Below are 288,358 nucleotides of genomic sequence, written 5' to 3' on the forward strand. Positions count from 1 at the left end.
ACTGCTCCTCTAAGATGAAGCAACCACCTATGTACCTATTGCACTTTTTCTAGCTTTCTTATATTTTGTTATTCAGATATACTGCGCCAACCACATAGAGAGTCCGGTATCAGCAACTGATAGTAGGTTCACACGTAGATAAGATTCCAGTATAAACTACAGTTTATAAAGATACCAGTGCACACTCCACAGTGATCAATATCCGAAAAGTACAAAGCTCCCATAGCGTAATACTGTAACTGGCAAAAGGTCAGCAGCACACAGTGACCATAACATCAGAATGCTCAATCAGACAGGGGCTCACCGGATAGTTGCCACCTCATACACCAGGTGGATCTAGCGCTTAGGCTGTCACCCAGCCACTAAGGATAACCCAGGAACGATTTCACTGATAAAAGTTTATTCCAGCAAGCATCCACAAGGATCCATAAAATGTAAGGTGCACAGCACGTTAGAACTCCGGGGCACTTTAAGTTTAAACACTGCGGTGTCCCACCAGTGAACTTTCTTAGGAGCATGCAAATTACACGAGCGCTCTATTCCTCAAGTGTAATGACGCCCACACGCAGGGATTGCAGAACTGATCTCCTGTCTCGTCACTCCTCTAGGGATGGCTTCTGCTAATGAAGCATATTGCAGAAGCCATCACTAAAGGAGCGAAAAGACAGGAGACCAGTTCAGCGATCCCGGGAGCCACTGTTCTAGGAAGACTGTTGCTATGCTGATACCGGAGGAGCGCACACACAAGCGGGGAGGAGAGCGCACATATGTGGAGAGGGGAGCAGACAAGCAGAGATGGGAGTGCGTCAGAGAGGGGAAGCAGACCACAAGAGGAGAGCCAGGGGCACATACAGGCTGCACATAGATACATAGTCATACAGGAATTACACGGGGAGCAGGACACACAGGTAGCGGGGACACCTGAGGACATATGTATGACACCTAAGGACCACACTGGGGACTCCTGAAGGGCACTAGAATAAAAATACACAAGAAACAAGGGCGCTCTCAGACTCTTGCTGTAAAATGGAAATGGCCCTTCCAGGACAGGTCTCACCTGCTAGTGGTGCGGCTGATGGATGGTATTCAGCCGATAAGCACTTCCATCCCACTTTGTAACAGCTGGGGACCAGGCTATTCGAGATATCCCAAATAACCACGTGGTGCGGGGAGCGTCACTGTAGGATTAGTCATCGGCGTCCATGTAGCACTTCAAGTAGCAGTGGAGGTGTTGTATGTCACACTGCTACTGGATATTATAGCGCTGTATAGTTAGGTACAGAGCGTGCGAAGATGAACAAGTCTTAACCTTTATATGCAAATTCCGTTATTAAAAAATTTTAATCTTCGCACGCTCCCTGTGCCCATCTATACAGTGCCTTAATATCCAGTAGCAGTGTGAAATACACCGCCCAATCACAATTTCCCACGTAGTGATAGGCGTAACATCTGCTACTTGCAGCGCTACACGGGCGCCGATGACTAGTCCTACAGTGATGCTCCCCGCACCACATGGTTACTTGGGAGTTAATTAGTTGATTCAGATGATTAGGTTAATAGCTCGTTTAGAGAACCTTTTCATGATATGCTAATTTGATATAGGACTTTTGGGTTTTCATGAGCTGTATGCCAAAATCATCAATATTAAAAACATAAAAGGCTTGAACTACTTCAGTTCAGTGTGTAATGAATCTAAAATATATGAAAGTCTAATATTTATCAGTACATTACAGAAAATAATGAACTATCACAATATGCTAATTTTTTGAGAAGGACCTGTACATCCAGCAACGACGGGCCTTTCAGACCCTCCCGCTGGGCGGACGCTCAGCCCACAGTAGTGTGTACGCGCTGTTAGCGGACTGATAAGGCTGTTTCTGAATGATCCGCACAGCGACAGAGACCATGAGACTGCCTTGCCTATTCAAGGGACAGGAAGCAAACAATTTAAAAAGGATACTCCCACTTCAACCCCTCAGTGCTTACATATATAGGAGTATAGAAGTGTACTTACCATACCAGGGCGGGTTTAGGCCTGTCGTGGAGGATTTCATGGAATTCATCTTACCGGTAAGAGTAAGCTTATATTTCCACTGATCCTCAACGACAGAGACCATGAGATTTCCAATATAACTCCCCTCTCAGGGCAGGACAACTGCAGAAAGCACTTTGCATCCGAAAGACAAATCTTTAACATTTTGAACATCTAACCGGTAATGTTTAATAAACGTGTTGTAGTTAGACCAAGTGGCTGCATTACAAATTTCAGTAACAGATGCAGATGCCCTCTCAGCCCAGGAAAGAAGATTGTCCTACTGGAATGCGCTTTGATTCCAGATGGCGCAGGTACATTTGATAATGCATGCTTTAGAGATGCATAACTTTAACCAATTGCTAAGGGTACTTTTAGAGGCTTTGTAACCTTCCCTAGCCCTCTAAAATTGTATGAAAAGATTGTCATCCAATCTCCAATCATTTGTTTTTTTTCCTAAGTAAAGCAAAACCATGTTCCGAACATCTAAAGTATGAAACTTTCTCCTTTGCATTTGCAGGATGGGAACAAAAAGGCAGCAAATGGATCTCCTGATCCTTATGAAACGTAGATACAACTTTTGGAACAAAAGGGGAAATTTAAATGAAATTCTATCCTCCATTATCGTCGTGAACGGCGATCTAACACTGATCGCTTGAATTTCTCCAATTCTACGAGCCGTAGTAATAGCAACTGAAGATGAAGTTTTAAGAGTCAAATCTTTGAACAGTCAAACGAGAGTTCAAACAGGAATCCCGTCAGGACCTTAAGCACAGTATTAAAGTCCCAGGAGGGGAATTTTGGTCTTGACAGAACTGTCTTTCTTTTGGCAGCCTTTAAAAACAATTTAAAGGGTCAGAAGTAAAAAACATTAAAGTATGCTCCCAACGAACTAGCTAAACTTTCAGTGTACTAAGCTTGAGGTCTTTCTCCAACCCAGCCTGCAAAAATTCCAAAATATTTGGAATAGAAAGCACCTGTTAGTCTTACCGGTAACTGTATTTCTGTTCAGCAGCCGGGACACCCTCTGGAGGTATGGCTCTGCCCATCCCCTAGGAAACACAAGACTAAAAGTATAAAAAGCTCCCACCCCCTTCATTCCCAGTGTATATAAATAACAAACCGACCGGAACACCAGAAAAAAAGGAAAAGCGAAGCACCTCCTAGTGACCCCCAATAAAAAAAAAGGGATAGGTATAAGGAAATGCAACAGATAAGGGTGGGCAGTAGACGGTGTCCCGGCTGCTGAACAGAAACACCGTTACCGGTAAGATTAACAGGTGCTTTCTCTTATTCATCAGCCGGGACACCCTCTGGAGGATACCCAAGAAATACCCACCTAGGGAGGGACTACAGACTGAAGCACTTTCCTGCCAAACGACAGATCCTGTTGAGACAGGACATCCATTCTATAATGTTTGACAAACGTGGAAGGATTTGACCAAGTTGCCGCTTGACATATTTGCTGGACTGTAGCCCCCGCTCTTTCTGCCCAGGAGGTCGACATGGATCGGGTAGAATGTGCCTTGATACCGGATGGTGGAGTGGAGTCTGAAGTCTCATAAGCTAAGGAGATAGCCTGACAAATCCACCTAGCAATAGTCTGTCTAGAGGCTTGCTGCCCTCTATTTTTTCCCATAAACAACACAAATGTGAGGACTTCCTAAATTCTCTAGTCCTTGACAGGTAAGATAAAAGAGCTCTCCTAACATCTAAACAATGGAATTCCTGTTCCCTGGAACAGGAAGGATTATCACAAAACGAGGGAATCACTAAATTCTGTGATCTGTGAAAAATCAGAGGATACTTTTGGCAGATAATTTGGATCAAGACGCAAAATGACCTTATCCGAAAAAAATAGTAAGAAAAGGATCTTTAATTGATAGGGCCTGAAGATCTCTGAGTCTTCTGGCCGTAGTAATGGCTATAAGGAAAGCCACCTTAATGGTCAAAAAAAAAAAAAACTTTAAATCAATCTCAATGGGCTCAAATGGAGGCTTGGATAACACCTTCAACACTAGCGATAAATCCCACTGCGGCATTACCTTCTGTTTTAAGGGGGTAGATCTCTGAACAGCCCGGAAAAAATATGATCAATTTTTCCTGTGCCAGGGGCCTGTCTAGAAGGATCGATAGGGCAGAACATTGCACTTTCAGGGTACTCAGAGCTAACTTCATTTCCACTCCACTTTGAAAGAAGTCAAGAATTGTACCTATTTCAGTCTGAATTCTGTCATTGGTAGTACATGAAGTATATACCTTCCTGTATATTTTGTGGGTAACCGGTTTCCTACATTTTAACAAGGTATCAATAGCTTTGTCAGAAACCCCCTTATTCCTCAGAATCAACCTTTCAGGGTCCATGCCGCCAGTTTGAACAACTCTGGCTTGGGGTGGAAGATAGGACCCTGCCGAAGAAGGTCCTGCCTGACAGGGAGACAAAGATACGGTTGTATGGAGAGACTTAGAAGCGTGGAGAACCAAGCCCTCTTGGGCCAAACTGGTGCTATGAGAATCAGTTTTACTCTCTTTGTACCTTCGCCAGAACTTGAGGTAATAGTCTGAGAGGCGGATACGCGTATCCCAGATTGAAGGTCCAGGGCCGAGAGAGAGCGTCCAATCCCAGAGAACTCCTGCTGTTGTGAAGAGAAAAGAACTGAGGGATCTTCGCGTTTGCTGGAGACGCAAAGAGATCGATTTCTGGGACCCCCAACTTTTCCGTGACCCAAAGAAAAAACCTCCCGATTTAGTTCCCATTCTGAGTGGTCGAGAATTTGGCGGCTTAAAAAGTCCGCCTCCGTATTGAGTGACCCCTTTACATGAACTGCCTCCAAAGAAAACCGGTTCGTTCTGCCGCGTGAAAAATCTCAGACGCTAGGAGGGAGAGATTCTCCGATCTGGTGCCCCCGTTTGTTGATATATGCAACCGTGGAGATGTCTGAAAAGACAAGAACATGATACCCCTGAATCCTGTCCTGAAAGGCCTCCCTGACAGCTAGGAGTTCCCTGTAGTTGGACGATCTCTTTGCAATTGCTGAAGGCCACTTCCCTTGTGAATGAAGACTCATAAGAGAGACTCCCCAACCCCAGACACTGGCATCGGTATAGATTCTCACCGGATCTTCCTGTCTCCAGATCCTGCCCTGTTCTAAGTTGTGGGTCTGAAGCCACCAATGAAGGGTTGTCTTTACCTGAAGAGGAATGGGTACCTCTGAATCCAAGGATTCTTTGGTTTTGTCCCAAACTCTTAACCAGCTCTGAAGGACCCGTGAATGGGACTGAGCCCAGTTTACCGCCGGAATGGAGGCTGTCATCAGTCCTAAAATTCGCATGATCTCCCGAATTGAAATCTGATGAAACAAAAGTAAATCTCACGCCTGTCTGCAATTTCTCCCCCTTTTGTGGAGTCAGGAAAATTCTTCCCTGAATGGGAGTCGATCATATAACCCAAAAAAGCAATGGTTTGTATGGGATTCAAATTCGATTTTTTGTAATTCAGGATCCAACCTAACTGGGAGAGTCTGAATTACTAAATCCCTGTGGAGTCTGAGTATCGCTTCTGTCCTGGCAAAAATAAGCAGGTCGTCCAGATAGGGGATGATGCGTATCCCCTGGCTCCGCAAAAGTCTTATTGGTTCTGCAAGAGCCTTTGTGAAGATGCGCGGGGCAGTTGAAATCCCGAAGGGCAGAGCCTGAAATTGAAAATGACATTTGATCCGGCATTCGCACCGCAAATCTCACATACTTTTGATGAGTTTTTGCAATAGGGATGTGAAGATAAGCGTCTTGAAGGTCTATTGACACAAAATATCCCCCCCCCCCTTGCAATAGGGACTTGACTGAGTAAATGTTGTCCATTTTGAATCTCTTGTAAATTAAATAGGGGTTCAGGGTTTTTAGGTTGAGGATGAACCTGAACTCCCCGTTGGTTTTGGTCACCAAAAAAAATGTGGGAGAAGTAACCCCGAAACTGCCTCGCTCGAGGCACCGGTATTATTACCCTCCTTGAAATCAAAAACTGAATTTCCAGTGAAAGGCCTTGGCCTGATCCCTGGGAAATCTGTTTATAAAAACCCTGGGGGGGGAGGGGAGGAGCAACAGAAAATTGAGGACGATACCCGTCTATTATGCTCAAAATAAAGGGATCTGGACTGATCGCCTCCCATTGGGACAAAAAATAAAGAAGCCCCCCCCCCCCACTGGTAGATCGTCATTTATTTTCTTTGGGGGGGGGGGGGGCGGTTTGGCCAGGGCAAACACCCCCCCCCCTCCCCCCGCTGGAAAGGACCACTTTTTCTGTTGTACTGCTTGCTTAGGCTTTCCTGTAGACGGTCTGCTGTATAACCCCGACTTATTCACTTTGAACGTTCTGTGTTTGTTGGGAAATTGCTTCCCTTTCTCAGCTGATCGAGAGAGTACATTATCCAACTCTTTACCAAATAAGAGATTCCCCTCAAAGGGTACAGAACATAGTCTGTTTTTTGACGTTATATCCCCATCCCAAGTTTTGAGCCAGAGAGCCCTTCTAGCTGAGTTGATCAAGGCAGTGGTGCGCGCAGAGATTCTGACAATTTCCACCGCAGCGTCTGCTAAACAGGCTACTGACTTCAAAACTATAGGCAGGGACTTGACATAATTATTTAAATCTGAGCCTGTTTTAACATGCTCAATTAAATTATCCATCCATATTCTGAGGTTTCGGGAAATACATGTCGAAGCAACACTAGGTAAAAAAGCAAATGCTGCCGATTCCCATGCTTTTTTTTTTAAAGATAAATCAATTCTCTTATCCATTGCATCCTTTAAAGATACACTGAAGCGGAAAAAAAAATTATGATATTATGATTTGTATGTGTAGTACAGCTAAGAAATAAAACATTAAGATCAGATACATCAGTCTAATTGTTTCCAGTACAGGAAGAGTTGAGAAACTCCAGTTATCTCTATGCAAACAAGCCATTAAGCTCTCCGACTAAGTTAGGGCTGGTTCACACGGGCGTCTGCTGAGCTTTTGCTTGGCATTGCGTTCAAACGCCAGCGTTTAAAAGCTAGCTTTTGAAGGCTTTTGAAAAGCGTTCAAGGCTAGCAGTTCTGGTCTCTGCTATTGTTTCCTCGAGTTTACCGCTTCTGAAAGCTGCATGTTGCTTTTGAGACTAGACGCAACGCTGGGATCTACTGCCAGGCTTTCATGAAAGCCTGCAAAAGCCAGCTCTAAACGCTCCCATTCACTTGCATGGGATGGCAGTAGATCCCAAAAAACGCCCGTCTGAACCAGCCCTTAGTCGTGGAGAGGGCTGTTATCTGACTTATTATCTCAACTGTTCCTTAACTGTTTACTTTTTCTCTGCCAGAGGAGAGGTCATTACTTCACAGACTGCTCTGAAAGAATCATTTTGAATGCTGAGTGTTGTGTAATCTGCACATATTATATAATAATGCAATGTTAGAAAAAACACTATATACCTGAAAATAAAAGCAGGGCTGTGGAGTCGGTCCAAAAATCCACCGACTCCGACTCCTCAGTTTAGGATTCCACCGACTCCGACTCCACGACTCCGACTCCTCTAATTTGCATATTACAATTTTGTTGATTAAAAGTATGTAACATGAAATTCGTCTCTTAACTGCCAACGCTTAGGAATTTTACAAGACAACTGAAGTGAGAAGGATATGTAGACTACTATATTTATTCCCTTTAGACTAAAACTAGTCCTTGGTAAGAGTACTTGTAAAAGGTGCAAACTGGAACAAAGAACATCTATCAGGCCCTAGGCAATGTAAGTGTGGGTACATGTAAGAATGATGTGCAGGTACTCTGCAGGGGAATGAGGAGATTGTAAACAGACAACACCTCTGTGTTCAATGTGCACAGCATTCTCAGTGGATTCCCTGCAGCTCTGTGGGGAGTGCATATGTAGAGTATAGTACTACTGTGTAACAAAGTACACCTGAAACAGATGAAATTAAAGTTTTATACATACCTGGGGCTTCCTCCAGCTGCCTTCAGAATAATCAGTCCCTCGTTGTCCTCCTCCACCACCTGGATCTTCTGCTATGAGTCCAGGTACTTGAGCCAGTCAGGCGTAGTGCGCATGCACACACTCCGCCGCCAGGAGCATACTACACCTGTGCAGCACTATTGCGCAGGTGCAGAATGTTCCTGGCTGTGGGAGCGGCATGCGGCCGGACAGCGCTGACTGGCTGAATTACCAGGACTCATAGCAGAAGATCCGGGTGGTGGAGGACAGTGAGGGACTGATTAGCCTAAAGGGGGCTGGAGGAAGCCCCAGGTATGTATAAAACTTTACTTTTCATCCGTCTAAGTTACCCTTTAATTTGTAGTCACCAAACCAAATTTTAATAAAATATCAAATTTCATCAGCAAAGGGAGTGCATACATTTGCATAAATCAGCATCAATGCTGAATTATTTCCATCTCGTTGACCATCTCTATTAGTGACACAGCTACACATCAGGCTTTATTCTTACAGCATAGATGTTATTTAGTATATATAAGAGATTCCTGTGTACACATCATATATACAGTCACAATCAGATATGTATATCTGACCTTAAAAATACGGGGACTGCTTTATTGAAGCAGCACAAGTAACTAATTTTGATTGGTTTATTTCATTTTTGTGGACTAAGCACAGCTATTACTGTATATATACACATTTTTAATGACTTATCTGAGAAATATAACATTTTATCATATTTTCTATTTTAATTACAGTTACAAATTCATTAGGAGTTGGAGTCGGTGCATTTTTTCCCGACTCCGACTCCAGGCACCCAAAATTGCCCGACTCCACAGCCCTGAATAAAAGTATGAGAATATTTTCTTTGCTGCTAATCTTCTAGTAATTATTCATAGTACACAACCAATTCATCATTTTTTTTTCGCTTCAGTGTCTCTTTAACACCCACGCATCCTCAAAAGACAAGTCAGCATTCTTTGAGTATTTTGAAAGGGTCGCATCTAATTTAGGGCATTTAATAAATTGATCTATATCTGATGGGGCGAAAGGAAACTTTCTTTTGGCAGATTTTGGGATAAACAATTTCCGTTCAGGCTCCTGCTATTGAGAATTAATGAGCTCTTTCAAAGATTGGTGGAAAGGAAAAACTATACTTGCTTTCTGCGCTAGACCCGAGTAAACCTGATCCTGCGCAGAAAGTTCCTCCTGAATTTCAGGGATTTGCTCTGTGGAATAGACTGCTTTGAGTAATTCATCTGTCTCCTCAGTATTAAATAGAAATCAGGCAGCCTTTTTCAAGTCTACCTCAGATTCCTCGTCGGACAAGATATTCTCCCCCTCCATCTCAGAAAAATCCTCTCTACCTTCTAACTCTTCTTCCTCCTCCCCTAACACCTCAGGGTTCAGGGCCCTTTTCCACTAGCGCGTTTGCGCTAGCTGAATCGCAAAACCGCAAACCGCTAGCGATTTTACAATCGCTACGGTTTGCTTTTTAACATAGGAATCACGGTAGGTCATTTCCACTACCGCGATTCGTTTTTTACTTGATCGCGATGCGGAGCGACTTTTGCCGCGATTTTGCTATGCAGTGCATAGCATAGCAAAATCGCGGCCGCAAACGTCGGGAAAACGGCGGAATTGCGATTCAGCAATCGCTAGCGTTCAGCGCGAACGCTAGCGACTGCTAGTGGAAAAGGGCCCTCAAAGGTAATTGAGGGAGAGGGTGCTCCTGATCAAAAACAGGTAATTGTGACCCCGCTGGAGCACCCAAATGAGATGGAGCCGAGGAGGGCCCTGCCATAGCTACGTCCAGCGGTAACGGCAAAAGGGATTCTTTAAATTTACCTAAAGTCTCATTAATGTCCTTAACAGATTTAAGTACATTTTTAAAAATAGCTGAAGATTCAGAAGCAATTACAGCATCAATGCAGGACTGACAATGTTTTAGTATAACCGGATGACAATCTAGCAGCACACTGACAACATTTTCTAGATCTGGGTTTATCAGAGCTAGTTGAAGATTTAGACTCCACTCTGGTCTAATAAAACAAGGGAGACAAAAAGAGAAACAGTCCAATTAGCCATCACACCCATACAACAATGGCACTGTCTCAGGGAGAAAGCATCTCCCACTCACCCCACCATCTGACTGTGTCCGAGAGGTTGCTGCAGAGGTAGAGGCAGAGGATCCTGCTGCACCCGCAGATGTTGCCGCATGGCCCGCAGTGCTGGTAATGGCGGTGGCGGAAACGCTGGCACTTTGATCCTCCATGATCTAGGCCATGCCACGCTTAGCCGCCGTCTAAAATAGGAAGTACGCAAACTTCCGGTCGCTTCCTGTGACGTCTGTGCTCCACCGCTATAACTTCCCATAGAGCGGTCGCGCAGGAGGAAGGCGGCGGCTGAAACACTCAGTCCGATCGGCGTTCAGCCGCAATGGCAGCAGCACCTCCACGCGCCTCTTCTCCCTGAACAGGTACTGTGCCAGGGTCGCACTCACCCTCTGGTGAGGCCAAAAAAAAAAAAAAAAAAAAAAAAAAAAAAAAAAAAAAAAATGGGAGCTGTAAACTTTAGCTGTGTTCCCGGGCGGAAACACAAAACAACTGGGAATGAAGGGGGGGGGGGGGGTTTATACTTGTAGTCTTGTGTTTCCTAGGGGATGGGCGGAGCCATACCTCCAGAGGGTGTCCCGGCTAATGAATAAGAGAAAAATTAGTAAAACTCAGGAGATTTCTGATTAAATCTACAAAAAAGCATTCCACACTCTGTGGTAAATGGCTGAAGTGACTGGTTTTCAGGAAGTAAGCAGTGTAATAATAACACTATTTGAAAGACCTTGGTTCAGAAGAATTTTCCTTTCAAATTCCAAGCTGTCAGCTTGAGCTGGGCAGGAACTGGATGAAAAACTGGGCCATGATAGAGAAGATCCTCCTGCAGAGGAAGAGTCCAGGGCTGGTCTATCGCTAATTTTAACAGAAGAGCATACCATGCTCTTTTTGGCCAATCTGGAGCTATTAAAATTAAATCTGCCTGCTCCTGAACCACCTTCTGAAGGACCCGAGGTATCAAATTTAGGGGAGGGAATGCAAAACCCCTCTCCAGACTCCAGTCCTGTGCGAAAGCATCCATCGCCTCTGGATAACCCCTTAGATCCAGGGAGAAAAAGCGAGATAGAAGCGTTTTTGTAAGTGGCAAATAGGTCCACTGTTGGAAGACCCCAAACCTGACAGATCTGTCTGAACACCCTCTTGTTGAGACACCATTCTCCAGACAGCAGTTTGTGTCTGCTGAGAGAATCTGCAACTGTGTTCTCCTTGCCACTCAAGTGTACTGCTTTCAGAGAGAAGGTTTTCCTCTGCCCAGAGAAAAATCTGATGAGAGTGAGATTAATGGAGGACTCCGAATACCGCCCTGCTTGTTCAAATACGCAATGGCGGTTCTGTTGTCTGACTGCATGTCAACATGATTGCCCTTTAGGGCTGATTCCATTGACTTCACTGCTCCCCATACAGCAGTGATGGCTAACCTTGGCACTCCAGCTGTGGAGGAACTACAAGTCCCATGAAGCATTGCAATACTCTGACAGCTCTACGCAAAACTTGGGGAGGCAGAGGCATGATGGGATTTGTAGTTTTGTCACAGCTGGAGTGCGGAGGTTAGCAATCACTGCCATACAGCAAGAAGTTCTCTGTGGTTTGAGGAAAACCCCCTCTACTGAATTCCAATGACCCCGGACCATACTGGAATTCTTGTGGGCTCCCCACCCCCAAAGACTTGCATCGGTTGTTACAACAACAGGATGCTGTCTAATCCAATGTAGACCCTCCTTCAGGTTTTTACCTCCATCCACCAACTGAGTGAGTCTTTCACCTGACTGGAGACTCAGAACTGTCTAACGAATCCTGACTTCCGTTCCATTGTCACAGAATGGCAATCTGGAGTATTGTGGACCTTGCGTTAGGGCTGCACGATTTTAGGTAAAAATTGAAATTGCGATTTTTATCACAATTTTTTTTCGCTACACTGCATTACATTGCATAAAACCCCCTCCCAGCTACAGTAACTAACCACTACAGTTATATTACATGATATCTCACCAGCCTGGGTGGCAGTAGCTGGGTGCTGTCTGGGGGTTCAGGCTGGTCCAAATGTTCCCAATGAGGTGCGCAGTGGGGCAGCAGCAGCAGCGTAATCCATGGTGGCTCCAAGCGGCAATAGCCGCGTTAATGATCCACAATGTGGCCCTTTGATCATACCCGGTTACCGGCATTAGCCCAGCAGCAGCGTGATCCCCAGCCGGTGGTTCCAAGTGGGATAGGAGTAGCCGCTGTAATTATCCTCCCCGCTGGCCCTTTCATCTCCTCGTTTGATCATGGGAGGCATCAGCACGATCCCGCCGGACACATGCATAAGATTGCTGCTGATTGGGCAGAAGCTGCATACAGCTCCGCCTACCGCCTGTTAGCACATGCTGCGGGTCATGGGGTGACACAAGTGAACTAGGAAGTACGGAAGCCCCTGAGGACTCTGCCGCGCCGCTATAGCGGCAGAGTCCTCAGGGGCTTCCGTACTTCCTATAGCGGCAGAGTCCTCCCCCCCTACTTCCTAGTTCACTTGTGTCACCCCATGACCCGCAGCATGCGCTAACAGGCGGTAGGCCGAGCTGTACGCAGCTTCTGCCCAATCAGTAGCAATCTTATGCGTGACAGCTGTGGATCCGCCCCCTCTGCATTCAGAATTTGATGCATTCGGGCGGGCAGAGCCGTACGGGCAGGCAAAACCGCGATTGACAAAAAACTGACGATCAGAAGATAGTCTAATGAATCGCGGTTTCAATTTAAAACCGAAAAAACATGCAGCCCTACCTTGCGTGCAGGGCTGTGGAGTCGGGGCAATTTTGGGTGCCTGGAGTCGGAAATAAATGCACCGACTCCTAATGAATTTCAACTATAATTAAAATAGAAAATATGATAAAATGTTCTATTTCTCAGATAATAGTCAAATAATTTATACATACAGTAATAGCTGTGCTTAGTCCACAACAATGAAATAAACCAATCAAAAATTAGCAACTTGTGCTGCTTCAATAAAGCAGTCCCCGTATTTTTAAAGTCAGATATACACATCTGATTGTGACTGTATATATGATGTGTACACAGGAATCTCATATATATGAAACAACATCTATGCTGTAAGTATAAAGCTTGATGTGTAGCCGTGTCACTACTAGAGATGGTCAATGAGATGGAAATAATTCTGCGTGGATTCTGATTTATGCAAATGTATGCACTCTTTGCTCATGAAATCAAATAATTTGATATGTTTTTAAAATTTGGTTTGGTGACTACAAATTAAAGGGTACCTGAGAAGGATGAAAAGAAAAGTTTTATACATACCTGGGGCTTCTTCCAGCCCCCTTCAGGCTAATCAGTCCCTCGCTGTCCACCTCCACCACCTGGATCTTCTGCTATGAGTCCTGGTAATTCAGCCAGTCAGCGCAGTCCGTCCGCATGCCGCTTCCACAGCCAGGAGCATTCTGCACCTGCGCAACAGTGCTGCGCCAGTGTAGCATGCTCCCGGCGGCGGAGTGTGTGCATGCGCACTACGCCAGACTGGCTCAAGTACCTGAACTCATAGCAGAAGATCCAGGTGGCGGAGGAGGACAGCGAGGGACTGATTAGCCTGAAGGTGGCTGGAGGAAGCCCCAGGTATGTATAAAACTAATTTCATCTGTCTCAGGTTTACTTTGTTACACAGTACTATACTCTACATATGCACTCTCCACAGAGCTGCAGGGAATCCACTGAGAAGGTTGTGCACATTGAACACAGAGGTGTTGTCTATCACCCATAAACCTGGTTCAGATTGTGCATGAAGAATGTGTAAGAGGAAGAATCTACTTATTCCCCTGCAGAGTACCTGCACATCACTCTTACATGTACCCACAGTTACATTGCCTGGGGCCGGATAGGTGTTCTTTGTTCCAGCCTGTACCTTTTACAAGTACTCTGACCAAGGACTAGTTTTAGTCTATGACTAAAGGGAATAAATATGGCAGTCTCCATATCCTTCTCACTTCAGCTATCTCTTAAAATTCCTAAGCGTTGGCAGTTGAGACGAATTTCATGTTCCATACTTTCAATCAACAAGATTGTAATATGCAAATTAGAGGAGTCGGAGTCGGTGGAATCCTAAACTGAGGAGTCGGAGTCGGTGGATTTTTGGACTGACTCCACAGCCCTGCTTGCTTGTGCCCACAGAACTGCTGGAATACAAGCAAACACCTTGCCTAACTGGGACATTGATTCTCCGAGACATACTTTGCTCTTAGAAAGAGCTGCATGTGATCTATCAGATCAAAGAGCTTTTTCTCAGGAAGAAAGGACATTTGTATTCTGGTGTCCTGCACTATGCCCAAGAAAAAAAAAAACTTTTGCCTGAGAGGGAGTGAGGTCCCACTTGTTGTAGTTTAGGATCCAACCTAAATAGGCATCCATGAGAACAATTGATGCTAGAAAATAATATTTGCCCAAAAGAAGAATGGTCGAAGAGATTGTTTCCATTTTGAAACGTTTGTACTGGAGGAATAAATTTAAATTCCTTAAAGCGGTATTGTCACCATAAAAAATCAAATTTCAACAGCAACTGGTCTGTGTGTATTAAATGATAAAGATGCTATTCCTGCATTCAAAACATTTTCTGCTGTTATGGTTTGGAGTTACCACATACTTTAGGAGCTCTGGCCCAAAAAGTTGAATGCTGGGAGTTTTTTTTTTTATCTATAATATATTCCTCTTCCATATATTTCCCTGCCTAGCTGATCACTTGTGTTTACAAACAAGGCTGACGTGACTCAGTGATTGTATGTGTAAATAAAAAAAGAAAAATAAGACTCTGGGAGTAGGGCAGCTAATTAATAAACAATGAGCAAAAAAAAAAAAAAAAAAAAAAAAAAAAAAAAAAAAAGGGAGGGGGGGGGGGGGGGGGGGAACTAGAGTCAGGGAGGATATGTCGTCAGCATTAGCTTGGCAAAATGGCCACTGCCTTGAATAGGATTTTCCGCTTTTCTTATATAAAATTCACAGGAATAATTACGTGGGTAGTAGTAGTGGTAGTAGTAGTGGTAGTAGTAGTGGTAGTAGTAGTGGTAGTAGTAGTGGTAGTAGTAGTGGTAGTAGTAGTGGTAGTAGTAGTAGTAGTGGTAGTAGTAGTGGTAGTGGTAGTGGTAGTAGTAGTGGTAGTAGTAGTGGTAGTAGTGGTAGTAGTAGTAGTAGTAATCTACTTATATATGTGCTTTTTATTTCTAGGTTAGCATGGGTGTAGCTTGTTCTTTAAGCTGATAATAAACCGAAACTCCCTGTTTGGATTAGGGACAAGGAATAGAGGGGAATAAAATCCCTTCCTCCTTTGTGAGATTGGAACTTCCTGCCCCCCCCCCCCTTTTCAAACAGTAAGAGAACTGCATTTTCCAGAGTGTTTGTTGGACTGGAGTCTGGAAAGGGGCGGTGACCTTGAAAGAGGGAGGGGGTCTCAAGATGAACTCCAATTTGAGCCCTCGTCTGACTATTCCAACACAGATTTGTTTGAAGATCTGCTGGGAGAGTTTTTTAATCTCCCCCCACCTGCATACCGTCATTGTCCGTATTGCTGAGTGGAAGCGGCCAGTGCTTTGGGTTTAAACAAAAATCCTTTAGATTTTGTACCACTATGGACTTGCCACCTTTTACCAGAATCAGTTTTACCCTTCGTATTCTTTTTGTATAAACAAAAACAAACAAAAAAAAAAAGTTTGTCCTTTGAAATGCTTTTTTCTTTTTCAGAGGAAACACCTGTTTCTTTTCTGCCGCTCTAGTTAAAGCCTCCACTAAGGCGGGACTAAAGAGGAGACCTTCTTCAAAAGGAAGTGAGCACAACTTACTTTTAGCTGTGAGGTCACCATCCCATCCTTTGAGCAATAAGAAACGTCGAGCAGAGTTGATTAACCCTGAAGTGCGAGCCGCAATTCATACCGCCTCACCAGAAGCGTCGCATAAAAAATTCGCTGCAAGAGAGAGAACAGATACAGAATTGAGTAATTCAGAAACAGGAGTACCTGCTTTTAAATGGTTCTCTAACTCAGTTAACCAAATCGACAGACATCTTGCTGTACATGTGGCAGCTAAAATAGGAGGGAACGCCGCTTCCATCGCTTCCCAGGCTCGTTTAAGGATGGATTCCATTTTATGATCAGACATTTTTTAAATTCCGTGTCTTCAAATGGAATTGGTGAATTCTTAGACAATTTGGAAATAGCTAGGTCTAGTTTAGGACATTTAGTCCACATATCACTGTCCGAATCATCAAAAGGAAACTGCCTTTTTGAGGATTTGAATAGAAAAAGCTTTTTAGCCGGTTCTTTCCATTCCTGTAAGATGACAGACATAGGTTTGTGTACAGGGTTGGGGGAACCGTCAACTCTGCATGCCGCCCCACACAGCCCACACGCATCGCGGGGTGGACGGGACAGCAGATAGCGCTTTGCCTATGAAGGGAATACATTCTGGAGAAAAAAAAAAAAATTGTTACTTTTGTATGACAGCTGTTATCGCATGGCTATGAGAGGTATAAACTTGAGGTAAGATCACAATCATCTGCAGCCAAAATCTCCACGCCAATTGTCCTCTTAAGTTTGGATTTCCAGTCCACTGGCACTGGGAGGATAAAATGAGTATTTTTATAAAACTTCCTTTGTTCAAGCAGCATTGTAGTAAATTACGACTTTGCACGCCCTTGAATTCTTATTGCTTTTGCGCTTGTTCTTTTTTGAAATTGCTCATTATTCTGTGCCTAAGGTCTGTAACATTGCGTTCATTTTTGTAGAAGTCTGCAGTTACAAGAATATCCCCGTTTTAAATCCATGTGCGTTCATTTGTTTATGATTGCTAGTCGAGTTTATTCTACATTCCTATACATCTCACATAGCATTAGGCAGGCCATAGTAGATGTTTAAGAGGAAGACATGGGTCACAGCTATAACCTTTTCATGAATGACAAAGTCACAGCTATAATCCTGGGGTTCTTTATCACACTGATCCAGGACTTTTGTTCACCATTACAGGAAACATACATGGCCATCGCTAAAATTCTCCTCAAAATTACACCTGTTCCATGTCATTGTCAACCCTCGGCTTACACATGGGTCAAGAACTTTTTCCAATTTTGGGGAGTGAAAGTAAGAGTGTGTGTGTGTGTGTGAGTGAGTGAGAGTGAGTGTGAGTGAGTGAGTGTGAGTCTTATACTCGAGTATATACGGTAAAGACACTAATTACTTACCGGTAACGTCTTTTCCGGGAGGACAGCAACCCAGATGAGAGATTACCCTTCCACCTACTGTTGGACAGGAAGAGGTTAATTGTAAGGTCCCCTGCAGTGTATATAAGCCTGGCACCAACCATCTTACCTCAGAAATGACAAAGATAATGCTCAACAATATCTATTAATTCAATATCATATACAATACAAAATGAACCCATGGGTGGACTGAACGATTTTCGGTTTAAAAATGAAAATCGCGATCAGGGCAATGACGATCTTGGGATCGTCAAAGCAGTGATTTGCGATGGTTTTCGCCACTGCCGCCAGGTCTGCTCCGCTTCCTTCCACTGCTTGCCGCTTCCGCCAGTAATTACCCATTACAGTCTCGGGTCACCGCATTGCCCTAGCGCGGTGAGCCGCAGGAAAGAGCCGGCGATCGTTCTCTGCCTGTACCAGGAAGTGCGACTTCACTTCCTGCCGGCCACCGTTACTAGGCAACACTCGTTGCCTCTTCCATGCGGCTCACCGCGCAGCATGCAATGCGGTGAGCCTGACTAATGGGAACTTACTGGAGGGGGCGATCTGGAGGCTGCAGCACCTACACACTGCCTAACCTGTCCTGTGGCCCCTACACACTGCCTAACCTGTCCTGTGGCACCTATGTGGCTACCTATACTGGGGGAACTCATACTCCCCATCAGTGTGCAGATCAATCGTTGTGTGTTGAAAATCTGGAATCGAATCAAAATCGCAATTTCTGACAGAAATCGTGCAATTCAAGAATTCAATCTTTTCCTACAATCGTTCAGGCCTAGTGGGTAGTAAGGGTGCTGTCCGTCCAACTCCCGGAAAGAAGTTACCGGTAAGTAACTATTGTCTTTCCCAGGGTCGTCGCCAGGACAGCAACCCAGATAAGAATCAAAGATTACACATATCAGGGCAGGATAACAGCATGAAGTATTCTACCAAAAGGGCAAATCATTAGAAGCCAGATCCAATCTGTAATGTTCCACAAAAGTATTTTTACTCGACCATGTGGCAGCTCGACATATTTGTTCAATCGAAACGCCCGCTTTTTCCACCCAAGAAGCAGAAACCGAACGAGTTGAGTGAGCTCTGATAAGACTCGGAACCTCCTTCCCGTGTCTAATATGCCATGCTAATAGCCTGTCTGATCCCCCTAGCAATAGTAGCCTTGGAGGCTTGTTTACCTCTATTTACGCCAGCAAACAAAACCAATAATGTCTGAGACTTTATCTAAGTCTAATACTGGGCATAGACGAGTCGACCCGGCGGCTCGATTAGACGCCGGGTCGACTCCCGCCATGTCCCCGCAGGCGGCCGGATCGATTCCTGTTCGCCCCCGCGTGTGCTCCTTATCTTCCGTTCGAGTCCCCGCTATTGTCCTCCCGCGGGGAATCTGACAGGTCATCGGACTTGTCGGATATTATCAATCGAGCCATCAGCGGCTCAATTGATAAGGAAGAATCCTACCAGGTATGCCCAGCATTTGTCTTTTCAATATATTTTAAGACAACGTCTGACATAAAGACAGTGAAAGCGTCTTTTTCATTAGAAGGGTTACTACAAGAAGAGGGCAAAAAAAATTTCCTGAGATCTGTAAAAACGAGAGCAGACCTTAAGATTAGGTTCAGCTTTTTTGCCCAAGGTTATTCTATCATCTGATATGAGAAATTACGGTTCAGCAATGGATAAGGCCTGAATCTCCTCCACATGTCTAGCAGAAGAAATGGCTAAAAGAAAAGCAGTCTTTAAAGTCAATAGTTTCTCAGAAATCTCATCAATTGGTTCCATGCAGTGTATTCATAAGAGCCTGAAGAACCATATTCGAGTCCCAGGGTGGTACCTGACATTTTACTACAGGTTTCATTCTCTGGATTGCCCTGAAAAAACGAATAAAGAACTCATTATCCGCCGGTCTTTTTTGCAGAAACACTCAGAACAGATGTATGTACTTTCAATGTACTAGCACTCAGTCCCTTTTTAAATCCATCTTGAAGAAACTCCAAGGCAGAATATGAGTCCTTATTCAAGCCATTCTCTACGCACCAGGAATTATAAATGCGCCAAACTTTTCAGTAGATCTTTCTAGTAACTAACTTCCTGCTTTGCAAAAGAGTATTTGACAGATCCTTCGGTAACCCCTTACCTCTCAGGAGTTCCATTCAGCATTCAAACTGACAGATGCAACATCTTTACCTGAGGATGACAAATTGGCCCCTGCATCAATAGGTCCTGCCGAGCTGGTAACAAGATTGGTTCCGCTACAGCTAGCTTCTTCAGAAGCGAAAACCATGGTCTCTTTGGCCAAAATGGTACCACCATGATTGCAAGCGCTCTGTCCCGACTGATCTTGCTAAGAGACCTGGAAATCAGATTGAGAGGAGGAAAAACATACAGTAGAGGATAATCCCATCTGACTGAGAAATCAGAAAACTTTATTTCGCCAAGCATGACTGGGTCATGCCCGGAATTGTTTTTGGCAAAATACATCTGGCTCAGAGAGAAGACATAGGTAGAGACATAGATAGATAGCAGCGAGCCGTAGAGGCATCGGTTAGCGTGAGTTAGCATTACATTTCAATTCATTTTACTACACATTGCATTGCTCTATACAATTGAATTCCACTATACGTAGTATTGCATTTCCCTATACATCCTTAAGCATCACAGTCCCTAGTGTGACACTGAGATGGTTAGTCTGGAGGGTTGGTTGAACGATCCGCCATGGCACAGACCGCCCTGCAGCTTGTCAGGGCTTGCATTGATGGTAGTATGTGGAGGGCGTTGAGGAGGTTGAACGCTGAGGGGAAGAACGAGTTCCTGTCGCGTGGTCTTTGTGGAGATGGCCCGAAGCCTCCGGCCCAGTGGCAGCAGGCTGAAGTAGTGGTGGCCTGGGTGAGAAGGATCATTGGCAATCCTCTGAGCCCTGGATTTGAGTCTGTTGTGTAGCAGGGCAAGAGAGGGGAGGGGGCACCCAACGATCCTCTCCGCTGACCTAATGACCCTCCGGAGTTTGTCCTTGTCATTGGCGGTGGCCCCAGCATACCAGACCAAGATGGAGGAGCAGAGGATTGACTCAATGGTGGAAGTGTAGAAGCTGGTTAGGATTTTTTGAGTCATGCCAAACTTTCTCAGCATCTACTGCGCAGGGATTGTCGCTCGGGCACAGGGAACATTGGACATTTGGCATTCCCAGTTTGCAAAAAAGTCTATATCTGGCATACCCCAATTAGCAACTATGTCCAGAAAAAGAGACTGTATAAACTCCTGGAAGTGCAACAGTGCCCTCCTGACTGCCTCCAACTCTGACATTGGAATGTACCTGACTCACTCAATGCTCTCCACCATGCCCCCTGAACTGCGAGACTGTCCATATGAGCACCCCAACCCCAACTGCTGGCATCTGTCGTGATGACCCTTTGGGTTGGAAAGTCCCATAAACGACCCTCTCTCAGATGAACCAAATTTGCACACTGGAGAACAGCAGTTTTTATGTATTGAGGTATCATCACCCGTCTGTCCAAAGACCTGGCTCTTTTGTTCCAAACCTGAAGAATCTAGTGCTGAAACTGTCTTGAATGCAACTGGCCCCACTGGACAGCCGGGAATGAGGATGTCATAAGTCCGAGTAAGGTCATAGCGCCCCTTACGGAGATGGTAGTAGTCTCCTGAAAGGCAAGAACATTCGTTAACAAATCCTTAGAAGTAGGAAGATAATCTCTGCTCTATGGAGTTAATCTGAAACAACATAGACTGACGGAATCAAGGAGGATTTCTTCCAATTAATAATCCAACCCCAGTACCCTCACTGAGGTCGGAACCTTGGCGGCCACAGACATGGCTTAATCTTACCAGAAGAATAAGTCAAGATATGCAATGATTTGCACATTACTCAGTCTTAGAAAGGCTAAAGCTGGCCATACACTGGCCCGATTTGCCGCCGTTTCGATCACTGGGATCGAATCTGCTGCCAATCGTTCGCGCTACACGCCGAATTTCAATCCATTTCATCCGATCCCGTCGATCGCTCCGTGTGGAAAATTACCGACGATCGCCCGCGGGTAGGGAGCACGTCGCTAGCGGCGTTCGAGTGCCCGACAACCGACGCAATAGAGCCCGCATACATTACCTGCTCCGCCGGCGCGACTCCAGTCCCCCGGTCACCGCTGCTCTGTCTGCGCTCTGGTCTCCAGGTCCAGCATGCCTCACTTCTAGCCCGGCAGGAAGTTTAAACAGTAGAGCGCCCTCTACTGTTTAAACTTCCTGCCGGGCTAGAAGAAGTGAGGCATGCCGGACCTGGAGACCAGAGCGCAGACAGAGCAGCGGTGACCGGGGGACTGGAGTCGCGCCGGCGGAGCAGGTAATGTATGCGGGCGGGCGGGGGGGGGGGGCAGCAGCACCACCACAACAGATTGAACGGTTTCAGGCTGAAATCGGTTCACAATCTGTTTGCAGTACAGGTAGCCATACGATCCCTCTCTGATCAGATTCGATCAGAGAGGGATCTATCTGTTGGTCGAATCTGATGGCAAATCGACCAGTGTATGGCTACCTTAATACCTCATAGTCTTAGTGAATAGCCAAGGTGCTGATGAGAAACCGAAAAGCAATGCAGTAAATTGGTAGTGTCTTACCTCTCCCTGCTGATGAACTGCTAACCTCAGGTATGCCTGTGACTCCAGGTGTATGGGTAGATGAAGATAGGCGTTCTGAAGTTCCAATGAGGCCATTAAGGAATCCTTCTGAAGAAGATTTAGGACTGATTGAACATTGTCCATTTTGAATCTTCTGTACCTGATTGATCTGTTGAGCAATTTCAGGTTGAGGATGAGCCTGTAACCGCCTTGTTGTTTCTGAACTAGAAAGATCGGGGAATAAAATCTCTTTCCTTCTTGACATAGAGGTACTTATCACCCTTTTTTGTAACAGATCTGACACTGCACTGTGGACAGCGGCTGACGTTATTGGCGAGGATGGTGGTGGGGTCAAGAAGAATCTTGTCGGTGGAACTTCTGGGAACTCCAATCTGTAACCCTCTAACACAATCTTCAACAATCATTCGTTTTTAAACAGGGATTGCCCATTTTCGGGGGGGGGGGGGGGGGGGGGGCATCTGGCATCTGTTTTTTAGGTTGATTTGAAGGGGTAACAAGGAAGGCTGATTTTCCTTTCTGATCTTTTTGGGACTTCCACTGTCTTCTTCCGGACTTAAAGTTGGTATCATGACCTCCTTATGAGCGAAAGACCGTTTGAACCTAACAGTCCTTTTCCTATCCGGAAAATTCTTCTTGTCTGCTGATCTATCCAAAGTCTTATCTAGCTTTGTTCCAAACAACAAGTTTCCCTCACAAGGTACGCCACATAACTTAACCTTTGAGGACAGGTCCCCATTCCAAGTTCTGACCCAGATGCCCTTACAAGCTGAATTTGCCAGGGCAGATGTTCTTGCTACCAGTCGAACTGAATAATCTGCGGCATCACAAAGATAATTGACAGCATGAAAATATTAGGAAAGGACTTCAGAATAACCTCTCTAGGTGAACACCCCCCCCCCCACTATATGCGCCTCTAACTGACGTAACCAGACCTTGAGAGCTCTTGAAAAAACCATGGCTGCAATGGCTGGCTTAAAGTTCAAAGTGGCTGCCTCCCATGATCTGAGCAGGTTATCCATCTTTTTATAAAGAGGATCCTTTAATGCCCCAAAAACGCTCGAACTGAAGGGCCGTCTTACGTGATACTTTAGATAGGGAAGGATCAATCTCATGCCGCGTCCTCGCTCGTCCGTTGAATTCGATCCCCCCTCGTCCCTCGCCAGCACCGCTTATCTTCCGCTCGATTCCCCTGCTATTGTTCGCTCACGGGGAAGCAGCCGCAGCGAGATCGGACCTGTTGGATCTTATCAATCGAGCCGCATTTCTTTGTATGATGTTTTTTGCTAGCTGGTTGCAATACTTGCACTGGGAAGCCCAGATACCGTAAGGGAAACTGGTAACGGCAATCTTGTAGGCGAAGACAAAGCAGCAGTAGTAAAAGCACTAGGTGCAGCCATGGAGGTAGAGGCTAAAGCAGATGAATCTTAAAAGGACTGTAAGGTTGAAGTCATTTCAGACTTCACCCACCCTATAAAAAGTCTTTAAATACTGCCGGAGACTCCTCTTTTACAACTTATTGGATGCAGGACTGAAAGGTTTCAAAGCAGCAAGAGGCAACTTAGCTGCACAAAAAAAAAAAAAAAAAACACTTAACATCCTTCTGCTCAACCACAGGTTCAGATGAACTAGAAGTCCGAGCAGTAGAATCACTAGAGGAGCGAGCTGAGGACAGCCAGCAATCTCACCATAGGGTTACAGCACCACCCGGAGTACAGAGGTAGAACTGCATCGCTGGACCCCAGGGAGGTGAGCAAGTGCAGGAGCTGCCACAGGTCTCTCTGAGGTACGATTATTTCCTCATTTTAGTGTCTGAAAGCCTGCTAAAAAAATTGCACGGTTATTAGACCCTAAAATGTGGAAATAATCATACCGGCAGGGAGGCTAAAGAGAACCCAAGATGAAAATGACCTGGGGCTTATTTCAGCCCCCTTTAGGCTGTTGGCTCCCTTGCTGTCCTTCCACGCCACTCCGATCATCAGCTACCCAGCCAGGTGTATTCTTATAGTCGTCGCGAATCCTACTGTACTGCACATGCACAGCCTGGTCACACGTACCACATTGTGCTCCCGTCGTCACATGTGCAGTACAGCACAACTGAGCAAACTGGAAGGAGAGACCGGGCTGCCCACTGAATGATCATAGTGACCCAGGAGGATGGGCAAGAGATACAAAAGCCTAAGGCGCAGTTCACGCTTTTAGTAGATTTGGTAAATATGCGGCAAATAAGGCCTATTTTTTCTGCAAAAGTGAGATTAATTGGAAAAAAAAAAAAAAAGTGTGCAAAATTTGGTCTTGAAGATTTTTTTTTTTTTTTTTTTTTTATGTTAAAGGTGAAAATGTTCACTTCTCCACTGCTGACTTGTAGGATGGAGCCTTCTGAGCTGTGTTTGCTGGAGTTTATGGCTATTTTACCTTAGAAAGAGGCAGAGAAGAGGGTCTCTTATTTCCAGACCACACACAGTCTTTTAGATTTTATAGATGCCGAGGAAGAAATTCCTCTCTGCTCTAAAACATACCCAAAAGCATAATACCTGTATATACTTGCATATAAGCCGACCCGTGTATAAGCCAGGGTACCCACTTTTCTCTCAGAACTCAGGAAAAAGATTGACTCATTTATAAGCCCTCTCCCCAATATAGCCCCCTCCACAGTAGCCAGGTGTTTCCCCAGTACAAGTCAGCCCCCCTCCGCATAGCCAGCTGTGCCCCAGGATCATACAGCTGTGTCTCAAGAAGCCACTAGATGGCGTCAGATATGAGACAGCAATTACCACACAGGAGGAATACCTGATCATTACACCGCTGACACGTTGCTTGCAGGCTCCGCTCCACTAGTGATGAGCAAATCCGATCCGGATGCTACTCGGATAGTAGCTATCCGGATTTCTCCCAGTAATGCATTGCGGCCTGGGCGGGGGGGGTTTAATCCTTACCCATCATGACGTCTTCTTCGTCCGTCCCTCGGCGCCTCCCACGATGCGCTCCACTCCGACGTCACGTGACTAAAAAACACTTCCTCCTTCCAGGTTGAAGGAGAAAAAGTGTGTAGTCACGTGACGCCGGAGTGGAGCGCATCGTGGGAGGCGCCGAGGGACGGACAAAGAAGACGTCATGATGGGTAAGGATTAAACCCCCCGCCCAGGCCGCAATGCATTACTGGGAGAAATCCGAATAGCTACTATCCGAGTAGCATCCGGATCGGATTTGCTCATCACTGTGCTCCACAAGCCAGGGGACACAGGTAGTCTTGAGCAGCAGGGGATGGAGGACACGGAAACAGCAGGGTGCAAGCTGGTAAGAGCAGGATCACTAAAAACAGGGCTGTGGAGTCGGTACGAAAATCTTCAGACTCCAACTCCGACTGTGTATGAAACCATGACTCCAATTCCGACTCCGGGTACCCAAAATGGCTCTGACTCCTTAGTCTAATACTTAACAGGGCTTTGGATTTTGCACAGAAATCATCCGACTCAGATTCCTCAGTTCATGAAACAAATGACTCCAACTCCGGGTGCCCAAAATTGCCCCGACTCAGACTCCACAGCCCTGATCACCAATGCACAATCATTACACTCCTCTGCCAGTAACAAAATGTGTTCCACCATCTGTTTTGCTCCACTGACTCGCATATAATCCAAGGGGGTAACTTTTCAGCACTTTAATGCTGAAAAATTAAGCTTATATGCGAGTATATAGAGCAACTTTTAAGGAAAAACATTTGTTACATCTGATACAAATCCTGTAATAAATCTACAGTGCGTACTTCCTGCTTTCATGGAATCAGACATTGTTAACATCCTGCGTTTAGCAATTAGCTGCTCTGCTGAGGCACCCAAGCGGCACAATTGAAAGCTCAAATTACAGTTCTGATTATTCAGAAGATTTCACACATACTACCGACCAATTACCAACCACTTATTGACCATTTTATCACACTTATCTAACATTAATCGGAAGTGAATCACACTCAGTAAAATTTTAGTGAAAATAAAATATAAATAAATTGGTAATTATCACTGGAGGTAAATTTTGTGCCCAAACAAAGTTACCGCACGTTGTGAATAGAGCCAATTGTCAGCTCTGATGGTCCGCCTTGGTCTGGCTGTAGCCCAGGGTAGGTGCCCTTTACCGCATAGGCTATAAGGGGGAACGCATCCGCCTGGCCCAGGGTTATCGCGGATTGCACAGAAGTGCGGTATGCTTACTGCAACAGCTCCCGCAGATCCGTTGCAGTGTGACAAGTGTGAACGGCTCCTGTGTATACCATAGGAGCCTGTTCACTCTTCACTTGAGCAATGAGCGGAGGTCGGACAAAAAAAAAAAAAAAAATTAAATTTACTCACCTGGTGCTTTCTCCAGCCCCTAGCAGCAGACAGTCCCACGCTATCACCTCCGCTCCCCGCCGCTGTCCCGTGGGCTTGATTGACAGCGGCAGTTTGCACATGCGCAGTGCGGACAACCTTGGGGTCGGCTTCTGGCCTGAGAACGGAGACAGGGACAGCGGCGGGGAGCAGAGGTGACAGCGTGGGACAGTCAGCTGCTAGGGGATGGAGAAAGCACCAGGTGAGTAAGGGCCCATTCACACTTATCGCAAAACGCCGTGCGGGAGTGATTTTCCCGCGATTAACGTAGAAAAAAAAATCACTGGACACTGCGGCGGATTTGGAGCGATCGCGATTAGCGTGCTTTGCACGCTAATAATGATCACTAATCACAAATCTGCGCCAAACGCTGCATGCAGCGCGTTTGCGGGTATTGCTAACCGCAAACGCGGCAGTGAGTACACTGCCACTTGCTATAACGTATAGCGTTTTTAGAAATCCACTGGCGGTTTGCCATGAGCGGGAATCGCGCGATTCCCGCTCAGGTGAGAACGGGCCCTAAAGTTTTTTTGGGGGGTTACATTTGCCTGATGACTCCTTTAAAGAGAAACTCCAACCAAGAATTGAAAATGTATCTCAATCAGTAGCTGATACCCCCTTTTACATGAGAAATCTATTCCTTTTCACAAACAGACCATCAGGGGGCGCTGTATGACTGATATTGTGGTGAAACCCTTCTCACAAAAAACTCTTGAGTACTCCTGGCAGTTTCCTGTCTAGGAAACTTGCTGCATTGTGGGAAATAGCTGTTTACATATCAAAATATAAATCAAGGATTTCAAATATTTTACAATGGGCAAACACTGACTAAATCATTTATACATAATTGTAAAAATGAAGCACTTTGTATTTCATTATTTTCACTGGAGTTCCTCTTTGAAGGGGCTGAAATAAGCCCCAGGTAAGTATAAATGCTTTAACCATTTTCATCTTAGGTACACAGCCTTTCTCCCCCCTCCCCCTTATCCACTTCCTGATCCCTGTGACAGGCTCCTGACCGAGTTTTGGAACTCAGAAATACCCGATGTCAGGTGATGTTAACACTACGCTGCATCAGGCTTAAGCGGATCCTATGTTAAAGAGGACCTGAACTCAGAACTCCCCTCTGCTCTAAAAGATACAGAACAGCATAGTAACCTTTGAAGGGAACCTAAACTGAGAAGGATTAGCTGCATGCTTGTTTCAGGTCTGATTCAGCCACAGAGATCAGCAGGACTGGCAGGCAACCAGTATTGTTGAATTGGACACATCGAAATCCCTCAGTTTATGTTCCCTTTAAACAAAAAAAAAATTTCTTTGTTACAGCTGACAAATCCTAAAATAAACCTGCACAGTTTTTACTTCCTGGATTCATGGAAGCACATATTGGCCTCTATTCACAAAGGGCAGGTCGGTAAAATACCTCACCCGGTATTTCACACTTTTTTTTTCCAAATTCACTACAGTTTTCCCTCATGAGGCAGAAGTTCTGTAATTTCCCGAGCAAACATGCCTCAATTCACTAATCCCTGTTCGGTAAGTGTGATTTACCAGCATGTAGCAGGTCTGCGGACAGAGGAGCTGTGTGTAGGACTCGAAGGTTTTCCCTACATTGCAACCATTAGGGCCTTTTTCCACTAGCCTGCGATTTGCTTCTGATCGCAAGGTACATTAAACTAATGGAAACTGCAGCAGCAATTTCCATTAGTGCGATCCGATTGCGATGCGATTTTGGTCAAAGCGCAATCGTCGTCCTGCCGCGTTTTGTATGCGATTGAGCTGGACTATAATGAGTATAGTAGCTCAATCGCATGGTGGAAATTTAAACGCGATTGCGATCGGAATAGAGATCGCATTTCATAGTGGAAAAGAGCCCTTATCCCTTTAGATTTGCTGCAGCCACCAGGGGGAGCTCTTTTGTATGCTGCAATACAAATAAGCACATCTAAAAGGCCGCAGGGATGCCTTTTGAAAATTTCCCTCTGCTTTGTTACACTGAAAGACCCACCAGATTACCCTTAGTTTCAAATCAGCATGAGAAGCAAGCTGAGTGGCTTTCCCTATTGGCTGCCTGGCTCTCTCCAAAAGCTGTCTGCCAAATCTACCACAGAAAGACAGTATGGGGAGAACAGGTTATCAGCTGCTGTGAGCTGGAGAAAATTACCAAACACTTTTGGCCGGTAAACTTAATGCAGAAATCTTTGTTAAGTGCAGTTTGAGATGAGGCAATTACCGCACAAGTCGGTAATGTACCTCACTAGTCGGTAATGTTTATTTTCTGTGCAGTGATGGTTTAGTGAATAGGAATGTGGAAAGGTCATCAGTAAAATCATCTGTTTACAGCATTACCGAATGCGGTAACGCTTTGTAAATAGAGCACATTGTTTACAGCCGGTGCTTTAAATTGGGCTTATCTGCTAGGGCTGAATGATTTTCGGTTTAAAATAAAAAAAATCGTGATAAAAGGTTATGACGACCTTGGGATCGTCAAATCGGCGGTTGTCGCTGCTAGTACCTGCTCTGCTCGCTCCCTTTCCCTCAAGTAACTTCCGATTAAATTCGGCCTCACCGCATTGCATTGCCGCGTGGTGAACCGCAGAGGAAGAGGTGGCAAGTGTTTGGGGCCTTTACCAGGAAGTGTGACATCACTTCCTGGCGGACACCGTTAATAGGCAAAACTCGTTGCCTCTTCCCTGCGGCTCACCGCGCAGCAGTGCAATGCGGTGAGGCCGAATGTATTCGGAAGTTACATGAGAAGGGAGCCGTGAGCAGAAGAGGGGAAGGGAGCGTGCAGGGCAGGTAACCAAGCAGTAGGTGGTCGAGAGCAGAGCAGGCTACAGTAGTGGTGAGGGGGATCTGGATGGCTGCAGCACCTATACACTGGCTGACCTGACCTGCGGCACCTATACACTGGCTGACCTGCAGGGCTGTGGAGTCGGTCCAAAAATCCACCGACTCCGACTCCTCAGTTTGGGATTCCACCGACTCCGACTCCTCTAATTTGCATATTACAATTTTGTTGATTAGAAGTATGTAACGTGAATTTCGTCTCTTAACTGCCTATGCTTAGGAATTTTACAAGACAACTGAATTGAGAAGGATATGTAGACTACTATATTCCCTTTAGACTAAAACTAGTCCTTGGTAAGAGTACTTGTAAGAGATACAAACCGCAACAAAGAACATCAATCAGGCCCTAGGCAATGTAAGTGTGGGTGCATGTAAGAATGATGTGCAGGTACTCTGCAGAGGAATGAGGAGATTCTTCATGTACAGTCTGAACCAGGTTTATGGGTGATAGACAACACCTCTGTGTTCAATGTGCACAACATTCTCAGTGGATTCCCTGCAGTTCTGTGGAGAGTGCATATGTAGAGTATAGTACTACTGTGTAACAAAGTAAACCTGAGACAGATGAAATTAAAGTTTTATACATACCTGGGGCTTCCCCCAGCCCCCTTCAGGCTAATCAGTCCCTCGCTGTCCTCCTCCGCCACCTGGATCTTCTGCTATGAGTCCAGGTATTTGAGCCAGTCGGGCGTAGTGCGTATGCACACACTCCGCCGCCAGGAGCATACTACACCTGTGCAGCACTATTGCGCAGGTGCAGAACGATCCTGTCTGTGGAAGCGGCATGCGGCCGGACTGCGCTGACTGGCTGAATTACCAGGACTCATAGCAGAAGATCCAGGTGGTGGAGGACAGTGAGGGACTGATTAGCCTGAAGGGGGCTGGAAGAAGCCCCAGGTATGTATAAAACTTTTCTTTTCATCCGTCTCAGGTACCCTTTAATTTGTAGTCACCAAACCAAATTTTAACAACATATCAAATTATTTGATTTCATGAGCAAAGAGAGTGCATACATTTGCATAAATCAGCATCAATGCAGATTTCCATCTCATTGACCATCTCTATTAGTGACATGGCTACACCTCAGGCTTTATACTTACAGCATATATGTTGTTATTTAGTATATATATATATATATATATATATATATATATATATATATATATATATATATATATATATATATATATATATATATATATATATATATATATATATATATATATATATATATATATATATATATATATGAGATTCCTGTGTACACATCATATATACAGTCACAATCAGATATGTATATCTGACCTTAAAAATATGGGGACTGCTTTATTGAAGCAGCACAAGTAACTAATTTTGATTGGTTTATTTCATTTTTGTGGACTAAGCACAGCTATTACTGTATATATACATTATTTTTAATGACTATTATCTGAGAAATAGAACATTATATCATATTTTCTATTTTAATTACAGTTACAAATTCATTAGGAGTCGGTGCATTTTTCCCCGACTCCAGGCACCCAAAATTGCCCGACTCCGACTCCACAGCCCTGCTGACCTGTACTGCGGCACCAGGGCTGTGGAGTCGGTACAAAAAAAAAAAAAATGGCTCCGACTCCTTGACTCCAACTCCTAAGGCCACATACAGACATCAGACCATAGTCTTTGGAAAATTAAAGATCACAGACCAATCTTACCACCCTTCCTGTAGTATAAGAGCCATACTCTACACAGTCTTTTCTATGGAGCTGAACTCCACATCAGAAAAAAATCTTGGCAAGATGCTGCACACACAGATGCTGTACAGACACAAAAGATCAGTATCTGCAAAAGATCTGTTCCTGCCAAAAATCCATTCCTGCAAATTGCAATGATAGTCTATGAGATCTGCAGATCATCATACACACATGATTTAACTGAAATTCATCTGCAGATCAGATCCACCAGGATGGATTTTCAGATCTGCAGATGAATGTCAGTTAAATCATGTGTGTATGATGATCTGCAGATCTCATAGACTATCATTGCAATTTGCAGGAATGGATTTTTGGCAGGAACAGATCTTTTGCAGATACTGATCTTTTGTGTCTGTACAGCATCTGTGTGTGCAGCATCTTGCAAAGATTTTTTTCTGATGTGGAGTTCAGCTCCATAGAAAAGACTGTGTAGAGTATGGCTCTTATACTACAGGAAGGGTGGTAAGATTGGTCTGTGATCTTTCATTTTCCAAAGACTATGGTCTGATGTCTGTATGTGGCCTAAGTCTAATACCAGGGATGTGGATTTGGTACAAAAATCATCCGACTCAGTTTATGAAACCACTGACTTCAGGTACCCAAAATTGCTCCAACTCCACAGCCCTGGGGGGCACCTATACACAAGCATCATCCCTTATCTGGAACTTTCTTCCACAGCCTGTATGTCATGCTCCAAACCTAGACATCTTCAAACGCACTCTTAAAGAGACTCTGTAACAAATTTTTCAGCCTTAGTTCTTCTATCCTATAAGTTCCTATGCCTGTTCTAATCTGCTCTGGCTTACTGCAGTCTTTCCTAACTGCACTGTCTCTGTAATAAATCAATGTATCTTTCCTCTGTCCTGTTTGTCGGGCTAAGGCTTGATTGTGTGGAATGTGCAGGGCTGCTTGTGATTGGTAGAAGCGATACACACCCTCTGCAGCCCCCTGCACACTCTGAATGACACACACTATGCTTAGCTGAGCCTATTAGAAGCTGGTTAGTTTGTAAACACTGCCTAAAACTGTTAACCAGCTGAGCGGTCTGGACGAGCTCAGCTCGTCCAACACCGCCAGCGGCTGCCGCTCAGGCCCTGCTGGGCCGATTTTAATGAAATAAAAAGCAGCACACGCAGCCGGCACTTTGCCAGCCGCGTGTGCTGCCTGATCGCCGCCGCTCTGCGGCGATTCGCCGCGAGCAGCGGCGAAAGAGGGTCCCCCCAGCCGCCTGAGCCCAGCGTAGCCGGAACAAAAAGTTCCGGCCAGCGCTAAGGGCTGGATCGGAGGCGGCTGACGTCAGGACGTCGGCTGACGTCGATGACGTCACTCCGCTCGTCGCTATGGCGACGATATAAGCAAAACAAGGAAGGCCGCTCATTGCGGCCTTCCTTGTTTATTCTGGGCGCCGGAGGCGATCGGAAGATCGCCTCCGGAGCGCCCTCTAGTGGGCTTTCATGCAGCCAACTTTCAGTTGGCTGCATGAAATAGTTTTTTTTTTATTTAAAAAAAACCCTCCCGCAGCCACCCTGGCGATTTAATCAGAACGCCAGGGTGGTTAATTACAAGCCAGAATTGCAGCAGAGAGTGGCAGAAACAGCACAGAGGGGCACAGGAGAAAATAATGAATAGAATGGTATGCTTTTTATTGTAAGAATATTAGAGTACAGATTCTCTTTAAAACACACCTTTTCAAACAAGCTTATAACATTCTATAGCCCTTATTTACTTATCTGTCAAAATGTAATGAGAGGCAAATGGTCACTGCCTCATCCATCCTCCACCCCCTTACCTAGTGTGTCCCCCACTACCCATTAGATTATAAGCTCGCAGGTGCAGGGTCATCCTCCTAATGTTTACTGTTTTTGTAACAAGATTTGTGCTGCTTGGAACTCTGCTGTACATTTGTTAGTTGTATCTATGTTCCCCTTGTTGTCTTATTGTGCTTTGTAAAGCGCTGCGGAATATGTTGGTGCTATATAAATAAAAAAATAAGTAATATACTGGGGGAATGCATACTCACCATCAGTGTGCTGACCCATCGTTGTGTATTGAAAATCGTGAATCGAAATTTGACAAATCGTGCAATTCAATCTTTTCCTAAAGTCATTCAGGCCTATCTGCCATAGGCAGTCAGGTGACACGGGGAGGGATCAAATTACAACTAGCGATTAGACATAAATGAAGGGGAATTACACAGGCTAAACTCTTTAAATACATACAAGGTGCATTTAAGTTACATTTTCCTTGTGTCCTTTGCAAGAGTTAAAGAGACTAACAATTTTCAGCCTTATTTCTTCTATCCTATAAATGTTCTAATGTGGTCTGTCTTACTGCAGCCTTGCCTAGTTACACAGTGGCTGTATTATGTCTGTTATATATTCTAATCTTTCCTCTGACGGCTTTGTCAGGCTCAGGCACTCAGACAGGAATCTGCTGCTCTGCTTCTAATAGGATAGAAGCTATACACACCCTCTCCAGGCCCCCTGCAGGCTCTGTATGAGTCACAGACTGAGCTCCTCTCAGCCTATCACATGCCATGTCTTTTGTTTGTAAACACTGCCTAAAACTGGCAATTACAAGCCAGGATTGCAGCAGGGAGTGGCAGAAAAAGCACAGAAGGGCCCAGGAGAACATAATGAATAGATGGTATGCTTTTTATTGCAAGAAAATTAGAGTATAGATTCTCTTTAAAGTGACACTTAAGTGAAAAAAAAATTTTACTCACCTGGGGCTTTACTCAGCCCCCTACAGCTGACAGGTGCCCTCGACGCGTCCCTCCGATCCTTCTGTCCCCGGCGGCAGCTAATTCCGGTTTCGCCGTCAGGACCCAACAGGCTGGGAACGCAAGTGATTCTTCGCGTTCCCAGCCACAATATCGCCCCCTATGCTGCTATTGCGACCTTCCTTACCGCAATAGCAGCATAGGGGGCGATATTGTGGAAGAATCACTCGCGTTCCCAGTCTGTCGGGTCCTGACGGCAAAACCGGAAGTAGCTGCCGCCGGGGACAGGAGGATCGGAGGGACACGTCGAGGGCACCGATCAACTGCAGGGGGCTGAGGAAAGCCCCAGGTGAGTAAATTTTTTATTTTTTTTAACACAAGGTTCACTTTAAAGAGAACCCGAAGTGTGTTTAAAGAATGTTATCTGCATACAGAGGCTGGATCTGCCTATACAGCCCAGCCTTTTGCTATCCCAAACCCCACTAAGGTCCCCCTGCACTCTGCAATCCCTCATAAATCACAGCCGTGCTGTGAGGCTGTGTTTACATCTGTAGTGTCAGTCTCAGCTGCTCCCCCGCCTCCTGCATAGCTCTGGTCCCTGCCCCCGTCCCTTCCCTCCGATCAGCAGGCAGGGAAGGGATGCAGGCGGGGACTGGAGTTCTGCAGGAGGTGGGGAGAGCAGCACAGTGTTCTCCCCAGGCTCTTTTAGCCGGGTGCTCCACCCGGCTAGATTTGTTGACCACCCGGCTGTCATCGGCTCACCTTCTCACCACCTCCTATGCTGTAAGCAGAGTTGCCCTGCATTTTCATCTCGCCCCACCCGGCTGCTTTTTCCTGCCACCCGGCTACTATTTCATGCCACCCGGCTGGAAAAAAATTCTGGGGAGAACACTGCAGCAGACTGACACTATAGAGATAAACACAGCCAGCTCTGACAAGCTGTTTGTCAGCAGCGTGGCTGTGATTTATGAGGAATTGCAGAGTGCAGGGGGACCTTAGGGGGGGGGGTTTGGGGTAGCAACAGAGGCTGGGCTGTATAGGCAGATCCAGCCTCTGTATGCAGATAACATTCTTCAAACCGACCTCGGGTTCTCTTTAATGTCAAAACTAGTCGTGTCCTTTAAAAGGCATATTACGTCTTAATTGCTGTAAGCAGTGTTTTTTTATAAATACATTTTTTTAATACGCTTTTACGCAATGTGGAGCTTATTTTTTCACAAACAGCCATAAGAAGACCAGGTGGAAACAGTGCCAGTCAGGCTGCGAGGTGGCCAATACCTCGGATACGGGCCAGGAAGGCAGCACCATTTGGTGAGTCTATGCCTGGGGGGGGGGGACCCCCTGATGTATTGTTAATCTGCTCCCTTGTGTGAGAAATATCTGAGCACCTACCTAACAACTATTAAAAAAAAAAAAAGTTAAAAGGTCCACTTTAAAAATAAGACACGGCTCCGTGTGGCATAAAAGGCAAAACGGAACTGAGAGTCCGGATTTGACACTTTTTCCCGACCTGGACAGGAAAACCTGCCCAATGCAAAACTATGAGAATGGACAATGTCCGTTTTCACTACGGTAGTCACCGCATCCGCGTCACCCGTTTTAGCAATGTCGTACTCAAGCGCCCGCTGTCCATCACCTCCTCTTAGTCCATTCTTTAGAGCCTGGAGGCTGACAGAAGCATGGGGATTCTCCATGGGGCTGCAACAGATCAATGGGAATCCTCAGTAACAGAGATAATTCTCATAGCTGTTGAACCAATGAAAATGCTCCCTGTGGCTAGGCAGAATTAACCCATTGCAGCCTATGGAGAGTCATGCTTCTGCTGGCCTCCAGGCTGTGGAAGGGACCGAGCAGCGGGACGAGCGGTGGAGGCAAGACAGTTCAGCAGCGATGCATATGTACCGACGTGATTGAAGCGCGGACGTGGAACAGAATGTGGCCTACATCCATAACAGATCCATGTCAAACAGATCTGTTTTTCATAAAAACAGATCTGTTTGACATGTATGCGATCTGGAAGCCTCAGAGTGTGAACCGGCCCTTAGAGAGAAGGCTCTGGATCCTAAAAAGCCTTCCCAGCCCCCGTTGAATTTACATTTCTTCTGTACAGATTCTAAAGTACTCTAGTACCTAAGAGCTTCTGAAGACTGGAGCATCTGTACGGCTCATGCACGAGCCGAGACCCATGAGTGTGTTGTATGGATCCACTCATCAGGAATGTGAGTACTTTCAAATCCTGCACTAGGTGTTTTAAACCTTCAAGTTGAATAACTTCAATGTAGGGCAGTGATGGAACAACGGAAAGGAGCAAGGACAGAATGCTATGGGATCCAGAGCCTTTCCTCATAAGAACATATGTAAATACATACGTATCTTTTTTCCACCCCACTTTAAGTTCAATTTAAATTCCACTTCACTCCAGGTGCCCAGACAATCTAGCTGATTAGTTAAACAGATTAATAAAACTTAATTAGGCTTGAGCAAAAATACAATTCTGCCCAAAGATTTTCAACTTATCTCACCATTCATAACAAACAAAAAAAAAAAAAAAAGAGAAGTAGGCCAGGATCCATTTGCAAATACATTTTATGTACCACATGTGCTTTTTAAACACACATCAGAAATGCTGTTTAAAATATGATCTTTAAAATGGAAATGTGTATAGTGCACAGTCACAATGCTTCAGACATTGAGCTCAAAAAGTACACCAGTCCTAAAAGGACTCAAAATGTGTTATTTAACACACTAATCAACCAAACTTGGGCTTCTGTGTATATTGCAGTCACACATCAATGTCAGACTTGATAAACATTGCTAACAATCTTGTCTACTTGAGGGAACCCAGCAGGAAAGCTCATAGGAAATATGATAGTTCCCCAATCACAGCACAATGTTTTGATTGGACAAATAGTGTTGGCAGGGTTCACTACCACCCATTAGAAACTTAGCAGTTTGAGAGGTGCCTTCCACCCAATCACGTTAGCTCAATTACCCTAGATTACCTGCTGAGTCCCTTTAATCTAGAAAACATCCATTTTAGAAAACTGAATTTAAATGTGGATGGTTACTATGTACGAGACCACATACCTTATAATTCGTTTTCATACAAGAAATTCAAAGACATTTGTTCATTATCGGTTTAGCAGATTTGAAAATCAACCGCCATTAACAAAGCAAAAAAAGAACCTGTCAACATGCGTACATCAAGACTAATCGATAAAACGGGCATCCAAAACCATAACAGCAGACATAAAATAAACTTCCAGAAGTAGACAGGGATGTGAAACATACTGGTGGGTGAAGAAGGAGAAAGCATAGTTTCAGCACCTAGTGCTACTGTACCTAGGGAACAAATACCGGAAACTCAAGAGCTTCTAAATTACGAGATTATAAACATAAACAGGTTTCATTTGGTGCCACCGCATTTACCACAAGACTTACTCACCTTTGCTTCCACCAGTTCCGCCGCCATCTTGGACTGCCGCGACCCCCGCGCCGAACGACGACGCCCCACGTGATCATGTTCCTTCTTTTCAGACCAATCCTCTTCATTTCCACGACGAGCCAGACCACGACCACGCCACGCCTTTGAACGCAAAAGCATCTTTACCTGCCTTCCAATCAGACTCTGGGTGCCTGAATAAGTAAGTGCCTATATCATGCTGACGCAAAGACGTATAAAAATACTACGTCGAACCCCGTACGTTTCTTTCGTGGTCTAATAATAGATTAGAGTACAAGTGGATGGATGAACGTATATGACGGTAGCAAATTGTTCAAGCTCAAAACCGTGTACAATATTAGGCCTCAATTCACGGAGCATTATCAAACGTTTATCAAACTTTTGATAATTTACCTCATGGGTAAAATCTCATTTTAAATTCACGAAGGTGTTATATATTTGTTGAACGTTTTATTGGTAAAACATTCGATAAATATATAACACCTTAGTGAATTTAAAATGAGATTTTACCCATGAGGTACATTATCAAACGTTTGATAAAGTGTTTGATAAACGTGTGTTAATGCTCCGTGAATTGAGGCCTCTTAAGAGTTGCAAATCAACTGAGTGATTTATGTTAAGCTTTCTTCATAGCTCACAACTGTCAATTTTTTTTGGAGGAACAGTTCCTCCTCTTTGGGAATTAAATCCCTCTGTCTCTCTTTCTTCCTCACGTGCCCTTCTCTCAGGACTAATGTACAGAATTAAATATATGTATTTTTCTCCAGAAATGTTTTAAATTGAATTTCAACTTTATTCTCATCCTTTAAATTAAACAGATATAGAATGTATATATATACATCCAGCCCTGTTCAGGCTCATCGGTCCCTCGCCGTATCTGCCTGGATCCTTCAGGGCTTCCTGGATCCTTCACTAGGTGGCACAGTATTTCAGCCAGCCACGGGGAGCTGCGCATGCACAGCTCAGCTGCGCACACTCCCCTTATAGCGATCTCGTTGCTGAGAGTGCGATAGGGAGCACACACGGCCAGCCTTCGCCGACTGACTGAATTACCGAACTGCCTAGGAGATCATCCAGGCCCCCTGGGAGGACAGCGAGGGACCAATGAGCCTGAATTGGGCTGGAGGAAGCCTCAGGTATGTATTCATATTATTTTTTTACGAATCAGTTACTTTAAAGTATACCCGAGCCAACGGGTACAAAATGAGATATTTCACTGCTAATACTTACCTAAAGAGAGGGAAGCCTCAGGATCCAATTGAGGTTTCCCTCAGTGTTCTGATGTCCCTTCTCTGATATCCCTCCAATCATATCAGGGCTGTGCATCTCCTGTTCCAATCTGTGCAGCTATGCAGTAGCTGTGCAAACGGTTTTGTACTCCTGCACATGCTCTTGTTACAGGAGAGGCCACACTGAGTAAGCAGGGATATCAGAGCACGGAGGGAAACCTCAAGGAATCCTGAGGCTTCCCTCTCTTTAGGTAAATATCTCTTTTTGAACCCGACCTTCAGCTTGGGTTCCCTTTAGGCTCCTTTCACACCAGTATACTTTCTTTGTATTGCGCTACCCTTTCTTCATGCAGGGTAATGCCACAGCAATGAAAGTCAGTGGGGCCCAGTACACTTACCCCATCACGTTGCATTGTACTGGAAGTTTCCAAATCGACGCAGACCTGGCACAAAGTCAACACCGCGTTAATATCGGATTTCTGCAACAACGAAATGTATGGAAGTCTTTGGCTAATGCAGAAAGTTTAAATACATGGAACAACGCAAATATGACAGGGAAGCTGGGAATCCCAGTGATTAATCAATATTGTTGTAATATATATCCCATATGGAAACAAAACATCTAGAAATAAAAAAAGGCTTCTATGGATGAATAGAAATGTTAGAGATAAAATTAAGTTGAAAAACAATGCCTATAAGGTCCTAAAACAGGAGTGGACCGAGGCTGCATTAAGCAGTTATAAGGAGTGCAATAAAAGTTGTAAAAAAGAAATTAGGCTGGCAAAGATTGAAGTTGAAAATCAAATCGCTAGGGATATCAAATCTAACCCAAAGAAGTTTTACAAGTACATCAACTCTAAAAAAAAAAAACAGAAAGGTTGACTTTATTGGACTCCTAAACAGGACTGTGGAGTCGGAGTCGTGGAGTCGGGCAATTTTGGGTACCTGGAGTCGGAGTCGGGAAAAAATGCACCGACTCCGACTCCTAATGAATTTGTAACTGTAATTAAAATAGAAAATATGATAAAATGTTCTATTTCTCAGATAATAGTCATTAAAAATAATGTATATATACAGTATATATACAGTAATAGCTGTGCTTAGTCCACAAAAATGAAATAAACCAATCAAAATTAGTTACTTGTGCTGCTTCAATAAAGCAGTCTCCGTATTTTTAAGGTCAGATATACATATCTGATTGTGACTGTATATATGATGTGTACACAGGAATCTCTTATATATACTAAATAACATCTATGCTGTAAGAATAAAGCCTGATGTGAAGCTGTGTCACTAATAGAGATGGTCAACGAGATGGAAATAATTCTGCATTGATGCTGATTTATGCAAATGTATGCACTCCCTTTGCTGATGAAATCAAATAATTTGATATGTTGGTAAAATTTGGTTTGGTGACTACAAATTAAAGGGTAACTGAGACGGATGAAAAGTAAAGTTTTATACATACCTGGGGCTTCCTCCAGCCCCCTTCAGGCTAATCAGTCCCTCGCTGTCCTCCACCACCCGGATCTTCTGCTATGAGTCCTGGTAATTCAGCCAGTCAGCGCTGTCCGGCCGCATGCCGCTCCCACAGCCAGGAACATTCTGCACCTGCGCAATAGTGCTGCACAGGTGTAGTATGCTCTTGGTGGCGGAGTGTGTGCATGCGCACTACGCCCGACTGGCTCAAGTACCTGGACTCATAGCAGAAGATCCAGGTGGTGGAGGAGGACAACGAGGGACTGATTATCCTGAAGGCGGCTGGAGGAAGCCCCAGGTATGTATAAAACTTTAATTTCATCTGTCTCAGGTTAACTTTGTTACACAGTAGTACTATACTCTACATATGCACTCCCCACAGAGCTGCAGGGAATCCACTGAGAATGCTGTGCACATTGAACACAGAGGTGTTGTCTGTTTACAATCTCCTCATTCCCCTGCAGAGTACCTGCACATCACTCTTACATGTACCCACACTTACATTGCCTAGGGCCTGATAGATGTTCTTTGTTCCGGTTTGTACTTTTTACAAGTACTCTTACCAAGGACTAGTTTTAGTCTAAAGGGAATAAATATAGTAGTCTACATATCCTTCTCACTTCAGTTGTCTTGTAAAATTCCTAAGCGTTGGCAGTTAAGAGACGAATTTCATGTTACATACTTTTAATCAACAAAATTGTAATATGCAAATTAGAGGAGTCGGAGTCGGTGGAATCCTAAACTGAGGAGTCAGAGTCGGTGGATTTTTGGACCGACTCCACAGCCCTACTCCTAAAAGATGTGGGTGGGAACTCAATGGTGGATGACCAAGGTAAGACAGAGTTATTAAATACTTTCTTTACTTCTGTCTTCACAAGGGAAACATCACTGTTGCAAATTACAGATGCAGAAGAGTCTCAGTCTTCCAATTGTAATATTAAATACTTAATGCAGGAATAAGTGAAGGCAAGGCTAAATATATTAAAAATTGACAAGGCACCTGGCCCGGATGGGATGCATTCTCGGGTCCTAAGGGAATTAAGTTCAGTCATAGATAAACCCCTTTTTCTCAGCATCTGCATGGGTTTACTAAAGACAGTTCCTGTTTGACTATCATGCTCAGCTTTTACAGGGCAGTTTCTAGGCTAAAATGCACCCAGGGCGAGAGTGTAAAAATTGCGCCCCCACGCCGGAGCCAGGTATAGGTGCCTGCAGTATAGGTTAGCTAGGTCTAGTTGCACTCAGTATAGGTAGTGGGCTATAGGTCCCCCAGTATAGGTAACCAGGCATAAGTGCCCCAGTATAATTGCCCCAGTATAGGTTAGCCAGGTAGGTGCCTCCAGTATAAGTATCCAGTATAGTTGTCACCATTATAGGTTAGATAGGCAGTTGCCCCTGGTATAGATGAGAGAGGTAGGTGCCCCAGTACAGGTTAGCTAGGTGGGTGCCTCTAATATAGGTAGCCAGAAATAGTTGCCCCCAGCATAGGTTAGATAGGTAGGTGACCCCAGTATAGTTTCGATAGGTAGCTTCCCCCAGTATAGGCTAGGTAGGTAGGTGCCCGCAGTATAGGCTAGGTAGGTAGGTTCCCCCAGTATAGGTTATATAGGTAAGTGCCCCCACTTTAGTTTAGATAGGTAGCTTCCCCCAGTATAAGGTAGGTAGGTAGGTGCCCCCCCTCATAATGGAGGGGGGAGCCGCAGCCCGGGCCGCCCTCCATGCTCCCCCCCCCCTCGGACTGCAGAGTAATTAGCGCAGGGAAGCACTGTATACAGCTACTCACCTCCCTGGTTTCAATCTCCAATCACTTGCCGCCGGTCTTCTACTCTCTGCATAGACGCTGATACACACGCTGCTTCCTGCTAAACAGGAAGCAGCATGTGTATCAGCGGCTATGCAGAGAAGAGACCGGCGGCAAAGGGGGGCTGCGATTGGAACCAAGGAGGTGAGTTAGCTGTATACAGTGCTTCCCTGTGCCAATTACACTGCAGTCGCCCGGGGAGAGGGAGGGAGAGGTCAAGCGCCCTCTCTCCATCTGCGCTCAGGGCTGCTGCACGGCCCCTAGAAACGGGCCTGAGCTTTTATGAGGTAGTGAACGCTAATGTGGATATTGGGAATGCTATAGATATGATATGCTTGGACTTTGCAAAGGCCTTCGACACTGTTCCCCACAAAAGTCTGGTGCAAAAGTTGAGGATACAAGGACTGGGGAAGAGTCTGTGTGCATGGATAGGGAACTGGCTAATGGACAGAAAACAAAGAGTTGTGGTCAATGGATCGTACTCAAAATAGGAGACTGTTAGCAGTGGGGTACCACAGGGGTCTGTTCTTGGTCCAGTGCTCTTCAATTTATTTATTAATGACCTAGTAGATGCAGTAGAAAGCAATGTTGCTATTTTTGCAGATGATACAAAATTGTGCAGAATCATCAACTCTCAGGAAGACAGTGACATATTGCAACAGGATCTGGATAGGATGGCTATATTGGCACATAAATGGCAGATGGAATTCAATGTTGAAAAATGTAAAGTCATGCATTTTGCTAGTACAAATGGTCTAGCACCATTCAAAATAAATGGAATACAGTTGGGGACATTCAACTTGGAGATAATAATATATAATAGATAATATTGCCCCTGTTTAACTCTCTAGTAAGACCACATCTGGAATATGGAATTCAGTACTGGGCACCACATTACAGGAAAGATATTGCAGTTTTAGTGCAGGTGCAGAGACGAGCAACAAAATTGATACGAGGGATGGAAGGTCTCACTTACCAAGAAAGGTTAGATAAACTGGGTTTATTTAATCTAGAGAAAAGACGCCTTAGAGGGGATCTAATTAACATGTATAAATACATCAGAGGGCAATATAAAAGCTCGGCGGATGAGCTTTTTGTCCCTAGGCCTGCTCAAAGGACTAGAGGACACGGTCTGCGCATGGAGGAAAAACGTTTTAGCCATTTATTTAGGAAAGGATTCTTTACCGTAAGAGTGATTAAGATGTGGAATGCATTGCCACAGGAAGTAGTTATGGCACATGCTATACCTGCATTTAAAAGGGACTTAGATGCTTACCTAGCATTGAAAGGCATCCATGGCTACAATAACTAGGTAATGCCCAGTGATGTTGATCCAGGGATTTTATCTGATTGCCATCTGGAGGTGGGAAGGAATTTTTTCCCTTTTGGGGCTAATTGGACCATGCTTTGTAAGGGTTTTTCGCCTTCCTCTGGATCAACAGGGATATGTGAGGGAGCAGGCTGGTGTTGTACTTTGTTCTCTGGTTGAACTCGATGGACGTAAGTCTTTTTTCAACCCAAATAACTATGTAACTAGGTCCTGAATGTGCTAATGTACAAAGCGGTAGGCGGGGACACTTCACTTGCTGTGCGGCTGTCTGTTGCCGGGACAGGACATGCGGAATTGCGATGTGGGCAGGCGGGCACTCTGCTGCTCTTTTAATCTGTATAAGGGACCTTCAGTAGCCGCCTATGCCCTATAAAGCACCTGTAGGCATGTGCGTAGAGTGCCTTATGGTAAATCCGACCCTGATGTAGATTTAAATCCAACTGATCCAGTCACAGTCCATATAGTTGTACACATAGGAAGTTGTATGGTATTAGCCAGGTATATAAAATTCAAGAGCATCCATTCATTGCACAACAAAGGCAGCAAAGTTCTCCAAGATATCAATAGCCAAAGCCCAGGCAAAAAGCAGGCTGATTGTTAGCTCAAATCAAGTCAGCAAGCATGAACAGCCAAGCGGTGCAATCAGCAATATAGTCAGCAGCTCAGTAACCACAGTTCATAGTTACCAGACCAGGAGGCAGTTGTATAGGTTTCCAAAATACATAGAGCAGTCTCTCTGGGGTATAGAATGGCGGCCAGACGCCTTTATCTGACATGTTTCGCCGTCTCCATAACGGCCTCCTCAAAGATTGGCGTGTTTTAAATCTCTGCCCAGCAAAATGCGAGAGCAGGCATTTCAAGATCGACGCACAATCAATTTTAGTGTGACAGCGCTCCTCTTCCTATCTGAAAGTTAAACAGAAACATATAGCCGCACATAGTGCATTACTGTAATCACAGGTCACAAATAACAAGCCCCCAAACGTGCATGCGTGCTCAAAGGTGCTCCACTCGTGGTCTCTATACCCCTTCACACTAGCAGCTCACCAGATGGACACCACCTCACTTTCCAGGTGGGTCTCGCATTTAGCCTTAGAGTGGCCAACTCCAATGACAATTTCCACACGGCTCTGGTTCACAGTTAAAAGATCCACATTTAATACTTGGTTCCACATGTAAAAAATGAAATAAAACCATACATAGCGTAAAACAGTTTGTTAAAAGGTCAAGGCCTGCGCAGTATCAGCGCACTCACGTATCACCCTCGTGAGGGATTAGGCTGCCACGAGGAGCGGAATTATCGGGACGCCGGTGCCGCGAGTGGAGTAGACAGACTGGGGGGGCTGTGAAGCCCGAGATGCCTGATAATCCCTTGCATACGTGAGTGCGCTGATACTGCGCAGGCCTTGACCTTTTAACACAGGTCACAAATAACAACTCCAATGACAATTTCCACACAGCTCTGGTTCACAGTTAAAAGATCCACATTTAATACTTGGTTCCACATGTAAAAAATGAAATAAAACCATACATAGCGTAAAACAGTTTGTTAAAAGGTCAAGGCCTGCGCAGTATCAGCGCACTCACGTATCACCCTCGTGAGGGATTAGGCTGCCACGAGGAGCGGAATTATCGGGACGCCGGTGCCGCGAGTGGAGTAGACAGACTGGGGGGCTGTGAAGCCCGAGATGCCTGATAATCCCTTGCATACGTGAGTGCGCTGATACTGCGCAGGCCTTGACCTTTTAACAAACTGTTTTACGCTATGTATGGTTTTATTTCATTTTTTACATGTGGAACCAAGTATTAAATGTGGATCTTTTAACTGTGAACCAGAGCCGTGTGGAAATTGTCATTGGAGTTGGCCACTCTAAGGCTAAATGCGAGACCCACCTGGAAAGTGAGGTGGTGTCCATCTGGTGAGCTGCTAGTGTGAAGGGGTATAGAGACCACGAGTGGAGCACCTTTGAGCACGCATGCACGTTTGGGGGCTTGTTATTTGTGACCTGTGATTACAGTAATGCACTATGTGCGGCTATATGTTTCTGTTTAACTTTCAGATAGGAAGAGGAGCGCTGTCACACTAAAATTGATTGTAACCAAGGACTTGTGATAGCGAACACTCACTGAAAACATTCAGGATACGGTGTATAATCTATGCATCTGGACATTTGGTGTTATTGAATTGTAGCTGTTCTTGGCAGGCGCAGTTTGTGTTCATTTCAGTTCAAGATCGACGCACAGCCACGCTTACCGCCCCCACACTACCCTCAACCAACCGCAATAGCGGCTGGGCAGTGACGCCAGACGCTGCACAGCGACATCCCACCCAATGCGGAAGTCGCGTACGCGTCATGCGTTCTATGGCGGGAAGCAAACAGGAACTGCTATGCGTCTCGCCGCTGATGGACAAGCGAGGGGCGGTACAGCGTGGCTGAGCGGCATGTATACATACACAATTCTAATTAATAAACAAAAAACAAAAATACAAAAACCAACATATAAATGTAATTAAACTAAAACTGACTACAACCCCAAGATACGCCAGGGCCTCCATCAAAACGTAGGGAAACTGTGCAAACCGAGGTTGAATAATACATTACTAGAGAGATAGAAGTCCAGCTAAGAATATTATTAGGAGGGCAGAAAAACCCAATAATGAATTTCATCATTGAGGCCCCTCCCTTTTGTTGCATGCAAGGTAAAAATCCACCTCAATTCCACCTGTAAAAGTAATTTGTCAATGTCACCCCCCACCATCTCATGTGCATGTATTCTGTTTAGACCTACAAATTTAACAAAACTGGAACCACTTCTGTACCAGATTGATATGTCTTGAAATAGAGGACCCTAAAGTTGCAGCCCCCAATATCTCCAACATGCTCCTTAACCACTTGAGGACCGCAGGCTTTACCCCCCTTAAGGACCAGACCCTTTTTTCCATTCAGACCACTGTAGCTTTCACGGTTTATTGCTCGCTCATACAACCTACCACCTAAATGAATTTTGGCTCCTTTTCTTGTCACTAATAAAGCTTTCTTTTGGTGCTATTTAATTGCTGCTGCGATTTTTACTTTTTATTATGTTCATCAAAAAAGACATGAATGTTGTCAAAAAAAGGATTTTTTTAACTTTCTGTGCTGACATTTTTCAAATAAAGTAAAATTTTTGTATACATGCAGCATGAAAAATGTGGACAAACATGTTTTTGATTAAAAAAAAAAACCCATTCAGCCTATATTTATTGGTTTGGGTAAAAGTTATAGCGTTTACAAACTATGGTGCAAAAAGTGAATTTCCCCATTTTGAAGCATCTCTGACTTCCCTGACCACCTGACATGTTTCATGAGGGGCTAGAATTCCAGGATAGTATAAATACCCCCCAAATGACCCCATTTTGGAAAGAAGACATCCCAAAGTATTCACTGAGAGGCATAGTGAGTTCATAGAAGATATTATTTTTTTGTCACAAGTTAGCGGAAAATGACACTTTGTAACCAAAAAAAAAATTTCCATTTCTTCTAACTTGCGACAAAAAAAATGAAATCTGCCACGGACTCACCATGCCCCTCTCTGAATACCTTGAAGTGTCTACTTTCCAAAATGGGGTCATTTGTGGGGTGTGTTTACTGTCCTGGCATTTTGGGGGGTGCCTAATTGTAAGCACCCCTGTAAAGCCTAAAGGTGCTCATTGGACTTTGGACCTCTTAGCGCAGTTAGGCTGCAAAAAAGTGCCACACATGTGGTATTGCCGTACTCAAGAGAAGTAGTATAATGTGTTTTGGGGTGTATTTTTACACATACCGATGCTGGGTGGGAGAAATATCTCTGTAAAAGACAATTTTTTGATTTTGTTTTACACACAATTGTCCATTTACAGAGATCTTTCTCCCACTCAGCATGGGTATGTGTAAAAATACACCCCAAAACACATTATACTACTTCTCCTGAGTACGGCGATACCACGTGTGGCACTTTTTTGCACCCTAACTGCGCTAAGGGGCCCAAAGTCCAATGAGTACCTTTAGGATTTCACAGGTCCTTTTGCGACATTTGGTTTCAAGACTACTCCTCACGGTTTAGGGCCCCTAAAATGCCAGGGCAGTATAGGAACCCCACAAATGAACCCATTTTAGAAAGAAGACACCCCCAAGGTATTCCGTTAGGAGTATGGTGAGTTCATAGAAGATTTTATTTTTGTCACAAGTTAGCGGAAATTGATTTGTATTGTTTTTTTTCACAAAGTGTCACTTTCCGCTAACTTGTGACAAAAAATAAAATCTTCTATGAACTCACCATAGTCCTAACAGAATACCTTGGGGTGTGTAAAAATTCACCCCAAAACACATTGTACTATTTCTCCCGAGTACGGCGATACCACATGTGTGGCACTTTTTTGCACTCTAACTGAGCTAAGGGGCCCAAAGCAAAGTCCAATGAGTACCTTTAGTATTTCAAGGGTCATTTTGCGGCATTTGGTTTCCAGACTACTCCTCACGGTTTAGGGCCCCTAAAATGCCAGGGCAGTATAGGAACCCCACAAATGACCCCATTTTAGAAAGAAGACACCCCAAGGTATTCTGTTAGGACTATGGTGAGTTCATAGAAGATTTTATTTTTTTGTCACAAGTTAGCGAAAAGTGACAATTTGTGAAAAAAAACAATAAAAATCAATTTCCGCTAACTTGTGACAAAAAATAAAATCTTCTATGAACTTCTATGGGCAGCACGGTGGCGTAGTGGTTAGCTCTCTCGCCTTGCAGCGCTGGTTCCCTGATTTGAATCCCAGCCAGGGCACTATCTGCAAAGAGTTTGTATATGTTCTCCGTGTCTGCGTGGGTTTCCTCCGGGCACTCCGGTTTCCTCCCACATTCCAAAAACATACGGATAAGTTAATTGGCTCTCCCTAAAATTGGCCCTAGACTACAGTACTTACACTACATAATATAGACATATGGCAATGGTAGGGATTAGATTGTGAGCTCCTTTGAGGGACAGTTAGTGACAAGATATATATATATATATATATATACACTGTACAGCGCTGCGTAATATGTCGCCGCTATATAAATACTAAATAATAATAATAATAACTCACCATACATACATATGTCTTCTTTCTAAAATGGGGTCATTTGTGGGGTTCCTATACTGCCCTGGCTTTTTAGGGGCCCTAAACCGTGAGGAGTAGTCTGGAAACCAAATGCCGCAAAATGACCCTTGAAATCCTAAAGGTACTCATTGGACTTTGGGCCCCTTAGCGCAGTTAGGGTGCAAAAAAGTGCCACACATGTGGTATAGCTGTACTCGGGAGAAGTAGTACAATGTGTTTTGGGGTGTATTTTTACACATACCCATGCTGGGTGGGAGAAATATCTCTGTAAATGGACAATTGTGTGTAAAAAAAATCAAAAGATTGTCATTTACAGAGGTATTTCTCCCACCCAGCATGGGTATATGTAAAAATACACCTCAAAATACATTATACCACTTCTCCTGAGTACGGCGATACCACATGTGTGGCACTTTTTTGCACCCTAACTGCGCTAAGGGGCCCAGAGTCCAATGAGTACCTTTAGGCTTTACAGGGGTGCTCAAAATTTAGCACCACCCCCACTTGCCAGGACAGTTAACAAACCCCCAAAATGACCCCATTTTGGAAAGAATACACAACAAGGTATTCCATGAGGGGAATGGTGAGGTCATTGAACATTTTATTTTTTGTCACAAGTTAACGGAAAATGACACTTTGTAAAAAAAAAAAAAATTCTGCTAACTTGTGACAAAAACTAAAATCTTCTATGAACTCACCATGCACCTCACAGAATACTTTAGGGTGTCCTCTTTCCAAAATGGGGTCATTTGTGGAATCTGTCCTGGCATTTTAGGGTCTCTGCAATCATTACATGTATGGCCAGTATTAAGAGTTTCTGCTATACTCCTTATATTGGGTATACGGGTAATGCACTCTGGGCTGAAAGGAAAAATGAACGGCAAACATACCTTGCTCCACGTCAATGGCAGATCTTCCTCCACATCAATGGCAGTGATAACCTCAGGAGAGAGACACACCGTGCCACCCTGCACTCAGGGTGAGCCACCAACTTATGTGACTGGACCCCAGAACTTTAGTATACAGCATTATGCCTGTAGTATACAGCAATATGCCTGCCAATATAGATGACTCTGTGTGGCATTAAAGTATCATCATAGGCCCAAAGTAAATCACATATAAACCGGGGGTGTCCACACTCAAGGGAAATTCAAACATGCCGTCTTATATCGCCAACCCAGCACAGATCAGCAATATCAAGCATGGAAACCGATCCTTCTTCCGACTTTTATGCTTACCTGTTTGTTTGGTTTTCAAGCTTACCTCTCCTCCCCCTGGGACAATGTACGAAATACCACTGAGTGTGTGCCTACTCCTGTGTCTGGAGTTCCCTAGGTCCTAATAGTGTACCTGCTCATGGTACCTCTCAAAACACTCCCCTAGGCATAGGCCAGGCTGGTCAGGACATTTGGGACAATAAAAACTGGTGTCAGTCCTTCTTCTAGCACTGCTGCAGACACGACAACGTTTTCTTCGGATGCGTTGACCTGGGGTACTCGGAAGCTGATAGACGTAATGCCTTCCATGCAGTCGGCTAGTTGCATTTGGGGGGGGGGGGGGGGCCCTGGCACCTCCTGGATACAGGAGGTCCAGAACGATCTGTTCCTGAAATTGAAGGAAATATCCAGTTCTCCCAGCCTTACTGTAGAGAACAAAGCTGTTATAAACTGCCAATTGAATCAGATAAAAAGACACTTTCTTGTACCAGCGTCTTGTTTTCCTGGAAATTAAATAGGGCGCTAACCTCTGGTCATTGAAGTCCACCCCTCCCATGTTGACATTATATTCGTGGACGACATGGGGCTTTTCAATGACCTCAGTTGCCCGTTGAATTTGGACTGTCGTGTCTGTGTGAATGGTGGACAGAAAGTAAACGTCCCTCTTGTCCCTCCATTTCACCGCGAGCAGGTCGTCAGTACGCAAGGCGGCCCTCTGCCCCCGTTCAAGTCTGGTGGTAACGAGCCGTTGGGGGAAGCCCTGGCGACTAGGCCGCGCAGTGCCACAGCATCGGATTCCTTCTAACTTTAAGTGCTGATAGAGGGCCACACTTGTGTAATAGTTGTCCACATAAAGATGGTACCCCTTCTGGAACAAGGGTGACACCAAGTCCCACACAACCTTTCCACTGCTCCCCAGGTAGTCAGGGCATCCGACCGGCTCCAATTTTGAGTCTTTTCCCTCATAGACCCTAAAACGACATGTATAGCCTGTGGCCCTTTCACAGAGCTTATACAGTTTCACCCCATACCGGGCGCGCTTGCTTGGGATGTACTCTTTGATGCCAAGGCGCCTGGTAAAGCGTAAGAGGGACTCGTCTACGCAGATGTTCTGTTCAGGGGTATAAGCATCTGCAAATGTTGATGACAGGTGGTCTATGAGGGGTCGAATTTTGTGGAGCCGGTCATAAGCAGGGTGGTCCTTTTTATGGCTGGTTTTGTCGTCATTGAAGCGCAGGATGGACTCAAATCGTGTCCTGGACATGGCAGCAGGGTACAAGGGAACATGATGTACTGGGTTCGTAGACCAATACGACCGCAATACATTCTGTTTCATTAGTCCCAAGTGAAGGATAAGGGCCAAAAAGATTTTAAGTTTGGAAACTTGGACTGGTTTCCACCAGAAAGGCTGGGCATAGCTGCTGGGTTCTCGGTGATGAATTGTGTGGCTTTACGGTTGGTCTCAACCACAATTAAGTCCAAGAGAACCTGGGTGATGAACAGCTGCAAAAAGTCTAGGGCCGTTCCTAGATGAGCTGTCGCCACCTGGACTCCAGACTGGGCGGTGAAAGGGGGCACTACGGGTGCGGCGGAATCAGGGGATTGCCAATCTGGATTTGCCAGCACCTCTGGGAGTCTATGGGTACTACGGGCCCGTCTTCTTCTTGGTGGCTGCAACGGGGGTACTACTGCACGTGCCACCGTACCAGTTTCAACTTCCATGCTGGCGCTCACCACTTCACCAGGGTCTACGGAAGTACTGGTACTAAGTCCAGGAGATGCTGCGCTGCTGGTGCCTGCCTCACCAAGAAAACTCTCATTAGCGCTAGCACCACCCTGCTGCCCTTGAGGCGGATCCTGCGCCACCTGCGGTCTAACGACATGGGGTCTGGTACGCCTGGCTCTAGCCGGGACCAAAACCTCGTCATCACTTTCGGTCAGAGAACCACTGCTTTCCACAGGTTCAAATTCGGACCCGGATGATTCGTCGGCTGAGTCTTCCCAAATGCTCTCATCCGACTGGTCCATGTACCTGTATACCTCCTCATCGGAAATCCCCCTTCTTGCCATTGTGGACTGCTAAATTTATGGGGTTTTCCTCCGAGACTACCCAGAAAAAAAGAGCACCTACCTGGCAAAAGGGAGTATTTGAGAGGTAGAAAGCTGTGGTCACTGAGCTTTGATTGGAAGTGGGGTCTCAGAGGCAATCAAACAATCACGGGACAATCAAATACAATTACAGCACAATCGAATCCAATCACAGCACAAGCAAATCTGATGCACTTGGAAGGTGGTGGTTGGAGGTGGTGGGGGGAGGGTGGGGTTGGGGGTGGCGGGAAGTGGGGTCTCAGAGACAATCAAACAATCACGGGACAATCAAAGCCGATCACGGGACAATCAAATACAATTACAGCACAATCGAATCCAATCACAGCACAAGCAAATCTGATGCACTCGGAAGGTGGTGGTTGGAGGTGGTGGGGGGGAGGGTGGGGTTGGGGGTGGCAGGAAGTGGGGTCTCAGAGGCAATCAAACAATCACGGGACAATCGAAGCAGATCACGGGACAATCAAATACAATTGCAGCACAATCGAATACAATTGCAGCACAATCGAATACAATCACAGCACTGTCAAATACAATGCACTCGAAAGGTGATTAGGGGGGGGTCTGAGGGCGATTTGAGGGGGTGGGGGGTTGATCAGGAGCCCGCATGGGGCAGACTGAGTCCTGATCTGATGAGAGGCAGACACAGGGGGTTACTGATCGAAGATCAGTTAGTGATTGCTGGGGAGGACAGATGTAAACAATGCGCAGGGGATGTAATCAGGAGGGGGGTCTGAGGGCAATCGAGGGTCTGGGCAGGTGATCGGTTGCCCCGTGGGGCAGTTAGGGTCTGCTCTGATGGGTGGGGGTGCTGAGGGGTGATGGACAGGTGATAGACAGGTGATCAGAGGGGGATCAGGGGGTAAGCTAGCTGTATACAGATGTATACAGGGGGGTAGTCTGGGATGGGGTCTGGGGGTGATCTAAAGGTGGGGGAGGGATCAGGGGTGATTAGGAGGCAGTTAGGGACCTAATCTAAGGGATAGCGTCGATAGTTAGTGACAGGTGGGGGGGTGGGGGTTTTAGAGGGGTTCAAGGGTGCTGGCAGGGGCCTGCTGGGGTGATCAGGGGGGGTCTGAAGGCTGGGGTGGGAGATCAGGGGGGATGTTTGAAAAAAAAAATGTGTGGTGTATACTCACTATTGCTTCCTCCTCGCTGGTGGTCTCTGGAACAATGAGACCACGAGGCGAGGAGGAAGCATGTATAAGGCACTTTGTTTACCTAACAAAGTGCCTTATACACTTTGATTTGCGGATTTTCTGTATTCCTCCGCCCGCCGGCGCTGCTAATTGGCCGGCGGGCTGGAGGCTAAATGCCCGGCCATCGATCCCCGGCGGAGGATCACGTCACGGATGACGCGATCGCTCCGCCCATGCCCGTACAAGGACATACGGCGGTCCTTGCGGCATCCACTTTCCGACCACCCCTGTGCAGTGGGCGGTCGTTAAGTGGTTAATACGTTCCTTAAACGCACGATAGGTCTTGCCAATATAGAAACAACCACACTTGCATGTCATAAGATATATGACACATGTGGTGTTACAATTCACAAAGTGGCGCAATCACCATAATCGTCCATTGGGGAGTGTTGGATATTATTTTATCTGGAATATTGAACGCAGAGTGGACCAGGTCAATTGCAGGTAAATGAGCAGCTTTCAACGTGCTCTGTTTCTGTTTACAAAAACAAGATCTAAAGGTGAGACTCTATTGACCAAACTATCATCTGACAATACTGGAATGGCATTCCCCTTGGTGGTAGCATCTAGAAGCCCATCTAGAAGCCACAATGCTTCCCAACCATAAACAAAGATCCCAGTTGAAACAATAGGTTTTAGACTGAGGCTTGGGCAGTGAAGTCTCTGCACAAGGAAACACCCCAACGGAATGTTTTAACTGTCCTGTTAAGGGCAAGCTCAGGTCAAAGGAGTGAACCCAAACCTGTGTAGTCACAGTGCCCCTTGTGCACAGAAGTCACCTTTCAGCCAACATTCCAGGACTTCATGGGTGAGGTTATAATGCCACCTAGAGGTCCAAAGAAGACATAACTGGCAAGGAAGGGGGGGGGGGGGGGCGGAATGACACCTGAGCTTGAGGTGGTCGTGTGGGTGTGTGTACAGGTCCTTCTAAAAAAAATAGCATATTGTGATAAGGTTCATTATTTTCTGTGAAGTACTGATAAACATTAGACTTTCATATATTTTAGATTTATTACACACAACTGAAGTAGTTCAAGCCTTTTATTGTTTTAATATTGATGATTTTGGCATACAGCTCATGAAAACCCAAAATTCCTATCTAAAAAAATTAGCATATTTCATCCGACCAATAAAAGAAAAGTGTTTTTAAAACAAAAAAAGTCAACCTTCAAATAATTATGTTCAGTTATGCACTCAATACTTATTTGGGAATCCATTTGCAGAAATGACTGCTTCAATGCGGCGTGGCATGGAGGCAATCAGCCTGTGGCACTGCTCAGGTGTTATGGAGGCCCAGGATGCTTCGATAGCAGCCTTAAGCTCATCCAGAGTGTTGGGTCTTGCGTCTCTCAACTTTCTCTTCACAATATCCCACACATTCTCTATGGGGTTCAGGTCAGGAGAGTTGGCAGGCCAATTGAGCACAGTAATACCATGGTCAGTAAACCATTTACCAGTGGTTTTGGCACTGTGAGCAGGTGCCAGGTCGTGCTGAAAAATGAAATCTTCATCTCCATAAAGCTTTTCAGCAGATGGAAGCATGAAGTGCTCCAAAATCTCCTGATAGCTATCCGCATTGACCCTGCCCTTGATAAAACACAATGGACCAACACCAGCAGCTGACATGGCACCCCAGACTGTGGGTACTTGACACTGGACTTTAGGTATTTTGGCATTTCCCTCTCCCCAGTCTTCCTCCAGACTCTAGCACTTTGGTTTCCGAATGACATGCAACAGTTGCTTTCATCCGAAAAAAGTACTTTGGACCACTGAGCAACAGCCCAGTGCTGCTTCTCTGTAGCCCAGGTCAGGCGCTTCTGCCGCTGTTTCTGGTTCAAAAGTGGCTTGACCTGGGGAATCTGTCACCTGTAGCCCATTTCCTGCACACGCCTGTACACGGTGGGTCTGGATGTTTCTACTCCAGACTCAGTCCACTGCTTCCGCAGGTCCCCCAAGGTCTGGAATCGGTCCTTCTCCACAATTTTCCTCAGGGTCCGGTCACCTCTTCTCGTTGTGCAGCGTTTTCTGCCACCCTTTTTCCTTTCCACAAACTTCCCACTGAGGTGCCTTGATGCCTTGATACAGCACTTTGGGAACAGCCTATTCGTTCAGAAATTTCTTTCTGTGTCTTACCCTCTTGCTTGAGGGTGTCAATGATGGCCTTCTGGACAGCAGTCAGGTCGGCAGTCTTACCCATGATTGCGGTTTTGAGTAATGAACCAGGCTGGGAGTTTTTAAAAGCCTCAGAAATCTTTTGCAGGTGTTTAGAGTTAATTAGTTGATTCAGATGATTAGGTTAATAGCTCGTTTAGAGAACCTTTTTGTGATATGCTAATTTTTTGAGATAGGAATTTTAGGTTTTCATGAGCTGTATGCCAAAATCATCAATATTAAAACAATAAAAGGCTTGAACTACTTCAGTTGTGTGTAATGAATCTAAAATATATGAAAGTCTAATGTTTATCAGTACATTACAGAAAACAATGAACTTTATCACAATATGCTAATTTTTTTAGAAGGGCCTGTATGTGAATGAATGAGTTTCATGACTATTTAAGAAGGAATCCTGAGGCAGATAATAGACTCCATGAGCAGGACTCCATAAGATTCCAGCAGCAGGAGTGCAGAGAGCAGACTCCATCAAGCTTCCATCTTGATGAAAGAAGTAATATGTTCCGTAATATTTTGGCGCTTTATAAGTACAATAAATTAAATAACGATCTTGCTTAAGATTTAGTACCTGCATTTATATGCAATTAGTCAGAGTAGATAAGACTAGAGGAGGACAGTAACTTATAAAACTGTCTGTACGTTGTTATATTCTCTTTAACTTGGGAAAAACAATAAATAGCTTTACTGCAACAAAAGACTGAGATTATAATAAATAGAATAAGAAACCAAGAAACAGATATATCAGGGAGTGTAAATCAGGTCCCACCGCCAACAACCTACAGTAATTACAACCTCCACATCCGTATTTACCCAGCATGGAGCACTGTTTTTTCTCTGACTTATGACTAAAATGACTAGAAGTCATCGAGTCTTTCAAAGTTCTGGTACAACTAAAAATTGTCTGTGGTATAGGGGGTAAAAAATCTTGGATCGAAGGATCACTGTGAAGCACATCCCAATGTCGACCCAAAATCTTGTATAGTTGGGTTTCTTGGTCACAAAAACGCATAATGAGACGCACTTGGTTATTTTGGCCTACATCCTTGGCCTGCACCTGACCCGAGGCTCCCAAAAGTTGGTTTCTCGTGGTTACCTTGGCTCGTTGATAACCCTTTTTGAGCCACCTATCCTTATAGCCTCTTTCCATAAATCTTTGTCTCAAGATCTTAGCCTCCTTTTCAAAATCGGCATCTTTAGAGCAATTGTGGTGAACTCTTAAATATTGTCCCATAGGGATACCACAAATTGTATGTTTGGGATGTGGGCTATCAGCTCTAAGGAAATAATTAGTTGCCGTCTCCTTACGATACAATTGTGTCAAAATATACCCATCAGTGTCCACAATGATCTTTAGGTCCAAGAAGGGGACAGATGTAGAATCATAGTTCATTGTGAAATGAATTATCGTAAGAGAACAGAGGCGCCAGCAGGATAAAAGGTAATAAAAATTTTAAAATTTGCTGGGAGGCAGTGGTGGACTTACCTCCGGAAAGCAGACTCAAAATACTGTCTGAATTAAAAAAAAATAAATGTATTATTGGTACCCCAAAAGATGCAACGCGTTTTGCAGGCACAGCCCGCTTCATCAGGCAATAAGATAGGGGACAAACAGTAGCTCGTCAGTAGCACGAATGGCACCTCTGTCGCAGAGGTGCCATTCGTGCTACTGACGAGCTACTGTTTGTCCCCTATCTTATTGCCTGATGAAGCGGGCTGTGCCTGCGAAACGCGTTGCATCTTTTGGGGTACCAATAATAAATTTATTTGTTTAATTCAGACAGTATTTTGAGTCTGCTTTCCGGAGGTAAGTCCACCACTGCCTCCCAGCAAATTTTACAATTTTTATTACCTTTTATCCTGCTGGCGCCTCTGTTCTCTTACGATAATACTGTGTCCACCCCTGGTGGAGGGGTGACCTACCCCTACTTTCCTGATCTAAAGAGAGCGACATCTTAATCCTGAGTGAGGACAGGTCTAATCTCCTCACCTGCATCTACAGTGGTTGCCTAAGAGGTAACCCATGTTTGTGAGTATATTCATCTCACACTTACATTTATCCACGGTTTCCAATACATACTACACTATATTGGGCTCTCGGTGTCTCCTATTATACATTGTGAAATGAAGGTTGTTATCATTATGGTTCAATCTTAATACAAATTCCTCCAAAAGATCCCTCCCACCGGTCCACAAAACCAAGATATCATCTATGTACCTGTACCACGATACAACGTGGCACAGGTACATGACTAAGGAATCATAACCAAAAATCCAACGCTCCCACTCCCCCAGGTACAGGTTCGCGAACAACGGAGCACAAGTTGTGCCCATTGCTGCACCCTGCACCTGGAGGTAGTGGGACCCGTCAAACATGAACACATTGTTCTCAAGTATAAATAATACAATATAATACAATAACATTTCTATAGCGCTTTTCTCCCATAGGACTCAAAGCGCTTAGGCTTTCTCAGATTCAGTAATTGGTAGTAGGATGAAGTATTCACACAACAAAAGTTATATTTCTGCAAATGCCAAACTGAACAGGTGGGTTTTCAGTCTGGATTTAAACATGTCCAGGGATGGAGCTGTCCTGATCTGTTGAGGTAAGGAGTTCCAAAACGTAGGGGCAGCATGACAGAAGGCTCTGGGACCAAAAGATTCCAAGTGGACTCTGGGTATGACTAGATTATTAGAACCTGTGGATCTGAGAATGCGGGGATTGCTACGTAGCTGCAACATATCTTTCATGTATCCAGGGCCTAGATTATTCAGGGATTTAAATGTCAGTAGGCTGATCTTGAATAGGACCCTCCATTCTATAGGTAGCCAGTGAAGGGAGTGCAGGACTGGCGTTATGTGGCAGTGACGGGGTTGGTTGGTTAGCAGTCTGGCAGCAGTATTCTGTATCAGCTGTAGGCGGTGCAAGACCTTTTTTGGAAGGCCAGTGTAGAGAGCATTACAGTAGTCCAGTCGGGATGTGATGAAGGCATGGACTAAGGTTGGCAGATCTTCTGGGGGGATGAGGTGCTTGATTTTTGCAATGTTCATCAGGTGAAAATAGGATGATTTCACCACAGCAGAGATTTGAGTTCTGAAGTTTAGCTCTCCATCAATTAGAACTCCCAGGCTACGCACATGATCAGGACTTCAGTTTTGTCTTGATTTTTGTTTCAGCCAGTTGTCATTCATCCATTGCTGTAGTTCACGTAAGCAGGAGTTTATAGTTAGAGTTGGGTCTGTCACACCAGGCTTGAAGGAAATATATAGTTGGGTGTTGTCTGCATAGCAGTGGTATGTCAGGCCATGTTTTTGGATTCGTTTTCCAAGCGGTAACATGTAATTTGTGAAAAGCAGGGGAGAGAGGATTGAGCCCTGGGGCACCCCATACTTAAGTGATACAGGGGTGGACAGGAAGGGCCTCATAGACACTTTGTGGGTTCTGCCACTCAAGAAGGATTGGAACCACTGACAGTAAATTACAGTAGCCTCAACAAAAACTGATTATGTTCATACTCGGCTATCCATAATTCAGACAGAAATTTTCCCACTGCCTCTACCCACTTATGCTGAGGAATGCTTGAGTACAGGGCCTCCACGTCCAGTGTTACTAATAGAGAACCTGGGGGCAGTTGTAGGCCCTCCAAAATACTCAAAAGATGTAAAGTGTCCTTTACATATGAGGGAAGTCTGTATACATGTGGTTGCAAAAAATGGTCCACATATACACTTATTTTCTCAGTCATGGCACCACACCCCTAGACGGTAGGACGTCCAGGGGATTGTGGAATTTTTTAAGCACCTTGGGCAAGGCATAAAAAGTTGGCGTAACGGGATTATTCACCTTGAGAAAACCAGATGTCTGGGGATCAATGGTACCAGCCAGAATAGCTTCATCAATTAACCGGGAGAGTGCCCCCTGGTTTTCCACCATCCTGGATGGGGAGACCCTACAGTAGCAATCCTGACTCAAAATCTTATAACACATATAGGTATACTGCTCAACTGTCATAATAACCACATTTCCCTCTTTGTCCGAGGGCTTCACTACCAGGTTCTTACTTTCTTGAAAATCACGTAAAATTTGCATCTCCTGAGAATTTAAGTTAGGTATCGGGCTTGGCTCAAGCCACAACTGACGTATATCTTTTTCTACCATGGTCACAGGCCTGATCCCCCGGACAAAGGGAGAAAGGCGGAAAAGTGGTGGACCTCTTCTTAAAAACTTGTTTTGGTGGACTAGAATCAGCCCTACCATCACAATCTGCCTGTTAGGTCTGTAGGGATATCCTACAGCAACAGTCCAGGGTTATACACCGGTAAGCAAAAATATCAGAGTACCGGATGGAAAGGCAGAGAGTAGTCAAAGAATGTTTCCAAAATCAAACCAGGCAGCAATATTTGTCACGATATTCCAGGCAAGAGGTCAGTTCAGGCAGCAGACAAGGAAGGTCCAGTAATCAAAGCCGAGGTCAAAGTCCAGATAATCCAATATAAACAGCAGGTAACAGCACACCCAGCAACCAGCAAGCTAGAAGCTATCACGGGCAAGGAACAAGTGCACTGAGCAGCCTTAAATACTCCAGTCATCCAATCAGTGGCCGGCCACATGCACACAGCAGCCAATCACACACAGGCATAATCTTGTTTAAGTATCAGCTGAGAGAGAGATCAGCTGACAAGGGTGGCAATACAGTGGCTTGCAAAAGTATTCGGCCCCCTTGAAGTTTTCCACATTTTGTCACATTACTGCCACAAACCTGAATCAATTTTATTGGAATTCCACATGAAAGAACAATACAAAGTGGTGTACACATGGGAAGTGGAACGAAAATCATACACGATTCCTAACATTTTTTACAAATCAATAACTGCAAAGTGGGGTGTGCATAATTATTCAGCCCCCTTTGGTCTGAGTGCAGTCAGTTGCCTATAGGCATTGCCTGATGAGTGCTAATGACTAAATAGACTGCACCTGTGTGTAATCTAATGTCAGTACAAATACAGCTGCTCTGTGACGGCCTCAGAGGTTGTCTAAGAGAATATTGGAAGCACCAACACCATGAAGTCCAAAGAACACACCAGACAGGTCAGGGATAAAGTTATTGGGGAATTTAAAGCAGGCTTCGGCTACAAAAAGATTTCCAAAGCCTTTGACATCCCACGGAGCACTGTTCAAGTGATCATTCAGAAATGGAAGGAGTATGGCACAACTGTAAACCTACCAAGACAAGGCTGTCCACCTAAACACACAGGCCGAACAAAGAGAGCGCTGATCAGAAATGCAGTGAAGAGGCCCATGGTGACTCTGGACGAGCTGCAGAGATCTACAGCTCAGGTGGGGGAATCTGTCCATAGAACAACTATTAGTCGTGCACTGTGTGGTGATATATTGGGGTGCTGATAATGTTAAGGATAATAACAGAACATATTTCTGTCTTTTTTCTGTCTACTGGGTAAAACCTCAGATGTGTATTGTGCTTGGTAGTAATTGGCCACCTGGCCAGAGTAATCTGAAGGATAATGTAAGTCTGCATGTAAATGTACATTACCTCTGCCCTCATTGTCCAGCCGGGGAAACTGTGTGTACTGCTAATTAGCGGCCAATTGAGGAAGAATAGGCTGGTCGGCATGGCTTTTGAGTCTGGTGTCAGCTATTGTCCCATTATACAAGGAAAGCCTGCCAGAGTGTTGGGGATGGGAAGCGGACACCTGAAGGGGTTGGAAATTTCTACAGACTTTAAAAACGGAAGTGGAATTGCTTTGAAATCTGTAAGTGTAAACAGGATTACAGGCAAACTGCTACCTGTAACCAAAATTCGATCTTTTCATGGATGTGCTAAAATACACTTTAACCAAGGAAATAATGTGGAGGAAGCTTTTTGATGTCTGCAGAGTTCAATGGGTGACATTGTGTCCTGCCACACTTCAAGAAGCTAAAACAGGAACCCCCTTTGAAGTGCATATCACAAGAAGGATTATGACAAGCGTTCGGTGATGTCACAAACGGGGAAACTGCATTAGTTCCTGGGGGCTGGACATTAAATGCCCCAGGGGACACTTCGGACTATTTAAGGTGGCCCAGGACAGCCACCGGTGTCTTCTCTCGGAGGTAGCGAATAGCTAGGGAGGATCGCGACTTCTGGTCGAAACGGCGTCCTCCCGTCAAACAACGTTCTAACCTAAGCTGGTAACGTTCTTTTTTCCCCCGTTTATTTTTACGCAAATATCCGTGTGTGTTATCTTTGTAACTTTTATCTTGTAACTATTTTTACTTTGTTTTTTGTAATCTTTTTGTATATATTAAGTTCTGCATTGTTCTATGTTTTTCTAGAATATTAAATTATTATTTAATAAGTTTGACTTCTGCCGTACTAAACTAACACTCATAGCCTAGAAGAGACTGAAGTGTAACCGTGTATAAGTTCATGCCTAATTGTACGCTTGAGCAACACTACCGTATGAAATTGTAATTGCATTGTGTGTGGGGGCGTTTGTCATACGTTGGCCTAAGCGCACAGCTGACCCAACGTACGAACAACGCCAGTGCGAGTAGCGACAGCAGAGTGGCTAACAGTATCGTTCGGAACGACTGTTAGTGGGTCTTTGCTTCACGACAGTGTAAGATTGCAACTGTGTGTGTGTGTGGGTGCGTGGCGTTCCCGTATTTGGCCTAAGCGCAAAGCTGACCCAAATACGAAAACGCGGGGTGCGCGCTGAGGACTCGACAGCAGAGTGGAAGTGTCTAGCGAACCGCTAGTGGTGGCAGTGAGAGGTGTTCTGAGGGGTCCCAGCCTTGTTTTAGCTTGACTAAGGCTACTTCCCCTCTCAATCTGGTCAAACCCGCAGTCGGGAACCGTATACGCAGGCGTGCCGCGGGCCGGTTCCTGACATAATTGGCTGGCAGTGGTGGCATCGTTTGGTACATTAGTACGCAGTTTAGCTCGCTATTCTGAGTACTAAAGGTTGGAAGTTTGCTAGAAGCAACTAGCCTACAGAAGTCTACTCAGTGCAGAATCTATATACTTTTTTTTTTGTTCAAAGATACACACTGGGTATTTGCTTTCCCTTCCCCCCTTTTTTCTTTTTATTTTGTGCAACACGATGGCTCAGAAAGCATCCAGCTATGCAAGGCAAAACAAAGAGATACTACTCAACCTGTGTGAGCACAAAGGCATCAAGACGGTGAGCGGCCAGACTAAGGAGCAGTTAGTTCGTGCGCTCGAGGAGTATGATGAGGCAGAGCAAGCCCGTGCTTCAACGTCAGTGGATGCAGCTCACGACACGCCAGAGGAGGAATCGCTCCCGCTACAAGATGCGAGTGGAGACGATGTCCTGGATGATCCACCGAACACTGAGATGACATCTCTGGAAGCTGATCTACAGCTACTGAACTCGGCTGATCCTGAACTGCGCCTAAAGCTGATCCTACTGCACCGACAGGCAGAGAAGGAACAAGCGGCACAGCGACTCCAGGCCGAGAGGGACAGACTCCAGGCCGAGAGGGAACAAGCTGCACAGCGACTCCAGGCCGAGAGGGACAGACTCCAGGCCGAGAGGGAACAAGCTGCACGGCGACACCAGGCCGAGAGGGAAAGTGCTGAACGGCAACACCAGCTGGAGCTGGCTAAACTTCAGCAGCAGAACCGGTCTGCTGGACCCGCAGAACGCGAAGGTGAGCGAGTCCACAGAATCCCTCGGATAAGTTCCCCGCTATGGACAAGGACTCTGACATAGACACTTTCCTACAGGGGTTTGAAAGGACTTGTCGGCAGTATGGGGTGCCCCGTGAGCAGTGGGCAAGATACCTCACAACAGGGCTGAGAGGCAAGGCCCTGGAGGCGTTTGTGAGTCTCCCCCAGGAGGAAGAAACAGACTTTGAGGCAATTAAGAAAGTCATCATTGCACGATACCACCTCACGCCAGAGGTGTATCGCAAACGTTTCCGGACAGTGCAGCGAGGTCCTAATGACAGTTACCTGGATCATGCGTGCAACCTGCGCACTGCCTTCCAGCAGTGGGTAAAAGGACTGGCTGTTGAAACCTTTGATGCCCTGCAGGAACTGATAATAAAAGACCAGTTCCTCCACACTTGCCCTGTTGAGGTCCGGCAGTTTGTACGGGACCGAGAGCCAAAGACCGTGGATGAGGCAGCGAAAGTTGCTGATGCCTACACGTCCAATCGAGCATCTGATTTTCGGAGGACTACGGCGCCCAGCTGGAAGGGAGAAAAGCCTGCGAGACCTTCTCCTGTGAGCACCCAGCGAAGCCAAGTCCCGCAGCCGCCTGGAGGTAGAACAGCCACCGTTGACACTCGGAGATGTTTTGCCTGTAACAAACCGGGTCACATCAGTGCTACGTGCCCAGAAAAGAAGAAGGAAGCCCCAAACTCTGGCGGGGCCCGGAATGCGTTGTGTGCCACCAGGAATGCAGGTAGCTATGCAGAGAATCTGCAACCTGTCACGGTTGGGGATACGGTTACCACCGGTCTAAGAGACACTGGAGCAGAGGTGACTCTAGTGCACCCCCAGCTTGTGAACCCTGAGGAGTACATTCCTGGCAAGACTATGGCTGTCAAAGGAGTTGGGGGTGTCACCCCCGCCATACCCACCGCCTTGGTCCACCTGGATTGGGGGGCCGGCAGCGGAATGAAAGAAGTGGGGGTAACGGATGCCATCCCCACGAACGTTTTGTTGGGTACTGACCTGGGACGGTTAGTGGCCCGGTATGAGCCTACTCCAAACCCCATGGAGCCTGCATCCCCCGCAGAAGTTCCGGACTCTGGCAAGGTACTGTGTGATAATGCTGTGCAAGCGGGGAGTGCTGGTGAGGCCCCAGGGGCTACGGACTGTGTACTAGGAGCCAGCCCTAGTGAGTCTCCAGTGCTCAGGCCTGGAGGGGGACACGTTGTTACCATGAATGCAGATAATGTTGATGTAATATGTGATGTGTTGCATAATGACATGTGTGCAGTGAACGCTCCGTCAGCTGCAGTGGTGACCCGCAGTGCTCACCGGGCTGCAGCAGACGAATTGTCCACTGAAGGGGCTGATGTCACTGGGTCGGGCTCTTCCACTTCAGAGCCTGGCTCTGAGGACCCAGAGGCCTCTCAGTTTGCCACCTCCCTGGTGCCTGTGGCCGACAGCGCTGAGTTCTCCGAGGCTGTGCGACTTGATAGCAGCCTGGAAGAGCTCAGGAGTCTTGCGGACAGGGCACCGGTGGAGGGCGACAAAGTGAGGGTGTACTGGGAACACGGCAGACTGTACAGAGAGGTTATTCCCTCTGAACCGTCTGAAGTGGAGGAGGCCGACCGGCAGTTGATTGTTCCCCACAGGTACAGGGAGCAGCTATTAAGAATAGCACATGAGGTGCCCCTGGCTGGTCACTTGGGGATCCGCAAGACCAAATCCCGGCTTGCCCACAATTTTTATTGGCCCCACATGGGGACAGATATTGCTGATTTTTGCCGGTCTTGTGTCGCCTGTCAGCGGGTCGGCAAAGCCGGTGACACCGACAAAGCCCCACTGAGGCCCTTACCCATAATAGAGGAGCCCTTCCAAAGGGTTGCTGTTGACATAATTGGGCCTCTAGCGATACCCAGCAGCACAGGGAAACGTTTCATTCTTACGGTGGTAGATTATGCCACTCGCTACCCTGAAGCTGTAGCCCTGAGCTCCATACGGGCAGACAAGGTTGCGGACGCATTGGTGCGCATTTTCTCATGGGTCGGTTTTCCCCGTGAAATGCTCACCGATCACGGCCCGCAATTCATGTCGCGCCTAATGGAATGCCTCTGTAAACAAATGCAGGTAGAACACATCATGGCCAGCCCTTACCACCCCCAGACAAATGGGTTATGTGAGCGGTTCAATGGTACTCTGAAACAGATGCTAAGGGTGTTTGTTGAATCGCAAGGGAGAGACTGGGAGCGATACCTGCCCCACTTACTGTTTGCTTATCGTGAGGTGCCCCAGGCATCCACCGGGTTCTCGCCCTTTGAGCTATTATATGGGAGGAGGGTACGCGGACCCCTCGATCTCATTCGAGAGGTCTGGGAGGGGCAGGACATGGGTCCCGGGGTCTCCATAGTGGAATACGTTCTAAAGTTCCGGGAAAAGATGGACACCCTGGTGGGGTTAGTGCGAGAGAATCTGACTCAAGCCCAGGCCACCCAGAAGCAGTGGTATGACCACGGGGCTAGGGAGAGAGTTTATGAGGTAGGTCGCAAGGTATGGGTCCTAAACCCGATGCGACAGAATAAGCTGCAGGCCGCTTGGGATGGGCCCTATACCATACATAGGAAGATTAGTGATGTGACCTATGTGGTCGCGCTGGATGACCGAGGTAAGCAGCTGAAAACATACCATGTAAATATGTTAAAGGAACATCATGCTAGAACCGCTTGCGCTCTCCCTGTCTGCAGTTTGCTACCGGACGGTGAAGCAGAGGCCCTGGTTGACATCCTGGCATCCACCCAGGAAACCGACTCTGTTGCCGAGGTGCAGATCAATCCGGAGTTGACAGCAGAGCAGCAGGCTGGGCTATCTGATGTGCTGACCCTTTACCGTGGTACCTTTACAGCCCGCCCTGGTCTGACCAGCCTGGCTGTACACCATGTTGACACCGGAAATAACAAGCCGGTTAGACAGTCAGCCTATAGAGTCTCCCCTGAGGTTCAGGCCCACATCAGCAAGGAGATTGAGGAAATGCTGTCACTAGGGGTGATCCAACGGTCGCACAGCGCATGGGCATCACCTGTAGTGCTAGTACCCAAACGGGACCAGACCACTCGGTTCTGTGTAGATTATCGAAAACTAAATTTGATAACTGCGTCAGATGCTTACCCAATGCCGAGGGTCGACGAATTGTTAGATAAGCTAGCTGGCGCGCAATATCTAACAATCGTGGATTTGAGTCGGGGATACTGGCAGGTCCCTCTAACAGCTGAGGCACGGGAGAGGTCTGCCTTTATCACCCCCTCAGGTCTGTTTGAATTTAATGTAATGCCTTTTGGAATGAAAAACGCCCCGGCCACCTTCCAAAGGGTTGTAAATGGTCTCCTGGAAGGTTTGGAACACTGCGCTGTCGCCTACCTAGATGACATCGCCGTGTTTAGCGCCAACTGGAACGACCACTTAGCACAGCTGTCACAGGTTTTGGGGCGCATCACTGCAGCAGGACTAACAGTCAAGCCTAGCAAGTGTCAGATCGGCATGAAACAGGTACAGTACCTGGGACATGTGGTGGGGGGGGGAGAGCTTCGTCCAGATACGGGGAAGGTAGATGCCATTGTGTCCTGGCCCACCCCCCAAACGAAGAAACAGATTCAGTCCTTCTTAGGAACGGCTGGGTACTATAGAAAGTTTGTCCCCAACTACAGTGCCCTCGCCAAGCCATTGACAGATCTCACCAAAAAGAAGCTGCCCAAGCAGATTCTCTGGACGCCAGAATGTGAACAGTCATTCACAGCTCTGAAGAGGGCCCTAGCCAGCCCTCCCGTGTTGCAAGTGCCAGACTTCAGCCGACGGTTTGTGGTCCAGACGGACGCCTCAGCCTTTGGCCTGGGTGCTGTGTTAAGCCAGGTAAACCAGACTGGGGAAGAACATCCGATTCTGTATTTAAGTCGGAAGCTGCTACCCCGGGAGGTAGCCTACGCCACCATAGAGAAAGAGTGCTTGGCAATTGTATGGGCCCTACAAAAGCTGCAGCACTACCTCTATGGTCGCGTATTCACGGTCGTCACCGACCACAACCCTCTTAGTTGGTTACATCGGGTTTCTGGTGACAATGGAAAATTGCTGAGATGGAGCTTGGTTCTCCAACAATATAGCTTCACCATTCAACATAGGAAGGGGAGCAATCATGGGAATGCGGACGGGTTGTCCCGTCAAGCAGAACCAACAATGTAGGCGCAGGCAGGATAATCTGGGAAGATCATCTGCCTTGCCCCATTCTAAAGAGGGGAGGTGTGGTGATATATTGGGGTGCTGATAATGTTAAGGATAATAACAGAACATATTTCTGTCTTTTTTCTGTCTACTGGGTAAAACCTCAGATGTGTATTGTGCTTGGTAGTAATTGGCCACCTGGCCAGAGTAATCTGAAGGATAATGTAAGTCTGCATGTAAATGTACATTACCTCTGCCCTCATTGTCCAGCCGGGGAAACTGTGTGTACTGCTAATTAGCGGCCAATTGAGGAAGAATAGGCTGGTCGGCATGGCTTTTGAGTCTGGTGTCAGCTATTGTCCCATTATACAAGGAAAGCCTGCCAGAGTGTTGGGGATGGGAAGCGGACACCTGAAGGGGTTGGAAATTTCTACAGACTTTAAAAACGGAAGTGGAATTGCTTTGAAATCTGTAAGTGTAAACAGGATTACAGGCAAACTGCTACCTGTAACCAAAATTCGATCTTTTCATGGATGTGCTAAAATACACTTTAACCAAGGAAATAATGTGGAGGAAGCTTTTTGATGTCTGCAGAGTTCAATGGGTGACATTGTGTCCTGCCACACTTCAAGAAGCTAAAACAGGAACCCCCTTTGAAGTGCATATCACAAGAAGGATTATGACAAGCGTTCGGTGATGTCACAAACGGGGAAACTGCATTAGTTCCTGGGGGCTGGACATTAAATGCCCCAGGGGACACTTCGGACTATTTAAGGTGGCCCAGGACAGCCACCGGTGTCTTCTCTCGGAGGTAGCGAATAGCTAGGGAGGATCGCGACTTCTGGTCGAAACGGCGTCCTCCCGTCAAACAACGTTCTAACCTAAGCTGGTAACGTTCTTTTTTCCCCCGTTTATTTTTACGCAAATATCCGTGTGTGTTATCTTTGTAACTTTTATCTTGTAACTATTTTTACTTTGTTTTTTGTAATCTTTTTGTATATATTAAGTTCTGCATTGTTCTATGTTTTTCTAGAATATTAAATTATTATTTAATAAGTTTGACTTCTGCCGTACTAAACTAACACTCATAGCCTAGAAGAGACTGAAGTGTAACCGTGTATAAGTTCATGCCTAATTGTACGCTTGAGCAACACTACCGTATGAAATTGTAATTGCATTGTGTGTGGGGGCGTTTGTCATACGTTGGCCTAAGCGCACAGCTGACCCAACGTACGAACAACGCCAGTGCGAGTAGCGACAGCAGAGTGGCTAACAGTATCGTTCGGAACGACTGTTAGTGGGTCTTTGCTTCACGACAGTGTAAGATTGCAACTGTGTGTGTGTGTGGGTGCGTGGCGTTCCCGTATTTGGCCTAAGCGCAAAGCTGACCCAAATACGAAAACGCGGGGTGCGCGCTGAGGACTCGACAGCAGAGTGGAAGTGTCTAGCGAACCGCTAGTGGTGGCAGTGAGAGGTGTTCTGAGGGGTCCCAGCCTTGTTTTAGCTTGACTAAGGCTGCTTCCCCTCTCAATCTGGTCAAACCCGCAGTCGGGAACCGTATACGCAGGCGTGCCGCGGGCCGGTTCCTGACACACTGCACAAAGTTGGCCTTTATGGAAGAGTCGCAAGAAGAAAGCCATTGTTAACAGAAAAGCATAAGAAGTCCCATTTTCAGTTTGCCGCAAGTCATGTGGGGGCCACAGCAAACATGTGGAAGAAGGTGCTGTGGTCAGATGGGACCAAAATGGAACTTTTTGGGCAAAATGCAAAACGCTATGTTTGGCGGAAAACTAACACTGCACATCACTCAGAACACACCATCCCCACTGTCAAATATGGTGGTGGCAGCATCATGCTCTGGGGTGCTTCACTTCAGCAGGGACAGGGAAGCTGGTCAGAGTTGATGGGAAGATGGATGGAGCCAAATACAGGGCAATCTTGGAAGAAAACCTCTTGGAGTCTGCAAAAGACTTGAGACCAGGGCTGAGGTTCACCTTCCAGCAGGACAACAACCCTAAACATAAAGCCAGGGCAACAATGGAATGGCTTAAAACAAAACATATCCATGTGTTAGAATGGCCCAGTCAAAGTCCAGATCTAAATCGAATCGAGAATCTGTGGCAAGATCTAAAAACTGCTGTTCACAAACGCTGTCCATCTAATCTGACTGAGCTGGAGCTCTTTTGCAAAGAAGAATGGGCAAGGATTTCAGTCTCTAGATGTGCAAAGCTGGTAGAGACATACCCTAAAAGACTGGCAGCTGTAATTGCAGCAAAAGGTATTGATTCAGGGGGCTGAATAATTACGCACACCCCACTTTGCAGTTATTGATTTGTAAAAAATGTTTGGAATCATGTATCAAAAACAGAAGTTGGAGGAGCACTCATCCATAGGAAGGAACTGTTGTGTGCCCAAGCCTTGGATCCCTGTATCCTCAGAATCCTCAGTAGTCAAGTGTAGAAAGGAGGCTGGCACCACCAGAAGTAGAAAAGTAAAAATTAGCTCTTTATTGATCAGTCATAAAATGACAGCATGGTCAAAAATAAGGCTTTGGCGGCGACAGCCCGCTGTTTCGAGCTGCTATAGCTCTTTCTCAAGCCGAACAGCCCATACAAAGTTAGCAACAATGACCACACCCTTATATACTGGTCTACAGGGCTGTATTTAGGGTTTGGGCTCCCCTAGGCACCCCAAACCTACGACGCCGCCCCCCCCCCCCCCCCCCCCGCGCCCAGGAGGATGTTGGCGGCGCGCCAAGCGCGCCGCGGCAAAGAATGGGCGTGGCCACAGAATGCAGTGGGCGTGTCCATAACACAGTGGGTGTGGTCAATTAAAATTTCCTAGTAAGAGTGCAGCCCAAAGCCGTAACGTGACCCTAAAAAAGCAAGTAGGAAAAGTCCCCCCCCCCCCAAAAAAAAAAAAAACCCCACACATTAGCCAGTGTTCTCTCCCACAAAATAGTGGTAGGTATTAGATTGTGAGCTCCCCTGAGAAAAGTCAGGAACATGGCTGTTCTCTGCAAAGTGCTGCAGAAGATGCCAGTGCTATATAAATACAAATATGGTAGGACATTAGACTATGGCAGAATTAGATTGTAAGCTCCTCAGAGGATAGTCAGTGACATGACTACGTACTCTGTGAAGTACTGCTGAAGATGTAAGTACAATACAGTATAGTAGTATGGCAGCACGGTGGCGTAGTGGTTAGCGCTCTCGCCTTGCAGCGCTGGGTTCCAGGTTCAAATCCCATCCAGGTCAACATCTGCAAGGAGTTTGTATGTTCTCCCTGTGTCTGTGTGGGTTTCCTTAGGACACTCTGGTTTCCTCCCACATCCCAACAACATACAATACAGATAAGTTAATTGGCTTCCCCTAAAAATTGGCCCTAGACTATGATACTTACATGCACATGACTATGGTAGGGATTAGATTGTGAGCCCCACTGTGACAAGACAATACATACTCTGTACAGCACTGCGTAATATGTTGGCGCTATATAAATAATTAGTATAAGTACAGTCAGTGGTGGCTCCAGGGTTTTTTGGGGGGGGTGCTATGCAGGTGCTGGACCAATTTTTGTGGCTATAACCGCACTGCGGCAAAAATGGGCGTGGCCATGCCCGGATGAGGGTAAAGCTAACTAATTTAAAGTGAACCCGAGGTGAGAGTGATATGGAGGCTGCCATATTTATTTCCTTTTAAAGGGACACTTAAGCCAAATAAAAAATAGTTTTACTCACCTGGGGCCTCTACCAGCCCCCTGAAGCTGTCCGGTGCCCACGTAGACTCGCTCCGATGCTCCTGGCCCTGCTTCCGGTTCTGGCGACAGGAGCCGACAGGCCGGGAACGCGAGTGATTCTTCGCGTTCCTGGCCGTAATAGCGCCCTCTATGCTGATATAGCATATATCATATAACAGCATAGAAGGCGCTATTACGTCCAGGAATGCGAAGAATCACTCGCGTTCCCGGCCTGTCTGCTCCTGTCGCCGAAACCTTAAGTGGCTGCTGGCAGGGCCAGGAGCATCAGAGCGAGTCTACATGGGCACCGGACAGCTTCATGGGGCTGGTAGAAGCTCCAGGTGAGTAAAACTCATTTTTTTTTATTTGGCTTAAGTGACCCTTTAAACAATACTAGTTGCCTGGCAGCCCTGCTGATCTATTTGGCTGCAGTAGTGAACTGAATTACGCCAGAAACAAGCATGGAGCTAATCTGGTCAGTTCGGACAATATTGTCAGAAACCCCTGACCTGCTGCATGCTTGTTCAGGGTCTGTGGTTGAAAGAATTAGAGGCAGAGGATCAGCACGGCAGCCAGGCAACTGGTATTGCTTAAAATATTACTCTCACCTCGGGTTCCCTTTAAAAGTGCAACGCAAAGACAGTGGGCCCAAGTGTTGGTGACCCTTTCCCCAGAAAATTCACATAATTGTGCAGGTTTTCTCAAGAAAATACACGTAATGTGAGCAGATTTGCCCAGAAAATATATTCAATCATGTCGGCATATCTGCCCAATCATGTCAGCAGATTTGATCAGAAATACGAGCAATAACGTCAGCAGATTTGATCAGAAATACGAGCAATAACGTCAGCAGATTTGATCAGAAATACGTGCAATAACGTCAGCAGATTTGATCAGAAATACGTGCAGTAACGACAGCAGATTTGATGAGAAATACGTGCAGTAACGACAGCAGATTTGATGAGAAATACGAGCAGTAACGACAGCAGATTTGATGAGAAATACGAGCAGTAACGACAGCAGATTTGATGAGAAATACGAGCAGTAACGACAGCAGATTTGATGAGAAATACGAGCAATAACGACAGCAGATTTGATGAGAAATACGAGCAATAACGACAGCAGATTTGATGAGAAATACGTGCAGTAACGACAGCAGATCTGATGAGAAATACGAGCAATAACGACAGCAGATTTGATGAGAAATACGAGCAGTAACGACAGCAGATTTGATGAGAAATACGAGCAATAACAACAGCAGATTTGATGAGAAATACGAGCAATAACGACAGCAGATTTGATGAGAAATACGAGCAATAACGACAGCAGATTTGATGAGAAATACGAGCAATAACGACAGCAGATTTGATGAGAAATACGAGCAATAACGACAGCAGATTTGATGAGAAATACGAGCAATAATGTCAGCAGATTTGATGAGAAATACGAGCAATAATGACAGCAGATTTGATGAGAAATACGAGCAATAACAACAGCAGATTTGATGAGAAATACGAGCAATAATGACAGCAGATTTGATGAGAAATACGAGCAATAATGACAGCAGATTTGATGAGAAATACGAGCAATAATGACAGCAGATTTGATGAGAAATACGAGCAATAATGACAGCAGATTTGATGAGAAATACGAGCAATAATGACAGCAGATTTGATGAGAAATACGAGCAATAATGACAGCAGATTTGATGAGAAATACGTGCAGTAACGTCAGCAGATTTGATGAGAAATACGAGCAATAATGTCAGCAGATTTGATCAGAAATACGAGCAATAACGTCAGCAGATTTGATCAGAAATACGTGCAATAACGTCAGCAGATTTGATGAGAAATACGAGCAATAATGACAGCAGATTTGATGAGAAATACGAGCAATAATGACAGCAGATTTGATGAGAAATACGAGCAATAACGACAGCAGATTTGATCAGAAATACGTGCAATAACGTCAGCAGATTTGATCAGAAATACGTGCAGTAACGACAGCAGATCTGATGAGAAATACGAGCAATAACGACAGCAGATTTGATGAGAAATACGAGCAATAATGTCAGCAGATTTGATGAGAAATACGAGCAATAACAACAGCAGATTTGATGAGAAATACGAGCAATAACAACAGCAGATTTGATGAGAAATACGAGCAATAATGTCAGCAGATTTGATGAGAAATACGTGCAGTAACGACAGCAGATCTGATGAGAAATACGAGCAATAACGACAGCAGATTTGATGAGAAATACGAGCAGTAACGACAGCAGATTTGATGAGAAATACGAGCAATAATGACAGCAGATTTGATGAGAAATACGAGCAATAACGACAGCAGATTTGATGAGAAATACGAGCAATAACGACAGCAGATTTGATGAGAAATACGAGCAATAACGACAGCAGATTTGATGAGAAATACGAGCAATAACGACAGCAGATTTGATGAGAAATACGAGCAATAATGTCAGCAGATTTGATGAGAAATACGAGCAATAATGACAGCAGATTTGATGAGAAATACGAGCAATAACAACAGCAGATTTGATGAGAAATACGAGCAATAATGACAGCAGATTTGATGAGAAATACGAGCAATAATGACAGCAGATTTGATGAGAAATACGAGCAATAATGACAGCAGATTTGATGAGAAATACGAGCAATAATGACAGCAGATTTGATGAGAAATACGAGCAATAATGACAGCAGATTTGATGAGAAATACGAGCAATAATGACAGCAGATTTGATGAGAAATACGTGCAGTAACGTCAGCAGATTTGATGAGAAATACGAGCAATAATGTCAGCAGATTTGATCAGAAATACGAGCAATAACGTCAGCAGATTTGATCAGAAATACGTGCAATAACGTCAGCAGATTTGATGAGAAATACGAGCAATAATGACAGCAGATTTGATGAGAAATACGAGCAATAATGACAGCAGATTTGATGAGAAATACGAGCAATAACGACAGCAGATTTGATCAGAAATACGTGCAATAACGTCAGCAGATTTGATCAGAAATACGTGCAGTAACGACAGCAGATCTGATGAGAAATACGAGCAATAACGACAGCAGATTTGATGAGAAATACGAGCAATAATGTCAGCAGATTTGATGAGAAATACGAGCAATAACAACAGCAGATTTGATGAGAAATACGAGCAATAACAACAGCAGATTTGATGAGAAATACGAGCAATAATGTCAGCAGATTTGATGAGAAATACGTGCAGTAACGACAGCAGATCTGATGAGAAATACGAGCAATAACGACAGCAGATTTGATGAGAAATACGAGCAGTAACGACAGCAGATTTGATGAGAAATACGAGCAATAACAACAGCAGATTTGATGAGAAATACGAGCAATAACGACAGCAGATTTGATGAGAAATACGAGCAATAACGACAGCAGATTTGATGAGAAATACGAGCAATAACAGCAGATTTGATGAGAAATACGAGCAATAATGTCAGCAGATTTGATGAGAAATACGAGCAATAATGACAGCAGATTTGATGAGAAATACGAGCAATAACAACAGCAGATTTGATGAGAAATACGAGCAATAACAACAGCAGATTTGATGAGAAATACGAGCAATAACAACAGCAGATTTGATGAGAAATACGAGCAATAACAACAGCAGATTTGATGAGAAATACGAGCAATAATGTCAGCAGATTTGATGAGAAATACGTGCAGTAACGACAGCAGATCTGATGAGAAATACGAGCAATAATGTCAGCAGATTTGATGAGAAATACGAGCAATAATGACAGCAGATTTGATGAGAAATACGAGCAATAATGTCAGCAGATTTGATGAGAAATACGTGCAGTAACGACAGCAGATTTGATGAGAAATACGAGCAATAATGTCAGCAGATTTGATGAGAAATACGAGCAATAATGACAGCAGATTTGATGAGAAATACGAGCAATAATGACAGCAGATTTGAGCAATAATGTCAGCAGATTTGATCAGAAATACGTGCAATAATGTCAGCAGATTTGTCCAGGAACTTGACTACAACAAATATCTTACCTAGTCCGGTGCGCGAGGGAAACTCTGCATGTCACCGCCTGGTCTGGTGGGGCCTGCTGTGCTGCCTGGGCAGCTGGGGCCTGCGAGTGACCCTGGGCTGGGGTAGCTGGTGGTGGCCTGCTGTACTGCCTGGGCGGCTGGGGCCTGCTGCCTGTGACCCTGGGCTGGGCGAGGGTGACCTGTCTGCCTAGCTGGCTGGCTGGGCTGGGTAGCTGGGGGCTGGGCTGCAGCAGCTGCTTCACATGGCTCCCGATCGAGTGACTGCCGACCCGACCATCTCATGTGTTGCTGTCCTCCTCCTGCGTGATGTAAAATGGAGCTGAGGAGGAGTCACTTTACCCGGGCTCGGCTAGTTGGCTGGGGGGGGCGGAGCATCGGAAGCCAATGTACTTCATAGCCTGCCCTGCTGTCTCAGCCTCAATGTCAAGCCACGCCCCCTCCCTGTATGTGCAAGTGGCTCCACCTGCTCTGGCTGGCTCATTACTGTGCGATGAGAGTCAGTCAGAGCGCACAGAGAACGTGACCAGAGGAAACCATTGTGGATGGTGGCGGCAGGGGGGGAGCGCTTGCAAACAGTAAGAACTGTAACTTCTGGCTGCTGCAGCGGCGCTCCCCCCCCCCCCCCCCCCCCAAAAAAAAAAATGTTAATGATAGAAAAAAAAATGTCATAAGGGGAAAAAAAAAAAAAAAAAAAGTATTATTATTTGAACCAGTGGCCACCCGCCCCCCCCCGAGGACCCGCCCATGGCACCGGCCCACGGGTGCCTCTTAATAGATACGGCCCTGCTGGTCTATGCATCAATTAGCCAATCATTTCAAAATCAGAAACACCAATCAGAGTGCAAGGGCATGTGGATGGACCTGATGGGGAACAGGCAGTGTGTGATGTCATCAAAACATACCTCCCAGTCAGCTGACCAAGGACAGCCCATCGCAGCATGGCAGAGAAAGTTCCACATGTAAAAGCAGGAAGTGCACTGTAAACAAAGTTCACATGCACCAATAGGGACAGGCTCCAATGGCCCATCCATCTTAATATGGCATGGTAAACGCGTACAAATGTCCGCATAATACGCGTCCTATAGACGCGATATCAATGCATAATAGCCGCCGTAACTCGCCATCCAAACGCATTCTCAAAAACAATGCGTACAAAAAGACGCATAATGCGTAATACTGGACGCTAGATAACCGCATGCCGCTACTGATGCCAACGCAATAATAATGCGTACAAACCGACGTAAAAACGCCCCCTGGCCGCATAACTCTATAATGGACGCGTACAAAAAGACGCATAACGCGTGGTACTGAACGCAACATAGTCGCATACTGTTCATGCCAAATGCCACATTAATGCGAAAAAAACGTCGCAAAAATGCCTTCAGGGCGCATAAAAAATGGATGCACAAAAAGAGGATATAATGCATAGCATCATGGCGGGACTCAAATCAAGTCACGCCTAGAACTAATGCCCAACATTATACACGTGGAAATCGCATAACTAGAGAGAACAATTCTCACCAGGCCACAAAGTTCTTCCCTCCATCAGCTCACAGGGACTAAAGAAAAAGGAAAAGAAGAAAAAAACACATCACTGCAAAAGATATCAAAGTTTTCAAAAATATTATAATGCTCCCAACCAGTACTCCACACCCCCTAGCACTGCATAATAGCTGTCTCCTATCATAGTAAATATCCCACATCACTATTTACAGATTCAACAGGAAAATTAAACACAAAAACTTAGATCGTATTCCCTATTAAGTCCTCCCTTTCCCATCACATGTAACCTTCTAATCCACCAGGCCTCTCTTTTGGCCAACTCATCCTGTCTATTTAATCTCCCTCGCCAATTACTCGGAACACTGTCAATAACCTGAACTTTAAATTGGGACAAATTATGTCTAGCTGAAACAAAGTGGCTAGACACGGCCTGGGTCATATCCTTGCCACGTATGGCTGTCTTATGGCCAGACATTCTGACCTTCAAAGCATTAGTGGTCATACCCACGTATCCCAATCCACAGGGGCATTTAATTAAATACACTACGTAGCTAGAATCACAGGTATATCTGTGTCTAACCGTGAATCTTTCCCCTGTGGTGGGATGCGTGAAAGACCCACCTTTAGCTATATGGCTACAAAGATGGCAACTGAGGCATGGAAAAGTACCATGTCTGTTTTGCGTGACCTGTGTCCTCGGCTGGTGATGATGGAAGACCTTGTCTCTGACAGTAGGGGCCCTTCTGAAAGACATTAATGGAGGGTACCTAAATTCAGGTATCGTGGGAAACGCATCTTGTAACAGATGCCAATGGTGTCGAATTGCCCGTCCAACCAGTTCGCTACACGTGTTGTATGTAGAGACAAATGGCATACGAAATTGCTTAAGATCACGTCGAGTTTTATGATTTCTTGGAATCAGGGTCCTATCAGGATAACCCCTGTCCAAAAACTTTTGTTTCAATATATTCTTCTGAGTTACTGCCTCAGCATCACAAGAGACTATTTTTTCAACACGTTTTAACTGGCCGGTTGGAATGGCATTTTTTATTGGGGGAGGGTGGAAGCTTTGGTAGTGTAGCAATGAATTTCTATCGGTGGGTTTTACATATAAATTGGTAATTAATTTATCCTGTTTCCTAATAATGCGTGTGTCCAGAAAAGTTGCCTCACAGCTGTCTGCATGTACAGTTAGTCTAATCGCTGGACAACAAGAATGTAGGGAGGCAACAAAGTCAACGAGGGTCGAATGTGGCCCCGCCCACAAACAAAAAATGTCGTCAATATATCTCCACCAGCACTTAGCGTGCCGGTGAAAAAGTGGGTGGGTGTATACAAAACTGTCTTCATACTGACCCATAAAAAGTCCCGCATAGGACGGGGCCACATTCGACCCCATCGCAGTACCTCGTCGCTGGACATAAAAGGAATCCTGAAAAGAAAAATAATTACGTCTCAAAATAATATTCAACAACTTCACAATGAACTGTCTCTGAGGTTCAGACATATCTGCATATTGCATCAAATACCATTCTACAGCCTCTACACCCCCATCATGAGGGATGGAGGTGTAGAGGCTCTCGACATCAAGAGTAACGAGAAGAGTCTCATCTCCAGAGATGTCAAGTGATCTCAATTTGGTGAGAAACATGTCAGTATCTCTAATGTAGGATGTAAGAGAGGTAACAATAGGTTGGAGTAGACGATCTACATATTGGGCAAGGGGTACAAATACAGAACCCACGCCGGCCACAATGGGTCTCCCCGGTGGCCGGCGTGGGTCCTTGTGTATTTTAGGAAGGGTGTAAAAAGTTGGGATCTTGGGTGAATCCTGTTGGAGGAAAGTAAAGAGGTTATCATCAATAATATTACAAGATTTCGCATCATCAAGTACAGATTTGATACACAGCTGCACTGCTCTTGTCGGGTCCCCCTCCACCTTAGCATATACATCCTGTTGTGCTAATTGTCCCAAGATCTCCTGTTCATAATACAATGTATCTAACACTACAACTGCACCTCCTTTATCTGCTGGACGTATTGTTATCTCCGTACGTTGTCCTAGACCAACTAATGCTATATGCTCCTCCCTACTCAAATTAAAGTCCACACTAAAGGTACCGGCCCTTGACTCTATCCCACCAATCTCTTCCTTAACTCTCTCCATGAACACATCAATCATTGGGTGGCTAGGGGGTGTAAAACGACTCTTGTTCCTAAGTCCAGTGTTCCTCAGTGACAGCACATCCATGTTTTCTCTATTTTCCACCGGAAAGTCATGTCTAGTGCCAAAAAAATGCTTTAGTTTGATGTTACGGAAGAAGCGAAACAGTTCCTGATCAAGCACAAAAAAATCTGGTTTATGAGTCGGGCAAAAAGAGAGTCCATAATTCAGTACTCGTTCCTCAATGGTAGATAATTCATGGCTGGAGATATTCACTACTAGTGAGGGACCTTCTGGTCCTTTCTTTGTCTGAGGGTCATCTGGCCTTTGGTGCCTACTTTGCTTGTACCTCCTGCCCCCTCTCCTTCTCCTCCTCCTCGGCCATTCGGTGAGACCTCCCGGGAGGATGGTAAAAAATCACTGGATGAGGATTGTGGCTCAGAGGTAACTGGTCTAGGGTCTCTCCGTTTAGGGCGTCCAGGTTTAGGATTCCTTCTGCCTCTCGAGGCTCCAGAGGCCCTTTGCCAGGCATAAACATAGCCCGTGGTGTAATCTGAGAGATCACGATGATATTTCGATCTCTTGATCTCCTCACCATTTTTCCTGTACTCCTCCATCTTTTTGTTCAAGCCATCGACATATGACTGAAATTCCCCATCCGGCATACCCTCCTTTAATCGATCACCAACGACATTGATCTTACTGTCGATAATGGGCAATTCTTTTTGGATCCGTGCCACCGTATGTATCATGGCATCAAAGGAGGCCTTATTCCATATCCTTGCCCATCCGGAACAGAAATCAACATCATCTGTAAACAGCATAGGGTAAATAGGGGAGCGTACTGCCCTGGGGATCTTTTTAGATTTACAATACTCCACCAAGGTTTTGGCATGCAAATCCAAATCAATGCGCCGTTTGCGTAAATTCTCCAACTCTCGTTTAACCGATTTAATATCCGGTGCTTGAAGAAAACCTGCTTCACCATCAAATCGTGCCATGATCCTGTTGGCCTGATCAGCAGTGTAGGATAAAGTTTCTGGGGTATCCCCAGTAATAATGTCCTCCATGGTGCTTGTCTCTCCGTGGATACAAGTACAGATCAAAAACAGAAGTTGGAGGAGCACTCATCCATAGGAAGGAACTGTTGTGTGCCCAAGCCTTGGATCCCTGTATCCTCAGAATCCTCAGTAGTCAAGTGTAGAAAGGAGGCTGGCACCACCAGAAGTAGAAAAGTAAAAATTAGCTCTTTATTGATCAGTCATAAAATGACAGCATGGTCAAAAATAAGGCTTTGGCGGCGACAGCCCGCTGTTTCGAGCTGCTATAGCTCTTTCTCAAGCCGAACAGCCCATACAAAGTTAGCAACAATGACCACACCCTTATATACTGGTCTATGCATCAATTAGCCAATCATTTCAAAATCAGAAACACCAATCAGAGTGCAAGGGCATGTGGATGGACCTGATGGGGAACAGGCAGTGTGTGATGTCATCAAAACATACCTCCCAGTCAGCTGACCAAGGACAGCCCATCGCAGCATGGCAGAGAAAGTTCCACATGTAAAAGCAGGAAGTGCACTGTAAACAAAGTTCACATGCACCAATAGGGACAGGCTCCAATGGCCCATCCATCTTAATATGGCATGGTAAACGCGTACAAATGTCCGCATAATACGCGTCCTATAGACGCGATATCAATGCATAATAGCCGCCGTAACTCGCCATCCAAACGCATTCTCAAAAACAATGCGTACAAAAAGACGCATAATGCGTAATACTGGACGCTAGATAACCGCATGCCGCTACTGATGCCAACGCAATAATAATGCGTACAAACCGACGTAAAAACGCCCCCTGGCCGCATAACTCTATAATGGACGCGTACAAAAAGACGCATAACGCGTGGTACTGAACGCAACATAGTCGCATACTGTTCATGCCAAATGCCACATTAATGCGAAAAAAACGTCGCAAAAATGCCTTCAGGGCGCATAAAAAATGGATGCACAAAAAGAGGATATAATGCATAGCATCATGGCGGGACTCAAATCAAGTCACGCCTAGAACTAATGCCCAACATTATACACGTGGAAATCGCATAACTAGAGAGAACAATTCTCACCAGGCCACAAAGTTCTTCCCTCCATCAGCTCACAGGGACTAAAGAAAAAGGAAAAGAAGAAAAAAACACATCACTGCAAAAGATATCAAAGTTTTCAAAAATATTATAATGCTCCCAACCAGTACTCCACACCCCCTAGCACTGCATAATAGCTGTCTCCTATCATAGTAAATATCCCACATCACTATTTACAGATTCAACAGGAAAATTAAACACAAAAACTTAGATCGTATTCCCTATTAAGTCCTCCCTTTCCCATCACATGTAACCTTCTAATCCACCAGGCCTCTCTTTTGGCCAACTCATCCTGTCTATTTAATCTCCCTCGCCAATTACTCGGAACACTGTCAATAACCTGAACTTTAAATTGGGACAAATTATGTCTAGCTGAAACAAAGTTGCTAGACACGGCCTGGGTCATATCCTTGCCACGTATGGCTGTCTTATGGCCAGACATTCTGACCTTCAAAGCATTAGTGGTCATACCCACGTATCCCAATCCACAGGGGCATTTAATTAAATACACTACGTAGCTAGAATCACAGGTATATCTGTGTCTAACCGTGAATCTTTCCCCTGTGGTGGGATGCGTGAAAGACCCACCTTTAGCTATATGGCTACAAAGATGGCAACTGAGGCATGGAAAAGTACCATGTCTGTTTTGCGTGACCTGTGTCCTCGGCTGGTGATGATGGAAGACCTTGTCTCTGACAGTAGGGGCCCTTCTGAAAGACATTAATGGAGGGTACCTAAATTCAGGTATCGTGGGAAACGCATCTTGTAACAGATGCCAATGGTGTCGAATTGCCCGTCCAACCAGTTCGCTACACGTGTTGTATGTAGAGACAAATGGCATACGAAATTGCTTAAGATCACGTCGAGTTTTATGATTTCTTGGAATCAGGGTCCTATCAGGATAACCCCTGTCCAAAAACTTTTGTTTCAATATATTCTTCTGAGTTACTGCCTCAGCATCACAAGAGACTATTTTTTCAACACGTTTTAACTGGCCGGTTGGAATGGCATTTTTTATTGGGGGAGGGTGGAAGCTTTGGTAGTGTAGCAATGAATTTCTATCGGTGGGTTTTACATATAAATTGGTAATTAATTTATCCTGTTTCCTAATAATGCGTGTGTCCAGAAAAGTTGCCTCACAGCTGTCTGCATGTACAGTTAGTCTAATCGCTGGACAACAAGAATGTAGGGAGGCAACGAAGTCAACGAGGGTCGAATGTGGCCCCGCCCACAAACAAAAAATGTCGTCAATATATCTCCACCAGCACTTAGCGTGCCGGTGAAAAAGTGGGTGGGTGTATACAAAACTGTCTTCAGATTATCGAAAACTAAATTTGATAACTGCGTCAGATGCTTACCCAATGCCGAGGGTCGACGAATTGTTAGATAAGCTAGCTGGCGCGCAATATCTAACAATCGTGGATTTGAGTCGGGGATACTGGCAGGTCCCTCTAACAGCTGAGGCACGGGAGAGGTCTGCCTTTATCACCCCCTCAGGTCTGTTTGAATTTAATGTAATGCCTTTTGGAATGAAAAACGCCCCGGCCACCTTCCAAAGGGTTGTAAATGGTCTCCTGGAAGGTTTGGAACACTGCGCTGTCGCCTACCTAGATGACATCGCCGTGTTTAGCGCCAACTGGAACGACCACTTAGCACAGCTGTCACAGGTTTTGGGGCGCATCACTGCAGCAGGACTAACAGTCAAGCCTAGCAAGTGTCAGATCGGCATGAAACAGGTACAGTACCTGGGACATGTGGTGGGGGGGGGAGAGCTTCGTCCAGATACGGGGAAGGTAGATGCCATTGTGTCCTGGCCCACCCCCCAAATGAAGAAACAGATTCAGTCCTTCTTAGGAACGGCTGGGTACTATAGAAAGTTTGTCCCCAACTACAGTGCCCTCGCCAAGCCATTGACAGATCTCACCAAAAAGAAGCTGCCCAAGCAGATTCTCTGGACGCCAGAATGTGAACAGTCATTCACAGCTCTGAAGAGGGCCCTAGCCAGCCCTCCCGTGTTGCAAGTGCCAGACTTCAGCCGACGGTTTGTGGTCCAGACGGACGCCTCAGCCTTTGGCCTGGGTGCTGTGTTAAGCCAGGTAAACCAGACTGGGGAAGAACATCCGATTCTGTATTTAAGTCGGAAGCTGCTACCCCGGGAGGTAGCCTACGCCACCATAGAGAAAGAGTGCTTGGCAATTGTATGGGCCCTACAAAAGCTGCAGCACTACCTCTATGGTCGCGTATTCACGGTCGTCACCGACCACAACCCTCTTAGTTGGTTACATCGGGTTTCTGGTGACAATGGAAAATTGCTGAGATGGAGCTTGGTTCTCCAACAATATAGCTTCACCATTCAACATAGGAAGGGGAGCAATCATGGGAATGCGGACGGGTTGTCCCGTCAAGCAGAACCAATAATGTAGGCGCAGGCAGGATAATCTGGGAAGATCATCTGCCTTGCCCCATTCTAAAGAGGGGAGGTGTGGTGATATATTGGGGTGCTGATAATGTTAAGGATAATAACAGAACATATTTCTGTCTTTTTTCTGTCTACTGGGTAAAACCTCAGATGTGTATTGTGCTTGGTAGTAATTGGCCACCTGGCCAGAGTAATCTGAAGGATAATGTAAGTCTGCATGTAAATGTACATTACCTCTGCCCTCATTGTCCAGCCGGGGAAACTGTGTTTACTGCTAATTAGCGGCCAATTGAGGAAGAATAGGCTGGTCGGCATGGCTTTTGAGTCTGGTGTCAGCTATTGTCCCATTATACAAGGAAAGCCTGCCAGAGTGTTGGGGATGGGAAGCGGACACCTGAAGGGGTTGGAAATTTCTACAGACTTTAAAAACGGAAGTGGAATTGCTTTGAAATCTGTAAGTGTAAACAGGATTACAGGCAAACTGCTACCTGTAACCAAAATTCGATCTTTTCATGGATGTGCTAAAATACACTTTAACCAAGGAAATAATGTGGAGGAAGCTTTTTGATGTCTGCAGAGTTCAATGGGTGACATTGTGTCCTGCCACACTTCAAGAAGCTAAAACAGGAACCCCCTTTGAAGTGCATATCACAAGAAGGATTATGACAAGCGTTCGGTGATGTCACAAACGGGGAAACTGCATTAGTTCCTGGGGGCTGGACATTAAATGCCCCAGGGGACACTTCGGACTATTTAAGGTGGCCCAGGACAGCCACCGGTGTCTTCTCTCGGAGGTAGCGAATAGCTAGGGAGGATCGCGACTTCTGGTCGAAACGGCGTCCTCCCGTCAAACAACGTTCTAACCTAAGCTGGTAACGTTCTTTTTTCCCCCGTTTATTTTTACGCAAATATCCGTGTGTGTTATCTTTGTAACTTTTATCTTGTAACTATTTTTACTTTGTTTTTTGTAATCTTTTTGTATATATTAAGTTCTGCATTGTTCTATGTTTTTCTAGAATATTAAATTATTATTTAATAAGTTTGACTTCTGCCGTACTAAACTAACACTCATAGCCTAGAAGAGACTGAAGTGTAACCGTGTATAAGTTCATGCCTAATTGTACGCTTGAGCAACACTACCGTATGAAATTGTAATTGCATTGTGTGTGGGGGCGTTTGTCATACGTTGGCCTAAGCGCACAGCTGACCCAACGTACGAACAACGCCAGTGCGAGTAGCGACAGCAGAGTGGCTAACAGTATCGTTCGGAACGACTGTTAGTGGGTCTTTGCTTCACGACAGTGTAAGATTGCAACTGTGTGTGTGTGTGGGTGCGTGGCGTTCCCGTATTTGGCCTAAGCGCAAAGCTGACCCAAATACGAAAACGCGGGGTGCGCGCTGAGGACTCGACAGCAGAGTGGAAGTGTCTAGCGAACCGCTAGTGGTGGCAGTGAGAGGTGTTCTGAGGGGTCCCAGCCTTGTTTTAGCTTGACTAAGGCTGCTTCCCCTCTCAATCTGGTCAAACCCGCAGTCGGGAACCGTATACGCAGGCGTGCCGCGGGCCGGTTCCTGACACACTGCACAAAGTTGGCCTTTATGGAAGAGTCGCAAGAAGAAAGCCATTGTTAACAGAAAAGCATAAGAAGTCCCATTTTCAGTTTGCCGCAAGTCATGTGGGGGCCACAGCAAACATGTGGAAGAAGGTGCTGTGGTCAGATGGGACCAAAATGGAACTTTTTGGGCAAAATGCAAAACGCTATGTTTGGCGGAAAACTAACACTGCACATCACTCAGAACACACCATCCCCACTGTCAAATATGGTGGTGGCAGCATCATGCTCTGGGGTGCTTCACTTCAGCAGGGACAGGGAAGCTGGTCAGAGTTGATGGGAAGATGGATGGAGCCAAATACAGGGCAATCTTGGAAGAAAACCTCTTGGAGTCTGCAAAAGACTTGAGACCAGGGCTGAGGTTCACCTTCCAGCAGGACAACAACCCTAAACATAAAGCCAGGGCAACAATGGAATGGCTTAAAACAAAACATATCCATGTGTTAGAATGGCCCAGTCAAAGTCCAGATCTAAATCGAATCGAGAATCTGTGGCAAGATCTAAAAACTGCTGTTCACAAACGCTGTCCATCTAATCTGACTGAGCTGGAGCTCTTTTGCAAAGAAGAATGGGCAAGGATTTCAGTCTCTAGATGTGCAAAGCTGGTAGAGACATACCCTAAAAGACTGGCAGCTGTAATTGCAGCAAAAGGTATTGATTCAGGGGGCTGAATAATTACGCACACCCCACTTTGCAGTTATTGATTTGTAAAAAATGTTTGGAATCATGTATGATTTTCGTTCCACTACTCACGTATACACCACTTTGTATTGGTCTTTCATGTGGAATTCCAAAAAATTGATTCATGTTTGTGGCAGTAATGTGACAAAATGTGGAAAACTACAAGGGGGCTGAATACTTTTGCAAGCCACTGTACATGTCAGCTGAGTAACCAGTACTAACCACCAAACATCCTGAGTGTGTGTCAGCTATAGCATAGTGGTCAAGAGCATCACCTCCATCGTGAGAGACCAGGGTTCAATCCCAGCCAGGGTCAGCATCCATATATTATTGTTTATTACATAAACCCCTGCCTAAATGTCAGCTGACGCTACCTCTGTCGCTGTCTCAGTCCATACTGCTGCCGAGAGGAGCGATCCCTTACACTGCCATGATCCAACTAGTGTTGGGCGAACAGTGTTCGCCACTGTTCGGGTTCTGCAGAACATCACCCTGTTCGGGTGATGTTCGAGTTCGGTCGAACACCTGATGGTGTTCGGCCAAACCGTTCGGGTTCGCCCGAACTACTAAATGCCCGGCCGAACAGGGCCCTGTTCGGCCGAATACCGCCCCCCTATGGGGTCGCAGGCATAAGGGGGGAGCATGCCCCGATCGCGGGGGGGGGGGGTCGGAAATTCCCCCCACCCCCTCCGCTAGCGCTCCCCCCTCTGCCCGCTTCCCCATAAAAAAGTTGGCATAAAGTTAAATATTACCGGTGGTGGCTGCTGCAGTGGCTGGCTGGCAGTGGTGTGAATGAGGAGGAGGAGTCCGAGTATGACGCGTCACGCGTACCATCGTATGCGTCATCACGTAGAGGACGTGAGGTCAGAGAAAGGGCGGAAGTACCACAAGGGTACTACCGCTGAACCGCCCGCTGCCTGGCCTCAACGCGTCATACTCGGACTCCTCCTCCTAGTCCTCACTCACACCACTGCCAGCCAGCCACTGCAGCAGCCACCACCGGTAATATTTAACTTTACGCCAACTTTTTTATGGGGAAGCGGGCAGAGGGGGGAGCGCTAGCGGAGGGGGTGGGGGGGATTTCCGCCCCCCCCCCCCCCCCCCGCGATCGGGGCATGCTCCCCCCTTACGCCTGCGACCCCATGGGGGGCCGTATTGCGGCATGTTCGGGTCCCCATTGACTTGCATTGAGTTCGGGGTTCGGGCCGAACATGCCGAACATCTGGCCCATGTTCGGCCTGTTCGTCCCGAACCCGAACATCCAGGTGTTCGCCCATCACTAGATCCAACCACCCTCTTCACCCAACTCAATCAGATACATTAACGCTTGATAGTCCTTGTTTATCCATTCCTTCCAGTCTTCAATTGCTCCTCTGAGATACAAAAGTGACATGAATGTCTGATTGATTGATAAGAGATTACTGTTCACGGTATATATGTTAGCTTCTTTTAGTCCTGGATGTTCTATGATAGTTCATTACAACACTGGCAGTTATAATTCAAAATAACACATTTGTTCATTCCCATCGAAAACTGACCATGAAATGCTGCTAGTCACAACACTAGTTTTTATTTTAGTAAACATGCAACTCACACGTCTGATTATTGGGTGATCTGCAGTATCACCAATAATGCAGACACTATACCTGATTATGTAGTGATCTGCAGAATCACCAATAATGCAAGTATAGCTCACAAGGTACTGTGTGATACTGATTGGTGCAACATTAAACAAATAGGAGATAGAGCCTCCCAGAGGAGCTGGGAGGCCTAGCAGCACTGTACTTAATAGTTTGACTGAAACTTACCAGAGGAGCTGGCAAGGTACTGTCAGAAGATGTGCCTGTATAATTTAACCAGACCTTTCCAGTGGGGCTGGTAAAGGACTACAGTGCACGTAGCTATGAAGAAAGTACAAGGACTTTACCAAAGGAGCTGGCAAAGTACTATCAGTGATAAGTGACTGTATAGTTTGACAAGACCTTACCAGAGGAGCTGGCAAGGTACTATCAGACACGGTAACTGTATAGTTTGGCAAGACCTTACCAGAGGAGCTGGCAAGGTACTATCAGTAACAAGTGTCACCTCACCAGTGGAGCTGGTGGGTAATACTACTAACACCTCACCAGTGGCAAGGGCCCACTGGTGAGAGGAGTGGTCGGTCAGGCAAGGTTCGGCAACAGAGAGGCTGTATCAGTACAGAAACGACAGACAGGAGAATAGTAGGTAATCAGGCACAGGTTCAGCAACAAGGGTCAGATAGGTAGAAGTACAGAATCAGTAAGCAAATGTGAGGTCAGAGAATAGCCAGAATCATACACAGGTAATCAAATAATAACAATATACAATAGTCCTAGTCTTGTGTGAAATCCCTGGTTTCCTCCCAGATCAAAACACACCGGATACTAGTCTAAGGTCTGAGCGCTAACACGAAGTATTCAAGACAGCAGACAGTTAGCTAATGGAGAGCGGAGGCTTAAGAAGCAGAGGAAGGCTCTCAGCTGCGCCCAGCTCGGAAACAGCCAATCCGAGTGGCGAGAGTCACCTCTGACGTCAGCCGAGCGGCAGGTCAGCTGACGCGTCCTCTCCCAGCATAAAGGTCCTGTCTCCGCGCGCGACAGCGACCCCATGAGCAGATGACAGTACCGTTCCTGGCGTGCTAAACGCCGACGGAACGGATAAGACCAGGGAACAGGGAACACAGGCGGCTGCGGCCATACTCCGCACCTCCCCAGCCGCCATATTATTGATTGTTACAGTACCCCCCCTCTAGGCGTGGACTCCGGACACGACTCCCTTAGAGAGCCACAACACCAGTCCTGAGGTCTCTCCGCAAATCCATCTGCTCCAGTCATCCCAGGGGGGAAGGAAGGGGGATGTCCCTGAATCAGTGGAGCAAAATGAAGAACAGAGGGAGATCTAGTTTTTTTAGATCTGGCTGGAAAAGCCCAGAGTATGTCCCCTGGAATGAATTTCCACTCCTCAGACTCCCTCTTATTGTCTACAAGAGTCTGTTTGAGCCTGATTCCAATAGCTGCAAGAACTATCCTCTCAGGAAGAATGCCCACCGGAGCGACCGACTTCACCGATTCAGGCTCGAAACATCTTGATAATGCGTCCGCCTTCACGTTTTTACTACCTGGCCTGTAAGTGATAACAAATCTGAATCTCATGGAAAATAGCAACCACCAAGCCTGTCTAGGGGTGAGACGTTTGGCACCTTCAATGTACTCTAAGTTTTTATGATCAGTGTATACTGTTATTGTGTGCTCAGCCCCCTCAAGCCAATGACGCCATTCTTCGAAAGCAAGCTTAATCGCCAATAACTCGCGATTCCCTATATCATAATTTTTCTCAGCGGGGGAAATTTTCTAGAAAAATAGGCGCACGGATGCAACCTGCCCCACCGGCCAGAATGCTGAGATAATACAGCCCCCACTACAATCTCTGAAGCATCCACTTCAACCACAAATGGGAGGGACACATGCACGTGTCTCAGAATGGGAGCGGAACAAAACAACTGTTTGAGAGCTGAAAATGCGACTAGTGCCTCTGCCGTCCAGTTGTAAGGGTCCACCCCCTTCTTGGTAAGATCCGTAAGGGGTGATATTACGGAGGAAAAACCTTTTATGAACCTTCTATAATAATTAACAAAGCCCAAGAAACGCTGGAGTGCCTTCAACCCCACAGGCCGAGGCCACTCCAGCACAGCAGAGACCTTCTGGGGATCCATGGATAGTCCTGCCGTGGAGATCATATACCCCAAAAAAGGCACCTCTGAAACTTCAAACAGGCATTTTTCGATTTTTGTGAACAAGGAGTTTTGCCGTAACTTCTCCAAAACAAATTTTACATGTTTGCGGTGTTCAGATAGTGTGGGAGAAAAAATGAGGATATCATCCAAATAAACGAGGACAAATCGGCCCAAGACCTCCCTAAACACCTTGTTTATCAGTTCCTGGAAGACAGCCGGTGCGTTGCACAACCCGAAGGGCATAACGAGATACTCGTAATGCCCGTCGGGCGTGTTGAACGCCGTCTTCCATTCGTCACTCTCTCTTATACGGACCAGGTTGTATGCCCCTCTAAGATCAAGTTTGGTGAACATACCAGCATCCCTAACTTGAGAGAATAAATCGTTGATCAGGGGCAGAGGATAACGATTTTTCACCGTAATCTTGTTCAAACCCCTGTAATCGATACATGGCCTAAGGCCACCGTCCTTCTTCTTAACGAAAAAGAACCCTGCCCCGGCCGGGGACTTAGAAGGGCGAATGAAACCTTTGGCCAAGTTGTCAGAGATATATTCCCGCATAGCATGTTTTTCAGGCCTTGACAGATTATACAAATGGCCTCTAGGGGGCATACAACCTGACCTAAGATCTATGGGGCAATCGAAGCTTCGATGGGGCGGAAGCTTGTCAGCAGCCCGTGGACAGAATACATCCGCAAAATCGGCATATTGGCTCGGCAACCCTTCCACCTGAAATTTGGTGGCACCTACCGTGACCTGTCCCAAACAATGTTGCTGACAGTACGGGGACCAGCTTGGCAATTGTTTGGAACTCCAGTCAATCTGAGAGGAATGTTTCTGAAGCCAAGGCATACCCAGAATTACTGAGGAGGTTGCTATCTTGAGAACAAGGAATTATATTTGTTCTCTATAGAGAGCCCCAATCTGGCACAATAATACAGGAGTCTGTGAGGGAGATCGTTTTCCCTGCAGTGGGGAATTGTCCACTGCAGTAACAACGAATCAGTGATCCAACGAGTGGAGAGGAAGACCGAGCTGGACCGCAAAATCATAGTCCATGAAATTGGCTGCCGACCCTGAGTCTATGAATGCCTGTGTATCCTGGACCTAACCTTCCCAGATAACAGTACATGGAAGGAGCAGTCTAACATCTCCCAAGGGAACAGCTGAATCGTTTACCGTGGTGCCACCAAGCACGAGAGAATGGTATAAGTTATCCGTAACCTGAGGACACTCTGCTTCCTTATAAACAGTCTCTATCTGGGAACAATCCCTGGAACCAGATCCCTTCTCTCTCTTGGAGCTAGTTAACTCAAGGTGTTCTGAAAATCTCAAGTCATCCTGAAGACTACCCATCGGTCTCCTGACCTTACCCCGAGTTCGTCTCTGATATCGAACTCGACGGTCAATCTTTATGGCTAAAACTATAGCCTTATCCAAAGACCTGGGCTCAGGATGTCCTAACATTAAATCGGCTACTGCATCAGATAATCCCGATAAAAAACAATCTAAAAGTGCATACTGCCCCAACCTGGCTGACACTGCCCATTTCCGAAACTCAGCTGCATAAGTCTCGACAGGATTCTGCCCCTCCCTGAGGGTCCTCAATTTCCTTTCTGCGGTCATTGCCAAATCGGAATCATCGTATATAACTGCCATAGCCTTAAAGAATTCTTGCACAGATGTCAAAGCCTCATGGTTATCAGAGAGACTATAAGCCCATAACTGTGAGTCTCCCGACAGCAATGTCTTAATTAAAATGACCCTCTGACCCTGAAGCCATAGGACATAACCCAAAATATGAGAGGCACCGATTTCTAAAATTCTGAAAATCGGACCTATGCCCAGAAAATCTCGCCGGGAGAGGTAGTCTGGGTTCCAAATCAAGAGGAGATAACACTCAGGGCCGTATCTATTAAGAGGCACCCGTGGGCCGGTGCCATGGGCGGGTCCTCGGGGGGGGGGCGGGTGGCCACTGGTTCAAATAATAATACTTTTTTTTTTTTTTTTTTTCCCCTTATGACATTTTTTTTTCTATCATTAACATTTTTTTTTTTGGGGGGGGGGGGGGGGGGGGGGGGGAGCGCCGCTGCAGCAGCCAGAAGTTACAGTTCTTACTGTTTGCAAGCGCTCCCCCCCTGCCGCCACCATCCACAATGGTTTCCTCTGGTCACGTTCTCTGTGCGCTCTGACTGACTCTCATCGCACAGTAATGAGCCAGCCAGAGCAGGTGGAGCCACTTGCACATACAGGGAGGGGGCGTGGCTTGACATTGAGGCTGAGACAGCAGGGCAGGCTATGAAGTACATTGGCTTCCGATGCTCCGCCCCCCCCAGCCAACTAGCCGAGCCCGGGTAAAGTGACTCCTCCTCAGCTCCATTTTACATCACGCAGGAGGAGGACAGCAACACATGAGATGGTCGGGTCGGCAGTCACTCGATCGGGAGCCATGTGAAGCAGCTGCTGCAGCCCAGCCCCCAGCTACCCAGCCCAGCCAGCCAGCTAGGCAGACAGGTCACCCTCGCCCAGCCCAGGGTCACAGGCAGCAGGCCCCAGCCGCCCAGGCAGTACAGCAGGCCACCACCAGCTACCCCAGCCCAGGGTCACTCGCAGGCCCCAGCTGCCCAGGCAGCACAGCAGGCCCCACCAGACCAGGCGGTGACATGCAGAGTTTCCCTCGCGCACCGGACTAGGTAAGATATTTGTTGTAGTCAAGTTCCTGGACAAATCTGCTGACATTATTGCACGTATTTCTGATCAAATCTGCTGACATTATTGCTCAAATCTGCTGTCATTATTGCTCGTATTTCTCATCAAATCTGCTGTCATTATTGCTCGTATTTCTCATCAAATCTGCTGACATTATTGCTCGTATTTCTCATCAAATCTGCTGTCGTTACTGCACGTATTTCTCATCAAATCTGCTGACATTATTGCTCGTATTTCTCATCAAATCTGCTGTCATTATTGCTCGTATTTCTCATCAAATCTGCTGACATTATTGCTCGTATTTCTCATCAGATCTGCTGTCGTTACTGCACGTATTTCTCATCAAATCTGCTGACATTATTGCTCGTATTTCTCATCAAATCTGCTGTTGTTATTGCTCGTATTTCTCATCAAATCTGCTGTTGTTATTGCTCGTATTTCTCATCAAATCTGCTGTTGTTATTGCTCGTATTTCTCATCAAATCTGCTGTCATTATTGCTCGTATTTCTCATCAAATCTGCTGACATTATTGCTCGTATTTCTCATCAAATCTGCTGTTATTGCTCGTATTTCTCATCAAATCTGCTGTCGTTATTGCTCGTATTTCTCATCAAATCTGCTGTCGTTATTGCTCGTATTTCTCATCAAATCTGCTGTTGTTATTGCTCGTATTTCTCATCAAATCTGCTGTCGTTACTGCTCGTATTTCTCATCAAATCTGCTGTCGTTATTGCTCGTATTTCTCATCAGATCTGCTGTCGTTACTGCACGTATTTCTCATCAAATCTGCTGACATTATTGCTCGTATTTCTCATCAAATCTGCTGTTGTTATTGCTCGTATTTCTCATCAAATCTGCTGTTGTTATTGCTCGTATTTCTCATCAAATCTGCTGACATTATTGCTCGTATTTCTCATCAAATCTGCTGTCGTTATTGCTCGTATTTCTCATCAGATCTGCTGTCGTTACTGCACGTATTTCTGATCAAATCTGCTGACGTTATTGCACGTATTTCTGATCAAATCTGCTGTCGTTATTGCTCGTATTTCTCATCAAATCTGCTGTCATTATTGCTCGTATTTCTCATCAAATCTGCTGTCATTATTGCTCGTATTTCTCATCAAATCTGCTGACGTTATTGCACGTATTTCTGATCAAATCTGCTGACGTTATTGCTCGTATTTCTGATCAAATCTGCTGACATTATTGCTCGTATTTCTCATCAAATCTGCTGACGTTACTGCACGTATTTCTCATCAAATCTGCTGTCATTATTGCTCGTATTTCTCATCAAATCTGCTGTCATTATTGCTCGTATTTCTCATCAAATCTGCTGTCATTATTGCTCGTATTTCTCATCAAATCTGCTGTCATTATTGCTCGTATTTCTCATCAAATCTGCTGTCATTATTGCTCGTATTTCTCATCAAATCTGCTGTCATTATTGCTCGTATTTCTCATCAAATCTGCTGTTGTTATTGCTCGTATTTCTCATCAAATCTGCTGTCATTATTGCTCGTATTTCTCATCAAATCTGCTGACATTATTGCTCGTATTTCTCATCAAATCTGCTGTCGTTATTGCTCGTATTTCTCATCAAATCTGCTGTCGTTATTGCTCGTATTTCTCATCAAATCTGCTGTCGTTATTGCTCGTATTTCTCATCAAATCTGCTGTCGTTATTGCTCGTATTTCTCATCAAATCTGCTGTCATTATTGCTCGTATTTCTCATCAAATCTGCTGTCGTTACTGCTCGTATTTCTCATCAAATCTGCTGTCGTTATTGCTCGTATTTCTCATCAGATCTGCTGTCGTTACTGCACGTATTTCTCATCAAATCTGCTGACATTATTGCTCGTATTTCTCATCAAATCTGCTGTTGTTATTGCTCGTATTTCTCATCAAATCTGCTGTTGTTATTGCTCGTATTTCTCATCAAATCTGCTGACATTATTGCTCGTATTTCTCATCAAATCTGCTGTCGTTATTGCTCGTATTTCTCATCAGATCTGCTGTCGTTACTGCACGTATTTCTGATCAAATCTGCTGACGTTATTGCACGTATTTCTGATCAAATCTGCTGTCGTTATTGCTCGTATTTCTCATCAAATCTGCTGTCATTATTGCTCGTATTTCTCATCAAATCTGCTGTCATTATTGCTCGTATTTCTCATCAAATCTGCTGACGTTATTGCACGTATTTCTGATCAAATCTGCTGACGTTATTGCTCGTATTTCTGATCAAATCTGCTGACATTATTGCTCGTATTTCTCATCAAATCTGCTGACGTTACTGCACGTATTTCTCATCAAATCTGCTGTCATTATTGCTCGTATTTCTCATCAAATCTGCTGTCATTATTGCTCGTATTTCTCATCAAATCTGCTGTCATTATTGCTCGTATTTCTCATCAAATCTGCTGTCATTATTGCTCGTATTTCTCATCAAATCTGCTGTCATTATTGCTCGTATTTCTCATCAAATCTGCTGTCATTATTGCTCGTATTTCTCATCAAATCTGCTGTTGTTATTGCTCGTATTTCTCATCAAATCTGCTGTCATTATTGCTCGTATTTCTCATCAAATCTGCTGACATTATTGCTCGTATTTCTCATCAAATCTGCTGTCGTTATTGCTCGTATTTCTCATCAAATCTGCTGTCGTTATTGCTCGTATTTCTCATCAAATCTGCTGTCGTTATTGCTCGTATTTCTCATCAAATCTGCTGTCGTTATTGCTCGTATTTCTCATCAAATCTGCTGTCGTTATTGCTCGTATTTCTCATCAAATCTGCTGTTGTTATTGCTCGTATTTCTCATCAAATCTGCTGTCGTTACTGCTCGTATTTCTCATCAAATCTGCTGTCGTTATTGCTCGTATTTCTCATCAGATCTGCTGTCGTTACTGCACGTATTTCTCATCAAATCTGCTGTCGTTATCGCTCGTATTTCTCATCAAATCTGCTGTCGTTATTGCTCGTATTTCTCATCAAATCTGCTGTCGTTACTGCTCGTATTTCTCATCAAATCTGCTGTCGTTACTGCTCGTATTTCTCATCAAATCTGCTGTCGTTACTGCTCGTATTTCTCATCAAATCTGCTGTCGTTACTGCACGTATTTCTCATCAAATCTGCTGTCGTTACTGCACGTATTTCTGATCAAATCTGCTGACGTTATTGCACGTATTTCTGATCAAATCTGCTGACGTTATTGCTCGTATTTCTGATCAAATCTGCTGACGTTATTGCTCGTATTTCTGATCAAATCTGCTGACATGATTGGGCAGATATGCCGACATGATTGAATATATTTTCTGGGCAAATCTGCTCACATTACGTGTATTTTCTTGAGAAAACCTGCACAATTATGTGAATTTTCTGGGGAAAGGGTCACCAACACTTGGGCCCACTGTCTTTGCGTTGCACTTTTAAAGGGAACCCGAGGTGAGAGTAATATTTTAAGCAATACCAGTTGCCTGGCTGCCGTGCTGATCCTCTGCCTCTAATTCTTTCAACCACAGACCCTGAACAAGCATGCAGCAGGTCAGGGGTTTCTGACAATATTGTCCGAACTGACCAGATTAGCTCCATGCTTGTTTCTGGCGTAATTCAGTTCACTACTGCAGCCAAATAGATCAGCAGGGCTGCCAGGCAACTAGTATTGTTTAAAGGGTCACTTAAGCCAAATAAAAAAAAATGAGTTTTACTCACCTGGAGCTTCTACCAGCCCCATGAAGCTGTCCGGTGCCCATGTAGACTCGCTCTGATGCTCCTGGCCCTGCCAGCAGCCACTTAAGGTTTCGGCGACAGGAGCAGACAGGCCGGGAACGCGAGTGATTCTTCGCATTCCTGGACGTAATAGCGCCTTCTATGCTGTTATATGATATATGCTATATCAGCATAGAGGGCGCTATTACGGCCAGGAACGCGAAGAATCACTCGCGTTCCCGGCCTGTCGGCTCCTGTCGGAACCGGAAGCAGGGCCAGGAGCATCGGAGCGAGTCTACGTGGGCACCGGACAGCTTCAGGGGGCTGGTAGAGGCCCCAGGTGAGTAAAACTATTTTTTATTTGGCTTAAGTGTCCCTTTAAAAGGAAATAAATATGGCAGCCTCCATATCACTCTCACCTCGGGTTCACTTTAAATTAGTTAGCTTTACCCTCATCCGGGCATGGCCACGCCCATTTTTGCCGCAGTGCGGTTATAGCCACAAAAATTGGTCCAGCACCTGCATAGCACCCCCCCCAAAAAACCCTGGAGCCACCACTGACTGTACTTATACTAATTATTTATATAGCGCCAACATATTACGCAGTGCTGTACAGAGTATGTATTGTCTTGTCACAGTGGGGCTCACAATCTAATCCCTACCATAGTCATGTGCATGTAAGTATCATAGTCTAGGGCCAATTTTTAGGGGAAGCCAATTAACTTATCTGTATTGTATGTTGTTGGGATGTGGGAGGAAACCAGAGTGTCCTAAGGAAACCCACACAGACACAGGGAGAACATACAAACTCCTTGCAGATGTTGACCTGGATGGGATTTGAACCTGGAACCCAGCGCTGCAAGGCGAGAGCGCTAACCACTACGCCACCGTGCTGCCATACTACTATACTGTATTGTACTTACATCTTCAGCAGTACTTCACAGAGTACGTAGTCATGTCACTGACTATCCTCTGAGGAGCTTACAATCTAATTCTGCCATAGTCTAATGTCCTACCATATTTGTATTTATATAGCACTGGCATCTTCTGCAGCACTTTGCAGAGAACAGCCATGTTCCTGACTTTTCTCAGGGGAGCTCACAATCTAATACCTACCACTATTTTGTGGGAGAGAACACTGGCTAATGTGTGGGGTTTTTTTTTTTTTTTGGGGGGGGGGGGGGGGGGGGGACTTTTCCTACTTGCTTTTTTAGGGTCACGTTACGGCTTTGGGCTGCACTCTTACTAGGAAATTTTAATTGACCACACCCACTGTGTTATGGACACGCCCACTGCATTCTGTGGCCACGCCCATTCTTTGCCGCGGCGCGCTTGGCGCGCCGCCAACATCCTCCTGGGCGCGGGGGGGGGGGGGGGCGTCGTCGTCGTAGGTTTGGGGTGCCTAGGGGAGCCCAAACCCTAAATACAGCCCTGATAACACTGGTACTGTCTGTTTTTGTAAAACATCAGAGAGCTGGAAAATCTGAGTCTGCTGGGTGCTGACTACGAGAGACAAACGGTCAACAGTAGTAATTAACCCCTCCACATGACTAACCAGTGTATCCATGGTGTTTGTGGTCTGCTGTTCTGTAACAATTGGGTGCTGCAACTCAGACGTCTGATTATTGGGTGATCTGCAGTATCACCAATAATGCAGACAGTATACCTGATTATGTGGTGATCTGCAGAATCACCAATAATGCAAGTATAGCTCACAAGGTACTGTGTGATAGTGATAAACAAATAGGAGATAGAGCCTCCCAGAGGAGCTGGGAGGCCTAGCAGCACTGTACTTAATAGTTTGACTAAACCTTACCAGAGGAGCTGGCAAGGTACTGTCAGAAGATGTGCCTGTATAATTTAAACCGGACCTTTCCAGTGGGGCTGGTAAGGGACTACAGTGCACGTAGCTATGAAGAAATCTATTAACCCTTCGCACACTCACATGCAAATGTTCACACAATTGCATTCACAGATTCACTCATCCAGGCACAACTGTTATCCCTACAGCTAAATTAAAAGCCAGGGTTTTAGTTCACAGAAGAATGCATTCTTATGCTTAATCACCTATACTGCGCAGAAGTACCCAGGTAAACATAGGTGTCCTAACTCTGGCCCTGTAACATGCATAGTGCAGACATGCAAACACATTCATTGCATCAAACCTATCAATGGATTAGGAGCACACGTCCTAACTTCCTCTCCTGGGAAAGACAGTGCATCTTACCAATCGCACAAGGGAGCTAATGTTATGTGTCCATGTGCACAATGCGCATACACCAGCATAAGCTGTCTGCATGCTGACAAACATACAGGGGAAGGGGGAGTGCACCGAATTGGACCCTAGCCACAGGGGTCAATGATAAGAATAAACATACATATATCCAGGCACATCGCCTCTAGTTAGGACATTAAATAAATTATTAGGGAAAGGGAGGTGCTGAAGGGGGTGTGGCTAGAAAACAGCAAAAATCTATTAACCCTTCGCACACTCACATGCAAATGTTCACACAATTGCATTCACAGATTCACTCATCCAGGCACAACTGTTATCCCTACAGCTAAATTAAAAGCCAGGGTTTTAGTTCACAGAAGAATGCATTCTTATGCTTAATCACCTATACTGCGCAGAAGTACCCAGGTAAACATAGGTGTCCTAACTCTGGCCCTGTAACATGCATAGTGCAGACATGCAAACACATTCATTGCATCAAACCTATCAATGGATTAGGAGCACACGTCCTAACTTCCTCTCCTGGGAAAGACAGTGCATCTTACCAATCGCACAAGGGAGCTAATGTTATGTGTCCATGTGCACAATGCGCATACACCAGCATAAGCTGTCTGCATGCTGACAAACATACAGGGGAAGGGGGAGTGCACCGAATTGGACCCTAGCCACAGGGGTCAATGATAAGAATAAACATACATATATCCAGGCACATCGCCTCTAGTTAGGACATTAAATAAATTATTAGGGAAAGGGAGGTGCTGAAGGGGGTGTGGCTAGAAAACAGCAAAAATCTATTAACCCTTCGCACACTCACATGCAAATGTTCACACAATTGCATTCACAGATTCACTCATCCAGGCACAACTGTTATCCCTACAGCTAAATTAAAAGCCAGGGTTTTAGTTCACAGAAGAATGCATTCTTATGCTTAATCACCTATACTGCGCAGAAGTACCCAGGTAAACATAGGTGTCCTAACTCTGGCCCTGTAACATGCATAGTGCAGACATGCAAACACATTCATTGCATCAAACCTATCAATGGATTAGGAGCACACGTCCTAACTTCCTCTCCTGGGAAAGACAGTGCATCTTACCAATCGCACAAGGGAGCTAATGTTATGTGTCCATGTGCACAATGCGCATACACCAGCATAAGCTGTCTGCATGCTGACAAACATACAGGGGAAGGGGGAGTGCACCGAATTGGACCCTAGCCACAGGGGTCAATGATAAGAATAAACATACATATATCCAGGCACATCGCCTCTAGTTAGGACATTAAATAAATTATTAGGGAAAGGGAGGTGCTGAAGGGGGTGTGGCTAGAAAACAGCAAAAATCTATTAACCCTTCGCACACTCACATGCAAATGTTCACACAATTGCATTCACAGATTCACTCATCCAGGCACAACTGTTATCCCTACAGCTAAATTAAAAGCCAGGGTTTTAGTTCACAGAAGAATGCATTCTTATGCTTAATCACCTATACTGCGCAGAAGTACCCAGGTAAACATAGGTGTCCTAACTCTGGCCCTGTAACATGCATAGTGCAGACATGCAAACACATTCATTGCATCAAACCTATCAATGGATTAGGAGCACACGTCCTAACTTCCTCTCCTGGGAAAGACAGTGCATCTTACCAATCGCACAAGGGAGCTAATGTTATGTGTCCATGTGCACAATGCGCATACACCAGCATAAGCTGTCTGCATGCTGACAAACATACAGGGGAAGGGGGAGTGCACCGAATTGGACCCTAGCCACAGGGGTCAATGATAAGAATAAACATACATATATCCAGGCACATCGCCTCTAGTTAGGACATTAAATAAATTATTAGGGAAAGGGAGGTGCTGAAGGGGGTGCCTGGATGAGTGAATCTGTGAATGCAATTGTGTGAACATTTGCATGTGAGTGTGCGAAGGGTTAATAGATTTTTGCTGTTTTCTAGCCACACCCCCTTCAGCACCTCCCTTTCCCTAATAATTTATTTAATGTCCTAACTAGAGGCGATGTGCCTGGATATATGTATGTTTATTCTTATCATTGACCCCTGTGGCTAGGGTCCAATTCGGTGCACTCCCCCTTCCCCTGTATGTTTGTCAGCATGCAGACAGCTTATGCTGGTGTATGCGCATTGTGCACATGGACACATAACATTAGCTCCCTTGTGCGATTGGTAAGATGCACTGTCTTTCCCAGGAGAGGAAGTTAGGACGTGTGCTCCTAATCCATTGATAGGTTTGATGCAATGAATGTGTTTGCATGTCTGCACTATGCATGTTACAGGGCCAGAGTTAGGACACCTATGTTTACCTGGGTACTTCTGCGCAGTATAGGTGATTAAGCATAAGAATGCATTCTTCTGTGAACTAAAACCCTGGCTTTTAATTTAGCTGTAGGGATAACAGTTGTGCCTGGATGAGTGAATCTGTGAATGCAATTGTGTGAACATTTGCATGTGAGTGTGCGAAGGGTTAATAGATTTTTGCTGTTTTCTAGCCACACCCCCTTCAGCACCTCCCTTTCCCTAATAATTTATTTAATGTCCTAACTAGAGGCGATGTGCCTGGATATATGTATGTTTATTCTTATCATTGACCCCTGTGGCTAGGGTCCAATTCGGTGCACTCCCCCTTCCCCTGTATGTTTGTCAGCATGCAGACAGCTTATGCTGGTGTATGCGCATTGTGCACATGGACACATAACATTAGCTCCCTTGTGCGATTGGTAAGATGCACTGTCTTTCCCAGGAGAGGAAGTTAGGACGTGTGCTCCTAATCCATTGATAGGTTTGATGCAATGAATGTGTTTGCATGTCTGCACTATGCATGTTACAGGGCCAGAGTTAGGACACCTATGTTTACCTGGGTACTTCTGCGCAGTATAGGTGATTAAGCATAAGAATGCATTCTTCTGTGAACTAAAACCCTGGCTTTTAATTTAGCTGTAGGGATAACAGTTGTGCCTGGATGAGTGAATCTGTGAATGCAATTGTGTGAACATTTGCATGTGAGTGTGCGAAGGGTTAATAGATTTTTGCTGTTTTCTAGCCACACCCCCTTCAGCACCTCCCTTTCCCTAATAATTTATTTAATGTCCTAACTAGAGGCGATGTGCCTGGATATATGTGTAGCTATGAAGAAAGTACAAGGACTTTACCAAAGGAGCTGGTAAAGTACTATCAGTGATAAGTGACTGTATAGTTTGACAAGACCTTACCAGAGGAGCTGGCAAGGTACTATCAGACACGGTAACTGTATAGTTTGGCAAGACCTTACCAGAGGAGCTGGCAAGGTACTATCAGTAACAAGTGTCACCTCACCAGTGGAGCTGGTGGGTAATACTACAAACACCTCATCAGTGGCAAGGGCCCACTGGTGAGAGGATTGCTCGGACAGGCAAGGTTCGGCAACAGAGAGGCAGTATCAGTACAGAAACGACAGACAGGAGAATAGTAGGTAATCAGGCAGAGGTTCAGCAACAAGGGTCAGATAAGTAGAAGTACAGAATCAGTAAGCAAATGCGAGGTCAGAGAATAGCCAGAATAATACACAGGTAATCAAATAATAACAATATACAATAGTCCTAGTCTTGTGTGAAATCCCTGGTTTCCTCCCAGATCAAAGCACACCGGATACTAGTCTAAGGTCTGAGCGCTAACACGAAGTATTCACGACAGCAGACAGTTAGCTAATGGAGAGCAGAGGCTTAAAGGGGAACTTCAGCCTAAACAAACATACTGTCATTAAGTTACATTAGTTATGTTAATTGGAATAGATAGGTAATATAATTTTTTACCCACCCTGTTTTAAAAGAACAGGCAAATGTTTGTGATTCATGGGGGCTGCCATCTTTTTCATGGGGGCAGGCATCTTTTTGGTTGAAAGGAGGTGACAGGGAGCATAAGACACAGTTCCAACTGTCCTGTGTCCTGATAACCCCTCCCAGCTGCACACGCTAGGCTTCAAATGTCAAATTCAAAATGTAAAAAAAAAAAATTTGCACCAAAACAGCAGAACGAGAGCAACAACATCAGAAATCCCATCATGCTTTGCACAGCATCAGGGGAAAAAAGCCCGGGCAATTTTCTTCTGTGCAGCTAAAAATGAGGCTTGGATAAGAGAAACAAAGTTCTGATGCTGTGATACTGTTAAAGAAACACCAAGCCTTTTCAGTGCTGCTGAGTCGATTTTTAGTCCGGAGGTTCACTTTAAGAAGCAGAGGAAGGCTCTTAGCCGCGCCCAGCTCGGAAACAGCCAATCCGAGCGGCGAGAGTCACCTCTGACGACAGCCGAGCGGCAGGTCAGCTGACGCGTCTTCTCCCAGCATAAAGGTCCTGTCTCCGCGCGCCCGCGCGAGACAGCGACCCCATGAGCAGATGACAGTACCGTTCTTGGCATGCTAAACGCCGACGGAACGGATAAGACCAGGGAACAGGGAACACAGGCGGCTGCGGCCATACACCGCGCGCCCGCGCGAGACAGCGACCCCATGAGCAGATGACAGTACCGTTCTTGGCATGCTAAACGCCGACGGAATGGATAAGACCAGGGAACAGGGAACACAGGCGGCTGCGGCTATACACCGCACCTCTGCAGCCGCCATATTATTGATTGTTACAACATGTTTTTTTATTCTCATGGCCAACTGACCATGAGAATGTTGCTATCTACAACACTAGTCAAAATATGAGATGTTGTGCGGAGTTCTCACATAAGCAACAATAGTCAGACGCGTTCTGTGACGCTTCTAAAGCACGTTGTGATCACGCAGTCATGTGTCTTGTCTGCACAGGCACACTGATACAAGCACATGGTGATCACGCACCCTTCTCTGCACAGGCACATTGATGAAACATGTTCTACGCCTGCGCAGTTACTGAATTCTGTCTATATAAAGGAGGGAAAATACTTTCGAGTTGGGACTCTCGAAGGACAAGCAGACATGCCGTCTGTTTGTGTGGCCAGGTATTTCCCCTCTGAGGTCGCTGAGGTCCCCCGATCTTCTCTGGGTGATGCTACAATACTTGGTAAGAATATTGGTGCTCACTAATTACTCAAATACAATGTAACTATGATTCTAGATAATTATTAAAACAGGATTGTAGCTCAATAAATATTACTATTGAACCTTTCCTCATGTTTTGCTGCAATTCATTTTACCCACTACGGTGGTGAGCAAAGTTGGAGGGTTTAAAAACCCTTCCCGTGAGGCAAAACATAAATTGGCGCTGCGATCAGTTCTTTCTTTTTAAAAATCACTTTGAACCTCTTGAATTGACTTTATATTTTACTTGGGTGTTTCCCTGTACACAAGGAGCTCAAAATTTAAGAAAAGTCAGAAAAGGGTTCAAATGTGAATATCTCTGTAATGGTTATAGTTATGGCAATAATTCCAACAAGGATGTAATGGTTAGTCTTCTAAGTCCTATTTGCACCTTTTGGCATTTTGCCAAAAGTTTCAAAGTTGAATATCTTGAAAACTGACTGTGGTATTTCAATATTGTTTAGTTAATAGTTTGCATTTTGCCAAGGGTCACCTCTGGGTAAAACCCTGCCCACTTGGCAGATTGCCAAAAAATTTTTAAAATTGATTGGTAGATTCAGGCTCTGTCCCGGGGTAGGCTGAGCGTGTCCATTGGTGTGGGCACTTGGTTATTGGCCTGGGAACCCTGGTCTACAGTTAGCGTGTACTGTGAGTGAACCATTTGAGGCCAAAACTAGGACTGTGATACCAGGCCAAAGCTTCCTTAAATGCTCTTTGGGATCTCAGTGAAAGCAGCCCTATTGCACAGGCCACTGGGAGAACCTTAGAGATGGGGAGTGGAGGAGTGAGAGGAGACGGTCCTAGTGCCTACCGAAAGGTGAGAGAAACAACTGGTCAAGTAGCAGTACACAAGACCTTGTGAGCTACCCCTCATGAGATTTGCCTGAGGTGATAGAAGAGTGTTGATATTTCTAACTGAGTAGTATATCTTGTGATATCACAGTCTGTGTCTCAATTTTAAAATTTAGTGTTTTAAGCTGTTTAAAAGAAAGGATCAAAAAACTAAAGAAGTAGAGGTTCCCGGCTGGAACAAGAGCCCCTACAATATTTTGGCAGAAGCAAATTTGTGCAGTGGGCTTGCAGAGTCATGGGAGAGTAAATTAGGAGATTCTGAACCCCTAAATGTAGTGAAAACTCTAGAGTAGGTCCCTTTTAAGTCAGGTGATACAAATGCCTTAGGGCAGAACCCCTTAATGTTGTTAATGTACCTAAAAGCGGGTGATGTTCTTGCTCTCTCTAGATGTAGATAAGACTCTAGAGGGGGTCCCTATTAAAGTGGGTGATGTTATTGCTCTCTCTAGATGTAGTTAAGACTCTAGAGGGGATCCCTGTTAAAGCGGGTGATGTTGTTGTTCTCTCTAAATGTAGATAAGACTCTAGAGGGGGTCCCATGATAAAACAGGGATGGGAAACTAGGAACAGAGAGTAACCTGACCGTGAATCTCAGCTCTTCCTACTAAGTTTTTTAACAGTCTATGTCTTTGTTGCGTAGATTTCGGAGTATATTCTCCACAGAAACTTGGAGTGCTGTGTTTAAACTTGTAAAGCAAACTCCTTAAAGTGACAGTACCCGACTGCACTGGCAGAGTTGAAATGGTAATATAATCTGGACAAGATAGGTGGGTTAAGTTTGTTGTTTCTAGTGAATGCTTTATATGCTGAATCTGTTATAGTGAGTCCTCAATAATTGTGCATTCATATGTCTGGTTTTGTTTAACTGAATGCATAGAGGAATGTTTGAAAAAAAAATTGTACATGCGTGTTGAGTGCTCCTAAGGAATGTGTGCGAGCCAGTGATTGTTTGAGATGCTGCTCCCCTCAGCTGGGGTGCTTGGCAAGCATTATTTTTCATTCAGGGGTACATACTGTAAAAAACATTGACCTTTAACTCTTACTTCATGGGATATGCATCTTATTTGATGAAATAAAAGGTTAAAGAGGTGAGAAATAGTAACACAACTTTCTTGTGTGTGACGGGGTATGTGTGTGTGTCTTGTTTGGTGCAGCACTGTGAGTGTGTCAGAAAATCGTATTAATGCAGAGAAATAATCCCTATCTTGCTTTAACCACTTAAGGACTGCAGTCATAAAACCCCTTAAGGACCAGAGCCTTTTTTTCCATTCGGACCACTGCAGCTTTCACGGTTTATTGCTCAGTCATACAACCTACCACCTAAATGAATTCTACCTCCTTTTCTTGTCACTAATACAGCTTTCTTTCGGTGCTATTTGATTGCTGCTGCGAATTTTAGTTTTTATTATATTCATCAAAAAAGACATGAATTTTGTCAAAAAAATGACTTTTTTAACTTTCTGTGCTGACAGTTTTTAAATAAAGTAAAATTTCCTATACATTTGAGTGCGAAAGTTATTCTGCTACATGTCTTTGATAAAAAAAAAACCATTCAGTGTATATTTATTGGATTGGGTAAAAGTTATAGCGTTTACAAACTATGGTGCAAAAAGTGAATTTTCCCATTTTCAAGCATCTCTGACTTTTCTGCGCACCTGTCAGGTTTCATGAGGGGCTAAAATTCCAGGATAGTACAAATACCCCCCAAATGACTCCATTTTGGAAAGAAGACATCCCAAAGTATTCAGTGAGAGGCATGGTGAGTTCATAGAAGATTTTATTTTTTGTCACAAGTTAGCGGAAAATGACACTTTGTAACAAAAAAAAAAAAAAAAAAAAAAGTTTCCATTTCTTCTAACTTGCGACAAAAAAAAATGAAATCTGCCACGGACTCACTATGTTCCTCTCTGAATACCTTGAAGTGTCTACTTTCCAAAATGGGGTCATTTGTGGGGTGTGTTCACTGTCCTGGCATTTTGGGGGGTGCCTAATTGTAAGCACCCCTGTAAAGCCTAAAGATGCTCATTGGACTTTGGGCCCCTTAGCGCAGTTAGGCTGCAAAAAAGTGCCACACATGTGGTATTGCCGTACTCAGGAGAAGTAGTATAATGTGTTTTGGGGTGTATTTTTACACATACCCATGCTGGGTGGGAGAAATATCTCCGTAAATGACAATTGTTTTCTTTTTTTAACACACAATTGTCAATTTATAGAGATATTTCTCCCACTCAGCATGGGTATGTGGAAAAATACACCCCAAAACACATTATACTACTTCTCCTGAGTACGGCGATACCACATGTGTGGCACTTTTTTGCACCCTAACTGCGCTAAGGGGCCCAAAGTCCAATGAGTACCTTTAGGATTTCACAGGTCATTTTGAGAAATTTCGTTTCAAGACTGCTCCTCACGGTTTAGGGCCCCTAAAATGCCAGGACAGTATAGGAATCCCACAAATTACCCCATTTTAGAAGGAAGACACCCCAAGGTATTCCATTAGGAGGATGGTGAGTTCATAGAAGATTTTTTTTTTTTGTCACAAGTTAGCGGAAATTGATTTTAATTGTTTTTTTTCACAAAGTGTCATTTTCTGCTAACTTGTGACAAAAATAAAATCTTCTATGAACTCACCATACTCCTAACGGAATACCTTGGGGTGTCTTCTTTCTAAAATGGGGTCATTTGTGGGGTTCCTATACTGCCCTGGCATTTTAGGGGCCCTAAACCGTGAGGAGTAGTCTTGAAACCAAATGTCGCAAAATGACCTGTGAAATCCTAAAGGTACTCATTGGACTTTGGGCCCCTTAGCGCACTTAGGGTGCAAGAAAGTGCCACACATGTGGTACCGCCGTACTCAGGAGAAGTAGTATAATGTGTTTTGGGGTGTATTTTTACACATACAGATGCTAGGTGGGAGAAATATCTCTGTAAATGACAATTATTTGATTTTTTTTACACACAATTGTCCATTTACAGAGAGATTTCTCCCACCCAGCATGGGTATGTATAAAAATACACCTCAAAACACATTATACTACTTCTTCTGAGTACGGCGATACCACATGTGTGACACTTTTTTGCAACCTAGGTGCGCTAAGGGGCCTAACGTCCTATTCACAGGTCATTTTGAGGCATTTGGATTCTAGACTACTCCTCACGGTTTAGGGCCCCTAAAATGCCAGGGCAGTATAGGAACCCCACAAGTGACCCCATTTTAGAATGAAGACACCCCAAGGTATTCCGTTAGGGGTATGGTGAGTTCATAGAAGATTTTTTTTTTGTCACAAGTTAGCGGAAAATGACACTTTGTGAAAAAAAAAACAATACATATCAATTTCCGCTAACTTGTGACAAAAAATAAAATCTTCTATGAACTCACTATACTCCTAACGGAATACCTTGGGGTGTCTTCTTTCTAGAATGGGGTCATTTGTGGGGTTCCAATACTGCCCTGGCATTTTAGGGGCCCTAAACCGTGAGTAGTCGTCTTGAACCCAAATGTCTCAAAATGACCTGTGAAATCCTAAAGGTACTCATTGGACTTTGGGCCCCTTAGAACAGTTAGGCTGCAAAAAAGTGTCACACATGTGGTATCGCCGTACTCAGAAGAAGTAGTATAATGTGTTTTGTGGTGTATTTTTACATATAACCATGCTGGGTGGGAGAAATATCTCTGTAAATGACACATTTTTGATTTTTTTTACACACAATTGTCCATTTACAGAGAGATTTCTCCCACCCAGCATGGGTATGTGTAAAAATACACCACAAAACACATTATACTACTTCTCCTGAGTATGGCGATACTACATGTGTGACACTTTTTTGCAGCCTAGGTGCGCTAAGGGGCCCAACGTCCTATTCACAGGTCATTTTGAGGCATTTGTTTTCTAGACTACTCCCCACGGTTTAGGGCCCCTAAAATGCCAGGGCAGTATAGGAACCCCACAAGTGACCCCATTTTAGAAAGACACCCCAAGGTATTCCGTTAGGGGTATGGTGAGTTCATAGAAGATTTTATTTTTTGTCACAAGTTAGTGAAAAATGACACTTTGTGAAAAAAAACAATAAAAATCCAATTTCCGCTAACTTTTGACAAAAAATAAAATCTTCTATGAACTCATCATACACCTAACAGAATACCTTGGGGTGTCTTCTTTCTAAAATGGGGTCACTTGTGGGGTTCCTATACTGCCCTGGCATTTTACGGGCCCAAAACTGTGAGTAGTCTGGAAACCAAATTTCTCAAAATGACTGTTCAGGGGTATAAGCATCTGCAAATTTTGATGACAGGTGGTCTATGAGAGGGCAAATTTTGTGGAAACGGTCATAAGCAGGGTGGCCTCTTAGATGACAGGATGTATTGGGCCTGATCTGATGGATAGGAGTGCTAGGGGGGTGACAGGAGGTGATTGATGGGTGTCTCAGGGGGCGGTTAGAGGGGAAAATAGATGCAATCAATGCACTGGGGAGGTGATCGGAAGGGGGTCTGAGGGGGATCTGAGGGTTTGGCCGAGTGATCAGGAGCCCACACGGGGCAAATTAGGGCCTGATCTGATGGGTAGGTGTGCTAGGGGGTGACAGGAGGTGATTTATGGGTGTCTCAAGGTGTGATTAGAGGGGGGAAATAGATGCAAGCAATGCACTAGCGAGGTGATCAGGGCTGGGGTCTGAGGGCGTTCTGAGGTGTGGGCGGGTGATTGGGTGCCCGCAAGGGGCAGATTAGGGTCTAATCTGATGGGTAACAGTGACAGGTGGTGATAGGGGGTGATTGATGGGTAATTAGTGGGTGTTTAGAGGAGAGAAGAGATGTAAACACTGCACTTGGGAGGTGATCTGATGTCGGATCTGCGGGCGATCTATTGGTGTGGGTGGGTGATCAGATTGCCCGCAAGGGGCAGGTTAGGGGCTGATTGATGGGTGGCAGTGACAGGGGGTGATTGATGGGTGGCAGTGACAGGGGGTGATTGATGGGTGATTGACAGGTGATCAGTGGGTTATTACAGGGAATAACAGATGTAAATATTGCACTGGCGAATTGATAAGGGGGGGGTCTGAGGGCAATCTGAGCGTGTGGGCGGGTGATTGGGTGCCCGCAAGGGGCAGAGTAGGGTCTAATCTGATGGGTAACAGTGACAGGTGGTGATAGGGGGTGATTGATGGGTAATTAGTGGGTGTTTAGAGGAGAGAATAGATGTAAACGATGGATTTGGGAGGTGATCTGATGTCGGATCTGCGGGCGATCTATTGGTGTGGGTGGGTGATCAGATTGCCCGCAAGGGGCAGGTTAGGGGCTGATTGATGGGTGGCAGTGACAGGGGGTGATTGATGGGTGGCAGTGACAGGGGGTGATTGACAGGTGATCAGTGGGTTATTACAGGGAAGAACGGATGTAAATAATGCACTGGCGAATCGATAAGGGGGGGGGGTTGAGGGCAATCTGAGTGTGTGGGCGGGCGATTGGGTGCCCGCAAGGGTCTAATCTGATGGGTAACAGTGACAGGTGGTGATAGGGGGTGATTGATGGGTGATTGATGGGTAATTAGTGGGTGTTTAGAGGAGAGAATAGATGTAAACGATGGATTTGGGAGGTGATCTGATGTCGGATCTGCGGGCGATCTATTGGTGTGGGTGGGTGATCAGATTGCCCGCAAGGGGCAGGTTAGGGGCTGATTGATGGGTGGCAGTGACAGGGGGTGATTGATGGGTGGCAGTGACAGGGGGTGATTGACAGGTGATCAGTGGGTTATTACAGGGAAGAACGGATGTAAATAATGCACTGGCGAATCGATAAGGGGGGGGGTTGAGGGCAATCTGAGTGTGTGGGCGGGCGATTGGGTGCCCGCAAGGGTCTAATCTGATGGGTAACAGTGACAGGTGGTGATAGGGGGTGATTGATGGGTGATTGATGGGTAATTAGTGGGTGTTTAGAGGAGAGAATAGATGTAAACGATGGATTTGGGAGGTGATCTGATGTCGGATCTGCGGGCGATCTATTGGTGTGGGTGGGTGATCAGATTGCCCGCAAGGGGCAGGTTAGGGGCTGATTGATGGGTGGCAGTGACAGGGGGTGATTGACGGGTGATTGACAGGTGATTGACAGGTGATTGACAGGTGATTGACAGTTGATCAGGGGGGATAGATGCATACAGTACGCAGGGGGGGGGAGGGTCTGGGGGGGTCTGGGGAGAATCTGAGGGGTGGGGGGGTGATCAGGAGGGAGCAGGGGGCAGTTTAGGGACTAAAAAAAAAATAGCGTTGACAGATAGTGACAGGGAGTGATTGATGGGTGATTAGGGGGGTGATTGTGTGCAAATGGTGGTCTGGGGGGTGGGCAGGGGGGGGGTCTGAGGGGTACTGTGGGCGATCAGGGGGCAGGGGGGGCAGATCAGTGTGTTTGGGTGCAGACTAGGGTGGCTGCAGCCTGCCCTGGTGGTCCCTCGGACACTGGGACCACCAGGGCAGGAGGCAGCCTGTATAATACACTTTGTATACATTACAAAGTGTATTATACACTTTGTAGCGGCGATCGCGGGGTTAACAACCCGCCGGCGCTTCCGATTGGCCGGCGGGTTGACGTCGCGGGTGGGCGGAGCCTATTGCCGGTGGATGCGCGCGCATCCCAGCGCGCGATCCCCGGCCAGAGAGTGCCCCAGGACCTGACGCCAATCTGCGTTACGTGGTCCTGGGGCTGCCACTTTGCCGCCGCCAATATGAAGTAGGCGGTCGGCAAGTGGTTAAAGAGAGTCTGAAGCGAGAATAAATCTCGCTTCAGACCTCATAGATAGCAGGGGCATGTGTGCCCCTGCTAAAACGCCGCTATCCTGCGGCTTAACGGGGGTCCCTTCACCCCCAAATCCCCTCCGTACAGCGCGGAATCTCTTCCGCATTGGGGCAGGGCTAACCGCCACAGCCCTGCCTCCCGCGCGTCTATCAGACGCGTACCTCCGCCTCTCCCCCGCCCCTCTCAGTCTTCCTTCACTGAGAGGGGCGGGGGAGAGGCGGCGATGCGTGTCTGATAGACGCGCTGTGAGGCAGGGCTGCAGCGGTTAGCCCTGCCTCCAGGAAGAGCAAAATCTACGACCAATTTGGTCGTTGATTTTGCAGGGGGGGTTTGGGGGTGAAGGGACCCTGCTAACTATGAGCTCTGAAGCGAGAATTATTCTCGCTTCAGTGTCTCTTTAAGCTGATTATATATGTGTTAAAATGTTTTGCAGATTATTTGAGTTAATTTCATGATTTTATAATTATAAGCAGAGTTCTTTTTTGACCACAGGGGGCGTTCAGGAAATCCCCGTTAATAAATGATGTACCAAAGAACATGCCAAATTCCTAAGAATAGGTTAAGAACATGCACATATATCTTGGCATCTTGGCATCCATCAGATTCAGATGTAAAAGAACACCATTTGTGTCAACAATTGTGTCATAAGTTCTAATTAAAATATGATTGATATAATGCTGATTAGAAAAGGCGTAGATTTCTTACGTTAATAAGCCAAGTAGCGTCATATATGTACGCACCTGCTCAGATAACCCGCTACTTCTAAATGTCACAAAATGTCATAATGTACCAGCTAAAAATAAGTTTGAGTTTTATGCCTCAATGTAAAATCCCCTAACCCACGGCATTTTAGAAAAATTACAATAAAAAGGCCTGGCAGGCTAGTATATTTGATCATTAAGCCTGAAACTCTACTGAGATCGATTGAAGCCTAGGAACTACCTTCCACTGTGATTCTAGAACCCAAGAGAGGTAATATGCATTATTCATGGTGAATTTATTGACAATAGCTTATATAAAAGTTAAAGGGAACCAGAGATGAACGATTCACGCAAAATAAACATATCAGTTGATAGCTTGTAAAGAATAAATGCTCTACCCGATAATTTTGCCACTCTGGTGTGCCTTTTTGAGTGCTTTTTATCCATTATTCTTTCAGGAAATATCCAATATGGCCGCCGGCTCATATTCCTTCTGTTCCAGGTTATGAGGTGTTCTGGATGTGCTGTATAGGCTATATGAGACTATAGACAAGAAGGGCTGCTGTAGGCAGTGGTGCTCAGCAGAGCTCGAATATTCGAGTAGCTCGAATATTCGAGCTCTTTTTCAGCTATTCGAGCTCGGTATTCGAGCTTCGAATAGCTGCAGCTATTCGAATGGGCTATTCGAGTAAACGCGAATAGCCCATTCACTATTCGAGCTATTCGAGCAAACGGCGCTATTCGAGCTCGAATACCGAGCTCGAATAGCGTCATAGCCCAGATTGATGTCTTTAGAGCCAATCAGAGGGCTCCCAGGCCCTCTGACGGCAGCCAATCACAGAGGGGGACCCTGGCCAGCCCCTACCCTATAAATAGCGGCCGCCATGTTCCGTTTCTCCGTCCTTGCCTGAGTCTTGCATAGAGAGAGAGTTGCTCCTTTGTGCTTTGGCTTAGCAAGAGCTCTATTGTGGTCATTTACCTAGCGTTTTTGCTCACATACACCTCCTATACACACCTATATTGTTGTTAGTTAGATAGACATTGTATTTTAGTTAGTAGCTTTTGTGTTACATAGAGACAGGCCAGCTGCTGCTGCAGGCTTACAGCTTTAGGCCTCAGGGCCTGCCTGTGTGGGCAGCTGTCCTCCTGTCCTCTGTTAGTTTATTTCTCATTAGTATTAGACAGTATTAGACAGTATTAGATAGTATTAGACAGTATTTCTGCTGTCCTTTACTACTTAGTGATTGTATTTTGTATTGTAGTTATATACTGTACTAGGACACTCACTGACTGTCACTGTTCATAGGCTAGCTCCTGCGTGTGCTTGCACTCACTGTCTGTGTACACACACTCTATTTCCTTCTGAATAGTTATATACTGTAACTGTACTAGGACACTCACTGTCACTGTTCATAGGCTACTAGCTCCTGCGTGTGTGTGTGCACTCACTGTCTGTGTACTGTACACACACTCTATTTCCTTCTGAATAGTTATATACTGTAACTGTACTAGGACACTCACTGACTGTCACTGTTCATAGGCTAGCTCCTGCGTGTGCTTGCACTCACTGTCTGTGTACACACACTCTATTTCCTTCTGAATAGTTATATACTGTAACTGTACTAGGACACTCACTGTCACTGTTCATAGGCTACTAGCTCCTGCGTGTGTGTGTGCACTCACTGTCTGTGTACTGTACACACACTCTATTTCCTTCTGAATAGTTATATACTGTAACTGTACTAGGACACTCACTGACTGTCACTGTTCATAGGCTAGCTCCTGCGTGTGTGCACTCACTGTCTGTGTACACACACTCTATTTCCTTCTGAATAGTTATATACTGTAACTGTACTAGGACACTCACTGTCGCTGTTCATAGGCTACTAGCTCCTGCGTGTGTGTGTGCACTCACTGTCTGTGTACTGTACACACACTCTATTTCCTTCTGAATAGTTATATACTGTAACTGTACTAGGACACTCACTGACTGTCACTGTTCATAGGCTAGCTCCTGCGTGTGCTTGCACTCACTGTCTGTGTACACACACTCTATTTCCTTCTGAATAGTTATATACTGTAACTGTACTACGACACTCACTGTCACTGTTCATAGGCTACTAGCTCCTGCGTGTGTGTGTGCACTCACTGTCTGTGTACTGTACACACACTCTATTTCCTTCTGAATAGTTATATACTGTAACTGTACTAGGACACTCACTGACTGTCACTGTTCATAGGCTAGCTCCTGCGTGTGCTTGCACTCACTGTCTGTGTACACACACTCTATTTCCTTCTGAATAGTTATATACTATAACTGTACTAGGGCACTCACTGTCACTGTTCATAGGCTACTAGCTTCTGCGTGTGTGTGTGCACTCACTGTCTGTGTACTGTACACACACTCTATTTCCTTCTGAATAGTTATATACTGTAACTGTACTAGGACACTCACTGACTGTCACTGTTCATAGGCTAGCTCCTGCGTGTGCTTGCACTCACTCACTGTCTGTGTACTGTACACACACTCTATTTCCTTCTGAATAGTTATATACTGTAACTGTACTAGGACACTCACTGACTGTCACTGTTCATAGGCTACTAGCTCCTGCGTGTGCGTGCACTCACTGTCTGTGTACTGTACACACACTCTATTTCCTTCTGAATAGTTATATACTGTAACTGTACTAGGACACTCACTGACTGTCACTGTTCATAGGCTAGCTCCTGCGTGTGCGTGCACTCACTCACTGTCTGTGTACTGTACACACACTCTATTTCCTTCTGAATAGTTATATACTGTAACTGTACTAGGACACTCACTGACTGTCACTGTTCATAGGCTACTAGCTCCTGCGTGTGCGTGCACTCACTGTCTGTGTACTGTACACACACTCTATTTCCTTCTGAATAGTTATATACTGTAACTGTACTAGGACACTCACTGTCACTGTTCATAGGCTACTAGCTCCTGCGTGTGTGCACTCACTGTCTGTGTACTGTACACACACTCTATTTCCTTCTGATTACTACTGATTATTGTAACTTCTAGTTGTACTTCCTGACTGTTACTACTTACTTACTGTACTAGGGACACTCACTCACTCTCTGTTCATAGGCCAGCTCCTGCGCGTGTTTGCGCGTGCGTGCACTCACTGTCTGTAGTGTACACACACTCTATTTCCTTGTGATTACTACTGATTATTGTAACTGCTAGTTGTACTTCCTGACTGTTACTACTTACTTACTGTACTAGGGAGTCGGGACACTCACTCAGTCACCTCACCCACCAACCCACTCCATTAAAGTACCCCACTTTTCACCCGCCCTTTTCAAAAACTTTTGTGTTTACGCCCAAAACATCGAAGATGTCTGGAAGTGGCAGCCAGCGCGGTTTGGGCAAGGGGAAGGGCAGCAAGGGAATCAGGAGGAGAGGGAGCAGCATTGTGGCAAGCCGCGGGCGCGGCCGCGCCACCATGCACAGTTCCGCAGAGCAGCAGCAGCGTCAGTGGCTAACATTCCTCCCATAGCCACTGGCCGTGGACGCCTTGGGCGCCGCCCAGCAGGAGCATCTGCAACTCACGCTGCAGAGACACAGCAGCAGCAGCAGCGTGTAGCACCTGCTCCGATTTTCCTCCAGCCGGGTCGGAAACGTCCCATTGAGGAAAAGGATGCAGACACTGTGGTACAACTGATGACGGAGGATGAGCAGCCCGCCATCAGCTCTGCATCCGAGGCCTCAACCCTCACCACCACCACCACCACCCCTGTTCGCAGCAGCCGCCCAGCAGGGCCTGGGGAGGATGCCAGTTCACCGTCAGTCGCCGACCTGTCACTCAGCACTCTTTTGAGCCCAGGCATGATGCGTCAATTGTCTGCTGTTGTTGGCGATTTGGAGGAGGAGATGCTGATGGGCACTTTGGGGGATGAGGGATTGGACAGCAAGACTGTGGCGACAGTCAAGCAGCCCATCCATGCATCAGGAGAGTAGTTTGGGGGGTCATCATCCCAGCAGGACATGTTTCAGGAGGGGGAGGCTGATGATGACACGGTGACAGACAGAGACTGGGTGCCACCACCTCCAGGGGATGTCGTCCTCAGCAGCTCTGAGGAGGAGGAGGAGGATGCGCTTGTGGGCCTTGCAAGGAGGCGCATCATTGCAGGCATTGGCAGCAGTAGGCAGGTGGTCCCACAGCCTGCTGGTGTCTCAGGCTCAGCAGCAGCAGCAGCATCTGCCAGTACCACCACCAGCCGCACCCAAGCCCCCCCCCAACCACCACAGGGAGACAGGCAGCAGCGGTTCCATGCCGTAGGGGGTCGTTTTTGTCACCAATCTGGCGTTTTTTCACCATGCCCACAGTGTACAGCAAGTACGCCACTTGCAACCACTGTCAGCGGAAGTTGAGCAGAGGTGCAGACCCCTTAAAGTTCAGCACCAGCTCGCTCATCAACCACCTTGCTGCTAAACATTTCCACCAGCATGAGGAGTTCCAGAGGCTGAAGGCATCTGGTGCTGGCAGTGGCACCACACCCATCACTGCACAGCCTTCAGCAGCAGCAGCAACAGCAGCCACCCGCCCTCCTGCTCCTTCAGCAGCACCAGCAGGAGTGCGGAAACGCACTGCTCCTTCCCCCTCTGCAACTCCTGCCGCCGACACTGAGGCCTGTTCTGGCAGCCAGTCCTCAGTGGCCTCCTCTGCTGTGTCTGCTGATTCCCGTGCCAGCAAAAGGCCACGCCAGAGCCTTTTGAGCGAGTCCTTCCAGGGGGTGGTTAGGGCTCTGCCTCCCAGCAGCCGTCGCGTGCGGCAGCTGAACGGCTTGCTGGCACGGGCCATGTGCTCCCAACTCCTGCCGTACACGCTTGTGCAGGAGGGGAGCGACATGCGTGCGCTGCTTGCTTGCGCAGCCCCAGACTGGCAGCTCCCCAGCAGACACTTCTTCGCCCGCAAGGCCACTCCTGCACTGCACCGCTTTGTGATGGCCAATGTGGAGCGAGGGCTGGAGCACGCAGTTGGTGAAAGGGTCCATGTCACCATGGACTCCTGGAGCAGCCGCTTCGGGACAGGCCGCTACCTGTCTTTCACTGTCCACTGGGTCAGCTTGGTGGAAGGGGGTGAGGATGGGAGAGCAGCAGCGGGCACAGCAGCAGCAACACAGTGGGTGGTGCCCCCCCGCAGGGTCAGGGGAACTGCAGCAGGTTCCTCCGATCCTCTGCCATCCTCCGGCACACCTGGCCAAACCCCCCGCCTCAGCAGCAGCGTGAAGGCCCGCCACTGCCAAGCGCTGCTGCACTTGGTCAGCCTTGGGAAGACCAAGCTGACGGCAACCCATGTGTTGGCCAAACTCCAGGAGCAGGAGAGGATTTGGCTGACCCCCAGAGGCCTCAGAGTCGGAGAGGTGGTGGCCGACAATGGGGCCAATCTGGTTGCCGCAATAGACAGGGGAAACCTGACCCACATCCCCTGTCTTGCCCACGTGCTGAACCTGGTGATGCAAAAGTTCTTGCGCACCTACCAGGGGATGGGCGAACTGCTGGAAACGGCAAGGAACGTTGTGCGTCACTTCCGGCGCTCGGCTGCAGCCTGTGCGAGCCTGGAAGACGTGCAAAAGGAGCTGGAGCTGCCACGCCATCGGCTGATCCTTGACGTTCCAACTCGCTGGAACTCCACCCTGACGATGTTGGAGCGTCTGGTTGAACAGAAGCACGCTGTCAACCAGTACCTTGCCCTGGCCACTGTTTCCGCCGCTCGGAGAAGGGACAAGACCAGCAACATCCCGTCCATCGTCCCCGATGATGACTGGAGGCACATGCAGCAGGTGTGCTTAGTGCTGGCTCCCTTTCTGCAGGCCACTAACATGGTGAGCAGGGACCATGCTATGGTCTGCGAGTGGGTGCCCCTGGTTTGTCTGCTGAACAGGGCCCTCGATGCTTTGCTGGAACAGGGAGCGGCAGCCTTGGACCAGCAGAAGCGGCAAGCAGCTGCACAGTCCACCTCTGAGGGGGAGGAGGAGGAGGACTTGGTGGAGGTCCCTGACCTTGCTGCTGATGAGGGGGATCAGCACAGCGCAGCTGAGTTGGTGCGGGGGTGGAGAGAGGATGAGGCGGCAGAGGAGGAGGATGAGGAGGACAGCACTGCCGTCGATGTGCCAGCACACGTGGCCCGCCTCTTCCCAATGGCAGCGCACATGCTGGCGTGCCTGCGCAAGGACCCCAGGGTGATCCAGATGAAGCAGAGGGAGGACATCTGGATCAGCATGATGTTGGACCCACGCCTCAAGGGGAAGTTGAGCCAGTTCCTGCCGCCTGCAGGAGGAGACCCAGCGCAACAAATAAGGAGCTTGCAGCAGGCCCTTGTTGAGCGCTTGGAGGAAGCCTTCCCCCAGCCTTCCACCCCCACTGTCCAGCAGCCAGCACAGAGGCAGCAGCAGGTGCCTGCATCCAGCAGCAAGCGCCCCACAGACCTGCTGTCTCTCAGCCACGAGCTCTACAGGACTGTAGAGGCTCCGGCAGCAGTGACTAGAGAGGAGGTGCATGATGCAGCAGCATCCTCCTCCGGTCACAGCCAGCGCCTGACCCGCATGGTGGCTGACTACATGAAGTCCTACAGCGGGCTTGACAGCGATGCCCCTGTTGATCCCATGGAGTATTGGGTCAAGCTCCTGGAGATCTGGAGCGAGCTGGCGCAGTACGCCCTGGAAGTGCTGTCCTGCCCCCCTTCCAGCGTGCTGTCCGAGCGCTGCTTCAGTGCAGCTGGTGGCGTGGTCACCGAGAAACGCTCACGTCTGTTTCACAAGTCTGTGGACAGACTGACGTTTCTCAAGATGAACCAGGCGTGGGTGGAAGGCGAGTTCCTGGCCCCTGTTGTCGGCGAGAGGGGGACATGAACTGGCTAAGAACCATCGTTAATGTGCCTTACCACCCTTTACCACCTCCTGGCTCCTGCTCACTAAGCCAGCCTGGTTCAGTTTGACTATTACGTCGCCTGCAGCCACACATTTTACACCTACAGTGGGCTGCTGTGTACTGCCCTTCTGCTGTCTGTCTGTGTTTCCCACTGCCAGGGTACACAGAATTACATTCTGCTGCCACTCTGCCACCAGCTATTACGTCAAACAATAGCTATATATCTGTGTAATTGGTTTTACAAACAAAACCAACAAACCATTAAAAAAAAAAAGAAGGTTTAATTTTTCTGAGGTGCCCGGGTTGAAAACTGTGTTGTCCCAGTTGTGTATTGGACACGATGTGGGCTGCACGACCGCTGTCTGGGACCTCCTGTTGTGTTTATTTACAGCCTTGTTATCACCGCTAGGTACCAGGGCTATTATGTCACGCTGCCTGCCTGCTGCCACACTCACACTACTCCTCCATTCCTCCTGCTGCTGCTGTCTGTCTGTGTTTCCCACTGCCAGGGTACACAGAATTACCTTCTGCTGCCACACTGCCACCAGCTATTACGTCAAACAATAGCTGCTCACATTACTCCTCCATTCCTCCTGCTGCTGCTGCTGTCGGTCTGTGTTTCCCACTGCCAGGGTACACAGAATTACCTTCTGCTGCCACACTGCCACCAGCTATTACGTCAAACAATAGCTGCTCACATTACTCCTCCATTCCTCCTGCTGCTGCTGCTGTCGGTCTGTGTTTCCCACTGCCAGGGTACACAGAATTACATTCTGCTGCCACTCTGCCACCAGCTATTAAGTCAAACAATAGCTATATATCTGTGTAATTGGTTGTACAAACAAAACCAAAAAACCATTAAAAAAAAAAAAAGGTTAAATTTTTCTGAGGTGCCCGGGTTGAAAACTGTGTTGTCCCAGTTGTGTATTGGACACGATGTGGGCTGCACGACCACTGTCTGGGACCTCCTGTTGTGTTTATTTACAGCCCTGTTATCACCGCTAGGTACCAGGGCTATTATGTCACGCTGCCTGCCTGCTGCCACACTCACACTACTCCTCCATTCCTCCTGCTGCTGCTGTCTGTCTGTGTTTCCCACTGCCAGGGTACACAGAATTACCTTCTGCTGCCACACTGCCACCAGCTATTACGTCAAACAATAGCTGCTCACATTACTCCTCCATTCCTCCTAATGCTGCTGCTGCTGCTGTCGGTCTGTGTTTCCCACTGCCAGGGTACACAGAATTACCTTCTGCTGCCACACTGCCACCAGCTATTACGTCAAACAATAGCTGCTCACATTACTCCTCCATTCCTCCTGCTGCTGCTGCTGCTGTCTGTCTGTGTTTCCCACTGCCAGGGTACACAGAATTACCTTCTGCTGCCACACTGCCACCAGCTATTACGTCAAACAATAGCTGCTCACATTACTCCTCCATTCCTCCTGCTGCTGCTGCTGTCTGTCTGTGTTTCCCACTGCCAGGGTACACAGAATTACATTCTGCTGCCACTCTGCCACCAGCTATTACGTCAAACAATAGCTATATATCTGTGTAATTGGTTGTACAAACAAAACCAAAAAACCATTAAAAAAAAAAAAAAGGTTTAATTTTTCTGAGGTGCCCGGGTTGAAAACTGTGTTGTCCCAGTTGTGTATTGGACACGATGTGGGCTGCACGACCGCTGTCTGGGACCTCCTGTTGTGTTTATTTACAGCCCTGTTATCACCGCTAGGTACCAGTGCTATTATGTTACGCTGCCTGCCTGCTGCCACACTCACACTACTCCTCCATTCCTCCTGCTGCTGCTGTCTGTCTGTGTTTCCCACTGCCAGGGTACACAGAATTACCTTCTGCTGCCACACTGCCACCAGCTATTACGTCAAACAATAGCTGCTCACATTACTCCTCCATTCCTCCTGCTGCTGCTGCTGTCGGTCTGTGTTTCCCACTGCCAGGGTACACAGAATTACATTCTGCTGCCACTCTGCCACCAGCTATTACGTCAAACAATAGCTATATATCTGTGTAATTGGTTGTACAAACAAAACCAAAAAACCATTAAAAAAAAAAAAAGGTTTAATTTTTCTGAGGTGCCCGGGTTGAAAACTGTGTTGTCCCAGTTGTGTATTGGACACGATGTGGGCTGCACGACCGCTGTCTGGGACCTCCTGTTTTGTTTATTTACAGCCCTGTTATCACCGCTAGGTACCAGGGCTATTATGTCACGCTGCCTGCCTGCTGCCACACTCACACTACTCCTCCATTCCTCCTGCTGCTGCTGTCTGTCTGTGTTTCCCACTGCCAGGGTACACAGAATTACCTTCTGCTGCCACACTGCCACCAGCTATTACGTCAAACAATAGCTGCTCACATTACTCCTCCATTCCTCCTGCTGCTGCTGCTGTCGGTCTGTGTTTCCTACTGCCAGGGTACACAGAATTACCTTCTGCTGCCACACTGCCACCAGCTATTACGTCAAACAATAGCTGCTCACATTACTCCTCCATTCCTCCTGCTGCTGCTGCTGTCTGTCTGTGTTTCCCACTGCCAGGGTACACAGAATTACCTTCTGCTGCCACACTGCCACCAGCTATTACGTCAAACAATAGCTGCTCACATTACTCCTCCATTCCTCCTGCTGCTGCTGCTGTCGGTCTGTGTTTCCCACTGCCAGGGTACACAGAATTACATTCTGCTGCCACTCTGCCACCAGCTATTACGTCAAACAATAGCTATATATCTGTGTAATTGGTTGTACAAACAAAACCAAAAAACCATTAAAAAAAAAAAAAAGGTTTAATTTTTCTGAGGTGCCCGGGTTAAAAACTGTGTTGTCCCAGTTGTGTATTGGACACGATGTGGGCTGCACGACCGCTGTCTGGGACCTCCTGTTGTGTTTATTTACAGCCCTGTTATCACCGCTAGGTACCAGGGCTATTATGTCACGCTGCCTGCCTGCTGCCACACTCACACTACTCCTCCATTCCTCCTGCTGCTGCTGTCTGTCTGTGTTTCCCACTGCCAGGGTACACAGAATTACCTTCTGCTGCCACACTGCCACCAGCTATTACGTCAAACAATAGCTGCTCACATTACTCCTCCATTCCTCCTGCTGCTGCTACTGTCGGTCTGTGTTTCCCACTGCCAGGGTACACAGAATTACCTTCTGCTGCCACACTGCCACCAGCTATTACGTCAAACAATAGCTGCTCACATTACTCCTCCATTCCTCCTGCTGCTGCTGCTGTCTGTCTGTGTTTCCCACTGCCAGGGTACACAGAATTACCTTCTGCTGCCACACTGCCACCAGCTATTACGTCAAACAATAGCTGCTCACATTACTCCTCCATTCCTCCTGCTGCTGCTGCTGTCGGTCTGTGTTTCCCACTGCCAGGGTACACAGAATTACATTCTGCTGCCACTCTGCCACCAGCTATTACGTCAAACAATAGCTATATATCTGTGTAATTGGTTGTACAAACAAAACCAAAAAACCATTAAAAAAAAAAAAAGGTTTAATTTTTCTGAGGTGCCCGGGTTGAAAACTGTGTTGTCCCAGTTGTGTATTGGACACGATGTGGGCTGCACGACCGCTGTCTGGGACCTCCTGTTGTGTTTATTTACAGCCCTGTTATCACCGCTAGGTACCAGGGCTATTATGTCACGCTGCCTGCCTGCTGCCACACTCACACTACTCCTCCATTCCTCTTGCTGCTGCTGTCTGTCTGTGTTTCCCACTGCCAGGGTACACAGAATTACCTTCTGCTGCCACACTGCCACCAGCTATTACGTCAAACAATAGCTGCTCACATTACTCCTCCATTCCTCCTGCTGCTGCTGCTGCTGTCGGTCTGTGTTTCCCACTGCCAGGGTACACAGAATTACATTCTGCTGCCACTCTGCCACCAGCTATTACGTCAAACAATAGCTATATATCTGTGTAATTGGTTGTACAAACAAAACCAAAAAACCATTAAAAAAAAAAAAAAAAGGTTTAATTTTTCTGAGGTGCCCGGGTTGAAAACTGTGTTGTCCCAGTTGTGTATTGGACACGATGTGGGCTGCACGACCGCTGTCTGGGACCTCCTGTTGTGTTTATTTACAGCCCTGTTATCACCGCTAGGTACCAGGGCTATTATGTCACGCTGCCTGCCTGCTGCCACACTCACACTACTCCTCCATTCCTCCTGCTGCTGCTGTCTGTCTGTGTTTCCCACTGCCAGGGTACACAGAATTACCTTCTGCTGCCACACTGCCACCAGCTATTACGTCAAACAATAGCTGCTCACATTACTCCTCCATTCCTCCTGCTGCTGCTGCTGTTGGTCTGTGTTTCCCACTGCCAGGGTACACAGAATTACCTTCTGCTGCCACACTGCCACCAGCTATTACGTCAAACAATAGCTGTACTCCTCCATTCCTCCTGCTGCTGCTGCTGTCGGTCTGTGTTTCCCACTGCCAGGGTACACAGAATTACATTCTGCTGCCACTCTGCCACCAGCTATTACGTCAAACAATAGCTATATATCTGTGTAATTGGTTGTACAAACAAAACCAAAAAACCATAAAAAAAAAAAAGGTTTAATTTTTCTGAGGTGCCCGGGTTGAAAACTGTGTTGTCCCAGTTGTGTATTGGACACGATGTGGGCTGCACGACCGCTGTCTGGGACCTCCTGTTGTGTTTATTTACAGCCCTGTTATCACCGCTAGGTACCAGGGCTATTATGTCACGCTGCCTGCCTGCTGCCACACTCACACTACTCCTCCATTCCTCCTGCTGCTGCTGCTGTCTGTCTGTGTTTCCCACTGCCAGGGTACACAGAATTACCTTCTGCTGCCACACTGCCACCAGCTATTACGTCAAACAATAGCTGCTCACATTACTCCTCCATTCCTCCTGCTGCTGCTGCTGTCGGTCTGTGTTTCCCACTGCCAGGGTACACAGAATTACATTCTGCTGCCACTCTGCCACCAGCTATTACGTCAAACAATAGCTATATATCTGTGTAATTGGTTTTACAAACAAAACCAACAAACCATTAAAAAAAAAAAAAAAAGGTTTAATTTTTCTGAGGTGCCCGGGTTGAAAACTGTGTTGTCCCAGTTGTGTATTGGACACGATGTGGGCTGCACGACCGCTGTCTGGGACCTCCTGTTGTGTTTATTTACAGCCCTGTTATCACCGCTAGGTACCAGGGCTATTATGTCACGCTGCCTGCCTGCTGCCACACTCACACTACTCCTCCATTCCTCCTGCTGCTGCTGTCTGTCTGTGTTTCCCACTGCCAGGGTACACAGAATTACCTTCTGCTGCCACACTGCCACCAGCTATTACGTCAAACAATAGCTGCTCACATTACTCCTCCATTCCTCCTGCTGCTGCTGCTGCTGTCGGTCTGTGTTTCCCACTGCCAGGGTACACAGAATTACATTCTGCTGCCACTCTGCCACCAGCTATTACGTCAAACAATAGCTATATATCTGTGTAATTGGTTGTACAAACAAAAGCAAAAAACCATTAAAAAAAAAAAGGTTTAATTTTTATGAGGTGCCCGGGTTGAAAACTGTGTTGTCCCAGTTGTGTATTGGACACGATGTGGGCTGCACGACCGCTGTCTGGGACCTCCTGCCTGCTGTGTTTATTTACAGCCCTGGTATCACCGCTAGGTACCAGGGCTATTATGTCACGCTGCCTGCCTCATTGACTGCCTGCTGCCACACACTCATCCTCCTCCTCCTGCTGCTGAATTTACCTCCTGCTGTCTGTGTGTTTCCACTGCCAGGGAGCACATACAATGGCGCTTCCAACATGCGTGCGCCACCAGCTATTTGTTACGCTCAAAAATAGCTGCATTTCTTTAAAAAAAAAATTGAAAAGAGAAATAAGTGAAGAAGAAGACGATATAGAAGAAGATGAAGAAGATGAAGAAGAAGAAGATGAAGAAGAAGAAGATGAAGAAGAAGAAGAAGAAGAAGAAGGAGAAGAAGAAGAAAATGAAGAAGAAGATGAAGAAGATGAAGAAGAAGAAGATGAAGAAGAAGAAGAAGAAGGAGAAGAAGAAGAAGATGAAGAAGAAGAAGATGAAGAAGATGAAGAAGAAGATGAAGAAGATGATGAAGAAGATGAAGAAGAAGATGAAGAAGAAGAAGATGAAGAAGAAGAAGATGAAGAAGATGAAGAAGAAGAAGATGAAGAAGAAGAAGAAGAAGAAGATGATGATGAAGAAGATGAAGATGATGATGAAGAAGATGAAGAAGATGAAGAAGAAGAAGATGAAGAAGAAGAAGAAGAAGACAATATAGAAGAAGAAGAAGATATAGAAGAAGATATAGAAGAAGAAGATATAGAAGAAGAAGAAGATAGAAGATAAAGAAGAAGAAGAAGAAGAAGAAGAAGAAGAAGAAGAAGTATATACAGTACTGAACAAAATTCTGGACACAACTTCTCTTTTCACCTTTTTTTTTTTAAAGGAACATCCCCACATAATCACTTGCTGTTGTTACTTAATAGCTGCATTTCTTTAAAAAAAAAATTGAAAAGAGAAATAAGTGAAGAATGCTTTATCTATTTTTTATATCTATATAATTTTATAAAATTCAGCAGCTGAGTATTGAGAGGTAAACCGGTTAACCTATAAATATTCTGTTTATAGTGAGCTAAGCACCCACTACTGACTAATCTTGATTATGACGACTTTCTAGGCTTGCCTTTGAAAGCAGTCAATAATCATTTAAAGCAGATATCGATAAGATATTTGACAAGTGTACTGTTCATTTAAGCTTGTTACTGAAGTCAGTGTTGAAATAAAATGAATGATGATTGGGCAATTATAGACCAGCAAAGAATATGGCTGATAATTTGGGGTTTTTCTAGAATTTCAAAGCCCCTGCAAATGCTCACATTTTTATTACAGGGTTAAATGTGATTATTCTGTTGATGTCAGGGTGATATCTGTGCCAGCAACTTTTCCCCTGGTTCCCTTGTTTTCTAGCTATAATTGTGCAGGAGTGAAATTGTTTACCTGTTGAGCTAAACGCTAGATTAGATGAGACCATGTGAAAGAAATAAAATTGTATGTGAAGTGGCAACGTAGCATGAAAATATTGCATAGTTAGACTGAAAAACACAATCTCTTTATATAATATGCCTGTGTCTCTGCGTCTGTTATATCCCTGTGTCAGAGTGTTGTTTTTTTGGGTTTTTTTTACACTGCGCATGTGCAGGGAGGGTTGCAGAGACACTGAGGAGAGCTGAGGGAGGACAGGTCCAGAAGGGGCGGGTGTGTGCCCGGCGGCGTATGAGGGCATGCGCACGGCGGGTGCACGCATGCGCAGTGAAAGGCCTAGCTTGGTTTTAAGCGGGCTAAGGTCACTAGTAACTAAATGAGATTTGTTTGTCTGGCAGAGAAATGCCTGGTTTCTCTAGGGTTGAATGTTGTCCTGGCTAGCTGAATGACATCAAGTGGCAGGATGTGTTGATGATGAAGTGTGAATTGAGTTGTTTCTAATGAATTGTACTGTCAGAATTCTAGCGGTTTTATTTATGCAGGAAAAGCTGTCATATGTGTTTGTTGTAAGTTTTAATGTTCTATGCAAATTTCATTGTAAACTGTAAAGTTAGAGTACTTTTTTAATATATTGTTCTGTGACATCTCAGCATATTCCAGGCAGTGAAACTCATAATTATTATATTATTTTAGTTACAGAGGCTAAAACATTCTTGTTTGTTAGAAGCATCTTTCAAATGTCAAGGTCTAGATAAGCTTACTGAGTAAGGACTGAAAAGAAGAAGTTAAAAGTCACATTACTGCTCCGTTATTACACATAAATATTATTAATCTAAATATTAATAATCAATACAGTCCTTCTAAAGAAAGAAATAGTTATTGTTAAACCCTATATAATATAATTTAATACTTTGAAATACATTTAAAAGCTGGATTCTGTCAGTGATGATTTGGGTCTGTAAAACATTCTCGTGGGATTGTTAGGATTCTGGAGGATTGTTGATGTGTTCTAATCTCAGCTAGCTGATAACACATGATATTTTGGGAACAGGCTTTATAAAATATAAAACAAAGGTGTTTTCCCAATTAGTTAAAGATGATTCAATGATGCCACCTGGCGGTTTCATAGTCTTATAAAATTAATATTATTAATACAGATTGTTATTACATGATGAAATGGTGACCTCTGCCGGTTGAAGTTATTGTATTTATTCATAAGAAAGGCAAATATATGGAACATGATTTTATATTATTAAGATTTAATATGCAATTATTTCTTATATGATTAATTGTTTTAAGAAGAATTATATAATAAGCTTTATATCTAAATAAGTATATTAGAAGCCCTGTATGTTTCAATAAATTGCTGAAGACTCTCACAGGTCTGTGTTAGTGTCAACCTGACCAATCTTATGTCTGGGAAAGAAGGACACATTATCAGAAATGCGTCATAATTGACATTATTTAGTCTCATTGTCTGGGGCAAAAAAGTCAACCAGCAGACACGATCAAGAATCAAGAAGAATTTATTCGCCAAGTACGGTGGTGCCGTACTCGGAATTGCTTGTGGTACACATGGCTTTAGGCAAAGTACACAACAACAGTTGTACGTGTTACATAGACAGCTACAAATTACACATACTGGCAACATTAACAATACAATACATTTAAAGTACATTTACAGCTATAATTACACATAGTAGCAACATTAACAGTGCAATGGCATCCGGTAGTGTGTGTTGGAGGCGCAGAGCAAAAAGGCAGTGAGCGCCACAGTCAGTCAGGAGTCAGGGGTTGTTAAGTAATAGAATTGCCTGGGTGAAGAAAGAACTGGTGGTTTTGGATCGGATAGTTCGGAAGCGCCGGCCAGATGGGAGGTGCTCAAAGAAGCGGCTGCCAGGGTGGAAGGGGTCACAGGAGATCCTGGTGGCCCTCTTCCTCATCCTAGCCGTGTGGAGGAGACCTAGAGGTGGCAGGGGCGATCCAATGATCCTTTCTGCCTCACTAATGATTCTTTTATGTTTAAATACTGGTCTTCAAGTGACATCACATCTGAAAATCTTTCTGCTGCACGTATGAACCACCCTGCATGCGCAGATGTATCAGATGTTTGTGGGCCTTAAACTCAGAGGTGGGAGGAGCTACAGGAGGCCGGCCTCGCCCACTGCTACAAGCCCACGCCGCTCCGAGAGCGTTTGTCGCCGCCATTGCTGCCGCTGCATGGATGCGCTGATCCAGCGAAAATGGCACATCATCCTGCCTATCAATGGGACAACTTGTGTGCATGTCCGCTGATGAGATGACCATTACAGATCTGCTGGGAGACGTAAGATACAAAGTCCATTGTCCCTCTGAGCAAGACAGCGCTATCAGTGTGCTGACTTTACCTGCTATTGCAACCAATGCTAAATGTTAATGCTAATGCCATAACAGCTTGCTGATCTGCTGAACTGCATATCTAACCCATTGTGGCGGAAGCTGTTGTGTCATGTGTGCCTAAGCTTTAAGGACTACCGTGGCTTTGACTGATTGATCTGAGGAGGTTCTGGATCTATATATACAACAGGATAGGTTCTGTTTGAAGCCTGCACAAGCTTAATACAAGTCTGAGCTGGAAGTTGCATGTTTAGCTGAGCTGATACAGTTTGAAGTAGGCCTCTGCCTTGCTGATGTTGGGGAAATCTTTTTGAACACTATGGAAAAATGGTTTTTTGCTTACCCAGAGCTCTGTGGTCAATCATGAACTTGCGCAGTTTTTCTCATTGGTTGTATGGCATGAATGGATGTATGTGAAGCGTGCGTGGGACGCAGGGACTGCCAGGCTAATCCTCATGTTCTAAGTGTTTTTAATATTTTATCTGAATCCTTTGATACAGGTTGTGATTGCTGTAAGTTTTCCAATAAAGTTTTTGATATGTCACTAATGATTCTTTGCAGTTTATATCTGTCACCAGCCGTTGCGCCAGCATACCAGACGATGACTGAGGAGCAAAGTATAGACTCTGTGGTGGCGGTGTAGAAGCTGGTCAGCAGCTCTCGAGGCATGACGAATTTTTTGAGTTTGCGCAGGAAAAATAGCCTCTGCTGTGCCTTCTTCTGAATTTTGATAGTGTTCTGCCCCCATCTAAGGTCAGTGGATAAGGTTGTGCCAAGGAACCGGACCGGTGATTCTCTGGAGACTTTGGTCTCACCTATGTAGACTGGAGGGGGAGTAGTAGGGTTTTTCCTGAAATCAACAATCAGCTCAACAGTCTTTGTTGCGTTGAGGACAAGGTTGTTGTCCTTGCAGATTCTTTCTATCTCCCTGCGGTAGTCTCGCGCTCCATTGCTGCTGATGAGGCCGATGATCGTTGTGTCGTCGGCAAATTTGATGACCTTGACGGAGTCCGGGGAGGAGCTGCAGTTATTGGTGTACATGGAGAACAGAAACGGGGACAGTACACATCCTTGAGGTGCCCCTGTATTGGTCGTCCTCACGCTGGAGGAGCAGTTGCTGAGCTTGACCTGTTGTGTCCTGTCCGTGAGGAAACTCTTGACCCTTGCACAAAGCGTGGGGTCAACACCGAGCTGCGCCAGGTTATCTACCAGGGTGTCTGGGCAGATCGTGTTAAAGGCAGAGCTGAAGTCCAGGAACAGGATTCTGGCGTAGGAGTCAGGCCTGTTGAGGTGCTCCATGATGTATGCTAGGCTGAGGTTTTAGTGGCGTCCTCTATTGATCTGTTGGCCCTCTATGCAAATTGGAGAGGGTCTAACAGTGCGTCAGTGGTGCTTTTGAGATGAGCGAGGACTAGCCGTTCTAGGACCTTCATGATGGTAGATGTTAAAGCCATGGGTCTGAAATTGTTGAGGTCTGTGCTGCCTGGCTTTTTGGGGACTGGTATGATTGTGGACCTCTTGAGACAGGAGGGGACTGAGCCTTCCGCTAGTGACCTCTTGAACAGAGTGGTGAGCACCGGAGCCAACTGATCCGCACAGGTTCTTAGGCAGTTTGATGAAACACCATCTGGGCCTGAAGCTTTCCGGGGGTTGAGCTTGCAAAGTAGCCGTGGAAATTCTTCTTCCTGGACTGCGACAGGTGCAGCAATATCTTGATCTCTCTGTGCGGAGGGAGCTGCTATCTTCATAATTGGCCCCAGGGCTCCGAGCTGCTTGGACTGTTGCTCGAACCTACAGTAGAACTCGTTGAGTTCCTCGGCCAGTTGGGTGCTCGGAGTCACCCGTTGGGGAGGGGGTTTGAAGTTAGTGACCGCTCTGAGGCCCTGCCATACCTCCTTCGAGTTGTTAGACTGAAGGCGGAGGCCCAGTTTGTCAGAATAGGCTCTCTTTGCGACACGCAGTTCCCGTTTCAGGGCGTACTTGGCCTCCCTGAACTCTTCTGGGGAGCCGGACTTGTGCGCCTGCTCCTTGCAGTTTCGAAGTTGGCGCAGCTTATTGTTGAACCAAGGCTTGTCATTGGGGAAGGCTTTAAAGGTCTTAGAGGGGATGCACATTTCTTCTCAAAAGCTAATGTAAGCGGTGACATTCTCTGACCATTCGTCAAGGGTGGGTGCCTCCAGGGATGACCAGTCGGTGTGGTCGAAGCAAGCCTGTGGCTCCAGTTTAGCCTCTTCTGTCCACTTTTTCACAGTCTTGACAGTGGGCTTGGCAGTCTTAAGGAGCCTCCTGTAGGTGGGGATCAGATGGATTAGGTTGTGGTCGGAGTTCCCCAAGGGGGCGCCCTTGGTGGCCTTGTATGCATCCTTGTGGACCGTGTAGCAGTGATCCAGGGTGTTGTGATGCCTGGTGGAGCAGGTGATGTGCTGCTTGTAGCGGGGCATCTCCTGACGCAGATTTGCATTGTTGAAGTCGCCCAGGATGATGAAGAGGGCCTCTGGATGGGTGGTCTCCCACCGTGAGATGCTATCGCTGAGTGCTCGCAGAGCATCTTTGGTGCTAGCATCAGGTGGGATGTAGACTCCAATGAGAATGAGCGATGAGAACTCTCTGGGGGAGTACTGTGGTCTGCAGATGATGGCTAGGAACTCGACTTCGGGGGTGCAGACCTTGCTGAGGATGGTGGTATTGGTGCACCAGGTGGTGTTTATGTAAAAGCAGATGCCCCCTCCTTTTTTTTCCCAGAGAGCGTAGGGTCGCGGTCAGCGCAGAGGAGGTCATAACCTGGTACATGCAGGGAGTGATCTGGGACACATTCACTCAGCCAGGTCTCCTTGAAGCAGAGGACCGGGGTGTTCTTGCCGATCGAGGATTTGCTGTCAAGTAGTAGGAGCAGCTCGTCCACTTTGTTGGGGAGAGAGCAGACATTCGCTAGCAGGATGGCAGGAATGGAGGAGCGAAGGCCTTTCCTCTTGAGACTCACAAGTGCACCAGCTCTTCTCCCTCTGTAACATTTGTTAGGGGCACCTACAATCCTATTGGTAAGATGTTTAAGGTGTTCAGTGACCGCATCCCACATCGGCTCTCCCTCTGCCAGGAAGTTTCTGGCAAGGGGTTCCCATTTCAGGAGCTCCTCTCTGGTCAAGGTGGAGATGATCTGCTGAGAGGCTGACTCCGCTCCCATGGCTGTGAGTGCTGTGGCCTGGGTTGGTGGTATAGGACACAATGAACCCTGAACTACCCTCACTTCAACCATCCACATACACCTAATAAAATCACACAAACTACCCTGCGCTCTTTAACTCTGACACTTATTTTCCCTAATTATACACACACCAACTTGCAAAATGTTTAATATCCTTTTTACAGCCATTATCCTGTCAGCCCCACTACTTAAAATACCTACATCACTCACCCCTCCCGCTGCCAGCAATGACATCTACATTGCTCCCTCTCTCCTACCATCCTCTCTTCTCTCTACTCATGAACTATTCTTATTTCTCAAATCACACATACCTTCCTCCACATCTCTTAAACAGCCCTCTGTCACATACAAATCACATCCTCACCTCTCTCATCTCCTATACCTTTACTTCAGAGGGGACTTAATTTTTCACTCGTTCAAGAATTTGATTTTGCGCAATTTAAAGTGGATCTATACAAAAACATACGACAAGTGAATATCAAGCAAATTTTTCAGAAGCAGGGGACTCAGACGCCTAACAGCATGCAAATTCAGAGCCAAGCTGATGAAATTAGCCCTTTGGGGTTCAGTACCCAGTTTACATGGTCAAAAGAAGATCAGGACATTCTAACAATCTTACAGGAAATGGAGCTTGATACAAGAATAGAGGAGGAACTAGACAACATGATGTCTGATTGTCTTTCCACTGATCCCACCCCCCCTTTTCCTTCCCCTTCCTCCCCACCATCCCACCCACCCTCCTCCCCTCCCCCCTCCCCGTCCATCCCTGGTTCCTTAACCTCTGTTTCCGTACCCATTTCCCCTCCCAATCAGCCTACCCTCCTACCTAAACTAAAACAACCGTACAGGGCTTGTAAATCCACCAAGCCCTTTACGGTACAAACTGGATCAAGCCTAGATCACTTCCAGACCATAGTGGAGAATGAAATGAAAGCACTTTGCTATCCTAAATTGCCCCCAAACATTACTGAGCCTGAAATTAGAGCCCTTAAATGGCTAAAAAATCGTCCCGATCTGGTGATAAAAAAGTCGGACAAAGGTGGTTCCGTAGTTGTCATGTCGGCCACCCAATACAGGGAGGAGGCGATGCGGCAACTGTGGGACCCCCGAGTCTATACATCACTTAGTTTTGATCCCACTTTCAAATATCAAGGGGCGTTAAGGTCACTCCTGAGGTAAGGGGTCGAAAGGGGTTTTCTGACCCCAAGTTTAGCAACTAATCTGCTTCCTGAATTTCCACGAAAACCAGTATGGTACTGCCTCCCCAAAATCCACAAATCACGGACCAGACCACCAGGACGTCCGATCGTCTCAGGTGTCGGTTCTGTCACCGAGAGACTTTCTCGTTACCTGGACCATCTCCTGAGGCCTCTTTTACAGTTAGTGCCTTCACATATGTCAGACACTTTAGAGGTCCTTCAAGGAATCGAAAATTATGAATGGTCACCAGGTGACTTATTAATGTCCATCGACGTTGAAAGCCTCTATAGCCACATACCCCATAATGCTGGCATAGAGGCAGTCGAGCGGTTTTTAAACCGGGTTTGGTCCGATCATGATCACGTCACGTTTGTATGCGACTGTTTGCGTTTTGTTCTCACTCACAACGCGTTTAAATTTGAAGGCGTGTGGTATATGCAAGTGTCAGGTACCACAATGGGAACACCGGTCGCATGCGCATACGCTAATATATTTCTAGCGGCCTGGGAGGAAGATTACGTCTACAGTAGACGTAATCCCTACAGAGGCTGTATCAGGAGATGGTCCAGGTACGTGGACGACGTCCTGGTGTTCTGGTCTGGGTCCCCTTCAGAATTTACCCAATTTGTAGATTATCTCAATCTGAACGAGGTCAATATGGCCTTTACGTTTGAAATAGGCCCCGACAAAATTGCCTTCCTTGATTTGGAGCTGCGGGTTTGCGGTTCTCGCCTTATGGCGAGAGGTCACCGCAAGCCCACAGCAACCAATTCGCTTCTGCGAAGGGACAGCTTCCACCCTGACCATGTTACTAAATCATTGCCTTACGGCCAATTCCTCCGTCTGAGGAGAAATAATTCAGAATTGGAAGACTTTATAGCTCAGGGAAATGCTTTAAAGAAGCGACTTTGTAGTAGAGGGTATTCTGAGAATGATTTAGATACTGCCTTCCGTGAAGCTCTGCATAAAAATCGAGATGACCTCCTGTTCAAGGATCGAGGCCCTAAACGCGATGACAAAATCGCCTTCACGTTTAATTATACACAAATGGCCAACACAGTTAGAAACGTTATCAAAAAGAATTGGTCCGTCCTAGTCAAAGATCCCATTCTGAAATCTTTGTTGCCTCCTTCCCCCCTAGTGGCATTCAGGCGTGCGCCCACAATTGGGGACTATGTCACTAAAAGTGAATGCACGCCTACTTCCACCGAGAACTGGTTACAAAGATGTCGGCCTAAGGGCAACCACAGATGTCAATTCTGCTCCCACTGTCAATTTATGTGCACCGGCACGTTTTATCGTGTAGGTGCCTTGCAGTGGACAGTGCGTGACTTAATTACCTGTAATACTAAATTTGTGGTCTATGCTCTGTGGTGCCCTTGTGGCCGATTTTATATTGGTAAAACCACTCGCCCCCTAAAAGAGAGAATACAAGAACATTGGCGTTCCGTCGAAAACGGTAAAGGCGCCACGAGAATGATAGAACATGCCAGAGAAATACATGAAAGCAACCCAAACGTACTAAAATGTTGTGGTCTGGCACAAGTTATGATACCCAAACGGGGAGGAGATCGCCCTCGACTCCTATTAAGAAAAGAGTCATTATTGATTATTAAAAGTGAAGCCCTAGGTCCATTGGGTTTCAACGACCACAATGACTTGGCATGTTTCTTAGACCCATAACTGCAGCCTTCTATGCATTGAGATTATTTCTTAAGCAAATATGTATTTCTTTATATGTAATTTTAGATTTTGCTACTTTTCGCAAACAGGTTTGCAACAAGGATGGATGATCCTTGTAAAAATTGCTCCCGTTGTCCAGTAATCTTTTCCTCCTTTTTATCCCCCTCGCATTTTCGGTGTTTTTATGCAACCTCACGTTCCACATGCACGTTTGAGTCACTGTACCTCACAGTTAGCCTCAAACGGCCCCTCTATTTTCTCGCGATTAATTTTGCAATCCGGAGAAATTTGCTCCCTTTAGATGGTGAATACGCCTCTTTTCTAGATTGCACGCGTACGGAATTATGAGTCCGCATGCGTTCCATGCTGACATGCATGGTTCGCGTTTGACGCGCGTTTTTTACGCATACGGTAACGCGTTTTTCTTTTGTACGCGTAAACGCCTGGTTAATGCCAACGTTTTTACGCATGCGGCCGGAAATGCGTACGTCACAGCGTACCCGCCCCCAGTTCATGACACAGGAAATAAAAGCCTGTGTTTTCATGTGTATAAACGTGGATCAGCCTCGGAAGAAGCACCGCTGTGCGAAACGGCCGTTAGGCTACCGTTTTTGCCCTGCACCCACCACCGCCACCTCTTGACATGGTAGGACATCCTCCTCTTGCAACTGTTTGAATGCACAAGATGTTTGCACTTGACGAATTTTGCACTTGACGAATTTTTCATTGATGATGATGTTTTGTACCTACCTTTTAAATGTCACAATTTTTGATACAAATATGGTGATTTACTTCAACCTAAAACACCATTAAAACAGCAATCACTGCAGTGCCTGACTCAACTGTTTTTCCTATTGATGCCTCTCTCATCTCTGCCTACTACTTTTACTTGCTGCTGGGGACATATCACTCAATCCAGGACCCTCTCCCAGACCGCACTGCACTCTGGTAAATACCACATCCAGCACTGACCATCCTCACTCCTCCACGCACATTAACCGATGTAACCTGATCACCATTCCTTGCCTTCCCAGCTCTCCCCCTCCTATATTTGGGGCCCTCTGGAATGCACGCTCTGTAGTCAATAAACTAGCCCATGTCCATGATCTGTTCATCACTAATGCTTTCACCTTCCTGGGGCTCACTGAGACATGGCTAACCCCATCTGATGCTGTGTCTCCAGCTGCCCTTTCATACGGTGGCCTCAAGTTTAGCCACACACCTAGATCGGGTGACAAACATGGGGGTGGGGTGGGAATTCTTCTTTCCGAACACTGCTCCTTTACACCGCTTGCACCTGCACCTCCTCTGGCTTTCTCTTCTTTTGTGGCTCATGCTGTCCGCATCTACTCCCCTAGCCACTTCCAGGTTGCTGTCATCTACCGGCCTCCTGGACAAGCCTCCACCTTCATTGACCACTTTTCAACATGGCTTCTCCACTTTCTATCCACTGACATTCCTTCCATCATCATTGGGGACTTTAACATCCCCATAGACACTAACTGTTCCACTACCACAAAATTCCTCTCACTCACCTCATCCTATGACCTCTCCCAGTGGTCCTCAACCTCCACCCACAAAGATGGCCACACTTTGGACCTAGTTTTTACCCGGCTCTGCCCAGTTTCCACATTTAATAACTCCTTATTCCCCCTTTCAGATCACAATCTCATAACTTTTACAATCAGCCCCTCCCTGCCTCCTCCAGCTACCATAGTGCAGCTATCACGCCTATGCAGGAATTATCGCAACCTCAACCTCTGCTCCCTAGCTGACTCTCTAAAACCCCTGGGCTCCCTGTCATCCTACACTGACCCCGAGTCAGCATCCATCTACTACTCCACCACAGTCACCGCTGTCATGAACACAGCTGCCCCTCTCACCAACTTCCGCTCCCGCTGCATCAACTGACAGCCCTGGCTGACTGAACCCATAAAACAACTGAAAAGACAGTCCAGGGCAGCAGAACGGCAGTGGAGGAAAAGCTCCAATGCAGATGACTTCGCCCACTATAAAAACACGCTGCTGCAGCTCAGGGACGCTCTCTCACTTGCAAAGCAGTCATACTTCTCTACACTCATTTCTTCACAATCCCATAACCCTAAACAACTTTTCAACACCTTCAGCTCTCTTCTCCACCCCCCGCCTCCCCCTACAACCACAAGCTTGTCTGCAGAAGACTTTGCAGCATATTTTGTGAGCAAAATTGATACACTACAGAACAGCTTTCAAAAGCAACCCTCTTCACCGGTCCAATCACCTCTTACTTTTTCCTCTCTGCCCGGCAGCTCCCCTACTATCAACTATCCCTCTCCACATAACCACTCACCCACTCAAACCTCCTCCCGCTAACAATCTTCTCAGCCTTAACTGAACAGCGTCTTTCTTCACTAATCACTAAAGCTAATCTTACTACATGCGCCTCAGATCCTATTCCCTCTCATCTTATCCCCCAGCTCTCCTCCCCCCTCATTCCTGCTTTAACAACACTGTTTAACCTTTCCATCTCTACTGGCATTTTTCCTTCTTCATTTACACAAGCTATCATAACACCACTAATCAAAAAACCCTCTTTAGACTCTACTGCCGCCCTTTCTAATTACCGCCCAGTCTCTCTCCTTCCCTTTGCCTCCAAACTTCTGGAACGCCACATTTACTCAGAGTTGTCTAACTTTCTCTCTGCTAATTCCCTGTTGGACCCCTTCCAGTCTGGCTTCCGCCCTCAACACTCTATGGAAACCGTTCTCACTAAGGTTGCCAATGACCTCCTAGCTGCTAAAGCCAAAGGCAGATTTTCGGTACTAATACTCCTAGATCTGTCCTCTGCCTTCGACACTGTTGATCATACCCTACTTCTCCAGACCCTCTCAACACTGGGAATCAAGGGCCTAGCACACTCCTGGGTTAACTCTTACCTGTCTGGACGTTCTTTCATGGTCTCCTATGCCAATACCAACTCCTCTCCACGCCCACTGTCTGTGGGAGTACCACAAGGGTCAGTCCTTGGACCCCTCCTCTTTTCCATTTACACCCATGGCCTGGGACAGATAATAAGCTCTTTTGGGTTTCAGTATCACCTCTATGCTGATGACACCCAAATTTATTGTTCTGCCCCAGACCTCTCCACACTACTATCAAAAATCCCCGAATGTCTATCTGCTGTATCTACATTTATGTCATCGTGCTTCCTTAAACTCAATATGAGCAAAACGGAGATTGTGATATTTCCACCTTCGCTCTCTGTTCCACCTCCCATTGTCACAATCAATGTAGATAACACCCCAATAGCATCAACCCCCAAAGCTCGTTGCCTTACGGTAACTCTGGACTCTGAGCTCTCCTTTAAACCACATATTAACACTTTAACTACCTCCTGCTACTTCCATCTCAAAAACATTTCCAGAATCCATCCCTTCCTTTCACAAGAAGCAACTAAAATGCTTGTGCATGCCCTAATCATCTCCCGTCTTGACTACTGCAACACCCTACTCTGTGGTCTACCAAAAAGCAGACTGGAACCTCTCCAATCCCTACTAAACTCTGCGGCCCGTCTCATCCACCTCTCTTCTAGATCCTCTGAGGCAGCCCCTCTCTGCCAATCCTCCATTGGCTTCCAGTTGCCCAAAGGATCCAGTTTAAACTTCTCACACTTGCATACAAAGCTCTACACAAGCTATCGCCTGCATATATTTCCTCTTTAATCTCCAGATACCTCCCCGCCCGGACCCTCCGTTCCTCACAGGAGACCCTTTTGTCCTTCCTCCAACCTAGTCACCTCCTCTCACTCTCGCATCCAAGACTTCTCACGGGCTGTCCCTCTCCTTTGGAACTCCCTCCCTCAGCCGGTTCGTCATGCCACGAGTCTGGAAACCTTCAAACGTACTCTGAAAACACACCTGTTCAGACAAGCCTATAATTTGCTATAGGCAGCACTGAAGGCACTAATCCTTGTGTTTCCTTCCCTTTTGTTTCCTCCCCACTACCCTCTAAATTGTAAGCCCGCAAGGGCAGGGACCTCCCCCTAGTGTTTCTCATACTGCTGTTATTTTAACATATGTACATGTACCAACTACATATCAACTATGTATTTATCTATATTTATTCTATTCAATGTCATGACTGTACAGTATCTTGTATTTCTTATGTATATTTGTTCCCCATTATTTGTTTGTATTATGTACAGCGCTACAAAAGATGCTGGCGCTATATAAATAAAAAATAATAATAATAATAATAATAATAATGGGAGGGGATGCAGGGCGCCTTCAGGTGGGTCGGGGACAGGGGACACTGGCAGGGATGGTGCAGGGTGCCCGAGCATACCATGGGGACGGCAAAGCTGAGTACCTAGTGGCCTACGGGTGGGGCAGCCGAGCACGGTTGTGTGACAATGGCAGGGCTAGGGCAGCACGTGAAGGAGGGGGCCCAGAGTATACAGCAATAGATCAAACAACATCGGTTATGCAGGCAAAAGCTCGGTTTGTGGCAGTTATACAACAACAGGTCAGGCGACAGGTCAAGTTACGTAGCAGTTAGGCAGCAATAGTTTGTAGTTCGTGGTTAGCAGTTGTGCAGGCAATATATCATAGATTATGGCAGTTATGCCAGCATTTGTTCATGAATCAAGGCAGTCATGCAGGTATAGGTCCCTAGTATGTGGCAGTTATCTGGACAGTAGTTTGATGCAGCTGTGCAGGCGATTGTACAATGATCATAGCAGTTGTACAGGCATTAGTACAAAAATCATAGCAGTACTGTGGTACAGATCAAGGTTCATGGCAGTTATGCTGTTATGGCAGTTATGTACATTAGAGAATTAGTTCATTTGTTAATGGCATGAACTAATTCTCTAATGTACTATCGCCAGCATAACTGCCATGAACCTTGATCTGTACCACAGTACCGCTATGATTTTGGTGACGTCTGGTGACGTCCATTTTTTAACAACTGCGTCAGAAATGACCTAATCAAAATGTGTAAACATTGCAAACCTACGTAGATTCTCACAGTTAAGATAATTAAGGTATTCAAAACAAAAAAGTGTTGTAAGGAAACGCGGAAAATCAGCCGCCTCTACTCAGCGGGAGGCGGCTGTTTCCATGGAGAGCATGGCGGAACGCGGAAAAAACGCCGCGTCCGACGCGGCGGTTAGCACGCATGGCCCTGTTGCTGACACTCTGACCCAGCGCGGGGAGGCAGCCGCCGATGCAGATAGCGGTGCGACCAACCCCGCGCATGGGTCAGCAGAGACATTGCAAAGCAGTACTGGTGTGGCTGGGACTGATAGTCCACCTAGGTTCAGAATGACGCGCGTGCGCACGGAGAGGCAGAACTTTTATGGCAGTCAGAGAAAGGTCAGCTGACCAGGCCGGTCAGCTGACATGTTCAGCAACTTTCATTGGTCCAGCACTTAGGGAGGTGCTGGAGAGCACTGGTGTATATATACTGGGTGCTGGTCATTCTCTGGTTGTCTGTAGTTGTGATCACATCGTGGTAGCACTCAGGCCTTGTCTGTATCTATGTTCTAGCACAGTTTCCAAAGGTGTTGACGATCATGGACCTCACACCTTAGCGTTAGGAATATTGAACTGTATTATTTGTTATGACATTCTGCCTGCCTGACTATCCTTCTGTACTCTGATTCTGTGCCTTGCTATCTCTGATATCCTGTTGCCAAACTCTGCTCGTTCCTGGACTCTGTATTTGCCTCCTGATTCTGTACCCCGCTATTCTGATACCACGTTGCCGAACTCTGCCTGTTTATTGGATTCCGTATCTGTCTCCTGAATCTGTACCATATCTGTCTGTGTGTTTACGACCTGGATTGCCCGACCTCGAGAACTGGCCTTACTGTTAGAGGCAGTTCCCAGACCTGTTAGTGACACCCTCTCTCTGGTGTCACTCACACTCTGTCCTTCCTACTTTCAGCCTAGCTCCTCCCCCGGGAGAGTCTAGGCATACGGAAGGAACATACTTCTGTGCAGTACTCCTTACTGCTTCTGTACCTTCTCCTAAGGTGCAATACTCAAAGTATTACTGTCACACCAAAACACTCTTATCTCTCAGGTGTCCAGAGGTTAGAATATATGTCTTATTATCGGTGATACTGCAGATCATCATCAATAATCGGGTATATTCTGCATTCTCGGTGATACTGCAGATCACCGGTAATCAAACCCTCTCTGTGTTACACCGATCGTTACAAGTGTTATGCATAGTTTAAATGTCAAAAATAGCAAGCTACGCACAGAAGTTTTAGCCAATCAGAACCTGGGATTCAAGGAAATTCCAGATAAGGCAGCCTGTAATGAACTCTGGACAGGCGGCTGCGGTAGACAGCGCTACTACCGTAGCTGCCTCCGTCTCCCTGCCTAGTAGTTCACCCGTGTCTCGGGCGTCTAGCACGCCGAGAACGGGTTTGTCAGTTGCACATAGAGTGGTCTTGTCGCGTGCGCGCGCGCACAGACAGGACCTTTATGCGGGGAGGAGGCGTGTCAGCTGACCAGCCGGTCGGCTGACGTCAGAGGAGACACTTGCCGCTCCTCATTGGCTTAGAGGAGTAGGCGTGCCGGAGGGGTCTCCTCTGCTTCTTAAGCCAAGCTGATTCACTCGCAACTTGTCTGCTGTTGCGAATACTTCGTGTTAGCGCTCAGACCTTTGATAGCTATAATTATAATTCATTGAAGACTGTATTTATCTGTGTATAACTCTAGCTTGTTCTGACCTCTCTTCTGCCTTACGATTCTGTACCTTTGCCCATCTGATCTTGCTGCCGACTCTGCCTGCTAAAACCTTCCTGTCTTTGCCTCCTGATTTTGTACTTTAGCTGCCTGTCTGTTGCCAACTCGATTAGCCTGACCACTCTACTCTCACCAGAAGGCCCTGACTCTGGTGAGGGGCTCTGAACTGTTAGACCCACCAGCTCCTCTGGTGAGGTATTGCAAACTGTCAGTTCTAACTGTTGCACCAACCACTATACTTTACTATTAGCTATCAAATCAGCTGTCTGGCATACTTGTATTATTGGTGATTCTGCAGATCACCATATAATCAGCTATACATCTGTATTATAGGTGATACTGCAGATCACCTAATAATCAGAACTCTGTTTCTTGCTGACACAAATCGTTACAGAACAGCAGACCATAATGTCTATGGACGCACTGCGTAGCCAGGTTGAGGTTTTGACCACAGCGGTGAACAATTTAACCGTGTTGGTCAATACCCAGCAGACTCAGATCTCTCAACTGTCTGGAGTTGTGCAGACACTCCAGGCTGCAACCGCACCAGTGCAGTCCCCTCCAGTTATTGAGCCTCATATGCCTCTCCCTGAAAAGTTTTCAGGGCACAAATCTGATTTTCAGAATTTCACAAATCGTTGCCTTTCGTACTTTGAGATGAAGCCTATTTCATCGGGGACAGATAGTCAGAGGTTGACCTTCATTAAAACGCTATTGTCAGGGGATTCATAGTCATGGGCGTACTGTCTTCCTAGTGGTCATGAGGCATTAACTTCAGTCGAAGAATTCTTTAAGACCATGGCTATTATATACGATGACCCCGATATTGCTGTCACTGCTGAGAGAAAGCTTAAAACTCTCAGGCAGGGACGCAACACGGTGGAAACTTATGCCGCAGAGTTTAGAAGGTGGGCTGTGTCGGCTAGATGGGGACAGTTCGCTTTATTAGATTGTTTTTTAACAAGCTTATCTGACCCAGTCTCTGATATGATGTTAGGTCATCCAGAGCCTAAGACTGTAGACTAAGCAATTGCATTGGCGGTAAAGATTGATCGCCACATTCGATATCAAAGGCAGACTCGTGGGAGATATCCTGTGAGATCAGGCCCTAACGTTTTGCCTTCACCTTCTCCATCTCAGGATGACCCGATGCAGATCGGACATTCGAAATTGTCAGAGGTGGAGAGGAATCAAAGACGCTCAGAAAGGCTCTGTTTATACTGTGCAGAGGAGGGTCATGTGGTACAAAATTGTCCTCGGAAGTCGGGAAACTCTGCCGCCTAGGTGTAGTTAGAGTTACTACCCTAGACGAGCCAGTGTTACCTCTAAACAACAACCGCTTGCTCCTTCCCTGTTCCATCACTTGGGAGGGTCAAGTTTTTTCCACTCAGGCATTTGTGGACTCTCTGCAGCCAATTTTATCGATTATGATTTTGTTAAGAAACTAAGGATTTCTCTGATGTCTCTTGAAAGACAGATTTTGGTTACTGCAGTGGATGACTCTCCTCTGCAGTGTAAACAACCTCTTTCTCAGACCCCCATGCTGGTATGTCGTGTAGGGGTATTGCATAGGGAGGAATTACAGTTTTTTGTGTTGCGAATGGCAACCTCCACGGTAATCCTTGGAATGCCCTGCTTGCAAAAGCATTCTCCTCAGATTGACTGGAGTTCCGGCCAGTTGTTAAGCTGGTCCTCCTTTTGTCATCATCAAGGAGAACCTGGCCAAGGGGTTTATCCATCCTTCTCAGTCTCCGGCCGGAGCAGGTTTCTTTTTTGTCCAGAAAAAGGACGGTGGGCTTCGCCCTTGCATTGATTATCGGGGGTTGAACAAAATTACCGTAAAGAATCGTTACCCACTCCCTTTAATTGACGATTTGTTCTCGCAGGTGACTAATGCGAGTATCTTCTCTAAACTTGATCTAAGAGGAGCTTACAACTTGATACGCATTAGGAAAGATGATGAATGGAAGACGGCGTTTAACACACCTGATGGGCACTACGAGTATCTGGTGATGCCCTTCGGGTTGTGTAACGCTCCTGCCGTCTTCCAGAAGTCTGTCAATGAGATATTCAGAGAAGTTCTGGGGAATTTTGTTCTGGTTTATCTGGACAATATATTGATATTCTCACCTAGCCTGGCAGAACACAGGAAACATGTAAAGTTTGTTTTGGGAAAACTTAGGCAGAATTCCCTGTACGCAAAGCTGGAAAAATGTCTCTTTGAGGGGTCTGATGTTCCATTTTTGGGGTATGTAATTTCTACCTCTGGGCTTTCCATGGATCCTGCAAAAGTCTCTGCTGTTCTGAAGTGGCCACAACCCATGGGGTTGAAGGCACTCCAGAGATTGCTAGCCTTCGCCAATTATAGAAAATTCATAAAGGGATTTGCTTCTGTGGTGTCACCCCTCACTGACTTACCAAGAAAGGGGTGGATCCTTATCACTGGTGTGCAGAAGCACATTCTGCCTTCTCATCATTAAAGAAGCTGCTCTGCTCTGCCCCTATCTTACGACATGTAGATATCTCCTTTCCCTTTATTGTAGAGGTGGATGCATCAGAGGTTGGGGTTGGGGCGGTACTGTCTCAGCACTCAAGCTTCTAGGGTAGATTACATCCCTGTGCATTTTTCTCGTGGAAGTTCTCCCCCGCTAAGAGAAACTACGATATTGGAAATAGGGAGCTTTTGGCCATTAACCACTTGAGGACCGCCCCCAGCCGATGGGCGGCGGCAAAGACCGGGCCCAAACGACCGCAATACGCCCATCGGCGGGGGCGGCATCAGAGGTGGCTGTGCGGCGATCGCGTCATTAATGACGCGATCGCCGCCGGCAATAGGCTCCGCCCACCCTACTCGGAAACCCGCCGGCCAATCAGCAGCGCCGGCGGGTTTCGAACTTGCGCGATCCGGCCAATCAGAGTGTATAATACACTTTGTTATTGTAACAAAGTGTATTCTACTGGCTGCCTCCTCCGCTGATGGTCACTCGTCGCGCGACCATCAAAGAGGACGGCAGCGTAGGAGAGAAGTATAAAAACACTCACCTTAGCCCACCAAGACCCTCCGATCGCCCACCCCAGCCCTCAGAACCCCCCCTGACCACCCCAGCACACCAGTATCTGCACCCCACCACCCACCTAAAAACCCATCAATCACTCCCTGTCACTATCTAGGGACGCTATCCCCTAGGTTAGGTCCCTAACTGCCCCCTAGGGTCCCCTGATCACCCCCCTACCCTCAGATCCCCCCCAGACCCCCCTCCCAGACCACCCCCCTGTATTCTGTATACAGCTATATAGCTTCCTTACCCACTGATCACCTGTCTATCACCCATCTATCACCTGTCTATCACCCCTTGTCACCACCACCCATCAGCGCAGACCCTAAACTGTCTCTTGGGGGCACCTGATCACCCACCCAGACCCTCAGATTGTCCTCAGACCCCCCTCCTGATAACCTCCCCAGTGCATTGTTTACATCTATCCTCCCCTGTAATCCCTCACTGATCTCCTATCGTCACCCCCTGTGTCTGCCACCCACCAGATCAGGACCCAGTCTGCCCCGTGCGGGCACCTAGTCAACCCCCCACACCCTCAGATCATCCTCAGACCCCCCTCCCCCCCCATAACCTTCCCAGTGCATTGTATTTGATTGTGCTGTAAGTGTATTTGATTGTGCTGACATTCAATTTCATTATGCTGTAATTGTATTTGATTGTCCCGTGATTGGCTTTGATTGTCCCGTGATTGCCCTGTGATTGGCCTGTGATTGGCTTTGATTGGCCTGTGATTGGCTTTGATTGGCCTGTGATTGGCTTTGATTGTCCCGTGATCGGCTTTGATTGTCCCGTGATCGGCTTTGATTGTCCCGTGATCGGCTTTGATTGTGCCGTGATTGGTTTGATTGCCCTGTGATTGCCCTGTGATTGGCCTGTGATTGGCTTTGATTGACCTGTGATCGGCTTTGATTGTGCCGTGATTAGTTTGATTGCCCTGTGATTGCCCTGTGATTGGCCTGTGATTGGCTTTGATTGGTCTGTGATTGGCTTTGATTGTCCCGTGATTGGCTTTGATTGTGCCGTGATTGGTGTGATTGGCTTTGATTGTCCCGTGATTGGCTTTGATTGTCCCGTGAATTGAGTGCCCTGTGATTGGCCTGCGATTGCCCTGTAATTGCCTTTGATTGTCCTGTGATTGTTTCTGATTGCCTCTGATTCCCCACTCGCCACCACCCCCCTGTCACTATCCTAGTGATCTAAAAACAGTGATCAGTGAAAACTGTCACTTTTTTAGTATCACTAGTGTTAGCAGTTAGGCCAGTTAGCTAGGCCCCTTTGTAAGTGTCAGTTAGTGCTCAGCCCACTGCACCACAGCCACTAATTAGCGTCATCACTGTCGCTAATCAACATTGGTACTATATAGTATCTGTAAGTGATCATTACTGATCGCAGTCAGATCTATTAGGGTCACTAGGATCCACAAAAAAAAGCAGTGTTTGCCCGATCAGGCCTGATCATTCGCCTGCACTTGCGTTCAGCCCGCCCCACCGCAGTGACAGAATTTTTTTTCTGATCACTGCAAAAAACACTGTACAATAGCTGTGGCACTGTAAGCCTCAGTTTTGATTTATTTTTTTATCAAAACTCAGTGACCACAGCTTTCTACCTCTCAAATACTCCTTTTTGCTAGGTAGGTGCTCTTTTTTTCTGGGTAGTCTCAGAGGAATACCCTCTAAATTTAGCAGCCCACCATGGCAAGAAAGGGGTATTCCGATGATGAGGTTCTCAGGTACCTGGCCCAGTCGGATGAGGACGATTGGGACGCCTCATACGACGAATCTTCCGGGTCAGAGTTTGAGCCTGAATTGAGCAGTGACTCACTGACCGATAGTGATGACGAGGTTGAGGTCCCGGCTAGAGCCAGGCGTACCAAACCCCATGTTGTTGAACCGCAGGTGGCGCAGGATCGGCCTCAAGGGCAGCAGAGTGGTGTTCGTGCTGGTCTGAGATTTCATGGTGGGGCAGGCACCAGCAGCATAACATCTCCTGGACCTAGAACCAGTACTTCCGTAGACCCTGGTGAAGTGGCGAGCACCAACATGGAAGTTGAAACTGGTTCGGTGGCACGTGCAGTAGGATCCCAGTCGCAGTCACCAAGAAGACGTGCCCGTACTACCCCTAGTTTACCAGAGGTGCTGGCAAACCCAAATTGGCAATCCCCTGATTCCGCCGCACCCGTACTTCCCCCTTTCACCGCCCAGTCTGGAGTCCAGGTGGAGACAGATAATCTAGGATCGGCCCTATACTTTTTCTATCTGTTCTTCACCCAGGATCTCTTAGACTTAATTGTGGCAGAGACCAACCGTAAGGCCACACAATATATAACCGCCAATCCGGAAAAGTTCCTTGCCCAGCCTTTTTGGTGGAAACCAGTCCAAGTTTCCAAAATTAAAAATTTTTTGGGCCTTCTCCTTCACACGGGACTAGTAAAGCAGAATGTGTTGCGGTCTTATTGGTCTACAGACCCAGCATATCATGTTCCCCTGTACTCTGCTGCCATGTCCAGGACACGATTTGAGAACATCCTGCGCTTCCTGCACTTCAATAACAACGAAACCTGTCATTGAAGTGACCACCCTGCTTTTGACCGGCTCCACAAAATTCGACCCCTTATAGATTTGCAGATGCTTATACCCCTGACCAGGACATCTGCGTAGACGAGTCCCTCATACGTTTTACCGGGCGCCTTCGCATCAAACAGTACATCCCAAGCAAGCGAGCCCGGTATGGGGTGAAACTGTATAAGCTCTGTGAAAGGGCCACAGGCTATACATCTTATTTTAGGGTCTATGAGGGAAAAGACTCAAAATTGGAGCCGGTCGGATGCCCTGACTACCTGGGGAGCAGTGGAAAGGTTGTGTGGGACTTGATGTCACCCTTGTTCCAGAAGGGGTACCATCTTTTTGTGGACAATTATTACACAAGTGTGGCCCTCTTTCAGCACTTAAAAATAGAAAAAATCCGATGCTGTGGCACCGTGCGGCCTAGTCGCCTGGGCTTCCCCCAATGGCTCATTACCACCAGACTTGAACGGGGGCAGAGGGCCGCCTTGTGTGCTGACGACCTGCTCACGGTGAAATGGAAGGACAAGAGGGAGGTTTACTTCCTGTCCACCATTCACGCAGACACGACAGTTGAAATACAATGGCGAACTGAGGTCATTGAAAAACCCCTTGTCGTCCACGAGTATAATACTAACATGGGAGGGGTGGACTTCAATGACCAGAGGTTAGCGCCCTATTTAGTTGCCCGAAAAACAAGATGCTCTTATAAAAAAGTGTCTTTTTACCTCATTCAATTGGCAATTTACAACAGCTTTGTTCTCTACGGGAAGGCTGGAAGAACTGGATCGTTTCTTGAATTTCAGAAACAGATCGTGATGGAACTCCTGTATCCAGGAGGTGCCGTGGCACAACCCCAAGATACAACTAGCCGGCTGCATGGAAGGCATTACGCCTATCCAATTCCGAGTACCCCAGGTCACCGAATCCGAAGAAAACGTTGTCGTGTCTGCAGCAGGGCTGGAATAAGGCGTGACACCACTGTTTATTGTCACACCTGTCCTGACCAGCCTGGCCTATGCCTAGGGGAGTGTTTTGAGAGGTACCACAAGCAGGTACACTATTAGAGAGTAGGGAACTCCAATCACAGCGGTAGGCACACAAGGGTCTCTCAGTGCTATTTCACACTGCTGCGATGCGTTAGGGCAAAATGCCTAGCGAAAGTCACACTTTGCGGTCCCCCCCTAAGTGCTTGACTTAACGCTAGTGCAGGGGTGCCCACACTTTTTCGGCTCGCGAGCTACTTTTAAATTTGCCGAGGCCAGGAGATCTACCAACGTCTCAAATGCTAAGCACGCCCCCCCCCCCTGCGTAGGTTAGCCAGGTATATGTGCCTGCAGCATAGGTTGCGTGCCCTCAGTGTAGGTTAGCCAGGTATATGGGCCCTCAGTGTAGGTTAGCCAGGTATATGGGCCCTCAGTGTAGGTTTGCCAGGTATATGGGCCCTCAGTGTAGGTTTGCCAGGTATATGGGCCCTCAGTGTAGGTTTGCCAGGTATAGGGGCCCTCAGTGTAGATTAGCCAGGTATAGGGGCCCCCAGTGTAGGTTAGCCAGGTATAGGGGCCCCCAGTGTAGGTTAGCCAGGTATAGGGGCCCCCAGTGTAGGTTAGCCAGGTATAGGGGCCCCCAGTGTAGGTTAGCCAGGTATAGGGCCCCCCAGTGTAGGTAAGCCAGGTATAGGGCCCCCCAGTGTAGGTTAGCCAGGTATAGGGCCCCCCAGTGTAGGTTAGCCAGGTATAGGGCCCCCCAGTGTAGGTTAGCCAGGTATAGGTCCCTTCAGTGTAGGTTAGCCAGGTATAGGGCCCCCCAGTGTAGGTTAGCCAGGTATAGGGCCCCCCAGTGTAGGTTAGCCAGGTATAGGGCCCCCCAGTGTAGGTTAGCCAGGTATAGGGCCCCCCAGTGTAGGTTAGCCAGGTATAGGTCCCTTCAGTGTAGGTTAGCCAGGTATAGGGCCCCCCAGTGTAGGTTAGCCAGGTATAGGCCCCCCCAGTGTAGGTTAGCCAGGTATAGGGCCCCCCAGTGTAGGTTAGCCAGGTATAGGTCCCTTCAGTGTAGGTTAGCCAGGTATAGGGCCCCCCAGTGTAGGTTAGCCAGGTATAGGGCCCCCCAGTGTAGGTTAGCCAGGTATAGGGCCCCCCAGTGTAGGTTAGCCAGGTATATGTACCTGCAGGCGGAGGAGAAGAGGCGGCGAGGAGAGACTCTGGCAGGCCAATGGGATGTAGGAGAGAAGCGGCGGCGAAGAGAGAGGCGGCGCGGCCGCTACGTCATGGCTGGGGGCGGCGCAGGGCACGTTACACACGCACATTACACAGGCTGCCCTCCGCCGCCCCCAGCCATGACGCAGCGGACGCGCCGCCTCTCTCCTCCCTCTCTCCTCGCCTGCATGCATTCTATTGGCCAGCGGCCAGCAGCTAAACACGAGCTGCTGGCCGCAACAAACATTAACGAGACGCGGCCAAGAGGCCGCGATCTACCAAGGAGGCGGTCGCGATCTACCGGTAGATCGCGATCGACCTATTGGGCAGCCCTGCGCTAGTGCATGCCTACGTTACTGCGTGGCTTCTGTTGCAATTTCGATCGGCCCGGAAGTCATGTTAGTCTATGGCGACGCAGTTCATTACTAGGCCGAATGCTACTCTTGTGGTATTCCCTGAAGGTCTGTTTTGGACGATACGGGGCGGCGGGCTCGACCCACCGGATATGTCAATATGCAGTGTGAAACATCTGGTGTCGAGAGATCGTAATACACAGGGCTGCCAGAAACCTCTCCTTTCACTTGGGACAAAATGCGTAATGTAGTTCGCCACAACTCTGTGCGATTTGCACGTCGCCCATTGTCCCATGGGGGAGGAGTGGTTTGTCCTCGGGAGGTAAGTTAAAAAAAAACAAAAAAAAAACAAACAGGTAAGCAAAGAAGTTAATGTTTGGTTTGCAATGTTAAGGTTTTTATTTAAAAAGTTCAAAGTTTATTAATGTTAATGAAGTAATTACTTTGCTGCTTGCTTGTTTTTTGTTTTTTTTTGTATTTTTTTTTCCTCTTTTTCCATCCAATAACCTTCCAGGTGGACCGAGCGAACGACTAAGCAGTTGCAGCACTGATGGTGCATCCTGACAGAACATTACGCGTCTGTCAGCTTACACACAAGTCGGTGCATGCAGCGCTGCAGGACGAGATTTCTCCTCCGCAGTCAAAAAGATACGTTTGCCGAGGCATATGGGCCGAGGAGTGGTGTTGGGGTTTCATATGCTTTGGCAAGCACTTTGTATCAAAAAAGAACTCTGGCAATGATTTGTTCATTCACATCGATCAGTGTGAATGGATAAATCAGGTTTGCCAGGGCGTACGAGCTGGTGGGTTTGGATTTTTGGGGCGGCAGCTCCTATGTCCTGGCAGATGCCTTCCCCTCCTTTTTGTATTGTTTTGTTTTTTTACTTTTCTCTTATTTCTATCCAGACCGACCAATCAGCTGCAGCACTGATGGTGCATCCTGACAGAACATTGCGCGTCTGTCAGGTTACACAATATCGGTGCATGCAGCGCTGCAGGACGAGATTTCTCCTCCGCGGTCAAAAAGATACGTTTGCCGAGGCATATGGGCCGAGGAGTGGTGTTGGGGTTCATACGCTTTGGCAAGCAGTTTGTATCAAAAAAGAACTCTGGCAATGATTTGTTCATCCACATCGATCGGTGTGAATAGATAAATCAGGTTTGCCAGGGCATACGAGCTGGTGGGTTTGGATTTTTGGGGCGGCAGCTCCTATGTCCTGGCAGACGCCTTCCCCTCTTTTTTTTTTCAAATTTTTTTGGCAGATATTTTCTCATCCACATTGATTGATTGATTGATTGATTGATTGATTGATTGTTTGATGTTCATTTTTCCTTTCAGCCCAGAGTGCATTACCCTTATGCCCAATATAAGGAGTACAGCAGAAACTCCTAATACTGGCCATACATGTAATGATTGCAGAGACCTTAAAATGCCAGGACAGATCCCACAAATGTTGCCATTTTGGAAAGAGGACACCCCAAAGTATTCCGTTAGGTGCATGGTGAGTTCATAGAATATTTTTATTTTTTGTCACTAGTTAGCAGAAATTGTGTTTTGTTTTGTTTTTTCACAAAATGTCATTTTCCGCCTACTTGTGACAAAAAATAAAATTTTCTATGAACTCACCATGGCCCTCATGGAATACCTTAGCGTGTATTCTTTCCAAAATGGGGTCATTTGTGGGGTTTGTTAACTGTCCTGGCAAGTGGGGGGGGGGGTGCTAAATTGTAAGCACCCCTGTAAAGCCTGAAGGTGCTCATTGGACTTTGGGCCCCTTAGCACAGTTAGGGTGCAAAATAGTGCCACACATGTGGTATTGCTGTACTCAGTAGAAGTAGTATAATGTGTTTTGTGGTGTATTTTTACATATACCCATGCTGGGTGGGGAAAATATCTCTGTAAATGACATTTTTTTTATTTTTTTACACACAATTGTCCATTTACAGAGATATTTCTCCCACCCAGCATGGGTATGTGTAAAAATACACCCCCAAAACACATTAAACTACTTCTCCCGAGTACGGCGATACCACATGTGTGGCACTTTTTTGCACCCTAACTGCGCGAAGGGGCCCAAAGTCCAATGAGTACCTTTAGGATTTCACAGGTCATTTTGAGAAATTTCGTTTCAAGACTACTCACGGTTTAGGGCTCCTAAAATGCCAGGACAGTATAGGAACCCTACAAATGAACCCATTTTTGAAAGAAGACACCCAAAGGTATTCCGTTAGGAGTACGGTGAGTTCATAGAAGATTTTATTTTTTGTCACAAGTTAGCGGAAATTGATTTTTATTGGTTTTTTCACAAAGTGTCATTTTCCGCTAACTTGTGACAAAAAATAAAATCTTCTATGAACTCACCGTACTCCTAACGGAATACCTTTGGGTGTCTTCTTTCTAAAATGGGTTCATTTGTGGGGTTCCTATACTGTCCTGGCATTTTAGGGGCCCTAAACCGTGAGGAGTAGTCTTGAAACAACATTTCTCAAAATGACCTGTGAAGTCCTAAAGATACTCATTGGACTTTGGGCCCCTTAGCGCAGTTAGGGTGCAAAAAAGTGCCACACATGTGGTATCGCCGTACTCAGGAGAAGTAGTATAATGTGTTTTGGGGTGTATTTTTACACATACCCATGCTGGGTGGGAGAAATATCTCTGTAAATGGACAATTGTGTGTAAAAAAAACAAAAAAATTTCATTTGCAGAGAGATTTCTCCCACACAGCATGGGTATGTGTAAAAATACACCCCAAAACACATTAAACTACTTCTCCCGAGTGCGGTGATACCACATGTGTGGCACTTTTTGCACCCTAACTGCGCTAAGGGGCCCAAAGTCCAATGAGTACCTTTAGGATTTCACAGGTCATTTTGAGAAATTTCGTTTCAAGACTACTCCTCACGGTTTAGGGCCCCTAAAATGCCAGGGCAGTATAGGAACCCCACAAGTGACCCCATTTTAGAAAGAAGACACCCAAAGGTATTCCGTTAGGAGTACGGTGAGTTCATAGAAGATTTTATTTTTTGTCACAAGTTAGAGGAAAATGACACTTTGTGAAAAAAAACAATAAAAATCAATTTCCGCTAACTTGTGACAAAAAATAAAATCTTCTATGAACTTACCGTACTCCTAACGGAATACCTTTGGGTGTCTTCTTTCTAAAATGGGGACATTTGTGGGGTTCCTATACTGTCCTGGCATTTTAGGGGCCCTAAACCGTGAGGAGTAGTGTCTCAAAATGACCCTTGAAATCCTAAAGGTACTCATTGGACTTTGGGCCCCTTAGCACAGTTAGGGTGCAAAAAAGTGGCACACATGTGGTATTGCCGTACTCAGGAGAAGTAGTATAATGTGTTTTGGGGTTTATTTTTACACGTACCCATGCTGGGTGGGAGAAATCTCTCTGTAAATGGACAATTGTGTGTAAAAAAAAATCAAAAGATTTGAGATATTTCTCCCACCCAGCATGGGTATGTGTAAAAATACACCCCAAAACACATTATACTACTTCTCCTGAGTACGGCAATACCACATGTGTGACCCCTTTTTGCAGCCTAGGTGCGCTAAGGGGCCCAACGTCCAATGAGCACCTTTAGGCTTTACTGGGGTGCTTACAATTTAGCACCCCCAAAAATGCCAGGACAGTAAATACACCCCACAAATGACCCCATTTTGGAAAGTAGACACTTCAAGGTATTCAGAGAGGGCTATGGTGAGTCTGTGGCAGATTTCATTTTTTTTGTCACAAGTTAGCAGAAATGGATTTTTTTTTTTTCACAAAGTGTAATTTTCCGCTAACTTGTGACAAAAAATAAAATCTTTTATGAACTCACCATGCCTCTTTGTGAATACTTTGGGATGTCTTCTTTCCAAAATGGGGTCATTTGGGGGGTATTTATACTATCCTGGAATTTTAGCACCTCATGAAACCTGACAGGTGCTCAGAAAAGTCAGAGATGCTTTAAAATGGGAAAATTCACTTTTGGCACCATAGTTTGTAAACGCCATAACTTTTACCAAATCCAATAAATATACACTTAATGGGGTTTTTTTAATCAAAGACATGTAGCAGAATAACTTTCGCGCTCAAATGTATAGGAAATTTTACTTTATTTGAAAAATGTCAGCACAGAAAGTTAAAAAAGTCATTTTTTTTGACAAAATTCATGTCTTTTTTAATGAATATAATAAAAACTAAAACTCGCAACAGCAATCAAATAACACCAAAAGAAAGCTGTATTAGTGACAAGAAAAGGAGGTAAAATTCATTTAGGTGGTAGGTTGTATGACCGAGCACTAATCCGTGAAAGCTGCAGTGGTCTGAATGGAGAAAAAGGCTCTGGTCCTTAAAGTGGATCAGAGACCAAATATTGCTGCTTTTAGAATTCAGCCCCTGACATATTTTTAATGGGCATTCATCCCTCCAAAAATTTTTATTACATTTATTTAATACCTAATTATCACTAAAACAAATGTATCCCCTCCCCCAGCATCTCTGAACGCCTCGGCGCTGAGTCCCATGCTGCAATACCTCATGGGAACTCAGCCAGGAGAGGAGGAGGCTTCTGCAGGAAGAGGCGTCACCAGCCAGCCCGGCAATATGCTAATCTGCAGATCAGCGTGGTGACTGTAATGAGCGAAGCGAGCAGCGCTCTGCCTGTCACATCTCTGTATATTTTACACACAGGAGCTTCCTGCATGCTTTCTGTGTGTGTAGTATACGGCGCTGTGACAGGGCACTGCTCACTTGCCTCGCACATTACTTGGTCTGATCGGCAGTTATGTGACCGGGCATTTCCTCCATCAAGCAGGACTTTGACAGCAGGAATCACGCCAGCAAAGAGCTATATGCAGGCTGGCTATGGCAGACTCCGGATACTTCACTGAGGTTCATGACCTCTCCAGCCCTCAGACAACACTACAAATCATGTCCCTGCAGAAGGGGGGAAGCAGCCAGTAATCTATGCAGAGCAAATTTAACCTCTTAGTTGCTGGATAGCTGCTGCAATGTCTCATTCATTTCTCCACCATAGGTTCCCTCTCTTTTCCACTTCTGTTCTAATTGCCTCTTTTTTCTTTTTTTCTTATTCCTTCTTCCCTGTCTTGATCTCTCTTTTCCTCTGTTATTCTCCATCCTGGTCTCCCTGACTTCCTCTCTCCCTACCCTGTGCTCCGTCTTTCCTTCTCTCATTTTATCTCATGGTTACAATAAAAAATATAGTTTTATAAAAGAAATTAGGTTTGATTACAAGGATTTGACCCTTTCCTTGAATATAGCGGGAAATTCCTGCAGATATGCCTTTCCTTCCACAGTTGTGTTGTAGTAAATGTAGTTACTTTCCTCAAATTACACCCCCAGCACACACTGACCATGCAGAGATTTCAGAGGCAAGGGGCCGGAGAGGGGGGCGTGGAGTTTGCACAGGCTGAGGCGTGGAGATGCAGATCAGTTTAGCCTGTGTGTAATGATGACAAGACAACATGGCCGCTCTCATTGCATCACAGTTAGACATAATCATACACAATTAAAGCTGTTTGCAGATAGATATGCTGTGTAAACTATCTAAACTTTAGATAAGATATATAGACAAGTTACTTGCTATAGTTATTTTTTCATCTCGGATCCGCTTTAAGGGGCGAAAAGACTGTGGTCCTCAAGTGGTTAAGCTGGCATTTTGAGGAATGGCGACATTGGCTCGAGGGGGCAGAACATGTAATCACGGTCTATACAGACCATAAAAATTTAGAGTATATCGAGGGGGCAAAGAGACTTACCCCTCGACAGGCTCGCTGGTCTCTATTTTTCTCGAGATTCAGGTTTATCATTACCTACAAGCCAGGTAGTAAAAATGTCAAGGCAGATAACCCTGTCTAGATGTTTTGAGGCCGAGACAGTTCAGCCACCAACCCCTGAGGGCATTCTACCAGAGAAGGTGGTGTTGGCAGCCACTGAGACGTGGGAAGATTGGTCCATCATTCTAGGCCCCTATCAACAAGAGATTCCTGAGGGAAAACCTGATGGGGTTCTATTTGTACCACTTCCTTTTCGCCTGCAGATCTTGCAGTTATTTCATGCTCATAAGAATGCAGGGCATCCTGGGGTGGCTCGAACACAGGATCTGCTTTCCAGATGTGTCTGGTGGCCTTCTCTGACACTAGACTGTAGGGAGTTTGTAAGTGATTATTCTGTTTGTGCCAGGAACAAGCCATCCCGTCAGGCTCCTGTGGGCACTCTGCAGTTATTGCCAATACCTAAGGAACCATGGACTCATTTGTCTATGGACTTTGTGGGGGAACTCCCCATGTCCGAGGGTAAAAAAGGTTCAGCAAAATGACTCATTTCATTCCTCTGGACGGATTCCCCTCTGCCAAGGAACTGGCTGATCTCTTCATTCAGCACATCTTCCGGTTGCATGGCATCCCAGAGAATGTGGTGTCAGATAGGGGAGTCCAGTTTGTGTCCAGATTCTGGAAAGCCTTTTGTCATCATCTTGGGATGGACCTGTCATTTTCATCGGGCTACCACCCACAAACCAATGGGCAAACTGAAAGGGTTAATCAGTCACTTAAGCAATTGCTTAGGTGCTATGTGGCAGATATGCAATTGGACTGGGCGAAGTTCCTGCCATTTGCGGAATTCGCACACAGCAACTTGAAAAGTACCTCTTCAGGCTTCTCCCCCTTTCAGGTGGTCTCGGGGAGATCTCCTAAATTCTCCCCGATACCGGTGGTGTCTTCTCCTTTCCCTGCTCTGGAGGATTGGCAGGGATCATTAAAGAAAATCTGGTCTATGGTCAAAAATAACCTGGAAAAAGCCTTCCAGTCTCAGAAAAGACAGGCAGATAAGAGACGGTCAGTGGAATGGGAGTTTGTGCCAGGGGACATGGTATGGGTTTCGACTCGACATCTGGCACTGAAACAACCCTCGGCAAAATTAGGCCCCAGATTTATTGGCCCATACCCCGTTTCCAAAAAGATCAATGATGTGACTTATGTGATTGCACTGCCATCTAGTATGAGAGGTGCAAAATCTTTTCATGTGTTTCTGTTGAAGCCAGCTGTGCATGTGGATAATACCCCCCCCCCCCCCCCGTGGTGATTGAAGAGAGATCCTGGGTACCAGACCATCGCATGCATGAGGAGGAACTTAAACAAAAATTCCATGAGTTGTATCCTGGGAAACCACACAGGACGTGTCCGGAGTCCACGCCTCAAGGGGAGGAGGGGGTACTGTAATGAACAGGTACACTGTAGGGTAATACTGCACTCGGCACTCAAAATTCTTTCTTCAGGGAGAAAGAAAAGGGGATCAGACCGCACCTGTTGAGATTGCGTGGTTCGCACTCCAAAAGCGCACCTGTATGGCGGCCTTATTGGACAGACATAGTGACGTGCAGCCGGGAGCAGTATAGGCAGAAAAACACTCAGCGAAATCACTGTACATTGAGGCAGACCGGGCACTGTCACTTTATATGCTTTATTTCCTCTATAGCCATGCAAGTGGATTATCTTCGCATAGATGATACAACATATCTGCCATACAAAAACAGAACAGTCAAACCTTGATACTGCTGGTGCTGGGGTGCTGGGGATGGTGGTGACCAGGGAAGAGATGGACGGCACAACAGCCGTTTCACACCCGACTGGCTACCAGGGCTGTGGAGTCGGTCCAAAAATCCACCGACTCCGACTCCTCAGTTTAGGATTCCACTGACTCCGACTCCACGACCCCGACTCCTCTAATTTGCATATTACAATTTTGTTGATTAAAAGTATGTAACATGAAATTCGTCTCTTAACTGCCAACGCTTAGGAATTTTACAAGACAACTGAAGTGAGAAGGATATGTAGACTACTATATTTATTCCCTTTAGACTAAAACTAGTCCTTGGTAAGAGTACTTGTAAAAGGTACAAACCGGAACAAAGAACATCTATCAGGCCCTAGGCAATGTAAGTGTGGGTACATGTAAGAATGATGTGCAGGTACTCTGCAGGGGAATGAGGAGATTGTAAACAGACAACACCTCTGTGTTCAATGTGCACAGCATTCTCAGTGGATCCCCTGCAGCTCTGTGGAGAGTGCATATGTAGAGTATAGTACTACTGTGTAACAAAGTAAACCTGAGACAGATGAAATTAAAGTTTTATACATACCTGGGGCTTCCTCCAAGGCTCCAGCCGCCTTCAGGATAATCAGTCCCTCGTTGTCCTCCTCCACCACCTGGATCTTCTGCTATGAGTCCAGGTACTTGAGCCAGTCAGGCGTAGTGCGCATGCACACACTCCGCCGCCAGGAGCATACTACACCTGTGCAGCACTATTGCGCAGGTGCAGAATGTTCCTGGCTGTGGGAGCGGCATGCGGCCGGACAGCGCTGACTGGCTGAATTACCAGGACTCATAGCAGAAGATCCGGGTGGTGGAGGACAGTGAGGGACTGATTAGCCTGAAGGGGGCTGGAGGAAGCCCCAGGTATGTATAAAACTTTACTTTTCATCCGTCTCCGTTACCCTTTAATTTGTAGTCACCAAACCAAATTTTAATAACATATCAAATTATTTTATTTCATCAGCAAAGGGAGTGCATACATTTGCATAAATCAGGATCAATGCAGAATTATTTCCATCTCGTTGACCATCTCTATTAGTGACACAGCTACACATCAGGCTTTATTCTTACAGCATAGATGTTATTTAGTATATATAAGAGATTCCTGTGTACACATCATACGTACAGTCACAATCAGATATGTATATCTGACCTTAAAAATACGGGGACTGCTTTATTAAAGCAGCACAAGTAACTAATTTTGATTGGTTTATTTCATTTTTGTGGACTAAGCACAGCTATTACTGTATATATACTGTATATATACATTATTTTTAATGACTATTATCTGAGAAATAGAACATTTTATCATATTTTCTATTTTAATTACAGTTACAAATTCATTAGGAGTCGGAGTCGGTGCATTTTTTCCCGACTCCGACTCCAGGCACCCAAAATTGCCCGCCTCCACGACTCCGACTCCACGACTCCAACTCCGACTCCACAGCCCTGCTGGCTACTGTAATGAACTCTGGGCAGGCGGCTGCGGTAGACAGCGCTACTACCGAAGCTGCCTCCGTCTCCCTGCTTGGTAGTTCACGCGTGTCTCGGGCGTCTAGCACGCCGAGAACGGGTTTGTCAGTTGCACATAGAGTGATCTTGTCGCCTGCGCGCGCACACAGACAGAACCTTTATGCGTGGAGGAGGCGCGTCAACTGACCGGCCGGTCGCAGGCGCGGAGCTATGGGGGGTCGGGGTAGGACAAGTGCCCCGGGGCGCCTGGTCCCCGAGGGCGCCCTCAGCCTGGCTGAGCTGCGGGGTTTGTTTTTTTTTGCGGCGGAGGGGAAGGGGAGCAGCGCAGAGAAGAGGGAGAGCTGTGCGGACGGTGGGGAAGGGAGGCCATCTCCCCCCTCCTTCCCTCACCTTAGGTGCTCTCCCTCCCTCGCTGTCCCCTCCAATGTCCCCTGGGTGGCTGGCCTGGCAGCGGCAGGCGGAACTCACCTCCGTCTCGCTCCAGCGCCGGCCGGAAGTTCGGGTGCGCAGCCGCTGCTCTGGTCTGGACCAGACCAGAGTAGTGGCAGATCCATCCTAGGCTGCGACAAGACGGAGGTAAGTTCCGCCCGCCGCTGCCAGCCTGAGCCACCCGGACATTGGAGGGGAGAGCGAGGAAGGGAGAGCAGCTCTTCTCTGCGCTGCTCCCCTCCTGCTGGGGATGGGGACACCTGACCTGGCTACCTACTCTGGGCACATATACCCCTGCCTACATATACTGGGCATATACCCCTGGCTACCTACTCTGGGCACATATACCCCTGGCTACCTACTCTGGGCACATATACCCCTGGCTACCTACTCTGGGCACATATACCCCTGCCTACATATACTGGGCATATACCCCTGGCTACCTACTCTGGGCACATATACCCCTGGCTACCTACTCTGGGCACATATACCCCTGGCTACCTACTCTGGGCACATATACCCCTGCCTACATATATTGGGCACATATACCCCTAACTACATATACTGGGCATATATACCCCTGGCTACCTACTCTGGGCACATATACCCCTGGCTACCTACTCTGGGCACATATACCCCTGGCTACCTACTCAGGGCACATATACCCCTGGCTACCTACTCAGGGCACATATACCCCTGGCTACCTACTCTGGGCACATATACCCCTGCCTACATATATTGGGCACATATACCCCTAACTACATATACTGGGCATATATACCCCTGGCTACCTACTCTGGGCACATATACCCCTGGCTGCCTACTCTGGGCACATATACCCCTGCCTACATATATTGGGCACATATACCCCTAACTACATATACTGGGCATATACCCCTGGCTACCTACTCTGGGCACATATACCCCTGGCTACCTACTCTGGGCTCATATACCCCTGGCTACCTACTCTGGGCACATATACCCCTGCCTACATATACTGGGCATATACCCCTGGCTACCTACTCTGGGCACATATACCCCTGGCTACCTACTCTGGGCACATATACCCCTGCCTACATATACTGGGCATATACCCTTGGCTACCTACTCTGGGCACATATACCCCTGGCTACCTACTCTGGGCACATATACCCCTGGCTACCTACTCTGGGCACATATACCCCTGGCTACCTACTCTGGGCACATATACCCCTGCCTACATATATTGGGCACATATACCCCTGGCTACCTACTCAGGGCACATATACCCCTGGCTACCTACTCTGGGCACATATACCCCTGGCTACCTACTCTGGGCACATATACCCCTGCCTACATATATTGGGCACATATACCCCTAACTACATATACTGGGCATATATACCCCTGGCTACCTACTCTGGGCACATATACCCCTGGCTACCTACTCTGGGCACATATACCCCTGCCTACATATATTGGGCACATATACCCCTAACTACATATACTGGGCATATACCCCTGGCTACCTACTCTGGGCACATATACCCCTGGCTACCTACTCTGGGCTCATATAACCCTGGCTACCTACTCTGGGCACATATACCCCTGCCTACATATACTGGGCATATACCCCTGGCTACCTACTCTGGGCACATATACCCCTGGCTACCTACTCAGGGCACATATACCCCTGGCTACCTACTCTGGGCACATATACCCCTGCCTACATATACTGGGCACATATACTCCTAACTACATATACTGGGCATATACCCCTGGCTACCTACTCTGGGCACATATACCCCTGGCTACCTACTCTGGGCACATATACCCCTGCCTACATATACTGGGCACATATACCCCTAACTACATATACTGGGTACATATACCCCTGGCTACATATACTGGGCATTTATACCCCTGGCTACATATACTGGGCACATATACCTCTGGCTACATATACTGGGGACACATACCCCTGCCTACATATACTGGGCACATATACCCCTGGCTACCTGTTCTGTGGACATCTCTACCCCTGGCTACCTGTTCTGGGGACATCTATACTGCTGGCCACCTATTCTGGGGACACCTATAGACCTGGGGCTACCTATTTTTGGGCAAGCACTGCTGTCAGATTGAGTGTATTTTGGGGAACTGCTGCCAGGTGAGAGGTGTCTACCATATTAAGGGGACATTCTGCCTATTTATGTGAAATGCTGTCTATTTATGTGCCTCATGACTGCTGAATCTGTCTTGTTGGGGGCCTCATGGTTACTGAATTTGTCTTGTTGGGGGCCTCATGATTTGTTGGGGGCCTCAAGATCGCTGAATTTGTCTTGTTAGGGGCCTCATGATTGCTGAATTTGTCTTGTTAGGGGCCTCATGATTGCTGAATTTGTCTTGTTGGGGGCCTCAGGATTGCTAAATTTGTCTTGTTGGGGGCCTCATGTTTGCTCATGATTGCGGAATTTGTCTTGATGGGGGGGGCTCATGATTGCTGAATTTGTCTTGGAACATGCTGGAAGGTACATACTGAGGGAGGGTGGGTGAGCGTGAGCCTGCTAACCTCCATGTACATTTGAAGGGGCGTGACCAAATGTGCAGTACCCATAACCACGCCCACATTTGGTCACGACCCTTCACCTTAGGGGGCGCATTAATAGTCTTTGTCCCCGGGCGCTGAAAACCCTAGCTACGCCTTTGGCCGGTCGGCTGACATCAGAGGAGACACTCGCCGCTCCTCATTGGCTTAGAGGAGTAGGCGTGCCGGAGGGGTCTCCTCTGCTTCTTAAGTCAAGCTGATTCACTCGCAACTTGTCTGCTGTTGCGAATACTTCGTGTTAGTGCTCAGACCTTTGATAGCTATAATTATAATTCATTGAAGACTGTATTTATCTGTGTATGACTCTGGCTTGTTCTGACTTCTCTTCTGCCTTACGATTCTGTACCTTTGCCCATCTGATCTTGCTGCCGACTCTGCCTGCTAAAACCTTCCTGTCTTTGCCTCCTGATTTTGTACTTTATCTGCCTGTCTGTTGCCAACTCGATTAGCCTGACCACTCTACTCTCACCAGAGGGCCCTGACTCTAGTGAGGGGCTCTGAACTGTTAGACCCACCAGCTCCTCTGGTGAGGTATTGCAAACTGTCAGTTCTTACTGTTGCACCAAGCACTATACTTTACTATTGAAAAAGACAAAAGAAATACAGAGAACCCAATATAGTGTAGTATGCAAAACAAAGGGTTGGAAATAAAAAGTATATAATTTATATACTCACAAACGTGGGTTACCTCCTAGGTAACCACTGTATAGGCAGGTGAGGAGATTAGACCTGTCCTCACTCAGGATTAAAAGTCGCTCTCTGTAGATAAGGAAATAAGGGGCAACACCCCTCCACCAGAGGTGGATATTGATAATGTAAGAGTGAACAGAGGCGCCAACAGGATAAAAGGTTCTAAAAGGCTTAAAATCCCTCAGGAGGTGGTGGTGGACTCGCCTTCCCGAAGCAGACAAGATACCGTCAGTTTTATGACAACAGGTTTATTAATATACTCCAAAACAAACAGTGCAATGCGTTTCACGGGTATGTTCCCGCTTCCTCAGGCAATAAACAGATAGGAGTACACAGTATAGTCTCAAGGTCACGAATAGCACCTCTGTGTTTACAGAGGCGCTATTCGTGACCTTGAGACTATACTGTGTACTCCTATCTGTTTATTGCCTGAGGAAGCGGGAACATACCCGTGAAACACGTTGCACTGTTTGTTTTGGAGTATATTAATAAACCTGTTGTTATAAAACTGATGGTATCTTGTCTGCTTCGGGAAGGTGAGTCCACCACCACCTCCTGAGGGATTTTAAGCCTTTTAGAACCTTTTATCCTGCTGGCGCCTCTGTTCACTCTTACATTATACTTTACTATTAGCTATCACATCAGCTGTCTGGCATACTTGTATTATTGATGATTCTGCAGATCACCATATAATCAGGTATACATCTGTATTACAGGTGATACTGCAGATCACCTAATAATCAGAACTCTGTTTCTTGCTGACACAAATCGTTACACAGCCATATTGCATCCTATCCCTATAAAAGTAGGAGCTGAAAGCTCATAGTTTGCAGAAGCCCAACAATCTCCTGAGAAGATACAGGAGGCAGAAGCTACCTTCCCACATGTGGTTCTAGGTAATATGCTTAATATTCAGGTGATTTGCTTTATTCATTTTTCAGCATTAAGTTCTGTTAAGATGTTAGCAAGAAGTTTTTTTAGAAGTTATTTTTATGCTATTTCTTTAAGACGATTACTACAAGTTTTACACAGCTACTAGGTACACAGCTATTGATACAGACGAGACTACTTTTGACCTTATTCTACATAACACAACTGTTATATTCTTTTTTGATTGTACTTGGAAGATTGAACGCTTGGCTATAAAGATCTCGATAAGATGGAATACTGTTAGAAGGAAACACTACTTGGAACTGTTCATATTTTGTATATATGCTGTATGATAAGCAAATACAATTTTTTATATAAAATCATATACTGAGTGCTCTGATTCATGTCAAGGTATACCGTCAATCTATAATTACTGTTATAGAGGGTTCAGACCCCGCTATGCCGGATTTATATGATAGCAATGCTTTAAAGGCTGGTCCTTTACTGAGTTAGCAATCATGAAAAATGCAAGACCTGCTCAGGTTTTTGACAGTATGAAGTTTGGTTTGAGACCTTACTGATATAGAGTGTATTATATGTTCAAGAACACCTCTGTTAAAGATGCTAGAATGTATGCATATTCTAGTTTAGAATGATACAATGATACAAACAAACTGTGAAGATAACAGATATACCAGAATCTAGCTGGTCAGGTGGTAAAAGATAGGATGGATCAAAGTTTTTAGGGGAGGACACTGTGTACACACAGGCCAAAGAGTCGTATAGCCCAGGTTCTCCTGAGGGCCCTTTTATTATTATTATTTTATTTTTTTTTTATTTATATAGCGCCAGAATCTTCCGTAGCGCTGTACATAGTACAAACAAATAATGGGGAACGAATATACATAAGAAATACAAGACACTGTACAGTCATGACATTGAATAGAATAAATACAGATACATACATAGTTGATATGTAGTTGGTACATGTGCATATGTTAAAATAACAGCAGTATGAGAAACACTAGGAGGAGGTCCCTGCCCTTGCGGGCTTACAATCTAGAGGGTAGTGGGGAGGAAACAAAAGGGAAGGAAACACAAGGATTAGTGGGTGAGCCAGTGTGCCTTTAGTGCTGCCTATAGCAAATTATAGGCTTGTCTGAACAAGTGTGTTTTCAGAGTACGTTTGAAGGTTTCCAGACTCGAGGCATGACAAACCGGCTGAGGGAGGGAGTTCCAAAGGAGAGGGACAGCCCGTGAGAAGTCTTGGATGCGAGAGTGAGAGGAGGTGACTAGGCTGGAGGACAAAAGGGTCTCCTGTGAGGAACGGAGGGTCCGGGCGGGGAGGTATCTGGAGATTAAAGAGGAAATGTATGGAGGCGATAGCTTGTGTAGAGCTTTGTATGCAAGTGTGAGAAGTTTAAACTGGATCCTTTGGGCAACTGGTAGCCAATGGAGGGATTGGCAGAGAGGGGCTGCCTCAGAGGATCTAGAAGAGAGGTGGATGAGACGGGCCGCAGTTTAGTAGGGATTGGAGAGGTGCCAGTCTGCTTTTTGGTAGACCACAGAGTAGGGTGTTGCAGTAGTCAAGACGGGAGATGATTAGGGCATGCACAAGCATTTTAGTTGCTTCTTGTGAAAGGAAGGGACGGATTCTTGAAATGTTTTTGAGATGGAAGTAGCAGGAGGTAGTTAAAGTGTTAATATGTGGTTTAAAGGAGAGCTCAGAGTCCAGAGTTACCCTTAGGCAACGAGCTTTGGGGGTTGATGCTATTGGGGTGTTATCTACATTGATTGTGACAATGGGAGGTGGAACAGAGAGCGAAGGTGGAAATATCACAATCTCCGTTTTGCTCATATTGAGTTTAAGGAAGCGGGATGACATAAATGTAGATACAGCAGATAGACATTCGGGGATTTTTGATAGTAGTGTGAGGTCTGGGGCAGAACAATAAATTTGGGTGTCATCAGCATAGAGGTGATATTGAAACCCAAAAGAGCTTATTATCTGTCCCAAGCCATGGGTGTAAATGGAAAAGAGGAGGGGTCCAAGGACTGACCCTTGTGGTACTCCCACAAACAGTGGGCGTGGAGAGGAGTTGGTATTGGCATAGGAGACCATGAAAGAACGTCCAGACAGGTAAGAGTTGAGCCAGGAGTGTGCTAGGCCCTTGATTCCCAGTGTTGAGAGGGTCTGGAGAAGTAGGGTATGATCAACAGTGTCGAAGGCAGAGGACAGATCTAGGAGTATTAGTACCGAAAATCTGCCTTTGGCTTTAGCAGCTAGGAGGTCATTGGCAACCTTAGTGAGAACGGTTTCCGTAGAGTGTTGAGGGCGGAAGCCAGACTGGAAGGGGTCCAACAGGGAATTAGCAGAGAGAAAGTTAGACAACTCTGAGTAAATGTGGCGTTCCAGAAGTTTGGAGGCAAAGGGAAGGAGAGAGACTGGGCGGTAATTAGAAAGGGCAGTAGAGTCTAAAGAGGGTTTTTTGATTAGTGGTGTTATGATAGCTTGTGTAAATGAAGAAGGAAAAATGCCAGTAGAGATGGAAAGGTTAAACAGTGTTGTTAAAGCAGGAATGAGGGGGGAGGAGAGCTGGGGGATAAGATGAGAGGGAATAGGATCTGAGGCGCATGTAGTAAGATTAGCTTTAGAGATTAGTGAAGAAAGACGCTGTTCAGTTAAGGCTGAGAAGATTGTTAGTGGGCAGGAGGTTTGAGTGGGTGAGTGGGTATGTGGAGAGGGATAGTTGACAGCAGGGGAGCTGCCGGGCAGAGAGGAAAAAGTAAGAGGTGATTGGACCGGTGAAGAGGGTTGCTTTTGAAAGCTGTTCTGTAGTGTATCAATTTTGCTCACAAAATATGCTGCAAAGTCTTCTGCAGACAAGCTTGTGGTTGTAGGGGGAGGCGGGGGGTGGAGAAGAGAGCTGAAGGTGTTGAAAAGTTGTTTAGGGTTATGGGATTGTGAAGAAATGAGTGTAGAGAAGTATGACTGCTTTGCAAGTGAGAGAGCGTCCTTGAGCTGCAGCAGCGTGTTTTTATAGTGGGCGAAGTCATCTGCATTTGCGCTTTTACTCCACTGCCGTTCTGTTGCCCTGGACTGTCTTTTCAGTTTTTTGATGGGTTCAGTCAGCCAGGGCTGTCTGTTGATGTGGCGGGGGCGGAAGTTGGTGAGAGGGGCGGCTGTGTTCATGACAGCGGTGACTGTGGTGGAGTAGTAGATGGATGCTGACTCGGGGTCAGTGTAGGATGACAGGGAGCCTAGGGGTTTTAGAGAGTCAGCTAGGGAGCAGAGGTTGAGGTTGCGATAATTCCTGTATAGGCGTGATGGCTGCACTATGGTAGCTGGAGGAGGCAGGGAGGGGCTGATTGTAAAAGTTATGAGATTGTGATCTGAAAGGGGGAATAAAGATTTATTAAATGTGGAAACTGGGCAGAGCCGGGTAAAAACTAGGTCCAAAGTGTGGCCATCTTTGTGGGTGGAGGTTGAGGACCACTGGGAGAGGTCATAGGATGAGGTGAGTGAGAGGAATTTTGTGGTAGTGGAACAGTTAGTGTCTATGGGGATGTTAAAGTCCCCAATGATGATGGAAGGAATGTCAGTGGATAGAAAGTGGAGAAGCCATGTTGAAAAGTGGTCAATGAAGGTGGAGGCTGGTCCAGGAGGCCGGTAGATGACAGCAACCTGGAAGTGGTGAGGGGAGTAGATGCGGACAGCATAAGCCTCAAAAGAAGAGAAAGCCAGAGAAGGTGCAGGTGCAAGTGGTGTAAAGGAGCAGTGTTCGGAAAGAAGAATTCCCACCCCATCCCCATGTTTGTCACCCGATCTAGGTGTGTGGCTAAACTTGAGGCCACCGTATGAAAGGGCAGCTGGAGACACAGTATCAGATGGGGTTAGCCATGTCTCAGTGAGCCCCAGAAAGGTGTAAGCATTAGTGATGAACAGATCGTGGACATGGGCTAGTTTATTGACTACAGAGCGTGCATTCCAGAGGGCCCCAAATATGGGAGGGGGAGAGCTGGGAAGGCAAGGAATGGTGATCAGGTTACATCGGTTAATGTGCGTGGAGGAGTGAGGATGGTCAGTGCGGGATGTGGTATTTACCAGAGTGCAGTGCGGTCTAGGAGAGGGTCCTGGATTGGGTGATATGTCCCCAGCAGCAAGTAGAAATAGTAGGCAGAGATGAGAGAGGTGAGGATGTGATTTGTATGTGGCAGAGGGCTGTTTAAGAGATGTGGAGGAAGGAATGTGTGATTTGAGAAATAAGAATAGTTCATGAGTAGAGAGAAGAGAGGATGGTAGGAGAGAGGGAGCAATGTAGATGTCATTGCTGGCAGCTGGAGGGGTGAGTGATGTAGGTATTTTAAGTAGTGGGGCTGACAGGATAATGGCTGTAAAAAGGATATTAAACATTTTGCAAGTTGGTGTGTGTATAATTGGGGAAATAAGTTTCAGAGTTAAAGCGTGCAGGGTAGTTTGTGTGATTTTATCAGGTGTATGTGGATGGGTGAAATGAGGGTAGTTCAGGGTTTGATAAACATGAGCTGATGGTGGGGGTCAGGGAAACCAAAGAGAAAATATCATACCAGTGTTACATCAGCAGATGAGCAGCCATGGAGAGTTTTGTGCTTGTTCTCATCTGTTCTCTTCTGGTTCAATTCTGGGCTAATTCTGAGTGTCTTATACACCCTTAAAGATATACCCTTTAAGTATATGCCCTGCTGACCAAAAACGGTCCTGCTGACCTTAGAGTTCTACTAATATATGCCCTAACTGAGTTTGTAGTTAATAGGCAGACTGCTTTCAGGTGAGAGTTGGCTGGCCAATTTGTCTCACAGGGGCAGGGCTAGTCAAACATATGCAAAGGCTCTATTGAGTAGCTAAGAAGTAGAAGGAAGTGGCCTAATTTAATTATGCATACCATTTGAGAAAGAGATTAGCAATGCAGGTTTCAGAGGCTTTCAATCAATCAGTCAGGAAATATTGCATAGAGTCAAATGCATACCATTTGAGAAAGAGAGATTAGCAATGCAGGTTTCAGAGGCTTTCAATTAATCAGTCAGGAAATATTGCATAGAGTCAAATGCATACCATTTGAGAAAGAGAGATTAGCAATGCAGGTTTCAGAGGCTTTCAATTAATCAGTCAGGAAATATTGCATAGAGTCAAATGCATACCATTTGAGAAAGAGAGATTAGCAATGCAGGTTTCAGAGGCTTTCAATCAATCAGTCAGGAAATATTGCATAGAGTCAAATGCATACCATTTGAGAAAGAGAGATTAGCAATGCAGGTTTCAGAGGCTTTCAATCAATCAGTCAGGAAATATTGCATAGAGTCAAATGCATACCATTTGAGAAAGAGAGATTAGCAATGCAGGTTTCAGAGGCTTTCAATTAATCAGTCAGGAAATATTGCATAGAGTCAAATGCATACCATTTGAGAAAGAGAGATTAGCAATGCAGGTTTCAGAGGCTTTCAATCAATCAGTCAGGAAATATTGCATAGAGTCAAATGCATACCATTTGAGAAAGAGAGATTAGCAATGCAGGTTTCAGAGGCTTTCAATCAATCAGTCAGGAAATATTGCATAGAGTCAAATGCATACCATTTGAGAAAGAGAGATTAGCAATGCAGGTTTCAGAGGCTTTCAATTAATCAGTCAGGAAATATTGCATAGAGTCAAATGCATACCATTTGAGAAAGAGAGATTAGCAATGCAGGTTTCAGAGGCTTTCAATCAATCAGTCAGGAAATATTGCATAGAGTCAAATGCATACCATTTGAGAAAGAGAGATTAGCAATGCAGGTTTCAGAGGCTTTCAATCAATCAGTCAGGAAATATTGCATAGAGTCAAATGCATACCATTTGAGAAAGAGAGATTAGCAATGCAGGTTTCAGAGGCTTTCAATTAATCAGTCAGGAAATATTGCATAGAGTCAAATGCATACCATTTGAGAAAGAGAGATTAGCAATGCAGGTTTCAGAGGCTTTCAATCAATCAGTCAGGAAATATTGCATAGAGTCAAATGCATACCATTTGAGAAAGAGAGATTAGCAATGCAGGTTTCAGAGGCTTTCAATCAATCAGTCAGGAAATATTGCATAGAGTCAAATGCATACCATTTGAGAAAGAGAGATTAGCAATGCAGGTTTCAGAGGCTTTCAATTAATCAGTCAGGAAATATTGCATAGAGTCAAATGCATACCATTTGAGAAAGAGAGATTAGCAATGCAGGTTTCAGAGGCTTTCAATCAATCAGTCAGGAAATATTGCATAGAGTCAAATGCATACCATTTGAGAAAGAGAGATTAGCAATGCAGGTTTCAGAGGCTTTCAATCAATCAGTCAGGAAATATTGCATAGAGTCAAATGCATACCATTTGAGAAAGAGAGATTAGCAATGCAGGTTTCAGAGGCTTTCAATTAATCAGTCAGGAAATATTGCATAGAGTCAAATGCATACCATTTGAGAAAGAGAGATTAGCAATGCAGGTTTCAGAGGCTTTCAATCAATCAGTCAGGAAATATTGCATAGAGTCAAATGCATACCATTTGAGAAAGAGAGATTAGCAATGCAGGTTTCAGAGGCTTTCAATTAATCAGTCAGGAAATATTGCATAGAGTCAAATGCATACCATTTGAGAAAGAGAGATTAGCAATGCAGGTTTCAGAGGCTTTCAATTAATCAGTCAGGAAATATTGCATAGAGTCAAATGCATACCATTTGAGAAAGAGAGATTAGCAATGCAGGTTTCAGAGGCTTTCAATCAATCAGTCAGGAAATATTGCATAGAGTCAAATGCATACCATTTGAGAAAGAGAGATTAGCAATGCAGGTTTCAGAGGCTTTCAATTAATCAGTCAGGAAATATTGCATAGAGTCAAATGCATACCATTTGAGAAAGAGAGATTAGCAATGCAGGTTTCAGAGGCTTTCAATTAATCAGTCAGGAAATATTGCATAGAGTCAAATGCATACCATTTGAGAAAGAGAGATTAGCAATGCAGGTTTCAGAGGCTTTCAATCAATCAGTCAGGAAATATTGCATAGAGTCAAATGCATACCATTTGAGAAAGAGAGATTAGCAATGCAGGTTTCAGAGGCTTTCAATTAATCAGTCAGGAAATATTGCATAGAGTCAAATGCATACCATTTGAGAAAGAGAGATTAGCAATGCAGGTTTCAGAGGCTTTCAATCAATCAGTCAGGAAATATTGCATAGAGTCAAATGCATACCATTTGAGAAAGAGAGATTAGCAATGCAGGTTTCAGAGGCTTTCAATTAATCAGTCAGGAAATATTGCATAGAGTCAAATGCATACCATTTGAGAAAGAGAGATTAGCAATGCAGGTTTCAGAGGCTTTCAATTAATCAGTCAGGAAATATTGCATAGAGTCAAATGCATACCATTTGAGAAAGAGAGATTAGCAATGCAGGTTTCAGAGGCTTTCAATTAATCAGTCAGGAAATATTGCATAGAGTCAAATGCATACCATTTGAGAAAGAGAGATTAGCAATGCAGGTTTCAGAGGCTTTCAATCAATCAGTCAGGAAATATTGCATAGAGTCAAATGCATACCATTTGAGAAAGAGAGATTAGCAATGCAGGTTTCAGAGGCTTTCAATCAATCAGTCAGGAAATATTGCATAGAGTCAAATGCATACCATTTGAGAAAGAGAGATTAGCAATGCAGGTTTCAGAGGCTTTCAATTAATCAGTCAGGAAATATTGCATAGAGTCAAATGCATACCATTTGAGAAAGAGAGATTAGCAATGCAGGTTTCAGAGGCTTTCAATCAATCAGTCAGGAAATATTGCATAGAGTCAAATGCATACCATTTGAGAAAGAGAGATTAGCAATGCAGGTTTCAGAGGCTTTCAATCAATCAGTCAGGAAATATTGCATAGAGTCAAATGCATACCATTTGAGAAAGAGAGATTAGCAATGCAGGTTTCAGAGGCTTTCAATTAATCAGTCAGGAAATATTGCATAGAGTCAAATGCATACCATTTGAGAAAGAGAGATTAGCAATGCAGGTTTCAGAGGCTTTCAATCAATCAGTCAGGAAATATTGCATAGAGTCAAATGCATACCATTTGAGAAAGAGAGATTAGCAATGCAGGTTTCAGAGGCTTTCAATCAATCAGTCAGGAAATATTGCATAGAGTCAAATGCATACCATTTGAGAAAGAGAGATTAGCAATGCAGGTTTCAGAGGCTTTCAATTAATCAGTCAGGAAATATTGCATAGAGTCAAATGCATACCATTTGAGAAAGAGAGATTAGCAATGCAGGTTTCAGAGGCTTTCAATTAATCAGTCAGGAAATATTGCATAGAGTCAAATGCATACCATTTGAGAAAGAGAGATTAGCAATGCAGGTTTCAGAGGCTTTCAATTAATCAGTCAGGAAATATTGCATAGAGTCAAATGCATACCATTTGAGAAAGAGAGATTAGCAATGCAGGTTTCAGAGGCTTTCAATCAATCAGTCAGGAAATATTGCATAGAGTCAAATGCATACCATTTGAGAAAGAGAGATTAGCAATGCAGGTTTCAGAGGCTTTCAATCAATCAGTCAGGAAATATTGCATAGAGTCAAATGCATACCATTTGAGAAAGAGAGATTAGCAATGCAGGTTTCAGAGGCTTTCAATCAATCAGTCAGGAAATATTGCATAGAGTCAAATGCATACCATTTGAGAAAGAGAGATTAGCAATGCAGGTTTCAGAGGCTTTCAATCAATCAGTCAGGAAATATTGCATAGAGTCAAATGCATACCATTTGAGAAAGAGAGATTAGCAATGCAGGTTTCAGAGGCTTTCAATCAATCAGTCAGGAAATATTGCATAGAGTCAAATGCATACCATTTGAGAAAGAGAGATTAGCAATGCAGGTTTCAGAGGCTTTCAATCAATCAGTCAGGAAATATTGCATAGAGTCAAATGCATACCATTTGAGAAAGAGAGATTAGCAATGCAGGTTTCAGAGGCTTTCAATCAATCAGTCAGGAAATATTGCATAGAGTCAAATGCATACCATTTGAGAAAGAGAGATTAGCAATGCAGGTTTCAGAGGCTTTCAATTAATCAGTCAGGAAATATTGCATAGAGTCAAATGCATACCATTTGAGAAAGAGAGATTAGCAATGCAGGTTTCAGAGGCTTTCAATCAATCAGTCAGGAAATATTGCATAGAGTCAAATGCATACCATTTGAGAAAGAGAGATTAGCAATGCAGGTTTCAGAGGCTTTCAATTAATCAGTCAGGAAATATTGCATAGAGTCAAATGCATACCATTTGAGAAAGAGAGATTAGCAATGCAGGTTTCAGAGGCTTTCAATTAATCAGTCAGGAAATATTGCATAGAGTCAAATGCATACCATTTGAGAAAGAGAGATTAGCAATGCAGGTTTCAGAGGCTTTCAATCAATCAGTCAGGAAATATTGCATAGAGTCAAATGCATACCATTTGAGAAAGAGAGATTAGCAATGCAGGTTTCAGAGGCTTTCAATTAATCAGTCAGGAAATATTGCATAGAGTCAAATGCATACCATTTGAGAAAGAGAGATTAGCAATGCAGGTTTCAGAGGCTTTCAATCAATCAGTCAGGAAATATTGCATAGAGTCAAATGCATACCATTTGAGAAAGAGAGTCTAGCAATGCAGGTTTCAGAGGCTTTCAATTAATCAGTCAGGAAATATTGCATAGAGTCAAATGCATACCATTTGAGAAAGAGAGATTAGCAATGCAGGTTTCAGAGGCTTTCAATTAATCAGTCAGGAAATATTGCATAGAGTCAAATGCATACCATTTGAGAAAGAGAGATTAGCAATGCAGGTTTCAGAGGCTTTCAATTAATCAGTCAGGAAATATTGCATAGAGTCAAATGCATACCATTTGAGAAAGAGAGATTAGCAATGCAGGTTTCAGAGGCTTTCAATCAATCAGTCAGGAAATATTGCATAGAGTCAAATGCATACCATTTGAGAAAGAGAGATTAGCAATGCAGGTTTCAGAGGCTTTCAATCAATCAGTCAGGAAATATTGCATAGAGTCAAATGCATACCATTTGAGAAAGAGAGATTAGCAATGCAGGTTTCAGAGGCTTTCAATTAATCAGTCAGGAAATATTGCATAGAGTCAAATGCATACCATTTGAGAAAGAGAGATTAGCAATGCAGGTTTCAGAGGCTTTCAATCAATCAGTCAGGAAATATTGCATAGAGTCAAATGCATACCATTTGAGAAAGAGAGATTAGCAATGCAGGTTTCAGAGGCTTTCAATCAATCAGTCAGGAAATATTGCATAGAGTCAAATGCATACCATTTGAGAAAGAGAGATTAGCAATGCAGGTTTCAGAGGCTTTCAATCAATCAGTCAGGAAATATTGCATAGAGTCAAATGCATACCATTTGAGAAAGAGAGATTAGCAATGCAGGTTTCAGAGGCTTTCAATCAATCAGTCAGGAAATATTGCATAGAGTCAAATGCATACCATTTGAGAAAGAGAGATTAGCAATGCAGGTTTCAGAGGCTTTCAATCAATCAGTCAGGAAATATTGCATAGAGTCAAATGCATACCATTTGAGAAAGAGAGATTAGCAATGCAGGTTTCAGAGGCTTTCAATCAATCAGTCAGGAAATATTGCATAGAGTCAAATGCATACCATTTGAGAAAGAGAGATTAGCAATGCAGGTTTCAGAGGCTTTCAATCAATCAGTCAGGAAATATTGCATAGAGTCAAATGCATACCATTTGAGAAAGAGAGATTAGCAATGCAGGTTTCAGAGGCTTTCAATTAATCAGTCAGGAAATATTGCATAGAGTCAAATGCATACCATTTGAGAAAGAGAGATTAGCAATGCAGGTTTCAGAGGCTTTCAATCAATCAGTCAGGAAATATTGCATAGAGTCAAATGCATACCATTTGAGAAAGAGAGATTAGCAATGCAGGTTTCAGAGGCTTTCAATTAATCAGTCAGGAAATATTGCATAGAGTCAAATGCATACCATTTGAGAAAGAGAGATTAGCAATGCAGGTTTCAGAGGCTTTCAATTAATCAGTCAGGAAATATTGCATAGAGTCAAATGCATACCATTTGAGAAAGAGAGATTAGCAATGCAGGTTTCAGAGGCTTTCAATCAATCAGTCAGGAAATATTGCATAGAGTCAAATGCATACCATTTGAGAAAGAGAGATTAGCAATGCAGGTTTCAGAGGCTTTCAATTAATCAGTCAGGAAATATTGCATAGAGTCAAATGCATACCATTTGAGAAAGAGAGATTAGCAATGCAGGTTTCAGAGGCTTTCAATCAATCAGTCAGGAAATATTGCATAGAGTCAAATGCATACCATTTGAGAAAGAGAGATTAGCAATGCAGGTTTCAGAGGCTTTCAATCAATCAGTCAGGAAATATTGCATAGAGTCAAATGCATACCATTTGAGAAAGAGAGATTAGCAATGCAGGTTTCAGAGGCTTTCAATTAATCAGTCAGGAAATATTGCATAGAGTCAAATGCATACCATTTGAGAAAGAGAGATTAGCAATGCAGGTTTCAGAGGCTTTCAATCAATCAGTCAGGAAATATTGCATAGAGTCAAATGCATACCATTTGAGAAAGAGAGATTAGCAATGCAGGTTTCAGAGGCTTTCAATTAATCAGTCAGGAAATATTGCATAGAGTCAAATGCATACCATTTGAGAAAGAGAGATTAGCAATGCAGGTTTCAGAGGCTTTCAATCAATCAGTCAGGAAATATTGCATAGAGTCAAATGCATACCTTTTACACTTAATCCATTGGTATGCATTAGTACGCATACAGTTTTGTTGGGTTTTGTTGTTTGTTTGTTTTTTCCCCAATGGCAATGCATTGTGAAAAGGCTTCACTTTTTCAGTGTATAGTGTGAAAGAGGCCATAGGGGACACGGACGCTGGACTGTATATCAGTTGTTATTTCGGTTACAGCTTGACAGCAGCTGATTAAGTGTAGAGGGACCCTAATTCCTTTATTTGTAGAGAGGGAAGCCCTTCAGTAAGGGGTGATGAATATTTTGGTTCCACTAGTTTGGAAAATGTTGGAGACAAAATTTGGGTTCAAGGACCAACTGGTCCTCCAGATAAAGCTGAGGTAGTTGCTGTAGGGAAGAAAAACTTTATTGATAATTTTGTTTGGAAAAGAGCAGTGGGAGCATGTCCCGCAAAAAAAATGTTACTTTCAAGAATTATTTATACTTGTTTGTACTTTTAGATCATTGTCATGCATGTCATATGCTTGGACTCCTTGGTATCGTGTTGTTGGTCACTTCGGGGGTTGGAGCCTGAACTCCGGGTACTAAGCTAGTGCCTATAAATTCAACTGCTTCCCAATGGATGATGATAAACCGCACAAAGACCAGTCTAATCGGGGGTGCTGAGCTGGAGGCTGCTGTACAATTGCTAATTTAATTCTTCCTGGAACTGTGTGGCAGGCGCTTAAACCTGCTAAAAGACCACATTACCCATGTCTACTTCAATTGGGTGATGAGAGACTTCCTTCCACCTGTGAAAAGGTGGGACAACATGCCCAAAAGACTGTTCTAAATACACAGATAACTTTTCCTCCTTCAAAGACTTGTCCAGAGGGCCGGGTCAAACGAGCTTGGTACGACACCTTGCTTGGTGGCTACGGTTTGTCTCTTACTGTAACTCTTAATGGTTTTGATATAGAGACTCTTGCTAATAGATTACAGAATGCTGGAAGTAAAATCAATGATGCTTTGACTTTGCAGGCTAAATGGATGCCAACTATATATCATCCTGCTAAAATATCTGCAGGTGTAGATACCATGACTAACTCTTTGATTAATGCTTCATTATATTTTACTAATAAAGTTGATGTTAAATTGACTAAATTTATTAATTGGACAGTGTGTACATTGCAAACTATGCATCAGCTTCAACAAAAATCGGCTATGCAACTGGCTCTTATGACTGGCAATGAGCAAGTCTGGAGAACAGTGTTTAATTTTTCAATTCCACAAGACTGGTGGATTCACTTGGAAGCTGAGAAAATGGTGTGCTGTTTTGGTGTAATCACCCTGTATGATGTGACCAAGACTTTTGTCATGTGCGAGTTTGTAGTCATGCCTTTGATTATGGGAGTTCCTGCGTCTCAGCATTTGTGGTACTCGGAATTCAATGGTCAATATGTTGACATCTTTAATCAAACCTTTCCTTCTGCGATTCTACTCTGAAAGGTAATATCTATAAGTTGCAGTCGGCAGTCTATGAACCTTGTCTTCTGCAAAATACGGTCAATGTATGTAAATGGACAATTCTTCCATTGTCCTATAAGATGATGGTTGAAAAAGCTCCACGACAGGTGTGTTTGCATATGTGGAATCACTTCTGTATTTGTGACCAGATTCCCTTTTCAGGATGTCTTTCTAATGTTTCTTCTTTAATTTGACATATTGAAATTTTCATTTTGCAGGGGGATATGGAGACCTGTTTCTGGTCACCAATTATGCCTGAGGTGCCTAATTGGGTCTTCAATCTCACGCGTTTACACAATATATTGTTAGCTTCCGAATATATACAATGCCATATTGTTTTATTAAACAAGACTCTTGCACAACATGTCATTGCTACCACAATTGTTTCAGGAGAATTAGTGAAAGTTGGATCTGCAATTACAGATGCAACCTCCCATCATTGGGATATTTTTATGGGTTATTCTCCAAGTGCTACCAAAGTGTTGGACTTCTTAATTCATCCAATCGTAATTCTGTGTATCTGTATGATACTTTTGACTCCTTTGGAATTGTTATGTGTCGCTTCGGCTGTGTCGTCGGTCTCGGGTTAGGTTTGCAACATATGGTTCGTGAACACTAATCGAGGGCCGAATGAGATACAAAAGTGACATGAATGTCTGATTAATTGATAAGAAATTACTGTTCATGGTATATACAGTGGGTTGCAAAAGTATTCGGCCCCCTTGAAGTTTTCCACATTTTGTCATATTACTGCCACAAACATGAATCAATTTTATTGGAATTCCACGTGAAAGACCAATACAAAGTGGTGTACATGTGAGAATTGGATCGAAAATCATACAACATTCCAAACATTTTTTACAAATAAATAACTGCAAAGTGGGGTGTGCGTAATTATTCGGCCCCCTGAGTCAATACTTTGTAGAACCACCTTTTACTGCAATTACAGCTGCCAATCTTTTAGGGTATGTCTCTACCAGCTTTGCACATCTAGAGACTGAAATCCTTGCCCATTCTTCTTTGCAAAACAGCTCCAGCTCAGTCAGATTAGATGGACAGTGTTTGTGAACAGTAGTTTTCAGATCTTGCCACAGATTCTCGATTGGATTTCGATCTGGACTTTGACTTGGCCATTCTAACACATAGATATGTTTTGTTTTAAACCATTCCATTGTTGCCCTGGCTTTATGTTTAGGGTCATTGTCCTGATGGAAGGTGAACCACTGCCCCAGTCTCAAGTCTTTTGCAGTCTCCAAGAGGTTTTCTTCCAAGTTTGCCCTGTATTTGGCTCCATCCATCTTCCCATCAACTCTGACCAGCTTCCCTGTCCCTGCTGAAGAGATGCACCCCCCGAGCATGATGGTGCCACCACCATATTTGACAGTGGGGATGGTGTGTTCAGAGTGATGTGCAGTGTTAGTTTTCTGCCACACATAGCGTTTTACGTTTTGGCCAAAAAGTTCCATTTTGGTTTCATCTGACCAGAGCACCTTCTTCCACATGGTTGCTGTGTCCCCCACATGGCTTGTGGCAAACTGCAAACGGGACTTCTTATGCTCTCTGTTAACAATGCCTTTCTTCTTGCCACTCTTCCATAAAGGCCAACTTTGTACAGTGCATGACTCATAGTTGTCCTATGGACAGAGTCTCCCACCTGAGCTGTAGATCTCTGCAGCTCGCCCAGAGTCACCATGGGCCTCTTGACTGCATTTCTGATCAACGCTCTCCTTGTTCGGCCTGTGAGTTTAGGTGGATGGCCTTGTCTTGGTAGGTTTACAGTTGTGCCATACTTCTTCCATTTCTGAATGATCGCTTGAACAGTACTCTGTGGGATGTTCAAGGCTTTGGAAATCTTTTTGTAGCCTAAGCCTGCTTTAAATTTCTCAATAACTTGATCCCTGACCTGTCTGGTGTGTTCTTTGGACTTCACGGTGTTGTTGCTCCAAATATTCTCTTACACAACCTCTGAGGCCCTCACAGAGCAGCTGTTTTTGCCCTGACATTAGATTACACACAGGTGCACTCTATTTAGTCATTAGCACTCATCAGGCAATGTCTATAGGCAACTGACTGCACTCAGATCAAAGGGGGCCGAATAATTATGCACACACCACTTTGCAGTTATTTATTTGTAAGAAAATGTTTGGAATCATGTATGATTTTTGTTCCACTTCTCAAGTGTACACCACTTTGTGTTGGTCTTTCATGTGGAATTCCAATAAAATTGATTCATGTTTGTGGCAGTAATATGACAAAATGTGGAAAACTTAAAGGGGGCCGAATACTTTTGCAACCCACTGTATGTTAGCTTCTTTTAGTACTGGATGTTCTATGATAGTTCATTACAACACTGGCAGTTATAATTGAAAATAACACATTTGTTCATTCCCATCGAAAACTGACCATGAAATGGTTATTTTAGTGGTTATTTTAGTAAACATGTTTTTTTATCTCATGGCCAACTGACCATAAGAATGTTGCTATCTACAACACTAGTCAAAATATGAGATGTTGTGTGGAGTTCTCACATAAGCAACAATAGTCAGACGTGTTCTGTGACGCTTCTAAAGCATGTTGTGATCACGCAGTCATGTGTCTTGTCTGTACAGGCGCACTGATACAAGCACATGGTGATCACGCACCCTTCTCTGCACAGGCACATTGATGAAACATGTTCTACGCCTGCGCAGTTACTGAATTCTGTCTATATAAAGGAGGGAAAATACTTTCGAGTTGGGACTCTCGAAGGACAAGCAGACATGCCGTCTGTTTGTGTGGCCAGGTATTTCCCCTCTGAGGTCGCTGAGGTCCCCCGATCTTCTCTGGGTGATGCTACAATACTTGGTAAGAATATTGGTGCTCACTAATTACTCAAATACAATGTAACTATGATTCTAGATAATTATTAAAACAGGATTGTAGCTCAATAAATATTACTATTGAACCTTTCCTCATGTTTTGCTGCAATTCATTTTACCCACTACGGTGGTGAGCGGAGTTAGAGGGTTTAAAAACCCTTCCCGTGAGGCAAAACATCCTCCCAAAGGAGCATCCGCCTTTTTCTTATGCAGGCTCTTCAATAGCAAGTTACGACCACAAATGTGTAAATCTTTCACAAATTCAAACCGATCTGAAGTACGTTGAGGACAAAAACCAAGACCCTTCATCAATAATGTCTCCAGGTCTAAACTAGGGTCCAAACTAGGGTCCACTTTGGCAATCTTGATAACCTGCACAGACTAGCATATAGAGTAGTCCGTACAGCGCTCACTCCCCAGCAGTCCAAATTAGTGCCTAGAATCAACAGTCCCACAGCTTCTTCAGCAGTTAAATTCAGTCACAGATATTATAGTATACTCTCACCGACGTTTGTGACTGATTGAATCACAAATCAGCAAAACAGGCTTTTCAGGTGAATCTCACTCCAGCAGTCAGTCTTCTCTTTAAATACACCTCAAAAAACATAAATGGAACAACATAGCGTAATCCTGTTTCTCCTTCAGGCAGTATTCCAACACATGTATGGTGCACACTGTGCTTAATGGTCAGGTAGAATACACGCTCGCCAGATTCAATGGCTGATTCATCCACAGATCAGCATAGTAGGCTTACTTCGATCCCTCAGGCATAACACCATCCAGGCTTCCTCTCATACGTTCCTCAAATAAAATCGGGATATATAATAGCGTAATCCAGTATAGACAAATAACCTAATCACCGCTTTCTTATAGTGCAAGGATGTGCACACCTCCACACGTCCCTTTGCCAAAAGTCGGGGATCACTGTGGAAGGGTGCATGGATTTTTGGCAAAGGGGCATGTGGAGGATGTGCACATACATTAGTAGCAGCGCTTTGCTGATCGCCGGCAATTACCACAGCGCTGAAGAATTCCCCAGTGTGAACCAAACCCTAAAGGTGTGGGAAACAAACCCTGGTGTTGGTGCGTTTGGGGAGGGTTTTTTTTTGAACAGCAGAAGTTGGCTCCTTGTACCATCTACTGTGCACAGGATGAGATAGGGAACCAACTAAACCTGTAAGTGGCTGAATCAGACACACTCATAACCCGGCCCACATTGGTTTTCTAATGCCCAGAGAGGATGTTGACAGGTCATTATTAGGTAATGTTAAATGTTTAGTGGTTGATTTGATTGTGATTGTTTCCATAGTTCTGTTTGTACTAATAATGTGCTTTATAAAGCAAGGTCAGAGTCATATGTAGATAAAATTTGGTTAAGTGTCAGAACAGTGTATTATTAGTAGTCAGAAAACGTACAGTTAGAAAAAGAAAATGTAAACAGAGAAGAGAAAGAGTAACCTTTGTCCAACATATAGTTACGGAGCTACACATGTGGTAAAATGGTTGTTTGAATAAGCATACACCCACTAAGCTGTTCAACTTCTTCTTATTCCCATTGAGGACCTCTACATAACTGCTTTGATTGAGACTGAGCTATCAATTACTTGGCTATTGTAGTTTGACGAACTTGGAACTCTTGTCTGGTTCATCTTTACTAATGTGCCTGCGCAAGGGCTCTTTGTTGCTAGACCTGTCAACTTGGAGACCTACCTGTGATATCACCTGACCATGGAAAACTTTGCTGATCATCTGAGCTGACTCCATTCTCCTGCACTGATGCAGCCCTAGAAGCATGACCCTCTGCTGTAAGGATGAGCCCTTCCTGCACCAAGCCCTCCTCCGGTGGTGGTAATGTCTGCTTCATGCCTTTCTTTTGTGTCATCCTTTGGGAAGAACTCCTCCTCTGCTGTTGCAATTGTGATGTGAGGTTTCTCCCAAGCTATCGTCTGGGATGAGAAGTTGAGTTTGCCCTTCCCTCTCTTGTACAACCTATCTGCAAATACTACATCTTTGTTATAAATCTGTTTTAATTTCTTTGCAAACTACTTTATGCATCTATCAATGCCCGCTTTGCTGCTCAGCTGAACTGTGCTTGCTTATTGCATGAACACTGCTCTGCATCCATCTATGCCTGCACTGCTATGTGCTTATTGCTTGATTAAACTGTGTCTACATGCTGAAGACAAAATGGCTGATCAAACGGGTAGTTGCTGAGTACGCCTTTGGGCGGTGAATTATTCAACAATAGGCAACATCTGTCATACAGTGCCTCTTCTCATTGGACATATTCATCTGCTTGTCTAGTCTTATTGCGGGACACTGAGATTGAATCTGCTAGTTGGCTGTGGTCTGACTTGGATGATATATAATTATTGACCCTTTTGATTGCACTTTTTTGAATCAAACATTATGGACATTTTTTGTTTGTTTACATATCCATTTGCATTGGATTATCACCTTTATCCAGTTTTTTAAGCTGCGCAGCTGTTTTGAGATCCATGTGCACATGTGATTAGAATGTTTAGATTCTAGGGCCTATCTGGTGGGCAGGGGTTTCTGTGGGTGGAGTGGGTACAGGGGTATTCGCTGTTATGCATGATTTTATATGAAGTCTTCTTTTGCAAGTTTTCAATAAAGTTGTGTATTTTTATAAACTAATTTGTATTCAATCAGGCCATACCTCCCTCATTATTTATCTCAAAAAGTTTTTTTTCTTTTGTGGGTGCCCAATGCCATACAATGAAGCTGCCCACAAAAAAAGCTCTGCGTGTAATCACGGTGGTTACACGGCAAGCTCTCAACCCCCACTGTCTGTTTTCCCAGAGACAGCGAGAGCTTGGCAGGAAAACATCTGCGTTCATCATGAGGGCTTGTTGTGCTGAATTCACTGGCCTCCATCAACCATCAGATGAACAATATTCTTGTAACATATGCGGCTGCGGGCACGCAGGGTGTCTTCGCAGCCGCTTCGGTTCCCTATTCAGAGTCTTTTTCCGTTCCCTCGGCGTCTAGCACGCCGAGGACGGAATTGTCATTTGCACATAAGGGTTCTGTATCGCGTGGCCACGCGCGTAGACAGGACCTTTATGCTGGGAGGAGGCGCGTCAGCTGACCCACTGGTAGGCTGATGTCAGAGCAGACGTTCGCCGCTCAGGATTGGCTGATTGGAGTGGGCGCGGCTTGGAGGTGTCCTCTGCTTCTTAAGCCGTCTCTGCTCACTCGCAACTCGTCTGCGGTTGTGAATACTTATGTGCTAGCACTCAGACCTTTGACTAGTATCTGGTGTGCTTTGATCTGGGAGGAAACCAGGGATTTCACACAAGACTAGGAGATTGTTTACTGTATATTATTGATATTCTGTGTATGACTCTGGCTAACCTCTGACTCTGCTATTTGCTATTCGTCTTTGTACTTCTGCCCATCTGATCTAGTTGCTGAATCCCTGCCTGATTACCTACTGCTCTTTTGCCTTCTGACTCTGTACTGTATCTGCCTCTTAGTTGCCGAACCTAGCCTGTCTGATGCTCCGACTCACCAGTGGGCCCTCGCCACTGGTGAGGTATTCTATTAGTGCCCACCAGCTCCTCTGGTGAGGCTCAGCTAAACTAATCAGTTATTGTATTCTATTAGTGCCCACCAGCTCCTCTGGTGAGGCTCAGCTAAACTAATCAGTTACTGTATTCCATTAGTGCCCACCAGCTCCTCTGGTGAGGCTCAGTTAAACTAATCAGTTACTGTAGTCTATTAGTGCCCATCAGCTCCTCTGGTGAGGCTCAGCTAAACTAATCAGTTACTGTATTCTAATAGTGCCCATCAGCTCCTCTGGTGAGGCTCAGCTAAACTAATCAGTTACTGTATTCTAATAGTGACCACCAGCTCCTCTGGTGAGGCTCAGCTAAACTAATCAGTTACTGTGTTCTAATAAAAACAAAAGTTTGCTTTCCTAAAACAGAAAGAATTTGCGATAATTCAGGTTGGAGTGAGCTTGAGATGTCTCCCAGAGCAACACTGCTGAATATATGCAAATTAACCATTGTACCCTTAGAAGCTAAACACACCTCCAGAACCGCTGGAATGCAATGATGTGTCAGCTTGTTAATTTGTACAGAGCCATAATAATCCAACATGCATACAGACTGTTTCGGATTGTTTGATCCTCATCAGTGCATGGCATGGATTAATTTGGCTCTATGGAGTAGGGCTTGTGAATCCGAGAGGCACAGACTAACCAGCAAGCGCGTGGTGACCCAGAACTCATTGGAGTGTGTAAGGGACTACAATGGTCCTAAAAGCCCCCTTACTAAGATGTTAAGAAAAACAAAAGTTTGCTTTCCTAAAACAGAAAGAATTTGTGATAATTCAGGTTGGAGTGAGCTTGAGATGTCTCCCAGAGCAACACTGCTGAATATATGCAAATTAACCATTGTACCCTTAGAAGCTAAACACACCTCCAGAACCGCTGGAATGCAATGATGTGTCAGCTTGTTAATTTGTACAGAGCCATAATAATCCAACATGCATACAGACTATTTTCGGATTGTTTTCGGATTGTTTGATCCGGATTGTTGGTTCTGGAGGTGTGTTTAGCTTCTAAGGGTACAATGGTTAATTTGCATATATTCAGCAGTGTTGCTCTGGGAGACATCTCAAGCTCACTCTAACCTGAATTATCGCAAATTCTTTCTGTTTTAGGAAAGCAAACTTTTGTTTTTCTTAACATCTTAGTAAGGGGGCTTTTAGGACCATTGTAGTCCCTTACACACTCCAATGAGTTCTGGGTCACCACGCGCTTGCTGGATAGTCTGTGTTCTAATAAGTACCCACCAGCTCCTCTGGTGAGATCTTGCAAACTTATTGTTACTGTGTTCTTATAGTGCCTACCAGCTCACTATGGGCCTCTTGTCTGCATTTCTGATCAGCGCTCTCCTTGTTCGGCCTGTGAGTTTAGGTGGATGGCCTTGTCTTGGTAGGTTGACAGTTGTGCCATACTCCTTCCATTTCTGAATGATCGCTTGAACAGTACTCCGTGGGATGTTTAAGGCTTTGGAAATCTTTTTGTAGCCTAAGCCTGCTTTAAATTTCTCAATAACTTGATCCCTGACCTGTCTGGTGTGTTCTTTGGACTTCACGGTGTTGTTGCTCCCAATATTCTCTTATACAACCTCTGAGGCCCTCACAGAGCAGCTGTATTTGTCCCGACATTAGATTACACACAGGTGCATTCTATTTAGTCATTAGCACTCATCAGGCAATGTCTATAGGCAACTGACTGCACTCAGATCAAAGGGGGCCGAATAATTATGCACACACCACTTTGCAGTTATTTATTTGTAAAAAATGTTTGGAATAATGTATGATTTTTGTTCCACTTCTCAAGTGTACACCACTTTGTGTTGGTCTTTCATGTGGAATTCCAATAAAATTGATTCATGTTTGTGGCAGTAATATGACAAAATGTGGAAAACTTAAAGGGGGCTGAATACTTTTGCAACCCACTGTACCTTGTATTTTGCCAGCTATACGTGTATTATTGGTGATACTGCAGATCACCACATAATCAGGTATAGCGTCTGTATTATTGGTGATTCTGCAGATCACACATAATCAGACGTCTGTGTTGCTACACGGATCGTTACAATTCTACTTATTTCAGCAAAACTACAATAATGAACTGACATTTCCTGGACTCACCAGAGGATCGTTTTTTTTGAAAATACATTAAGAAACCTTAACCTTATGGGTGATGTGTGGCTTTAGACAACCTGTTAAAGTTTACCACATTCAGTTTTCCTTTAGTGCTAGATTAGGATGATAAACTAACAAAGCTAACTACTGATAACTCATGCTGTAGTTTGTGTAACCATTACATTACGGTACAATACCCTACTGCTACTATTTTGTTGCCTCTTGAGAATTTTTTTTATAGAACACTAATACATTAATTTCTAACACACTAATGATAATATTCCAGTGTACTAGTCTATGTGAGCACTGAATATTATACTGTTGTGCTCCTTGTGTACCTAATGCAATATATATGTGTCATTCCTGCATACCACCAGTTAAGGCACAAAACTCATACCCAGGGGGACAATTAATATTGCTACTGAAATAGAATGATCCTATTTAAATGTGGGATCAAAGGGTGGGTTGTGAATAATATAAATTATTCTATTCTTTTTATTATTATTTTATATTGATTCATTAGGGACCAGTCTATTTCCATTAATTATATTACCTGTTATCCGGTTCAGCACTGCAGTCCGAAAATCTCATGCATCCGAGCAACGTTCACCTCCCATTCATTCGCCTATAACTTTATTGCTACTTATCACAATGAATTAATCTATATCTTGTTTTTTCCGCCACTAATTAGGCTTTCTTTGGGTAGTACATTTTGCTAAGAATTATTTTTTTCTAAATCTATTTTAACAGGAAGATTAAGATAGAAATGAAAAAAAATTCATTATTTCTCAGTTTTTGGCCATTATAGTTTGAAATTAATTTACGCTACCGTAATTAAAACTCATGTATTTTATTTGCTCATCTGTCCCGGTTATTACACCGTTTAAACGATGTCCCTATCACAATTTATGGTGCCGATATTTCATTTAGAAATAAAGTTGCATTTTTTCAATTTGCGTCCATCACTATTTATAGGCTTATAATTTTAAATAATATAATAACATATTCTCTTGACATGCATATTTAAAAAGTTCAGACCCTTGGGTAACTATTTATGTTGTTTTTGTTTTTTTTTAATTGTATTTTTTATTTTTTTTTTAATAAAAAAAAGTGTATGTGGGTAATTTTTGGTGTGGGAGGGAAACTGCTAATTTTAAATTTAAAATAATCTATTTTTTTTTTATTAAAAATGTATGTTGGTGCAGTTTACTATTTGGCCACAAGATGGCCACAGTGAAAAAAGTCCTGGATGCGAACAATCTCACATCCAGGAACTAAAATGCTGGGGAGATGTTTCCTGGGGGCAGAAATACCGCGCTCTCTGGAGAGAAAGCGTCGGTATTTCTGCGGGGAAGTTAGATCGGTGAATGGGAATTATATTCCCATTCACTGATCGGGGGGCTAGCGGCGGGCAGAGGGAGCGCGCGTGGGGGCGCACCCAATCAAGCGCACCAGCCGGCGGCATCAGCAGTGCCTATCTAGACGAGGAAGCTCGTCCAGATAGGCCGAACTGGTTAAAAGAACAAATGTTCACTGACTGCATTCACTGACTGTCCATATATACCCTGTCTTCAAATACATATATCAGAACAATGACATTGTACTTAGGGTGTGCTTCAATATTGTTCTCCTGCGCAGAAAGATCACACACATGGGCAACTTGGGAATTTGAGGGTGGAGGTAAAAAGAAGAGTTCTATCATCATATCAATAGCTTTATTTAAAAACACATTTGTTTGTCTGAGTACTATATTTTTCTTAAAAATGACTATATTACTTTAATAATTAAAGTTTACTACAGCACTTTTATGTGGGTGAAAACAAAGCGAGGTAAAAAACGCTATTGATGAAAACACTTTGTCTTGACATATATATACAGTATATATAGAGTGATTATAAGACTGTTGGAACATTGCTATTGCACAAGAATGTTCCCTACATCCACTTGCTCTCTTGGGTACATTGGGCGCAAATTACTTGCCCATTGCTGTTTCAAAGGTCACAAAAGTTTGAGAGATTGACAATGTACTATACAAACACATGACTATATCTTTATATTGACAAGAGAGAACATGAAAAGGGTTACATGTGTTGAGGAAGAAAGAAGTAATTAAAAAAAAAACACTTTACCTTCCTATAGTCATTCTGGTGTATCCAAAGAACTTGTCAGGAGGAGCCCTCAAGTTTTGGTATATAGACTGGAATTGACCCTTCCAATCTCGGCTAACATTCAAAGGATGTACCCAGAACCTCTGAGGCCTGGATCTCCTCCTCATGAAGCCAAATGCTGCTAACAAAACCACCAACTCCTCTGCCATCACTAACTCCTCACTACAAACCCACAAGGCATTGCAGGTACCACTCCTATTATGTATCCTAACTAATGCAATGCTTAATTAATGAATTACCATTAATTGTAATAATTGACACCTTTCCCCTTTAAAAATAAGGCCAAGGGCTCTCAAAAACGCAAAATGCCCCAAAAACGCTTACAAAAACGCTTAAAAAACCGCCAACCGCACAGAAAACACTGCAAAAACCGCCTAACGCTAACGGAAGCAAAACACAATGTGAACAAGGCCTAAGTCAGGGCTGGGATAGGAACAACTGGTGGAATCCTAAGACCCAGGGTGACAGGAACATTTGATTGAACCCTGGTCAAGACGTGCTTAGCGTTAAAGGCAACGGTCAGACACTTCCCTTCAACAAAAGTAGCCAGATTGAGCCTGCTCCTGTAGGCAGGAACAAGCAATGACAAGCAGGGAAATAGGGAGCCTGAGGAACAGGCACCTAGGAGGCCAAAACCGCCACCTAGGAGAATCACCTTTCTTGAACCTGGTTGGTCCAACACTATGGAAGGACGAGTATTTTGGATAGTAATGACAGCAGCCGCGTTTGCATTGGTTTGTTTCTGGTGGATAATAGTGGGGATAAACTACATGAAAATCCAGTCACAAGCCAAAGTACAAGAGCAGACCCTAACCAGACAGGCCAGAGCAGTCGGACAAAGAGAGTCAAGCTATACTAACCGAGGGTATGGAACAGGGTAACCTATTCGCCTAGATTCAACTGTTTCCCCTGGGATGGGCAATGTAGTGTTTAAACTAAAACCTACTGAGATGTTTAAAGATAAGTATGGGACTGACTAAAATTTTTATTTAGGAGGAACAGACAAAAAACCTATACTGGGTTGGGTGGGATGTGTGGGAGACCACTGATCCATCTGGGTGGGAAACATATAGTACCCAGCTGGACCCCAAAGACACAAAGTTATATAACAGGTTAAAGATGTAAAAGGGAGTTTGGACCCACATGTGTATATTGATGCAATAGGAGTCCCAAGAGGTGTGCCACAGGAGTTCAAGGCTAGGAACCACTAGCGTTGTAAACCAGGTGCGGGGAGTGCGATCCGCACCAGGGTGTTACCATGTTGCCATAAGAGGGGGGTGACAGCCAGATGCCACTTCTGTAGAGCTGAATTTGAAGAGCTGAATTTGAACACGCCAAAAATGTGCCATTTTAGCTTTAAACATTCATTCACTAATGCTGGGAGAGAAGCTTCACTCTTTAGCTGGAGGCGCAGCTGCCGGCTCACAGAGCCGATCTTTGTTTACATATCCCCCCTCCAGACTCTGCTGTACTGGGCTGTGCTGGGCAGAGCATGTGACCGGGGCTATGGAGCGTCTGCGTTGCTATGCAACTGGACAGCCGTGCTGTGCCTGTGTTATATCTGCTCGCTCCTGTCACCTCCTTTCCTCCCTCCAATAGTACTAGTGACAGTGAGAGAGGGGTGACAAGGGACAAGCAGCAGACGCTGCTCCTGACCTGCACGCTGTGTTAATTGTCATTTCACATGCCTGCTTGATTGATAGCTGAAGTGCTGGTGGGCGGCGAAGCTGGAAGCAGGAAGAGCTGTGACTGTGGGCACTGGGCAGCATGGAAGATGCGTGCTGTACATATGTGGCTGGAGAGAAGACTTGCTGTTCCCTGATTCAGTCTAATAGTACTGCTGCATGTATAGTGGAAGAGGGGGAAGAAAGATCATAGCAGTGTCCCCCACCCAGCTAAGTGAGTGAGTATCAGAGTCCAGTGACCAGTCATGTGTAGCTCTGCAGGGAGGGTGGACACTCATTACAAGCTGTAATGTGCACTGGAGAGGAACCACATCCCTCCACATGTATTCTGTACAAGTATGTGGCTTCTTGTCTCCCCACAAACATTCCTCATTTGCTGTACACTGTGTATGTATATATATATATATATATATATATATATATATATATATATATATATATATATATATATATATATATATATATATATATATATATATATTCCACCTTGCCATAATGACACCCTGGATATTAGATGAAATTTCAGCAGTTATACAAACTAATACCACACTAATTCGCTGCCACAAGTGTTGTGCCGCTCACTGCAGAACTAAGCTAAGGAAACTGCTGCTGGTGGGTCATTAAAGAGAATCTGTGTTGTTAAAATCACACAAAAGTAATGTACAGTGATGTACAGTATGTCCACACATAGAAAATACATCCATACACAAGCAGGCTGTATACAGCCTTCCTTTTGAATCTCAAGAGATCATTTGTGTGTTTCTTTCCCCCTGCATCTCTCATGCACTGAAGTTTCAGGCTGCTTGTTTCTTCCTGCAAACAGCTTTGCCTTTGTCTGCAATTCCTCAATATGTGAAAGCCCAGCCAGCTCAGAAGACGATTTATCCAGCTTGTAAAAGATAAGAGAAGCTGCCCTAATCTAAATAATACACAGGCAGTGTGCATAGAGGGGCCTGGAAGGGGGAGTTCATAGCAGAACCACAACACTGAAGAACTTGGCAGCCTTCCAGACACAGGCTGACAAGTCTGACAGGGGAAAGATACATTGATTTATTACAGAGACTGTTATAGTAGAGAGTGCTGCAGTAAGCCAGAACACATTAGAATAGCTTTTGGAACTTGTAGGATGATAAAAAACAGGATGCAATTTTTGTTACGGAGTCTCTTTAAAGAGACTCCGTAACAAAAATTGCATCCTGTTTTTTATCATCCTACAAGTTCCAAAAGCTATTCTAATGTCCTCTGGCTTACTGCAGCACGTTCTACTATCACCATCTCTGTAATAAATCAACTTATCTCTCTCTTGTCAGACTTGTCAGGCCTGTGTCTGGAAGGCTGCCAAGTTCTTCAGTGTTGTGGTTCTGTGATGCATCTCCCCCATCCAGGCCCCTCTCTGCACACTGCCTGTGTATTATTTAGATTAGAGCAGCTTCTCTCTTCTCTCTTATCTTTTACAAGCTGGATAAATCCTCCTCTGAGATGGCTGGGCTTTCACATACTGAGGAATTACATACAGGCAGAGCTGTCTGCACTCTGCAGGAAGAAACAGCCTGACACTTTAGTGGAAGATAGCTGCAGGGGGAAAGAAACACACAAATGATCTCTTGAGATTCAAAAGGAAGGCTGTATACAGCCTGCTTGTGTATGGATGTATTTTCTATGTGTGGACATACTGTACATCAATCTACTTCCTGTTTTGGTGGCCATTTTGTTTGTTTATAAACAAACTTTTTAAAACTGTTTTTAACCACTTTTAATGCGGCGAGGAGCTGCAAAATTGTGACAGAGGGTAATAGGAGATGTCCCCTAACGCACTGGTATGTTTACTTTTGTGCGATTTTAACAATACAGATTCTCTTTAAACTGAATGGGGGTGTGAACATACATTTGAGTTGAGAATTGCAGGTTGACAAACCCACTTATCTCTGAATGCTTGATCACAGGTTTTCTTTTTGGCCGCTGAATCGCAGTACACAACGTTTTCCTCAGTTCAGGTCCTGATTTCCCAGCAGCACCTCTCTGTCCCCTACCATAGTTGAAGTGCCAGTTCCTTGACCACACAGGCTGACATCACTACCTGTGCAGAGGAAGTGTGGAGAGCGGTGTGGGTTTTGCATAGGAGAGCTGAATGGCTCAGTTACAGTGAGCAGAGATAGGGCCAGAGATGTAATGGACCGGGGGACTGGAGGGTGTGTACAGAGTGATGGGCAAACTTTCGGTTTGCTTCAGCTGGCAAACACGCAATTGTGTCTGGATTTGTGTGTTCACGAACCTGGAAGTTAGGGTGAATAAACATTTACAATTTTGATTGGTCAAAGATTGGAAATGTTTAAAATCTCCACAGGAGCAGGAGGGCCAACAGATACTGAATACTATGAACAGACTGTGTAATTGACCTCTCATACTAACTACATGGAGGTGGTAAAATTGGGCATTGATTGGCCAATAAAAACTTGATGTGTATACCAGGTTTTAGTTTGTGGGCTCACCAGTAGGCAGGGTGAGAAGTTCACCCATCACTAGTGGAGACTCATACTCATGCTGCTCTAGCCTCAATCTATTGGGTTTAATTAGAACCAAAGCAGGCCATTAACCACACAATCTTATCTGTACAATCGTGAATCTTCTGTATAGTTTGACAGCTTACCTAAACAACCCGTTCCAATATTTACAGCTAAGTTAACTGATGGCGCAACACACTTAGCACGTAACCCCCTCTGGAGATAATCAACACCGGGTGCCAAATATGCTAGGTACGCCACTGCCTTGCTCTCCTAGGGCCCCCTCCTGCAAGCAGAAGAAGAGGTAGTAGTGGTGGTGCTTCAGTCTCGCCATCTCCAAGCTGTAACAATCTGCCCCTCCATCCTCCGCAGGGGGGTGGGGTGTCGGTAAATTGTCCGCACCGGGTGTCAAATACGCCACTGCTAGGAACCAAATTGCTGCAGGGCTTGAATCAATTTTCCTTTGGCCATCGAGTAACAAAAATGTAGATTGGATTAATTATATTTACTATAATCAACAGAGATTTGTTAATTATACCAGAGATGCTATTGAAGGCTTAGCAGAACAACTGAAAGCAACATCACTCACAGCATTACAAAATATAGCATTACAAAATAATCTATGGCTAGTAACACCTCCTTCCCAGACTAAGCTCCCATAAGCCCTTGCTACATTGCTGTAAGAGTGCCAAGGCACAAAAGGAGCTATGGGCGAGGCTTGTTTAGGCTTGAGAAATGCCATATAAACTATATGAAAGGAACACAACTATGCAATGAGTAAAAGTTTATCTCGGATCCACTTTACGCCTAAATTCTTTCTAAAGAGTTAAATGTGACATCACCCAGCAGGGATGGATCAATAACCCATCGCCTGCTATTGGCCGATAAGAACACGTGATAGGATGACAAGCACAGTCTTTACTGCGCATGCTCTGGAAAATTCCATTTTCCAATGACCTGTTCCCTTATTCTTAGCAGAACATTGTTTTATGTTCCCTAGCTATTGTTTCCCTTAGGAAATATGAAAACACTTAATGTTTACCCTACCACAGCCTGGAGGTCAGTACATTTCGAGCTGATATGTGCTCTGGCCTTGTAGAGTCACAGCACAATTTTCTACTGAACATGGTGCTTCCAGAAATGCCTCTATTTCTTTCCAAGAGAAATTCTCCTTAAAGAGACACTCCACAGAGTGTTATGTAAAGTGACTGGGGTCTCCGAATTCAAGCATATCATACTTAAATTCCCACACTTATCAACTGTAGTCCCTGGAATAGGAACAGGAACCTGCAGTGAACAAGAGGCAGGAGTGCTCGCAGGATGGATGGCTTGATGAGCAGGTGCATGACCAAGGAGGTTTCACAATGCTCCCACAGGTACACTGCTGCCCATAATTATTCATACCCCTGGCAAATTTTGACTTAAAGTTACTTTTATTCAACCAGCAAGTAATTTTTTGATGGGAAATTACATAGGTGTCTCCCAAAAGATAAGACGATGTACAAGAGGAATTATGTGGTAAAAAACATTTCTCAGCTTTTATTTACATTTGAGCAAAAAGTGTCCAGTCCAAAATTATTCATACCCTTCTCAATAATCAATAGAAAATACTTTATTAGCTATTACAGCAATCAAACGCTTCCTATAATTGCAGACCAGCTTTTTGCATGTCTCCACAGGTATTTTTGCCCATTCATCTGTAGCAATGAGCTCAAAATCTTTCAGGTTAGAGGGTCTTCTTGCCATCACTGTGATCTTTAGCTCCCTCCACATATTCTCAATTGGATTCAAGTCAGGACTCTGACGGGGCCACTCCAAAACGTTAATGTTGTCTGCTAACCATTTTTTCGCCACTTTTGCTGTGTGTTTTGGGTCATAGTCATGCTGAAATGTCCATTGGTGGCCAAAGCCAAATTTCTGTGCAGACAACCTGATGTTGTCATTAAGAATCCTCATGTATTACTCTTTTTTCATGGTGCCGTTTACTGTGATTAGGTTCCCTGGTCCACTAGCTGAAAAAACAACCCCAAAGCATTAGGTTCCTACCACCATGTTTGGCAGTGGAAATGGAGTTCTTTGGGTTTAAGGCTTCTCCTTTTTTACGCCAAATGAAGGAAACATCATTGTGACCAAACAATTCAATTTTTGTTTCACAAAAGACCAGTCTTCTTCTTTGTCCAGATGAGCATTTGCAAAGGCCAATCAAGTTTTTCTGTGCCTTATCTGTAGAAATGGTGTCCTCCTTGTTCTGCATCAGTGGAACCCAGCAGTATGCAGTGTCTGTTGGTTTGTCTGCCTTGAGACATTGCCACCAGCAGAGCCCAGATTCACCAGGATGGCCTTGGTGGTGATCCTTGGATTATTTAACACCTCTCTCACTGTCCTCCTGGGCAGCACAAGTGTTACTTTTGGCTTCCAACCACGTCCTCTAAGATTTTCCACAGTGCATAACATCTTGTATTTTTCAATAACACTTTGCACTGTAGCCACTGGAACTGGAAAACATTTAGAAATGGCCTTGTAGCCCTTTCCTGACTTGTGAGCAGCCACAGTGTGCAGCCGCAGGTTCTCACTGAGCTCTTTTGTCTTAGCCATAACTGTCCACAAACCAACTGCAGAGAGCTGCTATTTTTCACCTATTGAATTGATTAAAACAGCTGTTCCCAATTAATCAGTGTAATTGGGATGCTTTAGAACAGCGTGGACTATTTGGAATGGTATAGAACTTTGGATTTTCCCTCTGACTGTGACAGTTTGTGAAGGGTATGAATAATTTTGGACTGGACACTTTTTGCTCAAATGTAAATAAAAGCTGAGAAAAGTTCCCCCCCCCCCACAATATTGCCTCTTGTACATCGTCTTATTATCTTTTGGGAGACACCTATGTCATTTCCCATCAACTTGCTGGTTGAATAAAATGTCTTTAAGTCAAAATTAACCAGGGGTATGAATAATTATGGGCAGTACTGTAGAGTCTGGTACTGCAATGACCCAACAGCCAGGCAGTCCTTTGGACAGGCAAAAGGTCAGTAACCAGGTGGGCTACTTAACCACTTGCCGACCGCCCACAGCCAATGGGCGGCGGTAAAGTGGCCCGCAGAACGACCGCAATACGCAGATCGGCGGCGGGTCGTTCTGCTCTGTCCTGCCGGGGATCGCGCGCTTCTTGCGCGCGCATCCGCCGGCAATAGGCTCTGCCCACCCTCGACATTTACCCGCCGGCCGTACGGAAGCGCCGCCAGGTTGTTAACCCTCGATCTGCCGCAATACAAGCGTATAATGCGCTTTGTATTGTATACAAAGCGTATTATACAGGCTGCCTCCTGCCCTGGTGGTCCCAGTGATCGAGGGACCACCAGGGCAGGCTGCAGCACTCCCTGTGTGCACCCAATCACACTGATCTGCCCCCCCTGCCCTCTGATCGCCCACAGCACTCCTCAGACCCTCCCCTGCCCACCCCACAGACCCCTGTTTGCACCCAATCACCCCCCTAATCACCCATCAATCACTCCCTGTCACTATCTGTCAACGATATTTTTTTTAATTTAGGTCCTAACTGCCCCCTGCAGGCTCCTGATCCCCCCCCACACCCTCAGATCCTCCACAGGCCCCCCAGACCCCCCCCCTGTGTATTGTATACATCTATTCTTCCCTGTAATCACTCACTGATCTCCTGTCACTAACACCCATCAGATCTGACCCTAACCTGCCCCTTGCGGGCACCTGATTACCCCCCCACACCCTCAGATCGCTCGCACACCCGCCCTCAGATCGCCTCCGAAGTGCATTGTTTACATCTGTTCTCCCCTCTAATCACCCATCAATCACTCCCTGTCACTATCTGTCAATGCTATTTTTTAGGCTAGGTCCTAAACTGCCCCCTGGGGGCTCCTGATCACCCCCCCCCCCACCCTCAGAACCTCCCCAGACCCCCCCCCCCCCCCCCCGTGTACTGTATACATCTATTCTTCCCTGTAATCACGCACTGATCACCTGTCAATCACCCCCTGTCACCACCTGTCACTAACACCCATCAGAACAGACCCTAACCTGCCCCTTGTGGGCACCTGATCACCCGCCCGCACCCTCAAATCGCCCGCAGACTGCCCTCAGATCGCATTGTTTACATCTGTTCTTCCCTCTAATCACCCACCTAACACCCATCAATCACCCCATCACCACCCGGCCAAACCCTCACTCGCCCCACCACAGTGACAGAATTTTTTTTTTCTGATCACTGCTGGTCTCTACGACTTAATAGTCGCTGAGACCAACCGTTATTATTATTATTATTATTATTTATTAGATTTATATAGCGCCAACATATTACGCAGCGCTGTACAATAAATAGGCTTACAGACAATGATAACAGGGTTGACAGAACAATACAGGTAACAGACCATAGATACAACAATACAGGTAATAGCAATAAGATACACAACACAATGCAGATAATAGTACAATGCCAGATCATAAACTGGAATGGTAGTGGTAAAAAATTACCAGTTCCAAATTCTGGGTAAAGTGCACACAGTCAAGTATGATACACAAGGGAAGAGGGCCCTGCCAAAGGCTTACAATCTAGAGGGAGGGGCTGGTGACACAAAAGGAGGGGGTGCATCAAGAAGTTATTGGCAGAAAGGATTAGGGTAGTGTCGAGTTGATGTAGGCCTCCTTGAAGAAGTGAGTTTTGAGTGCTTTTTTGAAGGTGTTGAAGGTGGGAGCGAGCCTGATGGGCAGCGGGAGAGAGTTCCACAGGATAGGGGCAGCTCTAGTGAAGTCCTGCAGTCTGGCATGGGAGTGCAAGATGCGTGGGGTGGTTAAGAGGAGGTCGTTGGAGGAGCGAAGTGGGCGGCCAGGTGTATATCTGCTGACCAGGTCAGAGATGTAGGTTGGGCAGGACTTGTGTAAGGATTTGTATGCCAAACATAGGATCTTGAAGCTGATTCTGAAGTGAATTGGAAGCCAGTGAAGGGATTTGCGTAGGGGAGTTATGGAGACAGAGCGGTGGGAGGAGTAGATGAGTCTGGCTGCTGCGTTCATGATGGATTTTAGGGGGGCGATGCGGTTTTGAGGAAGGCCTGACAAGAGGGAGTTGCAGTAGTCCAGGCGGGAGATGATGAGGGCATGGACAAGGAGTTTGGTAGTGTCTGGGGTCAGGAAAGGCCGGATCTTGGAGATGTTGCGTAAGTGGAAATAGCAGGCTCTAGCTACGGTTTGGATGTGGGAGGTGAAGGAGAGGGCCGAGTCTAGGGTGACACCCAGGCAGCGGGCTTGTGTGGTTGGATGAATGATTGTGCCATTGACAGTGACATAGAGGTCAGTGGGGGGTGAAGCAGCACGGGGCGGGAAGATTAGGAGCTCAGTCTTATCCAGGTTTAATTTTAGGAACCTGGCAGACATCCACGATGAAATAGCTGAGAGACCAGAGGATACCTTCTCCATGGTGGTGGTGGAGAGGTCAGTGGTATGGAGGTAAATCTGGGTGTCATCTGCATATAGGTGATAGTTGAAACCCAGAGAGGAGATGAGTTTTCCTATGGAGGCAGTGTAAATGGAGAACAGCAGGGGACCAAGAACAGAGCCTTGGGGGACCCCAACTGAAAGTGGGAAGGAGGTTGAGGAGGAACCATTGAAGGAGGTCTTGAAGGAGCGATTTGAGAGGTAGGAGGAAAACCATGCTAGGGCACGGTCTTGGATACCCACAGATTGCAGTGACTGGAGTAGCAGGGAGTGATCAACAGTGTCGAATGCTGATGAGAGGTCTAGGAGGAGAAGGATAGTGTATTTTCCTTCGGCCTTGGCAAGCGTGAGGTCACACAATACACAACCGCCAATCCAAGAAGCTACCATGCCCAGCCTTTTCGGTGGAAACCACTCCAAGTTTCCGAACGTAACATTTTTTGGGGCCTTCTCCTTAACATGGGTCTAGTCAAAAAGAATGTATTGCGGTCTTATTGGTCTACGCACCCAATACATCACATGCCCATGTTCTCTGCTGCCATGTCCAGGTCACGATTTGAGAACTTCCTGCACTTCAGTGCCAATACAACCTGTCATCTAAGAGGCCACCCTGCTTATGACCGGTTCCACAAAATTCAGCCCCTCATAGACCACCTGTCATCAAAATTTGCAGATGCATATACCCCTGAACAGGCATTTTGAGGCATTTGGTTTCCAGACTACTCCTCACGGTTTTGGGCCCCTAAAATGCCAGGGCAGTGTAGGAACCCCACCAAGTGACCCCATTTTAGAAAGAAGACACCCCAAGGTATTCCGTTAGATGTATGATGAGTTCATAGAAGATTTTATTTTTTGTCACAAGTTAGTGAAAAAGGACACTTTGTGAAAAAAAACCAATAAAAATCAATTTCCGCTAACTTCTGACAAAAAATAAAATCTTCTATGAGTTCACCATACACCTAACGGAATACCTTGGGGTGTCGTCTTTCTAAAATGGGGTCACTTGTGGGGTTCCTATACGGCCCTAGCATTTTAGGGGCCCTAAACCGTTAGTAGTCTAGAAACCAAATGCCTCAAAATGACCTGTGAATAGGACGTTGGGCCCCTTAGTGCACCTAAGCTGCAAAACATTGTCACATGTGGTATCGCCGTACTCAGGAGGAGTAGTATAATGTGTTTTGGAGTGTATTTTTACACATACCCATGCTGGGTGGGAGAAATATCTCTGTAAATGACATTTTTTTGATTTTTTTTACACACAATTGTCCATTTACAGAGATATTTCTCCCACCCAGCATGGGTATGTGTAAAAATACACCCCAAAGAGATGCAAGCACTTCGGGAAGACACAAAACTTACCTTCTGGCAGTATTTTCATATACGTTCATACATTAACTCTTTGAAGGGTAAATTTGATTGGTTAAAATCTTTATCGCCTTTCGAAAATTTGATCTTATCTGAAGCTCCACATGACCACCTGATTTCACAAATATATCTAATTTTGCTGATGACATCCTGCCCTGACAAGCTAAGATTTCAAGAGAAGTGGGAGAGGAATCTGGATTTGAAACTGAGCACTGATCAATGGCAAAATAGTTAGCAGAAATGGAAACTTTTTTTTGTCTTATTTTTGTTTCAAAGTGTCATTTTCCGCTAACTTGTGGCAAAAAATAAAATCTTCTATGAACTCACCATGCCTCTTAGTGAATACTTTGGGATGTCTTCTTTCCAAAATGGGGTCATTTGGGGGGTATTTATGCTATCCTGGAATTTTAGCACCTCATGAAACCTGACAGGTGTTCAGAAAAGTCAGAGATGCTTCAAAATGGGAAAATTCACTTTTGGCACCAAAGTTTGTGAATGCTATAACTTTTACCCAAACCAATAAATATTGGATTTTTTTTTATCAAAGACATGTAGCAGAATAAATTTGGACAATAATGTATATAGAAATTTTACTTTATTTGAAAAATGTCAGCACAGAAAGTTAAAAAAATCATTTTTTTGACAAAATTCATGTCTTTTTTGATGACTATAATAAAAACTAAAAATCACAGCAGCAATCAAATAGCACCAAAAGAAAGCTGTATTAGAGACAAGAAAAGGAGGGAAAATTCATTTAGATGGTAGGTTGTATGACCGAGCAATAAACCGTGAAAGCTGCAGTGGTCTGAATGGAAAAAAAGGCTCTGGTCCTTAAAGAGACTCTGTAACATTAAAAACGTCCCCTGGGGGGTACTCACCTCGGGTGGGGGAAGCCTCAGGATCCTAATGAGGCTTCCCACGCCGTCCTCTGTCCCACGGAGGTCTCGCTGCAGCCCTCCGAACAGCCGGCGACAGGCCCGACTGTTCAATTCAATATTTACCTTTGCAGGCTCCAGCGGGGGCGCTGTGGCTGCTTTCACTCCGAAGGAGGCGGAAATACCCGAAAGCTGTATTAGTGACAAGAAAAGGAGGGAAAATTCATTTAGATGGTAGGTTGTATGACCGAGCAATAAACCGTGAAAGCTGCAGTGGTCTGAATGGAAAAAAAGGCTCTGGTTCTTAAAGAGACTCTGTAACATTAAAAACGTCCCCTGGGGGGTACTCACCTCGGGTGGGGGAAGCCTCAGGATCCTAATGAGGCTTCCCACGCCGTCCTCTGTCCCACGGAGGTCTCGCTGCAGCCCTCCGAACAGCCGGCGACAGGCCCGACTGTTCAATTCAATATTTACCTTTGCAGGCTCCAGCGGGGGCGCTGTGGCTGCTTTCGCTCCGAAGGAGGCGGAAATACCCGATCTCAGTCGGGTCCGCTCTACTGCGCAGGCGCCGGAGACTTGCGCCTGCGCAGTAGAGCGGACCCTATGGCGATCAGGTATTTCCGCCTCCTTTGGAGTGAAAGCAGCCAGAGCGCCTGCGCAGGAGCCAGGAAGGTAAATATTACGTCACCGCTGTACGGAGGGCTACAGCGAGACCCCCGAGGGACGGCAGACGGCATGGGAAGCCTCATTAGGATCCTGAGGCTTCCCCCATCCGAGGTGAGTGCCCCCCAGGGGACGTTTTGTCGTTACAGATCCTCTTTAAGGGGTAGAAAGACTGTGGTCCTCAAGTGGTTAAGACAGGCATAGGTTGTTAACTGGAAAAGAAAAGCGCTCTTATAGTGCATTATCTTCTTTTAATTAAAATAGCAATACAAATTGCATTTACATCAATGGTAGAGTAAAATTGCGTGTATGAGGCCGCCCACGTATATCATCCTCCTGCCCTAGGTCTGGCCAGGACCCAGGACCACAGTTGGGAAACTCCAGCATGGAAGTCAGGAGCTGCGGAAGATGTGTGTGTTGGGGAGGGGGGGGGGGTACGGCACCTACACAACTGGGACACACACCCCCACACCTCCCGTAGCTCCTGACTTCCACGCCAACGTACGGCACTTACGCATCTGGGACACGCCCCCTGCACCTCCATCAGGTCCTGACTTCCATGCTGGAATTTTCCAACAGCGGTGCTGGGTCCTGGCCCGACCTAGGGAAGGCGGACGATACGTGGGTGGCCTCATACATGCAATTTTACTCTACCATTGATGTAAGTGCAATTGATATTGCATTTTTAATTAAAGGAAGTTAATGCACTTTAGGAGCACTTTTCTTTTCCATCCACTTTCTGCAGCAACCTGGAACCACCCAGTGGAGAGACTGCACCATAGTGCATATTGATTAAAGGGATATCAGCCTCACAAAATCTGCTTACCGATAAGGGTCTCCCAAGAGCAGTGCAAGATACATTTCCATTGCTTATGTCTAGGTCGTTAACTGAGATGGCAATCGTACAGGCAAAGGTTTGGCAACGAGACAGGTCCTCAGGTAAGCAGTAGTCGGCAACAGAGCGGGTAGTCGTACAAAGCAGGAGTTAAAACTAGAGCGGGTGGGGCGCATGCGCGGCGCAGAGAGAGGCAGATGTTGACTCCATGAGCTCTGACTATAGCAAGGACCCATAGCGGCATAACTCCTGAAGCATCATCTTGTAAAGGACAATACAGGCACAGAGAGACATCGGAAGACTTCCTCCACACCTCGTATGCCTTCAGCCCAGAGCAAACCCAAAGAATTAGTGCCCAGATCGCTGGACTTCTTTAGGCTGTGTGGCGCAACAGCAGCTAAGGTGGTCGCTGAGAAACAGCAGGAACCTCGTGCCCTTACTGATAAAGATGGTGAATCTTTGCACCGGACTGATTTTTCCCTAAAGGACATTACAGAACTTTTAACAGACCTAAAGGTCTCTTTCACAAACGAGATAAGAGCCACAGTATCCACGCTTTCTGCCCAAATGGAAGATCTGGGAGACAGAACAAGCAAGCTGGAATATAGAATGAAAAAGGGGCTGACGTGATCACAGAGCTACAGAATCAGAATGCAGCTCAGGAGGAAAGATCGCTTATCACCGAGAGCAAACTTGAAGATCTGGATAACAGAGGTAGGAGGGAGAACATTAGAATAAAGGCTCGTATACACGTCTGACAGACGGCAACGACGGGTCTGTCGTCACATCCCGCTGGACGGGTTTTCAGCAGACAGTACAGCGTGTGTACAGTCTGTCGGTGGACTGATAAGGCTGTTTCTGAGCGATCAGCCGGGTGGATCGCTCAGAAACAGCCTTATCAGTCCACCAACAGACTGTACACACGCTGTACTGTCTGCTGAAAACCCGCTCAGCGGGAGGTGACGACGGACCTGTCGTTGCCTTCCGTCAGACGTGTGTACGGAGCTTTAGATCTGTCCCGGAGTCTGCATTGGATATCAAGGGGTTTGTGACAGCATTGTTTAAAGCCCTTCTCCCTAACTCCCCTGACGAGATGTTCAGATTTGATAGAATCCACAGGACTTTAAAAGCACTTAAGAATCCTGAATGGTCGAGAGATATCATCTTAAAAATGCACTATGCAGAAACTAAAGAGGAGTTGATCAGAGCTGCACTTGATATGGGTCCTAATGGAATCGGTGATTATAAAGTACAAATCTTTCCTGACATATCACCAATAACCCTCGCAAAACACAGAGCTTTGAGACCGGTTACCACAAGTGACACTGGGTTTGAGGTGTACACAATATACAATAATCAAGGTCAGATCGTGAACTGAGGTCATACACGGGAAGTCAGATATATGCGGTACAGAAGGACTAATGCAGAGCTAGGTCAAATAACATTCTTGGATCATACACAGATATTCAGATGGCTAAAGTACAAAGGGCTGAGGCAGGTGCTAAATCAATAAACAGGCTGAAGTCATACACATAAGTTCAGATGGCTGAGGTACAATTAAGGATGAGACAGAGACAGGGTCGTTAGGCTAGCCGAGGTCTATAACGGGTATCAGATGACTGTAGTACAAAGGGATGAGACTTTAATCAAGTGGAGGGCACGCCGGGTCAGACACAGAAACAATCAGAATAATTACAATATATATATTATACAATACTAGACTAACTAGAGAACATACAGGATCTTCTCAAAAAATTTGCATATTGTGATAAAGTTCATTATTTTCTGTAATGTACTCATAAACATTAGACTTTCATATATTTTAGATTCAAATACACACAACTGAAGTAGTTCAAGCCTTTTATTGTTTTAATATTGATGATTTTGGCATACAGCTCATGAAAACCCACATTTCCTATCTCAAAAAATTAGCATATTTCATCCGACCAATAAAAGAAAAGTGTTTTTAAAACAAAAAAAGTCAACCTTCAAATTGTTATGTTCAGTTATGCACTCAATACTTGGTCGGGAATCCTTTTGCAGAAATTACTGCTTCAATGCAGCATGGCATGGAGGCAATCAGCCTGTGGCACTGCTCAGGTGTTATGGAGGCCCAGGATGCTTCGATAGCGGCCTTAAGCTCATCCAGAGTGTTGGGTCTTGTGTCTCTCAACTTTCTCTTCACAATATCCCACAGATTCTCTATGGGGTTCAGGTCAGGAGAGTTGGCAGGCCAATTGAGCAAAGTAATACCATGGACAGTAAACCATTTACCAGTGGTTTTGGCACTGTGAGCAGGTGCCAGGTCATGGTTCAGGCAGTAATTATCACTGTATTTCTAAGCATAACTGGGTCTAGCTATGTGAATTGCAGCTCCACTTTTTCCCTGTTTGATAGAAATGTGTTATCTTACCTTTCTTTTCCTATACAACTATATAAGCATAAAAGTTCTCATTCCTTTCTAGTTACTTCTGTGTGACCCATATAGTGAAATACTTAATACAATGTTTTGTGGGAGAACATAAGTTCCCATTATCACTAATTTCATCATGTCTGAAGGATGTTAAGACCTATAAAACTAGGGATGATCGTAGTCAGCCAACTTCGCTACGCTGGAACTACGCGTAGCTTTCCGCAACTAGTCGTAGTACAAATACGCCTACGTTACATGAACTATGCTACGAAAGTACGCTTTGAACTACGCAATAACGTGTAGTAAATGTAGTCGTAGGCGTAAGTCCATGCTCCCATGCGGAATCCTTTCCGCATCAACCCAAGTAGTACTACATATGCATTACCCGTTTCTATGCGTAATGTCTAGTTGTCATGCGGAAATAAGTCTGCATGTGCCGGGTACATGAATTGTGTCTCTTCTGTACACTTAAAACCACGCGTACATCACAAACACGTTTCTGATTGGCTGATGCGTACAAAAACAACAGGAAGTTGTCCTAACCCGGCATGCAAGACGCATTGGACAGTGTACGCATTGGACAGCACTGCCGAGTCTGACCACCTGCAAGTTGCAACAATGCCTACAGAGATGCCATCGGGGATGAAAAGAATGCTCATTGAGGTAAGCAATCTTCTATTTTAACAAAATGCATATTTTTTGGGGTACTTTTTCTGACTGCATTTCTTTAATCTTTATATGTCCCATCTAAAAGTATATTATAGATGTTGTAGAGAATTGTTTTTAGTTTATCTCTTTAAAGGGAAGGTTCGGCGTCCAGCGGTGAAGAAGCCGACCTCGCCAGGTTGGCTTCCAGGTCGGCTTCTGTGCGCTCCACGGCTGGAGGGTCACGTGGTGTAGGGACGTCATCGGGTCTCTACTGCGCAGTAGAGACCAGATGACATCACTTACACCACGTAACCCGCTCCATGGAGCGCACATGAAGCCGACCCGGCTTCTTCACCGCTGGACGCCGGGAGGAAGAGGAGCTGCGGCGAGGGCACCGATCTTCTGCCAGGAGCTGGAAGAAGCCCCAGGTAAGTGCAGTTTGTTTTTTATAGTCTGCGCGGATATTCCCTTTAACTTTGCTTGTACCAGTACTGTTAACCTCCTTGCCAGTTATCCCGAGCTCAGCTCGGGGTAACCTGCGCAGGAGGATTTCTCAGGCCCCGCTGGGCCGATTTGCATATTTTTTTTTTCCTACATGCAGCTAGCACTTTGCTAGCTGCGTGTAGTACGCGATCGCCGCCGCTCGCCGCCGATTCGCCGCTACCCGCCGCGCCGAGCCGCCCCCTCGCCCCAGACCCCTGCACAGCCTGGCCAATCAGTGCCAGGCAGCGCTGAGGGGCGGTTCGGGATTCCCTGTGACGTCCCGACGTCCATGACGTCGGTGACGTCATCCCGCCCTGTCGCCATGGTGACCGGGGAAGCCCTGCAGGAATTTCCGTTCTCAACGGGATTTCCTGCATACTCTGATCGCCGAAGGCGATCGGAGTGGGTGGGGGGATGTAGCGAGCCCTACAAAATGCTACAAAATGCAATCAGATTGTCGGCCGATTTCCACACAAAATGCATTTTGTGTATTAATCGGCCGATAATCTGATTGCAATCAGATTGTCGGCCGATTTCCATACAAAATGCAATCAGATTGTCGGCCAATTTCCACACAAAATGCAATCAGATTGCCGGCCGATTTCCACACAAAATGCAATCAGATTGTCGGCCGATTTCCACACAAAATGTAATCAGATTGTCGGCCGATTTCCACACAAAATGCAATCACATTGCAGGCCGATTTCCACACAAAATGCAATCCCTGGGGGCCCCTGTGCTGAAAGGTAGGGGAGTACAGTGCAGAAAAAGTGGCACAGAGCAGCGGGGAGGGGGAAGCCTCCCCCCCTCCCTCACCTGGGCCTCCCCTTCCACGCTTCGCCCTCCAAAATTGCAGCCAGCCAGCAGCGGCAGCGAGCGGGAATCACTTACCGGTAAGAGTCAGATAGCTCTGCTGGTCTGGTCTCCTGCACTGCACTGTCCAATCATGCTCTCACAGGAAGTACTGTGAGAGCGTGATTGGACAGTGCAGTGCAGAAGACCAGACCAGCGGCACGCAGAGTTATCGCCCTATCTGCGGCAAGCCGTCCCCCGCTGCTGGCTGGAATTCCGGAGGGAGTGTGCCTCCCCTCCTTTTCAGCACTAGGGTCCCCAGGGCCCCGGAGCCCACCGAGAAATTTCTCGAGCTCCCGGTGGGCCTGTCCGAGCCTGCGCGCACCCTCCCGGCCGTCCTGCCTCCTTCCCCGTCCTGCCCCAACGGCTGTGTCGGTGCAGGACATGCGCAGTAGCACAAAAGCTCTGACACAGGGACAGGATGCAGGGACACTTGTATTTTATACATAGAGATAGTACTGTTAACCGGGGCCGGGGACAAGGTCCGCCACCTACAGAGGCTAAAGTGCCTGAGTGCTCCACAAGGGACAGCAGGCAGACCCCTTCAGTCAGGAAGACATGTAATGTGGCAGCTTTTCACTGGAAAATACATATAATGCGTCAACGTACGTTTCCACAGACAATTCACATAAATGGTGCAGCTTTTCCCCAGATAATTCTAGTGGGGTAGTAATTCAGTCAGATCCTTGTGGTCCCGCTCACCCTTCACATTTCCATTCAATTATATATTTGAGGCCTGCTGTCACAGGATCTTCTCTGTCAGTCAAATCACACATGAAATGAAATGATGTAGTTATTATGGCTAGCAATATCTGTCAGCAGTTATAGGTGGCACTTATATCCTCTTGTAGTCATCGTTGATCCCTAGTATCTGTCCACAGTCATAGTTGGTTGGTTCCCACAATTTTTTAACACTGTCATTATGAATAATATTATAATCTTTTACATTATGCTGTAAGTAAGAAGATTAAGAAGATTCTTAATGTATAATACAGTAGTCATTAATAGGCCACTATGACCTCTCCACCCCTGCAGCCAAAAAAACGGTGGTCAGGAGAGTGCAGACAATCCTTCACACCGATTTCCGGAGGGTCCTAACCACAAAGCAAGTCCAGGTCATGTGGAGTGACCTAAAACGGAGGGACCAGGACCTGCTGAATAGGGATGCTCATTCGGATTTCCCGGAAATGCAATTTCCGAAATTCCGATCGGAAATTGCATTTCCGCATCGGAATGCGGAAATCGGTAATGCAAGTGCCGTAGGCGGATTTCCGCCGGAAATCGTGGAAATTCCACCCGACTTTAACATCGATTTTCTCAAAAACTATAAGGTCTTTTTGAAAACTTTTTTTTGCATCTTGTTCACAAGATTCAGTTTAATAAACCCTGATTTGGTGTGAATTTGGTGTGTCTAGGTCTTAAGGGGGCTTTGCTATTAACCGCTAAAGTCGGCGGATTTTTACTGTAATGTAAAATGTAGAAAATCTGCATCTGCCTGTTTTCTGCATTTTACATTAGAGTAAAAATCCGCCGACTTTAGCGGTTAATAGCAAAGCCCCGGTAAGTCCTAGAAACACCACATTTTTAGGGTTTATTAAACAGAATCTTCTGAACAAGATGCAAAAAAAAGTTTTCAAAAAGACCTTATAGTTTTTGAGAAAATTGATGTTAAAGTCAGGCGGAATTTCCACGATTTCTGGCGGAAATTCCACATTGGAATGCGGAAATTGGTAGCGGAAAGCGGAATCGGTAATTGGTACATGACGGAATGCGGATTTACCACGGAATCGGAAATTGGCATTCCGACCATCCCTACTGCTGAAGCGGGTGGTGGCAGAAATGGGATGTAAGTCAGCAAACTATTCGTTTATGTATGTCTGTCTTGGGTTTTATATGCTGTATGTATTTATCCTAAAAAAATTCCATGGGCTGAATACTATAAAGTTGTGCAGTATGTACAGTTAAAGTATATATATCCGTAAGCTATTCACAGTGCAGAACTTTTCCCACATTTTGTTTTGTTAGGGGCTTAACCTCCTTGCCGGTCTAAAAAATCCGGCAAGGAGGCAGCGCCGCACATTTTTTTAATTTTTTTTTTTTAAATCATGTAGCGAGCCAAGGGCTCGCTACATGATAGCCGCTAAGCGGCGGCATCCCCCCACCCACTCCGATCGCCTTCGGCGATCAGAGTATGCAGGGAATCCCGTTGAGAACGGGATTTCCTGCAGGGCTTCCCCGGTCGCCATGGCGACGGGGCGGGATGACGTCACCGACGTCATGGACGTCGGGACGTCATAGGGAATCCCGATCCGCCCCTCAACGCTGCCTGGCACTGATTGGCCAGGCAGCGCAGGGCTCTTAGGCGGGGGGGAGCGACTCGGCGCGGCGGATTGTGGCGGATCGGCGGCGAGCGGCGGCGATCGGAAGTTACAAGCAGCTAGCAAAGTGCTAGCTGCTTGTAACAAAAAAAAAATTATGCAAATCGGCCCAGCGGGGCCTGAGATATCCTCCTGCGCAGGTTACCCCGAGCTGAGCTCGGGATAACCGGCAAGGAGGTTAAAAAAATAAATTATTTTTTTGTGCTCCTGTGTGGGCATAGTGATGATATTTGTGCAGTGTTTGCTAATTGTTAGTTTTTGATAACCACTAATGATCGATCACCAGGCTTTTCTTTAGAAAGATTTGATAGGTGCTATCATCCATCAGGACCCTAGATCTTCTCCAGGCCCTATGCAACTGCCTAGGTTTTCTTTGTGGATGATTCAGCTCTGGTGCACAGCCATTTTAGGATCTCACCAGTTATTCAGTTGTATTAATGCTTATGCTCTTGCTGGGCCACTCAAGGGCATACACAGAGTTGTCTCAAAGCCACTCCTTTGATATCTTTGCTGTGTGATTTGGACACACCAATGGCTTCCTACAGCCCCATGGGCATGGATCGCTCCCACGCCACCGTCCTCAGTCTTCTCCATCTTCTGCACCAGGTCCCGTTACTTCGGACAGTCGCAGTAAGTCTGTGCAAGTCAACTGCACCCACTACGTAACTTCCCAGAGATACACCAAGAGTGCACTTGTCCTACGTTAGACTTTCCGTGACGAGCCCAAGTAACTGGACCAGGTGCAGTAGACTGAGGATGGCGTCTCGTGGAAGCGATCTGTCCCCATGGGGCTGGAGGAAGCCCCATGTGTGTGTAAATCTTTTAGTTTATTTAATCTCTGGTTTCCCTTTAAAGTTAATTTTTACTGTGACGCCATTAAAAAATTTTCACTTAACTGGAGCTTTTACCGACCTCTTGAAGACGTATGGTGCTGGCCCAGTACTTGACAATCCGTTAATCCCCTGCCACGTCTGAGTGTTGTTTTCGAGCCACTGTACGTCCTCGCACCCGTCACTGTCCTGCGCAGGCACAGGTCGTTTTCAGGAGGCTGGTAAAAGCCCCAGGTAAGTTTTTTTTTTTTTGCCACATTCACTTTAAATAGGGGTTTTTGAAACATTATTTTCAAATACAAATCAAAATAATTGTAGTTTGAGTAAAAAGTTTAAACTTTTTTACCCATTTTATATGACATATTTAGTTCAGATTACATTATTTATTTTTCTTGATTACAGCTGGAAATGCTCCACCACAACCCCGGGACCAACAGCCACGCCGCGTTGTCAGACCCAGCGCCCAGTCATCCTCTCCGGGGCTTTCCCACCACAGCCAACAGGTTGCCAGGAGGAGCATAGGAAGCCTGCAATATGGTAAAAATCTTGCACCGTATAATTAATATCTCATATTAGGTTAACTCAAGTCATGGTCCATTTCCATTACATGCGGTACGATGCGGCACACCGCGAGTGTCCTGAAACTATTGCACGGCAATGGAATAATTTCTATTGCGTACAGGTTATGTGGAACGATGTAGACTGATCCAAGAATCTGCAACATGCTGCAGATTCTCGCAGGGCCGCGTCCGCGTCCTATCTGGTGGCTGGATGGTGTAATGGTTAAGGGCTCTGCCTCTGACATGGGAGACCAGGGTTCTAATCTCGGCTCTGCTTGTTTAGTAAGCCAGCAGCTATTCAGTAGAAGACCTTTGGCAAGTCTCCCTAACACTGCTACTGCCTATAGCTTTGAGTCCGCCAGGAGATATAAATGTTATTTGTCTTGTCTCCTGTCTATCTCCTCTATTTACTTATGCATCGGGAGATGCGGAAGTGATGTGAAGGCCAGCAGAAGTGATGCAATGTGGCGAGGTGGCTATCTTCGCATCACTTCTATAGTGGAACAGGGCCCAAAATGTTATTGTATAAGCTTTACACATTACAGGTTTTTTGTTTTTTTACATGTAAAATGTATAATCATTGTATCAATCAGGTTAACCTATTTTCCCCATTCTTTCCACAGTTTCTCTCTCTTCTCACTTACAAGTGAGAAGAGAAGTCAGGCGGCTGAGGCGAAGGCTGAGGAGGCAGGAGCGGGGAGTGCCAGTGCGGAACTTCCAGATCCTGCAACAGCAGGTTCTGGAGCTGAGGGAGAGATCTGCGCGGCAGGAGGAAGTACCTTTGCAAAAATAAACAGGTTTTTGTGACCCTAGGCTATGACCTCTTTGGCTTAGGGGCCCGAAACTCACCAGTCATGAGCGCCCTAAGAGTCCCTACAATGCTAGAAAATGCGCCACTGCTGAGCCATCGCCCTTTGAAAAAATTTGAGATTTTTGAAAGTGAAATATTGAGCCCAATGAAAGCCTATGGGGGAATTTAGCATTTTTGCACCCCCGTAATGCTACAATGCTTGAAAATTTGCCACTGCTGAGCCATCGCCCTTGAAAATGTGAGATTTTGGAAAGTGAAATAGGAAGCCCAATGAAAGCCAATGGCAAAATTCAGCACGTTTGCACCCCCATAACTTTGGTTGATTTATCACCCACCGACTTTAGCAGTTAATAGCACAGGCCCCTTACATCCTAGCAACACCAAATATGCAGGATATGTTAAAAAGATAGTGGGAAACAATATTTAAAATAAAAAATATTTTTGGGGAATGTTCTGAGTGTGGGAAATCTGAAAAAAAATGGCATGGGGTCCCCCCTCCCGATCCTCTGTAATCCCTTGTCTCCCATGCAGGCTGGGATACCCAGAATGCGGAGCCCCGGCCGACTGGGGCTTCGCACCCTGAGCTATACCAGCCTGCATGGTCCATGGTATGGGGGGGCTCGGGGGGGAAGGGGCGGACAACCCTCCCCCCGGAGCCCTTGTCCAATCCATAGGGCTCTTCCCCAACTCCGGTGCCCCAGGAGGAGGTGGGAGCGACGACTCCCTGGGGGGGTTGATGGTGGCATCTGAGAGTCCCCTTTCAGAAGGGGACCCCAGATGCCCACCCCCCTCCCAGGAGAAATGAGCATTGGGGTACAAAGTACCCCTTACCCATTTCCACGAAGGGTTAAATGAAATAAAAACACAACTACGAGAAAAGTATTTTATTATTCTAAATTAACCAGAAATACTTACCTATACCTTTAATAAAATGTTCCCATGCCCATATCCTCAGTAAACAATCCAACGTATACAGTATCCTCCAATCTTGCGATCTTCAATTAAGTTGATTGAAGATCTCCCACAGCAATTAACTATACTATACCTTAGAATGCGTCCTGCCGACGCATAGCACTGGCTCACGCTGTCCTCCCCGCCTCCTCACCTGTCACCCTCACCTAGCCTGGCACCTGGTGCACCCATGGGTGCACCGGGTGCCAGCCTAGGTGAGAGGTGACAGGTGCAGGCAGGTGGGGAGAGACAGCGGGAGCCGGCGCTATATGTCCGCACAGGACGCATTCTAAGCTATAGTAACCGCCTCATCAATGAGCCGGTTCTTTTTGTATTGAATCGAATGAATCATTATCGAGGAAACTACGCGTATAAAATTACGCATAAGCGTAAGCTACGCCTATTGCGAAAACTATGCTTGCCACCTCAACTATGTGGAGAGCGTAATGTGCGAAGTATGCGTAGTTTACGCCTAGTGGCATGTGTCTACGCGTTGCTACGCAAGATAAACTACGTGTGCGAAGCTACACATAATACGCGATAAGTAAGCATAGCAAACATAGCTACGAAGTTCGGCAGAATGACTACGCGTAGTTTTCTACATACGAAATACTACGGCGATGCGTATTTCGTAAACTACGATGCGTAGATTCGTATAGGCGTAGTTTCTGCTCAACACTATATAAAACTGTATTTGTTCATAACATGTTTTATGGATATATAAAAGGAGAATGATGGCAACTACATTTGACTGGCTTTCTGAAATATGAAAATAATCTCACATAATTTTCAAGGCCTTAACAGTCCTATGAAAAGAGCTAAATGCATGAATTTCTTTGATGTAAGAAACCCCTCAATAGTTATGTTACAAGAGACTCACTTCTCTAAGACGTCATATCCAAAATTCCTCAATAGCAATTTCCCCGAATTCCACGTATCTAGCCATGCTACAGCTAAGAGAAATGGAGTTGCTATCCTTTTCCACAAGAATACATCCTTTATTTTAAGAAAGAAACTAACAGATAAGGAAGGCCGCTATATCTTCTTAGAAGGAGACCTATTAGGCACACCAACACTTTAAGTTAATATATATGCACCCTCAATTAAAAATAGAGCCTTCTATAAGGAAATAATAGAGACCCTTCATCAATTCAGCAATATTAATATTATCATAATATTATCATAGGAGGGGATATGAATTTAGTCTTATCATCCAAAACTAGATTACCAGTTCACATCCATCTCTTCTGATAGACCTGCTCCTCCCAAATAATTTATAAGATTATTAAAAGAGTTCAATTTAACTGATACATGGAGGAAGGTCCATCCAAAAAAGAAAGATTTTTCCTTTTTCTCTAACCTCCATCTTAGTTCTTCGAGACTGGACTATATCTTTACTATGAAAATATACACTACCAAGATAAAAGGATCAACAATTATCCACTCACCTCTGTTAGATCATTCAATAATGTGTACAACTTTTACTACACAACATTATTCCACTAATACGTTGTAGAATTCCACCCTTTATTTTAACCAATCCTAAATGGGTAGAAGAAATATCAAAGCTATTAAAGTATTATTTCCAATTTAACAGTCCTGAAGATACCACCACCAGTAATTGGTGGGATGCACAAAAGGCCTACATAAGGCCTACGACCTCTATGAAAAAAGACAAGACAGCTATTAAGGTGTCCCTGGAACAACAACTGCAGACTTTATGGGAATCTTATCACTCTTCCAAGTCTCTATCCCTTTTGAAACAGATAAACATTATAAAAGACCAATTAGACACTATTAACTCGAGGAAGTGGCAAGGTCTTTCAGATGGTTAGGCAGTAAAAACTTCCACCTGGCCAACAAAACAAATACAAAACAAGCCAGAAAATTGGCAGGTCAAAATAGAGCCACTAAATTTAAATCACTTAAATTACCTGGAGGAGGCTTTACCCATAATCCTTTAAAGATCGCTGAACTTTTTAGAGAATTTTATGAAAAGTTATATACTAGTAATACATCCTCCATCACTGAGGCAATATGGGATTTTCTAAGCCAGATCAATCTCCCTCATGTAACACAACAACAACTTTAATTAATAAATGAACCCTTCACATTACCAGAACTAATTGAAACTATCAAGAATTTAAAACCTATAAAAGCAACAGTCCCTGACGGTTTAACTGGCCAATATTATAAGACCTTTCAAGAAATAATTGCTCGATATTTATTGACATATCTATTGTCAATTGACATATCTATCTCCCAATCATCAAATAACGCGACGATTACAGTCATCCCAAAAGAAGGCAGAGACTATACATTGTGCAAAAATTACAGACCCATATCCCTTATAAACATTGACTACAAAAGTATGACTAAAATGCTAGTGGATAGAATAAATACCTTTCTCCCTTACTTAATCAAATCTGACCAAGTCAGATTCGTCAAATCAAGACAAGGAACGGATAATATAAGAAAGACCTTCCTATGCTTCTGCTAGCAGTGGTCATAGAGAAGGCCTTTTATTCACTAAACTGGGACTTTCTTAATGCAGTCCTAATAAAATTTGGTTTCAATGGCCCTTTCCTTCAAATTCTTAACAACCTATATTCCAATCTGTCAGCCTCTATACTTTCGTCAGGATGTTTTTCTGACCCTTTCTTCATTAAAAGAGGGACTAGACAGGGATGCCCTCTATCCCCGGCCTTATTTGTACTCACCTTTGAAACCCTATTGAAGCTATAAGATCTATTATTTCAATAAAAGGGTTTCAGATAGGAGCAGAAATAGTGTAATGCATTTGCAGATGACCTATTGCTCACCCTCTCTGAACCTATTACATCCCTCCCTAATGTTCTTAAACTACTCAAATCCTTTGGCCTAGCATCAGGTCTGAAAGGGAATCAGGAAAAAACAGAAGTTCTACATATAACCCCCCCCCCCCCCCCCAAAAAAAAAACAAATTAGAGACACGGCTTAAAGAAAATTTCCAATTTTTATGGAAGAATAAAAGAATAAAAGCTTGACATATTTGGGCATACAAGTTTCAAATTCAACTACAACTCTATACTAACAAAAGTACTCCCCCCCCCTCCTTATCAAGAAACTCAAACTTATCTCTTGGGGAAAAGTAATCTAATCATGGATAGGAAGAATCCCCAGATTATTATACTTTTTTAGATCCTTAATCATAGAGGTTCCCATTTCACAACTCCAGAATCTCCAAAGAGACATTTTCAGATTTATTTGGGGTAACAGAAAATCCGTATTGCATTCTCTATTATGTATAGACATAGATTAGAAGGAGGATTGGGGGCCCCCAACTTAATAAAATTCTTTCAGGCAGCCAGGATCTCCCAACTATTAAGTGCTTCTTTTAAAAACCATTCTTCACAATGGAGAGACATTGAACACTCCATTATCTCCCCTTTTCGTTTACAAGACATGATTTGGGTAAGAGTAATTCCCAAGATTATCTTATGCTCAAATAATTCTTGCATTTCATATGCCTTTAAACTTTGGAATATCCTGAGATTCAAATACAGGCTCATTTCTATTGACTCTCCTCTAGCCCCATCACAAGAAACCCTGAGTTTATCCCTGGCCTAGATCCACGAAACTTCTCATGGTGGTCTTCTAACAATATATTTACTTTCTATGACATAATACAGAAAGGCAAAGGTAATATACAACCCAAAATAACCCCCCCCCCCTCCCTCAGAGGTATTCCACTCTATTCAGTTACAACATTTTATGTCCCAACATTGGAAGAACAATTTTGTTTCACCATTCACTTTGATAGAGAAAACAATCGGGAAGAAAAACTCACAAAGTCAATCTCAGTAACCTTTAAACTTCTTACTACAACATCACTTGCTAAGAAAAAACCTTACCAAATCATTTGGGAAAAAGATTTGGGCCATGAAGTAACAGACACCCAATGGTTATGGATTTGGAAGAGAAAAAAATCTTAAGTGCTCAAATAATGCATCTATGACGGAAACTTCTATAAAATGTATGTTTTGCACATACCTAAAACCATCAAGAATAAATAAATACAAACCTAAAACTTCCAATACATGCTTTGAGGGATGCCTGACTTGGGAGACTTTTTTCATACTTGGTGGGTATGTCCTACAGTACACTCAATTTGCTCAATCGTAACATAGGCAGTCTTTCCCGTCTAGAAAACATTTTACTCACAAAAATTCTAGTGGCCACTAGATCACATATACCACAAGCTTGGTTATCTAAAGAACTTTCCTGGGAAAAAGTCATACAAAAAGTTAATTATATCTGTCTGAACAAATTTATAATGGCCTTGACAAATGGAGACACCGAACTCTTCTTTACTACCTGGAAACCCTAGTTTACATCAGATTATGGCAAACATATAGAAATAATTTTAGATAAATATTAATCACTAATTTGTAAGATCAGGGGTACGCATTAAGCTCATATTCAAAAGCCATGTTAGAGAAATCTTAAACTTATTTTCCCAAATTCATGTTCAAATATTTCTTTATGAACATACCTACAGCACTATTGGGTCCACAAGTTTTCCACCATTTTTTATGTTTTGTTTCCAAACTATTTTCCTTTGCACATTTTTGGTATAAATATATTGTATTTCTATGATTGGCTATATCTCTCTATCTGGAGTAATTTTACTCTCTCATTGTTACCTCTATGCTAACATTTATCCCATGTAACATCCACTGGGAAACAAATATGTCATTTTTTGATGTATCTCATGATATCTCAAGATATGTTTTATTGTTATGATAAACAAGTTTTCAATAAATAATTTTTGAAAGTAAAAAAAATAAAAACTAGAGCTGGTAGTCAGATGAGCAAAGATCAGCATCAGGAAAAGGTAACAGGCAGACACTTAGTGAGGTCATAAGAGTAACACTCACACAATAGCTGCAATACAACATCTCCAGACTAAAATAGGCCTCTTGGCGTGAATCACATAATGCATAATGCGCATAATATGCACCTGCCATATTACAGTGCACACACGCCACTTACACATGCAAACAGAAACATATACAGACAACCAATTACTCACGCAATGCTGACATTAACGCCCTTCGGTGCCAGTGTTTAAACCTCAACACATAACGCACGTGTGCAAAAAACTGCCAGGCCTTCACGCATAGAAGCCGAATGAGATGCGTCAGGATTATTAGTATTATTATTATTTATTGGATTTATATAGCGCCAACATATTACACAGCGCTGTACAATAAATAGGATTACAGACAATGATAACGGGTGTGTAACATTTGCGGCTGCGGGCACGCCAGGTGTCTCCGCAGCCACCTCGGTTCCCTGTTCGGAGGTTTTTTTCCGTTCTGTCGGTGTCTAGCACGTCGAGGACGGAATTGTCATTGGCACATAGGGTTGCTGTTTCACGCGGCCGCAAGCGTAGACAGGACCTTTATGCTGGGAGGAGGCGCGTCAGCTGACCCGCTGGTCGGCTGACGTCAGAGGAGACTCACGCCGCTCAGGATTGGCTGATTGTGGTGGGCGCAGCTATGAAGTCTCCTCTGCTTCTTGAGCCTTCTCTGTTCGCTCGCAACCGCTCAGCGGTTGCGAATCGTGTTAGCGTTCAGACCTTAGACTAGTATCCGGTGTGCTTTGATCTGGGAGGAAACCAGGGATTTCACACAAGACTAGGATTATTGTATTACTGTATATTTGATATTCTGTGTATGACTCTGGCTAATCTCTGATTCTGTACCTCTGCCAATCTGATCGAGTTGCTGAACTTCTGCCTGAATACTTACTACTCTCTTGCCTACTGATTCTGTACTGTATCTGCCTCTCAGTTGCCAAACTAAGCCTGTCTGACCTCTCTACTCACCAGTGGGCCCTTGCCACTGGTGAGGTGTTCTTCTTATTATAGTACCCACCAGCTCCTCTGGTGAGGTTCTGCCAAACTAGTCAGTTACTGAGCTATAATAGTACCCACCAGCTCCTCTGGTGAGGTTCTCCCAAACTAATCAGTTACTGTGCTATAATAGTACCCACCAGCTCCTCTGGTGAGGTTCTGCCAAACTAATCAGTTACTGAGCTATAATAGTACCCACCAGCTCCTCTGGTGAGGTTCTGCCAAACTAGTCAGTTACTGTGCTATAATAGTACCCACCAGCTCCTCTGGTGAGGTTCTGCCAAACTAGTCAGTTACTGCGTTCTTATAGGGCCCACCAGCTCCTCTGGTGAGGCCTAGTTATACTATTATATTACTGTTGCACCAAGCACTATACACTATTGCATTATCCTGTTAGCTATACTTGCATTATTGGTGATTCTGAAGATCACCACATAATCAGGTATAGCGTCTGAATTATTGGTGATTCTGCAGATCACACATAATCAGACATCTGTGTTGCTACACCAATCGTTACAGAACCGCAGACCCAAAAAGTTATGGAGACACTGTGCAATCGGGTTGAACTTTTGACCACAACCGTTAACAATCTCATCAAGACGGTTAACTTACAACAGACTCAGATTGACCAACTAGTTGAGACAGTTAATCGTCTTAAAAATCCCAATGCACAAGTGTCCTCCCCTCCAGTTATTGAGCCCAGGATGCCCCCTCCTGAAAAATTTTCAGGGCATCGCTCTGACTTCAGGAATTTTAAGCATCGATGCCTTTCTTATTTTGAATTGCGGCCAGTGTCTTCAGGCACAGAGAGTCAGAGAGTCACACTGATAAAGACCTTATTATCAGGGGATTCGCAGTCCTGGGCCTACAGTCTCCCTGATGGGCATGAGGCTTTGACCTCTGTTCAGGATTTTTTTAAAGCAATGGCAGTTATATATGATGATCCGGATTTAGCTATGACGTCAGAGAGGAGGCTTAAGACTCTCAGGCAGGGTCATAATTCAATTGAAAATTATGCCGCTGGGTTTAGAAGGTGGGCGGTTTTGGCTAGATGGGGGCAGTATGCCTTGTTAGATTGCTTTTTGTCAGGATTATCTGATGCAGTGGCTGATCTTATGTTGGGTTACCCCGAGCCTAAGTCAATTAATGAGGCCATTTCCCTGGCCATTAAAATTGATTGCCGAGTGGGATACCAGAGGTAGACTCGAGGCAGAACCTCAGGGAGACTTGCTTCTGGTATGTTCGCTCCTCCTGTTCCTCCCTCTTCTCCACCTGATGAGCCGATGCAAATTGGACAGTCCAAGCTCACTGAGATTGAGAAGAACAGGAGGCGTACCGAGTTCTATTACCTGGGAGGGTCAAGTCCATTCCACCCAGGCCTTTGTAGACTCGGGTTCTGCAGTTAATGTCATGGCATATGATTTTGCCATTAAGTTTGGTTCTCCTCTCCTTCCTGTGGGACGTCAGATTATAGTGACTGCAATGGATGATTCACCATTGCAAGGGAAATTACCACTCACTCAGACTCCGTTATTATTGTGTCAGCTGGGGGTGTTGCATAAAGAACAGATACAGTTTTTGGTTCTAGAGATGTCTACCTCCACAGTGATTCTCAGTATGCCGTGGCTTAGAAAACACTCCCCTCAGATTGACTGGAGTTCCAGACAATTGTTAGCCTGGTCCTCCTACTGTCATCATCATTGTTTGGAGAAAGTCACAGTAGGGGCTACCGAGATCCAAGTGGAGGAGTTGAAGCCTGGAAGGACTGGGCAACCATGTTGAGTCCATTTCAGCAGGAAGCCCCTGAAGGGAAACCAGATGGAGTCCTATTTGTACCTCTCCAGTTCAGATTTAAAGAGACTCCGTAACAAAAATTGCATCCTGTTTTTTATCATCCTACAAGTTCCAAAAGCTATTCTAATGTGTTCTGGCTTACTGCAGCACTTTGTACTATCACAGTCTCTGTAATAAATCAACTTATCTCTCTCTTGTCAGACTTGTCAGCCTGTTTCTGGAAGGCTGCCAAGTTCTTCAGTGTTGTGGTTCTGCTATGAACTCCCCCTTCCAGGCCCCTCTATGCACACTGCCTGTGTGTTATTTAGGATTAGAGCAGCTTCTCTCTTCTCTCTTATCTTTTACAAGCTGGATAAATCGTCCTCTGAGCTGGCTGGGCTTTCACATAGTGAGAAATTACAGACAAGGGCAAAGCTGTTTGCAGGAAGAAAAGAGCAGCCTGAAACTTCAGTGCATGAGAGATGCAGGGGAAAAGAAACACACAAATGATCTCTTGAGATTCAAAAGGAAGGCTGTATACAGCCTGATTGTGTATGGATGTATTTTCTATGTGTGGACATACTGTACATCAACCTACTTCCTGTTTTGGTGGCCATTTTGTTTGTTTATAAACAAACTTTTTAAAACTGTTTTTAACCCCTTTTAATGCGGCGGGGAGCGGCGAAATTGTGACAGAGGGTAATAGGAGATGTCCCCTAACGCACTGGTATGTTTACTTTTGTGTGATTTTAACAATACAGATTCTCTTTAAGATTCTTCATGTGTTTCACTCCCATAAGAATGCAGGTCATCCTGGTGTTGCCCGTACACAGGAGTTATTAGACAGATGTGTTTGGTGGCCCTCCATTGTGTCTGACTGTAAGGACTTTTTGGGGAGCTGTTCTGTTTGTGCCAGGAGCAAACCCTCCAGACAAGCTCCCGTTGGTACCTTACAGTCACTACCTGTGCCAGAACAGCCATGGACACACTTTGTGATTCAGGCAGAAGCATCTCAGTGTCTGCGTGTAGCAGATGATACACGCAGATACCGAGAACATGTTCCTGAAAGAAGGCCACAGGCCTACACTGACCTCAACATGTACACCACAGGAACAGTAAACATAGGCCATGTTTTCTAAATACCAAATTCCTGTAAGTATGTCAAGAGCCTCATTAAATATTAATCGAGTAGGTGTATTTTATGACACCACGAGGGGGCTAAGCCAATAGTCGTGGCGAAGATGATGTCACATTTAACTCTTTCCTATCCGCCAATAAAGATGCGGGACTGGCGGACAGAGGGCATTGTGACTCTGATTCCTGCTATGCTTCCTACTTTAATGCTGACTGGAACCTCTAAGTATTTCATTCCTTTCTGTATTCTGATATAATGTATGCTGTACATAGGTAGTCTAGATGTAACATAGAGTAGACACAAGAAGACCTGATTGACTTCAGCAGGAAGTTTAATCAAGAAGCTGCAACGCAACGGAATGACTAAATGAGAATCTTGCTTGGCTAGGATATGATGAACTATATCTGTATATATGTTTCCTGAATAAACTCCTTAAGCATTGAAGAAGCCTGAGGAAAGTCTATCTCCTGCTTGCTGTGATGAGTCGTGTTTGCAACTCTTGAGGATGAGTTTGCTGGTGCCGGAAAAAGGTGAATTATAACAGTTGATGATGACACTACTGTCATCATCATTGTTTGGAGAAAGTCACAGTAGGGGCTACCGAGATCCAAGTGGAGGGGTTGAAGCCTGGAAGGACTGGGCAACCATGTTGAGTCCATTTCAGCAGGAAGCCCCTGAAGGGAAACCAGATGGAGTTCTATTTGTACCTCTCCAGTTCAGATTTAAGATTCTTCATGTGTTTCACTCCCATAAGAATGCAGGTCATCCTGGTGTTGCCCGTACACAGGAGTTATTAGACAGATGTGTTTGGTGGCCCTCCATTCTGTCTGACTGTAAGGACTTTTTGGGGAGCTGTTCTGTTTGTGCCAGGAGCAAACCCTCCAGACAAGCTCCCGTTGGTACCTTACAGTCACTACCTGTGCCAGAACAGCCATGGACACACTTGTGCATGGACTTTATAGGGGAACTGCCCAGGTCTCAGGGAAAAACTGTCATATGAGTGGTAGTCGATAGGTTTAGTAAAATGGCCCATTTTATTCCTTTGGACGGACTCCCCTGTGCTCAAGAATTGGCAGACCTCTTCATTCACCACATTTTTCGTTTGCATGGTATCCCTGAGAATGTGGTGTCAGATAGGGGAGTCCAGTTCATCTCCAAATTCTGGAGGGCCTTTTGTAATCATCTGGGCATCAACCTATCATTCTCCTCCGGCTACCACCCACAGACGAATGGCCAAACAGAAAGGGTTAACCAGTCCCTAGAACAGTTTCTGAGGTGTTATGTGGCTGACGCTCAGACTGAGTGGGCCAAATTCTTGCCATTTGCAGAGTTTGCCCCTAATAATTTGAAGAGTTCCTCCTCTAGGTTCTCTCCGTTTCAGGTTGTGACGGGGAGATCTCCTAAGTTCTCTTCTTTGCCTGTGGTGGCATCTCCTTTCCCAGCACTGGAGGAATGGCAGGGAACCTTGAAAGAGATCTGGGCTTTGGTTCAGAAAAATCTCGAGAAGGCTTTTGTGACCCAGAAAAAACAGGCAGACAGGAGACGGTCAAAAGAGTGGAACTTTGCACCGGGGGATCTGGTGTGGGTGTCTACTCGACATTTGGCTCTGAAGAAGCCTTCTGTTAAATTGGGCCCCAGATCTATAGGCCCATACCCTGTCTCCAAGAGAATCAATAAGGTCACATATGCTGTTTCACTTCCGTCCAGTTGGAAAGGTGTTAAGACATTTCATGTGTCCTTGTTAAAACCTGCGGTACATGTGGATTCCTCTTCCTCCCCCCCCCCCCCTGTGATGATTGCTGGGGAACCTGAGTATGAGATAGAGCAAATTTTGGATTCTCGGTTTGTGCGCAACTCTATTCAATACCTGGTTCATTGGAGGGGGTATGGGCCTGAGGAGAGATCTTGGGTCCCTAGTCATCGTATGCATGCGGAAGAACTTAGAAAAGAGTTCCATAGGTTGCATCCTGACAGACCTGGTGGCCCGTGTCCGGAGTCCACACCTCAAGGGGGGGGGGGGTACTGTAACATCTGCGGCTGCGGGCATGCCGGGTGTCTCCGCAGCCGCCTTGGTTCCCTGTTCGGAGTTTTTTTCTGTTCCATCGACGTCTAGCACGCCGAGGACGGAATTGTCATTGGCACATAGGGTTGCTGTTTCGCGCGGACGCGCACGTAGATAGGACCTTTATGCTGGGAGGAGGCGCGTCAGCTGACCCGCTGGTCGGCTGACGTCAGAGGGGACTCACGCCGCTCTGGATTGGCTGATTGTGGTGGCGCGGCTATGAGGTCTCCTCTGCTTCTTAAGCCTTCTCTGTTCACTCGCAACCGCTCTGCGGTTGCGAATACATGCGTGTTAGCGCTCAGACCTTAGACTAGTTTCCGGTGTGCTTTGATCTGGGAGGAAACCAGGGATTTCACACAAGACTAGGATTATTGTATTACTTTATATTTGATATTCTGTGTATGACTCTGGCTAATCTCTGACTCCGCTCTCGCTTACTGATTCTGTACCTCTGCCAATCTGATCTAGTTGCTGAACTTCTGCCTGAATACTTACTACTCTCTTGCCTTCTGATTCTGTACTGTATCTGCCTCTCAGTTGCCGAACTAAGCCTGTCTGACCTCTCTACTCACCAGTGGGCCCTTGCCACTAGTGAGGTGTTCTTCTTATTATAGTACCCACCAGCTCCTCTGGTGAGGTTCTGCCAAACTAATCAGTTATTGTGCTATAATTGTTTTACTGGTCCAAGCCCTATTTCATACAGCCTTATCAATCCCTGCCATGTACTGATGAGGACCAATAGTCCGAAACAGGCTGTCTACATGTGGGTTTGATATGGCTGTGTAAAACTTAAAGCTATAGGCTTGCTATACACCAGCGGTTCTGGATGCTTGCTTTGCTTAACAAGGGTGAAAAGGGATAACTTGCATATTTAGTGGTAGTGCATTGTGGGTAACCACAAATGTTCACTTATAACTAAATTATTGCAAATTTCCTTCTGTTTTAAGAAGGCAATTACACCAAGCTTTGCTTTATTAGTAGGAGGGCTTTTTGGTTCCTTTTATCCCCCTATACATTCCTAGTAGTTTGGGTCACCCTGAGCTGCTTGGTTACTCTACTGTGCTATAATAGTACCCACCAGCTCCTCTGGTGAGGTTCTGCCAAACTAATCAGTTACTGTGCTATAATAGTACCCACCAGCTCCTCTGGTGAGGTTTTGCCAAACTAGTCAGTTACTGTGTTATAATAGTACCCACCAGCTCCTCTGGTGAGGTTCTGCCAAACTAATCAGTTACTGTGCTATAATAGTACCCACCAGCTCCTCTGGTGAGGTTCTGCCAAACTAGTCAGTTCTGTGTTATAATAGTACCCACCAGCTCCTCTGGTGAGGTTCTGCCAAACTAATCAGTTACTGTGCTATAATAGTACCCATTAGCTCCTCTGGTGAGGTTCTGCCAAACTAGTCAGTTACTGTGTTCTTATAGGGCCCACCAGCTCCTCTGGTGAGGCCAAGTTATACTATTATATTACTGTTGCACCAAGCACTATACACTATTGCATTATCCTGTTAGCTATACTTGCATTATTGGTGATTCTGCAGATCACCACATAATCAGGTATAGCGTCTAAATTATTGGTGATTCTGCAGATCACACATAATCAGACATCTGTGTTGCTACACCGATCGTTACAGGGTGACAGCACAATACAGGGAGTGCAGAATTATTAGGCAAGTTGTATTTTTGAGGAATAATTTTATTATTGAACAACAACCATGTTCTCAATGAACCCAAAAAACGCATTAATATCAAAGCTGAATATTTTTGAAAGTAGTCTTTAGTTTGTTTTTAGTTTTAGCTATTTTAGGGGATATCTGTGTGTGCAGGTGACTATTACTGTGCATAATTATTAGGCAACTTAACAAAAAACAAATATATACCCATTTAAATTATTTATTTTTACCAGTGAAACCAATATAACATCTCAACATTCACAAATATACATTTCTGACATTCAAAAACAAAACAAAAACGAATCAGTGACCAATATAGCCACCTTTCTTTGCAAGGACACTCAAAAGCCTGACAATCATGGATTCTGTCAGTGTTTTGATCTGTTCACCACCAACATTGCGTGCAGCAGCAACCACAGCCTCCCAGACACTGTTCAGAGAGGTGTACTGTTTTCCCTACTTGTAAATCTCACATTTTATGATAGACCACAGGTTCTCAATGGGGTTCAGATCAGGTGAACAAGGAGGCTATGTCATTAGTTTTTCTTTTTTTATACCCTTTCTTGCCAGCCACGCTGTGGAGTACTTGGACGCGTGTGATGGAGCATTGTCCTGCATGAAAATCATGTTTTTCTTGAAGGATGCAGACTTCTTCCTGTACCACTGCTTGAAGAAGGTGTCTTCCAGAAACTGGCAGTAGGACTGGGAGTTGAGCTTGACTCCATCCTGAATCCAGGGTGACACCCAGGCAGCGGGCTTGTGTGGTTGGACGAATGATTGTGCCATTGACAGTGACGTAGAGGTCTGTGGGGGATGAAACAGCAGGGGGCGGGAAGATTAGGAGTTCAGTCTTATCCAGGTTTAATTTTAGGAACCTGGCAGACATCCAGGGTGAAATAGCCGAGAGGCCAGAGGATACCTTCTCCTTGGTGGTGGTGGAGAGGTCAGTGGTAAGGAGGTAAATCTGGGTGTCATCTGCATATAGGTGATAGTTGAAACCCAGAGAGGAGATGAGTTTTCCGATGGAGGTGGTGTAAATGGAGAACAGCAGGGGACCAAGAACAGAGCCTTGGGGGACCCCAACTGAAAATGGGATGGAGGTTGAGGAGGAATCATTGAAGGAGGTCTTGAAGGAGTGATTTGAGAGGTAGGAGGAGAACCATGCTAGGGCAAGGTCTTGGATACCCATAGATTGCAGGGACTGGAGAAGCATGGAGTGATCAACAGTGTCGAATGCTGATGAGAGGTCTAGGAGGAAAAGGATAGTGTATTTTCCTTCAGCCTTGGCAAGCGTGAGATCATTGACGACCTTGTTGAGGGCAGTCTCGGTGGAGTGGGCTGGCCGGAATCCTGATTGTAGGGGGTCAAACGGGGAATTGGAGTCAAGGTAATGGGTCATGCGTTGGTGGACTAGACGCTCCAGGAGTTTAGATGCAAAGGGGAGTAAGGAGATAGGGTGGTAGCTGGATGGAAGTGAGGGGTATAGTGAGGGTTTTTTAAGTAGGAGAAGTAAAGTGGCCTGTTTGAAGTCAGAGGGGAAGGTGCCCATGGAGAGAGAGAGGTTAAACAGAGAGATGAGGACAGGAGCCAGAACAGAGAAGTGAGGACGGAGGCAGTTGGATGGCACAGGGTCTAGGGGGCTGGAGGTGGCAGGAGAAGTGGCTAGGAAACGGCTGACTTCTTCCTCTGTGATAGGAGTAAAAGCGGTGAGTGGTGGGTGGGGTGGGGGAGAGGTATTGGTGGGAGAGGAAAAAGTGGTGGCATGAGATTTCTCGTCGGATGCTGGCTATTTTGTCGGTAAAGTGGGTGGACAGATCAGTGGCTGAGAGGGCGGAGGTAGGGGGAGGAGTGGTGGGGTTAAAGAGGGAGTTGAAGGTGGCAAAGAGGCGCCGAGGGTTGGAGGCTTGGGATCCGATCAGGGCATTTAGCATCAGTTAATGCAGAATAGAACAGCTGCAGGTTGGCCTTGTACTCCAAGAAGTCGGAGTTGAGGCGGGATTTACTCCATTTGCGTTCATAGGTTGCGAGTGTGTGCATTGTGCCAGGGCTGGGGGTTGATGGGACGACCGGGGCGGAATGTGGGGGGTGCAGCAATGTCTAGGGCTGCTGAAAGGGCCTGGTTGTGTTTGGCCACAGCTTGGTTTGGGCAGGTAAAGTTGGGGAGGATGGATGTGAGGGAGTGGAGGGGGTTGACTTGTGCAGTTGGGTCTAGGTTACGCAGATGTCTCTGCCAATGACCTGAGGGTGGTGGAGGGTGGGGGGGAGCATGATGGGGAGATCGAGAAAGTGAGAAGGTGATGGTCGGAGAGGTGGAAGGGTGTGATGTCCAGGTTGGGGAGGGTGGCAGATTTTGAGAGAATCAGGTTGAGAGTGTGGCCAGCGTGGTGGGTGGGGGAATTGGTGTGCTGGGTGAGGCTAAGGGAAGTAATGAGGGAGAGCAGTGGATAGGCTTCGGGGGAGTAAGGACTGTTCATGGGGATGTTGAAGTCCCCAAATATGATGGTGGGGAGGTCAGAGGAGAGGATGTGTGGGAGCCAAGAGGCCAGGTTGTCCAGGAATTGTTTAGTGGAGGTGGATGGGGGCGGTAAAGGACTGCAATGACTGCCGGAAGGGGATGGTAGAGGCGGATAACATGTGTCTCAAAGGAGGTAAAGTTTAAGGAAGGGGGTGGCGTGAGGACACGGAAAGTGCAGGATGGGGAGAGGAGCAGACCCACCCCTCCCCCAGACCTGTTTTCTGGTCTGGGGGTGTGACTGAGGTGAAGCCCCCCATAGGAGAGGGCCGCTGCTGCAGCAGAGTCAAAGGGGGTGAGCCATGTCTCTGTGAGGGCAAAGAGGGTGAGGGAGTTGGAGAGGAAAAGGTCATGGATTTCAGTGAGTTTATTACGGACTGATCTAGCATTCCAGAGGGCGCAGGAGAGAGGGGTGGTGTGCTTGTGAGAGGTCTGGATGGGAATGAGGGAGGAGAGGGAGTGAATTTGGGTGCGGGAAGGAGCTGTAAGTGGGTAGAGACGTGTTTAGAGTGGGGTGTGCAGGGAGTCAGTGATGGAGTGGTATGGGAGTTGCGTTGAGGTGGAGGCAAAATGGGAGGCTAGAGTTAGATAGGGTGACCCTAGTGAGGACTAGGTGGTGAAGGCGCAGGTGGAGGAAGAGCATGTTGTAATATGGAGGTAGTGGAGGATGGGGAGGAAAGGGCGTGCAGAAAGGTGGAGGAGTCATGGAGTTTGAGAGCAGGGAGGGATTGTTTGTGTAGGCTGAGATGTTTAAGTAGTGTTTAAAGTTATAAATAATGCAAATACCTCAGTGACTGATTAATGCTGCTGTATTGCTGGTGAATTCTGGTAAATTCGATATAGTAAAATCCTTAAAGCGATCCTTAAAACGCGAGCCGACAATCGTCAAAGCCGACTACACAGCATCCTTATGTACATCCACACAGCCCTAGTGTTTGAATAAGATTGGTCTAGCTAACTTTAGCCTCCACTACAATCAATTGTGAACTGGACAGGAAGTTGACCAGCATGGGGGTGGACTATGCAAATACTTAAAGCTGGGTGGATGAAAAGGTGGGAATCAAGCAGACAGTAGGATAATGGGGGGAGGGGGTACAGGTAAATGCAAGCAATTTATATATAGATACTATGGTAAGGGCAGATCAGAAGAAATAATCAAATCACATACACAGGTAGATGCAATTCGAGAATCGTGTGTAGATGGAGAAAATCACATACACAGGTAGATACTGACATCCGTACATACCAACCACCTTGCCTGGACAGGTAACTGACTTTGACACTTATACTTTTTATGGGGGAACAATGCCAGTTATTTATAGGGGACCACTGTCTATTGTATTTTATGGGGGGGCGCTGCCTTATTTTTTTGGGGGAACCCTGCCTAATGTTATTTATGGGAGAACAATGCGTTATGTATTTTATGGAGGAACACTGCCTTATGTATTTTATGGGGAAAATGGGGGAACCCGGCCTAATATTATTTATGGGAGAACACTGCTTAATGTATTTTATGGTGGAACACTGCCTAAGCGTGATCGAGCTTATCACGCTTTGAGAAAGCCCCATGGGCGGGGCAAAATGCGTCAGCAGACATGGTGAATCAGAACATGTGAGCGCTCATGAGTATTGATACGCAGAGACACGCCAAGGAGATCCCCGTGTACACGTGGTGGCAGTGGGACGCAGCAACGAAGTGACATACTTGGTCGGGCAGATAACAGAGACAGGCCCTGAGCGAAGCTCCCTCGGGAATTCAGGAGGTCCCTGAAAGTGTCAGCAGCAAGTGGAGGGGAGAGAGCCCCAGGAACACCTGACACGCAGGTGCATACGTAATGTATCAGTGCCTATTATGAAGATGTCTGTCTATTGAAGCGTTGCCGGAAGGCTGTAGTATTGCTGAATAGGGGACTTTAATATAGAGCATGTGGGAAGATTGTCTTAGGACTGGAGGGATGAAGATGCGAGCTGTGTGGATTAATATATAGCCTTGGAGACCCATGCAACTCATAGTATAGTGACACCCAAGTAAGACCCAATCAGCATAAGATCATCATAACAGAATATATTCATTTTGGCCGGCCATTGTGATATACATTGGATGTGAGTGTGTGAAGCGGTGGGGAGGCCTTTTGGTGTGCGTTGGTGGTAGGCCCACAGATGTCTGTTTGTTTTTGATGGAACATCCGATTGGCATAGGCGAGAGCTGGGCGATCGTTGATGTTAGAATCATCACTATGACGGTTGGTTTGGAAAATAAAGCACTCAATTTTGTACTGATGATTGTTTTAATAGGGGGAATTTTTTAGGGGGTTGCTTAATACTACTGCCAATTTTGTATGCCACCAATAAAAGTTTTGTATAGGCACGTGTACCAAATATATAGAAAATACTGCGCTCCACTGGACCAATAAAATCACATCTATCAGAGGATTGCAGCAATGAATAGGGTCACTCCACCCTTAGATATAATCTTTAACCACAACAGATCACTGCCCAACAGTGCATGTTTTGCAGTCAACCTCGCCTATGCACAGGTGAGGTAATTAGTGTTTCAGCTAGTTGAATTCCATGTACCTTAGACACTAATTACCCCACCTGTGCATAGGTGAGACTGCCTGAAAAACATGCACCATTGGGGAGTCACAAGGAGAGGTTTGAGAAACACTGGACTAAATACTCTGTAAAGCACTGCAGAGGATGTCAGCAGGGGTGTGGAGTCAGTACAAAAATCACCTGACTCTGACTTCTCAGTTTATGACACCACAGACTCCATCTCCAGGTACCCAAAAATTGCTTCGACTCCGTCTCTTCGACGCCAACTCCACAGCCCTAGATGTCAATTACATGTTTCAGTTTGGTATTGGCGTAGTTTGATGGGAGCTGCCAAAGAGATCTGAGTAAGTCCCAACACTCAGTATAAAAACAGAAGATTCCTAGCGCTAAGCAGTTTCCCCCAAAAAAACACATTATTTGGCAGCATTTTCCTAGAGAATACACATAATGTGGCAATTTTGCCCCTAAATACACATAATGTGGCAGCAATTCCCCACAAAAAAAACATAATGAGGCAGTGTTTCTACACAAAATACACATAATGTGGCAGTGTTTCCCACACAATATACACATAGTGCAGCAGTGTTCCCCTAAAATACACATAATGTCACAGGGTTCCCACAAAATACACATAAGACAGTGGTCCACCATATAATAAATTAGCAATAACAAATGTAACTCCAGGTCTCTACACGTGCCTATAACCACAACAGATCACTGCGCTTACTTGGACCCTGCAAAAAAATCAGAGAATGTACATAGTGCCCAGTACTGCTTGCAACTGGCTACAATGAACCCCCTGTGCCGCACTCCAGGGGGTAGTTCCACCACCGTAATAAGGGTAAAAATTCAGATCCCCCTTTGTGGGTGCACTCGCCAGAAGCGTGTCTTGTTGTATTGCATATCACATCCACATCCGCTATTAATCCAGCCAGCCAAGGAGTAGGATCAGCGTATAGCAATAAAATTCATTTATTTAAAACACTTCAAGCTTTAAAAATGCAGGCTTACAGGCTTTCCATTACCGCTCCTACCGCGGATATTATAGAGCAGCACGGACACCCTCTCCTGCCTCCACTTCCTTCTTTGATGTCAGCGCGCCTCCGACTCCGCCCTACGCGTTTTGTCACACACCGTGACTCATTCAGGGACTGGAGATCGCATCAAACGTCAGACTCATATGCATACACCGCGCCTCCTCCGCTCCGACTACCGCCTGCCGCACCGCCCTATAACTGTTGCTAGGCAGCCTCGGAAGCGTGTTGGCTATAATATCTCGCGGTGCACACCACTAAATTACATTATAGACATAAAAAAGGGGGATCCCCTCATGGGAGAATTAACAGACTATCCAATACAATCCCTTCTTAGAACATAATTGCTGTATATTGCGCAAAAGGTGGATCAGCGAAACACCAGGCCGCCTCCGAATGGCCTACAATCAGAGGTGCGCTGAGCCCCCCCAGAAACTACAAACGCACCTTGAACCCAAACAGAAGCTCTGCATATACACCAAAAGCATGGCTGTTAAGTAGGAGCAGCTGACCAAAAAGGAAATAAATTAGTACATAGCAAGGAAATGAACAGCGCTACTTAAAAACAGGCAAGTGCCTACCTGCAAAAGAGTGCAAGCCCCACTTATGGAGTCGAATACACACCGAGCATACACATGACCTGTCTACCACTGGAGGAGGATGTTAGTTTCCTGTAACAGCTTGCATGCAACCTATTAAGTACTCGTCCCTCCCACTGCGAAGAAGTCGATCCTCCATGAGAGGGGCCTAACACTAACTAAATCCTAACCTATGTATATGCATAGCCTGGGTGCGGCTAATCAAATAAAATCGAAAATTGAAAATTGCGCAAAAGGTGGATCAGCGCAGCACCAGGCCGCCTCCGAATGGCCTCCAATCAGAGGTGCGCTGAGCCCCCCCAGAAACTACAAACGCACCTTGAACCCAAACAGAAGCTCTGCATATACACCAAAAGCATGGCTGTTAAGTGGGAGCAGCTGACCAAAAACGAAATAAATTAGTACATAGCAAGGAAATGAACAGCGCTACTTAAAAACAGGCAAGTGCCTACCTGCAAAAGAGTGCAAGCCCCACTTATGGAGTCAAATACACACCGAGCAATGGAGGCCATTCGGAGGCGGCCTGGTGTTGCGCCGATCCACCTTTTGCGCAATTTTCAATTTTCGATTTTATTTGATTAGCCGCACCCAGGCTATGCATATACATAGGTTAGGATTTAGTTAGTGTTAGGCCCCTCCCATGGAGGATCGACTTCTTCGCAGTGGGAGGGACGAGTACTTAACAGGTTGCAAGCAAGCTGTTACAGGAAACAAACATCCTCCTCCAGTGGTAGACAGGTCATGTGTATGCTCGGTGTGTATTCGACTCCATAAGTGGGGCTTGCACTCTTTTGCAGGTAGGCACTTGCCTGTTTTTAAGTAGCGCTGTTCATTTCCTTGCTATGTACTAATTTATTTTGTTTTTGGTCAGCTGCTCCCACTTAACAGCCATGCTTTTGGTGTATATGCAGAGCTTCTGTTTGGGTTCAAGGTGCGTTTGTAGTTTCTGGGGGGGCTCAGCGCACCTCTGATTGGAGGCCATTCGGAGGCGGCCTGGTGTTGCGCTGATCCACCTTTTGCGCAATTTTCAATTTTCGATTTTATTTGATTAGCCGCAACCAGGCTATGCATATACATAGGTTAGGATTTAGTTAGTGTTAGGCCCCTCCCATGAAGGATTGACTTCTTCGCAGTGGGAGGGACGAGTACTTAATAGGTTGCATGCAAGCTGTTACAGGAAACTAACATCCTCCTCCAGTGGTAGACAGGTCATGTGTATGCTCGGTGTGTATTCGACTCCATAAGTGGGGCTTGCACTCTTTTGCAGGTAGGCACTTGCCTGTTTTTAAGTAGCGCTGTTCATTTCCTTGCTATGTAATAATTGCTGTATATACCAACAGACTATTCTAGTGAATTCATATAGTACAAATATCAATCAATTATACCAAAACCCTCCTATCTCTATCCATGTATAACTTTCTTAAAGTGACCTTACCCATCTTATAAGTGCCACATTAAATATATAAATGCACCCGTTAAAAACACTCTAAACCTAATTATTATCCCATATATACATACTTCCAATATAATCCCTACATAACCACTGTGCATTGGGTCAGTACATACCCTAACATTCCCACTACATAATTATCTGACCGCCCTATCCCTACATAGCCACTGTGCATTAAAACAGCGCATACCCACATCATCCCACAATTTTACCATAACGGTGAATCATAACATTCCCTCTACATAATTATCTCTGACCACCCTATAACCTCATAACGCCAAAAATGACAGGGGGCTATCATACTACCCCATAAATTATAATGACAATGGACTATCAAAATAGACTATCATAGTGTCCACTGCTTATTAATCTGTGCTAACTCACCCAGACCCTCTAGATTACGCCATATAAACACCAATATATCAGTGTCCAAAATTCATCTATTGATTACCCTAGGCACCCCAAAAACTTCATCTACAAATGTGTGCATATACTTTGTAACACATAACCTTTCATAAATATAACCTTGTGTAATCCATTCTCAACTACAATAATTAAAAACCTAAAAAACTCAGTGCTCTAACATTAATAACACTTCCCAACCATTAAAGAGACACTAAAGCGAAAAAAAATATATGATATAGTGAATTGGTTGTGTACTATGAATAATTACTAGAAGATTAGCAGCAAAGAAAATATTCTCATATTTTTATTTTCAGGTATATAGTGTTTTTTCTAACATTGCATCATTCTATAATATGTGCAGATTACACAACACTCAGCATTCAAAATGATTCTTTCAGAGCAGTCTGTGAACTAATGACCTCTCCTCTGCCAGAGAAAAAGTAAATAGTCCAGGAACAGTTGAGATAATAAAAGTCAGATAACTGCCCTCTCCACGACTTTGAAAGTCGTAGAGCTTATGGCTTTTTTTGCATAGAGATAACAACTAGAGTTTCTCAACTCTTCCTGTACTGGAAACAATTAGACTGATGTATCTGATCTTAATGTTTTATTTCTTAGCTGTACTACACATTCAAATCATAATATCATACATTTTTTTTCGCTTCAGTGTCTCTTTAATAATAGTCAACCTATGTACCCCCCCCCCCAACTACTTTATGCGCACATCGTATTACAGTTAATAGATAGTATCCCACAGCTTCCTATTCATCAATCCACATATTCTTATTCGTTAGAGATGTAACAATTAATATCCAACTCGATGTTGAGTCCCCTCGGAGTGAGAGTCCCCAATCTGTGTCTCCAGTCCGTCTCTTTTTTACACAGCTGCTGCAGTCGATTTGACCCGCGCCAATGCGATCGTACATGCTCGACCGCAACAGCTTTGAGACATCCTGGATCCTTAGCATGTGCTTCCAAATAGTGGGCAGACACACTATGCCATTTATACCCCTTTCTTATATTATAAATATGCTGGTACAACCTTTTCTTTAATGGCTGCGTGGTCCTGCCCACATATTGTTTACCACACCCACATGTTAACACATATACCACATACATGGTTGCACATGTCATACTTTGCCTAATTTTAAAATCTTTTTGAAAAAAAATTGATCTGATACTGTCTGTGGACACACTAGACAAGTCATTACATATACAGCACCCCCTACACACATCGTAACCCGGTCTTTGCCCTGGAGCATTAGTTATACGAGGCGGTTCAACGCAACTGGGAACTAATATATCCTCTAAATTCGCTTCTAAATAAATTTAGGCCTACTGGGGACAATAAGATTTAATTGAACATTCTGTTGCAATACCGGCCAGTATTTGCAAAAAATCCTCTCCACATCTTTATTTTGTGCACTAAAAGTGGAAATGAATGGAATATCAGGGGTCTTATTTTGTTAATTTTTTTTCCTTCTATTAATCTACCCCTATCAATCGGTGCCACTTCTGTCTCCAACTCCCCCATCCTACTAGGGTCATAACCCTTTTCCACAAAGCATTTAGTCAGAATGGACGCTTGACTATGATCGTCATCCACCCTAGAGCAATTCCTTCTAACTCTTTGGAGCTGGCCTTTGGGGACAGCCTTAATCCAAGAAGGGTGGTGGCAGCTAGTGGTCGGTATAAATCCATTGCGATCCGTTTTTTTTTTTAAAAAAACACCGCGTGGATAAACCTCCATCTTCCTTGAAGACGGTGAGATCCAAAAAATCTATGCTGGAAAAACTCATAACTGCCTCCAACTTGATGTTGGGGTGTATACTATTAATGGCTTCCAAAAAAATACGCCAATCCTGAACAGAACCCCCCCAAATTATAAACAGATCATCAATGAATCTCCGCCACTCCACCACCCTTCCTGGACACAGCTGTATTGCCTCCTCTTCCCATCTGGACATATAAATATTTGCCAGGGATGGGGCATACGATGCCCCCATGGCACATCCTTTAATCTGTGCATAGAACTCACCCCTGTACCAAAAATAATTCCTAGATAGTGCGAATTCCAAAAACCTAACCAGGAACGCTATCTGTAACACATGCAAGGACCCCAGCTTAATAAGGGCTTCCTCAACCGCTCTTACACCTCTCTGGTGGTCAATATTAGGATATAATGATGCGACATCTGCTGTTACCAGCAGTGCCGCATCATCCACCCTAATCTCTTCCAAAACACGTATCGTGTGGGCCGTATCTTTCAAAACCCGGGGTAGCTTACCAACCAATGGTTGCAAGAATACATCTAGGTACCTCCCCACCCTATAAGTAATAGGATCTATCCCATTACCTCCACCAGGAGATGCCACGCTACCATCAGCATGTCACCTGCCCCACCAGGAACACCAACACATTAGACCACTGCTATACAGTCCTGAAAGACGCGTACAAGGCGACCTCATGGGCAGTACTAGGCTCATCGGATCACTGCCTCATACACTTGATACCCACGTACAAGAGACGCCTGGAAACTGCAAAACCGGTCCTGAAGTCCACCAAGGTATGGTCAGAGGATGCCAAACTACAACTTCAAGCAAGCTTTGATTGTACAGACTGGAAGGCTCTGGAATCGCCGAACCTAGACGAGTGGGCGGACAACGTGTCCTCCTACATCAGCTTCTGCGAGGAACACTGTATACCAACGAAAACCCTCAGACTGTACCCGAACGACAAACCTTTGTCCTCCAATAAACTACGAAAACTGCGAAAGAACAAGGAAAAAGCGCATAAGTCCGGCAACCAGGAGGAATACAGGAAAGCAAAAAAAACCCTGAACAGGGAATTGAGAGTGGCCAAAAGGAGCTATGCAGAAAAACTGGAGAAGAACCTCTCCTCGAACGACTCTCGAGCCGTTTGGAAGGGGCTCAAGGCCCCAACTAACTACAAGCCCCCCCTCCAGCACGCAACTCCCAGCACTGAGCTTGCCGAGAGTCTCATTGACTTCTACTGCAGATTTGAGAACCAGGCTGCACCACTAAAGCCACCTGCCCCCTCTGCTTCAGATATCCAGCATCCAAATCTACCCCCTCTGGAGGTGAACGAGGACGTTGTTCTGCGACACCTGCTGTGCATTAACGCTCGGAAAGCCCCAGGCCCAGACGGAGTGTCGCCATCCTGCCTGAAATCATGTGCACAGCAGCTCGCTCCTGTTCTTTCCTCCATCTTCACCAAATCGCTCCAGGTAGGCAAAGTTCCAGGGTGTTTCAAGAGGTCAACGATCATCCCCGTCCCCAAAAAACAGGGCGTCTCTGACCTCAATAATTTCAGGCCTGTGGCTCTCACTTCTGTCATTATGAAAACCTTTGAAAGAGCGGTTTTGCCCCTCCTAAAAGCTTCCACGGAACCACTGATGGATCCGTTCCAGTTTGCCTACAGAACAAACAGGTCCACGGATGACGCCATAAACATCTGCCTGGAGCTTGTCAACGACCACTTAGACAAACCGGACTCATACGCCAGGATCCTCCTACTAGACTTTAGTTCGGCGTTCAACACCATCAGCCCCCATATACTTCAGGAGAACCTGGCCACGCTAGAGGTCCATCCAACCCTGCGCCTGTGGATCACGGACTTCCTCAGTAACAGATCCCAGGCTGTTAAGCTAGGCCCTATCCTCTCAAAACCAAGGATCACCAACACAGGGGCCCCTCAGGGATGTGTACTGTCGCCTTTCTTATTCTCCCTGTACACGAACAACTGCAGATCCACGTCAGACTCTGTCCAAGTGATCAAGTTCGCTGACGACACCACCATAGTGGGCCTCATTACCAAAAATGAAGAGCAGGAGTACCGCCACCAGGTTGAGAGAATCTGCCTCTGGTGCAGGGATAATGGCCTGGTCCTCAACACTGCAAAAACCGTTGAGGTGGTTGTTGACTTTAGGAAACGCGCTCCCGCCCCCCTACCCCCAATCTGCATTGACGGCTTGGAAGTGGAAACAGTCCCCTGTGCACGTCTCTTGGGCACGACCATCTCCAAGGACTTAACCTGGAAATCCAACACCACATCCACACAAAGAAAGGCCCAGCAGAGGCTGTTTTTCCTCCGCCAATTGAAGAAGTTTGGTATGTCCCAGAAACTCCTGACGAGTTTCTATTCCGCCACAATCGAATCTGTACTCTGTTCCTCCATCCTGGTCTGGTACGCTGGTTCCTCCGCCAGCGACAGACACAAACTACAGAGGGTGATAAGATCAGCGGAGAGGATAATCGGGAAACCACTCCCCCCTCTGGACCTCCTCTACAATTCCAGACTGCGCTCCAGAGCACTGAGGATTACTAGCGATCCCTCTCATCCAGGTTACCGCTTTTTCAGCCGACTCCGCTCAGGCCGGAGGTTCAGGTTCATCGCCACCAGGACCTCAAGGCACAGGAACAGCTTCTTCCCCTCTGCTGTTAACTCTCTAAACTCTATTCATAAACTCCCTACACACGCTGTTAATCCCCCCTCGCAAGCAGGGTTGGTCAGAACCCGATTACCTATACGCACCTTACGCAATTTGTAAACCTGGGGATGAGAATGCGGAATCATCCAGGATGATGATCTATGGCAGTCCAAAGTTAAAAACATTTTATAGCAGTAGCGCAATTGTGTTCGAAACTGTATTTGTATTGTATTGTGTTTTGTTTAACATTTACACTGTGTTTTGTGTTTTTCTCAGCCCTATATGCCAAGTCCAATTCCGGGCACGACCCAGTCGTGCTTGGCGAAATAAAAATGATTCTGATTCTGATTAATAATGGCCGTCCCGGAGGGCAAGTCATTGATTTGTGAACCTTCGGTAATTGATATATAATGGGGGTTTTTGGATTCTTTGGTACAAGATGCTCAAATTCTCTCTCATTGATGAGACCCCTATCCAATCCCCCCTTCAATATCCCAATCAATTCCCTTTTATAGGCAAAAAACGGATTTCCTCCCAATTTTTTATACGCTGTTCCGTCTCCCACTAGTTTATCTAATTCCATAAAATATTGCTCATGATTTAAAATCACAAAATCACAACCCCCCCCCCCCCTTATCAGCAGGTCTGATAATAAGGAAAACTTGAGCAGTTTACAGATCGCCCGATCGCGAATCCTGATTCGGGAGGTCTACAATCGCTCTAAATCCCCAATTACCAAATTTTTAAAAACATCAATAGTCTGTTTACTCGCATTATTCACAGGGTTAAAAACAGAGTTATTCCTCATATTAGTGTGGGAGTATTCCCCACCCTGATTCACCCTACCCGTGGGTCCCTCTTTATCTAGATAATAACGCTTGAGATTCAATCTGCGAACAAATTTGTGCACATTTATAAAAGTATCAAACTGATTAAGATTATTTTTTGGGCCTATTTTAGACCTTTATCAAGTAATTTAACTTCAGATTGTTCCAACTTCACCCCACTTAAATTAAAAATCCCATCCCCTTTCACTACTCCCTTCTTTCTTGTACCCCCCTTCCTCCTCTGACTCCCCTTCTGGCTCTCTTTTTCAGGTTGCCTTCAGAGTGGGATACGGTTCCATAAACCACTCGTCCTGGCGATATCTGGGTTTGTTAAAAAACGGGGGTATTTCCTCATTAACAAATGGTTGTAAAGGTTCAAATCTATTGTAGACTGGAAGCTCTGGGGTATCCATAGGGAATCTCCCCCCATTTGGACTAAATCCCTGCCCCCCCTATTTGGGCCTTGAATGAAAACTCAGGGGATTTGATACATAAGGACGTGGGGATGTGGAGAATAATTATTATAACAATTACAACAGAGAAAGAACATGTGTGCATCAACCAAGTGAACCTGACAAATCTGGCTTTGCAAATTTGGCCTATTGGCTAATCACGAGACATTGCTCATGCAAATAAGCATTTGCTTTCGCATGCCTAAATATGCAGGGTCAAAACCAAAAACCGCAAAACAATCGCCCTGCGGGAATTAGTTCATGCTATACAGCACTATCCAGGGGCGCCACGAGGAGGCTTCCCATTGCCCCCATACAACCGGGGGGCCGCGGGGGTCCCAGGCACTCTCACCGCCTGGAACCCACACAGCGGCACCCCGGAGGTGGAGGCTGGGGGGTGCAGGCGATCTCCCCAGCGTGGCCAGCGCCGGGAAGAGCCGCCCGCACACACCTCCCAAGATTAAAAACAGGCACTTACCTCAACGTCCATTGCGTTCTGCTATATGCGCATAACCTGGGCGCGACACATAAGGGGCGGACAGGCGCAAATAGCCTACTCCAGGGCTCTCACCTCCTAAAACAAGCCACTCACTACCTGCCCTCAGAAAAAAGAAATGCAATGCTAATTACAACGGAGAAAGAACATGTGTGCATCAACCAAGTGAACCTGACAAATCTGGCTTTGCAAATTTGGCCTATTGGCTAATCACGAGACATTGCTCATGCTCACTGCGGGAATTAGTTCATGCTATACAGCACTATCCAGGGGCGCCACGAGGAGGCTTCCCATTGCCCCCATACAACCGGGGTGATTAGCCAATAGGCCAAATTTGCAAAGCCAGATTTGTCAGGTTCACTTGGTTGATGCACACATGCTTTTTCTCTGATTATAGTTAGCATTGCATTTCTTTCTTCTGAGGGCAGGTAGTGAGTGGCTTGTTTTAGGAGGTGAGAGCCCTGGAGCAGGCTATTTGCGCCTGTCTGCCCCTTATGTGTCGCGCCCAGGTTATGCGCATATAGCAGAACGCAATGGACGTTGAGGTAAGTGCCTGTTTTTAATCCTGGGAGGTGTGTGCGGGCGGCTCTTCCCGGCGCTGGCCACGCTGGGGAGATCGCCTGCACCCCCTGGCCTCCACCTCCGGGGTGCCGCTGTGTGGGTTCCAGGCGGTGAGAGTGCCTGGGACCCCCGCGGCCCCCCGGTTGTATGGGGGCAATGGGAAGCCTCCTCGTGGCGCCCCTGGATAGTGCTGTATAGCATGAACTAATTCCCGCAGGGCGATTGTTTTGCGGTTTTTGGTTTTGACCCTGCATATTTAGGCATGCGAAAGCAAATGCTTATTTGCATGAGCAATGTCTCGTGATTAGCCAATAGGCCAAATTTGCAAAGCCATATTTGTCAGGTTCACTTGGTTGATGCACACATGCTTTTTCTCTGATTATAGTTAGCATTGCATTTCTTTCTTCTGAGGGCAGGTAGTGAGTGGCTTGTTTTAGGAGGTGAGAGCCCTGGAGCAGGCTATTTGCGCCTGTCCGCCCCTTATGTGTCGCGCCCAGGTTATGCGCATATAGCAGAACGCAATGGACGTTGAGGTAAGTGCCTGTTTTTAATCCTGGGAGGTGTGTGCGGGCGGCTCTTCCCGGCGCTGGCCACGCTGGGGAGATCGCCTGCACCCCCTGGCCTCCACCTCCGGGGTGCCGCTGTGTGGGTTCCAGGCGGTGAGAGTGCCTGGGACCCCCGCGGCCCCCTGGTTGTATGGGGGCAATGGGAAGCCTCCTCGTGGCGCCCCTGGATAGTGCTGTATAGCATGAACTAATTCGCGCAGGGCGATTGTTTTGCGGTTTTTGGTTTTGACCCTGCATATTTAGGCATGCGAAAGCAAATGCTTATTTGCATGAGCAATGTCTCGTGATTAGCCAATAGGCCAAATTTGCAAAGCCAGGTTTGTCAGGTTCACTTGGTTGATGCACACATGCTTTTTCTCTGATTATAGTTAGCATTGCATTTCTTTCTTCTGAGGGCAGGTAGTGAGTGGCTTGTTTTAGGAGGTGAGAGCCCTGGAGCAGGCTATTTGCGCCTGTCCGCCCCTTATGTGTCGCGCCCAGGTTATGCGCATATAGCAGAACGCAATGGACGTTGAGGTAAGTGCCTGTTTTTAATCCTGGGAGGTGTGTGCGGGCGGCTCTTCCCGGCGCTGGCCATGCTGGGGAGATCGCCTGCACCCCCTGGCCTCCACCTCCGGGGTGCCGCTGTGTGGGTTCCAGGCGGTGAGAGTGCCTGGGACCCCCGCGGCCCCCCGGTTGTATGGGGGCAATGGGAAGCCTCCTCGTGGCGCCCCTGGATAGTGCTGTATAGCATAAACTAATTCCCGCAGGGCGATTGTTTTGCGGTTTTTGGTTTTGACCCTGCATATTTAGGCATGCGAAAGCAAATGCTTATTTGCATGAGCAATGTCTCGTGATTAGCCAATAGGCCAAATTTGCAAAGCCAGATTTGTCAGGTTCACTTGGTTGATGCACACATGCTTTTTCTCTGATTATAGTTAGCATTGCATTTCTTTCTTCTGAGGGCAGGTAGTGAGTGGCTTGTTTTAGGAGGTGAGAGCCCTGGAGCAGGCTATTTGCGCCTGTCCGCCCCTTATGTGTCGCGCCCAGGTTATGCGCATATAGCAGAACGCAATGGACGTTGAGGTAAGTGCCTGTTTTTAATCCTGGGAGGTGTGTGCGGGCGGCTCTTCCCGGCGCTGGCCACGCTGGGGAGATCGCCTGCACCCCCTGGCCTCCACCTCCGGGGTGCCGCTGTGTGGGTTCCAGGCGGTGAGAGTGCCTGGGACCCCCGCGGCCCCCCGGTTGTATGGGGGCAATGGGAAGCCTCCTCGTGGCGCCCCTGGATAGTGCTGTATAGCATGAACTAATTCCCGCAGGGCGATTGTTTTGCGGTTTTTGGTTTTGACCCTGCATATTTAGGCATGCGAAAGCAAATGCTTATTTGCATGAGCAATGTCTCGTGATTAGCCAATAGGCCAAATTTGCAAAGCCAGATTTGTCAGGTTCACTTGGTTGATGCACACATGCTTTTTCTCTGATTATAGTTAATAATTATTATAACCCCTGCCTCTTCCAAACCCCCCCCCCTCCCCCTATTCGGTGGAACATAGGGCTGTGGTTGCGGCCTAGGCTGAACCGGGTTGGGTCTAAAGGGTTCCTGTCCCCCTGCCGCCCCTCCTTTTGGTTTCGCCCCTCCCGTCTCCGTTCCCTTTTGTTTATCTTGTGGTTTAACTCCCACATTAGTAGTAACCTCCATTTGTTCTGAGGCTGTATCAGCTGCCTTAACCTTCTGCCATTTATAAGCTTCATTACTCTTATATGCCAGAATATCCTTTCTAAATTGCTTTTGTTTATCTAACATAATCTCCTTTTAAAGTCCTGATCCAGATCAGTATGAACAGGAAGTTCCTCGTTGAAGATTTTATCCAAATCAATATTCCTGTGTTTTCTGAATTCAAACACCTCCATGTCTGCAGCAGTAAAAGAGTGAACAGTCTTACCAAATATATAGAAAATACTGCGCTCCACTGGACCAATAAAATCACATCTATCAGAGGATAGACGCGCTTCTGGTGAGTGCACCCACAAAGGGGAGCTGAATTTTTACCCTTATTACGGTGGTGGCACTACCCCCTGGAGTGCGGCACGGGGTGTTCATTGTAGCCAGTTGCAAGCAGTACTGGGCACTATGTGCATTCTCTGATTTTTTTGCAGGGTCCAAGTAAGCGCAGTGATCTGTTGTGGTTAAAGATTATATCTAAGGGTGGAGTGACCCTATTCATTGCTGCGATCCTCTGATAGATGTGATTTTATTGGTCCAGTGGAGCGCAGTATTTTCTATATATTTAGTAAGACTGTTCACTCTTTTACTGCTGCAGACATGGAGGTGTTTGAATTCAGAAAACACAGGAATATTGATTTGGATAAAATCTTCAACGAGGAACTTTCTGTTCATACTGATCTGGATCAGGACTTTAAGCAATTACAACATAATATGCTGAAGGAACTTCAAACGTGGTGGGATCTTGCTGCTTTGCACAAATATGATAAAAAGGGTCTAGTACCCAAACGGTACAGATGGGACATTATGCCCACTGATGGGGAGGAGAGTACTGATAATAATCTTGAATGGTTTGAATATGTTGAAACATGTGGGGTGGGTATGGTGAAATTGATGATCAAAAGGAAAACTAGAAGGTTGGAGAGACTGGGAGGGGAAATTGATATATTGAAGGTAAAGTTGGAACCCTTTAAACATACAGAAGAATTTCAGTTAAGGTCTACCAAACTTCAGGAGTGTTTGAATTTGAGTGAAAAGGAGATTATGTTAGATAAACAAAAGCAATTTAGCAAGGATATTCTGGCATATAAGAGTAATGAAGCTTATAAATGGCAGAAGGTTAAGGCAGCTGATACAGCCTCAGAACAAATGGAGGTTACTACTAATGTGGGAGTTAAACCACAAGATGAACAAAAGGGAACGGAGACGGGAGGGGCGAAACCAAAAGGAGGGGCGGCAGGGGGACAGGAACCCTTTAGACCCAACCCGGTTCAGCCTAGGCCGCAACCACAGCTCTATGTTCCACCGAATAGGAGGGAGGATTTGGAAGAGGCAGGGGTTATAATAATTATTCTCCACATTCCCCACGTCCTTATGTATCAAATCCCCCGAGTTTTCATTCAAGGCCCAATGGGGGGGGGGGGGGGGGTGTGTGGATTGGGTCCAAATGGGGGGAGATTCCCTATGGATACCCTGGAGCTTCCAGTCTACAATAGATTTGAACCTTTACAACCATATGTTAATGAGGAAATACCCCCGTTTTTTCACAAACCCAGATATCGCCAGGACAAGTGGTATATGGAACTGTACCCCACTCTGAAGGCAACCCGAAAAAGAGAGCCAGAAGGGGAGTCAGAGGAGGAAGGGGGGTACAAGAAAAGAAGGGAGTATTGAAAGGGGATGGGATTTTTAATTTAAGTGGGGTGAAGTTGGAACAATCTGAAATTAAATTACTTGATAGAAGTCTAAAATATGCCCCAAAAAATAATCTTAATCAGTTTGATACTTTTATAAATGTGCACAAATTTGTTCGCAGATTGAATCTCAAGCGTTATTATCTAGATAAAGAGGGACCCACGGGTAGGGTGAATCAGGGTGGGGAATCCTCCCACACTAATATGAGGAATAACTAGGTTTTTAACCCTGTGAATAATGCGAGTAAACAGACTATTGATGTTTTTAAAAAATTTGGTAATTGGGGATTTGGAGCGATTGCAGACCTCCCGGATCAGGAATCACGATCGGGCGATCTGTAAGCTGCTCAAGGAAAAAGAGTTTATTATCAGACCTGTTGATAAGGGGGGGGGGGGGGGGGGGTTGTGATTTTAAATCATGAGCAATATTTTACGGAATTAGATAAACTAGTGGGAGTCGGAACAGTGTATAAAAAATTGGGAGGAAATCCGTTTTTTGCCTATAAGAGGGAATTGATTGGGATATTGAAGGGGGGATTGGATAGGGGTCTCATCAATGAGAGAGAATTGGAGCATCTTGTACCAAAGAATCCAAAAACCCCCATTATATATCAATTACCGAAGGTTCACAAATCAATGACTTGCCCTCCGGGATGGCCCATTATTAATGGGATAGATTCTATTACTTATAGGGTGGGGAGGTACCTAGATGTATTCTTGCAACCATTGGTTGGTAAGCTACCCCGGGTTTTGAAAGATACGGCCCACACGATACGTGTTTTGGAAGAGATTAGGGTGGATGATGCGGCACTGCTGGTAACAGCAGATGTCGCATCATTATATCCTAATATTGACCACCAGAGAGGTGTAAGAGCGGTTGAGGAAGCCCTTATTAAGCTGGGGTCCTTGCATGTGTTACAGATAGCGTTCCTGGTTAGGTTTTTGGAATTCGCACTATCTAGGAATTATTTTTGGTACAGGGGTGAGTTCTATGCACAGATTAAAGGATGTGCCATGGGGGCATCGTATGCCCCATCCCTGGCAAATATTTCTATGTCCAGATGGGAAGAGGAGGCAATACAGCTGTGTCCAGGAAGGGTGGTGGAGTGGCGGAGATTCATTGATGATCTGTTTATAATTTGGGGGGGTTCTGTTCAGGATTGGCGTATTTTTTTGGAAGCCATTAATAGTATACACCCCAACATCAAGTTGGAGGCAGTTATGAGTTTTTCCAGCATAGATTTTTGGATCTCACCGTCTTCAAGGAAGATGGAGGTTTATCCACGCGGTGTTTTTTGAAAAAAAAACAAATCGCAATGGATTTATACCGACCACTAGCTGCCACCACCCTTCTTGGATTAAGGCTGTCCCCAAAGGCCAGCTCCAAAGAGTTAGAAGGAATTGCTCTAGGGTGGATGACTATCATAGTCAAGCGTCCATTCTGACTAAACGAGTTATGACCCTAGTAGGATGGGGGAGTTGGAGAGAGAAGTGGCACAGATGGATAGGGGTAGATTAATAGAAGGAAAAAAACATGAACAAAATAAGACCCCTGATATTCCATTCATTTCCACTTTTAGTGCACAATATAAAGATGTGGAGAGGATTTTTTGCAAATACTGGCCGGTATTGCAACAGGATGCTCAATTGAATCTTATTGTCCCCGATAGGCCTAAATTTATTTATAAGCGAGCGCTGAATTTAAGGGATATATTAGTTCCCAGTTGCGTTGAACTGCCTCATAGAACTAATGCTCCAGGGCAAAGACCGGGTTACTATGTGTGTAGGGGGTGCTGTATATGTAATGACACGTCTAGTGTGTCCACAGACAGTATCAGATCAAATTTTTTTCAAAAAGATTTAAAAATTAGGCAATTTATGACATGTGCAACCACGTATGAGGTATATGTGTTAACATGTGGGTGTGGTAAACAATATGTGGGCAGGACCACGCAGCCATTAAAGAAAAAAGGTTGTACCAGCATATTTATAATATAAGAAAGGGGTATAAATGGCATAGTGTGTCTGCTCACTATTTGGAAGCACATGCTAAGGATCCAGGATGTCTCAAAGCTGTTGCGGTCGAGCATGTACGATCGCATTGGCGCGGGTCAAATCGACTGCAGCAGCTGTGTAAAAAAGAGATGGAGTGGATACACAGATTGGGGACTCTCACTCCGAGGAGACTCAACATCGAGTTGGATATTAATTGTTATATCTCTAACGAATAAGAATATGTGGATTGATGAATAGGAAGCTGTGGGATACTATCTATTAACTGTAATACGATGTGCACATAAAGTAGTTGGGGGGGGGGGGGTACATAGGTTGACTATTATTAATGGTTGGGAAGTGTTATTAATGTTAGAGCACTGAGTTTTAGGTTTGTAATTATTGTAGTTGAGAATGGATTAAACAAGGTTATATTTATGAAAGGTTATGTGTTACAAAGTATATGCACACATTTGTAGATGAAGTTTTTGGGGTGCCTAGGGTAATCAATAGATGAATTTTGGACACTGATATATTGGTGTTTATATGGAGTAATCTAGAGGGTCTGGGTGAGTTAGCACAGATTATTAAGCAGTGGATACTATGATAGTCTATTTTGATAGTCCATTGTCATTATAATTTACGGGGTAGTATGATAGCCCTCATTTTTGGAGTTATGAGGTTATAGGGTGGTCAGAGATAATTATGTAGAGGGAATGTTATGATTCACCGTTATGGTAAAATTGTGGGATGATGTGGGTATGCACTGTTTTAATGCACAGTGGCTATGTAGGGATAGGGCGGTCAGATAATTATGTAGTGGGAATGTTAGGGTATGTACTGACCCAATGCACAGTGGTTATGTAGGGATTATATTGGAAGTATGTATATATGGGATAATAATTGGGTTTAGAGTGTTTTTAACGGGTGCATTTATATATTTAATGTGGCACTTATAAGATGGGTAAGGTCACTTTAAGAAAGTTATACATGGATAGAGATAGGAGGGTTTTGGTATAATTGATTGATATTTGTACTATATGAATTCACTAGAATAGTCTGTTGGTATATACAGCAATTATTACATAGCAAGGAAATGAACAGCGCTACTTAAAAACAGGCAAGTGCCTACCTGCAAAAGAGTGCAAGCCCCACTTATGGAGTCGAATACACACCGAGCATACACATGACCTGTCTACCACTAGAGGAGGATGTTAGTTTCCTGTAACAGCTTGCATGCAACCTATTAAGTACTCGTCCCTCCCACTGCGAAGAAGTCAATCCTCCATGGGAGGGGCCTAACACTAACTAAATCCTAACCTATGTATATGCATAGCCTGGTTGCGGCTAATCAAATAAAATCGAAAATTGAAAATTGCGCAAAAGGTGGATCGGCGCAACACCAGGCCGCCTCCGAATGGCCTCCATTGCTCGGTGTGTATTTGACTCCATAAGTGGGGCTTGCACTCTTTTGCAGGTAGGCACTTGCCTGTTTTTAAGTAGCGCTGTTCATTTCCTTGCTATGTACTAATTTATTTCGTTTTTGGTCAGCTGCTCCCACTTAACAGCCATGCTTTTGGTGTATATGCAGAGCTTCTGTTTGGGTTCAAGGTGCGTTTGTAGTTTCTGGGGGGGCTCAGCGCACCTCTGATTGGAGGCCATTCGGAGGCGGCCTGGTGCTGCGCTGATCCACCTTTTGCGCAATTTTCAATTTTCGATTTTATTTGATTAGCCGCACCCAGGCTATGCATATACATAGGTTAGGATTTAGTTAGTGTTAGGCCCCTCTCATGGAGGATCGACTTCTTCACAGTGGGAGGGACGAGTACTTAATAGGTTGCATGCAAGCTGTTACAGGAAACTAACATCCTCCTCCAGTGGTAGACAGGTCATGTGTATGCTCGGTGTGTATTCGACTCCATAAGTGGGGCTTGCACTCTTTTGCAGGTAGGCACTTGCCTGTTTTTAAGTAGCGCTGTTCATTTCCTTGCTATGTACTAATTTATTTCGTTTTTGGTCAGCTGCTCCTACTTAACAGCCATGCTTTTGGTGTATATGCAGAGCTTCTGTTTGGGTTCAAGGTGCGTTTGTAGTTTCTGGGGGGGCTCAGCGCACCTCTGATTGGAGGCCATTCGGAGGCGGCCTGGTGTTGCGCTGATCCGTCTTTTGCGCAATTTTCAATTTTCGATTTTATTTGATTAGCCGCACCCAGGCTATGCATATACATAGGTTAGGATTTAGGTAGTGTTAGGCCCCTCCCATGGAGGATCGACTTCTTCGCAGTGGGAGGGACGAGTACTTAATAGGTTGCATGCAAGCTGTTACAGGAAACTAACTTCCTCCTCCAGTGGTAGACAGGTCATGTGTATGCTCGGTGTGTATTCGACTCCATAAGTGGGGCTTGCACTCTTTTGCAGGTAGGCACTTGCCTGTTTTTAAGTAGCGCTGTTCATTTCCTTGCTATGTACTAATTTATTTCCTTTTTGGTCAGCTGCTCCCACTTAACAGCCATGCTTTTGGTGTATATGCAGAGCTTCTGTTTGGGTTCAAGGTGCGTTTGTAGTTTCTGGGGGGGCTCAGCGCACCTCTGATTGGAGGCCATTCGGAGGCGGCCTGGTGTTTCGCTGATCCACCTTTTGCGCAATATACAGCAATTATGTTCTAAGAAGGGATTGTATTGGATAGTCTGTTAATTCTCCCATGAGGGGACCCCCCTTTTTTATGTCTATAATGTAATTTAGTGGTGTGCACCGCGAGATATTATAGCCAACACGCTTCCGAGGCTGCCTAGCAACAGTTATAGGGCGGTGCGGCAGGCGGTAGTCGGAGCGGAGGAGGCGCGGTGTATGCATATGAGTCTGACATTTGATGCGATCTCCAGTCCCTGAATGAGTCACGGTGTGTGACAAAACGCGTAGGGCGGAGTCGGAGGCGCGCTGACATCAAAGAAGGAAGTGGAGGCAGGAGAGGGTGTCCGTGCTGCTCTATAATATCCGCGGTAGGAGCGGTAATGGAAAGCCTGTAAGCCTGCATTTTTAAAGCTTGAAGTGTTTTAAATAAATGAATTTTATTGCTATACGCTGATCCTACTCCTTGGCTGGCTGGATTAATAGCGGATGTGGATGTGATATGCAATACAACAAGACACGCTTCTGGCGAGTGCACCCACAAAGGGGGATCTGAATTTTTACCCTTATTACGGTGGTGGAACTACCCCCTGGAGTGCGGCACAGGGGGTTCATTGTAGCCAGTTGCAAGCAGTACTGGGCACTATGTACATTCTCTGATTTTTTTGCAGGGTCCAAGTAAGCGCAGTGATCTGTTGTGGTTATAGGCACGTGTAGAGACCTGGAGTTACATTTGTTATTGCTAATTTATTATATGGTGGACCACTGTCTTATGTGTATTTTGTGGGAACCCTGTGACATTATGTGTATTTTAGGGGAACACTGCTGCACTATGTGTATATTGTGTGGGAAACACTGCCACATTATGTGTATTTTGTGTAGAAACACTGCCTCATTATGTTTTTTTTGTGGGGAATTGCTGCCACATTATGTGTATTTAGGGGCAAAATTGCCACATTATGTGTATTCTCTAGGAAAATGCTGCCAAATAATGTGTTTTTTTGGGGGAAACTGCTTAGCGCTAGGAATCTTCTGTTTTTATACTGAGTGTTGGGACTTACTCAGATCTCTTTGGCAGCTCCCATCAAACTACGCCAATACCAAACTGAAACATGTAATTGACATCTAGGGCTGTGGAGTTGGCGTCGAAGAGACGGAGTCGAAGCAATTTTTGGGTACCTGGAGATGGAGTCTGTGGTGTCATAAACTGAGAAGTCAGAGTCAGGTGATTTTTGTACTGACTCCACACCCCTGCTGACATCCTCTGCAGTGCTTTACAGAGTATTTAGTCCAGTGTTTCTCAAACCTCTCCTTGTGACTCCCCAATGGTGCATGTTTTTCAGGCAGTCTCACCTATGCACAGGTGGGGTAATTAGTGTCTAAGGTACATGGAATTCAACTAGCTGAAACACTAATTACCTCACCTGTGCATAGGCGAGGTTGACTGCAAAACATGCACTGTTGGGGAGTCACAAGGACAGGTTTGAGAAACACTGATTTAGTCAATAGTCAAACACTGATTTATTTAGTCAAACACAAATTTTGTCACTGACTGTCCTCTTAGGAGCTCACAATCTAATCCTCACCATAGGTGTGAGGTTGTGTGTGAGGGAGTTCCTGGAGTTCCAGAGGAGGCTCTTCAGCTTGATTGCTCAGTCCGATTTCAGAGCTTGACTCCTGGGCAGCATTGGACTTGAGGCCCCTGTCTAAGGCCTAGGCCTTGCAGGGTCCTTCCCTGTGCTAGCCGGCTGCTCCGGTAATGGAGCAGCCGGCTCATACCCCCCTAGCCTAGCTTACCTGGAGGGGGGAAACGTGACTGGCAGAGCTGTCGCGGATGATGTTGTGGAGTGGATAACGGCTGTGAATATCTGCAACACAGAACTCACAAGGCTAAAGTTAAGCTTTATTGAAATCAAGCACAATTACGGTGTGTCGTGGAACAACGGTTTGCTGCAAGCAGATAAGAGGCTGGTGGAGATAAGGAATAAATACAGTGTGCAAAAGTCATACCTAAAGCAGCTGGAAGAGAATGGTGGCCAGTTCGCGGAGAGACTGCGATGCCAGAGAAATTTCAAGCCCTTCGTGCCAGTGGAGGGCCTGGACAGCGAGGTGGAGGAGGAAAATGGAGAGGAAGACTCCGTGCAAAGCATGAGACGGGTTACCCATGCTATGGAGGAAGACCTAATGACTGACGAGGTGATGTTTGTGAGTGAGACCCCCACCCAGGCATCTGTCACTCATGCTGGGGTGACCGGTGGTGCTACAAATCAAAGTGCCCCTGGGAGCTCTGGTGTGGGTGTGGAGGGTGCCAGTGGGGTGATCAGGAGGACATCCATGAGGATTGCCCAGAGAAAGGCCATGGAGTGTGAGAGTCTTGCCCGGGCATCTGCCGTTGGTGCTGGAGGAACTGGGGGTGCCAATCCACAAGGTGCCTCTGGGGACTTAGGTGCCGATGGTGAAGGTGTAAGGAGCGACAATGAAGGAGTTGTAGAAGAAAGTGAGCAAAGTGAAGAAGAAACTTACCTTGCAAAGGCAGAGATGGCTGCAGATGGGGAGCTCCAAGATGGCGCTGACAGTGCTGGAGGACGCAGAGAGGAGGATCCCTGTCTTATAAAAACTTGCCCTGGTGGTCTAGAGGAGTCTGCTGCGTTTGTGCAAGTTGGAGCGCAAATCATGCCTACGGAGGATGTCCCTGTGCTTGTGGAGCCGGTTGCTGGAGTAGAGCTTGTGCCCAATGTGTTTCCCCATCAAAATGGTGCTGGGAGAGGCGAAGGAAGCCGAGAAGAAGGCTCCTCCAGTGAACTGGAAGTCAAAAACTGCCAACAGGAAGTGGTCACAGGTGAACTTCTGACTGAGGACGTTAACATGCATGAGAAGGAAACTCTAAGCCTACTCCCTAATGGTGAGAAAAAGCTTACTGAGCATGCAAATGTGGTGGGCGGGGCTATGTGTGGTTCTGTTTCTGCACAGCAGGGTTTGCCTGGTGGACGAACGGAAAGTGACATTTCCAATTGTGATAATAAAAGCTTGTCTAGCCAGCAGGAGGAGATATCTCCTAAAGAAAGTTTGATTAATTTAAGAGATGAAAATGTTGCCATAAGTTTGAAGGTGGTTGAATCTATGGGCATAGACAATGGTAGCCTGGATGTTTCTGAGCCTTATGGTGATTGCCCAGCGCTCCCTATTGGGAATAATGTTAATATGAGAAAAAATAATGTTGATGATAAGAATGTGAATCTTAATAGTGATACTTCCATTACTTATGAAGTAATTGTTAAAGGGAAGAGAGCCAGATTAGTGGAAGAAGCTCCCCCTACTGGTGGAGCAGGTGAAAGTACAAAAAGTGTCCTTTCTTCTTCAGCAGAAGAAAAGTCTGAGAAGAAAAAACACAAAGGTCACAATAAGTCTGTTAAAAATGATATGGTGTTATCTGATACTGAAAGTGTGGTAATTGACTCTGTAGGTAATGAAGGAAGTGTGAATATCATAAACAGTGATATTTCCATGAGTAAACAAGTGATTCCAAATGAAGACCGATATAAAAAAAGGCTCTTTAAACAGAATTACGACATTACACAAAATGTTTGAAAAAAACCCTTTTTTAGAGCGCAGGGAAAAGAGAATAGCTTGCCGTAGAGAAATGTTAGGGGATGAGGATGTGTTAGAAGAAGATTTTGTGGAACCACCTGAGGTAATCTTAGAAGGTATTATCACAGAATTTTGCTCATTTGATATGATTTATAGAATTGAAAAGAAAAGGTTTATTATCTTAGACGGTCACTCAGATGAAGTTATGATCCATACGCTAGAATGCGGGGGTAAATTTGAGAAGATCCATACAGTAGGTGCGGGTGATCCGGATATTGGTTTACAAGCTGATTTTAGGGCAGGTGGCCAGAGATTTATTATTACAGGTGACAGGATTCTCTGGCACGACCAATCGGGGAAGCAAATCTTTGCAGAGTCAATAATAGGATTAGGTAGACATGCCCCTGAGACAGTTAAAGAAGCTTGTAAAAATCACATTCCAAAGCGCCTTCAAGTTCTGCAAGATATACAAAAAGCTGAAGCAAGTGCAAATATGCAGAAACCTGTAGAGTCTGTTGCACTGGAGGTGCCGGATTTGGTGGGTGTAATCAGGGGTGGAGATTTCCCACCCCTCGGGCCACCCTCGGGTCCGGCAGCTCTTGTTCTTCCGGATAATCAAACTCAAAAGACAAAACCTTTGTCCTATGCTAAGGCTGCCAGAAGTGTGCCTAGTGGAAGAAGAGTTCCAGCTCCCCTGGAGATGCAATTAGAAACCGGCATGCCAGGAAGAAGGAATGTAGTACGTCTTAAATGGGATAGTGAAGGGGTAGTTCCCAATAAAAAAGTTTTTGTATCTTTTCTTCTAGACATGGGGTTTAAGCCAGTTGATTTATTTGCCATTTTAGCTCCAGGGGATTCTCCTGCTTATTATGACATAAGTTTCATGTCACAACATGGGCTAGATTCTTTTATGGAGGAAAGACTCAAAGATACAATAAATAATAAATGGCATGGGTTTACAGTAATCCCATTATCCAGACAGTCTTTAATCAAAAAAGCCCATGTTGTGACCATGAATGAAAGTATCCCTGTACGTGATATTCTGGCATGGGTCCAGCACTTCTCTGATGTCATGGCCCCTCCACAGCGAGTCCTGGATGACATGGGGATATGGTGGGGGGAATATGAGGTGACCATCAAATTACGTACTAAGGATGGGGTGGTCGCCCATATTCCCCGGTCATCTTTGATAGGGAGAGATCGAATCACTGTATTTTACCCCGGTCAGCCCAGGACTTGCAACCGTTGTGGTAGGAGGGGCCATTTCGCCAGTAGCTGTCCTAACCCGAGGTGCAATTTGTGCCAGGAATTTGGACACTCTGCTAAAGAATGTAAGGCTATTAAATGTAATTTTTGTTTTGAGATGGGCCACCCATATACGGAGTGTCCGAATTCCTGGTGGCAGATGCCCTCTGAGTTAAAAAAAGCCGTGCTGGCCTCAATGGAAGAGGAAAGGTGTGAGTCTGCCCAAGCTGTTCCTGATGTTTCTGTTTTGTCAGCTTCCAATGTGTTCCCTTCCAAGTCAGTCCTACCTAGTCCTCCTGTGTCTATTTCCTCTGACATTCAGGTCGGCACGGCCACAGCGAAGGCTGGACCCGTGAAAGGGTATCACGTTAGGGATGCAGCAGGAGGTGCCATAGGCTCTTCTTCCACTGGGCAACAGCCCAAAACTCAGAGGGGTTCGAGGGGCAGAGGCTGTAGGCAGCCTGTGCCTTCTACCTCTTCTGGAGAAACCACAAACCTTACCCCATCCCATCCTCACACCCGTTCCCACTCCCTTCCAAGATCCCTTTCCTCATCCCATTCCCAACCTACTCCTCAACCCAAACCTAAATCTGATTTTCTTTTTCATCCGTCGTCTGGGGTGTCTTGTGACTCTCGGGCAGAAGATCCTCGTGCCCGGGATGATCCAGACTATCCAGAGGACAGACTAAAAAAAGTTAAAAAGAAGGGCAAAACAGTTGCCGAATTAAGAGATTTAGCGAGAGCTGAAGCTACTCGTAAAAGATCTGACATCAAATTGTCTAATAGGTTTGAGGCCTTACCTCTTGACCAAGGTGAAAACCTTTCTTCAGAAGAAGAGGCCATGGAAGTGGGTGGGCCACCACCTGATCAAGGAGATACTGTCTGATGTTCTTTGTTGTATAGATGTTGTGTTTTTATTTCTCTTTCTTGTCTTTTGTCTAGGAAACACAAAGGGAAACTTCAATTATCCTGATGGCTGCTCCCCCACCACTCATGTTGGCAACAATCAATGTTGCCAGCATTAAAAATCCCAGAGCTCGAAAATTGGCTTTTTCAATTCTGGCCAGCTTTGATGCTGATATTTTTTTCCTGCAGGAGACTAGACTCACCTCTACGGCTGACCTCTGGCTGGCTGAGAGGGACTGGAGGGCTGGTCTGAGTTTTTGGTCTCTTGCGGGAGAGCCTGGCAGTGGTGTGGCAGTTCTTTTTAGAACTGATATGGTAACATGCCGGCGGGTAATTGAAGTAGAGTTGGGTAGGTGTTTGGTCTTAGACGTCTGTGTGAGGGGGCAAGACCTCAGGCTTATCAACATCTATGCCCACCCTCAGTCCAGAGGGGAGAGAAAACGCCTTTTCACACAGATCAGGCCTTTCCTTTTTTGTGCCTACCCGGTTATCCTTGGTGGTGATTTCAACACCGTTACTAGGGCTAGGGACAGGTCAAGTACCAGGGACCGGGTAGACATTGATAGTAGGTATTTAGTTAGACTGGTTAGTGAGGCTGATCTGGTGGATGTACACATTCGACATTCACCGGATCTCACGGGTTTCACGTTTACTAGAGGTAGTCATAGAAGTAGAATAGATAGGTTTTTTGTTTCTGAGGGTCTCACTACTTCAGCCCCAGGGCTGTTGGCAGTGGAATTCTCGGATCACCTTATCCTATCGGTGTGCTTGAATACTGCAGATGCTCCTCCCAGAGGTAGAGGTATTTGGAGGATGAATTCGTCCCTGCTGCTGGAAAGGAAAGTAAGACAATCTTTTGAGGAATTTTTTCATGCACAGGTTTCCATCCTGGACTGTTTTAACAGTAGGTCTGAGTGGTGGGAACTAGTCAAAAAGCGTGTGATTAAATTTTTCAAGGGTCTAGCATTAAGTAGAAGTATTGATAAAAACATTGCTTACCAACAACTAAGGAAGAGGTTAAACGTTCTCGTTTCTGAGGGCGGAGATCCGGGGGAGATCTCTGAGGTCAAACTTCGCCTCAAGCAGCAGCAGTACGACCGGCTGGCTTCTTTGATTCTGGAGAGGGATCATGGAAAATACCACTCGCCTGACCCTTACCAGAGTTACAAACAGAGTTCAGCGCTTAAAACGGTCAACGGTCTCAGAGATGGATCGGGGTCCCTGGCAAAGTCCAGGTCAGGGATCTTGTCCATCGCTAGAGAGTTTTACGCTGATCTGCTTGGAGAGAAGCCACTTGACCAAACGAGGATGGAGGATTTCTTGGCTTCTACACCGGGTTTGGGAAATGTGAATGTTTCTGCTTCAAATTTGACAGGAGAAATTACTGTAGAAGAAGTCGCGAAGGCCATTGGTGGTCTCGCACCGAAAAAGACCCCGGGTCCGGATGGGTTGACGGCTGAATTCTACAAGGCTTTCACACCCATCTTGGCTCCTCAATTGGCTGGTGTTTTTAACGACTGTCTTGCTGAGGGCCAGTTACCGCCCTCCATGAGACAATCTGCGGTTATTCTCTTGTCAAAAGGTCGCGATCCTGAGATGATTGAGAATTGGCGTCCCATCAGCCTTCTCAACATCGACAGGAAGATCCTGGCAAAAGTTTTGTTCTGGCGTCTGTCCCAGGTAACGAATATGCTTTCCTGCCATCAGCACTGTTCTGTTTCAGGTAGGAGCACACTCTCAGCACTATTGGCTGTCCGGGAAGTCCTGGAACGGTGCAGGGCTGAAGGTTGGGGAAAGTACTTGCTGACTTTGGATCAGTCAAAGGCTTTTGATCGAGTCAATCACAAGTATCTGTGGCGTCTGCTTTGCGTTTATGGTTTGCCGGGAGGTTTTGTTAATTGGCTACAGACATTATACAAAGGGGCTGAAAGTTTCATGCTCATCAATGGATGGGTCGGCCAGCCTTTTGAGGTGAGTTCTGGGGTCCGCCAGGGTTGCCCTCTGAGTTCTCTGCTATATGTGTTTGCCATTGACCCCTTCGTGAGGAGGCTAGATGGCGGCACGCTTGGTGGAGTTCCGGGGGGTGTCCCTGGTGTCTCGCCTCTGAAGGTGTTGGCATATGCTGACGATGTTACTGTAGTGATCTCAGGGGCAGAGGAGGCGTTGGTGGTTGCCGAAGAGATCACTCAGTACTCATTGGCATCAGGTTCAAAGATCAATTCAGATAAAAGTGAAACTTTCTGGATGGGAAAGGATGGAGAATCCTTTGAACTTCCAGGTTCCTTCCCTGTGCCTCAACCCGAAATAAAAATCCTTGGCATCAGATTCGGCCCAGGCGATTATGGCCTACGAAATTGGGAAAGCAAACTAGAGGATGTCAGCGCAAAAGTAGTGCGTTGGAAGAGTTGGAGTTTAACTCTTAGAGAAAGGGTTGACTTGATCAAAACCTATCTGGTTCCAATCATGTTATATGTCAGCTACGTTGCAATTTTGCCAGCATCCCTGTATACCAGGATCAACGGCTTGTTCTTCCAGATGCTCTGGGGGAACAAGCTCAACCATGTACGCAGGAACATTACTTTCAAAACTAGGTGGGAGGGTGGCCTAGGGATGGTCAACCCGATTGTTTTTTTCTCTCTGATTTTCATTAAGTACAACATTGGTAATATGCTTGCAGAGAGCCCGCCTAGTTGGGTTAGTATTTTTCAGACCTGGTGTGAGCCTTTCCTTACGAGTTGGAAGAGCGGAGGCCCAGTGAAAAATTTGAGAGCACGTCATGGCTACCTTCCGGCCTACGTTATGCCTTGTATGAAGAAATTATTGCAGTGGGGATTGACGGTGGAAGATATCAGATCGGCCGAGAGGAAAGCCCTCTTGGTCCGGGTGATAGATTCTTATTGTCATGACACACTGGCCCTGAGAGATTGCCCAGGCACAATCTTAGAGGAGGGATTACGAGTGCTTAACTCGTCGCGAATTCCGAACAAATTGTGGGACATCGCCTGGCTTACTTTCCAGGGCAAACTTTATGTTGGGGGGAACATGAGATGCAGGAGTGTGGTTGAGCGTGTTTGTCCTCGACAGGGGTGCAGTGTTGAGGAGAGCATGGACCACTTCCTGTTGTCGTGTCCTTTCAATATAGAGGTGTATAAACAGGTGGGTGGGGCCCTCAATATCCCATTTCTGGAGCATCTTAGTTATGCTGAGTGGGCATATGGAGCTTTCAACCAACGCCAGGGTTATGATTTGTGCACTTTATATATAGTCAGTTTAGTGGTTAGGCGCTACACTTGGTTAGCACGGTGTGATTTAGCTATTAGACAAAAAATCTTGCCTGTCCAGGTGGTGGTGAGCAACATACTCGGTGAGGTCGGGCAAATTCGGTACTTGGAGAGGCGTAAGCTGGGAAGAGGGGCTTGGGTTCTGGCGTGGCAGAACATCAGGCCTCCTTGACCTAGCGAAGTCTCTCTTGGTGATGGGTCTTTTCTGTCTCTTACTACTCCACTGTAGTTTTTTGACTTTTTTTGTTTAATTTTTTGAAGATAGGCCGCAAACACAAAGGAGTTATCCCTTTGTGTTTCCTCGTATATGGTTTTGGTTGAGGTTTTATTATTTTTTCATTTTATTTGTTTTTTTTTTGCACTGTCATGTGGTCTTTTTTTGATTTAGTCTTGTTTCCTTGTTTGTCTTTAGTCCTCTGTATTCTAATTTATGGACGTAAAAGTTCCATAGTTGACTGTTTGAGCGGTGAGTGTAACTTTATGTTGGTGCTTTTATTTGCGTGATTGTTGTAATGTAGGTGCTGTTGTGTGTTTTTTTTTTTTTTTTTTTTTTTTTTTTTTGCTGCTGTTGTGGTGGGTTTAGTCCTGTTTTAGTATGATTGAGTATGTATGTGTATCTCCTTGACAATCTCTTTTTTTCCCATGGGCCATATATATTTTGATGTGATTGATATCTCTAAGGAAAATATCCTTGTGTAATATTTCTTTTTGATGTGCATACTTTTATTACTATTTATGTGTATGCTAATGCATTTTTCTTTGATTATTTTTTAATAAAAATATCACAATCTAATCCTGCCATTGTCAAAGTATAATGTCCTACCATATTTTATTTATATAGCACTGAGATCTTCTGCAGCACTTTACAGAGTAAAAAGTCATTTCACTGACTTTTCTCAAAGGAGCTCACAATCTAATCCCTACCATAGTCATAGTCTAACTGGTTCTGGACCAACGCAGTATGAATCTACATCCAGCAGGTGGTGCTGCCACTCTGAGTGGATGTATATTCAACGTCCTGCTTAATCGCCCCCGCTGTTACCGTCGATCACGCAGTTTTCTCCCAGCCGCAATACACTCACCTGCCGTCTCTATGACGGCAGAGCTCTGTGAGCCGTCAGGAGTTGTTTTCATTGGCTCCTGGCCATGTCTTTACTGTAAGCCAATCCCATTGGCTTACATTGATTGCCAGGGTCTGAAGCCAATTAAATCAGCTCCTGACCAGCACACAGCGCTCTGCCATCATAAGGGCAGAAGAGAGATGGACCTTCATCGGAGACAGAATGGTGTGACTGGCGGATTATTGCAGCAATTCATCAGGAGGCGGTAGTTTACTGTACCAGCAGTCTCTGGTCCTTAAGGGGGCAGAAACTGCTGGTACGGAAGTGGCTAATGTCCGCCATTATTATTATGTATTTATGTAGTACTGACATCTTCTGCAGCACTTTACAGAGTAAAAAGTCATGTGACTGATTGTCCTCAGAGGAGCTGTCTAATACCTACCACCATTTTGTGGGAGAGAACGCTGGCTAATATGTGTTTACGGTGGGAACACTTACTAATTACTTGTTTGAGGGTAACTTCGCTCATATTTGGGGAGGAAACACAGGCCCACTGACTTAGGATTGCACTTTTTTTTTTTTGAAAATTATTTTTATTAAGATTTTCAGGTTAAACAAAAAAGTAAGAAAAACAAAACAGCCTGAACCTCCTCCACACGCAGGTGGGGAGGCAGGGAACTACAAGGAAGAACGCAGAATATTTCCACACGTCATGTATTTACATTAAGCAAACCATCTTTTACAGAACAGAAGTAATGCCATTATAAAATGGGAAGTCAAATTCACACATTGATGCAAGTTAAAGGGAAGGTCCAAGCAAAAAAAAAAAATGAGTTTCACTTACCTGGGGCTTCTACCAGCCCCATGTAGCCATCCTGTGCCCTCGTAGTCACTCACTGCTGCTCCAGTCCCCCGCTGGCAGCTTTCTGACCTCGGAGGTCAGGGCCACATTGCATACATTTTTACGCATTCCAGCTAGTGCAGGAACAAAAATTTACGCGTTGCACCACTAATGTGTAAAAATGTATGTGTTAATGTTCCTGCACTAGCAGGAATGTGTAAAAATGTACGCAATTCGGCCCTGACCTCCGAGGTCAGAAAGCTGCCAGCGGGGGACTGGAGCAGCAGTGACTAACTATGAGGGCACAGGATGGCTACATGGGGCTGGTAGAAGCCCCAGGTAAGTGAAACTCATTTTTTTTTTCTTGGACCTTCCCTTTAAGCAGAACTTAAAAATAAAACATTTTGCTTTAAATACAGAAGTCCATACTTTGGGTGAGAACTAAGCTTTTACTAGAGACCAGAAGCCTCCACCAGTTCTAGAATGCATTGGTAAACTGGAATGTAAAATTAACTCCGAAAGTCTAGTCCCAACACAGTTTATGCAGAGCCCAGGGCTCGCTACATGATTTAAAAAATTAAAAATAAAAAAAAAAGTGCTGCGCCCCCTCCTGGGCGATCTAATTGTATCGCCCAGAGGGTTAAACTTAGCTGCACATCCCCTTGCTATGTATGCGGCCTTGTATAAATTAAGCGAATTATTGATCAGTTTCTTCCAGTACATGCAGGTTGGAGGAGCCGGTTGTTTCCATTGTAACACTTTCGCTTTCCTGTAGTAAAATAACAATAGACCTATCAATTATCTTTGAGGTCTAGGGGAAGCAAGTGTATGCACATTGCCAAGGAGATAGATCTTAGGCTCTGGTGTAATATGTATTTTCGTGACCGAACTTATAAATGTACATATTTCTCTCCAAGTGTCAGCAATCAGGGGACAATCCCAAAAGACATGAGAAAAATCTGCTCTCTATTAGCACCACATCTCCAGCATGAGCTCGGGCCCTCCTTTCTAAACTTGCTTAATTTAACCGGAGTAAGATACGCCTAGTGAATAATTTTAAATTGAATTAGCTTGTCTCTGGTTGAGATCAAACAAACAATCAAAGGGCTTAATCAACGAGTCTTCCCACTCCTCGTCATCTAAAGTCAGGTATCATTGTGATCCAGGGCTGCTTATAAATCGTGACATGGGGTTCCGTGATCAATATTATACTTTGATATATTGCTGAAAGAGCTTTAGTGAGGTTTTCATTTGTAATAATATCTTCAATAGCAATAGAGCTGATCTTGACTGGCTCACGCCCAAATTGTGCCCCGAAAGCGTGTCTGAGTTGTAAATACCTAAAAAAGTAGGAGTTTGGCAAGGAGAAAGTAGCCTTAAGGGTGTTGAAGTCTACTAATTGCCTGTTTGAAATAATGTGTTCCAAACAAGTTATCCCCTTCCTGATCCATACAATTGGGTCTGGGATCTTGAAAAAATGAGGAAGAATGGGATTATTCCAGAGTGGAACCCTTGGAGAGAAAACTTTTTGGGATGGGGAAAACTAGGATTGAGCCAAGCTCCAGGCTCTCAGGACTACTTTCATATTAATGGTTGAGTATGGTGCGCGCACTCCTCTATACAGTATTTGAGCAAGTGCCTCGTAGGAACCCAGCAGGGCAGCATCCAGAACTGTCGAAGCATTTGTCTTATCCTGAACAAGCCACCAATGGGCTGTAACTAGTTGACTAGCGAGAAAGTATTTATACAGGTCCGGGAAAGCAAGCCCCCCCCCCCTCCGTCCATGGCCTCTGGAGTTTTTTAAGACTAAGTTTGGGAGTTATTGTACCAAATAAAGCTAGATAAAAGCGAGTTTAGTTGCTTAAAAAAAACTTTGTGTATCCAGATTGGACAATTTCGGAAAAGAAAGATATTTAGGGAGAAGTTTTATTTTAATTAGATTTATTCTTCCGATTAAGGAGAGAAGGAGAGCCTGCCACCCCTGGAGTCTCTTTTTAGTATAATCAATTAAGGGAAGAATGTTGTCTGAGAAGTAATCTGTAGAATTGTTGGTAACTATTATCCCTAGATACTTTGTTCTGGATACAACTTCAAGCTGGGTCTGTGTTGATGGAGCTTGGTTCAATGGAAGAAGCTTGGACTTTCCCCAGTTTACATTCAAACCAGTGTATGGTGAGAACTGTTTAAATAGCTCCAAGACTCCTTTAAGGGAGTCCATAGGATTTCCTAGATATTGTAATGATCTGCTCTGCTGTCTGCGCAGGCAGGCAGGCAGCTGTTTGACCATTTTACAGGTCTGCATGCTGCAGGTCCCTGGAAAGGAGACCTGTTTTCATTCTGCAAGTTTCAGACTTGCTGTTCTGGTGAGGGATTTGCATCCACTTGTCATGCAAATTGCTTATCTGCTTCCTTTGAAGGCTTGCAGTATAAATACCATTTCCTCCCCGAATTCCCTGCTGGTCATAAAGGTTTGATTCTGCTGGACTTACCTTGAGTTACAGCCCCTCTGCTATTGTTTGCTAAATAGTGTCTAAAGGCCCATACACACGTCAGATTTTTCCGAACGACGGGTCGTTTGAACGTCCCGTCGTTCAGTCGTCCGCACGCCAAATCGGGCGTGTGTACAGACTGTCGTACGGGTGATAAGACTGATTTTGAGCGATCCGCCGAGTAGTTATCCTTGGGAGTGCACTTAGCATTCCTTCTAGCGCAGTCAGGTTGCTTATTATCTGTATTGCCTAATTCTGTCTGTCTGTTTGGATTGCATTCGCCCTAGCGGTAGAGGCGGTGGATCCTTCTGCACTCTGTCTTGGAGTGTAAGCCAGAGCAGCGGTTGCTACTGGTTACTCCTTCTGTCTGTCTGTTTGGATTGCATTTGCCCTAGCGGTAGAGGCGGTGGATCCTTCTGTGCTCTGTCTTGGAGTGTAGGCCAGAGCAGCGGTTGCTACTGGTTGCTCCATCTGTCTGTCTTGTCTGGAACGAACGCTTGCTGTTGTCTGGGTGAGGCAACCGATTGGCAAGCGTTCGCGTTCTCTGTTTATGTTCATTTTCAGTGTTTTATTTGTTAGTCAGGGTTGCTACGTTTTGTCACTATTGCGCTTATCGTGTGGTGACCGTGCCGTGAACGCGCTTTGTCGCTATTGCGCTTAACGTGTGGTGACCGCGTTTAGCTAGTCCTGTCTGTTCCTTCGTGTTGGATTGCAGTTTGCTATTGGTTCTGTCTTTATTCATTCTATGCTCTGTCTTTAATCCGTCTTGTGTCTCTGCTAGCAATCGCCATTCTTGCGATTGCTTTCTCACTTTGGTCTTCGCTGTTGTATGTCAAATGTCGCTGGGTGGCGACTAGATTGGTGAACATACATAAATTCTGTCTCTGTGCTCACTCTCTCTCTCGAGTGGCTATCTTGCCCTGTGTTGCTTCACTTCGTACAATCTCCATCTGGCATCTGTGGTTATACAGAGACCGAGTTCCTCTGTACTCCACAGCTCCATCTGCCGGTTGGAATTCCTCTCTCAGGTGCATTTGCACCAAAGCTGGGTTCCTCTATCCAAACGCTTGTGGAGGGTCTCCGCGGTGTCAGCGCACATGTTGTGCGCTGACCACGGAGATAATTCCCCATTCGTTACAGATATATTACCATATCATCAGCATACAGGGACACCCTCTCATCCAGCCCCCCCAAACGAAAGCCACAAATGTCAGGGTGTTGGCGGACCGCAGCAGCGATAGGTTCCATGGCCAGCGCGAAGAGGGCCGGGGAGAGAGGGCATCCCTGTCCAGTGCCACGCTTCAATTGAATGTCCTGTGACAGACCTGTACCAATTTTAATATTCGTGCGGGGATGATTATATATGGTTTTTAGCCAAGACACTAGCCGGGGGCCAAACCCAAACTTAGAAAGAACAGCCCACAAGTATTCCCATTCCACTGAGTCAAAAGCTTTTTGTATGTCCAAAAATACTAAAGCCAGAGGAGAAGAAGTGTCTTCTGAAGGCAGAATGTGGGTATACATGCGCCTCAGATCGATGTCAGTAGTCTTGTGGGGCATAAACCCTGTCTGATCCGGATCTACTATATCAGTAATGTGTTTGTTAATACGAGTGGTTATTATTTTAGTTAGAATCTTTAGGTCTATAAGAGCTACAATCTAGCGGGTCCTTATCTTGTTTCAATAGGAGAATAACGTGAGCTTGTGAGAAGTTATTAGGTAGTTCTCCATTATTTAGGCAGCTGTTATAGGTCTTTTTTATCAGTGACCCCTAGCGCAGCACATTCCTTCTTGCTTCCTAATATTCCTTGTTGCTTTACGTTTTACATTATACTGATTTTCATATCTCTGAGGGGGGAGGTATCAGAGATATGAAAATCAGTATAATGTTCCTGTGAACAACAGATATGATCCCATAAGACAACAAAGAACTATTGAGCCTTTTTTAGACCAGGGTATGGGGAGGGGGCGACCAGATTGGGGGTGGGGGGAGGATGTGGGGTACAGAGAATACCCAGGGAAAAGAGGGCCCGAAGAGGGGTACGGGGAGGGAAGGGAAGGATTAAACAAAAAGAGAAGGGACCGTTAGGAAAGGGTATATACAACTTGAGTGGTGTAAAAATGGGGAGGGAGGAAGTGGTACTATTGGACAAAGGACTAAAATATGCTCCGAGAAATGGTCTGGACAAATTTCAGACATATGTGGATGTGAATAAGTTTGCCAGGAAATTGCATCTTAAAAAGTATTTTGCAGGAAGGGTGCTCCCGGAGGTGAGAGAACCTCCTCCAAGTGTGTACAAACATACGCAACTAAAAAATAGATCAACTTTTAACCCACAGGACCACAATTATAACGCGATTGAGGTGTTTAAGAACATGGTGGTAAATGATATTAATAAAATTCCAGATAGAAAATATAGTAGAGAGCAGAAAATAGCCAGACAGATGCTGGAGGATAAACACTTGGTGGTCCGGCCAGCGGACAAAGGGGGGGGGGGTGGTGATACTAAACAAGCAGCAATATAATGGAGAGCTCGATAGGCTGGTTAAAGATAGGGATACATATACACCACTGAGAGGAGATCCAACAGGTAAGTATATGGAGGAATTGAGAACCCTGCTGAGGGAGGGGATGGATAAGGGAATGATCAGTGATGCAGAATTTAGGTATATAGTGCCCAATGTGCCCCGGATACCAGTCATATATCAGGTACCAAAAGTACACAAAAATCAGGAAAATCCACCTGGACGTCCTATAGTAAGTGGTATAGGGTCGGTTACCCACAGATTGGGACAATATATAGACCAATTCCTTCAACCCTTGGTGGCAGAATTGCCGTATGTGCTTAAAGATACGAAGCACATGCTTAGAGTAATAGAAAATGTAAAAATTGAGGAGGGTGACCTAATGGTGACAGCCGATGTGGCATCACTATACACGAATATTAAGCATGATCAGGCTAAAGAAGCGGTAAGATATTATATGTATAGAAAGGGGGATGTACCTGGGGACCAAATTGAATATATTATTAGAATCTTGGAGTTTGCACTGGAAAAAAATTATTTTTGGCACCAAGGGGTGTATTATAAGCAGCATAAAGGATGCGCCATGGGGGCAAGTTATGCACCAAGTTTGGCGAACCTATTTATGGGGAAGTGGGAGGAGTCAGTAATCAGAGGGAGGAGGGATGCAAATATTAACACATGGGTGAGGTTTATAGATGACCTGTTTATGGTATGGAGGGGGGGGAGGGAGGGACTAAGCACATTTATTAATGAACTTAATTGTAATGACCAAAACATCACGCTCACAGTTGAAAGTGACCCCAGGGAAATTCACTTCTTGGATCTGAGATTGATGAGAAGGGGGGATGAATTGGTTTCGAAAAGCTTCTTTAAACCAACAGACCGGAACGGTTACATACCGACAAATAGTAGCCATCATCCAAACTGGATTAAAAGTGTACCTAGAGGGCAATTCCTGCGCATGCGCAGGAACTGCACAACACAAGAGGACTATAGGGATCAGAGTAACATACTGAAGAATAGATTTATGGAGAGAGGATATAGTGAGGAAGTTCTGGACCAAGAAATTGAGAAAGTAGCATTAAGGGAAAGGAGGGAATTGGTCTATGGAGAAGGTAGAGGTGAGAATAAGGGGGAATCAAAATTATCGATGATTACTAATTATAGTTCCCAGTATAGAAATTTTCAAAGGATAGTAAAAAAACATTGGGGCATATTGGGCACGGATAGATTACTAAGGGGTATAATACCTGATCAGCCTAACTTTATATACCGCAGGGCTCCTAATCTGCGAGATATCATGGTCCCCAGTTGTGTAGAGCCCCCTAGGAGACCTAGGGATAGACAGGGATGGCAGGAGGATGGATTCTTCCCGTGTAGAAAATGCAAGGCCTGTCGAGAGAGTAACCCGATTAGAACTAGGTCAGTTACATCATTTTCAAATGGAAAAACGTATAGTATCAAGCAGTTTATAACATGTAATGACAAATTTGTCATTTACATGCTATGGTGCCCATGTGGGTACCAATATATTGGTAGGACCACCAGACAGATGAAAGAAAGGATAGGGGAACACACAAGGAATGTGGAAAAAGGGAAACATAATCATAGTGTGCCTGTGCATTTTGCCCAAACTCATGCATGTGATCCTAAACTTCTGTCATTCTGTGCACTAAAGAAAATTAAACCAATGTGGAGGGGAACTGATACGACCAGAAAGATATCACAGGAAGAAACAAAACTTATTTATGAAATGGGAACACTTAGACCAGGAGGACTAAATATTGATATCGATCTGGTGTGCTTTTTGGGTGATTAGGGATAAATGGGGTTAATAATACCGCTTTGAGAATACTGTATATGTATGATTGTAATTTTACTGGTTTTTAAAGTTGTGATTTATGTGAAACGGGCTCTCACTGTGCCCTGTGGAGCCTGCAGCGTGTGGGTATTGGACAATGTCGGTCCAATGGTATCTATAAGTGTGGGGGGGACAAGGAACGAGATGGGGATGAGTAGGAGGGGATTGTATAGGAGGATCGGCATTGGAGCTGATACGCATGCGCTGCACGTGCGATTTTGGGCTGCTCATGTGGCGATTGGGGGGCGGCAGGGGCCGTTTTGTAGGCGGACATGGGCAGCCTTAACATGTACGAGCACTCGGCGCTCGGATTGGGCCAGCAGAGTGTACGACGCGGGGTAATATAATTGGCTCCACCGGAGCCATGGGTGTAGTCACAGTGGGATGGGTGGATACGGAGGGGAGGGGTTGAATGGGTCTTAAGCGCTCACAGCCACTCCGGGTGCCAGCTCCTGATGAGTCAATTGACGAAACCGGTAGAGCGGTACCCGGAAGTGGCAAAGCGCGAGGACCTGAGTGTTTGGTGAGGAGTGGACGGCTGTGCGCGCGGCAGCTGATACCAGCCTCGGAAAGCCCTCGGTGGCCCACACAAACGGGGGAGAGCCCGTCCAAAAACTCATGTGCTGTCTTTCTTTTAAAAGTGTAAGTGCAATATTTTTTTAGCATTAAATTTTTACTAGCAGTATTACGCCATGTTGTGCCTCTTTATTGGAGGTTGCATATAAGAATATATGAAGAGGAAAAACGTAGAGTTGGAATATTGGAAAACTATTGAGCCTGTTGCGGAGGTCCCAGTATCTGCAGGAAGCAACCTAGATCGATTGGTCGGGGGTGGCCAGGGAATAACCCCAAGGTGCCATTTGACCATATTGTTGGTCGTCCAAGAGGGTGAGTCGTATTCTAATCGGGTGTGGTGGTGGTGACCTTACTTGAAACGTAAAGCAACAAGGAATATTAGGAAGCAAGAAGGAATGTGCTGCGCTAGGGGTCACTGATAAACTGTCTACAATCTTGAAATCCCAGCGCACTGCCTGAACTGTGGACATATTGGTTGGAATACAGAGTGCGCGGTGTTATCCACATTAATAGGTCTTTTTTAAATAGGGAGCAAGGATATGCATATATCTTTTATAGGATTCAATGGGAATCCCGTCTGGGCCCAGGGTTTTTTGAGGTGGGAATGACAATATTGAATCTAGAATTTCCTCCTCCGATATTTCCCCATCCAAGGCATTAGAAACCTCAGCTTCCAACATTGGGAGCTGAATATTAGCTAAAAGTGTGGACAATCCCGTAAAATGGGAGGCATATAATTTGTCATAAAAATCACGGAATCTACAGAGGATAACCTTAGGGGATGAGAGAATATTTCCCGTCGCAGATTTTATTTCCGGGATATTAAAGTGTTCCATGGACTCCCGAGCGATATTAGCTAATAACTTGCCATTTTTGTCCCCTTTCTCAAAAGTAGCCTGCTGCCATTCTAGAAGGGATGTTTTAGTAAGATCAGTCATGTGTACATTGAGTGCACGTTTGCTGTGCATCATCTCAGCATAAGCAGAGTCCGAGGGGGCATCAGCAAAGTTTTGTGCAGCTTTCTCCTCAGACTCCATCAAATTGGTCAGGTTGTTATTAAATTCTTTTCTACAGGCACTGATCTGATTTATATATTCCCCTCTAATTGTTGCCTTGAAGGCGTCCCAATCTGAGTGGAAGCCGTACCAGTGTTAGTATCCCAGTAATGATTAATGGAGGTTGTGATTTTCTCGGCAATCTTTTCATCATTAATCCATTTCAGATTCAGTCTCCATAATGTTTTATTATTTGGAACAGGTAGTGTGCACGTAAATTCAAGGGGGGCATGATCTGAAAGGCCGCTGGGGAGGTATGTAGCTGCTGTCACTGAAGCCAGCAGGTCCGTATTGCAAAAGGCTAGATCTATACGTGAAGCAGATGTGTGTGTGGCAGAGAAGTGAGAAAATGCATTTTTTGGGAGTTTTTCCACCTCTATGCCTCTGTAAGGGAGAGAGGGTCTGCCCAGTTAATTAAGTCCGCATTAACGGTACGTGTCTTGTTAGTAAAATCTAACTTTGAAGAGATGATGTCATTAAAGTCACCTATAATTAAAAGTTTGGCTGGTAAGTATTTCTGGAGTTTGAGAGTTATTTCTTCTAATAGAGACTTTTGTAAAGGTGGAGGCGCATATATACCCACAATACAGTAAACAGTGCCACAGAGCTACAAATGAAGTATAATATACCTGCCATCCATGTCAGGGAGTGCTGTGAAGAGTTTGTAGGTAAGAGATTTATTAAGGAGAATCGTGACTCCTCTAGCAAAGGTATAGTAAAAGTGGAATGAAATGCTTTGTGTACCCACGGCTTAACTAGGCATTTGGCCAAAGTACCATCCATATGTGTCTCCTGAAGTATCAGTATATTTGGGGCTTATTTTTAGAAAGATATTGAAACATTAAAAACCTCTTGAATGGGGATCTTAATCCTCTGATATTCCAAGAGAGTATTTTTAGGGGGGTCTCCATCTCTGAAAGAGAATGTTAATGACTGTACTGACTTCCTTTCTCCATAGGGAATAAGGAGCAACAACTATCAAAAGACATAAGTTGCTTGAAACACAGTTAGGCTGTGACGTGTAAATAAATTGAAATGAGGAGTCTACACTCAACATTCTTGTGGCACAAAAACAAAAACCCTGCTGAGGTAATAAACTTAACTGTACCTGCAGCTTACTCCCTAAAAAAACCCAAAGAGAACCGGTGTTCTGGATCAGTTCCCAAGACCCAGAATAAGAATCGTAGGAAAAATTACCTACTTGGGGGGTGGCGATGGAGCAGGTACAAGTGAGTCCGCCGCCTGGCCACCTAAAATTAGGAGGACGCATGCTAACAACAACTTAGTAAGGGAGGAGAGGGTCAGTATGCCAGGGGAATCAGGACAAAACAAAATTCCCACAGGGGCTCTATATAGTGTAAAAGGGCTGAGGATATACATGCAAACGCCAATTAAAGTGCTTAAGGCTAGGCGTGTTTAATCCATGAAGGATAGTAGACAATATGTGAATAGTGATGGGCCGAACCTCCGATTTTAGGTTCGCGAACCGCCATAGACTTCAATGGGGAGGCGAACTTTGAAAAATAGAAAAAATTATGCTGGCCACAAAACTGATGGAAAAGATGTTTCAAGGGGTCTAACACCTGGAGGGGAGCATGGCGGAGTGGGATAGACGCCAAAAGTCCCGGGGAAAAATCTGGATTGAACACAGAGCAGCGTTTTAAGGGCAGAAATCACATTGAATGCTATATTGCAGGCCTAACATGCTTTAAAACATCTTGCATGTGTATACATCAATCAGGTATAGTAATTAGTGTACTGCTTCACACTGACACAACAAACTCACTGTGTAACGCACCGCAAACAGCTGTTTGTGTAGTGACGGCCGTGCTGGACTACTGCGCACCATGGTGAGGATTGCTCTTCCTCACTCAGTGATGTCTGGTTAGGTAATGTCTGTCTGCCTTATCAACTTTCGATGGTTCTTTCTCTACCATTGTTAAAGCTTACATCTATTTTTTTTACATTACATTTTCTACTTGCTGTTCAGTACCTGCAACAAGAATCTATTATGGAGGACAAGTCTGCCATTGTGACCAATGGTAATGGCGGGGGAACCCTTCCTGGTGTGATTCCGGTCCGGAGTTGGAGCCTAACAAACGGTCGGCTACCACCACACATCCATTGCAAGGAGGGCAGCAGGCATGCCCGCCCCGAGGTAGTGACCAAAAATAACAATACGGGACTCGGGAGGCCCTGCTGTTTTTTCGAAATGAATTGACTTTAAATCCTTTAATGGGAATCCGTTATGGAGGGCAAGTCTGCCATTGTCACCACGGGTAATGGCCGGGGAATCAAGGTTGGATTCCGGCCCGAAGTGGGAGTCTGCTGAGACCCATGCTGTACCTGCCCTGACCGTGCTTTGCAGACCATGCATCTGTGGTCAGATGGACACTTGACCCAGCAGAAGACAAACCAAGTCGAAAGCATTTGCCAAGAATGTTTTATGGAGGGCAAGTTTGCCATTTTTTTCAATTGTGTGAAACTGTAGATGGTACTATAGTCTCAGTATCATGGTGACTGACCACGGGTAATGGCCGGGGAATCCGGTTTTTATTGCGTTCCCGGAGTTGGAGCCTAAGAACATCCACCACACATCCAGGCAAGGAGGGCAGCAGGCAGGCATGCCCGCCCCGAGGCAGTGACCAAAAATAACAATACAGGACTCAGGCGGACTTTTTGAGGCCCTAATTGTAATGAATCAACTTTAAATCCTTTAACAGGAATCTGTTATGGAGGGCAAGTCTGATGGTGCCTTCACTGCGATTCACCAGGTTGGTCTCTGGCGAGACTCTGTTATGGAGGTCAAGTCTGCCATTGTGACCACTGACCATGGCTAATGGCGGGGGAACCCTTCCTGGTGTGATTCTGGTCTGGAGTTGTAGCCTAACAAACGACTACCACCACACATCCAGGCAAGGAGGGCAGCAGGCAGGAATGACCGCCCTGAGGTACTGACCAAAAATAACAATACAGGACTCAGGAGGACTTTTTGAGGCCCTAATTGTAATGAATTAACTTTAAATCCTTTAACGGGAAACCGTTATGGAGGGCAAGTCTGCCATCCATTCAAGTGCAAGTTATGCACTGACTGCCAGGTATAATACAATGTGCAATCACAGATGCAGTGAAAGGTATGCAGTGACTGCAAACAGCCGTTTGTGTAGTGACGGCTGTGCTGGACTGGTGCGCACCATGACGAGAGTGCAGGTGACAGTGGCTTTACAGCCTATATGGTCGCCCGGCTGATGTAGCTGAATGACAGAACAGTGACTGTCCAGCTGATCAAATTTGGTCTGACCACAATGAAACAACGACCTTATTATCTTTGGTGTGCCACCCCCACCCGAGACACTCCTATAGCCGACGGTCATTGCTTCATTGTGATACGCAAGCCCCTTCATTGCGGCAAGGTAATGATCACGAAGGGGGATGGGCACATGTACATGCTTTTTTTTTTGTTGCAGCCGCCCGCAGTACAGCCAGAAAAATTAGGCAGGCATGTACACGCACCAGAAAAATTAGTATAGCGGCCGCTGCTAGCAGCGGCCTAAAAAATTCTGTAATCCGCCTAGAGTCCTGGACCTTGTTGGTGGTGGCGGAGAAGGCAGTCAAGCGGCCTGCAGGCAGAGATGCTGTGTGTGGGGACTGACTTAGTCTTCGGTCGTGCAGTAGCCCTCCGGGATCCATGCCTCATTCATTTTGATAAAGGTGAGGTACTGAACACTGTTGTGACTTAAGCGACTTCTCTTCTCAGTGACAATGCTTCCAGCTGCACTGAAGGTCCTTTCTGATAGGACGCTTGCGGCAGGGCAAGAGAGAAGTTGGATGGCAAATTGGGACAGCTCTGGCCACAGGTCAAGCCTGCGCACCCAGTAGACCAAGGGTTCATCGTCGCTGCTCGCAGTGTCTACATCCACCCTCAAGGCCAGGTAGTCGGCTACCTGCCGGTCCAGGCGTTGGTGGAGGGTGGATCCGGAAGGGCTACGGCGAGGCGTTGGACTAAAGAATGTCCGCATGTCCGACATCACCCCGAGATCGCTGGAGCATCCTGTGCTTGCCTGCGTGGACTTGGGAGGAGGAGGATTACTACCAGTGGTACCTTTATTGCGTTGTCCAGTCACATCACCCTTAAAAGCATTGTACAGCATCATTGCCAGCTTGTTCTGTAAGTGCTGCATCCTTTCCGCCTTCTGTTGAGTTGGTAACAGGTCTGCCACTTTGTGCCTGTACCGAGGGTCTAGTAGCGTGGCCACCCAGTACAGGTCATTCCCCTTGAGTTTTTTGATACGGGGGTCCCTCAACAGGCTGGACAACATGAAAGAGGCCATCTGCACAAAGTTGGATCCAGACGTACTATCCATTTCCTCTTGCTCTTCCTCAGTGACGTCACGCAAGTCCTCCTCCTCCCCCCAGCCACGAACAAAACCACGGGAACGTGGAGCAGCAGAAGCCCCCTGTGATGGCTGTTGCGGTTGTTCTTCTGCCGCCGCCTCTTCCTCCTCCTCCACAGAAACATCTTCCTCATCCAAGTCTGACTCCTCTCCTTCCCCACACGACTCCTCCTCTTCCTCCTCCTCCCCCCTCTGTGCTGCCACAGGTGTCGAGGAAACATCTGGTTCGGATGAAAATCGCTCCCACGAGTCCTCCTGCCGTAACTGTTCCTTTTCACGCTCCTCCACAGCTTCATCTACCACTCGATGCACGGCACGCTCCAGGAAGTAAGTGTAGGGGATCAAGTCGCTGATGGTGCCTTCAGTGCGACTCACCAGGTTGGTCACCTCCTCAAACGGCTTCATGGTCCTGCATGCATTTCGCATCAGTGTCCAGTGGTTGGGCCACAACATCCCCATCTTCCCAGATTGTGTCCTTTTACTATAATTATACAGGTACTGGATGACGGCTTTCTCCTGGTCTAGCAGGCGAGAGAACATGAGCAGGGTGGAATTCCAGCGGGTCGGGCTATCGCAAATCAGGCGTCTCACCGGCAAGTTGTTTCTATGCTGAATGTCCCCAAAGCGTGCCATGGCCATGTAAGACCGCCTGAAATGCCCACACAACTTCCTGGCTTGCTTCAGGACGTCCTCTAAGCCTAGGTACTTTCAGGGCCGGATTTCTGGAAAGGCCAGAAAGGCCACGGCCTAGGGCGATAAAATTAGATAAGATAAGAAGGGCGGCATGACTTGGAGAGAGAAGAGGTCATATGTCAAAGTAAATCATCTCTTCTGGTCCCGCAGCGCAGCCATCCAGCGCCCTGCTCTGCACTAATAGCTGAATTCCAGAGTTCCCCAATCCCTGCATCTCTCTCTCACTTCCTGATGTGTTAAAACAATCAGGATCAATCATAACGGTCTCCTGATAATCCATTCCTTTCTTTGTATGATAGACTTACAGATCGATGTGAGAAATACCAGAGAATTACATTACAAAGCAGATAGAACTAAGTTCCGCTGAGTTTTAATGTAGGCATTCCCAAACATCAGAGAGCTCTGCAGTTTCTTCACCTCTTTTACAGCTTTGACCCCAGCAGCTGTTAATTTATCTAATCGTAATGTATGATGGTCTTTCTTTTTTTTTTTCCTAGTAGCACTGGTCGCTTCTCTTCCTTAGTTAACTCTTTCCTGACTCATTTTCTGTCCTGCAACTTCTACCATCTATGAGTCTGCAGGATAAAAAATGCTGTTTTCTTCCCTTTCATTGCTAAACTGTTATTTTAAATACACCTGAGCAGTGGTGCTCATCCAATATTTGGGTATCCGAACTACCCAGATAATCTGAACTTTTTCCACTATCCGAACTTTGAATAGCAATTCGGATATTTTTTAAAATCTGAATAGCACTATCCGAGCAAACTCGGATTTCCCATCTGAGAGAGAGAGAGGGATTGTAAGTCCCCACATCATTAAAAAAACATGATGTTACATGCCTCATTTACCCTAAAAAAACGTTTTAAAGGCAATTTAAATAAGCCTTCTTCAGACTTTGTTCCCGTATACTGCCAATATGTTAGCGCACACCACCATATGTACATTCAGCATTCAAAAGAGATGCATAGATTTTTCAGCAAATATAAATATATGTCATTCAGATGCTTTAAAGTGGAGCTGAACTCTTGCACAGGACAGAAGGAAAACAGAGAAATGTACCATTTATGTATTTAGAGAGCCTGTCTAATTCCCCCTCCTCTGTGTCACAAGTTGTAATTTGATCTCTACACTGTGTCACCCGACTGCCACAACAGCTAAGCTCATTTGAAAGCACAGGATGCTAAAAAATATGTCTGCTTCCATAAAAGCAGGAAGTAGACACGCTGCAGATTTATTGCAGGATTTGTATCAGCTGTAACAAAAATGTTTTTATTGAAAGGTTGTTGTTGCGTATCTTTTAGAGCAGAGAGGAAGTTCTGAGTTCAGGTCCACTGTAATTACAACAGAACATCCAAAGTGAGTCTTGACGGGATGTTTGCTACTTATCTGTTTTCTGTTTTGGATGGGCTTCTCTTCATTGCACTGCCCTTCCACCTGTTTGTGGCTCCGACTGCAGCCAGTCGCACAGAGGACAAAGAAGCAGTGCATGCTCTGGCCACCCGCGCTCCCTGTAATTTCTCGCTCCTGCCCAGATGTGCACAGCAACCGAGGCCGGTACAGTGTTATGCATTCTTGACAAGTACCGGTCATACATCAGCGTCATTTCTCAAGTATGCAAGCCCAGAGCACTATCGGCTGCTGTGCACATTCGGGCAGGAGCGCAAATTACAGGAATTATTTGTTGAATGGGAGGCAGAGCAGCACAACTGAGATGGGCCCATTCAAACCAATGATCGCTGGTCAGAGTGTTGGACATTTTTTTTTTGGGGGGGGGGGGGGGGGCGCTCGGTGACAGCAGGCCTAGGGCTCTGGAAAGTACAAATCCGGCCCTGGGTACTTTGTGACAATTCTTTGCACGACCAGATTCAGCACATGTGCCATGCAGGGTACATGTGTCAGCTTTCCCAAATTCAACGCGGAAATGAGATTGCTGCCTTTGTCACACACCACGTTGCCGATCTCCAGCTGGTGCGGGGTCAGCCATTGCTCCACCTCTTTGTTAAGAGCAGCCAGGAGAGCTGGTCCAGTGTGACTCTCCGCTTTGAGGCAAGACATTTCTAAGACTGCGTGACACCGTCGTACCTGGCATGCAGCGTAGGTTCTGGGGAGATGGGGCTGTGTAGCTGGGGAGGAGGAGATGGCTGCACCGATAGAGTTCAACTGCCACTCAGCCAAGGAGGAGGATGTCAGCGAAGAGGATGTAGCTGGAAGAGAAGGAGAGGAGGTGGCAGGAGGCCTGCCTGCAAGCCGTGGAGGTGTCACAAGTTGGTCCGCTGTGCAGCCTCGTACTCCCTGCTTGCTGCCATCGGTCACCAAGTTGACCCAATGGGCTGTGTACGTAATGTAGCGGCCCTGCGCGTGCTTGGCAGACCAGGCATCTGTGGTCAGGTGGACCCTTGACCCAATGCTCTTCGCAATAGATGACACCACTTGCCTCTGAACTGCACGGTACAGTTTGGGTATGGCCTTTCGTGAAAAATAAGTGCGGCCTGGTATCTTCCACTGCGGTGTCCCAATGGCCACAAATTTACGGAAAGCCTCTGACTCCACCAGCTTGTATGGTAATAGCTGGCGAGCTAATAGTTCCGCCACACCAGCTGTCAGACGCCGGGCAAGAGGGTGACTGGCCGAAATTGGCTTCCTCCGCTCAAAGACTTCCTTCACGGACACCTGGCTACTGCTGTGGGCAGAGGAGCAGGAACCGCTCAAGGGCAGAGGCGGTGTGGAGGAGGGTGGCTGTGAAGGTTCAAGGGAGAAAGCGGATGAAGATGATGCACCTGAAGGAGGAAGAGGAGAAGGAGGGTGACTTGTCTTTTGAGGGGTGCTGCTTTTCCTCAGGTGTTCTTCCTATAGCTGTTTGTGCCTTTTCTCCAGGTGCTTTCGTAAGGCACTTGTCCCTACTTGGGTGTTGGCCGTTCCACGGCTCAATTTTTGGAGGCAGAGAGAACAGATGGCTTTGCTCCTATCTGAGGTACACATGTTAAAATATTTCCAAACCGCTGAGCCCCCCTGGGGTGATGGCACTATGGTGGCATCAACAGCTGACCTTGAAGGGCATGTTGGCTGGCTGGCCATAGCTGGCGATACATGGTGCCGGACACTGCCCCCAGCTGCTTCTGAGGACGAGCTCCCTCTGCTTCTTTCATGGACTCGTCTCCTCCTACTCCTCTCTGGCTCCCCCTCTGAACTGTCCCCCTGGTCATCTCCTCTATTGGGAACATACGTGGCATCCGTATAATCGTCATCATAATCCTCCTGCCCAGCTTTGCTTCCTTCAGACAACTCCACAACTGCACCAACTTCATGTGCTTCATCATCCTCCTCCTCACACGTTACGTCCATACTATCGCCACCTAACTCAGACGTATGAGGTGTTGTAACTTGCTTAACATCTGTCTGAAGCAGATGTGGTGATAATACACTCACATAATACTCCAATATGACGGAATTCAACACCATAGCTTTACATATGTGACAATATTATGGCATGATCCATTTCTATGTATTATGAGCCATAGATATATTATTATACAGTTTAATGATGTGGCACTAACACATGACATAATCCATATAAAGTGGGATGTTCCTCAATTATCTAATGAAGTATTCAAAGCATCCATTTACCCATGGTTCTCTATTTGAGAGCATCCCTTCCTTACCTTTTAAACCTTTCTTGCGATGAGAATAACCCACTCACAGCGACTTTATTTTAACTACAATGCATCATGGTCCACCAGCATATCAGCATACTGACGTGGGGTTGGATAATCTCCCACTCCATGTCACACCAATCAATGAAGAGTGCATTGTATATAAACCCATCTCAATTGTAACAATATTTTAGCCTGATGAAAGAGGGTTGAGCCCTCTGAAACGCGTTGCTTAGCTACAATAAAAGTTTTTACTTTTGATTCACACGGCAGCCGCCGTCTATTTCCTACTTGCATACACTTGCACTGGCAAATCGCTTAAACTCAAATTTCTTAATCCACCCACGACTGCCTGACAGTGCAGCCGCCTATAGTGGCATCACAGCACTCAGGCTAGGTGGAAAATATACCAGAACAGCAGCCTGCTACTACAGCTCTGAAGGAGGCTATCGTCTTCACGCCTTGTGGAGGAGGACTTCTGCCAAGACTTGGTCCCCGGTCCAAGTGGGACAAAGCCTTTCTGCTGGCCACCCCGTATGGGACAGTCAGCCACAGATCCAGGTGAGAATATTCCACGGCCGGCTGGACATTTGTATTGAATGACAACCTGAGTGCGCTCTCCCCCACCCCTTGTTTTTCCACCCATCCCCCCACATCCCACTGTCTACTGCAGATTATATACCACCTAGAGTGGCACCCAAGAGAGCAGCACCCTTCGATGACAACTACACAGACTTGCACAGTATTGTCAAGATCGCTCCCTCTGTCCAACACGAGTGTTTAGGCTCTTTTCCTCTTCACTCAACTCAAAAGTAGTTATATGCAGTGAGGTGAGTTCACTCAACACAAAGGTAGGTAGATGCAGTGAGGTGGGTTCACTGAACACAAAAGGTAGATATGCAGTGAGGTGAGTTCACTCAACACAAAGGTAGTTATATGCAGTGAGGTGAGTTCACTGAACAATAAAGGTAGTTATATACAGTGAGGTGAGTTCACTGAACACAAAAGGTAGTTATATGCAGAGAGGTGAGTTCACTCAACACAAAGGTAGTTATATGCTGTGAGGTGAGTTCACTGAACAATAAAGCTAGTTATATGCAGTGAGGTGAGTTCACTGAACACAAAAGGTAGTTATATGCAGAGAGGTGAGTTCACTCAACACAACGGTAGTAATATGCAGTGAGGTGAGTTCACTCAATACAAAGGCAGGTAGATGCAGTGAGGTGGGTTCACTGAACACAAAAGGTAGATATGCAGTGAGGTGAGTTCACTCAACACAAAGGTCGTTATATGCAGAGAGGTGAGTTCACTCAACCCAAAGGTAGGTAGATGCAGTTAGGTGAGTTCACTCAACACAAAGGTAGGTAGATGCAGTGAGGTGGATTCACTGAACACAAAATATAGCTATGCAGAGAGGTTAGTTCACTCAACACAAAGGTAGTTATATGCAGTGAGGTGAGTTCACTGAACAACAAAGGTAGTTATATGCAGTGAGGTGAGTTCACACAACCCAAAGGTAGTTATATGCAGGGAGGTGAGTTCACTCAACACAAAGGGAGGTAGATGCAGTGAGGTGGGTTCACTCAACACAAAAGGTAGATTGTAACGATCGGTGTAACACAGAGAGGATCTGATTACCGGTGATCTGCAGTATCACTGGGAATACAGACATATACCAGATTATTGATGATCTGCAGTATCACCGATAATCAGATATATAAGCTAACCTCTGGACACCTGAATAGAGTAGGAGTGTTTGGTGCAACCGTAACACTTAGAGGCCTAGGCCTCGGAGCAGTAAGAAGTACTGCACAAATTCCTTCCGAAGACCTGAACTCTCCCGGGGGAGGAGTCAGGCTGAGAGTAGGAAGGACAACCGAGAGTGATACTCCGGAGGGAGTGTCACTACCAGGGCTGGGAACCGCCTCTAAAGGTAAGGTCGGTTCTCGAGGTCGGACTAACCAGGTCGTAACCACACAGACAGATACAGTACAGATTCAGAAGGCAGATGCGGGGTCTAATAAACAAGCAGGGTTCGACAACAGGGTATCAGAAATATCGAGGTACAGAATCAGGAGGCAGGTGCGGAGTCTTAGGGTGAGCCGGAGTTCGGCAACAGAGTATCAGAATAGCAAGGTACAGGATCAGAGTTCAGGAGAATAGTCAGGCAAGCAGAAGGTCATAACAAATAATACAGTATAATTTCTTAACGCTAAGGTGCGAGATCCGTGGCCGTCAACACCTTTGGAAACTATGCTAGAACACAGATACAGACAGGTCTGAGTGCTACCACGTTGTGATCGCAACGCCAGACAACCAGCACATGAACAGCCAGCAGTATATATACTAAAACATTCTCCAGCCCCTCCCTAAGTGCTGGACCAATGAAAGGGAGCAGAGCTGTCAGCTGACCAGCTTGGTCAGCTGACCCTTTTCTGGCTGCCATATAAGTTCTGCCTCTCAGCGCGCGCACGCGTCCTTCTGAACCTGTGTGGACTAACAGTCCCAGCCACACCAGACATGTCTTGCAATGTATGTGCTGAATTGAACGCGGGGCCCGCCGTACTGCTTTCCGAGCAGGCGGCAGCTTCCCCGCGTTCCCGCATGCTGTCAGTGACCTTGTCTTGTGTGGAATCCGCCGCATCCAACGCGGATTCCGCCGCATCCAATGCGGATTCCGCCGCGTCCAACGCGGATTCCGCCGCTCTGCCCATGCGGCAAGCGGCGGTTTTTCCGCGTTGCGCTGTCATGTCAGATGCGGAAACAGCCGCCTTACCCTCAGTGTTTGCAGCTGTTTTTCCGCGTTTCCTCACATAGATATGCAGAGAGGTGAGTTCACTCAACACAAAGGTCGTTATATGCAGTGAGGTGAGTTCACTCAACACAAAAGGTAGATATGCAGTGAGGTGAGTTCACTCAACAGAAAAGGTAGTTATATGCAGAGAGGTAAGTTCACTCAACACAAAGGTAGTTATATGCAGTGAGGTGAGTTCACTCAACCCAAAGGTAGTTAGATGAAGTGAGGTGAGTTCACTCAACACAAAGGTAGGTAGATGCAGTGAAGTGGGTTCACTGAACACAAAAGGTAGATATGCAGTGAGGTGAGTTCACTCAACACAAAGGTAGTTATATGCAGTGAGGTGAGTTCACTCAACCCAAAGGTAGTGAGGTGAGGTGGGTTCACTGAACACAAAAGGTAGATATGCAGTGAGGTGCGTTCACTCAACACAAAGGTCGTTATATGCAGTGAGGTGAGTCCACATAACACAAAAGGTAGATATGCAGAGAGGTGAGTTCACTCAACACAAAGGTAGTTATATGCAGTGAGGTGAGTTCACTCAACCCAGAGGTAGTTATATGCAGTTATATGCATTGAGGTGGGTTCACTGAACACAAAAGGTAGATTGGCAGTGAGGTGAGTTCACTCAACACAAAAGGTGAGTTCACTCAACCCAAAGGTAGTTATATGCAGTGAGGTGGGTTTACTGAACACAAAAGGTAGATATGCAGAGAGGTGAGTTCACTCAACACAAAGGTTGTTATATGCAGTGAGGTGAGTTGACTCAACACAAAAGGTAGATATGCAGTGAGGTGAGTTCACTGAACACAAAGGTCGTTATATGCAGTGAGGTGGGTTCACTGAACACAAAAGGTTGATATGCAGTGCGGTTAGTTCACTCAACACAAAGGTAGTTAGATGCAGTGAGGTGAGTTCACCCAACACAAAGGTAGGTAGATGCAGTGAGGTGAGTTCACTGAACGCAAAAGATCGTTATATGCAGAGTGGTGAGTTCACTCAACACAAAGGTAGTTATATACAGTGAGGTGAGTTCACTCAACCCAAAGGTAGTTAAATGCAGTGAGGTGGGTTCACTGAACACAAAAGGTAGATATGCAGAGAGGTGAGTTTACTCAACACAAAGGTCGTTATATGCAGTGAGGTGAGTTGACTCAACACAAAAGGTAGATATGCAGTGAGGTGAGTTCACTGAACACAAAAGGTAGTTATATGCAGAGAGGTGAGTTCACTGAACACAAAGGTAGTTATATGCAGTGAGGTGAGTTCACTCAACCCAAAAGTAGTTATATGCAGTGAGGTGGGTTCACTGAACACAAAATGTAGATATGCAGTGAGGTGAGTTCACTCAACACAAAAGGTGAGTTCACTCAACCCAAAGGTAGTTATTTGCAGTGAGGTGGGTTCACTGAACACAAAAGGTAGATATGCAGACAGGTGAGTTCATTCAACACAAAGGTAGTTATATGCAGTGAGGTGGGTTCACTGAACACGAAAGGTAGATATGCAGTGAGTTGAGTTCACTCAACACAAAAGGTAGGTAAATGCAGTGAGGTGGGTTCACTGAACACAAAAGGTAGATATGCAGTGAGGTGAGTTCACTCAACACAAAAGGTAGGTAGATGCAGTGAGGTGGGTTCACTGAACACAAAAGGTAGATATGCAGTGAGGTGAGTTCACTCAACACAAAAGGTAGATATGCAGTGAGGTGAGTTCACTCAACACAAAGGTAGTTATATGCAGTGAGGTGGGTTTACTGAACACAAAAGGTAGATATGCAGTGAGGTGAGTTCACTCAACACAAAAGGTAGTTAGATGCAGTGAGGTGAGTTCACTCAGCACAAAGGTAGGTAGATGCAGTGAGGTGGGTTCACTGAACACACAAGGTAGATATGCAGTGAGGTGAGTTCACTTAACACAAAGGTAGTTATATGCAGTGAGGTGAGTCCACATAACACAAAAGGTAGATATGCAGTGAGGTGAGTTCACTGAACACAAAAGGTAGTTATATGCAGAGAGGTGAGTTCACTCAACACAAAGGTAGTTATATGCAGTGAGGTGAGTTCACTCAACCCAGAGGTAGGTATATGCAGTTATATGCAGTGAGGTGGGTTCACTGAACACAAAAGGTAGATATGCAGAGAGGTGAGTTCACTCAACACAAAGGTTGTTATATGCAGTGAGGTGAGTTCACTCAACACAAAAGGTAGATATGCAGTGAGGTGAGTTCACTGAACACAAAAGGTAGTTATATGCAGAGAGGTGAGTTCACTCAACACAAAGGTCGTTATATGCAGTGAGGTGGGTTCACTGAACACAAAAGGTTGATATGCAGTGAGGTTAGTTCACTCAACACAAAGGTAGTTAGATGCAGTGAAGTGAATTCACCCAACACAAAGGTAGGTAGATGCAGTGAGGTGGGTTCACTGAACACAAAAGGTAGATATGCAGTGAGGTGAGTTCACTCAACACAAAGGTAGGTAGATGCAGTGAGGTGGGTTCACTGAACACACTAGGTAGATATGCAGTGAGGTGAGTTCACTCAACACAAAGGTAGTTATATGCAGTGAGGTGAGTTCACTCAACCCAAAGGTAGTGAGGTGAGGTGGGTTCACTGAACACAAAAGATAGATATGCAGTGAGGTGAGTTCACTGAACACAAAAGGTAGATATGCAGTGAGGTGCATTCACTCAACACTAAGGTCGTTATATGCAGTGAGGTGAGTTCACGCAACACAAAAGGTAGATATGCAGTGAGGTGAGTTCACTGAACACAAAAGGTAGTTATATGCAGAGAGGTGAGTTCACTCAATACAAAGGTAGTTATATGCAGTGAGGTGAGTTCACTTAACCCAAAGGTAGTTATATGCAGTGAGGTGGGTTCACTGAAAAAAAAAGGTAGATATGCAGTGAGGTGAGTTCACTCAACACAAAAGGTGAGTTCACTCAACCCAAAGGTAGTTATATGCAGTGAGGTGGGTTCACTGAACAAAAAAAAATGATAACGAGTGAGGTGTGTTCACTCAACACAAAGGTAGTTATATGCAGTGAGGTGAGTTCACTCATCCCAAAGGTAGTGAGGTGAGGTAGGTTCACTGAACACAAAAGGTAGATATGCAGTGAGGTGAGTTCACTCAACACAAAAGGTAGATATGCAGTGAGGTGAGTTCACTCAACACAAAATGTAGTTAGATGCAGTCAGGTCAGTAGTTATATGCAGTGAGGTGAGTTCACTCAACACAAAAGGTAGTTAGATGCAGTGAGGTGAGTTCACTCAACACAAAGGTAGGTAGATGCAGTGAGGTGGGTTCACTGAACACACAAGGTAGATATGCAGTGAGGTGAGTTCACTCAACACAAAGGTAGTTATATGCAGTGAGGTGAGTTCACTCAACCCAAAGGTAGTGAGATGAGGTGGGTTCACTGAACACAAAAGGTAGATATGCAGTGAGGTGGGTTCACTGAACACGAAAGGTAGATATGCAGTGAGGTGCGTTCACTCAACACAAAGGTCGTTATATGCAGTGAGGTGAGTTCACTCAACAGAAAAGGTAGATATGCAGTGAGGTGAGTTCACTGAACACAAAAGGTAGTTATATGCAGAGAGGTGAGTTCACTCAATACAAAGGTAGTTATATGCAGTGAGGTGAGTTCACTTAACCCAAAGGTAGTTATATGCAGTGAGGTGGGTTCACTGAACAAAAAAATTGATATGCAGTGAGGTGAGGTCACTCAACTCAAAGGTAGTTATATGCAGTGAGGTGAGTTCACTCATCCCAAAGGTAGTGAGGTGAGGTAGGTTCACTGAACACAAAAGGTAGATATGCAGTGAGGTGAGTTCACTCAACACAAAAGGTAGATATGCAGTGCGGTGAGTTCACTCAACACAAAAGGTAGTTAGATGCAGTCAGGTCAGTAGTATATGCAGTGAGGTGAGTTCACTCAACACAAAAGGTAGATATGCAGTGAGGTGAGTTCACTCAACACAAAGGTCGTTATATGCAGTGAGGTGAGTTCACTCAACACGAAAGGTAGATATGCAGAGAGGTGAGTTCACTCAACACAAAGGTAGTTATATGCAGTGAGGTGAGTTCACTCAACCCAAAGGTAGTTATATGCAGTGAGGTGGGTTCACTGAACACAAAAGGTAGATATGCAGTGAGGTTAGTTCACTCAACACAAAGGTAGGTAGATGCAGTGAGGTGAGTTCACTCAACACAAAGGTAGGTAGATGCAGTGAGGTGGGTTCACTGAACACAAAAGGTAGATATGCAGTGAGATGAGTTCACTCAACACAAAAGGAAGTTAGATGCAGTCAGGTGAGTAGTTATATGCAGTGAGGTGAGTTCACTCAACCCAAAGGTAGTTATATGCAGTGAGGTGGGTTCACTGAACACAAAAGGTACATATGCAGTGAGGTGAGTTCACTCAACACAAAAGGTAGTTAGATGCAGTGAGGTGAGTTCACTCAACACAAAGGTAGTTAGATGCAGTGAGGTGAGTTCACGCAACACAAAGGTAGGTAGATGCAGTGAGGTGGGTTCACTGAACACAAAAGGTAGATATGCAGTGAGGTGAGTTCACTCAACACAAAGCTAGTTATATGCAGTGAGGTGAGTTCACTCAACCCAAAGGTAGTGAGGTGAGGTGGGTTCACTGAACACAAAAGGTAGATATGCAGTGAGGTGGGTTCACTGAACACAAAAGGTAGATATGCAGTGAGGTGCGTTCAGTCAACACAAAGGTCGTTATATGCAGTGAGGTGAGTCCACATAACACAAAAGGTAGATATGCAGTGAGGTGAGTTCACTGAACACAAAAGGTAGTTATATGCAGAGAGGTGAGTTCACTCAACACAAAGGTAGTTATATGCAGTGAGGGGAGTTCACTCAACCCAGAGGTAGTTATATGCAGTTATATGCAGTAAGGTGGGTTCACTGAACACAAAAGGTAGATATGCAGAGAGGTGAGTTCACTCAACACAAAGGTTGTTATATGCAGTGAGGTGAGTTCACTCAACACAAAAGGTAGATATGCAGTGAGGTGAGTTCACTGAACACAAAAGGTTGATATTCAGTGAGGTTAGTTCACTCAACACAAAGGTAGTTAGATGCAGTGAGGTGAGTTCACCCAACACAAAGGTAGGTAGATGCAGTGAGGTGGGTTCACTGAACACAAAAGGTAGATATGCAGTGAGGTGAGTTCACTCAACACAAAAGGAAGTTAGATGCAGTCAGGTGAGTAGTTATATGCAGTGAGGTGAGTTCACTGAACGCAAAAGATCGTTATATGCAGAGTGGTGAGTTCACTCAACACAAAGGTAGTTATATACAGTGAGGTGAGTTAACTCAACCCAAAGCTAGTTATATGCAGTGAGGTGGGTTCACTGAACACAAAAGGTAGATATGCAGTGAGGTGAGTTCACTCAACACAAAAGGTGAGTTCACTCAACCCAAAGGTAGTTAAATGCAGTGAGGTGGGTTCACTGAACACAAAATGTAGATATGCAGAGAGGTGAGTTCACTCAACACAAAGGTCGTTATATGCAGTGAGGTGAGTTGACTCAACACAAAAGGTAGATATGCAGTGAGGTGAGTTCACTGAACACAAAAGGTAGTTATATGCAGAGAGGTGAGTTCACTGAACACAAAGGTAGTTATATGCAGTGAGGTGAGTTCACTCAACCCAAAAGTAGTTATATGCAGTGAGGTGGGTTCACTGAACACAAAATGTAGATATGCAGTGAGGTGAGTTCACTCAACACAAAAGGTGAGTTCACTCAACCCAAAGAAAGTTATTTGCAGTGAGGTGGGTTCACTGAACACAAAAGGTAGATATGCAGACAGGTGAGTTCATTCAACACAAAGGTAGTTATATGCAGTGAAGTGGGTTCACTGAACACGAAAGGTAGATATGCAGTGAGGTGAGTTCACTCAACACAAAAGGTAGGTAAATGAAGTGAGGTGGGTTCACTGAACACAAAAGGTAGATATGCAGTGAGGTGAGTTCACTCAACACAAAAGGTAGGTAGATGCAGTGAGGTGGGTTCACTGAACACAAAAGGTAGATATGCAGTGAGGTGAGTTCACTCAACACAAAAGGTAGATATGCAGTGAGGTGAGTTCACTCAACACAAAGGTAGTTATATGCAGTGAGGTGGGTTTACTGAACACAAAAGGTAGATATGCAGTGAGGTGAAATCACTCAACACAAAAGGTAGTTAGATGCAGTGAGGTGAGTTCACTCAGCACAAAGGTAGGTAGATGCAGTGAGGTGGGTTCACTGAACACACAAGGTAGATATGCAGTGAGGTGAGTTCACTCAAGCCAAAGGTAGTGTGGTGAGGTGGGTTCACTGAACACAAAAGGTAGATATGCAGTGAGGTGGGTTCACTGAACACAAAAGGTAGATATGCAGTGAGGTGCGTTCACTCAACACAAAGGTCGTTATATGCAGTGAGGTGAGTCCACATAACACAAAAGGTAGATATGCAGTGAGGTGAGTTCACTGAACACAAAAGGTAGTTATATGCAGAGAGGTGAGTTCACTCAACACAAAGGTAGTTATATGCAGTGAGGTGAGTTCACTCAACCCAGAGGTAGTTATATGCAGTTATATGCAGTGAGGTGGGTTCACTGAACACAAAAGGTAGATTGGCAGTGAGGTGAGTTCACTCAACACAAAAGGTGCGTTCACTCAACCCAAAGGTAGTTATATGCAGTGAGGTGGGTTCACTGAACACAAAAGGTAGATATGCAGAGAGGTGAGTTCACTCAACACAAAGGTTGTTATATGCAGTGAGGTGAGTTGACTCAACACAAAAGGTAGATATGCAGTGAGGTGAGTTCACTGAACACAAAAGGTAGTTATATGCAGAGAGGTGAGTTCACTCAACACAAAGGTCGTTATATGCAGTGAGGTGGGTTCACTGAACACAAAAGGTAGATATGCAGTGAGGTGAGTTCACTCAACACAAAGGTAGGTAGATGCAGTGAGGTGGGTTCACTGAACACACTAGGTAGATATGCAGTGAGGTGAGTTCACTCAACACAAAGGTAGTTATATGCAGTGAGGTGAGTTCACTCAACCCAAAGGTAGTGAGGTGAGGTGGGTTCACTGAACACAAAAGATAGATATGCAGTGAGGTGAGTTCACTCAACACAAAAGGTAGATATGCAGTGAGGTGAGTTCACTGAACACAAAAGGTAGTTATATGCAGAGAGGTGAGTTCACTCAATACAAAGGTAGTTATATGCAGTGAGGTGAGTTCACTTAACCCAAAGGTAGTTATATGCAGTGAGGTGGGTTCACTGAACAAAAAAATTGATAACGAGTGAGGTGTGTTCACTCAACACAAAGGTAGTTATATGCAGTGAGGTGAGTTCACTCATCCCAAAGGTAGTGAGGTGAGGTAGGTTCACTGAACACAAAAGGTAGATATGCAGTGAGGTGAGTTCACTCAACACAAAAGGTAGATATGCAGTGAGGTGAGTTCACTCAACACAAAAGGTAGTTAGATGCAGTCAGGTCAGTAGTTATATGCAGTGAGGTGAGTTCACTCAACACAAAAGGTAGTTAGATTCAGTGAGGTGAGTTCACTCAACACAAAGGTAGGTAGATGCAGTGAGGTGGGTTCACTGAACACACAAGGTAGATATGCAGTGAGGTGAGTTCACTCAACACAAAGGTAGTTATATGCAGTGAGGTGAGTTCACTTAACCCAAAGGTAGTGAGATGAGGTGGGTTCACTGAACACAAAAGGTAGATATGCAGTGAGGTGGGTTCACTGAACACGAAAGGTAGATATGCAGTGAGGTGCGTTCACTCAACACAAAGGTCGTTCTATGCAGTGAGGTGAGTTCACTCAACACAAAAGGTGAGTTCACTCAACCCAAAGGTAGTTATATGCAGTGAGGTGGGTTCACTGAACAAAAAAATTGATATGCAGTGAGGTGAGGTCACTCAACTCAAAGGTAGTTATATGCAGTGAGGTGAGTTCACTCATCCCAAAGGTAGTGAGGTTAGGTAGGTTCACTGAACACAAAAGGTAGATATGCAGTGAGGTGAGTTCACTTAACACAAAAGGTAGATATGCAGTGCGGTGAGTTCACTCAACACAAAAGGTAGTTAGATGCAGTCAGGTCAGTAGTATATGCAGTGAGGTGAGTTCACTCAACACAAAAGGTAGATATGCAGTGAGGTGAGTTCACTCAACACAAAGGTCGTTATATGCAGTGAGGTGAGTTCACTCAACACGAAAGGTAGATATGCAGAGAGGTGAGTTCACTCAACACAAAGGTAGTTATATGCAGTGAGGTGAGTTCACTCAACCCAAAGGTAGTTATATGCAGTGAGGTGGGTTCACTGAACACAAAACGTAGATATGCAGTGAGGTGATTTCACTCAACACAAAAGGTGAGTTCACTCAACCCAAAGGTAGTTATATGCAGTGAGGTGGGTTCACTAAACACAAAAGGTAGATATGCAGTGAGGTGAGTTCACTCAACACAAAGGTAGTTATATGCAGTGAGGTGAGTTCACTCAACCCAAAGTTAGTTATATGCAGTGAGGTGGGTTCACTAAACACAAAAGGTAGATATGCAGTGAGGTGAGTTCACTCAACACAAAGGTAGTTATATGCAGTGAGGTGAGTTCACTCAACCCAAAGGTAGTTATATGCAGTGAGGTGGGTTCACTGAACACAAAACGTAGATATGCAGTGAGGTGATTTCACTCAACACAAAAGGTGAGTTCACTCAACCCAAAGGTAGTTATATGCAGTGAGGTGGGTTCACTGAACACAAAAGGTAGATATGCAGTGAGGTTAGTTCACTCAACACAAAGGTAGGTAGATGCAGTGAGGTGGGTTCACTGAACACAAAAGGTAGATATGCAGTGAGATGAGTTCACTCAACACAAAAGGAAGTTAGATGCAGTCAGGTGAGTAGTTATATGCAGTGAGGCGAGTTCACTCAACCCAAAGGTAGTTATATGCAGTGAGGTGGGTTCACTGAACACAAAAGGTACATATGCAGTGAGGTGAGTTCACTCAACACAAAAGGTAGTTAGATGCAGTGAGGTGAGTTCACTCAACACAAAGGTAGGTAGATACAGTGAGGTGGGTTCACTGAACACAAAAGGTAGATATGCAGTGAGGTGAGTTCACTCAACACAAAGGTAGTTAGATGCAGTGAGGTGAGTTCACGCAACACAAAGGTAGGTAGATGCAGTGAGGTGGGTTCACTCAACACAAAAGGTAGATATGCAGTGAGGGGAGTTCACTCAACACAAAAGCTAGTTAGATGCAGTCAGGTGAGTAGTTATATGCAGTGAGGTGAGTTCACTCAACACAAAAGGTAGATATGCAGTGAGGTGAGTTCACTCAACACAAAGGTTGTTCTATGCAGTGAGGTGAGTTCATTCAACACAAAAGGTAGATATGCAGTGAGGTGAGTTCACTGAACACAAAAGGTAGTTATATGCAGAGAGGTGAGTTCACTCAACCCAAAGGTAGTTATATGCAGTGAGGTGGGTTCACTGAACACAAAAGGAAGATATGCAGTGAGGTGAGTTCACTCAACACAAAAGGTGAGTTCACTCAACCCAAAAGTAGTTATATGCAGTGAGGTGGGTTCACTGAACACAAAAGGTAGATATGCATTGAGGTGAGTTCACTCAACACAAAGGTAGGTAGATGCAGTGAGGTGGGTTCACTGAACACAAAAGGTAGATATGCAGTGAGGTGAGTTCACTCAACACAAAAGGTAGATATGCAGTAAGGTGAGTTCACTCAACACAAAAGGTAGTTAGATGCAGTCAGGTCAGTAGTTATATGCAGTGAGGTGAGTTCACTCAACACAAAAGGTAGATATGCGGTGAGGTGAGTTCACTCAACACAAAGGTCGTTATATGCAGTGAGGTGAGTTCACTCAACACAAAAGGTAGATATGCAGTGAGGTGAGTTCACTCAACACAAAACGTAGATATGCAGTGAGGTGAGTTCACTCAACACAAAAGGTGAGTTCACTCAACCCAAAGGTAGTTATATGCAGTGAGGTGAGTTCACTGAACACAAAAGGTAGATATGCAGTGAGGTGAGTTCACTCAACACAAAGGTTGTTATATGCAGTGAGGTGAGTTCACTCAAGACAAAAGGTAGATATGCAGTGAGGTGAGTTCACTGAACACAAAAGGTAGTTATATGCAGAGAGGTGAGTTCACTCAACACAAAGGTAGTTATATGCAGTGAGGTGAGTTCACTCAACCCAAAGGTAGTTATATGCAGTTAGGTGGGTTCACTGAACACAAAAGGTAGATATGCAGTGAGGTGAGTTCACTCAACACAAAAGGTGAGTTCACTCAACCCAAAAGTAGTTATATGCAGTGAGGTGGGTTCACTGAACACAAAAGGTAGATATGCAGTGAGGTTAGTTCACTCAACACAAAGGTAGTTAGATGCAGTGAGGTGGGTTCACTCAACACAATAGGTAGATATGCAGTGAGGTGAGTTCACTGAACACAAAAGGTAATTAGATGCAGTCAGGTGAGCAGTTATATGCAGTGAGGTGAGTTCACTCAACACAAAGGTAGTTATATGCAGTTAGGTGAGTTCACTCAACCCAAAGGTAGTTATATGCAGTGAGGTGAGTTCACTCAACCCAAAGGTAGTGAGGTGAGGTGGATTCACTGAACAAAAAAGGTAGATATGCAGTGAGGTGAGTTCACTCAACACAAAAGGTAGATATGCAGTGAGGTGAGTTCACTCAACACAAAGGTCGTTATATGCAGTGAGGTGAGTTCACTCAACACAAAACGTAGATATGCAGTGAGGTGAGTTCACTGAACACAAAAGGTAGTTATATGCAGAGAGGTGAGTTCACTCAACACAAAGGTAGTTATATGCAGTGAGGTGAGTTCACTCAACCCAAAGGTAGATATGCAGTGAGGTGGGTTCAATGAACACAAAAGGTAGATATGCAGTGAGGTGAGTTCACTCAACACAAAAGGTAGTTAGAAGCAGTGAGGTGAGTTCACTCAACACAAAGGTAGGTAGATGCAGTGAGGTGGGTTCACTGAACACAAAAGGTAGATATGCAGTGAGGTGAGTTCACTCAACACAAAAGGTAGATATGCAGTAAGGTGAGTTCACTCAACACAAAAGGTAGTTAGATGCAGTCAGGTGAGTAGTTATATGCAGTGAGGAGAGTTCACTCAACACAAAAGGTAGATATGCGGTGAGGTGAGTTCACTCAACACAAAGGTCGTTATATGCAGTGAGGTGAGTTCACTCAACACAAAAGGTAGATATGCAGTGAGGTGAGTTCACTGAACACAAAACGTAGATATGCAGTGAGGTGAGTTCACTCAACACAAAAGGTAAGTTCACTCAACCCAAAGGTAGTTATATGCAGTGAGGTGGGTTCACTGAACACCAAAGGTAGATATGCAGTGAGGTGAGTTCACTCAACACAAAGGTAGTTATATGCAGTGAGGTGAGTTCACTCAACCCAAAGGTAGTTATATGCAGTGAGGTGGGTTCACTGAACACAAAAGGTAGATATGCCGTGAGGTGGGTTCACTGAACACAAAAGGTAGATATGCAGTGAGGTGCGTTCACTCAACACAAAGGTCATTATATATGCAGTGAGGTGAGTTCACTCAACACAAAAGGTGAGTTCACTCAACCCAAAGGTAGTTATATGCAGTGAGGTGGGTTCACTGAACAAAAAAATTGATATGCAGTGAGGTGAGGTCACTCAACTCAAAGGTAGTTATATGCAGTGAGGTGAGTTCACTCATCCCAAAGGTAGTGAGGTGAGGTAGGTTCACTGAACACAAAAGGTAGATATGCAGTGAGGTGAGTTCACTCAACACAAAAGGTAGATATGCAGTGCGGTGAGTTCACTCAACACAAAAGGTAGTT

General features: G+C 45.5%; 1 long non-coding RNA gene across 1 annotated transcript; it reads left to right on the top strand.

The window, feature by feature from the left end:
- Positions 1–37,126: 37,126 nt before the first annotated feature.
- LOC137549038 (uncharacterized) lies at positions 37,127–208,058 on the top strand. The gene is made up of 3 exons (XR_011026772.1): positions 37,127–37,299; positions 207,089–207,223; positions 207,870–208,058. It is a non-coding gene; the product is annotated as an uncharacterized lncRNA (long non-coding RNA).
- The last annotated feature ends 80,300 nt before the right edge of the window (positions 208,059–288,358 follow it).

The sequence above is a fragment of the Hyperolius riggenbachi genome, chromosome 1 (assembly GCF_040937935.1).
Source record: "Hyperolius riggenbachi isolate aHypRig1 chromosome 1, aHypRig1.pri, whole genome shotgun sequence".
NCBI lineage: Eukaryota > Metazoa > Chordata > Amphibia > Anura > Hyperoliidae > Hyperolius > Hyperolius riggenbachi.